This window comes from Centruroides vittatus, unplaced genomic scaffold (genome assembly GCF_030686945.1).
Source record: "Centruroides vittatus isolate TY-2023 unplaced genomic scaffold, ASM3068694v2 contig_474, whole genome shotgun sequence".
Taxonomy (NCBI): domain Eukaryota; kingdom Metazoa; phylum Arthropoda; class Arachnida; order Scorpiones; family Buthidae; genus Centruroides; species Centruroides vittatus.
Genome location: NW_027122266.1, coordinates 1,153,834 through 1,442,191, shown reverse-complemented (window position 1 = coordinate 1,442,191; position 288,358 = coordinate 1,153,834). Strand labels below are relative to the sequence as shown.

General features: G+C 30.8%; 5 protein-coding genes across 7 annotated transcripts; 3 read left to right on the top strand and 2 right to left on the bottom strand.

The window, feature by feature from the left end:
• Window positions 1-54,592: 54,592 nt before the first annotated feature.
• LOC136977772 (uncharacterized) lies at window positions 54,593-93,091 on the top strand. Of its 2 annotated transcripts, none has more exons than XM_067273323.1 (19): window positions 54,593-54,808; window positions 55,014-55,331; window positions 69,344-69,432; window positions 71,896-72,002; window positions 72,072-72,379; window positions 78,467-78,608; window positions 78,687-78,812; window positions 79,188-79,308; window positions 79,387-79,523; window positions 83,466-83,579; window positions 84,040-84,292; window positions 87,648-87,746; window positions 89,449-89,624; window positions 89,698-89,799; window positions 89,871-89,987; window positions 90,306-90,403; window positions 90,485-90,662; window positions 90,738-91,001; window positions 92,326-93,091. In XM_067273323.1, the coding sequence occupies exons 2-19, from the start codon at window positions 55,072-55,074 to the stop codon at window positions 92,689-92,691; spliced, it is 3,057 nt and encodes a 1,018-aa protein (XP_067129424.1). In that variant the 5' UTR covers window positions 54,593-54,808; window positions 55,014-55,071; the 3' UTR covers window positions 92,692-93,091. The 2 variants fall into 2 exon arrangements, with proteins under 2 accessions (XP_067129424.1, XP_067129423.1); XM_067273322.1 differs by having other exon boundaries at window positions 79,188-79,317.
• Window positions 93,092-111,600: 18,509 nt separating this feature from the next.
• LOC136977771 (uncharacterized protein DDB_G0283357-like) lies at window positions 111,601-128,619 on the bottom strand. Its single transcript, XM_067273320.1, has 3 exons — window positions 127,814-128,619; window positions 112,073-116,293; window positions 111,601-111,844 (listed from the first exon to the last, which is right to left on the bottom strand). Exons 1-3 carry the CDS (start codon window positions 128,580-128,582, stop codon window positions 111,756-111,758), a joined length of 5,079 nt encoding a protein of 1,692 aa, XP_067129421.1. The 5' UTR covers window positions 128,583-128,619; the 3' UTR covers window positions 111,601-111,755.
• Window positions 128,620-140,020: 11,401 nt separating this feature from the next.
• Golgin104 (Golgin 104) lies at window positions 140,021-207,516 on the top strand. Of its 2 annotated transcripts, XM_067273340.1 has the most exons (18): window positions 140,021-140,221; window positions 147,696-148,779; window positions 159,227-159,419; window positions 159,572-159,784; window positions 159,862-159,981; window positions 167,106-167,309; window positions 173,143-173,229; window positions 178,360-178,502; window positions 187,257-187,437; window positions 189,663-189,737; window positions 191,288-191,372; window positions 191,448-191,527; window positions 191,595-191,846; window positions 191,916-192,091; window positions 196,173-196,242; window positions 197,784-197,807; window positions 197,909-198,058; window positions 207,295-207,516. In XM_067273340.1, exons 2-18 carry the CDS (start codon window positions 147,791-147,793, stop codon window positions 207,388-207,390), a joined length of 3,138 nt encoding a protein of 1,045 aa, XP_067129441.1. In that variant the 5' UTR covers window positions 140,021-140,221; window positions 147,696-147,790; the 3' UTR covers window positions 207,391-207,516. The 2 variants fall into 2 exon arrangements, with proteins under 2 accessions (XP_067129441.1, XP_067129442.1); XM_067273341.1 differs by lacking the exon at window positions 197,784-197,807.
• A 3-nt stretch (window positions 207,517-207,519) lies between these two features.
• On the bottom strand, window positions 207,520-246,443 carry Gpat4 (Glycerol-3-phosphate acyltransferase 4). The gene is made up of 15 exons (XM_067273361.1): window positions 246,154-246,443; window positions 228,876-228,999; window positions 228,675-228,814; window positions 228,564-228,606; window positions 213,654-213,708; window positions 213,512-213,577; window positions 213,375-213,449; window positions 213,210-213,299; window positions 213,044-213,137; window positions 212,853-212,968; window positions 212,689-212,744; window positions 212,532-212,617; window positions 208,222-208,350; window positions 208,077-208,156; window positions 207,520-208,004 (listed from the first exon to the last, which is right to left on the bottom strand). The coding sequence occupies exons 1-15, from the start codon at window positions 246,310-246,312 to the stop codon at window positions 207,917-207,919; spliced, it is 1,401 nt and encodes a 466-aa protein (XP_067129462.1). The 5' UTR covers window positions 246,313-246,443; the 3' UTR covers window positions 207,520-207,916.
• A 10,402-nt stretch (window positions 246,444-256,845) lies between these two features.
• On the top strand, window positions 256,846-272,414 carry ATPsynE (ATP synthase, subunit E). The gene is made up of 4 exons (XM_067273383.1): window positions 256,846-256,974; window positions 260,399-260,453; window positions 266,057-266,158; window positions 272,173-272,414. The coding sequence occupies exons 1-4, from the start codon at window positions 256,930-256,932 to the stop codon at window positions 272,241-272,243; spliced, it is 273 nt and encodes a 90-aa protein (XP_067129484.1). The 5' UTR covers window positions 256,846-256,929; the 3' UTR covers window positions 272,244-272,414.
• The last annotated feature ends 15,944 nt before the right edge of the window (window positions 272,415-288,358 follow it).

Sequence of the window (288,358 nt, the reverse complement as noted above, 5' to 3'; positions counted from 1 at the left end):
TTACACGGCGTTATTAATATGATTTTGGAGGTTACAGAACGTATTAAATTACTTCAAAAATGAAAAATAATTATATCATTTGATTTCATGATATTTTCTATATCTTAAAAATAATTAATTTTGTCCCGGAATTTCCTTGGATCCCGGGAAACAGTTCACTTTTATCCCGGAATCCCAGGACAAGCAAAAGACCGGGAAATGTGAAACCCTAGCTGACACTTCAAACCGTTCGGCCAACCAGCAGTCAATTAAGTTTTCTTGGGAACCGACAAATAAACTAAAATTACATTAATGGATTTTTCTAATGTAATTGGAATTTGTTAGTCCTCAAGAAAACCTAATTGACTTCTGGTTGGCCGAACGGTTGAGGTGTCAGCAAACCGCTCTGAGGTCAGTGAGTAATCTATCTTGAATATGTTGGCCTTTGCCACTCACAACACGACCACCCCATTTGGGCTTAGCCAAATCAATAATGAGCGTGATTAAAAGACTCTCTTAAATGCTTACAGAACGGAAAGATTAAAAAAAAAAAAAAAAAAAAAAAAAAATTAAACTCTTGTTTACGCCAGTAGCTTTATATATTTACTATAATATAAAGAAGAATAACATTTGCCTGACGTACCCAAGGTCCTAGAAAATATAAGGTTACCTCATGGAGAAGAAACGCTTCTCATTGGTTGCTTATTTGACGTCACATGGATTTCAAAACAAAACATCTTACTATTCCCTTATGGTAAAAACATTACCGATCAGAGGCTCGTAGCTTCAATTACACGCTAATATTTCATTAATTACGATTTATACTTAATTAAATGTAAATAAAAATGAATTATAAATAAGAAAAATTCGGAATATTGAGCAAATCTTCGTAATTTCTTCGTGTAAAGTTGAAATTAAAATGCGTTTTTCTACTTAGATATAATCGATTTCATTTAAAATTTTATGATATTATAACAACAATAGTTTCTTAAAAGATTAATTTTGGTAAATTCTACGTAGGTGATTTATATATAAGTAAATTAATTTAATTTATATCGTCAAACGACTTCTTTTTTTAAACCAAAAATTATATTGGTCTATTTTTTAATTTTTAATACTCATGTACCGAAAACGATATTATTTACTCATACATATACAGTGATACCTCGGTTTTCGTCGATAATCCGTTCGAAAACAATCGGCGAAATCCGAAACCGACGAAAACCGAGGCAATTATTTCCATATGAATCAATGTAAATCCAATTAATTCGTTATAGACATTCCAAAATACATACCAAAAACACATTTTATAGAGAATTAATATAGCGTTAAATACTAAAAGCTGTGAGGATAGCGTAATATATAGGAGTCCCTGTCCAATGGAGACTGGAGACTTAACTCCCAACTTCTCGACACCAGTGTGAGGTCAGCAATGTGGGTTTTGCTCGTCCGACCTTACTCGCATAGGGACCGACCTTAGGTGAAAAGGTTACGACCCTCGCTTTTCCCGCGATCTGTCAGGATGACACGAGAAAGCCTTTTTAACGTATGGGAGTAGTGGTTTGCTGGACGCAGTGAAATTTACACAGAGCAGTAGCGTAGCGTGGGTGTCAGCCGCCCGGGGCGGAGGAAAATTTCGCCGCCCCCTTATTTAGGTATTTTTACATGATATTATTATTTATTGTGAAATTTTGCCGCCCCCTAAAAGTGCCGCCCGGGGCGGGCCGCCCCTGCCGCCCCTACTACGCTACGCCACTGACACAGAGATCGTATCTACAAATTTTACCACGTTTATTTAGACAAAGATATGCTTACAGTGATGGCGATTTGCCAATTTGATGAAGTCGATCGTTGAAAGTTCTTTTTGGAGGAGAAGCTTCCTGTAGGACCGAAGAAAGTTCGTCCTCGATCTCAGTTGTTGCTGGAGGCAGGGAGAACAGGGATCCACACCGGGAGATAGGTTCAGTCTGGGTAGCGAAATGTGTTCGGGGGAAGTTGAGTCTCTCACTCTTCCGCACTTATCCAAGTTTTCGGGTCTTCTCCGTAGTCCTGGTTTTAGTCGTTACGTCGGCCTAACTGGATCCCGATCTATCGCTTCAACCTTCCCGTGTCTTTAGGATCTTGGGCTTTTACATCATTTTTACCCAAAATCCCGAGGTTTTGGTTGGTCCGAAAGATGGTCCCGGTAATTCTATTGGTCCCTGGTCTGTAGGGGCGCGATTCGGACCACGGGGTCGCAAAACATCCCCGTCCTCCATCCGGCCGTTCCTCTCGGAGTCGGGTCAAGCCCTTCCCCGGATGGCGGTCCCGTAAATTTTACTCTAATGTGTATTTTGTCCCGGAGAAGATGCAGCTGTCCAGATCGCCGCCCCTCCACAGGAGTATCAGCAAGTCCCGCTTTGAACTCTCTGTAAGGTGACCAGATACGGATTTTAGGCGATTGGAGCGATTGGTGCCAACTGGGCCCCGCGCTTGAAGGGGCCCCGCATCACATCAAAATTTATATATTTAAAAATAGTACATGTTACAAAAATAAATATCTAGGTATATGTTATGAAAAATAAAACAACATATTTCAATATGTAAATTAACTGTTAATTAATTTTGTTATTTAAAGTTTGAGGGGCCCCCGCAAAAAAGAATTCAATCGGGCCTCGCAACTATTGAATCCGGTGCTGAAGGTGACCGTCCAAAGTTACCCCGGCGGATGATCCCTCATTCGTTCCCACGGTGTACGATCGGGGATCTGTCAATTAGGTCGGGAATGCGACAATTAAATCGTCTCGCACCCGTTTCTTGGCCACACCGGTCTTGTTTACGAAATAAGACACCGATTTAATGGCTCTAACTGGACAGCCAGTTTCTCGATGGGGGTTGTGAAGTCCCGGCCTCATAAAGCAATAAAAAATTAACATAAAAGACTAATTAGCATAAAGATAAAAGCATTAAGATTAAAGATAAGGTAATTAGCATTAAGATGAAAGCAATGCAATTGTTCAGCTAGACGCGCGTGGTAATGTGTCTTGTAGAAGCTAGTTGGACATGAGCTTCTAGCTTATATCGCCCCGTGGTAAAGTGTGACGTAATTGTCATTGTATGCGTTTATGATGGTCGTATCGAGAGGAATAATGCCTTCCGGGAAATCTAAGGAAATTTAAGGGTAACTGGCCCCTATTCAGGCGTTACAGACGAAAATTTAAATTTTCGTGTACTCTTTGATAGTACAATTACGTAAGATTGAAAAATTCTGACTCCATTGCTTTTAATAATTTTTTATTTTTACAATATATTTTAATAATATTTTCCACTTCAATGGGCAACAAGTCGGCACCTGTTTGAATAGCGTTATGTATTATGTGCGCTGCACAACAAACACCAATAATGTTTTAAGGTTTTCGTTTAATTTATAAAAAATAATATTTGTACCTCTTCTCGCTTTTCTGCTAACGCACACCTTGGCAATGATACGTGTGATACAAAATGATCTTTAAGAATCTTAAAAAGTTTATGAAACAATCGACAAAAACTTAATCTTTCCAAAACTCGGGACTTTTTTAAAACGCCGCGGGACGCGGGACAAATTTTTAAAAATCGGGACTGTCTCGCAGAAAGCGGGATGTCCGGTCACCTTACTTAAAGAACACAAATATACCATTGATAAGAAACTTTGCAGCATATGCTATCCAACAAGAAGTACAGGTCAAGTGAGAAGACACTATAATCATTAGACCAGCTAAGGACTCAACACACTTGGGCATTTAGGAACCTTAGAAATATATAAAGCCAATAGAACTCCCACCTGCATTAATTACAGGGATGCCGATTCACTATCACATGGAAGTCTCTGTATGTGCTCTAACATGACTTCCTTTAATGGTGCTTTGCATTATTATTTTATTGTTATTATTTCATTTTGTTAAATATTTGTTATTAATTTTTATGTGATATTATTTTTGTTGTATTTAAATTTTATATTTTGTTCTATTCTACTGGTATTTATTAAATGTTCTTTTTATTTAAATATGTTTTATTTTGGGATACTCAACTGATGAAGACATATTAAATTAGGTTAAAAACGTTTTTGTTTCATTAAACTTTTTGCTGGAGTTGATTTCTAAGATGTGAATTTCTTGTTCTTGTTCTTGTTCTTGTTCTTAATTTTTGTGGAGTTGATCAAGATGTGAATTTATTTCCTTTCCATATAACCAGGATATGTCTGTGTGAACATCCCTAGTGGCCGTTCTAGGCATACTATGACAGATATATAAACAGCGCCATCAAGTTGTGAAAAAAACAAGTTTTTTTTCTATAAAGAGTTACAGTAGAGACTCGTAAATTGGAACCCCGGTAATCGGCACGATTTTCAGTCGGACTGTGTCGTGCTGAATCGAACGTTTTTGATACTAAATTTACTTCTAAAGTATAATTTTCATGTTTTTATATTCTTCAATATATTTATTTTGTTTGTACAAAATGCAGAAATAATTTTTAACGATACGATAGCCTCGATTATTGTTATAAAAATTTTCGTTAGGCTTAAAATCGACGAAAATTCAACGCGAAGCGACACGCAACGGAGAAAAATTTGAACATCGGACAGGTTAATATATTTATTCGTACATAATGGGTAATCGGAACAAATCCCTAATCTGAACAACCTCAGTCCCCAATTGATTCCGATTTTCGGTTCACTGCATTTTTAAGTTTATTTATGCATTTATGTATTTATATATTTTTCTACTAAATTATTTATTAATGAATTAGTTATTATTATTATATATATGTGTGTTGAAGGTCTACCCCATTTTTAGCTCCCACAACACAGAAGCGTCGCATTTCAACCTAACATATCTGGTCACTTTAATTTACATCTAAAAGTTTTCCTGTCAGTTTTTTTTCTATTTCTTTTTTAATAAACGATTCCTTCTTTGATTTGACCGATTAATATTTTCTGTATTTCCTAAATTTACTATCGGTAATAAAGTTTTTTTTTTTTTTTTTTAGTTTTGGTTTTGCCAATAAACCTAATAACTCGGCTTTTAAATTTCTCTCAAAAAAGTCATTTTCTGTGAAATGATCAGGGCGAACATAACAAGAATCAGGATTGAATTTGTCTTTTCTTTTACAATTATGAATCGATTTTCTTCTTATTATTATTGGATCTTTAGGAAATCTAAAATAACCAACTTTCCTGTTTGTTATGATAGCTGTTATTACAAGTTGCAACAGCACATTGTTCCTGGCATCTAAAGTTAATAATAATAAAATTTAGCTATTTTTTTATTATCCCAAATATATCTAATCAAGATATAATATTCTGAAGTAGAAAAAAGTAGTACTGTATTAACATTTCTTACATAAAAATTATTATACAATAAATTTATACTATGTATAAAATTTTTTATACATAGTATAAATTTTTTTGCATTTCTATGCATTTTACGTAAATATGCATATTTTAAGAAAGTTATATTAATTAATAATAAACAATATTTCTTTTTTACACCTTAAGTTATTTTAGAAGTGTTATCGGCCAGCTTATTATTTGTAGTCGTCATTTCATCGTGCAGATCAGTGGCGTAGCGTGGGAGTCAGCCGCCCGGGGCGGAGGAAAATTTCGCCGCCCCCTTATTTAGGTATCTCAATTTAAAAGACTAAAATATACAGTAATTCTAAAAAACTTTTCGGCAAGAACAATCATCATTATTGTGTATTGTACAGTACAGGTTACAAATAAAAAAGTCAGGTATACATGTTTTGCAATATAATAATCACATTTATTACAAAAGTTTTTACGAGATATTATTATTATTTAATGTGAAATTTTGCCGCCCCCTAAAAGTGCCGCCCGGGGCGGGCCGCCCCTGCCGCCCCCACTACGCTACGCCACTGGTGCAGACACTATTTTTATACATGTAGAAAACTATTCTTACTATTTTAAAATATTTTAGTAATAAGTATATTTCATCTGTAATCATATTCTGTAATTTCGACAGAAAGAAGTGTAAAAACTACAACGGAATATCAAACGGCTCTAGGAACAGTTTTGTTACTTCCATACAAGTTTTATCGATATAATTATTATGATTATGTTTATCAATAGTAATAACAATAGATATATTTACTTTCGAAGATTAAGACTCTAAAAACTCTCAACAAAGTAACAAAAATAGTGAAATTCCAAAATTTTCTTATCTCGCTCACTGTCGTGACATTCGCTCGATCACGGCTCGACTACGGATGACGTATATCCGTAGTCGATACGGATATACGTCATGAGGTATATACGTCATAAGGTTACCTCATACGTCCTGTATGAGGTAACCTTATATTCTAGGACCTTGATATGAGGTAACCTTATAATCTAGAACCTTGCTTGCGTAAGACATACTGTATAAAAATGCCTGTGGCTCCATCTGTTATGAGATTTTGTTTTAATTAAAATAGCTTTTATATTATTATTATAAAATGGCCAGAAGCTTAATTTTGAGGATACAGATGAGTTTTATTTTTAAAAATTGTAAATGCTAATAACGAATAAAATATTCATTAAATCCGACTTTACTCGAGATCTATCTTCTACCCACTCGACCTATAACCACCAAAATTTAGTTGCATTAACTCTCAAACTTCAAAGTTTTGAGAATATATTGAATTTGTTTTTTCTAAATTCTTACTTGCAACTTAAATTTTTTCCAATTTTTTACTGCTCTTTTGTCAAATCTTTAACGAAAATATAACATTTAAAATATAACTGGACGTTGTTTGTTAAGTTATGGCAATGCAACACTTGAGCGATCTGCCTAGGGGAGATGCCTTCCGGGAGGTCTTTTAAGGGAAACTGGCCCCTATTTAGGTATTACAGACGCGGAGAAAACCCAGAGAACTCCACGTGGCCAGCCCGTCCGAGCGAGGCGCGAACCCGGCATTTTGCATAGTAACTTGTACATAAGGGGCATTAATTACATTTAAATTTATGTTATTTATAATATAAATATAAAGAGACATAATATCTCTTTATCATCGGGATATCTCGAACATGAAGAAGAACATCTCGATCATTCGGAAAAATTTCCTTTAATCTCGATCATTCGGAAAAATTTCCTTTAACAATAGACCCTCCTTTGCAGATGCCAATAAAAAATTTATTTTATTGACTATAGATGAAATGAATCCAAACTAATTGGAATGTGACGAAGTGTGGTAGTGTGAAAATACATGTGTACAGAGTATTTAAAAGTACAAAATTCTTTTAACAATTATTTTCATATTATTTTTAAGTACTTCTAAGTTATCACCCAATTGAAAACAAATGGGAACCATGCTACAAATTAATGACACGTTATCACATGACAACCTTTTGTTTAAAGGGTAATTTTTTTTATATTGGTAAAATTTATGAATACGGTTTATATGAATTTCTTAGAGTTTCATTTAAAATCAATTTTAACAGAATTGTCTCTAAAAATGTTATCTGTATTTGAATACTTGCGATGTAGATCATTTAACATTGTACAATAATCCTCCGAAAACAATCCAATTAATAATAATTTCATGTAAAATGAGTAAGTGAGAGAATGAGACCGAAGCATCTTCATTATATTAAATATTTATATTCAATTTCTGTTTTCGTTTATTTTTCTGACTTGTGGATACTAATAGGCCTTTTCTTCGGGTCTATCACGAGTTCGGCAGGATCACAATGAAACGGGCAGGCGGTAAAGAATGTGCCCTATCCGTGATCGACACATAAAATTTCTGAGGTTGCTGATCTAAAATCGAACCTGAGTCTCGTGGAGTTGCTTTAACGTCTCATCGTCCGGCCTTCCATCACTTTCGGTTGGAAAAGTTTCTTAACTTTACCAACAAAAATATTCAGCAGTCCTTTCTTTAAAACAGGATTTAAGGTTAACGATTGTATTGAAATATATAAAAGTTTTGGTTATTCAAGATCAACAAACTGAAACATAGGTGTATTGAGTATTCAGGCATTGTGACAAGCTTCAGTGGATATATGACGTTCGCGAATAACGCGAAGTTTTTATATTTTCTATTTTAACACAATTTTTACTTCTTTAACTATTATTTAAACGATATATTAAACAATTTATTATATGTTGTTTTCAAATCAAATACAATATGTTTAATATTAATAACAGTTTAAGTAAATTAAAAATATATATGTGTATGCGCTTTCTGCGAGTTCTAGGAGACACGCTACTTCGAATTCACCTTGAATTTATTTATTTATTTATATTTTAAAACTAAATTTTACATTGTGATAATTTTATCCCAATTTTTATCTACCCTTCCTGTAATAAATTTTATTCAGTTTTGAAGATTCTGTTAAGTTTAAATTTTTCATATTTTAAAAAGAAATATTTTGTAATTATAATTTAAATATATATACCGCATTTATAATTAAATAAAGAACATAACTTACGACTTAGTCTCTTCTGTGCACCTAAGTGTATAGTTCTAGATGTGTTATACAGAAGTGTTCCTCAAACTTTCTGTGATCGTGGACTAGTGTTCTTTCATTCCAATTCCTCGCGGACCAGCGTTTTCGTGAAATTAAATACAAATAATTATAAAACGGAGAGAACCAAGTTCAAAAGCTTTTTTTTTAATTTTTATTTTTACACTAAATTAGACTGAAATGAGTTTGTGAGCCGTTTTCGATGTCATTTAGTCCAGTGTTTCTCAAACTTTTTGGACTGCGACCCCCCTTCTGCACTTAAAATTTCAAAGGACCCCGAAGAATGAGTATGTGTCGAAAAACATTTCGAAGGGAGGGGGTTAGGCTCGTATTTAAATATTTATATTGTTTTTATTATTTATATGTGCAATTTATTAAGTAAAAATTATTTTATATACTTTTCATTTCTATTATTTCTAAACATGAATCCATAGTAAATTTATAAAATATTTGAAAAAAATTGATCTGCATAAATTTTTCAGCGACCCTCCAAATATTTTTCACGACCCCCTTGGGGGTCGCGACCCCCACTTTGAGAATCACTGACTTAGTCCATTCCTGGTACTAAGTGCTTAAATAATAAAGCAAAACGAAAGTAATAAAATAATATATATTGAAGTTGTTTTATTGAAGTAATATATAAAATTATGAAATTTTAAATGAAATCTTGTCGTGGCTCAAAAATAAAATAATCGTGGAACAGCGCTGACAGTTTAGTAAGAGCTATTTAATCTGTTATATACTACTGTAAGACCTGTTATCCTATTTTAATCACAACGGAAAAGTCTCAGGTCTTCTGTAAGTACAGTCCCCATTTGGTTTTCCTTTTTCTATATATTGTATCTATTTATTCGCAATTTTAGATACAGCATCATTAATTCTTCATTCTTAAGATATGTCTTGTAAGATGTAATCGTAATTCAATGACTGTATTGAAATCTTGAAGAGTTTATCCCGTGTAAACTTTCTTGTTTCTAATATGATCTCGATCAGGGCCGGATTTATATAAGGGCATTTGGGGCCTGTGCCCAGGGCCCCCACAAAACGGAAGGCCACAAAAGGAAAAAAAAATTATGTTTAAACATAATTTTTTTCCTATTACCGCGACAGCCTAGTGTGGCCTAATCATGAGGGCAACAGGCAGAGAAAACCAAACCCGGGGAAAAAACCTATGAAACATCGGAAAATTTCGGAAAAAATTTTACATAGGTATTTTTCAGTTAAATTAAAATAATTAGTTTTACACAATAAAATATATCTATGTTTACAATAACCTTAATTTTAAATGAAATTTACAACTTCCTAGTTCAAATCTAATTGAAAGTACAGTATTTTGTGTAAACTTTCCAAATCATCAAATTTGCCTACTCTTAAAGGGGGACCCCCACCGAATTTGTGCCCAGGGCCCCTGGATTGGTAAATCCGGCCCTGATCTCCATGTAATATATCTAGCAGTCTAATCGATTGAGTTAAATATATATGACATGTGGCACATAAAGGTAAAGCTAGAATATATGACGGCTTAGATCTTTTAATAAAATTTACAAAATGGATCAAAATACAGTAATGAACCGAAAATCGGAATCAATTGGGGACTGGGGTTGTTCAGATTAGGGATTTGTTCCGATTACGGTTTATGTACGAAAAAATATATTAACCTGTCCGATGTTCAAATTTTTCTCCGTTGCGTGTCGCTTCCTGTTGAATTTTTCTCCGTTGCGTGTCGCTTCGTGTTGAATTTTCGTCGATTTTAAGCCTAACGAAAATTTTTATAATAATAATCGAGGCTATCGTATCGTTAAAAATTATTTCTGCATTTTGTACAAACAAAATAAATATATTGAAGAATATAAAAACATGAAAATTATACTTTAGAAGTAAATTTAGTATCGAAAACGTTCGATTCAGCACGACACAGTCCGACTGAAAATCGTGCCGATTACCTGCGATTCCGATTACCGGGGTGCCGATTTACGAGTCTCTATTGTATACTGTATATAGATACTTTAAAAAGTAAAACAGAATTAAAGCCTTTTCAATACTACTGTATTTAAGCCATACAAATTATTTTTAAATAAGAAAATATTTTAAAATAATTTGATAAACTGGCTTTTTACTTTTCTGATTTTAATCATATCTGTTTTGCATAAAATAAAAAGAAAATATAATTTATATTTATTTAAAGATTCTCTTCTACAGATTCTATCTATTTTATAATTTCTTTTATATATTATTATTCAATGGCTTCTGAGCAAGCCAACCAATTACTTCTGGCAAAAAGCCCATAAATAAATATAAACAAATCACTTTCGAATATTATTTTTAGGTTAAAAAGACAATAGGGAATAACTTTATCATTGTACAAAACAATTGTTTAGAGAATTTTTAAACTTGAATATATTTCGATCAATCTAAACTTTTGTGATATTATTTTATGAAATTTCGAAATAAAATGAACTCATAATGCAATTAATAATAATAAATAAATATTACAGAATTAAAAATTAAGATAACATGTTCAATATTCACCTAAGATTTAAAAAACCACAAATTGATTGCTAATTTAGGAAACTAAATTACCACAATAGGTAAATCGTGCATTTATTTTTTCTTTTTTTGCACGATATAGGTAATTTTTATTTAAATTTTTAAAAAGTTTATTATATATAAATTTGGACAAATTTTCTCAATACATGTAAGATTTTTTGGTTTATTAATAAATATTATATCAGAACCAAAACAAACAGGAACATAATATGATAAAGGATTGGCAAAATAATTTAATGTAGGTTTATGTATAGATTATCTTTATGAAAGTTATTTATGAGTTATTTCCATGTCAGTTCAAGCAGGAATTGGCCCTCACAATGTCGGATTTTGACGATTTCTGCAGAAATTTTCAGAATGAAGACACTGCGTCTATAGAGAAATTTTAAGCCAGAAGGGATTTAAGGATGTTGAAAATCCAAACCCGTCGGCTAGAGAGCTACCAGGTAAGTCGGCTACTGAAAATGGTACATAAAATGATCGCTAACATTTTTACCAGTTTTCCTCTCTAGAACTGCTGTAAGGCAATATGATGTCAGTGTACTAAGGTGAGAAACTGTGGAAATGAAATCATTAATGAAAAGCCGAAAAAGATCGATTGGTTCCTGTAATGAACTAACTCGTAAGTGGAAAGAAATCATGTTAAAACCTTCCATTTATAAATTTTCCATATGCACCACAGACATTAGCACAGCTTCGTCGTATAGGCCTACATCTGATTTCCTTAATAATATGTGCCTCCTTAAATCTATGTACAAGTGCCCTTTACACTTGTTTCACTGACTCATCAGATACGTAACAAAAGGTTATTCTTTTATTTTATTTTAATTTTTTTATGATAACTCATGGCGATCTAGAGATTTTATCTGAATATCAGAAATAAGCCGGAGACTGGCTTGAGTAATTAATCTGATTAGTTTACCGCCTAGTTTATTGCTTGGTCCTTGCCGTATGATGATCAAAAAAGTACCGTGTTATACTACCCAAGTTGTGTAACATGTGGTAAATACTACGGCCAGTAGCATTTACCACATGTAATCCACAAACGGCCAGTAGCACACTCTGCTATTGGCCGTAAACCGACTTGAAGTAAGCCATACGTTTCGTACAGGTAGTACACCAAAACTTTGACTTGACTTTTCTCCTTTAAATAAAAAAATTACCTCCACCAAACTTTGGCATTCAATAGAAAAAGAATGCGAGTAAAATCTATGTGAAAACGGGCGAAATCGAAGAGGGGTGTTTTGAGCTATCCAATTTTGAACATTTGAAAACTTAGTACAAAAATGTTTGAATTAAAAAACGAAGTATAAACTATTGTTCCTTATCTCTTTACCTACAAAATGCAAAACACCATATCTCCGTATAACACTTACTTTCCGACCTACACGCGTTCAAGTAAACAGCTTTTCGAAAAGATTAAAAATTTTAAATATAGTATAAAATCATCAAAAATGACAATTTTGCAAAATGTTTTAGAGGGACTTCACATGCATGCCAACCAAACCCACTTTGTGTGTGAAAATCGTCAAAATCCGACAACTCCTGCTTGAACTGGCTTGGAATGACTTATACAAAATAATAAATAATGACGCAATCTGAAGATAGAGATTTGGCCAAATCCATTTACAATACTATTTATTTTTACTGATTACAGAACAGAATTACAATGATTTCTATCGCCATAACATAAAAAAAAGTCTGATAAGTGATGTTTGTACTGTACAAATCATGTGAGACCGGATGCATGTATGAAGTACTCAGAAAACATTTAATTTCTCGAAATCGTTGTAAAAGAACTTAGTTTTCTCGCGAATCTATTGACAATTTTATTATATTTTTGTATGACTTTTCAAAATGAAATTGACAATACAGTTTATATTTTTTAATTTTTTAGATATTTTCAAAATTTATTCGAAAATAATACAATTTAATTCTTCTCACAGATAATGCCCTTCTAATTTATATTTTAATACAAGAGTACCTAAGCTTTTTGATTGTTAATAATTAATAACAAATCTGATGACCCAGTATTAATCCACACATCGTTTTTATGTAAAGAACTACAGTAGAGCGTCGATAAGTGGAACCAATTGGGAACTGGGGTCCATCCAGTTAATGATTTGTTCCAGTTTCCGACTTTGTACGAAAAAATACATTAACCTGTCCGATGTTCAAATTTTTCTCCGTTGCGTATCGCTTCCTGTTGAATTTTTCTCCGTTGCGTGTCGCTTCGTGTTAAATTTTCGTCGATTTTAAGCCTAACGAAAATTTTTATAATAATCATCGAGGCTATCGTATCGTTAAAAATTATTTCTGCATTTTGTACAAACAAAATAAATATATTAAAGAATATAAAAAACATGAAAATTATACTTTAGAAGTAAATTTAGTATCAAAAACATTCGATTCAGCACGACACAGTCCGACTGAAAATCGTTCCACTTTCCGGCCATTTCACTTACCGACGTTCCACTTATCGACGCTCTACTGTATTTACAGTGTGCAAATTTACAACATCCTGAACAGTTACATATATAACCCATTGAACTAATAATTATTAATGAACCGTTTTCAATCTCTGAAAATCCGATCTCTGAAAATGTCTTATCGATCATGGAAGACGACACGACCACTGCCTTAATATTAAAGATTAAAGATAAATCTTCTTTAAACTTTTAAAATTTTAGTGGAAACTTACATAGAACTTTGAATTGTGCTATGTTATGGAATTCTTTACATTGTAATTTACATGGACAAATTTTTCATAATATCATTTTTATAATAATAATAATATTGAGTAAATATAATGGTCAATTAACATCAATAGAAAATGCTACTTAAATTTTATATGTTAAAATTAATACGATCAATCTAAACTTTTGTGATATTATTTTATGAAATTTCGAAATAAAATGAACTCATAATGCAATTAATAATAATAAATAAATATTACAGAATTAAAAATTAAGATAACATGTTCAATATTCACCTAAGATTTAAAAAACCACAAATTGATTGCTAATTTAGGAAACTAAATTACCACAATAGGTAAATCGTGCATTTATTTTTTCTTTTTTTGCACGATATAGGTAATTTTTATTTAAATTCTTTTAAGAATAGTACTTTTCTCTCATACGTAAATTTTACTATAAATTTAATTTAATTTTATTGTTATTATTTTAAAAAATTCTATTAACTTGCTGCCTAAATAAACCGAAAAATTATTACGCTAGTGACTATTTTATGCATTTATGGAATGAATTTCCCCGAAATTCTGAGATAACTAACTTTAATTTAGGCGAATCAGAGTTTGCGCCCACACCAGAAACATTATCTCTGCATAAATCATGATCACATTGCTCTTTAAAATGTTATGTACAATGTGATTAATATTTTCATAAGATAATGCATAACATTATTTTCTAAATTTTGTTATATAACTTCTATTATTCCAAAGTTCTATAACGGAAATAAAAGCTTTTACTAACATCAGCGCCGGATTAAGCCTCTAGCGGGCCCTACACAAAATTTAAATTGGGGCCCCATTTAAATAAGTTGCATCTAAACAAATCTTATATAATGTGACATTAGCGTAGCTAGCATGGGTGACACCCGGTGCGGATATCGTGGTGTCACCCGCATAGACTTTTTAACTCTTTTATAAAACACTATTGAATTGTAATATCTTCGCAGTCGAGCAACTTGAACGCTATATCGAATATGCGATGTCGCGACGTATATGTGTAGATTTAGAAAATAAATCATAACCATCCATACTAGGTAATTGCTAGTCGAGCTGAGCTTAGTAAGAATTATTAAATACAGCCTTTTCTGTCCTATCGAATTTCGATTCAAGTTTCGAAATCGAAACAGAAATCTTCTGCACTGAAGCCAGGCTCCTCCGAATTACCGGCCCTAGACATTTGTCTACTTTGCCTATTCGATAATCCGGCCCTGACTAACATATATAATTTACAAGTCGTATAAACTTAATATCAAATAAATTAATCGTAAGTAACTACCTCAGTTGATTCAGAATATTTTACTGTATTCATGATAATTTTCCCATGTAGATCACGAGTTATAACGGATAATAATTATCGAAGTAAATATTGCATAACAGCAATCTTCACTTCGAGGTGGCTAAAATTAAGGAAATAATTAAAAAAAAAAAAAAAACTCGATAAATTCGAATTATTTCATTTTGAAGGGCGTATATCATTTTGTATTGTCATAAGATAACCAAAAACCTGTAATTATAAAATCCGAAAGCAAACTTTTGTAAACAATAGTATGATAATCGGAAAAAAGGCAACCCTTTTAGGGAAAATTTACCTGGTATCTAAAGATAGTATGTATGATTTCATCCGAAATTCCTTCTTTCAAGTTTTATCTTACGTCATGTCCGGGAAACAAAAGTTCATTTCACTTCCGCTGTAATTGAAGAGATGATAATCGTTGCAATTCATTTGACAATCGAACAAGAAATATCTTCAGATAAATGCCCACGCATTTTATAGCTGAATTGAAAATATAAAACACACTTCTAATAAAAATAATGCAATTGAAATTTCAATAAACATTAAATCATATATTTTCGACAAAATAAAGTAGTAACTATTAGTAACTATATACAATCTCTGACATATAATAGTTAATTAAAAATCATTCGCTAAATTTTATTGGCTTAAAAAGCATATGAATATTTTAGTATTTGAAATTTTCGAGATCATAAATAACGAAAAGATTATTTTAAAATATTTATATTAAATCAAAATAATTTTAAAATTAACTTACACTATTATTATTTGATACTAATACAAAACAAATAAAAAACTGTTTAAAATTTTAAATATTTTAAATTATTTTAATTAAAAATTTCATTAATATAAACTTCCACTTTTTTTTAGTCTACTTATTTATTATTGCAAACAATTATAAATTTTATATAATACCATTTAATATTTTACTCAAATATACAGCTATGATGAAAGATACAAAATTTATCTAATATAATACACGCTGACATCATTGTCATTTTATTATTTTTTAAATAATTATGGCTTGATATATTCTTATCTTATTCATAAATTAATAAATGTGGAGCATATTGTTAAAAACCACGTTATATGCCTATATATATATATATATATATATATATATATATATATATATAAGTTACGTTCATTATATATATATATATATTCGTATATATATATAATGAACGTAATTTTTAATTTAAAAGATGAAATAATATTATTAATAATTAATATTAAATTAATTTATAGTTTATTTTAATAAAATTTTAATTAAAATAATTTAATACTTAAATTTAAAATCATTATACACTTTTTGGTATTATTGAGTATAGAGTAATAAAAGTGTAGGCTTTATTTCAAATTAAAAAATTGTTTTAATATAAATATTACAATTTTATATTAAAACAATTTTTTGTATTTTTTTGCATTAGTGTAGAGTAATAATAAAGTATAAGCTAATTTTAAAATAATTTGTTATAATATAAATATAATACTTACAGATTCAACAAAATGTTTAAAAATAATCTCTGCGTTATTTAAAATTGTATTTGAGTATTTGAAAATTTTAAATATATTAAAATTTTTCAAAATATTTAAATATTTAAAATTTGAAAATTTAAAATATTTTCAAATTTTAAAATTTGAAAATATAAAATTTTTAAATTTCAATAAATTTGAAATTTAAAAATTTTAAATATTAAAATTTTCAAATACTCTTAAACCAATAAAATTTAGCTAATGGTTTCTATAATAGAACTTACATTTGTAGAATAGAATTATAGCATACAAACTATCAGCTAAAGAAATCTAATTTAAACATTTTATTATCTGCGATAATTTAGTTTTATTTTAATTAACGAGAAAGTAAAAAATTTTCTGTTAAATTAAAAATTACTACTTAAATAATAATTCATTGTGAATACAATATGTATACCTAATTCCTTTTGAACCTTATCTTATAAATAGGAACTTATATACTGAACGTATGTGTACTGTACCTTGACCTTAAAAACACGATACATTTATTATAATATACAGCTTATAGAACGTTGCTTTAATGTAAAATTATTTAAAAATTAATCCTTTGTTATGAATTTTTTCAAAATTTCCTATTAAATTACCTATAAATAAATTTAAGATCATTTACAGGCGATTTAATTGCACGTAAGTTCATTTTAATAATTGAATATACAATATTCAGTTATGATAGTTTGAATTTTGAAAACTTCTGAAAAACTATTTTTATTATTAGTAATTTTATTTTTATTTAATTTCATGATAACAGTGAAATACTGAATAATGAATGTCATTTAAAATTTTTTGCAAGAAATATATGCTATATTCTTGTGTCTTATGTGTGTTATGACGTCTTTGAGAATTTCGTAATATCATCGAATTGAAATACAATAGTAAATATTAGTTTCAATTTGTTACTAAGCCATGAGTCATAATAGAAAAGAAATATTTAGATAATTAAGTAAAAAAATATCTGTTAAAATAAATTGTAGTAAAATTCCCAAACAAAATGTAATCATATTTATTAAAATAAATAAACACTTAAAAAGTTTTAAAATTAGCATATAATATAAAAATGTAGGCTATTGTTACAAAAATCCCAAAGTTACATCATGAATTTTACAATTACAATATACTTCATACAGGCCTAATTTTTACTTTATTAATCACTCAGCTTCTATAAATAACAATACTTCAATTTTTCAATATTATTACGGAAAATTTGAAATATTGCTTAATGTTATAGAATGCAGTCATTTATTTATAATATATTATTATAAAATAACAATTGTTATTAAATTATTGTTCATCATTTAATATTATTACTTAATATTATAAAATAAATTACTATTAAGCAATAATATTTCAACTTTTCGCTAATATAGGCCTAATAAAACACAAATTTTACTACAAAATAATATTAAAAATTAATTTGTTAATGGAATAATGCTTTTTAAAACTACAATTAATATACAGTAATTTATTATTAAAAAATCAATTTTTATTAATAAAATTTTAAAAAAAATTATATGCTATAATAATCAAAGAAAAAGAAAACATTTAATTTTTCTAAATTAAAAATATAATCTAAGAGTTATAACTAATTATAAAGATATTATTTATAATTATGTACAACAAAATTCCATACTAGTAACAGCAAAATATTGTACCAATAATTCAAAAAGGTATTTTACCTTTAAAGATATTTTTTAAAGATATTATTAATAAAATAATAATAATTATTATTGAAAATTAAAAATTGATGCATTTTAATTATAGAAACTATATATCTAATATTTGTATTTTTTTTAAGTTATAACTTAGTATTAAGATGATATAACTTTTAATATTTTAAATTTATATGTTACAGTCAAAACCCGTTTTTAGTTAGAACGCGTTTTAACTAGTTGAAACTAGTTTATACTGGATGTCTTCGTTAAAACCCGTTTTGTCTAGTTAAAACTAGTTTTAACTCAAATTCATTATTGACTAGCAGTAAATTCTAGTTTTAACTAGACAAAACGGGTTTAGTAGTAAATTAACTAAGCAGCTGTACATGTTTTGATTTTAGATAAAACTAGTTTTAACTTTTAACATTAGTTAAAACTAATTTTAGCTACATAAATATGTTTGGGGGAAATAAAGTTATGTATAGTGATTCGGGGGAAGATGCCTAACATTTTGCTTATAAAGCAAATTATAGCGATAATTTGGGTTTTGGAGGCCTCTAACGAAAATATCATATTTTTGAGCATGTTTTTCAAATGAAACATTGGAGTATATGAAAAATAATTGTATATTGTGTTTGCAATGACGACTTTTTTACTGTCTGGCATTTTAGGCATCTCGCCCTAAGTATCCGGGTGAGATGCCAAATGCCATTAGGGTAAGATAACAAATTTAATTGCATAAAATTAATTTTCGAATATCTTAACCAAATTTAATTTATTGCATATGTAGTACAAAGTACTTCATAGTAAGTATAACAGCACAGTATAAGTATTGTTAAGTTTCTCGCCCTGCTAGTCAAAAATGAATTTGAGTTAAAAGTAGTTTTAACTAGACAAAACGGGTTTTAACAAAGACAACCAGTATAAACTAGTTTCAACTAGTTAAAACGCGTTCTAACTAAAAACGGGTTTTTGACTGTAACATACATAATACAGACTTACATACTTAAAAATTATATAAATATGCTCATACCGTTTTAATTTTTTTTAAAAAAGTTTTAAACTAAAACCAATAAACGCTTTCAAAAATATTAAATAAACTAATTAGAAATGAAATGATTTCTTATTTATTAATTTTGGTTTATGAAAAGAAAATAGGGTATAATTTATAAGTAAAAATAAAATATAATTTTTGAGAGTAATATTATTAAAAAGCCATATATATATATAACTCTAAAACATAAAACTTAAATATATATATATTTAATAAAATAAAATAAAATAGTATTATCTTTTTTTATTATTTTAAACGAAAAATAATTTTTTTTTTACGTTTGTCCTTTGTTCTTGTCTCTACGATTTATACAAATTAAAAAATTTTTAAAAGTGGTAAAGAAGATAAAACAACTAAAGACGCTTGATTTGCAACTTTTAATCATTTCTCTTGTTTCTCGTTTGGGATTTGAAGAACCACATCAGTTAACCAATTGCTGCAATTGGAAGAGGTCATAAGAGAGGTGTATTACCTTGACAGTTTTTGTATTCTAAAAATCTCTTACTGTGAAGGTAGCTGTATCTTTCTCAGAACGGGTCGTCATTCATATTTTCCAGAAAATATTACACTATGTGAAAATGCTAGGAATCTATAATAATTTTTTAAATTTAATTTAACGTATGTATGTATAATAACAATAATATAGACAATAATAACAATAATATATGTGTTTTCACGCATATGAAACGCATTTATATATTATGCCCATGCAGTGTTTATTCATATGTGGTCAAGGCCGATTGTAAATCTAAGAAAAAAAAAAGAGGTAAAATAAAATAAATATTTAATTATTTAAGCTCTCTTAGACAAATAATGGTATTTCAAATGGAAATTTCAAAGTACTTTTAACTCCTTATATATAAATTTGTAATTTTCCTGTACGTATTTATATCTATGCAGAATGCACACCTAGAAAATGTCGTCACATACTTAAAGGTAGATTTTGCAAGGTCAAATGTTCTTGATATTCGATGCGTACTTTCATTACGTTTTTATTTATAGTCAAAAGGCGAAGGCAGATTTCTTTTATATTAATTATAGTCAAGAACGATTCATAAATAATATTAAGAAAAAAATGAATTTTGAATTAATTAATTTCGTTATAGCTGTATATTCATTATATATTTATACATCTATACAAATTGATTTTAATAATCTATTTTATTAATATTATAATACTAAGTTTTAACTACAGGTTTTCTAGAAGTTAATCTAAATATAAATGTCTTGAACCTGTTACTGTAATCTGTATCTCTATATTTAGAAAATTATGTAATAATTTATATGCTTGTTTAGCGGCATCACCACACAATGTTAATTTTTGAAAAAAAATATTTTGTTTTTTCAAATGAAAAAATATATATTGCGAACATCCTTTATAATTTGTCAAATATATTATAGTTTTTATACGATTTAAATTACCAGAAATAATATATATTTTATTATTATTAACATGGGAAATTTTTTCAATAAATTAAATAACGTACAATAAATTTTAGCGAAACATTAATTATTAACTTATGATTTATAAATTGAGATTAATGTTTAAACAAAATTAATTTTATGTTATTTAATTTAAAAATTATGATTATATTCATTATTACGGATTTTATTACTTTTTAATTGAACATATAAAGATACAAAATCAACCAACTCTTGTTATTTGATTTATATTAACAAATAATTTAATCATATAATGTATGTTGAATGAATGTATTTTTAATAATTTATAAATAGGCCTATAAACCGTATAATTTGAAAGAACAAATAAAAATCATAAGTTATTTTATAAGAAAAATAAATAATATGACCACGACAAACATAGGATTTATATATAGTGAGCCTAAAGTCAATTAACCAGTTAGCTGGCTTATTTACATCTTAATTAACTGATTTTGGGTCACATTGTTTAATAACTACAAATGATAGAATATATTCTCCTATATATAACTATACTTTATTAGTTTCTTTTATTTAATCTGTAGATCTTTCCTGTTGAACAGTATAAATGTATTTCAAATTTCTTATCTTTGTATCAACAATTTGCATTTTATTTCTTTAAAAACGGAAAAACTCCAACAATTTTTGTTGAAGTTTTACAAACTTAACATACTATGAGATGTTTTAAAATAATTTCTTTTATTTACAAAAGAATATTAAATAGAACATCAAAATAATGTATAACTAAATTGTAATATATATTTAACAATATTAAAATTTTAATTGATAAAAATTTATCAGTTTGTAAGTTATATCTAATCATTAAGTAGATATACATTTCCTGTCATGCATGTAGTTACTTATACTGAGTCATTTAATATCCCGCTTTCCTAATGTTACGCTCTTTAACAGCATAATATTACGTATAAAAATATGTAAAGAATATGATAGTGTATTCCACACGTACATCTATTCTTTATTCTGCAGAAAGAACAGTCTGTAAAGTTAGGAAAATACATAGCTAGTATTTCTCTAAACTCAGGTTGATACAACAAACATAACTAGTAGCGTAACCGAGGAGGGTCCAGAAACCAGGCCCCTTTTGTGAATAAATTAAGAAAAAAATAAGTACAACTTAAATATTTGAATGTGAGAAATACACTGTACTGTACATATAACAGCCACAACGGTAAAGAGATGAATGTAGATTTACGTGTTATAATTCGGGTCCCCTCCTAATATCGGTTCTATTTATGCTGTTGTATATAACTCTTAAACAATTAAAAAATATATTGCATAAAATGCATAGTACATTTTGACAATCGATTCATGCAACATTCGCTATGCAAAGAAGATTGGGAATTGAATCCAGTATTTATCCTTTTCACCTTGTTATTTGAATCTCAAATTTTCATTAAGAAGTATCAAAATAAAATATGAATAATCTTTAACTCAGTAGCATTAATTAAAGGTTGCATTCATAATTTGTAAGAGAGAATATTTAAAAACTTATTCTCAAGTTTCATCAATTTTAAAATGTCTCAAAATTTTCTTTTCTTGTTGTTTACTTCAAAGTCGTAATCCATTTCTTCATCTAGATGCTTGTCGTCTTTGACTGACTTGTAAGAGTAAATTTATAATAAAACTGTAATATAGGCTACATGTTATTAACATTTTTTAAGTGTAAAATAATAACTAAACCTAAGTAATAAATAAAATAAAATAATTTTATATTTTAAAATTTCCTTTCATTTACATGTTGATTATACCAAATAAATAAAGCTTCAATTTTCCACAACTAAATATCATATTCTTTATAATTTTAGATCGCGTACACAGAAGTCACAAGTAAACATAGCTCACAAAAATGTGCATTGATAATTCATTTACAATCATTTCATGATAAATAATATAATAATAACCATATATAAATCTTTTAAAGAAAAATAACAATGAAAGGAAATTGTTTCAAAATATTCTAGCTTCTAATGATTTCAGACAAAATGATATTCCACGAACCAATGGAAATGATGATGAATGAATTTTAAAGCAGCAAATGTCCACACTAAAAAGAATTATCAATAAAAAGACAATTAAAAATTCAGATTAATTCACTCAATTTCCACAACTAAATATTAATTTTCTTTATAATTTTGGATTGCATACAATTTAAATTAGTAGAAAAATGTTCATTTCAATTGCAGAAAAAGAAGTGAAAGTTAAAAATAAAATAAACCTATCTTAACACTGATAAATTGAATGCTAAATTAAATTAATAAATCAATGTTAGATTAAAATTTAATAACTACGTCTAAATGATTCATTCTTCAAATATTCTTCGTGATGCGAAAGAATATTCATTTCAAACTGTATTAAAACAGCTTTTTTTTAATATGTGTAATTTTTTAAATTTCTTAATGGAATTTCTAAACTTTCTATGATCCATAATTTATTACTAGGGAAATTTTCAGTTTTTTCCCAGAAAAACTTTATTTTTATTGGGAAATTCTAAACTAAGTTATCATTATGGTATTTTAAAAGTCTACATTGCCGATAATAAAATTTATGGACATCGTTTTAAAAATAAACTTTCTAAACTGTATAAAGTATAGATCAATATAATTTCATTTCCGCTTAGGATGAATTTTAGCTTTACCTTCCCCCCTAAATGCTCCAAAAATTTTCTTAGACCGAAAAAGTTAATAGATTTTAAAAAGTATTAACGATAATTTAATATTAAAATGACTTAGACATGATGTTATCAACAAGGAAGAACTAGAATCCTCGATTTTATACAGTATATTGAAATGGTGTTTTTCTTTTTCTTTTTTTTTTTTTCTATATGAGCAAGAAATTAAGTCCAATGTTTGAACTTCATGCTCTGAAAGAATTACTAATAAAATTTTTTAGCTGTTAATATTCGAAATCTTGAGATCTTTTCTTAATAAATTTTTTCTCAACTATTTATCGGTGCAATGCATTTTCCTTTTTAAAGTTTTAATTATATTCGGTACGAAATTTTTTGCAGAATTGATTTTCATATTATTTTATAAAATTATTGATTTAATTATTAATTTTTTATTTAATAAGTTATAAATGTTATGAATTTCTTATATCTTTAAACAATAAGAATGTATATGTTTTGTAAATAATGTATTTAATATAGTTTAATGATTAATTTAATATCGAATAACACTCATTGTATCTATATTTCTTAAAAATTTAATAAAAATAATTTTTTATTTAACATGATGTCAGATAAAAACAAAATATAGGCTATAGAAAATATTCCAGAATTTTCGTCATTACGTTTTTTTTTAATTATTTCTTAGAAATAAAGACTTCTATTCTCATAAACTGCATCGATTTAATACAACGTCTGTTCCATCTCGTGACTTTAGGGAGCATGATCTCATGAAGACTCATAGTTACATCGGTAAACTAATGCAGCCTCCAGGCTTTTACGAATCATTTTATATAACCTATTGTTTTTACCCAGTTTTGCCAATAATAAATATGTTAAACAGACAATAAATATAGAATAATATGATGTTCTGTGTACCATCTTATTTCACAGTTTGCTGCCTTAAGCAAATGTCTAAAGTACCTGCTAATGATGTTTTATTCGTTTAATTTTATTTTGCATTGAAATCAGGACAACGATCAAAAATGTTTTTGCCTTCACAACTTCATTTCAGTTTCAATTTCTTTCAAATTGCATTCAATTTTTTATTTTTAACTTATTTAATTCGACTTGCTCATAAAACAAGAAAAATAACAAAATAGAATTGTTTTCACTAAAGTATGTTATAATAATTCACTTTTTAAAAATTTTTAATGAAAATAAAAACAAAAATTATTTCGTTCATGATTATCATTAAATAAAGTAAATGAACAAATTCACTTATTTGCACAGAAAATTTTAAAATTATGATAAGAAACAAGCAATTTGTTTCCGATGCAGAAAAAAAGGAGTTAAAATTACAGTATTTAAATAATTTTCATTAAAAGCAAAAGTAGCCGGGGATACTATAGATTACCACCTATGGAATTTCGGGTCTTTGGGTATATATCTGAACTCAGGAGACCGAGACGAGTTCAACGTTACCCTACTTTTGAACCGGAGACGAAAAATAAAAAAGTTATCATACTTTCTTCCAGCGATCCCGCGATGATAGGGAGTCGCGTCGCTCTCTCCGCTAAGTCGGCCTCGCTATCGCGATCGGGACTCGCGTCGCTTGGCGTTAAAATTGCCTTTAGTAGACGTTTCCCCCCCTTTTTACTTATTTCAAGAACTACCGTGAATCAATAACTAGTGACGTTTTGCACATGGCGGCCTGCCGGCGGCTTCCTTCCGGGAGGTCAGTCGAGAGCACGAACAGTGGGAACGGCTGCCATGTTCGCTGCCATAAGTAACATTAACCGAAACGGCAATCGCACGATGATCAGAAGTCGCGTCGCTCTCTCCGCTCTCGTATCGCGTGTTTAACCCTACTGGAGAAGACCGTAGTCCGACGTCATGGTTTACATACTTTACCGCAAGATGGCAGTACTGGCAACTATGGTGCCGTCTTCATGAGAGCATTAAAAAAGTATGGTAACTTAAAAAGTATGATAACTTTTTTATTTTTCGTCTCCGGTCCAAAAATACGGTACCGTTGAACTCGTCTCGGTCCCCTGAGTTCAAATATATAATCAAAGTCCTGACATTTCATAGGTGGTAATCTATAATACACCCAAGAAGGCTTTAGAAGAAAAGAATAAAAAAGAATAAAAATTGAATAAAAACTGTTTCTTAATGTTAACTCATTAAATGATAGGCTACTTTTGCTTTTAATGAAAATTATTTAAATACTGTAATTTTAACTCCTTTTTTCTGCATCGGAAACAAATTGCTTGTTTCTTATCATAATTTTAAAATTTTCTGTGCAAATAAGTGAATTTGTTCATTTACTTTATTTAATGATAATTATGAACGAAATAATTTTTGTTTTTATTTTCATTAAAAATTTTTAAAAAGTGAATTATTATAACATACTTTAGTGAAAACAATTCTATTTTGTTATTTTTCTTGTTTTATGAGCAAGTCGAATTAAATAAGTTAAAAATAAAAAATTGAATGCAATTTGAAAGAAATTGAAACTGAAATGAAGTTGTGAAGGCAAAAACATTTTTGATCGTTGTCCTGATTTCAATGCAAAATAAAATTAAACGAATAAAACATCATTAGCAGGTACTTTAGACATTTGCTTAAGGCAGCAAACTGTGAAATAAGATGGTACACAGAACATCATATTATTCTATATTTATTGTCTGTTTAACATATTTATTATTGGCAAAACTGGGTAAAAACAATAGGTTATATAAAATGATTCGTAAAAGCCTGGAGGCTGCATTAGTTTACCGATGTAACTATGAGTCTTCATGAGATCATGCTCCCTAAAGTCACGAGATGGAACAGACGTTGTATTAAATCGATGCAGTTTATGAGAATAGAAGTCTTTATTTCTAAGAAATAATTAAAAAAAAACGTAATGACGAAAATTCTGGAATATTTTCTATAGCCTATATTTTGTTTTTATCTGACATCATGTTAAATAAAAAATTATTTTTATTAAATTTTTAAGAAATATAGATACAATGAGTGTTATTCGATATTAAATTAATCATTAAACTATATTAAATACATTATTTACAAAACATATACATTCTTATTGTTTAAAGATATAAGAAATTCATAACATTTATAACTTATTAAATAAAAAATTAATAATTAAATCAATAATTTTATAAAATAATATGAAAATCAATTCTGCAAAAAATTTCGTACCGAATATAATTAAAACTTTAAAAAGTCTGACAAAAATAAAAACACTATTGCCTGTTCTGAAAGACAGCGACTTCTACAAGGACAGAACAAATACAGTAAAACCTCGCTTCTGTGGTCATCTTCGAGGTATATGATTTTGGCCACATAAGTGAAGTTGTCATCTAAGTAGAGTTATAAAAAATTGACATATAGTACTGTACTAAATCCTGTTAAACGTTTACTACATATCTCAAAAAATGGTTTCAAAACTTTAGCAACAAAGCTCAGTTCTGTTTAAACTGCTTTAATCAATACGTTGAATTTAAGAATGCCGGATTTTCCCGTTCCGTTGGCTATGTAAATGGAGATAAATGTCTCCTTAGGATTCATCTTTCTTGGGCAGTAGCCAACAATATGGAGTTTGATTTATATTAGAACTTGTGCTGTTTTACAGGGAAATTTCATGGGTGGCCACGTAACTAAAGTGGCTACAAAGCGAGGTTTTACTGAATATAAATATATGAGCAAATTAGACAAACTAAGAAAAGTCTTTGAAGCATGATGACTAATTAAAAGCAACCGTTGATAACCAGTAAAAATTTATATGACGACTACTTTCTTAATAGATCATCTTTGTAACTGTATAGATCTTAAGATGGAAAGTACTTGTCAAATAAATATATTTTGCTAGTGTCAGGTTGATTTTAGTCTCATTATAATTTAAAGAAATCAACTTATGCTAATACATCTAGTGTTTGAGTTATTTGGTAGTAATTCCAGTCCGGAATTGAAGAAAATTGATATCGAAAACCCAGATATAATGGTATTCTCTGTTAAGTTTGCATAACAAACTTAATTCAAGGATAAACAGTGTTAAGAAATAGAAGATAATTATTTAAAATTTGTATTCAGTTTGAGAATTTACTATCTATGTAATCATTTCCAAAAGAAACAAAAGTACCATTAATCGCACAACATTATTTTGTCTATACTATTGATATATCTTTATTATATTTTTATTTTCTTATCTTTTTTTTAATGGGAAAAAGAATGATATTAATAATAATGTTAATATTATTATTATTAATATTATATATTATAAACATATATATATATATATATGCAAATATGCAAATAAAGTTTTTGTATTCTTGTCAATCTAATATGAAAAAGAAAACTGGAATATTTGCATAGGCCTACACTCCAAGGTTGAATTAATTGATGTCATCAGATAATGTAAAGGAAATTAATTATTTCACATCATTAAAATATTCTATTTGTATTTAGTTGTCTTTTCTTCCTTCATAAATATTAAACGTAATTAAGAAGAAAAATAATTGTCCTAATCAAACTAATTGCAAAACAAATGCTTATCTACAAAATCACATTATAATCAAATTTTAAAGATAAATTTTAAATAAAAACGTCCGTTCATTTTATATCAGATCATTTTGTTGATATGATTCAAATCTTTGATTCTGAAGTGTATTATTTAGAATTTATTTTATTTTTTTATTCAAAATTATTACGTATAAGTTATTATACTAAATTTTGTAATTTTGAAAGAAAGACGGCAAAGTAGATTTAATCATCTCTATTGTCACGCCAAAGAACATCTGATTCGAATGTTTTGATTTTCAAATTTGAATTATGTTTCAAGTCGGAATGTTCGTTTTAATTTTTATCTATAGCGATAGATATTATTATGGATGGCACCCATCCGTAATGAATAAAATTAACAGTTGTACTTTATACCTCATGTCAACAAATTCATATCCAAGACAAATATGAATCAGGAATTCCCAATCTTTTTGCTTGTCGACCCTATTCTAAACTATATTTTTCAATCTCTTTCTATACTGATTAAATATAATCAATTATAAGAAGGATGAAAATTAAAAAATAAATAAATAGACATAGCTAAATCAAAATTAAAAATTGTGTTTTACTTTACTGAAATTTAAATATATGTCAATACCATGAAGGAAGCTTCTATTATGCTTGTAATTTGTATGATGTGTTGGTCTTGCAGGGAATATTATCACAACAATGCATATGCAAATCACGTGGAAACGTGTTTCTTAGTATAGGAATCTGAATTATGCTTTGTTGAAAAGTACGGCATTCTTTCAAGTATGCATCAGAGTTTGATAGAGGAAGAATAATGAGAAAAAATCGAGAATGCGGACTATCCTATGAGAAATCGGTGCGCGTGTGGGATGTCATCAAGCCACAGTGATGTGAATATGGAATCGGTGGGTGCTAGAAGAAAAAACTGAAAGACATGAACGATTGCAGCAACCTCGTAAGGACTCGTAACGATTGCAGTAACCACGAGAGGACAGGCATATAGATGCGCACAGCTGTGACGGGTCGCACAGCAACGTTAGCGACCATAGCGCAAGAATTAAGGTGTATTGCACAACAATCTGTCAACACGTACAGTACCATCCGACGTCTTCTACAGTAGCGGGGATTTTTTTGCCAGGCGTCCATTGCTGCAATTGCCTTTGACTTTGTAGCAATGAACATATGCTGCAGCAATGATGCGTCAAACGCCATCAGGAACCAAAACGGCAAGACGTCGCCTTTTCTGACGAATCTGTCTACAGTGCCACAACTGTTGACTCCACATCTTGTGGCACCGCGACGAGAGAATGTCCGACTCTTAGGATCTGCCGGTTTGGAAGCTCCGCCTACATAACGCTGGCTTAAAATAATCAACTTTAAACATTGGTTTTAATTTTAATGTTTATCCTTATAAGTTTTTTCTCGGGCAGCTCTGGACATATCTGCTAGTTTAGAATAATTTGGAAAGTGTTATCTTAGACCTGACTATCCTGTTGAAATTAGACGCATTTATAATAGGCTAAAATTTAGGCCAGCAGTAAAGTGCTTAAAATGCTGAAATTTTCTATTTCGATAAAGATAACCATAAATTCTAATTAAATACAAGTTTTCGTTTTTAAATAAACAATTTTATAACTTTAAACTAGTGACAAGCAACCTTCTCTGGATGCGAAGCGCAAGTGAACTTCGTAGGCGTCCAAAGGGCCTCGCAGGCTTTAAGCTTATTGATCAACATAATCCATAACTTCCAGTACACTAGATACTGAAATGATACAAGTAGGCCCTACTGGATATGCAAACTAGTAATGTATAGTTTATACTTTTTACTGGTCTAGTTTGGACGTTCTTCGTCACGAATATCAGCTTAATTAGGGTTGCATAATGACACAAGGGGAAAACACAGGAAAATAAAAATTACGTTGTCAAAGACCTAGAGCCGAAAATTAAGTCTTGCTGGCCGCGGGTTGCTTATGACTGCTTTAAACGATGAATGATTTAACTTTTTATTTCTTTTTTGTTACAATATAATGTATAGAATGTTTCTTGCAAAATAAAGTTCGATAAAGGTGAATAGATGTTCAAATCTATTTCATGATATAAGATTTTTTAAATAAAAATACTTATTCTTTAATAGCAAAAACGACAAATAGGTTTAAAAAATAAAAAAAAATTATTTCATTACAGGAAATGTAACTTAATATAATTAAATTAATTAGAATGTTAACTTGAATTAATTATTTTACATAAATTACGTCTTTACGCAATATTTAATTTATACTCTTATTTAGGAATAAGTGTAATTAAATCTAAAATTAAGATATTTTTCATTTAAAATACAAAATCTGTTTCGTTTATTTTTATAAAATTTTCTTCGAAAATTCCGGAATGTCAACTAAAAACTCAAATAATTAAAAATTCTGTTAGAATATCTTATATTAAATTTTATTTAATAAGACTAATTTTAATCAACAGAAAGATTTTCTCTAATGAAATCAGAGGTGTAAGGGATGAAGTTTGGTAAGTGCTAACAAGTAAACTTAAATTACATGTTCTTATATTTTAAAAAAACAACAAAAATTTGTGATTACCAACTTCAAAACAACAAAATAATTTAAAATTAGATTTATACTTAAATTAAACTGATTAAAAGAAAGTTCAGTTGTAACTTTTTATTAAAGTTTATGAAATTTCATGTTTTACAGCGTTTTCGTAAAGCTTCAGTAACAATATTTGACGAATTATAGAAGATAACTCGACGAATTTTCATTAAGTTTTCATAAGAGATTTAGTTTTATTGTTATTCTCTATCCACATCATAGGTATTCAAGGGAGAGTGGGAAGGGCATATGTCTCTTTCATCAAAAATTAAATATAAACGAATAAATGAAATGAAATAAAAACAAAAACAATATTTGTTTCTGAAGTATATTTTAATATGCATTTGTATAGTATGTGAATGATTTTGTCTAAAAAATTTTGAACAAACCTTATTCCGACAAAATCTGGATATGATACTGACCTTCATATAAATCTTTCGACCTCTTTACGGTCATATCTACTGAATATGAGCAATATAAAGACATACGATCTACAATGTGCCAGATCTCGTGAAGCATTATTACATCTATAAGTACATCTATAAATTTTTATCATAGATTTACTTATATAATATATACAGTTATAAAGATGATTTAGTCATCCTAACTGTTTTTTGACTAATTTTATAACTTTTAAAATTGTGATTACAAGAAATTTAGAAAACAGCATATATATTAAGAATTATAGCTTAAATAACAAGGAAATATTGAGTAAAACGCTACAGACGGCTGGCTGAAGTATTATTATAGAATGCTAGACTAGAATGTATATTTATGAATTCTGTGGATTACAATCGCTGAATTAACTTTTCGTTTCAAATTAATGTTAATAGAGGTAATCATTCAATAGTCAAATAAGATAATTAGTTTTAAAAATTATATTTTTCAGATATTTTCATAAAATGCGTTTTTAGAATTTTAAATCTTTCTTAAATTGATTTGAAATCCATTATTTCCAATTTTACATTCTTATAGTCATATGTAAGACTAGTAAAAATCATGTTAATTATTTAGAGGTCTATTAATTTAAAAGGTACAGTTTATTGCATTGAGCGACGATCTTGTCTGAAGGTAATAATAAAATTTTCTCGAAGCTAAATCTGTAAGAAGCTGAAGTTGTTAGTATAAAATTATCTTATCAAAGATCATTGTATACTAATAACTTCCGCATTCAGAAAAGGACGAATTTTTTTTTGATTGATGATTATATCTATAGTTTCGTGAGCTTCCACTCATCGGCGAATAGACGTGGTAACTAAGAGATGAAAACAATATGCAGGATTAAAATCACCAATACTAATCACAGATTATTTTATCTCTTAATATATAAACACAGTACTCATTTTTATTGAATATATCTAAAATTTATTAACTAGTATATTTTATTTATTAATTTTATAAAATTGCAAAAACAATTCAATTTTATAATCTGTTTAATTAAAATAATATAATATAAACGAGTTTTAATTTTAATTTTAATTCATACTTTTAGTTAAATAGTTTCTAGATCAAAATTTTGATATATAAAATTTCTATGACTCCCTCCCAGGTAAATTCTTTTAGCTTTTAATTTCGGTTAAAAAAATTTCATATCATATTTTAATACTCAGCATATATCAATAATATTACATATACAGAAAATAAAAATGTGCTTTCCTTGTGACTGTACTCAGGACCTGTTTATAAGAATTGTTAACTGCTAAAGACCTGAAACGCATCCAAAAAAAAAAAAAAAAGACAATTCAAAGTGATTAATTTTACTCTTGTAAAACCTTTTCGTATGATAAATCCAATATTTGTTAAGCCCGACAAATTAAAAGTAGGCTACAATAAAAGAATTTTAATTTAATTTACTATTCTCGAATGATAAAGAAAATATAATTATTGGATCGAATGAAGGTTATAAACGCAATTTAGAATTGGTAAAAATGTCTAGTCTAAACTTTTTATTTAATTCAAATCTACACACACACACATCACACATTATGTTGTACTATGTTACACATACATAATTCAAAACATAATATACTGTATATTAAGAGTTTATATGAAATACAGTATTAATATAGTAACTGATGAAAAACATTTTTCCTCTTTCCTATCTTTCACTTTTCCTCTTTTTTCTTTGTTGTTAGTCATAAGCTGTTATTTTAAACCATATCATAAAAAAAATTATGTGATTATATTAATTAAAATTACTAAATTGAAAAAAAAATTGGTGTGATTTTTCTCTAATGTATAAAATTGAAAATAATCTATTTAACTCTGATACAGATATGATATGAATTCAGTTTTATATCATGTGATGAGAATTACAAATACTTACATCATGATTGTATTATCTAATTTATCTAAATGTAATATATTTTAGATTTCATTCGAGATTTTAAATCTTCAATTAAAGGGTTTAAACATTTCTGTTATAATAAAATTGATTTAATTTGTTTTTCTTCTCAAAGTTATGAAAATAAAAAATATAGTAGTAACATTATATCAGTGATAAAATTTATACTTCTGGAATCTGCTGTTACACATTAAATAGATCATATTTCTACTTGTGATAAAGATTTAAATTTTGATTAAAATAACAGTATCAAATATATTAAGGCTGATTTTAACCTCTTTGGTTATGCACGCCATCTTAACAGATAAGAGTTAAAAATTTAATGCATTTTTTTTAATGAAAAAATCCTTTTCCAAAAATTCTCGAAAACGGAAGGAGATAGAACCAAACAGTTATTGCATTATAATTCTATTTAATTCTTCTATTAACGTACGGTTTAGAATTTGTTAATTCTCTACGATTTTAAAAATTCGTAGAAAATTATCAAATTCGATTACTCAGCCTTAAGAGATCTGAAAAACAATTTTATTTTATTTTTGTAGTTTAGATAAGCATTTACAGGGTAACCCAAAATCACATTGTATTTAGTTTTATTTTGTGTGTTCCATGTACAGTACACTTCTGAATATGAACTGACAAATGAGTTCGGAACAACGTGATTCTCTTTTACAAAATAGAAGTGTCGAAATATTGTAATTTATCTAATGAACAAAAACAATCTCATTTGAAGCAATTTTTTAAAATTTGTAAGTAATAAATGATAAAGTAATAAATAATGTAAGTAATACGGCAATTTAGTCTTAACAACGCTTAACTGCATTTCGTTTATCAAAAGTAGCTATGTCCAAAGCAGCGTGACAAAAAATAATAGTTGAGATTGCTTGACACAAACATAATAAACGATTACCAAAATTTGTAATTTTGTAATTAGCAATATTTTCGGAGGCAAGATACAGTGTTATATCTATTCTAATTTGCATATTATTCATATTATAGTAACATTTTGCTATAGTTTTGATCATTGCGGAACAACATAACCTGCATCAGCCAACATTCACAACGGCTGATAAACATTTTGATTCGAATTATTTATTAAAAAAATCATAAGGGTTCGAATTGAATTTTAACTCAGATTTTACATGATTATTAGAGAAGCAAGAAACTTGAAAACTCTCATAAAAAACAAAGTATTTTAAATACAACGAGCAATTATTTATTGTGACATCGTCACAATGTCGGGTTGCAATTTTTGATTATATTTTTAATTTATTTAATTTAAATTATATGCTCTCCACCTCAAATTATTAGTGGCTTGCTCCTATACATCATTCTTTTTCTTTAACAATAGAGTCGTGCCGGTCGTCTAACCAACATCTTCCAGGGGAAAATTTTTGAATTGAAATAACGTGACTTTTGGTTTGCATTGGAAGTTCCTACATGGATCAACTGTGCCTAAAATTTCCATATCTTGTTCTCTTCTCATCTATCTAACTCCATTCTCGAGATTAAGGAAAGACAGACAGACGGACGGACAGACGACAGTGGAAATTTATAGGATTTATAGGTCTACAATATTTTCAAATTGCAGCCCAAAATAATCTATACTTGTTTCAGATAGAATCAAATTAAAAGCTTAAAAAACGTAAAATAAGTTTATTTTTTAATAATTTCGAAACTTGCGCAATTATAAGGAACCATATACAGTATGTAATAATGTATTTCGTGTTCTCAATTATAATTTTTAGAATATTTTTGTTTGGTTAGAAAATCAATTTATAATTTATATATTTTTAATTGGCTTTTATAACCACTAATTAGAGTTAATAAAATCTAGAAGTCTTCTTCATTTCCATTTGTAACTTCCACTGTTTTTAAATTTTGCACGTAGATCCATAAATAATCTGAAGACTTTGTAATGTTATAAAAGAATAATCTCTAAGCAATACTTTTGAGATTATCCTCTATTTTAATTAAATTCTACTTCAACTTCCTTATTTAAAGTGACCTCCGATAAAGCTACTCATGGAGTACTCTATCTGCAAATGTAACATCAGTAAATCATAGTTAAATTTAGTTTTTAGATATTTTGTTGATGGAATCAAGAATATAGATCAGTTCTTTTGTTAAAAAATGAGATTTGGCATGAATCTTATTTCTGTTCACTTAACATTGTTGATTTATTGCTGTTATTGTGGTTTGCAGTTGACTTTATTGTAAATAATTATTCGAGAATTATCTAATTAAACTATAAATTTTCAGAACTTATATTTCAATCTATTATATAATAAATACTATTGTTAATAAAAAATTAATTTTTATTGGTAATTCATGCACTTAATAATATAATATTATGTTATACACTTTTATTGTACTTTATTGTAAAATATAGCAATATTATTTATTTTAATTGTACTTTAAGTGTTAGCTTAATAGTCTTATAAATTTGACTAATAATTGAAAATAATGCGCTGCATTTAACTTATTATTCATTAATTCCATTAATAAAGGTTTTATGATTTGAGAATAATCATTAATATTATTATAGCCGTGTAAAAATAATAAATTGCTTAGTACAATATGCAAGATACATAAGTTTATTACTGTAATGACATTCAGTACTGTATCCAGATATAATCGAGAATAGATATATGCATAACTATTTCCTTTGTAGATAAATCTTAAATGACAAATACTTATATATGTAAGTTAATGTACTGTATTTCAAAAAGGTATTTTTGTTCTTTATATATTTTATTTTATTTAGGTTGTTTATTGGTTAAGGAGCATACCTCTTCCTCTGCCTCGTTGATACACCTATAATTACGTTAATTTACTACACATTAAATATTTAAAAAAAATAATGCATTTAATATTTTTATCTTTGATGAGAAATTTTTAAAAAATATTTAATGAAAATTTAATGTGTTAAAATATTAAAAAGGACCGGCCTGATGGCCGAGGCGATTCAGGGGTCAGCCTACCGCACTGATGAACCCAGAATCGAATCCGGACGAGTAATTCAAGGAATCTTTCGTGGGTGAATGGATGTGACTCATTCTCCTATGAGTCACACCAGACTTGCTGCGTTTCGAGACGGACTTTCTCTACTGTTCTCCATTACATAATAAATTACCAAACTCCAATAAGCAATATGTCCGGTCGCCAATTCCCACTTCTAGGAAGACGTAATACATTACCCTCCACAAGTGCTTATCAGACACGACCGCTTCCTACACACATAACCGTAGCCCACCACCGACAAAGTTATGTAGGGGTAAAGCACTACGTTACAAGATGCTATTGATCATGAGAATTATAGATTTAAATAAGATAAGGAAAATCAGCTAAACGTAAATATCTAAACTATTGACTTAAATTTGTCTAATAGTTTAATAAGACAAATTTTAATTTACCAAGAAAACTTGCTCATCGTAGGTTCATAAGTTTGCACTAAATATATGATGAATAAGTTTTTTTTAAGAACTGATTTGCATCAGAATTACAGATATGAACAAGTATTTAATATCAAATGAAAATGAAATGTTTAATTAGGAAGTTGTCTAATATTCATTAGTCTGAGAGATAATTTCTCAAGTAAATAAGTATCATTTTATCACAAATAACTGTTTGTACTCATTAACAATTCTAACACGTAATAGTTTTTTTAATATTAGCATTTCGTTTATACATGTTGTTGGGGGAATTTTAGAAACAAACAGCAAGTTAATTTCAAAATAAAAGTGATTACTAAATTATGAGACAATTTCTCAAGCTTTGTCATTCCTCGATCTACCTGGTATCAAGCAAGAATGTAAGTTTTTGTGTCTATAAATGATTACTATGCAATTCTTAACAAAGTTTATTTCTATTTTTGAATTAAATATAAGATAAATAATTTTCTATCTGAAAAAAGTGAAAGGCAAACATTATAAATATTACAATAATATTGTGGCCGTTAACTTTAAATTCCTTTCAATTTTCGAATTATTTTGCAAGCTTAAAATCATTTGCTACATTTATCTTATGTCTCATTACATAAATAATAAGGATTTTAAGCAATATTATAAAGAAAATTATTTAGTTTCATCTCCTTAACAATTTTCTATCAAAATTGAAACGTGTTAAGGTTCGAAAAAGCGTATTTAATAACAAGAGCACTCTCTCTAAATATTTGGTTTAAAATAATAAATTATTTATTATAACAACATACTTTTCTATATAAAAGAACTCCCTAAATATCAATTTTCATATTCCTATACCGTAACAAAGCAAAATGTAGAACAAAATGTAGAGAAAAATGAATATTAATGATACATTGCGTTTATCTTAAAGAAACAATAATTGTTTAGACGATATATATTGTGTTTGATTGGGAGCATATAAACATATACTGTATATCCTACTAAGCAAAGAAAGATGATTAAAAATTGTCATATAAAAAGAATACATAACGATGAATAATTGCTATTTTTAATGCAAAATATTACATTTACATTTTCATATTTTGATAATTTTTATTAAACGAAAAAAGTCCATTTAAATATAACATAAATCATTAAAATAGAAATAAAATGAATGTTTAATTAATTAATTGGTTGAAATAAATGTTCTCCGACGTTCAGAGACAATTGGTGCTCTTGAGGGAATTTTTTAAAATTGTTTTTTCTATAATATGAAAAGGTGATTTTAGAAAATATTTTAATTTAAAAATATAGGCTACTTTTTGTATAGTGCATTTCAATTTAGTTTATTTAAATTTCATTATAAACTTGAGAAAGTATTACTATGTAGGCCTACTTGTTATTTCAAGCGTAAAAATTAGTAAGTTATCTAAGTTTATTTCTAGTTGTTTAATAATGTTGAAATTTATAGAAATTAAATTAAAAATGATATATAAGCTTGCTTTAAAATAGTGAGAAATAACTACAAATAGAATTTTTAAAAGAAACAATAAAAATGAAGCTACTTAATTTGAAAATATTGAATGTGTCATCAATATTCAAATAAAAACACATTGTAGTCAGGAAAAGAAGGAATAAATTATACGAAATGTTTATATCCACAATCTGAATAAGAGTAAACATCTGCCTCCTAAGATAACTTTCTATGGGAAATTAGCCACTGCTTAATGTTAGACACGTGAAGAAAATTCATAAAATTCCTTATGGTCTACCAGCTTGTCAGGCACGAATACGGGACCAACTACAAGTATTCAGTGGTTTTATCCACTTGGCCAGTGGTGGCCTCTACAAAATGAATGTTAAACAGTCCATATAATTTTTAAAAAATAAAATCTCTTGTTAAAATACGGAAACAAGCTGAAGTTGATATAAACAGAAAATTTATTGAAAGAAAGGTAATATTTTAAGCAAAGATAAAAGTATAATTAATTGTTTATATAAAATAGATTTCAAAGATCTTAGGAGTCAAATTGTTTCTTAAATTTCATATTTTTTTAATAATAAAACGCCAAAATCGAAGTAATATTTGAAATATGATTTATTTTCATAATAATTTATAAATAAATTTGTCGAGCCATTAAATAGTTTCTGAATTTGAAGAGAAAATATAATAATCATAATTTTAAAGTGAATTAAAAATTAAGGATTATCTGCGAAAAATTTCATAACTTATAAAGCTTTCTTAAATAAATATTAGTATCTAATAAAGACATATATTAAGAGTTCCTGAAAGACTCCTCTGGAGATATTATTAAAATGATTACCAGGGAAAGACTAGAAGAAGGGAGTGAGAGTTCGTTCGTCCAAAGAGAGACTGGATCAAGCACATCATGCAATAGGAAAGATTTGGGATGGAGAATGCTTCACGGAGGAAAATGCAATGTGTAAACCCACTACGTAGAAAATGCATCTTAGCGAGTGTCTAATTGTAAAGAATATACAATAGTTAATGTAAAATTGAGTATTAAAAATATAAGGGAAAGTTGAAGATATAAAGATTAATTGCTCTATCTCATAAATGTGAAAGATGTATTCGTTCAATGTAAAAATAATTTTTTACATTAGTTTTTAATGTTTTTATGCATAAACATATTCCACCAGCTAAAGCGTTTTAAATAAAATTCAAACTTTTACTTAATTTAATTTATCTTTCCGAGCACAAATACGATAATCTCTTCTAGGTTTCTCAATATGTATAGTGCAAACTTCGAGGGAGTGTGAGTTTTTAAAAAGAGAGCAAGGCAATGGCAAAGATCAATTAATGAAAGGTTTCAAAGTTTTAGAACTTTCTTTTGATTTGATAATAACAAAATTTTCGTCTTTTATATTATTATTTGCAATAAAATAATTGCATGAAGTGAACTGTTACAAAGACAAAATATCTAAATCCATTAATACTTAGGGAAGAAAAAACTACAAATGGTACGAGTAGCATGTTTAATAATATTGTATTCTCGACAATTCTACGCTGTGAAATTATCTATAATATTTATTCATAATTTCTATTTTTATTATACTACAAAAGGATTAGAAACCACTGATCTATTTTAAATAATCATATCTTTTAGAAATTAAATAAGCGCGGCTTTAGATTATTATTTTGGAAAGAATTAATTATTTTACATATTCTGAAGTATTTAGCTATTGTGCAATGTTATAACGAATGAACTATAAATAATCATAGTATTTTTTCCTTGTCGAGTCTAATAACCTAACCAGATCCGACGTAAAAGAGGATCTCAAATTAAAATTTAATATAAATCACTACACATTTTAATAAATTTTTGTTTTTAATATTTACATAAATGTATTGTATATATATGAATTAATAAGTCAGGGTCCGGCCTCCTAGACCCCTCCTGCCCACGCCAGTAGTGGAGTCAGAACAGGAAAAACCATTCTCATTATCGGTTGGATCTCCCAGGGAACGGGATTTTCCTTTTTTCGACTGATATAATGACAAATATAGTATTCATCGAGTTTTTTATTTAAAATTTTATTAATACATAAATATTGGACATTATAATCAGATATTAATTCATTCATGTACTTGGAAAGCACTGGAAACACTTAGCGTGGAAAAAACTAAAAGCACGACACTTTTACTCTCCGTCCTGTAGGCACCAAGAGGTCCTTTTTTCAAGTCCGGATAATGAGTGATACATGCAAGATGGACTACCATCAAAAAATTCTTAGGGTTTATTCCACGACCTCCTGTATTAGAAATCCATCTTTTATTGGGCTATGATCAAATAAAAAGTAATTTAAAACTCAACCTTTCTTTATTATGAAACTGTTTATATTTCGATGATTTGTAACTTGAATCAAGCTAGCTTACCTCTCTCGCGGAATAATGTGATAAGATGGATACTGGACGAGAAAGACAAACCAAATGTTAAATATAAAAACAAAATTTAAGCCTTTATCTTCAAACTTTGAAAATATACAGAATAATAACTTTTCCCCCTTCTATATCAAATACATCAGTGGATCTGGTTTTATTGATAACTTATTTAATGTGTAATATAAATTTTTGAATTTGTATTTGAAAAAATTTCACGCTCACGGAAGCAAACATTAGCACGGAAGATATTGAAAATATCGATATAAATTTATAATTTATTAAATACCGTAATTATAAAAATAACAATAATGTTAATTGAAAAATCATGTAAAAAGAGATTGTAAATCTAGATTTTTAGTTTTTCGTTTCAATAACCATCACCACACGTGTCGTAGAATCCTTTATTTCTAATTACAGTACATTCTAATAAATCTTAACCAATCAAATCCATTTTTCACACGAAATATATTTCGATCTTTTCTTTACACTATACTGGAAAAAGAAAATGAAGTTTTAAATTGAAAAGAAATTCACAGGTTACAAAAAGTGGAATCAAGGATATATATAGAACTGATAAGTAATTACAAGCGTATAAGAAATCTTATCTAGGAGATTATAATTTTGAAAATTTTAAATATTTTTATACTCCCAATAAGCTTGTGTATTCAAATAATTTTTATGAGAATAAGTATAATGATAGAGTAATTTTAACATTTTAAAATGTATATATTAAGTAAAACGAAGTCAAAAATATCTTGTAATGAGACCTCATTATAGACTGTTTTTGATCATTGTGATCCAGGAAAATTCTTACATGTATTAAATACGAGTATAAGGCTTAATCTGCCATAAAAATATTCTAAACAACAACAACAAAAAAGTATAAATAAATATCATTAAAAAATTCAATTCGATACATACGTCCAAACAAAAATTTAATACACTTTAATTTAAAACGATAACATTGAATATTAATATAATTCCGTATAATATAATGATTGGGCCATAATCGAAGATAGTTTCATTTGCGGCAAGATATTATTCGAAATATCTTACTACAAATGAAACTACTTTCTCACTATTTAGTCACAGAAATACGTCATAAAAAGCTTCAAACAGGCCAATCATAGTAGCATTTTTATATTCATTAATATTGCTGATTTAATATGACATTCATTTCCTCTGTATCTTATAACAATGTCTGATGATAAACAGTTTTACGTCATAAACGAACGTATTACAGACGTTGCTTACAATGATTTCAAAAAAGGATAACAGTTTCCGGAGATAGAGACATAATTATATTCAGTGGTGATATTCGGCGGGTTCGCACAGGTTCGGCCGAACCCGTTGTTAAAATTTTCAGTTTCCCGAACCTTGTTAAACACACGGAACATTTCTCAGTTGGTTTGTTTTTTTTAAAAAAAAATATATTAAAATATGCGTATTATACTCTGTAATACTACTAAACTAGAGCCTTATACCCCGTTCGTACCGAGCATTTCAATCTAGATTGTGAGCAAGGTCAGGAGTATGTCTCGGTGCGATCTCTCTCGACCGTTTCAATCGCGGTTTAATCGCGATCGATTCAAGAGAGTTCTTGATCCAGTCATAAGAGAGATCCCAGAATGCCACGCGTGCGAGATAATACAAGATGGCTGTCGAACACGTGTCGGGCTATGGACAGCGAAAGAAAAAGTATAAAAGTATAATGTATCTCGAGAGATGATGACACGTGTGTATTTCCAGAAGCGCCATCATTTCGCGGTAAAGATTACCCCTGCCTAAAAAAAAAAAAAAAAAAAAAAAACAAAGGTCGACAGCCCTAAAATATTATCATTACCTGCCCTTCACCCATGGCTCGTTGCGTTCCAAGTACGCCACTGATTGTTAGATATACGGTTGCAAGAAAAGGTATTGTATTTATTTCTATTCAAAACTTCCATTTTATTTGTCGGTGATTGTCAGGGAAAAATTTTCTGCTAGCGAACCCCTTGTTAAATATTTCGAATATCACCACTGATTATATTCATATATAAATAAATTTTATATTTTAAATAGCTGTAATGAATTTGTAATTAACAGATAGCCTACGCCATTTTGGAGGTTACGTTCCAAAAAACTGATGTGGTTGGTAAAACCGCGATTATCAAAAAGAGAGAGTCTATAGACAGAATTAAAAGGGAAGAAAGATAACTGTGACACTATGTTGTACAATAAAAAATTTCAAAATTCAAAGCTTAATTTTGAGGGTAGGGATGAGTTATATATATATATATATATAAAATTGTAAATGCTAATAAACAGTAAAATCGTCAATAAGTCCGACCCTACTGGACATGCACACGACCCCTATTATCTCCCCACCTCCTCGACCTTTAACCACCAGAATTTAATAGCATCAATCCCCCTAATAAACAAACTTCCCTGCAAAATTTCAGAAATTTTTGACAAAGAGCACAGGAGTTATTAAGCTTCAAACAGGGTAAACAAAATCGTGCCCTACCCACACACTTACATATAGAAAAAAAACCCGAGTGTTTTTTGCATTTCTCGACGTTTCAAGGCGTCCTGAGTCAAAAAATGTAAAAATCTGCGGAGTCATTATTTGATTGATCACCATACTTTCCCTCTGTTATATATAACAGTCGGATAAAGTAAAAATTATTGATAACAATTGACTCACTAGGATGTTATTTCTTAAATCACATACATATATGAGTATTTTTCTACTTACGTCCTTCTTTACTATGACGTTCTGTGTCACGGTTGGAAAAATCATAGTTAACAGATGTTTGTATGTTTGTATATGTGGAAAAATATAATTATTACTTTAAAAAATTCCACACGTGATAATCATACATTCCAATTTTATTTATGTTTTAGTTTTTAATTATTTTGAAAATTTACAACTAAACACGAAATGTCTTATTAGTTAGTTACAAATTTACCTACGCTAAAAGTCTATTAAACCTATAATAACATAGATTTCACACATGTAATTTTATTTTATTTCTAAGAAATTTTCATTGAATCTATATTCATTTTTGTTTTTCTTTATGTAATATTATAAAATTCATAGAAACCTTTTATTATATGTAAATATGGCATGCTTTATAAAACTCTTCAAATTAATCATAATTTTTATTAAACAAAACTAAGACTAAATATGAAATTAAAATGCCATTAGGCCCACCAGTGGCCGAGTGGATAAAACCACCGAACACTGATAGTTGGTCGTGGGTTCGCCCTCGCTAACCGGCTGGCCATGTGGAGTTTTTCGGCTTTCCTTCACGTTAGTAACACTTAAATAGGGACCAGTTTCCCATAAAAGAAATAAAAATGCCATCAGATAATAATATAAATTATCTCGTGAAAAAATTCATTCAACAAATTTGAGTTTTGGGTGTAGAAATATTATTGGCATTTATATTAATTTACATAACTATAAATATACTGTATATTCAAAAACGTACAAATTTTGAACGTTGAATATTATTTTTGTCGTAAAAGAATGAATTACAAAATTTAAAAATTTCTCAAAAATATTAATTTTTCTAAATCATTCTTTTAAAATATTAAACATTTTTTCTGAACTGCTTTTGAAGACTAGAAAATATGCCCTGCAGCTTTTACCTCCAGCACGAAACAACAGCAGTGAAGTGGCCGTCAAGAAGCCATTTTTAGAAATTTTTTCTTTTTCTTAACTTTTCTCTCTATGGGCACTAAGAAAGCCTTTTAGCAAGCTCATTATGGGTTCGGCTAAGCCACAATTGGGCTGCCAGGCCGGTGAGGGACTATCCCCGAAAAATTCCTGGGGGTCTTCGACCCGTCCAGATTCTACCCTAGGCCCTCCAGAACGGTAGATACCACTTTAACTGCTAGAGGCTAGAACGTCGTCATGTGATATTCAAAATATTTTAGGCTTTTAAATAAATATAATAGAAGTTTTTCGACTTCTTTTGAAAGCCTTTTGTTTTGCGGCCGAGTAGTGTACGGTTGCCGAATGGAATAACGTCTTTTGGTGCGTAACGAACGATTATGTACTGTACGCTCATCATACTTCAGTATACCTAGGTTCGTGAAGTGCATCTCTACAGACTTCTAGATATGTTTTTAATATTTACAAAAAGAACAAAACGAAAAACTAATAATCTTGGAGATGTGAGACAGCGATCTAAGGACACCTACTTTAATCCAGACTATCAGAGCCCACTGTTCTCCCTTCAGTCCTGGCACCAAGTGCCTCTCTTTTCTTCTTTTCTCTCTCTCGCTGTAGTCGCCCATTCTCTCATATTTGTTTTCCGCTTCCTCTATATTCCAGACACTTGTGAAGTAGTACTGCCAGATGGTAACAGGTGTTTCCAAGAAGGACCATTAATTATCGCACTTTTTACCAGGCGGTAACAAAACTGATAAATGTCAAGTTGCAAACTCTGACAATAACGTATACGAATAACTAAGAATCGTTTATAATTTACACTATTTTTACCATATTTTCAAATAATTTTGCATAATTATATATCATATAAAATAAATGTCAGTCTACTTTTATTAATGAATTATTGGTATATATTTTCATATTTTATAAATTTATTTGCTACTTTTGCATACTCTATACTTTAATATTTTAATTCAACTTAATAATTCATAATGCTTTTTAAAATATGCATGCCCATTTTTTAATGTATAAGACGATGCCTGTAGTTTATCTAATGATTTATCATTTTCAGGAAACAAACTTTTTTCTACTTTTCTGTTATAGTGCTTTTCAATGCAATGTTTATGAACATGGAAATGAACAGCAGTTTCTATTAAATGTAATTTCTATGGATAAAAGCATAAAAGAATAATCTATGCTCGAATCAGTTATCTTTTTTTAATGCATAAATATCAAATGTATACAGTTTTCATATATACATATAAGATTAATAAAACAATATTTATACTATCAAAGTTTCAATAAATGTTATAATTGAAGCTAGATATAGTTACTTAATCTGTTTTCTTGTAATGTAAAGTAATTCTTATCGTTACTTATGCGAAATCTTATTTCACTTTTAGAGAAATACGATTTGTATTTGGTAGCTACATAAACCATTTCTAGAACCAAAATAAAATAAAGAAGAACCATATCTAAACATTGTAATAACTTCAAATCACAATAATACAAATTTAAGGACAAAATACCGGTGCATATTAGAGTATGCTAACATATCTTGAGAATATGCGCTAACGACAATCGTCTCATCTCGCACCAAACTTCCTCCGTGTGAATGGCCTTACGTTATGTAACAGTTTCCCTCCCCATAATCTCATATATTTTGCAAAAATGACGGAAATTTAAAATTGATTATAACATTTAAACATACTGTATTTTATAATTTTCTAATATAGCCTATGTTTTATGTATTTTATGTTTTACTTCGTAATGAGCATGAAACTATTTTTCTTTGAGAATGTAGACTAATGAAAATCGGCTGCATTCTTATTCTAGGAAAAACTATAGAATAAAGTATAAATTATTTGCGTAACCGTATAAACTTGCATAAACAGTAGACCTTTGATACATAACATCAAAGATTCGTTACTAAAGTTTGATGTTAAGTACGTTGATAAACAATAGACAGAAAATTAGTTTGGAAACCATATTTAAAGTAAGCAAAACAAATCAGTTTTGAGAATGTATCAAGTTAGTATCTTACAAAAGAAGATTTTTCAACAGCATTTTTGTTTTCATTATTATTTTTAACTATTTAATTACGTTAAAGTTCTTTTACTTTAATCATATTTAAATATTCAAAAATATTACTGCGATGTTTTACTTTGAATTAGGTAGGCTGTAGCATATTAGATAAATGTATTTTTCTTAATTATTGGTTTCGCATGCTGGATCTTAAATGTATTAATGTAACCTTTAACCTAAAAACAAATGCTATTCACAGCATTTAGTTAGTTTTTTATAAATCTACATTTTCATTCTAACTTATTGCGACGATCAATACAAAGAAAATAATTAACAATTTCATAAAATAATATTTTTTATTTAATATCATATAACTTTAAAATGCATTTTTAAATTAAATTATATTATTATAAAAAATATAAGTACACAAATATACAGAAAAACAATAGTCTTCCTCGTCTTTTTTTTGTCTTTAAAGATAATAACTTATTCCCTCCGCGTAATTCCTGTCCTTATTTTATGACCAGATGAACAATTTAATACATCAATGTATTAAATTGTTCCTCTGGTCATAAAATATTCAGTTAGAAGTTCATTAATTATTCTATACATTAATTATTCTATAGGTAGCTTTTGTTTTTTTATGACAAGTTCAATAAATTTTTCTTTGCTCTTAAAACCAGTTTTCTGTAATAAATCTTATACAAAGTATAGCCTATTGTTAAGTCTGAGTAAGATGAAAACAAAAGTCATGATATTTTGCTATCCGATATTGTAAAATCACTATGTAAATAGATTTTTAAAATAATGTCTACTTAAATAATATTTTGAAAAATAAACAACATATAATATTAAATAGTATAGCAAATATAGCTTTAAAAACACATCCTTGGTTACGTAATTTTTTAAGACAATAGGTTTTTTTTTTAAATTTTGAAGAAAAGAAAAAAGAGATCGTCTAGCAATATTCATCCAATAAATTGATTTTTTGGTGTAAAATTTAGTGTAAAAATATTATTGGCGTTTATATGAATTTGCGCAATTATAACTATAAATATATATTGAAAATGTACAATTTTTGAATTTTTGAATATTGAATATTTCTTTCAAACCTTCTCGGAATAGAAACTAAACGTATTATGGTATTTTTACCTCACACTATAAGGTACAGTAAGATCCCGCTTAACGCTGCCTCGCTTAACGCTGATTCGATATAACGCGGTCTGCTCGAAGCCTAAAAAACGCTCAAAATGTACGCTGATTCAAATTAACGCGGCATTTCATTGATTCCTATATAATATGATTGCACCCAAACATGAACCAATCAGCAAAAGGTGGCAATTCGTCGTAGTCCCATACATTCCTTAAATCTATGTTTTGTGCAATTTTGAAATATATATATATATATATTTTTTCAAAATTATAATTCAATATATATATATATAACATCACGGATGCCATAGGAAATAGCGACTTCGCTTGGCAAGAATTAACTGATAAATGCATGAACGGAGTTTGAAAGAAGTTATGGCCGAAGGTATCCAAGAATTCTTATCGAGAAGAGCCTATCGCTGCATCGGTAGGTTAACCAAATTGTCAACTTAATCGATACAGAAGATGTAGACAAGCATGATATTGAGAAGTTACTTCAACTTTCTGGTGAGAGCTTTACCAACGACGACCTTCAAGAACTGGCAGAATAAGGAATTCGTGTAGAACTGGAAAATAGAGATTCTGAAAACGAAGAATCCAAAGAACTTGTCTACGGATTTCCTTGGTAAAAGTTCGGTAACGATAACCGAAATCGCTGATCAAATTGTAGCGAATGATCCAGATTTTGAAAGGAGTGCAAAAGCAAAACGAGGCGTTTTGGATACGATCTTCTGTTACCGATATTTGCTTAAGGAAAGAAAAAAGAAAGCGACCAATGAAACTACACGACTTCATCGCAAAAAACAAGAATTTCAGAAAAGCCAGGACCTTCGTCACAAAAAATGAACTTTACATTTCTCTGTGAATATGTTTATGTGTTATTTAACATATATTATTATGCAAATTAATATAAAAATAACTTAAAATGAAAGTAAAATTTGTTTATTTTTGGTCGCGTGTTCCCCTATCCCTATTTACTCTACATTAAAATGGCCTGGTTTAACGCTGTTTCGCTTAGCGCTTTGTCGTCTAGGAACGCATCCCCCTTGTTAAGCGTGTTCTTACTGTATTTAAAAATAACTTAGAACTGTAATAGAAAGAACTATAACAGAAAAAATAATAATTTAATGAGAATAACACCATATCAAAAATGAAAAATGATTGATTTGGGGATGATTTGATACAGTACGGCTCTATTGCAATCTTTGCATTTTGCTGCGTTATAAAATGGCGAATACAGACATAACTTATTCATTAATAACTTTATCAGCGAAGAAATTGCTGAGTAGAAATATTCAAGGGCTGTTTTAGACTGTACAACGCCCTAAGTAAACTAGATTTGCGAAGTCTTTTTTATATAAATCTATATAACATAATGGAAAGTTCGATATTTGACATAATACAAGATCTAGGATTCTATGTAATTTTGAATATCGAATATTGGACTAAGAGTGAATATCAATAAACATATAAAATCAAATCTCGATAGAGTGCACTTTTAATTAGAAATATCCTCATAAAACGTCATCGAGTAGGCTATGTGCCAATGGAGCGTAACCGTAAATATCAAATAGATACGACGATTCTTCGTCTTCAGTAAATTATTAAATGTATGATTTTGCATTGCAAACAACCTTGTTACAAAATCATTTGAAACTAAAAGTGTGTGTGTGTGTATGTGTGTGGATCTCATTACTAAACATAGGGTAATTCTTATTGTAAAGTCTTTCAGTTTAGAACCATCTTCAACTTAGGCAAGCAGATGATGGCGCTATAAATCTGTAAAGCTATAAATTTTTTCTACTACTAGGCTACTTGTTAGTTCAACTGTTTTCTTATTTTTTTTAAATAAAAATATGAAAGTAGTGAATATATTTGTGTATTCTTAACATAAACAGATGTATAAAAGGTACCAGAAGAAAAGAATATTAATAACTTTAGTTTGGCTGTTTATTGTTTGCCGATATGTATAGAAATTCATATCGGCAAATAATGAGCAGTGAATATTGAAAGAAGAGCATTTAATTATAAAGAAAGAACAAAAATTATTTTTCCAGTATTGTCATGTATTAACTTTTTATTAGTCATTTGTCAACTCAATGTAAGTTAATACTTTTGAACAATCCATGTTTACAGAAATTAATTATAAACAAGAAAATAGAAGATGAAATTCAAGAAATAAATTTAAATCACATGGCTTAGAATACAGTTTTTTTCATAAATTTTTATTAATAGATTTCGCAGAATTTTTCGAAATTTTGTGCGTCAGTTGAAAACATTTGACGACATTTGAAAAAATACAAATAAAGTTTAATGCAAAAAAATGTAAAACATTTAATTCTTAATGCTACCGATCACAACTAGTCAGTTCGAAAAAATGGAGAGGAAAAAAGTAAAGCTATGAGAATATGCAACACAAGTGTTCCCCATTCATCAATAATACTATAAGTTTACACGTTCATTCAGTGAATTAACATCTGTTAAAGTTTCTTCCAACAGATTACTACTAGTACTCATGGCTTGGTGAAGTGTACGTAGTCTACGCGTGATGTGAATTAACTGTGGGAACATTATCGAAAAACTCCGGAAGTTAGAGATAATTAAGAATAATATAAAAATTCTAGTAAACAATTCTTAAATCGAGATGGATAATAAATAACTTTATACAGATGTATCTACTATATAAATAAAAATTAATAGATGAATAATTTACTCATTACATACTGAAAAATACAATTGAAAATAACGAAAACATTTATTTAAATATAACGAAATGTTAAAAATTTTAATAAAGTGATATTAAAATTCGTATATTCAATTCCTGATAGATAATCATTTCCAGATGTCAAGAAATAAATGATAGATTTAATATTGATTTAATGTTATTAATGTTGTTACTGTTATGTGTATAAGTAAAGATGAAAGAAGAATGAACAGTTATAAAAATTTCCAATTAATTAATTAATTAAAATTATTCTAATACTGTTAATAATAAATAGTTAAAAGTAAATTAGTAAATATTACAATATAATCATTTTATCTGATTCCTATCAACACGAAGAGAGAAAAATACGCCGAATAGAGAAAAAGAACTGTGTTCAAAAAGTAAAAAAAAATACCATTTTAATAGATTTTTTTTTCTTTAAATTCTAAAATCAAGTAAATATTTAAAAGTATAATACAGACTACGAATGTAAACAATTTAATTATTATCATTTTTATCTTCTTGTTTATCTATATATATATAATTATACATATAATACATACATACATACATACATATTCGTTCACTAATCACAGTTTCTTTATTAAACGGCGTTTCTTAATCGTCTTTAATTTAATTTGACTTAATTAATTAATCTAGCCAAGAATATCTTAACAGCTGTTCATTAGCGTCCTTGAGAAATGGGAACTTTTAATAATCACCATTGATAGAGCAAGAGCCGCGCGAACACCGGATATACAAGAGCAAGTTATCGCTAGAATTGGTGAAGATTCCCAGTATAAAACAAATGGCTAGAACAATAGGTACTGTATCTCTCATTCAAATGTATGGCGTATTATTCTTCCTGAATACCAATTGTATCCGTGCCTTTTACAGAGAGAGTAGGCACTTGCAATATGCGATTTTTCTCCACGAGCACAATTCGGTGAATGGAAAGGAGTATTAATTATCCTTTTCTCAGGGATGTACAACTTTCGCTGTTCATTTTTGGACGTAGGGTACCTTGAAACGTCGAGAAATGCAAACAAAAAACTTGGGGGTGATTTCTGTAGGTATGAATGTTACTGTGTGTGGAGGCGGCACGATTTTGTTCACCCTGTTTGAAGCTTAACAACTCCTGTGCTTTTTGTCAAACATTTCTGAAATTTTACAGGCGGTTTATTAGGGGATTGATCCTATTAAATTTTGGTGGTTAAAGGTCGAGGGGGTGGGGAGACATTGGGGATTCTATCAGTGGCGTACCCTGGGTGTCAGCCGCCCCCTTATTTAGGTATCTCAATTTAAAAGACTAAAATACACAGTAATTCTAAAGAACTTTTCAGCAAGAATAATCATCATTATTGTGTATTGTACAGGTTTAAATTTTTACAAGATATTATTATTATTTATTGTGAAATTTTGCCGCCCCGTAAAAGTGCCGCCCGGGGCGGGCCGCCCCTGCCGCCCCCACTACGTTACGCCACTGGATCCTATGTTTGTCCAGTAGGGTCGGACTTAATGACGATTTTATTCGTTATTAGGCTAATGTCAGACGAGCGTAAAAATGCACGGACAGGACAGAGAATGGTCGTCAAACGAGCGCTATTTTTCACGGAGTGCGTTGGTAATTAGTTTCATTTCGAAGTATATATGTCAACATGGATCTCATAGACTGCGATGTTCTGTATTTTTTACTTATAGAAGTATTTAAAAGCAAAAGAAAAAAAAAAGTAGAGAATATTGGGTACATCTTTTTGATCGTAACCAGTCATCCTTTTTCTTATTTCTGTTTTTATAAAGTTCAAATAAAGTTTTTCTCAATAATCTGTACGATCGTTTTACTAATATCCATGTCCCTTTTTTTATCCCTTCGGCAGGAACGACACCGACCCGGCACTTCATAGAAACAATGTCAACACGACCGTGGTTTTTCGCGCTCGTGTGACGACTGTAAGCTTGAAGTGTAAATCCCAGCGCCTGACCGTCACGCAACGTCATGAGATAATCGCGGACGATCCGGTGCCCGTTCCTGCCGCGCAACGTGATTTTTCGCGTCCACGTCCGTCTGACCGCGCCCATAGGTTTATGCAATCCCCTAACGTCTGTCAAAAACCACGGACGTGAAATCACGCTCGTCTGACGTTAGCCTTAGAATTTAAAATTTTTTTTATGAAACTCATCCTTATCCTCAAAATTAAGGTTTTTACACTTTATAATAGTTAAAAATATAAAAAGCTTTTTAAATAAAATATCATAACAGATGGCGTAACCAAAATTTTAAATTTTGCCTGGGAAGTTGAGCAACTCGTTGCTGATTTATTTAGGCCTACTCGTTGCTTATTCTAATTAGTGTTTCCTCATCTATAAACCTGTCAAATTTAGCCAAACATTTCTGAAACTTGCTAATATATATTTGTTCTTCGTGCTTTTGACACAGTTTGAACAAATGCAATAAATTTTTCGGAGACATCATTCACTAGTCCAAAACGATTATTTTTATTGAATAAACTTCATCCTCACTTTTATCGGATCTTCATCTATCTGATCAGCATTTAGGTAAGAGAAATTGCAGAATTATGAACTGGCAGATACATATTACAAAAGGATTTTCGAGGACGTCATCAGTTTTAAAAATAAGAAAGATTCAAATCTTTCCGCAAAATTTGATCGATTAGCCAATTACCAAGTTGAATACGTCTATAAAAAATTGAAAAAAGTCAAGACTTTGGAAGAAAATTATGAAACAGGCACTTTCAGAGGAAGTGAATTCGAATGTGGAGTCTTGCAGAATCTTCCAGAACTTATTGATTGAAAGCCAAAGAGAATTCGGCTGCTTTCAATTATGAAAATTGAGTTTTCATAAGTAGGTCTTTTTTTTAACGCTTTCCGCCCTGTGGGCACTAAGAGGGTCTCTTATGGGTTCGGCCAGGCCCACAATGGGGCGCTCGGGTGGTGAGGGACAGGGCCCGACATATCCGAACGGACCACCCCCCCGAAAAATTCCTGGGGATTATTCGATCCGTTCGGATTCGATCCAGGGCCCCCCAGAGCGGTAGGCTGTCACCTTGACCGCTCGGCCATCCGGCCGTCTCGTAAGTAGGTTTACTGACGATAAGTTTGAATCTGGAGTAGTTTGTTTAGAGACGATCTTTGTTATTTTTAAAAAGACCTAAGAAGAAAATATAAAAATCAAATCTTATGATTATATTAATATTTAACAAAATTTTTCCTGCTTGAAATATGTATTTTTCATCTCGTGTATAGCAGGAAAAAAATCGAAATTCCTGTAAAGAGAAAAACATAAAGAATGACAGTAACAAAAGTAAAAATGCTGCAATTTTCACTGGTAAAATGCACATTTGTATAAAAATTTTCTTTTTCAACAATTCTGAAATTCTAAGGTTTGTGATAGCATTTTTTGAAAATATTTTATATCAAATTCTCATATACTCCCAATCTCCTCTAATATAAAATAAATATAAAATACTGTACATTGTGCTATAAAATTTTCATTACATACTGTATATACTTTTAAAAAATGACAAAAGAATACCCAGGACCGACGTGATGGAAAGACAAACCCGGACTTTGTAATTAAAATAAAGTCTAGAAAATCAATTTATGTAATTTCAATATTGCATAAAAATAGAAGGGGGGAAAGGAATATACAAGAATGAACCGAGAGCATCACGTTAGGAGGAAGGAGAGAGAAGTTCAGAAGCCCTACCCCTACCCTGTATTCTTCGTCCCCGTTACTCTGAAAATATCTTGAACTTAAATAAGTCCGAATTTATATTATTATTCCCTATATATTAGTTTTATGAATATATGATTACATAAAGTAAATTTCAAGTTCGACATATAATAATTTCATTATTGACACTAAAAATGTTTGCTCGATATATATACTTTAATTTTGGAAGTTCCGTTTTTCCTATTAAAATCCACCGGAAAATTCAAATCAACACGATACAGTATATAATCTATTTAAATTATATTTATCTAGTTTTCCGATTTTTCTTACTTGTTCGATTTAATATTAATCACTATATTTTCCCCAAGTGTTAACATCCGGAATGTCGGAATTTTATACTAAACAATCATAAAAGTAAAGATTAATAAATTAAAATAATTTTTAATATATAAAATTCATATTTTATCAATTAAATATTTAAGTTTATTCATTTAAATACTTCCAATGATATAATGAAATAAAATAATATGTTCTTTTATTAAAAAAATAAATAAAAATTAATTTTTTCTTACAAATTGCTCATTTTTAATTTGTTTTTTTAAATAAAAAAACAATATTTGCATTTGACAGAAATTTATTAGTATTTTTTATATTCTCAGATCTTAGGCCAAGGTTAAATTGATACTTAAATTATCTTTTTATACCCTTACCGAATAATATATTGAATATCATAAGTACAATATATTTAATTAATTAAGATAGGAAAGTTTTTATAAATTTTATGTTTAATTAAACATATAATCAAATAAAAATGTTTAAATTATATATATAAAAAAATAAAAAATAATTAAAATTTTTCATTCAAGAACTACGCTACATATTAATTTAATAAAGAAAAAAATTTAAAAAATCAATACAATTAAATAAAATTATCTTTAATGCAATGATAACGCAGTCGGAAATTATAATAGATACAACAAACAACTTCCTTACAAAAAAATTCCGTGCTAAAAAATTCCAGAAATTTCATATAATTATCTTAAAAAAGTTTTATAAATAATAAACATTTTATAATAATTATCTTTAAATAAATAATAATTTCTATAAATAAATTTTTACTATAGGATTTATTGTTTAGTGCGGAAGATTACTCGAGCAAAGTGTCATATTATAGTATAATATACAGTATCAATTCGCTACACATGCCAGCACAGTGGTAGGAACTACTTTGTGATATAGTATTGTATGGTTGTTGTGTCTTGCGTGCGAGAACAAGATTAGATAGATTCGCTGGAATTTCCGACCTATTCTTTATTTTGACGTGTTTCGTTATGGTATTTTTAACTGACAGTCACCAATGCCAAGAGCTTATTCGATTTAACTAAGTCAGTACGTTGGTTGTATAGAAACATTGGCACCACATGTGAAAAGGGGCGTCAGGTAAGACGTTTTTTAATTGTTTTTTTTTATAGTTCTCCTTTTAGTAAATGCAAAAATAAAATATTATATCGACTTCACAAGATGTATATTGAAATATACAGAATTTAAAGTCTAAATGTCAATTTCAGTTGTCTTATTGATTTTATTTATATTAAATTAATTAATGGGTTATAAATACTGAGAATCTAATGTTTATTTATAACAGTTGCGAGTCACATGGTTTTTTTTCGTACGATTTCAAGGTCGAAAAATTGTACGAGTTGATGCTCTTAGAACCCCAGTTATTGACCGCTTCAATTATGGTTTCTGAGGAATCTCTGTGTGAAAAATTGGTTGGTGTAGTGCTGACTGATGATCGTACTCAGGAAAAACACCTGATCGATAGAACGGAAGAAAAGAACATTGTTTTGGGTGTCGTGATGCTTAGACAAATAAATGGGATTAATGCGGAAGAACTGAGACGATTAATGTGCGCTCAAATAGCTTCTTTACCTCCTTGTTTTACTTTGTTAACTAAAGATGGGTAAGTGTTTAAATCCTTTTTATATTTAACACGAATAGATATATATTTTTCAAACAAAGCCCCTACTTGTTACTAATAGAAGATATTCGTGTCTGTAATATATTAGACTAGATGTTTATACTAACTCTACGAATGTGCTGAAAATTAATCAACATGTGTTCAATGTATGTAACGCTATAAAAATAGCTCCTTCGCAAAAATTAAGACAATAAATTGATTCATGAAGGAAGCTGATCATTTTTAAATTCGACTTAATAAGTATTATTTAACAAATTGTTACTAATATTATTTTGTTGATATTAAACAGTGATACAGCCATAAAACGTTTAGATGATGATTAAGCCTTTTTTTTTTTTTTTTTTTTTAATTAGTGTATATTTCGCGAAATTAAATTAGGCCAAACAACCGGAACTGTATTTGTTGTAGGTCGACAATAATTTACAGACAAATTTCCTGTATATTAAATTTTATATGAATTTAATTTTGAGTATATATTTTATTGAATTTGTTTTACTGATTATTATTTTTTTTAAATTACAATTTTTGCTAATACATATCGTTAGAGGACGTCCACTTTTGCAGGAATTCAGGCGTGGGTGGCAATCTTTTCACTTCGTTGGGCTAAAATAACAACGGGCTTCATTCAGTAGTGGATTATACTATAAAACTGTGAATGTATAATACAATAAGCACTTCCGAAACAAATCCGATTTACAAGCTCATGCTATTTTTATAATTTCCATAAAACTGCGTAAATTAAGAGCAACTATTTATATTCGTGCGTACTTTAAATAATGCATTTTAAATTTTGATTGATTGATTTTAAGAAAAATATGATTAAATATTTCATATACAGTGCAATTAACAAACTATTCTACAGTAGTATAAATCTAAATTATTTTAACATATTTTCAGTATGTTGACCTAATTTTGCAGGTAAACACTTACTATGCAGCGGGTCATTATCACATGTGCTTATAGTGAGAAATAGAAATTGTCCAGAAAATATTTAATTTTAGTTTGACAGCAATATGAGTGTCAATGTGTCTTGAAATAATTGATAGAAACATGTTGATTTCGTGGTCCTGTCATATTTTTGATGCTTTCCATTAAATTTTCAGTTTTATAAAAAAAAAATACTTTGTTTTGTCTGATTATTATTAATTACTTCGGTTTGTTTTACCGATAAGAAAACAATTATTTTGTATGGGTAGAAAATTTCATAGATGACAAAACGAATTTACTAACCATGCAACTGCTATATACAATATGTTTCTCAATGGAAAATTTTGAAAATGATTTTCCGTTTTCTATTTCCGTTCAGGATTACACCCTGTTTTTTTCTTTTTTTACGCTTGTATGTCTTGACCTAACTCTCCGTATAATTACGTAAGACCATCCGTTATGAATGAAAGGCATTAAACCATTATCTCAATACATGCCGGAGATTCATTTCGGTTGAGGTCATAATAAACTCCACTTCATGCTTCGTTTCTTGCTCTTCAAAAACTCTCTCCTTGTTATTACCTCCGTGAAATTCACGTGATCAAATGATTCGACATTCTTTTCACTAATGGTGACACACCGGAAATTAGAGGGGAAAAAAAAACTAGCTTCGAAGAATCCAGTTTTAGCCGTTCTGAGAAAAAATTCTTTTTATACGTTAGTCTAATCAGATTGTACCTTTAAATAAATTCTATCCCCTTTATACCTGTAAATTCTTCAGCTTCTGGCAATTTTTTTCAGGTTATAACGTATAATAAATTAGCCATAAATTTTTTAGAAATAGTACAGTAATTTATGTATATATTTATTTGAAATTTTTTAAAATGTTTGATAAGTGATAGTTTTCATCATTGCACATTTAAAATATTTCATGCGTTAATATGATTTCGTGTTAAAGGCGTTATCGTTTTATGACGTTAATTCAACTGCGTGCATTCATATCTTCAATCGAATAATTTATTATTCGATTGAAGATATGAATGACCGAATTACAATTGTTTTCTTATCAGAAACGATTAAAATATATTTATCTGCCGATGTTAAAACATATTTGCTACCGTCGACTAGCATTTGTCATAACGTATTACGAAATTATAGATAATATTCAACATTTAATTAAAAAAAGTTATCTTAAAATGTAAAGAAAATGAAAATCTAAATAAGTCACAGGTGTAGACTTTGGATTTTCTGTAATAAGATCAAGTATTGTATAGGATGCTAAGGGATATTTATATGCTATTATACATTTCCCTTTTCTATCCAAAAATATATAGGAAATCTGGAAATATAAACTGTAAACTGTATTTATATTGGAGTTAGAAAAGCTATAGAATTTGTAGTATTCATAATATTTGGTTCCGGGTAGTGGTGTAAAAATATATCGTGTTTCAGTCAGGAGGAGACTCCAATTAAATTCTGACTCATCGCCAATGGCTACTCTTAAATGTTCATACGGCGGAAAGGATGTTGGTGAACAAAAGGAGGGGGGAGGAAATAGGATATTTATGAATTTATAGTAATAGATAAATTTTATCAGATGACATTTTAACTAAAATTAACTTCTGGATAAATGACAATTAGAAATAAGAATATTTGAGAGTGATTTTTATTAATAAAATAAATACAAATCACTCTTGTAGCATTTATATAATGTTTTCGGTTATTATATTGTTGTTTTATTCTGTTAGCATTGACATTCTCACGGCATTTAAACATGAAAGAGTAGTCAAAACACGAATTAAATCTTCCTGTCTTTGGAAGTGGTTAGAACTGAGATAAATTTGTTAGCATACTTGTTGCTAATAATAAAACATTAGATTCTCTAAAAGAAGCTGAAGAAAAAATCGAAACAATTCATATGAAAAATAATATTTGTAGATTAGATATTTCAGTCATTTAATATTTGTAAAGTAAATATTAAATATGATGAAAAGATGTATTTAAAATTATTTTAAAAATAGTTCTGAAATTAAAAACATATCAAATAAATTTAAAAATCAAAATGAAACTATTCGAAGGATGACAAGCACTTTTTAACTGATTATTTTTTTTCTAAAAAAGGCTGCTCTGCTTGTTATAATTCCAGGAATTGTGATCTTCATTTTTTGAATGTTAATTGTAGCCTATTTAGGAGTTTATTGTATTTTAAATATGTATTCTACTTTTATCCATATAGTATTCAATTAGTTTTTAAACTTGTTTTGATATAAATAAATTTAAAATTAAAACTAATTAAAACTGTAATTAAAACATTAAAACTATAATTGAAAACTAATTTTTTTTTTAAAATTAGTTTTCAATTATAAATATTAATGAAACTTCTTTTACAGTTTATAAAAAGTTTGCAACTTTTAAATCTATAATACAGTATATATATCCATTCTTTTCATAATTGGAATTCATTTCTCTATCATATAGGCCCAAAGGGTGATCCGCTTCTTAAAAATTTCATCACTCACAACTTGTTTCTTACATCAAATTATAAAGAAAATTATAGTTCCTGTTTGGAAAATTTTTCTTATTTTCTAAAATTAAGCTGTTTCTAAAACTCGTATAAGAACAAATACTTATGAAGTTCAGCTTTTGTTTCAGCTTCAGTTATACTACAGTTTTTTTTTTAAATTAAATGTAAATTACAATATACTGTAGTTATACCAATTTTATTAGTATAATTTCGATATATCTTAGCAATTTAATTAAATTACATTTCCTTGCATTTTTAGAATTTTTATCATAAAAATTTATTTTTATTTAAAGAATTTATGGATTATTTAGTAAGTTGAAAGGTCACAGATCTACAAATTAGCTATAAATTATAGTATTGTGAAATGGTTAGGAAATTTGTTTTAAGTTATGAAAGTAATGTGCTTACTTCCAAATGTTTGCCTTAATTTTTAGTTACTGTATACAGCAGGGGTTGCCAAAATGGTTGATATTGACCCCCAGGGGTCGATAAAACATTATTCGAGGGTCAATGAAAAGACTAAAACTTAAAAAGTTTGAACCGAATATTGCTAATCATGCTAAGGATCATCAAGCTTATCTGTCTCATTGATTGTCAGTTACAAAAATTATTATTAACATATATACAATAAATGTAAAATTAAAAAATATATATTAAAATAGTAGGAGCTTTTTTTTTGCTTGTAACACAAACTTTTTGGTCGGGGTCAATGTGAGGTTTCGGAAAGTTGTAGGGGGTCAATGATCAAAAAAGTTTGGCGACCCCTGGTATACAGTATATTATTGTATTAACAACTTGTAGACAGAAAAATATAATGGTCTAAGTAACTATAAGCAATGACATTGAAATTATTGATTAGTCGAGAATTGTAGATCTGTAATTTGTCTTTAAAATTGCAGGTCCCTGAATATACATAATATTTTCATGGAAATTTTAATAAATTTAAATGGTATGGAATTAATTTATTACGTTTCAAATTACAATAATTACAAATTTAAGAAAAAACTTCAAAAATTATGTCTAAATTTAAAATTGAAAATCTTAACTCAAGCAGAAACAGATTAAAAGCAGTAATGAAAAGTTAAGTTTATTTTCAAATAAATTTCCAAAATTAAACTATAAATTTGAGATTTCTTTCTAAAAATTATATAATCCTATAATAAAATTAATCAATAAGAATACTAAATATAATTGATTACTTTAAAACAATAAACGATAGACAAAAATAATACATTTACTATTCAATTTTTAAAATATATTTTAATTTGAAAATAAATTTACTTCAAAAATAGTGAATGGATTCATTAAACATCAGGATACACAAATAAATCTGTATGATAAAAGTTTGTTATCCATTAATTCACAAAAATTTAACCTAGGCCTTTTTATAATACAGAAATTAAAACTTTTTAAAGTAGACCTTGTGTTACACTTTGTTCAACTATTTGTAGACCTGGAACATTAACCTGTTAACCAATGATCTATTCTTATTTTCTCCTTTTAAATATACAGTATGTTATTTATTAAAGGAATAAAAAAATTCAGATGTATATGTACAGTGCAGTGATTATTTGTTTGAATATGCAATGAAGAATAACTTTTTGAGAAATGTTAGCAATTTGTAAACTATATATTTAACTGAAATTATACACTACAAAAATTTGGTGTTTTTAAATCTTATTTTCCTAATAACATTCATCCAATTTACTAGCAGATTTTTTTATATATATCTTATAAAAGATCATCATTTAATGCAAGAATGTTTTTGAAGTGAAAATTATGTTTAAGGAAAGTACAACTGAAAACCTTACTTATATATTCCTTATCAAATATTGTTTGCAATAATGACAAATGAAATATATAAGTTTCCTGGTTATATAAGTTGGAAATATATAAGTTTTAATATTCCTGGTCTTTTTCTTCTTTTAGTGATTTGTACAATATTATTGATTTTCCGTATACTTTTGTTTTGGGCTAATTTTATAATCATTTTATTTTTAAATAATATTTGAACTTATATATTTGTAATTTCTCAGGAAAAGAAAAATTATAAATAAGATTTGGACTTATTTTTCTTAGAGTGAAGAGTTTAGACCAGGGGTCGCCAAAGTGGTTGATATCACCCCAGGGGTCGATATAACATTATTGGGGGGTTGATTATTAAGCTTAAGCTAAGGATAAGGGGGACGTAAGGATCAAGCTTATCCGTCTCACTGATTGTCAGTTACAAAAATTATTATTAACATATATACAATAAATGAAAAAAAATGCAACATTAAAAGAAATGTATTAAAATAGTAAGTGCTTTCTTTTGCTTGTAACACAAGCTTTTTGGTGGGGGTCAATGTGAGATTTCGGGGGTTGATAATCAAAAAAGTTTGGCAACCCTTGGTTTAGACGATCTTGTATATATTATAAGCAAAAATTGGAAAAAAGTTGCAAAGTTGTTTTTTATTTTCATTCCAGAATTGTCTCCTCAGCAGCTTTCAAATTGTATTTAGAAAATTAAAGTATCTAATTACAGGGAATACATTTGTACAGATAAATAACTTTTTTGAGTTCTTTTTTGAGGAGTTATTCATAAATAATTATTTTTAGAAATCATCCACAATATGCTATTTTATATACCGATGTAAGATATAAAATTTGATATTTCAAAGCACAAAGTTAGATTTTTCCATTACTTTTTTATAAGTAGTTGCAGTGGTTTTTAAAGGAACTTTATTTGAAGAATTGATATCCAATGCTGTATTACTTATTATCGACAAAAAAGAAATATTAGGTTCTATCTTTGTTTTTGATCAAACTCAATCAAATGTAATATTTTGAGGTATATTTATTCTATCTTTTATGAGATTAGTTTGTAAAAGTCGTATAAAGAAATAGAATTTTATTTCTTTGTTTTATCATTTATTTAAGTGAAGTGGTGGGAAAACAAAGAAAAAATTAAGCAGTTTTTTCATTCTTTTCTCACTTACTTGACAGATCTGAAAACAAGTAAGTAAAAGTTAAAAGTTAAAGTTTATATATATAATGAGGAACAATATATGTCAATAATCTGCTATGATCTAATTTCTTTGTGAAATGTAATGTTACATTTATTACATTTACATTTACATTACAAACTCATAATATGCAATATAAAATTCCACTATTAAGTATAAAATAACAATTATAACTATAGTACAAATATACTATGATTATAAGTTATATATGATTTTCTAATTTTTATCAAAAATAACTTAACATTTAATTTTCTTTTTATCTATTAAAGTTTTTCAAAATATGTGTGCATACAGGCCTGGAAATGGGCTTCTTTTGTCATTTATTTATTTATTTTGAACAAATGAAAATTACAGAATGTTTCTTTATTAATAAAAAGCAGTTTTAAAGATTTTATTTTTTGTTAGTAAAAAAAAATCGACACATATTTTATTGGTTATAAGTATTATTTTGTGAAGTGTTCATACGTAATGAGTAACAATGTTTTCTAAACTAAACATGGGAAGTCTTCTGACACATCACTTTTGTTATGATTCATCTATTACATGGCAATATTATTATACCTAGGCATTTTAACATTTATAAAATTATATGGTTTTCAATTTTATTTTTAACAAATATATTTATTAAAAATAAAGTTGTAAAACATATCTACATTCTTCTATAGATTAAAAATGAAATGAAACTCTTTCTACACAGTTAAATAAAACTAAATTGAATAAATAAACTAAAATAAAATTGAAATTATCTCACTATTATACAATATAAATCATATATAATAGATATGTATGTTTATAAAAAGCTAAGAGAAAGAAAACTATATTTTTGATGTAATAGTGGATTATTGTTTTTTCGAATATTTTATTTCTTTGAATATTAAAAACCTTTAACAAAAGTTGATTCAATTTTTGGAATCCATATATTGGTTAATTTTTTATTTTATTATATTCAGATTATAAACAAAAATTATTTTAATATGTAACATAACTATATCATTAGACATTTATTGCATTGTAAATAATAATTTAAATTAAATTTTAATTTATAATTTCAAAGTGTATTAAGAAACACATAGTTTGAAAACTTGAAAAGTTTAGGATACTGATAATATTAAGGATTAAACTGTCGTTTTCATACAAAAATTGATCAGGATTGATCATTAGATCTAAGAATAGAATAGGCTACTATTCTATTAGTGTAAACTAGTTTTTTCAAATTATAATGATTAAAAACAAATCTTGATAACCAAACAACTATGCTGACTTCACCAGTACTTTTGAAATTTAATTGATCATTTTCAGTTCTATACAGTTAAAGTTTACTATAATTACTAAGAAGTTTAAACAAAATTTTGGAAGGGTCATTAATTTTGTTCCTTTATTGTTTTTTAATAGCATAAATCATTATTTTTAATATTATAGGCTTCACAACAATCTTTCCAATCCTTATTCATTGACAATATGTTTTAAGACGTTGTAATCAACTAATACATATAATTATTCTTAAGAAAATTATGACAAAAATAAAAAATAAGTATATACACTGAAAAGAAGACAAAAAAACTATATTTGATTTCAAATAATTTTTAATGTTGTTATTGAATATTTAAATTTATTTATTTATTTGGGATAAACTTTAAGATAAACCAAAGTGATACATATCTCTTTTGATTTGAATCTGCTTTCAATTATAAATTACAAATCATCTGTAATAAATAAGATTTTCATTAATTGATGGAAAAATCTTTTTCTAAAAACTATTTTAATGAACAATTATTTTAAAAATTGAGATTGAATAATTAGGGTATTATAGTAGTCATCTTTGAAAAGTAGTAAAATGCAAAAGAACATACAGAATAATTTTTAATATTTTTCTAACTTTTAAAACTGAAATGTATAATTAAATGAGAATTACTTAGTAAAGATGAAAGCAAGTAGAAGTCTAAAGAATTTCTAATAAAACCATTTTTTATCTGATTTGTAGAAAGTTTTATAAAAATATATATTAACTTTCTATATATATATATATATATATCAATTATAAATTTGAAGCAGTTAAGTTTAGTAATGTGCTTCTTTTTCTTTTTTCTGTCTACTAAATATTATTTAAGAAGTTTTCTAATTTGAAACTGAAAGCAATTATTTAGATATAACAGTATATCTTCTCTATAGAAGCAGACTATGATAATGGTTCTTCATTACATGCATTCAAACTGAAATCAATATTTCTCTAGTCATAGTTAAGTGCATCAATACATATGATTGCAAAATTTGAAAGAAAAAAGAATCCAAACATTTTGAGAAATTAAAAATTCATATATGAATATAAAAACACCTTACCACTGGGGTATAAAAATAACATCAATGAATGAATAATACCATAATCAGTTATTTTCTAATGAATGACTATTCAAACTATAGCTTTCTTTTTTTACTTTGATTTTTAGTACTAATAATTTTATTTGATTTTGAATTATTTACATTCTTTTTTAATGAAATTATTTTTTATTACATTATTTTTAAACAATTAGTTAGTTAATATATTTAACACAAATGATATAGTTGAAAATCTGATATTTTTTACATTATTCTTATTAATAAAATTAGGAATATTAAGAATAATTTCTGTTATTCCTAATTTTTCACATTATTTCTTTTTTACATTATTTCCTGAAGGTCAATTAAGAAGACCAAAAACATCAGAGAAATAAACTTTTGCCACACTGTAATAGTAGTAGTACTGTGGTTATTAATAAATGAATATATTAGTTTCATAAGAGGAAAATTTGTTATACTTAATTTTTCATTTATATGAAAACAAATATGTTGTTATTTTGTAATATCAAATGTTAAGCAAAATACTTCAAAATACATTTCTTTATGCTGGTAAAGCTATTTACCAAGATAGATCACTTAAACTAAACTGACTAGATTTTTCAAGGGTTGTTTGCATTTGTCAAGATTTTGAAACTTAAATTTTTTTAAATATTCTTTAAATAATTTATTTTTCTCTAACTATTTAATCTATTTTACTAATATTTTAGAGTTCTTCAATACATAATTTTCTTTTCTTTGTTTTACCATAATTTTTTAAAACTAAATCAAAGCAATGAGTAGGAAAATTTATTTAGAAGAAATGTATTTAGTTGATAAAGTTTATTAATATTTGGATGCTGATTTTTGCATTGATGAGTATCAGTGATTATTTTTCTATATTACTATAAGATATTATGCACTTCCAAATTTTTAAATGCTAATTGGTTGATATTATGTAATGTATAATCAGGAAGCTTCTATTCTTTCTATTAGGGCTGTCAAGGTTGCTGCTCAGAATTTTATACAGATTTGAGGAAACTAAATCTTAATAGATCTTACTTATTTAGAATGAAAACTTTTTAAATGTTTTACATTGTTATATATTTAAATGCATTACATTGTTTGCTGTTTATTTTATTGTTTTATATTTTTCAATGCTATATAGAAGATGAGAAGGTTATACAATATAACATAATACTCTATATTTGGTTATTTTATTCAAAGTTAGCTTTAGAAAGAAAAATAACAAATTACTTAAACCTTATTTAGATATGTTTAAATTTGATATATCACATATTTCATAATTAATTTTTTTATATAAGATACTTAAAAAGGTAAGTTACTTACTATATCCATAAAAATATTCAAAGTAAACAAATTCTTAAATACAAATTCAGAAATAAACTCCTGATTTAAATAATCCTTATATGTTAGCATGTGTCCCTTGTGTATGTATTGTGTCTCCCAAATCATTATTTTAATTTTATTCTTCTGCTTTCAAGAAATGAGCTGCATGATCCATTTATGTTTATTTCATAAATATAATTTTTCAATCCTTTATTAAATTTCTGTCATTTTATGATGCATTTGTTATGTGAAAAATACACATTTAAATAACATTTTCTTTTGTTGAATAGCTTTGTTTTTCAAAACCCTTAAATTCTCTATTATCATCAAACTGAACAAATATTTGTTTTCTTTGATAGCAGTGGAGGATACAAGGAGAATGTTAGTTTGGTTGTATAAGGCAGTGATTCTCAACCACTGTGCCGCAGCACTTTAGTATGTCGTGAGATTTTCGAAGTGTGCCGCACTGCAAATACCCATACATAAGCGACATCAGACAAGTAGTTTAATTGGTTCTACCTTCCTAGGGCACGATTAGAAATTATAACCGGTGTTACTGATAACTGCCAATAGTTACAAAGGCATTTAGCAAATGTGACCTAAATAACCAACTGCATTTAAAAATCAGTTGTGACGTCACCGGTTGCCCTGCGGTACTTACCGAAGTAACCATGTGCGCTGCCAGATTTTTAAATTATTAAAAATGTACCATGAAGAAAAAAAAGGTTGAGAATCACTGGTATAAGGCAATCTGCCAAGATGGAAATCAATGTTAATTTGTAATATTTTCTGTTAATGACTCCCTATAATTAAGATCTGTGAGATATAATTTTAATTTTAAAATTTGTACCATATATTCCTATTTTGAAAATATATTTCAATTTCTCTCTTTAAGAATACAGTGTATTACATTAAATTTCTTAAATATGATTTCAGGAAAATCATCCATGAAAAATTTAATATATTCATTAATTTAATTGCATCATTTAATCTTTTGGGATTTGTGGGTCATATTGTAGTTTTACTTTGTAGAAGTAGGCTACAATATTTATTAAAATTCTAAGAACACACAAAGGATTGAGGATCTCTAATAAAAGGAATTCTGGGTTTTTCATAGAGAAAAAATTTTTAAAGGAAGTATTTTTAGTGTTAAAATAATAAAAGTTTAAATTTACCTATTCTTAATTGTAAATAGTTAATACTTTTTTAAAGCATTTTTGTTGTATTTTATTTACACTCAGTGCCATAAAAATTAGCATGCTAAGAAGGAGTTATTGTATTGCTGCAAAACTTGGCATTCAGATAAGACTCAAGCGGATATGGAAATGATTAGAGTTATAGCATGATGACTTCTTGCATAATGCCAGTAGAGGGCATCAAAGTGTGTCCTTCTTGGCCTATGGCCTATAAAAAAAGTTCACAAAAGCATCCTGTCTATAGTTTATCTGTTGCAGAGGGATGCTGTATCACTAGAGATGCCTTTACATTACAATTGAAGACCATATGAACAACTAACAGAGTTTGAGAGGGAAAGGATCATCGAGTTGAGAGAAGCCAGATGGTCATCTCACTGAATAGCCTGAATGGTCATCTCACTGAATAACTGTTCTGACAACACTGTGAGGAGTGTTCCAACACCTCCTCACAGTGGCCTCCACACAGGGACCAGTGGACACAATAGAATTCACACACATGGCACCCAGGCTCAGGACACCCTCAGCAGACCACTAGCCAAGACAACCACCTGGTCCACCAACAAGCATGACACAGCCAACTGTATCATTGCCCACCATCTGGACACAGGTGGCACCATCATTATAGGCTTTTGTGTCTGTCCATACCATTTTGAAGTGCCTGGGTGAGGAACATTTGGTATTGCAGCAGCCATTACATGTGCCGCCATTGACAGCCATCCACTGTCATCTCTGTTTGGAGTGGTGTTGCTCTCGATGGGTATTGGAATGGAATGGAACCAGGTTATCTAAAGCAACAAATCCAGATTCAATTTGGGCACTGATGACAGCTGTGTTCATGTCTGAAGGCCCTGTGGTGAACATCTCAATCCTGCCTATGCTTTAGAGTGGCACCCTGCCCCCACAGTTGATATGATGGTCTGGGGTGCCATCACATATGTCAGCTGGTCTCTTCTAGTAGTGATTCAAGGAATCATGACAGCCTAGTGGTATGTTAGTGACATCTGCTATACTGCCACATTTCTCTGGCTTGCTCAGTTCCCTGATTTGATACTGATTGGACATGTCTGGGATCACCTGGGACACCAAATTGGACAGTCTAAATTAGAAGACTGCTTGCAGCAACTGTGGACTGACATACTGCAGGATACAATACGGCACCTGTATGCCTCCATGCCCATCCATATCACATCATGTATTCATGCTAAAGGTGGCCCAACCTACTAGTACCTCTTTACTAGACCCTCCTTTCATTTGTAGTTTTTCCTGCAATAAATGATTCTTTTGCTTTCATTTTGTAATCACTTACTTATATCATTATTACATTCACACATGTACAGTTTTGTTCGATTTTGACAACTCCTCCTTGGCATACTAATTTTTTTGGCAATGAGTATATAATCAAAATGAGAATTAAGATGCTTTATTTAGATGTTACATTGGATATAATTCAATTTTAAGCTCAAATAATTAAAAACAAAAATATAACCGAATATATTTATATATATGTATGTATGTATGTCTGTATAAATTACATAATAATATAAAATTAGACAATTATTTCATATCTAAATAAGAAAAGTTTTATTGCATAAATTCTGTTCTACTTGCTGTATTTTCTCAGTATAATCTTTTAGGTTGTAGTTCAACTAATTTTTGAATTTCCATTTTAAATTTTATCAAAGCTTTTCTCCATTTGTTATTTTCTATTTTCTTGATAGCATACTGCAGAATCAACACAAAAACCATACAATTGGCACTATCAAACAGTACTGGATGCAGAAATTCCCAAAGAGAGGGCTAACTCAGAAATTTAAAATATTTGAATAATTAATAAATATCTTTTATTGACATGTGCATGATGATTGTATTGTAGATGATCTGATAAACCAGATATGCCACCATAAATATTTTTTAAAAGAATGTTTTGAAATTCAAACAAACAAATTAAAAATTTTTTTGTCAATAGTGAAAGCTTAAGCCCTTACAACTCTCTCCTAGGCAACCAGTGATCAAGTGGATTAAATCACTGAATACTAGTTGTTTACACCTTTGCTTTATGGAGTTTTCCATAGAGATTTATTAATAATATATAAATTATTAAATAAATGCAGAATTTATGCATTTAATATGTCAACCTTAAATTTTTAGATAATGTTTATTCTGATAATAAATTTGATTAGATTATCAGAATAAATATATTGAGACTATTTTTGAAAGAGTAAGATTGATACTTATATTTCTTCCAGAACTCTCTCTTCTGAAAAAATTAAAAAGTTATATATGAAAAAATTTAGTTTTATTATTGTTCTTTCATCAGATATATTATTTCTGTTTAAATTAATAAAACAGATTTTTAATGGTCGGTATTTTTGAGTCTTGTTTGTATTACATTACAAATTACTATCAATTACAGAATGTTTAGAATTCAATTTTAACATTTTTCTAATTTTATTTTTATCTGAATTATAATTATGAAATCATATATCATCAAGAATATTATTAATGAATTTATAAATATATTATAAGTAAAAATAAATAATTGGCACAAACAGTGCGTAGAAAATGAAAAAAAAATGTTTTTATTTGTTATCTAAAATTTTGAACCATATAATCTATAAAATACAATAAAATATTAACATTATATGAATAATCTTTTTATCATACAATTTTATTATGTTTCAGTTGGCCTGTTCAGAAAAGACAAGAAAATATAATTAAAGCTAGTCACATTATAAATGAAAATTTTACAATTATGATTAAAAGGCAATTTGGTAAGTAAAATTATTACAATTTTTATAATAATTTTAAATATTATATTTAAATGTTTTATGAAATTCTTAAATCCATTAAATATTATAAATTTTCTAGTAATTTTCATGTATTATTTTTATCAAAAAATAAATTTGCTTTTTAAATACAGTAGAGAGTCGTTTATCCAAACAGCGGTTCTCTGAAATGTTGGTTATCCGACGCTTTCCAGTCAGACTGTGATATGCTGAATTGAACTTTTTTGATACTAGATTTACTTCTAAAGTATAATTTTTATGTTTTTATATTTTTCAATATATTTATATATTTACAAAATAAAGAAATAATTTTTAACGATACAATAGCCTCGATTATTATTATAAAAATTTTTGTTAAGCTTAAAATTGACAAAAATTCAACACGAAGCGACACGCAATGGAGAAAAATTTCAACATCGGACAGGTTAATATATTTTTTCGTACATAATTGGTTATCCAAAAAATCAGTTATCCTAACAACCCCAGTCCCCGATTGATTCGGATAAACAACTCTCTACTGTATATCCTATTTCTAATATTTGATATTTATCAGAATAAGATCATTTTAATTCCTGTAAAGTATCAGCTTGTAAAATATCAATTTGAATATATACTTTTTCTCTTTTTGGGCTGCAATTTGAAAAAATTGTAGACTTATAAATTCCCACTGTTGTCCATCCATCCGTCTTTCCTTAATCTTGAGAACAGAGTTAGATAAATGAAAGATGAGATCAGATATGGAAACCTTAGAGGTAGGAGTTCCTAATTAATTATATACAAATTTCTGATGCCAACCAGAAGTCATTTCAATTCAAAAAGTTTTTCCTGAAAGATGTTTGATAGATGACCAACATGACTATTGTTAAAGGAAAAGTATGATGTACAGGGGCAAGCCACTACTAATTATGATTTAGGCCTAGCTGAGATTGAAAAAATACAAATAAGAAATGTAACTTCGTTATTATTTTAAACCTGCATAGTTTATATATTACGTAATTTATATACTTTTTAGATATTATCAATACAAAAGTTGAATTCCTATATTTCTGATAGTGGTAATGCCATCTTATGTACATTTGCCGAACCGACTCATTTACGAAAACAGCTACGGTCAGAAAAAAGTCTACTAATAATATTGGTACAGTACATTATTATTATGAATAAATTCATCAATGTACTGTACTATATATTTCATACATAAAAATACGAATTTTAAAGCTATATTGCAATTTTTAATTTTTTTCATTGTATCTTTATCTCTAAAACAAGTCCAAATAACATTAAAACATAATACTTAAAAATAAAGCCCACACACATCAAAATTGAATATTGTACAGATAAATGTTTTCAATATCAGATACTGTTTTTACTTTTTACCTAGCTTTAGTCAATCGTTTTTTATTTTCACTAGAAAATATGGTAAAATTACTTAAATCAGTTAGCATACAGGTAAGGAACTAGGTCAACTGGACCAGCACGGTAATTGTTAATAGCCAAATTGGTAGCTATATTGATAACAGAAAAAATATAAAGAATGTGAAGCTTTTCATAATAAATTGAATATATACTTTGACATTATTATATTTGATCCTAGCATTATATTATTGTAATAATAGAGCACAAAATTGCTTCAATAATGTAATAACAATTTCATCAATGATTAGTATTTTATTGAAGTATGGTAGTAAAAATTTCTAAAGTTGAAACCAACACTTATTTACAGTAATATTGATGATAATACTTATTATAATTCACTGAATATAATAAATTATGACTGTTGACAATGACATAGCATAATCACTGACTTTAAAATGCCATTATTTTGTTTTTAGAAAGTTTCATGAATAACAATTTTCAAAAGTTTGTACTTATTACATAATAGCGAGGTTGAGGCCAAAGTTTTCAATGCGAAAACGTGTACATCAGATGTCAGTGCCGCTTTCCTATAAGCCTAGAAGTTTGGCAATGGCATTTGGAAAGTCAGTGGAATTGTGTTTGACATTCCAAAGGCCATTGCCAAACTTCTAGGCTTACAGGAAAGAGGTGCTGAACATCCAACGTATACATTTTCGCATTGAAAACTTTGGCCTCAACCTCACTATTGGTGCAGCTTGATAGAATTTGATTTTTTTTTAACACAAAAAATTGTAATCAGCAAAGATCAGATGATTCACTCTTTACAATAAATTAATAAAAACTGTTGATATAAAAGAAATTAATTATAATAAATTTCTCAGAATTTGTTAGCTTTATTGATTGATATTGATAATTTTATCGATGTATCACAATTTTTAATGTTAACGAAATGAATTATTCTTTTGGACTATTTATTTTGAAACATTTCAGTTTGATGAAGTGATAATAATGAAGTATGATTGTGTTTGAAATAGAAAAAATTATTTCTTAAAGATTAAAAAATATATTTTTGAAATAAAAATTTTTTTATAGAACAGCCAAGAGTAGGAATTATATCAACTGACGGAGATTACTTAGGGTTTATATTTGTACAGCATCATTGGAGTCTTCATAAAGTGAGAGAAGCAATAGAAGAACAGGTAATTAAAATAATTTTCCTTTAAAATAATAATTTTTCAATTATGTTTTAAAAATATAATTTAATTTAGCTAAAAGATATAAATAACAGATTGAGAAAAGATTATTCCTTCATCGAAAGAAACGGATGGCCTGTTGCTTTATTTCAAGAACATTTATTAACTGTGTTAGATTTATTACATGATCAATATATAAGTATACAGAACTGTGATAAAAGTAATAGAGAATATTTACATCATACTCATTCCTTCCACGTTGGATCTCTGAATAACATTCCAGCTCTTCCATCTCCTACATCTCCTATGAATCTAGCACTTCCATCTCCTACAAATCCAACAAGCTGTGATATTACAGATGGAAAAACAACTATACCTCAAAAGTAAATTAATATTTTTATTTCAAATTGAATTTAAAATTATCTAAAATAGTTTAAATGTATAACAAATATATAATTTATATGATAACTTTTTATTTCAATTACTTATATTAACAAGGAATAATTATAATATGACTTTTTAAATTTTTATCTCATTTCAGCTGCAATAAAATATTTTAGATATTGTTTACCCATACATTTTAATTAAGTATTAGAGAAAACTTAAATATTTATGAAATAAAACAGATTTTTGTTATAGAATGCTCTGATCATCTGTCTTAACATTAATTTTTTACCTTATTGGTGCAAAGTAAATATTTTTTGTATGACCATAAAAAAATAGATGAATGCAGCATTATCAGAGAAACACCAAAACAATCGTACCAATAAAAATATAACAATTACATTAAAAATTATTTAATTAATTTTTTCTAATTTTGTGTTTGAATTTTCATTATACAATAATGAGTTTTTAACATTTTATGTTTGAAAATAATTAAATATTTTGGTATACAAAAATTAAACATTTTATTTATTTTTGAAATAAAAATATTTTCAAATCATTTAACAAAATTTAAGAATATTTTGACAGTCTGTTCAAAGAGTTATCTTCTATAATTTTTAAATCTAAAAGTTACAGATCTCATTGACACTCATAGTATCCTTATTAATATTATATTTTTTTAAATATGTCTGTATAAATATTGTTTTAGTCCCTGTAATTTTCTATATTATGAATTATTTCTAATTTAAATAATACAGATTTCTATAAAATTTCTTTTTGAGTAATAAAATTTAACTTATATTATTTCTATTGATTTGAATCTTGCCTTTGATTTAGTATAATTTCATATAAATATATGGGATTAACTGTAACAATAAATTTTAATTGTCTTATATATATTATTTCATTTCATCAATATTCACTTGTTATTTTATTAGTAAACAATAAACATTTTCTACATACATTACATATATAAATTAATTATATGATATTTTAAATTTTTTTTTATTCCTTAAGAATCTGTCTTAAGCTCTTAAATTTTTTTCTGGATTTATGAAAGACTACCTCTAAAAATGTTACAACCAACTAATTTACTTTTTCTATGTTCACATTTTTAAATTTGCTTATTTATACAGTTACTTGCTAACTTTAAATTAGATTTTCATACTTTTCTCCCTATTTTTAGGGAGTTTAAATACTTATTTTTATTGAACATTTGTCCTCATTAAAGTCTAAAAACTTTATGTAATGTAATATCTAAAAACTTTATGCATATGTAACCTTGTTGAATTACATTTCTTCAGGACTATATAATGCATTTGTAATCTTTTTATACAGAGGACACTAAAGACTAAATTGGGAAGATTCATAATATTCAAAATCGACTATCACTCTAAAGAACAAAGGAAGAAAATATGAAAAGAAGCTTTTATCTAGCTTCATTAAAGCTTTGGAGTTTGTGTCATTCTTTCTACTATTCTTTAATCCCTTATTTTTCACTTGTTATTACTGACCAGAATTAACTTTTCTTTTTTAACTCTACTTCACCTTCTTTAATGTGGGAAGCATGAGTTTCTGGAACTAGATTCATCATTTTCTCTGCATATGAAACCTTTCTTTACAAACCTCATACTTCAAAAAGTAAAAAAACAACAGAAATGGGGGTAATAATAGCCGCCAGAGTGCCCCATATGACAGAATACATCATAAAGCACTCATTTCTGCACTGAAACATCACTTTTGATTACAATCAAATCTGTGATTGTAATTTGAGGGAATTATTTATATATTGACTCAGCCTTTTCACTAGAAATCATTTATTCAAATTGTTTACATATTTTATTTCTATTATTGCATTGTTTATTTTGATAGTTTATTATTCTGTTCTTATTTTAATTTAACATTATCCTATCCATTTAAATTTTATATTTTCTACTGAATCTATTGTTTATAGAATCATAAAAAGTCTTTGAATGAAATATTCTTGCTGACTTTTAACAAATATATAACATTAGTAGTAATTAAATGAATTAAAAGCAATTTTATTCAATTTTGTTAAATTATAAATGTAAGTAATAAAAATAATTTTTATATAATGGACATATCATACATTAACAGCCTAATTTATGTTAATATATCTAAATATATAAAATTACTTGTCCTGACTGACTAGGTGACTGATTGATTCACCATTACCTAGAGCAAACTGCTGAACCTAAGGAGGTGAAATATGGTACACAGTTAGGGTATGGCATGAAAACACACACTAATAAGGAATTTTTGGAAATTCCTCATGGGGGGAGAGGGAGGGATTAAGGCTTAACCTGAAGAATGGCTTGTACGGTACTATTTTAGATGAGATTTTTTGTTTTCAACTATGTTTAGTCTTCATTAAGTACTTAGGCATATTAAATTGATAACATTTCAGACATTGTTATAAATATTTTTATATATTTCAATTTTTTAACCAAATATTCAAACTGTTTTAAATTTGAATTTGCTATTGCATATTGGTTCGATTATAGAACAATTGTAAACATTCCAGAAAATTGATCAAATTGAAAACAGTTTGTTCGATTCTCAGCAATTCTCATCATTCTCAGCGGTAGGTGTTATATAACAATTATTATGGTTGATGAAATACTGAATATAAATGGTGTTTGCTTGCAAAATCTGTGAGGGTGAAGTCATGGGTAACAACTAGTCAATTTATATTTGTTTAGATGTATACCTATGCCAAAATGCATTTTAGATCTGTTGGTTCCTCTTCAGTTTGGCTTTTTTTTTTTTTTTTTATAAATATATATTGATATACAGTCAAACCTGTTTTTATGTGGTCTTTTTTTGTGCGATTTTTTATTTGTGCAGTATAGTTGGCGACTAGTCTTGTGCGATTTGTCATGTCTCACGTTGACTTATTATTGCTAAATAAACTTATTATAGCATAAATGAACTTATTATAGTAATATTATTGCATGAATATGCGAAAAATGAAATAATTTATTTTTTAAGTCAAAAAAACACCACCTGGACAAAAATATGTAAAACAGACGATAGACGAGACAATGCAGTCAAGTGCTGACATCTGTTGTCAATAAATTCTATTTCGTACGGTTTTGAGTTATTTTCTATGTGAGACTTTTTTTATGCGGTCCCTATTGACTGCATAAAAAAAAATATTTTTTTAATTGTGTTGCGAAAACTATTTTTTATAGCCACTCGTGAAGTTTTGCGCGATTTTTTTTTATGCGGTCCCTATCCACCGCATAAAAACAGGTTTGACTGTATATGTAAAAGTTAAACTTTTGACCAACATTTATAGTATACTTTATATAAAATTTTTCATTAATCCATTTATGATTTTACATGATTTTCATTTCTTTGCAATTTTCACTATCTAATATAATTAAAAATACAAATTAAACTTCTAACCTTGCAGTTTTTAACTTCATTTTTAAGCTCTTATACTTTGTTTTCTTCCTGCTTAAAACTAACAAATATTTAATATAAGTATAAAAATGTTAAATATAATTTTAACCATCATAATAATATCTTAAAATGTATAAATTTAAAAAAGTAAGAATTTGCTATGACTCACATTTGTATAATTTCTTTAAATTTACAAATATTAATAAATTTTCTATAATCACACCCCACAACAGCATTGCTAACTATTTTTTGTAACACATATTGTTGAGATGTATTTTTCAGATAAAGGTGAGGAAACAGACCATATTTTGTAAAGTCCATTTTGACAAAATGTGGTCTGTTTCCTGGCTTTTATCTGAAAAATACATCTTAACAATATCATAAAAACCTTTTAACTGCAGCCTTTTTTATTACTATTCAAACGTTTTCGGTCATCTTTAATGACCTTTTTCAAGAAAAAACTAAATCGAATGCTGACAGATTTGTACTAACAATAAATTTAATAAAAAAAGGCTGTGGTTAAAAGGTTTTATGAGTAGTTTATTTTATTTTAATACAATGCAGTCAATTAAGAGTTTAACAATATATGTTACAAAAAATAGTTAACACTATTTTTTGTTACTGAGTGTGATTATAGATAATTTATTAATATTTGTAAATTTAAAGAAATTTTACAAATGTGAGTAGCAGCAAATTCTTAACTTTTTAAATTGTATACATTTTAAGATATTATTGTAATGGTTAAAATTACATTTAATATTTGTTGGTCAAATAAATATTGGTCAAAAGTTTAATTTTTACATATATATATTGTATTTATAAGAAATGTCAAACTGAAGAGGGACTGACAGGTCTGAAATGCATTTTGGAATAGGTATACCTCTAAACAAATACAAATTAGGCTGTTAATGTATGATATGTCCATTCCATTATATGAAAATTATTGTTACTACTTACAATTATAATTTAACAAAATTAAATAAAATTTAACAAATATTTTTGGTTTTGTTAAGCAGTGCTCATATTACTTACATTGAAAAATTAGAGTAAGTATAGACTTTAAACTTGTCTTCATTATGAATGAATGAATTTAATATAAGAAAACATATGAAAAGAATATTTGTTTTCACCTGTCTTTTAGAATGTTTTCTTTAATTCATCATAATTTATTAAACAATGTCTTTTTTTGTTTAATCAAACTTTTTGCATGTTTCAATATTGTTTTAGTTTGTTTGCATAGCTTAGTGATCTTCAAACTTTTTAACTGTCAACCTTTCAAGGATTCTTTATCTTTTTATCAAACCCCTCTTCTTTTATTTTGCTAATACAATTATTAATAATAAATAAATAAATAGATAAAATTATTTATTATAAAATTATAAAAGAAATCTTCAAAAATTATTATTAACATAAAAATTATTTGAATATAATGCACTAATAGACAACATGTGTCTGAATTTAATTTTTCAACCTTACATAATTTGTTTGTTCATTAATTCAAGTTTTAAGAAATTAAAGAAATTATTGATAATCTGTTAATTAAATATTTTAAATTATTATTTTTTCAAAATCATAAAACAGCAAATTCTGAAACAAAAAACATTCATGTAAAACTACATGTATTTGGAAAAATAATTTTCTTGAGCATATAGAATTAATGATTAAATAAATATATAATTATTTTTAAAATTATATATCTTGGAAAAATGTTTATAATATATAAAAATTAGTTTTGTTGATTCAGAATATATAATATTGATCCTAGTTCTGAAAAAAATTATTTTTAAATTGTAACTGATTTGGTCTTTTTTATCAATGCAGTAATTTTTGCCACAAGAACTAAATTTATTTTATAATGCTTACATATTTTCTAAATATAATTATGAAGCTAAGATGATTTAATCTATAATAGCATAGTTTAAGATATTACAATAACAATATATATCAGATAATAACAATAAAAATTTTTTCAAATTATTTTCAGTTCCAATCCTATATCAAATTATATGATATAAATAAATTTTGTTTATAAAAAATGCAATGTTTTGTAACAAACATGTCTTATTCATACATATTTAAGACAATGTTTGCTGCAACAATGTAATAAAATATGCCTAATACTTTTTAAGTATTCACTGCCAAATACATAGGGTTTTAAATTAAATTTAGATGTATGCTGGCAACTTTTAATGAATATAAATTTGAATATTTTTACAGGGTATGATATATAAATACAATAGAAACTTTATTATCTGAATATTTTTTCAAAAAAAGGAAAAACAAAACTAGAATATGTAGTGTTGTAGAGACCAAATTCTTCACATAACTGGTAATTATTACATCATCATTTGATTATAGCACTGCAAAAACTATGTCTTATACATAACATTACATTAAATTTTGAGTAAATTAATTTACTTCCAAATACAGTAATTGCATTACAGAAACTTTAAATGCATGGTGCTTGATATACTGAAAACACAAAAACATCTGAAATTTCATTTATCTGCAAGACCTCAGTCCTATCAAGTTTGGATAATCAAGTTTCCACTGTAATTTTTTGTTTGTTTGTTTTAATTGTATATGAAACTTTTTAATAACATATACAGTAGCTAATTTTTTATTACTAAACTACTGTATGAAATTTTGCTTCTTAGATATGAATTGCCAATTACAAAAATGCAGAAAAACACTCTAGTTGCAAAGCCAATACTCATCAGTTATGTACGTGCAGAAGCTGTAAATTATGCCTTAGATTTAAAGAAAGAACTTAGCAATTTAGGATTCAGTGTATATTTGGTATATTAAATTTTTTTACTTTTATTGGAAAATTAAAAATTTTGAGATCATAATAACACTATTTTTATAATATCATAGGATGTACATGAAATAAAAACTGGAAGTGATTGGCAAGATGCATTAAATTATGCTGTTAGCAATTGTAAAGTATTTGTACCACTAATAACTTCTAGGTATGGAAAAAGTCGCTGGACCAATAGAGAGGTTTGTAATTGTATTCCTTTTATAAATTAACTTTTATTTAATTGAAAATTAAATCTATTTTTCAAATAATAATGGATATAAGCTATTTGTTAATAAACAAAATATGTTTTTTGATTTAAACATATATGCAGTACAAAATTTAATAAACATATAAACTTTAAAAAATAATTCACATTCAACATTTAAAAAATAAATTTTTTGTTCAAAATAGTGAATATAGAACTATTATTATTGAATGATAACTATATTACAATAATTTAATAACTAGTAATTTAGTAATTAGTAGCAGTAGTTCATAGATTCTACTTAAATATGTAAAAAAAGAGATTCAAGAATACTCTTTTCATGTTTTGTTTAAAACTTTTTGTTTTTTAGGTAAAACTAGCAGATGTACTTGAGAAATTTATAGTTCCAGTTAATTTCTTGGATCATTGGCCTCCTGAATGTTTGGCAATACAGTTTGCATCAACTCAATACATTTCATCAAAACTAGCAGGTAAAATTAGTTAGGACAAACATTTTTCTTCTAATTTTATTGTTAAGGAAAAATTTCATTTGTTTAATTCATTTATAGATAAAACAAATGATGGGAAAGAAAAATCACAAGATTCTCGTGTTTGGGATCAAGCTTGTGTAAAAAGGGTTTCCAAAGAGATTGCAGATAGATGTAAGCAGATGTTTAAAAGGAGTTCTATATTAAGAAAGAAAAAGGTAAATTTTATTATTAATATATTAAAATAAATGGAAAATTAGTTGCAACACACAGTATGTTACACTCCGTTTTGTTAAATTGAAATGCCAAGATATTTCAAGATATATGTATTCTTGAAAATTTTTTCTTATTCTTTTTTTATTAAATACTTTTATGCAAGTTTCTGCTTATTTCCAAGTTATGTAAGCATTCTTTATCTGCTCATTTCACAATAGTATAAATTTCATTTTTAAACTGAAAAGAATATACATAAAGAGTAGTTTTTCCAAGTAACTTTATTAATTTTTTTGTTAAGAAATTTTAAAAGGTTCCAAAAGAGTAAATGCAGTTTTTATATTCATGAGAAGACAATAAATTTTGACAGCTTTTCATATATGCTCTTTCAATGTTTAAAACCAAAAACAATATAAAAGAAGCTTTTAAAAAAAATTATTGTAAAATAATACTAAAGTGAAATGAAAATAAAATTGAAATGAAGTTAATTTGATTCTCTTAAAAAGAAGCAAGGTTACCATTAGAAAATTTACAGAGTGGATTATATTATGAACAAAAATATTAAATAGTTAAATAATAAAATTAATGTATAAACATCTATATATAATAATTACTATTAGATTTTTAATTATATAATATGATATTATGTAGTTAAAAACTTTCATAAGTAATAATCTTGTTGATTTTATTATTTACTAGGTTAATATTAATCAACATATATAAATTATTTAATTTTCAAATATATTCTAAAAATTTTAATGCAATTATATTTTTAAATATATAGTAACTATATCATAATTTAGTAAATATATACACAGTGCGGCAATTAAATTCCGGGACTGAAGCTATATCTCAGCAACCAGTAGCGACATCTGTTTAAATTTTATGTCATATGAAGTTTGGACATATATGAACATAACCTAAAACTTTTATTTAAATCGATTGACATTTATCATTGTTTTTGATATTTTGTTTATCAGTTTATTTTGTTACATGTCGGAAAACAATAATGGAACAACGTGCTGTTATTAAATTTCACGCTAAACTTGGCACAAGTGCCACATAAACGTTCAAAATGATGCAAAAAGTGTATGGAAGTGAGTGTTTATCACGGTCAAAGACTTTTGAGTGGCACAAGCGATTTTTGGAAGGCAGACAATCACTGGAGGACGACAAACGTGTGGGAAGGCCAATAACAATTCGAACAGCAGATTCGATTCAAAAAGTGCAAGAATTTGTATCCAACGATTGCAATGCGACACTGAGAATGATGGAACAGGCATTAAACATTAAGAATTTGTCGTATTGTCTCTTTGTTAAAGACGATTTGGGCAAAACAAAGGTCTGTGCTGAATTTGTTCCGCACACACTAACCCAAGAGCAAAAATTGATGAGACTGGAACATTCCAGAGAGATTGTACGAGCAGCAAATAACAGCTCAACCTTCCTCAAATCAATTGTTACTGGTGACGAGACCTGGTGTTTTCAATATGACCCACAAACAAAACGTCAAAGTGCCGAATGGAAGTCAAAATCATCACCTCAAGCCAAGAAAACACGAAAAGTTCTATCAAAAATCAAGACGATGTTCATTGTTTTCTTCGATAGCAAAGGCATCATCCACCGTGAGTTCGTCCCACCGGGTCAAACAGTTACTGTTGCTTTCTACTTGGGAGTTTTACAACAATTAATGGGAAGAATTCGTCGAATTCGACCAGAATATCGCAATTCTGATGACTGGTGTTTGTTACATGATAATGCACCGAGTCACACATCATTGATTGTTCGTCAATTTTTGGCACGAAATCAAGTCTGTGTGTTGAATCATTCACCGTATTCCCCCGATTTAGCACCATGTGACTTCTCTTTATTTCTAAAAATGAAAATGAAGTTGAAAGGACGCATTTTTAATGATATTGAAACCATCCAAAGAGAGTCTATGCCATATTAGAGGCAATACCGAAAATTGAGCTTGAGCAGGCATTTGAATCACTATTGAATCGCTGTAAAAAGTGTATTGAAGCAGGAGGAGAGTATTTTGAATAATTTAATAAAAGGATTTGAATAAAATTGTTTTGTTTCATTTTTATAGATCCAGTCCTGGAATATAATTGCCGCACTGTGTATTACAATCTAATAGAAATAAAGCTAAAATAACCATTTCTACAAGTTTTTTCTTATTAAAAGTTAAATATTTTTTTAAAAACGTTGTTTACAATTGCTATTAAAAATAAAATGAAAAAATAATAATTCATATACTTATATTAAATTTAATAATGTAATTTTAAATTAACAAAATATTTTTCCTTTTAATAATTTGACTTGAACAATCAAAGTAGTGACCATATTAGACAACTTAGATTGAAAGGATCATATGTAAGATTATAACTGAACTTTGAAGTTATTGGGGTATATTTACAATACTTTTTAATATTATATACAATGTATTATCAAAAATAGATACTTTAAAACAAAATGAATTTCATTCCTGCTACATTTTATTAGTTTTATGGAAATTATTAAAAAGGTTTCATTAAAAGTATTAGAAAGTAATATAAGGTTGAATTTATACTATTAAAGTAATAATGAAAATAAATCTGAACCAAAATTAAAAATCATTATTCAAATTATTTAAAAAATTTTTAATAAAGAGATTAATTAATCAAGATAGCAGTCCCATCAAAACTGCTGCTGATGATGATTATAATTTATAATGCATCATAACATTAACAGAATGTATAGTTCAACTTTAATATAGGTCAAAAAATTAATTCAGAAAATTTCTTTCATGCATTCTATTGTAAAAAGTTAAAATGCCAACAAGATCTTTTTACCAATATAATTAGTATTAGTGAATTGTTACTGTTTTAATCTTTAATATTTATCATGAAGTTATAGTTACATTTTAAAATTATAATTATCCAGTAATTTTCAACGTTATAGATTATATGTAAATATTTTAGATAGCAGGAAGTGATGACGGATATACGTAGTCCTAAAATATCGTTTCTTGAATAAAATTACAGAAATTAAATTTGATTATTATTAGTTGAATTAGTTTATTGTTGAGGATTGTTAAATAACTTAGGAAGAATTTTAATTTATGACAATTTAAAATTTTGAAATCTGAATATTTAATATTTATTCAAATTCAATTATTAAAATTTAGAAGTAAATTAAAATATATTTCAAAATAAATTTTAAAATTAATTTTAATTGTACTTTTCAATTTATAATTGTTCTTTGAAACAAACTTATTTATTTTAAATTAGTTTATTACAGAGAATTAATTATAAATGTGTTCATTTTAATTTTACTGATATATCCTACATTTACTAAATTTTGTTATATCTTTGTATATTGCAAGTTTGAAGAATTAAGTTTTGAGACTAGTTATTTCTTGTTAGTTGGATTAGTAATACTGTTATGCCAACTGTAATTTCACAACATAGAGTTAAAACTTGATTGAATAGTCTCTACTATTTTTATTACTAGCAAATAATTGCCTTGTGAATTTGTATGTCTAAAATTTAAAATAAAAAGCAATTGAAAACTTGAAATATAAACAATTTTATAAACAGATCAAAGAAGAAAATTTTTTTTATTGGGATGGAATGGGGATAAAGATTTTCCAAAATTAAAAAATTTATCTGAAAAGGAAGCATAAAACAAATTTAGAAGATCCTCATATTTCATGATTCAGCATCTATTTTAATCAATAGTGGATGTGCTGTATGAATGAAGCATGTTGAATTACAAGAGAACAATTTGAAATTTTTAACTGTTCCATGTTCATAAATTTCAGTCTCAAAACTTAATTATCTGACCTTGTATATTTAAATAAATAGTGTATTTTTTTATTAATATTTTTATAACTTAGAAATGCATAATTATAAAAAAAGTATTGAATTTGTCTGTAATAATTTATGTATTTTAAAAACTTTCAGGTTGTAATTCCACGACTTTCATCTCCATCAGATGATGTAAGAAATAAACTACCATCTGTTGATAGTAATAAAAAATTAATAGTAATAAGTGCTCATCCAAAACAAAAATTTATGGTAAGCGTTTAATTATGCTATAATAAAGTATATTTCTAACTTTTCTTTCTTTCTCAGCATTTGTATAAATGCTTGAATCTGGTAATTTCAATATGAAAACTCAAAATACTTTTTACTGAATACACACATAAACTCTCATCAGCTAGTCATTTGAATTCATATCTTAAAAAACTCTAAAATATTTTAATATGCAAAGTATGAAATTAAGAGAAAAGGATAAATCAGTTTAATATATTACTGATTGTTATGGTACAATCAGTAATGTATTAAAAATTAATATAAAATTTCATATTTCTATAATCTATATCTATAATCAAATAAATATTTAATTTGCTTTATTCATATTTACTTTTAAAAAACAATTAGTTAATCTGAAATAATTATATTCTAACTAAATCTTAGCAAATTAATTTTTTTGGCTGTCTTGATGATGATGATGATGATTATTATTAAATTTTAGTGTAATCAACTGAAAGTATTGTTTGAGCAAGAAGGTTATGAAGTTTGGTGTTCCATTGAATTACAAGATTTTCCAGATCAAGTATTTTCAGATACTGTGGATAGTTCTGATCCTAAAACTCCAAAAAATCTTGAACTTGCACCAATTCCAGAAGGAGAGAGTGTTTTTAGTCAAGCTTATAAAGATATTGAAAAATCTATAGAAGAAAGCAAGAAAAGTTATGCTTCACTGAAATCAGATTATGACAGTATTGGTAAGTTCTAATGCTATAAGTTCCAGTCAAATTATCCATTATCATAATTGGTTTGCTAATTATAATTTGATCATAGTAATAAATAGAATTATCATAACTTTAATTTATATTTTATAATTTATTTATATGAGAAACACTGTTAAATTTGTAACCATTTGATTGATGAAGAAAGGCAAAAAGGAAACAGTAAGATTTAATAAACAAAATCTTCAATAAAATTTTTAAAAAATTATTTTACTTTCTTAATATAATCAAAAACGTTGCCTCAGTTTTTATTGAAATATTTTAAATGAATATCAACTCATTTACATTTTAAATATTTTCCTGTTTATAAAACTTGAAAACAAAACTAATTAATTAAGATAAGCATTCTACATCTTGTTATCAGCATATAATTTTCATAGTAACAAGAATTTTTGATCTAATCTAGTGCATCTTCACATTTTCAACTATTGTAATCCAATGATAGAGAATCTGTAGTTGAACTAAATTAGATCAAAAGTACTCATTACTGTGAAAATGATATGCTGATAACAATGTATAGTGTCTTTATATATTTAGAGCATTAACCAGTTGATTCTTCATAAACTAATGTTTTTTGTGGAAAATCAACTTTGTTACTATTTGTTTACATCATAGGTGCAGGGAAAAAAACCTTATTACATAGTAATGAACAAAATAATAATTTTTAAAAGAGAAAATATAAGAGAATTTTTTTTTGCTGAAATTTTAAATGTTTAATCTAAAGTTTATATTCATTGCTTGCTTAGCTGCAAAAATGACACTTAACTTAAATTATGATTAATTTACAATGTAATTTTATTATTAAAAAAATTGATATTATCATTCTTATTAATATTATATTATCATGAGGTTACTTCCGATTAATTCTTTAAAATGGGAGTATCTTTCTTTAAATTTAAACTATTTTATTAATAAACTAATTTTTTAAAAATTGATTTATGATTAAAATATAAAATACATAAATATATTGAAGCTACAAAATATTTTCATTTTCTGTTGTTCACAAATGCCAGTCACAGTCTAAAACAATTTTCACTTATGGAGACTACATTTTGAGGCTATTCCACCACAAATTTTAATCAGTTGTATTGTGAATTATTGTATTGGCATAATCACCAGAGGATGCTTTTATCCATTTTGGATTTTTTTTTTGCAGAGGCAAATAAAGAGGTCATTTTTGTAAGTGAAAATTGCTTTGGACTGTCATTGATGTTTGTGAACAACGAAAAATGAAGACATTTTGTAGCTTCAATATATTTATATATTTTACATTTTAATGTAAAAACTGTCTGCCAAACTTTTAATTTTAATCAATTGAATTATGATGTTCAGTAATCTGGTTTCATTTAACAGTTATTCAAAGAATTATTATTGAACAATTCTGGTTACTTCTTTTTGACCGTTAATAAATATTTTTATACAGTAAAACCTGTCTATGGCAACCACCCACAGTTTTTTCAAAAAGTGGTCTTTTAGGCAGAAGGTCATCCAATACAGGTGGTGCTGTAATACCATATTTTCACATGTATTTTGCACACAGATGTGGCTAAAAGCCATATATACTAAGCAAAACACGAGGTGAGCAAAAATAAGGAATTTTTTCAACAATAGAGCTACATTGGGACTGTATTTTATTCTTATTGGATAACTCAATTAGCAGAAGTCATTAAGTCATCATGATTTTATAAGACAGATTTAATACCAGTATTTTAAAGATTAATACAGTATTCGCATTTTCTCAATTAAAATGCACACTTTCTTTTCTCCAAGATAATTAATTCAAGTTGGTTCTCTTCTTCTCTTCATTTGCTCCTCAGTTACATGTATTATGTCCTCAATATAAAAGCACACGGTATCTCTCCACCACTTCGGCTTTGGTTTTCGTTAGTTTAATCTTATTTTAACTTTTAAAAATACTGTATTTTCAAATATTCCATATTTTCTTAAGTACAATAAAAAATTATTAATTAATAATAAAATGACTATTATTTTTTCTCCTAATACAATTTCATTACATCAATGACAATCGCAGAATTGAAAAAGGAAGGTTGCCTGTAAAACTGATTTTGTGTTAATGTGTTTATTGTTTGCCTGAGAAAATTACTTGAATATTGTTTTTATAAAAATATCACAGAAATAAGGTAAGTTGACACAGAAACTATTTATTGTACATGTACTGTAAATGAGTTTCAAAAAAATAAAATAAAATAAATTTTATCAAACGATGAGACCAGCCAATTAATTGTATCATATACAATATCTTATACACCTAAGGAAAATACTGTAAGTCTACAGTAAAATAAATTTCGTCTTCCCACAGTTAAACTTCGTGGCTAATTGCCGTTGTGATAAACCATTTTCACTTTTTCTGATAACTTTAACCCAATCTTCTAACAACAGAACTTTGCATTTCTTTTGTTTTTTGGACAATTTCGAACAAACTGAAGTGAATTTCTTTTGTTCCTAGACTTAATTCATTAACACCTCCACCTAATTTCAACGGTGGATGATAAAGTCCCTCTTTCTCCTTGGTGGGTTCAAACAACAGTTTAGACTAATTCATTATATTAGGAGGAGGAAACGTTGTTGAGATGGGTTTGAACAATAGTTTAGACCAGATATATTTGCAGAAGTGGTCGCTTATTACAGTTGTTGTATGTTGTTTCGGACCAAAAATCGATGCCTGCAGTCTCATTACACAGGTGGTCATTTAATACGGGTAACTTAAACAAAGACTATGTAAAAACTATTGCATGCCAGAAATTTTTGCCCATTTTGACAGGTGTCCGTCGAATGCAGGTGGTTGTCGCCTAAGCAGTTTTACTGTATGTTAAATTTTAATAGTAAATTGAGCGATTTGTTTTTGTATTATATTCAAATAATATATTATTGTGAAATGAAAAGATATATGCATATGATTTATGTCAACTACATTGCTGTAACCTGGAATATAAATACACTTGTCTAGAAAGTCAGAATTAACTGTATCATCATAATAATGAAAAATAAATAAATAAGAAATATAATACTGTTATTAGTAAGCTTTTACATCAATGAAACATTTTAATCTGCAAAAAAGTTTTTTCAATTAGAACAGAAAAAAAATATATTTTTTCACTAAAAATCTTGCTATCTTCATTGATCAGAGTAGTAGTTATAACAACAAAAAAAATTTTAATAAAATATTGCTATATATAATGTGCATTTTTTTCTAATTAGTATTAATTTTGAATCATATTTTTCAAATAAAATAATTAAGATATATTAACGTTATTCATAATTTACTTATAAATGTTTTTAATTATTGTTTTGCTTTATTATTTTTTTTCAGAGAAAAATCAGCTTATTAATCAAGCTTATAAAGATTCAGAAAATAGTATGGATGAGTGCAAAAGAACTTACATGTCAAAAACTGATTTTGATTTAGTTGGTAAAGAAATGCATTTTATTTCAGTATTATTATTAAAGTTCTTAAATATTTATAACTCATTGTTAAATATGCTAAAATAAAGTTTCTAATGCATTATTTAAAAATGTAAATTGATGCATTTGCACCCCAATAAGTATTTAAGCAGTTTTAATATAAGTAATTAGCAAATCAAAAAATCATATTTATTAAATAAAATATCTATATTACAATTATTAGTAAAATTGATTATCTAAAAATATCCAATTTTTTGAATTTGTATTTATTCTGTTTGTGTATTAAAAATTTTATTTATAAATAGACTATTTGATAAAGTGATATATACAGTATTAAAAATATACTTAATGATAAAAGGTTTAAAAATATGTACACAAATTTATTTATTAAGCATATTTTTTGCCTACTGTATTAAATGATTATAATTTATTCGTTTTGTCTTCTTATTGAGAATGTAAAGAAACAATAAGTTTTAACTAATCTTAATGAATTATTATTTGATTTAGTTTTTTATTGTAATAGATATTTTTTAAAAGTATGTTTAGAATAATTTTCTATTTAATAAATCGGTACTTTTCTGTTAATGTGACACCGATTGATATATACTGTACAGTGTAAAGAAATAGATATTTTATTGTATTAAAATACATTTCAATAGAAATAAACTTTAGCAGAAATGATGTCAAACATCATAACAAAAAAAGATGCAAAGCAGATTAGGAATTTAGCAAGTTTTAATTTTTTTGATTTCATTTTAATCCATCCTTGTGATTTTATTCAAGTTTTAATTATTTTGTGTTTTATTAAATCTACTTGACTTTTATTACTCTCATGCTTCCGTTATGCTAATAAGATGATGGCATCACATATCATATTATATCAGATTATAATTACGACTGGCATCCTGTTAACAGAAAAGTTCTAATCTTTCTTATATTATAACTTGATTCCTCATGTTAAAGGATAACTTAACAAGAGGAATCAAGTTATAATAATTACTTAGTATAATTTAACAAAAGTTTATTATTATATAAAATTATATCATAAGATAAATAAATTTTGATGAAATGAGACTTATTAATTTGAAAATTTTTGAACAGAAAACCTGAAAAAACAAGAATTTCAATTATTTTTAAACTATTTTTAAATAAGTGTAGATAATTACAAAGATAAAATAAAACATTTTTAAATCTTAAAATTATATCAAAATTAACCTATGGGTTTGTGGTTCCTTAAAATTATTGTCATTATAAAGCTTCCAAAAACTAAAAGAAAACAGAAATATTATAGTATAGTTGTGATTTCATATATAATTAATTCAGTTTTTAAGGTTATTGTAATATCTGTACATTAGTACTTTACATACCAGTATTTTTAATGACTGAATTTATGACTTAAAATATAAGTATTTTGCTTAGTTAGTCTTACATACTCACACTATTTTACAAACTCATAGGTGTAAAGATTTTTTTCTACAGAATTCTATTCTAATCTCTAATATAGATTTAGCTAAAGCTATGATGTCATCTCTAATGGCTTTTGTAAAATATAAATAATTTATTTATAAAGAAAAATTTTTAATTTTATACTTTGGATATTTTTTTACTTGTGATTGTAAAATTTTGTAAAATTTTAGTACCTTGTCTTTATTATTATTTTATTTAAAAATATATAAATTTAAATATTTTACAATTACATATATTTATAGATAAAAGACAGTTGACTAGATTAGCATCTATGGCTAGTGACATTAGTCAAGTGTCAACACTTACTTCAGATAAAATAGAGCAACTACAAAAATTTCAACAAAAAGCAAAGCAAGCTGGAGTTATAATAGTAATTATTTCTGATGCCTATACACAATCAAAAACATCTCAACAACAAGTGAGTTTTCACTTTTTACTTTTTTTAATAACCTATAATAATTAAATAAACAAACTTTCAATTTAAATTTTAGGTGTTTTATTGTGAACGTAGAAAACATATTGTTGCAATCAAATTTGATGAAAGTCCAGTGCCTTATTGGTATAGTATGCTCATGGGAAATGACATAATCACTGTAAGTGAATAAAGTAATAATTAGGAACATATTATAATATTAAATTATAATAAATTTGTTTATTTTTTTAGAATATTAATAATCCTCAGTTTATTACAACTTTGAAAATGAAAGTTAATAGAGCATTAAATCCAGCAACAGAAGTAGCTCCTGAAGGAGCAGCTGTTGAAGCCAAGATGCAATATTATGTAAGAAATTATAAATGTTTTTATAATTCATAAAAATCAAATATCATAAGAAATAGCATAATGGAAATTAAGCTAGTAGATAAGAATTTTCTACTGAAATTTTGATGATATCAAACAGGAAAAATTCTCTTTTAAATGCTGTTTTTTATTAAATAAAATATAGTATAATAATTTGCAAACATTTTTGGTAAATAAATTTATCAGGCAAAAAGTGATGTTATATTTCAATGTTATGCTGTTTATTTATGAAAATAACACTAAATAACAATTTTTTCACATTTTATTTTTTAGACTAATAAAATTTATTTAAAATTTCAGGTTAGTTTTGTGCAGAAGACTCTTCCTCAATTAGATACATGTGTGTATATTGCAGGAAGCAGCAATTTAACAAATCAGAAAACAAAAGACATTTGCATGTAAATTTATTAATATACTTCATATGAAAGTTTATATGGTTTTATACATGTATTGAAATGATTTTAAATATATTATTTCAGTGCTATTGGAAGAGAATTAGCAAAAATTGAAAACATTATAATAGTTACTGGTGGTTGTTATGGCGTACAAGAATTAGTCTCAAAAAGCTTCTTTGAAGCAAGAGAAAATAATAAGGATCCAGGATATCTCTCTGCAGACTCATCTGTAATTCACATTCTTCCTACAAAAGATTCACAGGTTGGTTATTATTTTTTTTTAGATAAATATAAAATGAAATAAAATAATTTTATGAAAACTTCTTTCCAATTATAGAATTATACAGCTAAGATGCATCAGAATCCTGATGGAACTTTTGAAGCTATGTCTTTTGGAAAATCCATTTTTGTTGGTGATAGTGTAAAAGAAAGAGAGAGTGCTGTAGCACGTCTGTTTGATACTTGCATTGTAATTGAAGGAGGAAAAGGAGCAGCTCGTGAAATTGGAGAATTTGTTTGGAGTGATCGCTTTATAATTCCAATTATATCTACTGGTGGTGCTGCTGGTGGAAATTTTGGTGTGCCAATAAAAATATTAATGGTAATATTTTTCAAATGTTTTTAACCACTCTGCAGTGATCAATGGATATATCCATCAAGGGCAATCACATGGTAGTGGTGAACGGGTATTTTTCAAATGTTTTTAACCACTCTGCAGTGATCAATGGATATATCCATCAAGGGCAATCACATGGTAGTGGTGAACGACATCTATATCCGCAAAGAAATTTTGCGGATATTGCCAAAAACTAGCCAAAAATTACTGTGGAAAAAAATTCACATAAAAAAAAGGAATTATATGACAATAAAAAAGGATTTTTCTTTACTAGACATAACTGTTTAAAAAAATATTTTTTGAAATGGAAACGAGAAAAACACGTGGGAAAATTCTTTAAAAATTTCCCACTTTTATTCTCCACTGCATCGTGGTAGCTCCATATCTGACTAACCCAGGGGCGTAGCGAACAAAACTGGCACCCAGGGCTTGACACTCTATTGGGCTCCCCTCCCCCTCCAGAAACACATATAGTTTGTCTTAGAGACCATTTGGGCACCCCTCTGCGAGTGGCGCCCGGTGTATGATACACCCCCTTGCACCCCCTTGCTACGCCATTGGACTAACCCACGGTAGAAAAGTTAATATCAGTGGTTAAAAAATCAAATAATGTTTTTTCATGATGAAAAATGTTTTCAATTAAAGAATTCTACAGATATTTAACTTTTTCTTTTGATAATTTCATTCATAGAATTATTTTAGAAAAAATCCATTTTTAATATAAAATTCAGCTAAGATGATAAGTGCTTTACTTGTGTTTAAGTATTTATTGCAAGAGCACAAATCAAAATTATTTATTTACTTACTAAAAGTATCATTTCAAATGACTATTTCCCCATTGCTTCAAGTGCTAAATAATACTGTTTTGTGGATTAGATGCATCGATAATAGACAAATCTGAGACTAGGTATTTAGCTTATTGCAAGTTTATATTAGTAAATTCATTTAAAATGTATACACTGATATTTTTATTTATTTTGAAATTCTCAGTAAAATTTAACAATTATTTACCAGTTTAAAGCAATTATTTTGATATAGATATAGAGATAGTTAGCTACTTTCTACTTTATAGTTACTTTGTAGCAATATTCAATGCATATTTATAGTTTAAGTATTGTTAAAAAGTAACTATAAATTATAAGGATATATTTTAATATTTTCATATTCATATTGATCCTATAAATTTTACTTAATAACTAAATTTGAAAATTTAATAAAATTAAAGAGAAAAAATATTAAAATTTGGAAACTATTATTAATATATATTTAAATTTCATTAAAATTTTCTAATTTGAATTTAAACTTTTAGGCACCACCCTGTGTTTCAGAAAATGACTGGTCAGTTTTAAGTGAAAAAGAAGCTAGTCCAGATGATGTTTCAAAATCAGTACTGAACATAATTCTAAGTGTGAAAAAATCAATTGTTTTATATTCTCAAAGTGTTGATACTACCAACAAAACTAGAAGACGGTCAAGAAAATCAAAGAAAGGAAGAAATAAGCCAGAAACTAATAACAATTTTAACAGTTTACCATTAACAAAATCAAATTCTCATCAAATGGATGCAGAAATGAACCAAGTTGAAGAATTTATATCATTGAAAAAATTTGACAAAGCATCTCGATGGCAGAAGTTTTTACATATATTTTCAGCAACAAGAACAGAATCCAGTTAATTCTTAATATTGACAGCAATTTAAAGCTCAATCAATTGTAAATAGATTATATTAATTATTGTAATATTTATTGGATATGTAACTTTGGTTTAGTTCCAGTACAAATATCTTGTGGGTGCAAGTATAACAAACATTCCATGCAAAGAAAGTGCCATTTAAATGATAAATGCAAATAATAAAGATATCATAGCAATAAATACTATTATGAATTACACTTGCTTTCATATAGATTTATGTTTCCATGAAAGAAAAAATTTATAATTTTATTACTAAAATATATTATATTATATTTGGAATCTTAGATGATTTTATAAAATAAATAAAATTACTTATATTAAATTTTATTATTATTAATTAAAAATTTATTTATTTATTAAAATTGTAAATGAAATTTTATATTTTAATTGTTTTTCAGCATTTCATGATAATTTATTGCTATAATTATCTTTTATAATTCATAAATTAAGTATTTTTTCATATAATGAAAACCCTTAATTTATTAATTTAATCAAGATTATTTTAAATCTATACTAATTAATTTTAGATAAAATTAGTATACTAAATTTTGTCAACTATGTAAAACAAAATATATTTTATTGTATTGTAAAACTAATTGCTAATCATACATTTACAAAAAGTGCTTAAAATATTCTATTTTTATAGAAATACAGTATGAAGTTGTCATAAAGGTATCAAAATAAATCTCAAAGTATTTCTCAATACAGTGGTGCCTCACACTTCAAATTTAATTAATTTCAGGAGGCCATTCAAATTCTGAATGAATTTTCCCCAATAGAAATAATAGAAAGTGAATTCATCTGGATTAATGTTACCCTAAGTATACAAAATGGCAGCTTGTCTCTGATTCCAGCAAGGAAACAGTGGGACGCACGTTCTAACCTAACCTAACGTATTCTAAAAAATTACCATAAGTATTAGCAACCAAATTATTAGAATAGGTTAGGTTAGGTTAAAACGTGCATCCCACTGTTTCCTTGCTGGAATCAGAGATGAGCCGCCATTTTGTATACCTAGGGTAACATTAACCTTAATCGGTTCCTAAATCCTAAGCAATGTCCATTTTCATAAACGTAAGCAGCAACTATACAATTTAAGATAAAAATAGAATAATTAAATGCCCTAAATAATAAATTAAACACGAAAACAATTAATAAAATAGGTAAATACTGTGTAATAAAATGAAAATTGCTAATCACTATGCATCTGCTTGGCTTTCTCACAAATAATCCTCTTGGAGATGATATCATCAGCCAATTGCTTCTCATTTATCGATACTAAGGGTTTTTCCATTTCAATAACATGCAGTCTCTGGGAGGGGTTAAGGTCATTACCTTTAGCCACATTTCCTGCTTTTATTGTTTCTTTGTTCTTAAGAATTGTGCACACTGTTGAGTTTGGCATCTTAAACATAGCCACCAGATCCAGAATGTATGTACTGCTTTTGTGCTTTGTGATAAATTCCTTTTTTACCTCAATTATCAATACAACTTTTCCCATCAGCTTATTACTTCCATACTCTTCTTGGATGCAATGGTTAATAGGTAGAGTTATATATATAACCAAATATACCAAAAATAAAGCAAAAATGAAAACACATGAATGTAATGCAAGAGATGACTTAGGTGCACAACAGATGGTGTTTATGCAGTGAATACAAATTTTTTCAGTGTGTGCGCAGTTTGAATGTAAAAGCATCATTTTAACTCAGGATCAAATTTCTTTCAAATTTAGCATTCAAAATTAGAATTGTTTGAAATACAAGGTACCACTGTATATAAAATTATATATGTATATATATAAATTTTAAAATATAATTTATGTTTCAATCAATATTTTGACAAGAAATTATTTTATTAGAATAAATCTCTTAAATACTAGAACTAGCATAGGTTGAAAGTGATTTACTTGGATTTTATCTTTAGGGTGTAACCAGCATTTCTCAAAGTGGGCAGTGAGTTAATCTAGGGGGCGCTGGAGGCAGGGTACTGAACAGTGATCAAAGGTAAAAGTTCCCTTTCCTCTGTCAAATGGATAAGAGGAAACATTGCATTTAATGGTTTCTAGATGTCGAGAACAATGTACGGCAAGGGCACAAAGTGTGAGATTCATAGAAAAGTTTTCCTAAGAATATTTCCAATCCTTTCTCACACGGGGACATTGGGTATAACTTTATGGAACAAAGGGGGCGGTGGATCGAAAAAGTTTGAGAATCACTGGTGTAAACTCTTTTCAAAATGAAAACTTTAAACACTACACATTCTAAAATATATGAAGATTAATATTTTTATTTTTGGAAAGAATAGAGATGATTTTAGATCTTGAGATGAGATAAATCCAAGTCCTTTAGAATGGTAGTTCAATTCCTTGCCATAGTCTTTACCATCCATCCAGCTGTTAGTTTTTTAATATTTGGAGGTTCACTCTAATAAAACAGTTAGTTTGAGTTTTCAAGATTTTGTAATTAATGTTATTATTTATTTAATGTTAGAAGTAGTGTTTTAATGTTTGTATTCAGTTATAATAATGTTTGCATTCTATGTATCTGATAAAAAAAAAAAAAAGATATGCAAGATGTTATAATTCTAAATGAGGGCAAATTAGGATATAAATTAGTGCAATAATTTTAAATGTAATATTGTCATAAAGTTTGCAAATAAAATTTAAAATATTTGGCATACTAATTTCTTTATTTCATCTCTACCTTATTTTTGAAAGTGTTGACAACTTGTGATATTTAATTGTGGAGTTTTATTCTAGCTCAAATTGAACTAATTTAGTAATTATTGTGTAATTTGAAGATAAAGTTTAGAGATGGAAAGTTATTTTGCTGTTGATTAGTGCCTTAATTTTATTTTCTTTAGAAAAAAGTCAACTAGTTGAAATGTCTTTTTTGTATAATATATTATTGTTACTTTGTTAATTATTTTAATTACTAATACTTTTGGGTTATTGAACTATATTTTCAATATTAGAAATTATTTAATGGAATTTTATGGTGGAATAAATGTTATAAAATTGAATAATAATAATACTGTACATTATTTCAACTACTATTTGTATAATTTTATGTATTTTAAAAAAATATATTTTCTACAAGTATTTGAAAAAATTTAATGTAATATTGTAGTTAATTTGTAAAAATCATTTGCTCAAATACAAATTTTTTAAATATAAAAAAGTTATTTTTCTATACATAAAAAGTTTCATTATACATCTATGTATTAATTTAGACAATAAAATTTATATAATTAGCAGCTACAATAATATACACTGAAATATACAATTATAATTTATAATAATAATAAATAAAACAGAAAAATAAGCTTTGAATTGGAATATTTTACAGTAAATGATATCAAAAGTAATTGTTTCTCAGTTTGAAATTATGAAAAAGTAATAAAACAAAATTGTCTTACTTCCATTGTGTATACAGGTCAACCATTGTGTTCCCAGCAAACTTGTTTCATGGAAACCTTAGGGATAGGAGGCCCCAATTAACTATATATGAACTTCTGATGCAAACCAGATATCACATTTTTTTAATTCAAATCTCTCTCCCCCAAAATAGTTAATAGATGACCGGCACGACTCTATTCATAAAGAAAAAGTATAACGTACAGGGACAAGCCACTACTAATTTGAAGTGGAGAACATATATTTTAAATTAAACGATTTAAAAATATGATTAGAGATTGCAGTACAGCATTGTGACAATGTCACAATAAATAATTGCTCATACTTATAGTTTGTGAAAACTTTGGTTTCAACTTCTGAAAATATTTACAATGAAAAAGCACATTTTGACCTTTGTCATGTTATGAACCACAATATTGAAATTAAAATCTTTCTAAGAGGTAAGGTAATAAGGTGTTAATTGATATTTATTGAATTTATCATTTATTATTAAAGCATTTCTGATGCATAAATAAGCATGAAATGAGGAATTGAAAAGTGTAAATTATAATAGTAAAAAATGATTTTAAAAAGTGGATATATACAGCAAATATTTATATCAATATAATTTTAAGTCTTGGAATATATATATTTTTAAATCTTGTGGGCTTTTATCTATTTATTTTGATAAAAATACAACAGGTAGAAGAAAGAGGTATCTGTTTATTAAAAATTCAGTTAAAACTCAATAAATTTATTTAATCATTTAATTTATCATTAATCATTAAAAATTTGTTTTAATGATTATTTGGAAATCAGAATTTGGAAAAACTCTCAAGTGTTATTGACAAAGAGTGGATTCAACTGTTAAGAATTGGCAAAAAAGGTTTCCGATTGTGCAGCGTTACATGAACAAATTATGTTGTCGATTTTACAAGATTTCTTTTGAAGCTTAAAATGCCAGTAATTTTTGTGGGATAATGTGTGCATTTATGTGCATTTGATATTTTATTTGTTATTAAACGAAATAAAACTAGAATTGTATTAATAAATCTAATTTTCTTTATTTTTACCTTTAAAGTAACACCTCGTCCTATATGCGAGTAAATACGGTAATTTACATTTTTAATATATCAAAAACTGTTATTAATGTAAATATTCGAACGACTAAAAACATGACTGCAAATCTTAATAACGTTATAGGCATTTCCGGTAAAAACTCCCAATATAGTGATTTGTGAGGTTAGCCGGTTGGGTGAAAAGATGTCGCGACAGTTGAGCGGTCAACATTGCCGTGTGGGAGTGGAAGGATTTCACGGAGACAGGTTTTCCATCTCAAAACCGTTTAATAAAATAAAACTTTCTTACAATATTTCCTTGAACAAAGGGGTAACACAGCACAAAGCACGAGAATTAAGTCCAAATAAAGTTCGAATGTTTGGGATTTCTTTTCCTACAGTTCGGCGTGGACGGTGAAATGATCATAGACCCTGAGGCGTTGGCATGACTTCAGGTGATTTTTCTCCCAGGAACCTGGATGGCACTAGGCGACACAACAGAGAGGTTGTTTCCCCGATGTCCGAAAAGTTCCCTCCTAATTTTACGGAAGCACACACGTCCAAGATAGGACGAGCCAAGTACTGAGAGAACTAATGACCGAGAACGTCATCTCCTCTTTTTCTTCGGGTTTTATAACTTTCCTTTGAGTCCCAGATCGAACATTTCGATAGGTCGATGTCGACTTGCCTCCACTCTCTAATTGGTCCCCCCCCTCGTTACGCATTGTAACGAGATCGGAACCCCGGTCGTTGGATGAGTCAACATCGACTGACAATTCGATTCCTACCAAAGATGTTCAATCTAAGTACTCAAATTCATCTATTGTTTTAACCTGAGAAGTCCGACTTTCTTGGAAATCTCTACAGACATGCCCTTTTATGGACATAAAACATTCATTTTTCGTTTTCCCCTTTTTTCTTGTTGATGGTTTTTTTTAACATAAATTTATTATAATAATAATAATTATTATTGGCTTCTATTCCAAAACAACGAGAAAAAATTTCTTTTCCCCTTTTTGCACAAATTCTAGACTATTTCCAAAGCTTCACAGATTCAACCTTGATTAAGTATAGATATAGGCACTTATATTAATAATCAAGTTGTTTTATGTATACTGAATTTTGTATCCTCACTACCTACATGTTGAGATCCAATGTACAGAACAAAGAACCTGATAAAAAAAATAGCGAATTAAAGAATAGTTTGTAAATTAACAAGAAAGTGTTTGTTAATCCTTGCTTTGTTCGCGAAAAACGAAACTAATAACTTTTCATTCGCTGGTGGTTATCACAATAGCACCTGACTACATTTCACACAGGAATAAACAAAAAAGGCTTTCTCAAAAAGCATTGTACCATATGACCAGTCATTGCCATTTTTAGTGTTCCTGACCTTTCCCTGCATTAATAAAAAATAATTTGATAAATTGTAGAGTCATAAACCTTACTGTACTTTTGTTCAAGCAATATTTGGACATACACTAGCATGTTTATCTAAGTATTGAATGTTACTACTGTAACAATTATTGTTAAAATTTGGACTAACAAACTGTTTTACATTTTTCACAATGATGGTCTTACTCTCTTGCTCCAAATAATTTCTCTGTTTTATATCTTAAAACATTTACTAAATTATAAGCCCTTCATACAAGATGAAATAGTTCAATATGGTTAAGGAAATGAACAGCCTTTAATCTAATAAAATTTGCTAAAATTTCGGATTATAAAAAACAAAAAAAATCTTCCTTAATAAAAAGTTTTTTCATAAAAGAAGCCTTTCTAATTTAAAATGTTAGTATAGTAATTTTTTCAGAGAAAGGAATATTTAAGGAAATGATTACTTAATTAATTAATATGTTTTGGAACATTATTACAGTATTTTCATTTATATCATGTTATTATATTATGTGTATATGTATATTATATATATTATATGTATTGAGAAAAACTTAAAAAATTTTATTTTTACATTAAAGGATTTTTCAGGCTTATACAGAACAAAGTGATAAGAAATAGAATAATTTTATTTGAGAATCACAGTTGTATTATTTTTACTAGTATCTGACTAGGGGGAAATTGTTAAATCCCTTGTCAGGATGGTTAAGGATGTTTATGTATGTGAGTAGTGGTGCCGGAGGCTGATATGAGGCACCTTTACCAAAAAAATCTGTTTATTGGATACGAAGGATCTGCTTACATAGGTAAATGACAAGTTCCCTATTTAAGTAACAAAAGTCATCCAAGAGTCCTTCGACTCGATGTTTGTCTTTTGATGGAGAGACTTTCAAAGGCAGCCCCAGGGCAGTGACGACAAGGCATTCAGTGGGAGGTTTTCTCAACACCAGGCGAGTCATTGGATAGTTGGAGCAATATCAATTTTGCTCTGGATTCAAGAAGACACAGGTTCAACCGTCAACACAATTTAGGAAAAATTGTGTGATTGACCTTGAAATTCAGAGGATTTTATAAAATTCTTCCTCAAACCTCTTCCTTTAACCCATTATTTCCTTTCTTTTCTTCTTGACAAATTTTGATCGCTAATGATTTATTGCAATGTTTTCCTTTTTGTCAAACTTTCTCTTCTTCCCGTGTGCTGGTGTCAAAGTTCAATCTCTCCAGCTCAACGCTGATTGGTAACTTAAAACACATCCAAGTCGCATTCACTTTCCGATCCGCTTTTTTACTTTCGTGCTGTATTCTCAAACAAAAATCTGTATCTACCTACAAACATTTTTTTCCTCTCTCGCTCTAACAACGAATAATTTTAATGCAAACTTTTTGACGTTTCGGACCTGTGTAGGACCTCACATATGTTTGAAGGTTTTGATGTAACACAATCATTAACAGATTTGAATTCATCACAGCTGTTCAATTAAACTTCAGTGTAACATTCAGAAATTGTAAACTATCATGAATTTTATGCTATTATTGAATATAAAATACACAATATTGTTTATTGTTAAACCAATTGATTCTGGCTACAATAAATATATTAATTTATATGATTATTTGTAAACATCTGATAAGATGTCATTTTGAAATTTCAAGTTATTTGTAATTACTGTTATTATTTCTTTGAGCTCCTAGTGCTTAGTTTAATTTAAATTCTTTATAAGTTCTAATTAAAGTAACTGTTTATGGAAATTTAATATATTAATGAAAATGAATACAATCATCATAAACTCATATACAAAATGGCCCAAAGTCAGTTAACTATTTATTTTCAATGTTTCAGGAATACTTATGAATGTAAATCATGAAGTAAATTTAGATTACTTTATTTTACAAAATAAGTGGCAACATGAATTAATTGTAAGTTTTTTAGCAATTAATTAAAATTTAATTTTTATAATGGCTAACTAACTTTAGACCATCTTGTCTTTCATATAGCTTAACGATTGGCATGACATACTTTTCATCCAATAATAATAATAGTAATAATAAAATACAAAAATTGTTCTGCATTTAAGTGTTATAATGTGTAACAAATTTTAATTTTTTTTTTTTTGTTCTTGGGTAGAAGTGTTAATTGTTTAAGTCTGAAAAGCATAGAAAACAGAGCAATGTGCCTTGGACACTGCTTTATGCTGATGACATCATGCTTGCAGCTACCACTTGAGAAGAGCTACAGTGCCAGGTGCAGGCCTGGAGAGACTGTCTGAGTTGTTTTGGCTTGTGCCTTAACACCAGATAAACCAAATATCTAGAAGTGTTTCCAAATGTGGGCACGATCCAAGTCAACGGTGATAACTTGTATAAAACGCACACTTTTTGCTACCTCGGCTCAACCCTACAGAGTAACAGAGACATTGACGACAAGGTACAAACGAGGGTGAATGCAGCATGGCTATGATGGAGAGAAGTCACCAGTGTTCTCTGCAACAAAAAGATGCCCATGTACCTAAAATCAAAAATCTACCAGACTGTGGTATGACTTGTCACTCTCTATGGTTCCGAATGTTGGCCAACAACAAGAGCAACCAAACAGCGTCACCATTCCATGGAGATGCACATGGCTCGCAGTACGCTTGGTGTTTCCCTCCTCGACCATATCATTAATGACACAATATGCCAACAATTTGGCATCACGCCCATTGAGGAAAAAATGAGAGAGAGACGCCCGTGCTGGTTTGACCACATCCGACGATCAGCCCCGGATACAGTTGCCAACATTGCCTACCACCTAGAGGTGAACAGCCAATGGCCATGTGGAAGACTGAAGCAACGATGGCAAAATGCTATCAACGCAGACCTAAAGGCTCTGCACCTGAACCCAGACAATGCACTTGATTAAACAAAGTGGCATTCGAAGATCTAAATAGCGGACACTACATCTGTGGGACAACGCTAAGAAGAAGAAGAAAAGCATAGAAAATGGTTATTGTTCCTTTCAGACTGCTTTTGTAATCAGACAGTGATGTGAATGTACTGTACCTATTTCTAATGAGTCATCAGGCAAATTTTAGTGTCTCTAAAATAGACCACAAAAGATTTAGAAACAATTAAATTGCCTTACAGTCCTTATTTCTAAAGTTATTTTTATTGTCTACATGGACATTACTCATTACTAAGATGTTACACTGGTGTTTAGATATTGACACAAGAATGAGAATTAGTTCAGAAATTGTTGTTGAATGGTTGTGAACAAAACATTGATTGAAATGATGTTATGTAAATTTAAAATGAGAAATATCCAGTTGTTGTACTCAGTGTTGGAATACGTATTTATTTGTTTTGTAGTAATACTGCTGATAAGGGGCGTGCAAGCCCAAAACACATATAATATGTGTACAGGGAAAATTACTACAGGTGATATAACAAAGAAAATTTGTTTTTTCTGAACTAATTCTCATTCTTGTGTCAATATCTAAACACCAGTGTAAAGTCCTAGTAATGAGTAATGTCCATGTGGACAATTAAAAATTGATTTAGAAACAAGTTGGTTTTTGAGATTTATAATTATACTGTAAATTACTTTAACAAATCAGCCTCCAAATATCATGTTCTCCTTATACTATCCTTGGTGGTGGTAGCATTCAAATTATCCTAGTACAGCCTTTTCTGGAAAGGGCTGGCTGCAAATGAACTTTGTAGATTTCAGGAAGCTTATTAGTATGGATTGCAGGCTTTAACCCCACTGAGTACCAACACACTCCTTAATCACCAGTACAGATACTAAAATAATAATATATATGCAAATTAGTAATGTATAGTTTAATTCTTCTATAAATGTCAGCTTATGATTACATAATAGCATAAGGCAAAAAACAGGAAAAAATTACATTGCCAAAGACCTATGAGCTCATATTAGGATCTAATGAGTTACATGCAGCCTATGGTCACAGGTTGTTCATTATTATAGTGGAAGTGCTCACTTTGCTTCTTCAGGTACACTCCCATCTTCTCCTTGAATTTATTGGACATTAACAGGGCTTAAAGTGACTCACTTTTTTCTTTTTTTTAGCTTTTTTTCATAGTTCCTCTTTTTTAGCTTTTTCTGAGGCAAACTTGCTTTTTTAGCTTTTTTCACTTCCTATGTGGAATTTATTTATTTTTTGTAAATGCATTCAGGAGCAAGATAGCAACCAACACACCCCATATGCCTTATCGTGTGATTGTGCGCCACACTGCCATCTACACTTGTACATGTATATAAACCCTGAATGGAAGTTACTCACAAGCCATCCTGGTGGCAAATATTTATATAACACATAGGAGTTCACTAAAGAATGCATATGCATCGTATCTGAGACAATTCGAAAACCATACCTAGTGCAGTAAATCGCTTATTGTTTTTTTAATTTGTATTTGAGTTATAATATTAAAAATGGGAAAAATCAAATGTAAATTGTTCTGTGTTTGGATGTTCTAATACACTAGCAAACACTCATGTAATGGCAAAAGTTTCATTTTATTGTTTTCCTGCACGTCCAAACCTTAAACAGAGGTGCCAAATTTGGATAAATTTTGCTAAAAGACAAAAGTAAGAAATACAAATTGTACTTCTTACTTTTGTCTTTAGCAATTTTTAACAATTGACATGAATAATTTTCTAAAAATATCCTTGTAAATTTAGTAAAAATGGATCACAGTGGCTACCCTCTTAATCAGCACGGATATGCAGTGTGCATTTCATAGATGGGGAAAAAAGTGAAGTTCCAAGATATCCAAATTATAATCCAACAATCTATCCTGAAAAAAAGAAGCAATGTCTGCAATGAAGAAAATTGTGGGCATGAACAATCAATGAAGAGATATAAATGCCTAATGAACAGAAGGACCATTTCATTTGAAGAAGCAGGAATCACTTTGATGTAGTAATTGAAGAAAATTTTTTAGACCCTAAAGAACAAAAATGTGACTTTGGAACTCAGAGTCTACAAACAAACAGTTTGGAGACTTAAAAATTTTTATTTGCATGACTGGTAACAATGTTTCTGAAATTCAAATTTCCCACGTTAAAAGGATTTCAAAAGAATGTGGAGAAAATTATAGGTCCTGTCATTTTAGTAGTGTAGCAAATTTTTATGATGATCAATCTTTAAAAGATCTAATATCAGTAGGATTTGATGTTTTCGACTTACTTTTAGATATGCTTCCAAACAGTCTTGTTAGAGTTTATGAATTGTCTTGGGAAAATAAATCACTAATTTTTCTAATGAAGTTAAAGTTGGGTTTGTGCTATTCAACATTAGGTGCATTGTTTGGAATTCATAGAACCACTGTTAAGACATTTTTTATAAATTAGAAATGATTTTTATTGCAACACAAGATTGGATTATTTGGCCAACAAAAGTATCTATTAAGGCTACATCACCTGTCATTTAAAGAAAATTATCCTGAAACAAGAGTAATCATTGACTGTACAGAAATTAAAACTGAAAAGCCATCATCAGTTCAACATCAAATTCAGTTTTATTTCTACTATAAATCAGCTTATACTATAAAATATTTAATTGGAATTGTCCCACCAGGACTTCTAACTTTTCTTTCTAGTGAGTATGGAGAAAGAAATACAGATTCGTTTATAACAAATGATTGTGGTATTCTGCAAAAACTCGAGGAGGGAGATATTGTTATAGCAGATTTCAGAATCATCATCATCCAGTTTTGAATGTATGGGTTCAGTACTGTTTTCTTTAACATGGCCTGTTTTGTAAAGAACTTTCGCTACTGCTAAGTGTAAGCGGTGAGCAATGCACACTTAGCTATTTACATTGACTAATCCTGACACTTTTTTCATCACTGCAGCTCCATCCATGACAATTGAAAAATTAGGTTGTTATAATCAACATTGAATTTTTTTAATCTGACATTTAAAAGTTCAATGCATTTTTCAGCACACAGATCCACGTGGGTGAATCAAACCTATATTTATTACCTATATTTAACCTTATACCTATATTTCAAAAATTTTTACTTGCATGTAGATTAACATTCATATATCGACGGTTGTTAAGTGATGTCCATTCGTCACAAGATATACTGAAGGATATTCCTCAAACTTTTCATTCCGATATGTCTTTAATAATCTCAATCTGAATTTTTATTCTGAATTCAGTGATCATCTTTTTAATCGAATGAGGAGATTTAGGTAGATTTGCGTATTCACTTGCAGAGAAAAGTTTGTCTTAGGTTTCAATGTGCAAAATTTGGATAATGGCAGTCCATCAACTGAAGCCATATGAGATAATACTGCAGGCAAAGACTCTTCAATTTCTTTCTTGAAAAACATAGTTATTTTTTTTTTTATTAGATCCACTTTGTGCACTGTTTCTGCTGTCTCCTCAGATTTTCTTTTTAATAAGTTTATATCATGATGTCGTACAAGATGACTATGCAGTCCATTAGTACTTCCTCTGACTGCTTTGATTGTTTTAATATAGCACAGTTTGCAAGCTCCAGCATCTCTCTCTTGTACCATTGAAGTAATCCCATGGCAAATTTTTACTCATTACTACAATAAACGTGAAACATACTGAATTAGGGAAAATGGTATTTTCTATTTTTATTTATCTTTTTATCTATAACTATCTTTATATTTTTATTAATGCATTCTATTGTTTCTGTTTCAATTAATCTCACAATAAAGATTCTGATATCTGAATTTTACAAAATCTGACTCCAGAGTCACTAAAGCACACTACAATGAACAAGAAAAACACAAAGTTAGAAACAAGTTTCTAGAGTCTTGCACTTAATCCAGTTTAATTACAATTATCATTCCATTATGACAAACATTGATAATGTTTGTAAAGAAACGGAAAAGAATATTACTTACTATGTAAGTCATATTTTCAGTCAGCACGTATTTATGAACTATTTTAAATCAAGACTTGGGAAGAAGTTTCCTTTTGCACCTCAGCTATCTCGAAAGCAAAAACAAAATCTGTTTTTGGAGTATAATACAGGGAATCAAGTTATAAACAGACTAGAAAATTCCTTTTAGTAACCTTAAATTACAAATGGAATGACCTATCACCATCTGCACTGTTTTCTCGCTATGGTATGGGATGAAAAAAAAGGGAAATCTTCTTCCTACAGGTATTTCCAGTGAAAATTAAAAAATAAATAAATATTGGGTTAATGATGTCAAAATACCCAACTGTCACTAAAATAGTCAAAGCTTTCTTGGCTCTCAGTCATGGCAATGCAGATGTTGAAAGAGAGTTCTCCATTTCTGCATGGGTTCTGACCATGGGCATAGCCAGGAAGGGGCATGGGTGGGCACGGCCCCCCAGTTAACCTGGTGCTCCTCCCCAGAAAATTACAGCCTCTACTAGGCATCCCATAACAAAACCTGGCTACGCCAATGGTTCTGACAGAAGACAGAACTCTGTGTCAGAACGAATGATGAATTCATTGTTGATAGTAAAAGATGGACTCCATGTATAGAACAATAATGCCTTTTTGGTGCCAATGACAAAGAAGTTACTTGGGTTAGCCCACAATGCATATGTTACAAGGCTTTTTTGATCAAACAAAGTGAAGTGAAAGAAGAAAAGCAGAAAGAAGGACAAGAAGGAAGGAAGAGAGAAGATGGAGGAGGATAAAATAAAAGAGCTTGAACAGGAAAGAAAGAAAATTGATATTCTTGAAGCTGAGGTGAAGAAAAGAAAAGAAGAAATGCAAAGAAAACGAGGTGGTCTAGAATGTTCAAAGAAGCCACTAATAGACTACGAAATGCTGTTAAGAAAAACAATGTTGAAGAGATACATCTTGGTCCAAGGGCTATTGGAAGGTGTGAAGAAAATTCAATGGGATGAAGAGGAGAAAACAAGAGAAGTGCAGAAACTGCAGCATAACTTAAACAAAAGAAAATCTTCTTCCATTACAATTTTTTTTTTAACAAGAAATCAAAAAATGTACCTTGAAATAAATGGCATTTGAAATTTGGCATGTTATATGGAGACGCATTCTGATAGTTATGTTACTCTTCCATTTCCTTTGCTGTATAATGGTGGGAACTCCATATGGGATACATGAAAACTTAATGCGGGCCCGTTTTAGCTTAATGCAGTCTTGCTGGTCACTTTTCTGGAGCATAAACTGAGCTTAACTATTTTCATATTTAATTTTTTCAGTAAACTATTAAGTGGACTGAAAAAATTAATAATCATATGCATTGTTATTGATACAAAATGTGTTTTTTTTTTAAAATAATGTCTCTTTTAGTTCACTTTAACACTATTAGCTTTTTTAGCTTTTTTCAGTGTGAACTCTCTTTTATCACTTTTTTTCACTGCTATGACTGCTTTAACCCCTGCATTAAGGAAATAAAGTTTAAAGGACATCCTATGGTCCTTTGAATTCCTGAGAGACCGCACTATTGAGTACCTGACATCAAGTGTCAGGTTTGTAAGGAAACTGGAGGGGGGTTGTCCCCAGGGTCATGCATAGAGCCCCTCCTTTAGAATGTTCTTGCAGACATGGCGCTGAGGCTCATCCTTCCGGACATGCAGGCATCCATTCGTTTGAGTCCAGTGCTCTTGCCAGTATGGCATTGATTGTTCAGTAGAGCACCTTTTATGTATGTAGTTGAGAGTTCCATCATCCTCGTTACAAATGGACCGCTGGCTCCTGCCTTGGCCAGTTGGTTGGTGTGCTCATTGCCCAGGATCCCGATGTGGCCTCGGACCAACCTCAGGACAAAGTGACATGCATGCCTCGCCCTCAGTACCCTACCTCTAATCTGTACCAACTCATCCATGTGGTACCCATGCAGCTGTATACCTGCATGACATCAGCTGCAGGCATACACAGATGATCTGTTGCTAGTACGTGCAAGTGTTAAGCCCTGGTCACACTATGCGACTTCCAGCCACGCGGGCGACTGCAACCGCGACGGCTGTTCCCGTTAATTGGTAATCCCCCCTCAAAAACCGGCGCGACTGCAACCACAACTAGAAACAAAAAGTTTGTTCTACTGGCGACGGTTGCAAACGCGCATCCAATCAGAAAACGTCTTTGTGCCACGTCATACTTTGTGTTATATATTTGTCAACATATCTTGATTATAACATTTGTATTAACTCAGTTTCAGTACATTTAAATGCTATATTTGATATAAATCAAATCTGAATTTATAAAAGTTATTTGTTAGATTTATTTTAAAAAGTTTGATTACTTTTAATAATATACAATTGAATAAAATAAATGCTTATATAAAAGAAAAAATATATCGATTATAAATGAATTAAATCATTCAAGCTTTCCTCTAAACAACACTTACCCTCAAATATTCACTTTTATAAGATTGATAAATAGCATCCAAAACTTCTGGGATAATGACTGATATCGAATTATGGGCCACTCTAAATTGATATGCCAAACTACGAAACGTTTTGCCTAAATTATATATAAGTATTGGTATTCATACGGATATATCCCCTATAACCTACGGCATCCGAAAGCCTTAATTCATTCATCAACTGGTGAAAGCACGATTGTTTAGCCCGTTGATTTTCATTTCGTCAAGTTTTAACCCAGCGTAAACGTTTTTTCTTATTTTTCTCTTCGTATATTCGCGCCAGCTCTAACAAAATTAGCACCTTTTTTCTTTTATTCATTCCAGAAAAGGAACTGCTTGCTATTTTAATAAGAAAAGTAGCTAAAATTCCGTAAATACTCTGAAGTAGAACGTAAAAATATCGGTAAACTTACGAAAGTAGATAAAAACAAGCTGCTGTAATTTTATTGGTTTATTATAGAGTCAGGTGTTCCGAGTTGCAACGTCAACGAACAATGTGTGACCACGAGGAGACGCGCGCGACTCGCGCTTGTTGCAGTTGCGGTCGCCTGCGCAGCTGGAAATCACATAGTGTGACCAGGGCTTTAGTAGACGCGATATGGAGATTCACAGCAATGAAGCAATAAAATGGCTTGTTTGCTGGGGAGAGCTGCATAAGTTGTCTTTCAGCCCTGAGAAATCAGAGGCCCTGACAGGAGTACTGGCATGCCAACCAATATACCGAATCCAGGACAACTCCATCCAAAGGGTGAACGAGTTAAAGTACCTCGGTGTTATCATCAACCAGACGCTATGCTGGACACCCCATCTGAGGAGTGTTTGAGACAGGACAAACCTCACGATAGCAGCACTATCAAGACTGGCTAGGCAAGACTATGGTCTTAGCAAAGCGATTTGAGCCATTTATAAGATGAGCGTAGAACACGTTATCTGCTATGCTTGTGGTGTATGGTGGAAGGACTCCACCTCAATGTCGAAATGAACAGGATGCTGCTTATAATTCAGAGACCCGTCACCCTGCAGGTAACGAAAGCAGCCCTGGTCTTGGCTGCTTTCGTTAGGAGGCAATGGCACCAGAGGCTGCTGCCATTGCCTCTGGTGGTCAGCCAAGAGGCAGCCTTCTATAGAACAACCATGGAAGGTATACTGCAGAGGTTAAGCATTGCAATCAGATGTACCCAGTCAGACTTAGATGTCCGACAGACTACTGAGAGTCCATCCGGCCCATAGGATCGGACTAGACTGGGATGTCAGTGAACCAACAGGCAGTGATGTTGAGACATACACCGATAGCTCTAAAGACGGTAGCTTAGTAGATGCTGCATTCTGCATCTTTTCTGACAGAGTGATTGAACGTCAGAGGAGGCGTTCGTGTTCCAGGCAGAACTGATGGCCCTGGAGGGGGCGTCCCAATGGATCCTATACAACGTCCGGGTCAAGAGCCAGTCACGGTTTACTCAGATAGCCAGTTGTCACTTCAGGCTCTGAGCAATGGGTACCACATGGATGAGTTGGTACAGATCAGAGGTAGGGTACTGAGGGCGAGGCATGCACATCACTTTGCCCTGAGGTTGGTCCAAGGCCATATAGGGATCCTGGGCAATGAGCACACCAACCAACTGGCCAAGGTGGGGGCCAGTGGTCCATTTGTAATGAGGATGATGGAACTCTCAACTACATACATAAAAGGTGCTCTACTGCAACAATCAATGACATATTGGCAAGAGCATTGGACTCAAAGTACAGTAGGTAGGTCAACCTATGCCTTTGTGTCTGAAGTTGGCCATACTCCAATGTGTTGTGATTAGCCTCCGACACAAATACTGACTGGACGCAGGTTTCCCTATTTTAAGTCTAAGTTCGGACAAGAAGATGGTAGCTGCTTCTGTGGGTGCCCTTGTGGCAATGTGAGGTACTATGTACTTGACTGTCCTCTTACTGAGGACTTTCGCCAAGGGGCTGACCAAGTTGACTGGTCTAAACCTTCTGAACAAGTACTTCAAATGCTAGCAGCTAGTAAAGGAAACAAGGAAACTTAAAGAAACTAAAGGACTTGACGGGAAAAGTAATAGATCTCTTAAAGAGATCTATAAGCTCAGTGGATGCACTGGGCAGGGTTTCAGAGAACTCAATGTGCAGTACAGGCTACACCAAAACATATGTGGGTTGGACTTCAGAGTGAGGAAGGCAAGGAAAGCGATGAGGGTTGGTGGTCCCATTTGGGTTACACTGGAACCAGAGCCCGAGCATAATCTCAGGTTCAACTTAAGAGTCCAGAACCAATAGCTGGGTATCAGACCAGACTAGAGTACAAAGAGACATAGTCTTTGTACTCTGTAGTGCCATTAGGCAGGGCAGAGGCAAATTGCTTAGTTTGTTATATGAGGCTGTCCAAAGACAAATATAGCAAGGAAACTTAGTAAAACAACCTTGGAGACCCATCAGGAATGCCACCATTTTGAACCTACCATAATAACCTCCTAGCCTTACTCATTATACTTCAAGGCTTATAGCAAGGTCTTGATGCTGCTGTAATCTCCCGAGATACTGTACAGTACATTGAGTGAGCCAGAAAAGATGGGTACTTGTACTACACTACACTGCAAAACACCAGGATGTGTAAAATACTGCACTCTTAGAACCTATAACTGGTGTGATATAAAAAACAAAGGATGCAGATCACCACAAATGCTTTCGAACTGTTGTGAGTTCTTTCTCAGGTGCAAGACTGAATTACTGATGGGACAGAGCAAACCGTTATAATTGTTTCTCGAATTTCCTTTAATGGTTTGCTGTCCCATCAGTAATTCAGTCTCACACCTGAGGAAGAACTCACAACAGTTCGAAAACGTTTGTGGTGATCTGCATCCTTTGTTTTTTATATCACACCAGTTATAGGTTCTAAGAGTGCAGTATAGGTACTTGTTTCGGCAGCAGGAATTAAACTAAACTGGTGGGCTTATGTCCCATGTATTATACTACTGGAACATTCTAGAATTATAGAAGTTACTCAGAGTTTATTCAGCACTAAATCTTATCATAGATGTTGTCGGGGTGGAATCGAGTAGACATGATTCCCGCCCTTTCCTTTTGGACTGGTAACGATCACTGTTACAAGAAGATGGTTGAGGGTGATACTGATGGAATGTGGATGGATAAACACCGGTTGGTCATCCGACCCGTTGCCGACGAGAGTAGAGAGTAAAGGTCGAGGCAGGAAGAGGGGAGTTGACTCTCGGAATGTGAGAGAAAGGACAGATAGATGCGAGTTGTGAAAGAGTTCGCCCACGCTACGCTTACGGGACGTTATGCTATTTGGACGGTTGGTGAGCAACAGAAGATTCAATGATCGGTTTTGGACCTGAATGAACCCATCAAGTACCTAAATTGTCACAAGGTGTTTTTCTGACGAACCTGATCAACTGTGTTTTCTGACCAAACTTACGGAACTTCATCTGATGTTATTGGCGCACCAGGTTGGTCACCAATAGTGTACGTATCGGATGTTTTGAACTTTACTGATGTTCTGGAAAGTAGATACATTTTAAAATATTGTCCAGGTCACAAAAGCAGTCTGAGAAAAAAAAATAGCCATTTTATATACTTTTTAAGCATAAGCAACTGAAAAATAACACTTGCTACCCAGAACAGATGTCACATAGCATTACAGTCAAAATTTACCTAACATTTGTGATTTTAAACTTTTTGCCAGAAGTTGTAAAAAAAGTTCTTACATTTTCATTTCAGTTTAAAAATTATTATTTTATCAAAATGAAATTTAGGCAATGTATTACCAGTAATTCTAATGCATCTATAAGAGGCAGCTTCTTTACTAATTGACATTACATTTCATTAACAATGGATAAAAATGACTGATTTTTTTTTACTTTGAAACATTGCTCATACTTACGTCCCAGATTTACTTGTAAACCTAATGAAAAATTTACATATTAAAATTGACCTCAAATAAAATTTTATATTACAAAAAATGACTTTTTAATAAATTTTTACAATTTTTTTACATTTTCATGACATTTTTAACTTAAATTCTCATGAAATTTAAATGTCTTATCACAATTTAATTTTCACACTTTTAACAAAGAATAAAACAACAAAATATCTTTAAATAGAAAACTAAATTAAAAAAAAAATTCTTAACTTTTGAAGAAATCTTTTAATTTAAGCTTTTCTATAGAGTTTTTTACCTCATTGCTTAGTTCATTTTGATGGGATAAAAACCATTTTGAAATAATGTCAATACAAGACTGTTTCAATTTTGGCTGCAAAAGAACTAAAGAAACAAATGCAGATTCTTGAATTATAGCTGCTGATGCACTTGAATCTAATAAATCAAATAGTTTTTTTTTAACAATGTCTACATTGTTTTTTCCTAAATTACAATGCAAACTAACAGTTCCAAGCATTTTAGTAATAAACACCAGCTTAGTTTGTGAAATATCATCATTAGAATTTTTCTGATATTTTTCAAATTCTGATAAAAGCAACTTGAAAAATTGTTCTAATATAGACTTATCACGTGAATAAATTGCCAATAATTCTAATGCCATTTGGGCTTCGAGAAGTATTTGCTTAATGTTTTCATTTAATGTTTGTTCTTCTATTGTATAAATTATTTCTTTACCTAAAGATATGATATCTTCATTATTTGGAGATTTTAATTTACATTTAAGTTCAAGAACAGATTTACATTGTTGATAAAGGGTACTGTTAAGGTTATTCCCTGCTCTAAATAATATGTAAACATATACTTTTTCTAACAGACTATTTGTTTTTCCAGTTAGAACTGTTGGCCACACTCCTGCAACACTACTTACAAGATAGACAGATGATTCTTTAAAGTTAATGAAGAGATCATAACAAAATACACGAGCCTTTTCTAGTTCACCTTTCTGCTTGCACAATCCTACATAAAGACGACATAATGTTGCCAATCCAAATAAGATGTGATGATCTTTAGTGAAAATGTGTGCTAAAACTGCAGTCTGCAAACTTTGTGCAATATGTTTCAAATGATTTTTTGATTTTTTTTCTGAAAATGTGATAAATAAAATCAAATTTCTTTCCATATTTGTCAAAAGAGGTGGAGAACAATTGCCTTCTATAAAATCAATAAATGCATTCTTTCTTGTCTTTGATAAATATATTAGTAAAGATTTAATAAAAACATCTGTTGATATTATAAACTTTGGATCTAACAACTGACTGTAAATTTTTAATATTTTGCCCTTACAGTTTGCAGAATTTGTATTTAAAGAAGCAATCTCAAGCAAAAGTTGATTTGCATGCACATCTATATCCAACCAACTGCTTCCTATTGTCCAATAATCACAAACAACAGTATCATTTTTATTGATATTATCTAATTTTTGCCGTTTACTTTCAGTTACCTCTAAATCATTATTATTATTTCTTAATATTCTTTTCTGAGTCAGTTTTGATTTTTCATTATTTACTGTTAGTTTATTATTTACTAACTTATGAATATTTGGATAATTAGATTCTTCTAAAACTGATGTCACTGAACTAGTATTATTCTGTGATGTTGACAGATTCACTGGACATTTAATTTCACTTGATTTACATTCTGTTGCTTCACTTCTATTATCAATTTCAACACCTGTTATTTTGTTTTGTTTTACTGAAGTAATATCTGTAGTTTTGCTATTAATTTTTTTAGAGGATGAAACAGAAAGAGAGCAGGTTTTGATACATCTATTACTTTTTAAGCCAGATAAAATTCGACTTCTTAAGCTGACATTTTTAAATTTTGTTTCAGTTCTTTTACGTATTTTAGTCTGAGATCCATTAACATTTTCTCTTCCTTTAAAATTTTTGTCTGAATTTTTACTAAAATTCAAGCAATTCTGACTTTTCATTGAATCCAAATTTAATTTATTAACTGTTTGAAATTTATTTATTTTATTGTTCTGTGATGTGATATTACAAGAACTGTTCCTTGTAATTAAATCATCAATTTCTTCATAGTTTTCTTGTAATATTTCATGTTGCTCTATCTCTGAATCCAATGTAAAGTTTGAAGATTTATTCAATGAATCAACATGATCTTTTAAAGGAACCTCCTTCTGCACATTTTTTCTAAAACTAGTGCTATTGCTTATGTTAAAATTTTCTTGAAATGTATTATTTGAAATATCAGAAACATTTTTATCAAAAGTATTTTTCTTAGGAACTATTGAAACATTCTTATTTTTCTGCTGGTTATTTTGATTATAATTCTGTAACTTCTGAACTTTATTTACTTTTTCATCTCTTATAGAATTATTATTATTATTACAATAAGAATGTATATGATTATTTTCTATTCTATCAGATTTATGACTTACACAAGGAACTTTTGAATATCCTATGCTGAATTCTTTTGTCAAATTATTAAAACCTATATTTATTGTTGTCATTTTATGATCTTCAATGGTGGCACTTGCATCATCTAATAAACGTATGTTTATTTTAAAATTTCCGTCAATGGGACAGTGAGAAAAATTTGCTTTAAAAGGACATTCTTGTAAATTCTGTGATGATTCTTTTCGAAAATTATCATCATCATGATTTTGTTTATCACAATGTCTTGAATCAATATTGTCATCTTGCTGAAATGAATATAAATTTCCATTAGAATTAGGGAATTCATCAGCAAAAGTTACTCTTCTCTCACCATTGCCATTTTCAAAATGCTTATTCATTTTTGATTGGTTAGTTTCCTCATCATCATTATTTTTAAATTTCTCAAATTTTCGCTTTTTCTTCTTTCCATTTCCAGTCCTTTTATTAGTTACATCAAAAGTTTCTGGGATTGATGGGATTGGTGACAATATTTGATAACATTCTGTTTGGCATTTCATGTGAGCCAATATTTTGATTATTTCATCTTCCATTTCTTTATATGAAATTTCTGAATCAATTTCATTTTGAACTGGATTAACACATTTGCTAGATTTTTCATTATTTTCTGAAGGAACAGTAGTACAATCTTGAATATTAAAATCATGTGAAATATCATCTCCATTTAAATATTCTGACTCACTTTCATTTTGAATTGGAGAAGTGCATTTCTTGGATTCATTATTGCTTTCTAACGGAACAGTTTCACAATCTTCAGTAAGTGAATTGTGCAAAATCTTATCTTTATGTGAACATTCAGGATTAATTTTGTTATCAATTGTGACAGCATTACATTGATTAGATATTTCATCATTTTCTGCAAGTGTTTTTTTGCAGTCTTGATTAGAATTATATGAAGCACTTTCTTCATCAGACAAATTAATTTCATTTTTATTCATAGATATACTATTTTCTGATGTAGTAATTTTAACTTTTTTAACAATGGAATCAAATGAATATTCTGAATTTATTTTACTCTGCTTTAAAAGATTACAATTGTTAATGCCAATATTATTTTCTAGTGAAGTATTTTTGCATTTTTGAATGTTAGAATTATGCAAATGATTTGAATCATTTTCATTCTGATTTGCAGTGATATACTTATCAGATCTTTTATCAATATCTGATGAAGTTGTTTTAACTTTTTGAATGTTGGAATCATATGAATACTCTGGTTTTGTTTTGTTCTGATTTGATGAAGAGCACTTGTTAGAACCTTTGTTACTTTCTTGTGAAGACTTTTTACAATTTTGAATATTTGAATTATGTGAAAAATTTTCTTTATGTGAATGTTGTTTATTAGTTTCTTTTTGAATTAGAGGACCAGAGTTTTTAAACTCTTTAGCATTCTTTGCTGAATTGGTTTTACAATCTTCACCATTAGAGTTATGTGAAGCATTTTCTTTATGTGAATGTTCTTTATTAGTTTCTTTTTGAATTACAGGACCAGAGTTTTTAAATTCTTTAGCATTCTTTGCTGAATTGGTTTTACAATCTTCACCATTAGAGTTATGTGAAGCATTTTCTTTATGTGAATGTTCTTTATTAGTTTCTTTTTGAATTACAGGACCAGAGTTTTTAAATTCTTTAGCATTCTTTGCTGAATTGGTTTTACAATCTTCACCATTAGAGTTATGTGAAGCATTTTCTTTATGTGAATGTTCTTTATTAGTTTCTTTTTGAATTACAGGACCAGAGATTTTAAATTCTTTAGCATTCTTTGCTGAATTGGTTTTACAATCTTCACCATTAGAGTTATGTGAAGCATTTTCTTTATGTGAATGTTCTTTATTAGTTTCTTTTTGAATTACAGGACCAGAGTTTTTAAATTCTTTAGCATTCTTTGCTGAATTAGTTTTACAATCTTCACCATTAGAATTATGTGAAACATTTTCTTCATTTTGTGCATTATCACAATTATTAACTTCATCTGTATCTTCTACTCCTTCCTTAGCCATATCTGAAATTTTGAAACAATTTATTTATTATATAATAAGATTAGGAATTTTTTCAGATATTTCATTTTAAAAATTTTTCTGCCTTCATTAATTAATGAATAAGAATTTTTAATTTCAGAAAATATATAAAAATCACTACCCAGTTAATTAACAAAATACCACATTTTAGAGATTCAAAAGTTTCACTGTTAAGCAATTATAACAATTAGATGAAAATATTTGCAATATCTTTGACTAACCAGACAAAATAATATACATTTAAATGCTTGTAATGAATGAAATGTTTAATAATTTTATTCAAGTTATATCTTTGTAACTTATGATATAATTTTTTTAATATAGAAAATTTTTAAAATTTAATCAATCAGCTTTTTCACTTTAATGCAATTCTTTTAAATTTTATTTAATAAAAAGTGATATATGATAATTTATAAAAGTATAACCTGAATAAAATTAATCACAAACAAAACCTTATAAACCAGTAATTGAACTACTTTAATATAGTTTCTGAATGTTTTCAGCCTTCACCAAGGCCTGAATAAAATTAACATTTTCTTGTTTTAAGCATTTAAGAATATGTTATTCTGTCTAACTCTTAATGAAATAAGACAAACTGTTAATGTTATTTTCAAAATAATCATTTTGTTTAGTTTTAAATGAAATTTATAATAAAGCTCTCAATAAGACAAGTATTAATTATTATATATAAAAAAAAGTTTTGGTGAACTTTTATAATGAAACTTAACAAGAAAGTCTATAAACCCTTACACACAAAAATGTTTTGTTAACTCTATTACATTAAATAGCTTCAGATGATTCTAGAAAATAAAGTTTTAAGAAACATTTTCTTTTTCCTTATAATTTTATTTTCTAGAATCATACCTAATTAAAACAAGATTTAAATACTTTGTTTTGGATAATATATTGGGTTAAGCTTATTTAAAAGCTGTTAATCATAGAACATTATATCAACTACATAATTTACATAAATTTGAACAGCTTGTATCTAATTTAAAGAAGTATAATCTAATAGCTATTAATACAGTTGAATCACCATAAGTCGTCACCTAGATAACTCGACACCGTAGGTTAATTAGTCATTTTCTGTGGTCCCGGCCAACTTACATAGGCATTAATGTTATTAATGTTAAAAAACTCGGTTTACTCGACATCATTTAACTCGTCACCACTGGATAAATCAACATACTTTGTCTGTTTCACTCTTTTTAGATGTCTGATAAGTCGACTCCCCTCCTGAAAAAATGAGTTCGCCCTGTACAATAAGCTGTGTGGTGTGAACTCATTTTTCAGGGGGCAGTCGACTTATCAAAATTCTAAAAAGTGTGAAACAGAAAAAGTATGTTGATTTATCCCGTGGTGACGAGTTAAATGATGTCGAGTAAACCAAGTTTTTTAACATTAATAACCTTAATGCCTATATAAGTCAGCTGGGACCACAAAAAATTGACTATGTAACCAACAAGTGTCAAGTTATCCAGGTGACGACTTATGCAGACTCAACTGTAATATAAAACCTCTGTGTGTGTGTGTGTGTGTGTGGTGTGTGTGTGTATGTATGTATGAATTCCTTACAACTCCTGCAGTTTTTGTCCATCTATATAAAATAAATATAACCAAAATTTCATATTCTGACAGAAAGTATAGGCTACTTATTTTGTGGAAATATTTGCTATGAAATGAACATGTTATCAATTTCAGACCAGTGATCGCATTTATGTCATAGTGACCTCATTTAATTTATGCTTGACAACGGAATTTCCCTTAAGTTGCAATTTTTAAATATTTTGGAGTATTTTAAACTTACTTCATTAAATTTAAAATTTAAACTTAAAAAAAAAAGCTGCATCTTGTCACTTCTATAACAAATTTTTAATAAAAATCTTTCCACAAAGACCACATGATGCTCTATTATCCAATCAGAAACAATCTGTTATTTACAAGGTATTAGGGTACATCAATTCTATAAGCTACTTAATTTGTAGAAATATTAGTTACTCTTTTTTGAATTTCTTGAAATCTCTACTCTTCTCAATTCTTCAATCTGTCGTACTTGGCAAGAAAATTTCTAGTTGGATTATACTTCTTTAAATCATTTTTGTATACTTTTGAATTTTATAAAAATTGCATAAAATATGAATATTTTTTATGTTTTTCAATATAGAATATACATATAAACAAACAAGCCTAAATAATTGTCACTTGTTCACTTTGTTATTTTTTAGTGACTCATAGATGCAAGTGACAAATGTGCAATACAGTGAAGACAAATGTCACACACTTGCTTAACTAACAAGTTAAATAAACTTAATCAATTTCATAAATAATTTTAGTAACTCTTTCTATTAAAATGAAAAATGAAATGTATATATATACATACATTACATTTTTCATATAAAAAATATATAAAAATTTTTATATTTTTAATTTTTTATATAATTTTTTATATTTAATATTTATAATTTTTTTATATGTTCACATATAAAATATATATATATATATTTTTTGGAAAATTTTTAGAAATAATTTGATCATATTAATTTAGTGATTTGAAAAAAGCAAAAGGGTGTTCAGGTACATTTATGCAAATTAAAATTTACATACAATTGCCCATTTCTCCTGGGATAATGCGCATGTTGGTAAATACAGAATCTAAAGCAATAAGTAGTGGTGTAATTTCAAATTAATGGGCATAAGGGCAAACAGCTACAAGTGAGTTCTTCCCCATGTACTTAGATCACAAATCAGATAAATTTTTGCATACTGTTACTGCCAGTATCAATATACAGAAAATTCATCATAGACTAGATGGATATATGCAAGTTTAAGACTTTAAACTGCCAAATGCTTTATGCTTACATTCCAAAATGGTAAATTAAAATCTTCCATAAAATTTTATATTAAGTTACTATGTTGATCATAAGAAAAAAAATCCAGTCAAGTGGTTCTTCAACTTGATGGGCCTGGAGGTAAGTGCTTCCTTTACCTACCGTGTAGTTACACCCCTGGCAATAAGCATTTTTGCCAATCTGAAAAACTATATTGAAATACAGTGGAACCTCACTTAACAAGCATAATTCATTCCAGAATCTTGCTCGTAATGCAAAACACTCGTTAAGCAGAACAATTTTTCCCATATAAATTAATGTAAAATACAATAATGCATTCCATGCTGAAAAAAAATACTCAAATATTTTACATATAACGTTTATTCAAAGAAAATTATACAATATACATTGTTAAAGAGCATGAATCATCATCTTTTCTTCTAGCACAGAATGAACAAACCTGGAATGCAAATTCGATTTGCAGAAAACAAAAAACAAAAGAAAAAAAAACCACAGATAATATGTCTGATAAATGCCAAACAATATTCCAAATTCTTGAGCTATGTAAAGGTTATAATTAAATGTTAAAAATTAATTAATTTGACTGGGGCCCAGTGGCCAAGTGGTTCTATTTCCTAAACACCGGGAGTTCGGTCATGGGTTCACACCTCACTGGGATGGGCTGGCTACATAGAGTTTTCTGGGTTTTCTCCATGTCTGTAGCACCTGAATAGGGGCCAGTTACCTCCTGGAAGGCATCCCCTAGGCAGATTGCCCAAGTGTTGCATTGTCATAACTTAATAAAACAAAACAAACAAATTAATTTGACTAGAGGCAGACAGTTAAGCTGTCATCTCGTATTAAATTTAATAATTATAAATAATTAATTTTTTATTTAGACATTTCTGGAATTTAATTTGAAATTGGTCATTAAATTTAATATGAAGATGGCAGCTTAACTGCCTACCTCTAGTCAAATTAATTAATTTCTAATATTTAGTTATAGTCTTTACATAGCACAAGAATTTGGCATATCGTTTGATGTGTTTATTATATAACGAGCTACGGTTGTTAATGTTTATATGTAATATGTGTGAACATAAGTTTGGAAAAATGTATGATCACAAGTGACACTAATATGCTAGTGGAATGAGTGCTAAATGCAGACTGATAGAGCATGCGCACAATCCGAGACTTCCCCTCTCCTTGTCACTCATTATGTAAAACATCGCTCATTAAGTGAGTCATTTTTTTACAATTTGTTTTGCTCGTTATGCAAATTACTCGTCATGCGAGGTGCTCGTTAAGCGAGGTTCCACTGTACTAATCTGAAATACTATACTGTACAAATTAAAATTTCTTTTATTTTGTGAGTTAATTAACTGATCTAGGTACAATTTCCAAATGTTTACATTTATAAATAAGTTCATTAGTAAGAGTATTGTGTTTATTTTATTTTAACACCAAAGTATTATCCCTTGTTATGTTTTTCTAGATTATATAAATTGAATTAATTGACTTTAATTTGTTATCCATGTATTTTTGCTACTGTTACTTTGTAAGTTAATCACATTAACATTTTGATTTTATTATACGGTATTTATGTATTTTATTTATTGTTTTCATGTCTTAATTTATTATTTAGGGCTTTTAATTTTATTTTTTCCTTAAATTATGTGTATCTGCTGTTTCATTTGAATGAAATAGGTATTGTTTAAGATCTGGAAACAGATTACATCACTTTCCATTATTTCTAATTGGGACAATCAATTTGGACTCAAACAATTCAGAGTTCAAATAGCCTTCTGGAACAAATTAAATTTGAAGTATGAGATTCCACTGTAATTTTAAAATCAGTAATATTTTAGTTATAGTTAAAAAATTTTTGTATCAAGTAATAGTGATATTAAATAGTTGATAGTTATTGAATTTTTAAGGTTTTTGTTATTTGAATAAAACTTTTTACATGAATCTAATCTCTTGCATAAATGGAAAAACTTTTTTCCATATACATTTGATGATTTATGCAAATACTTATAAAGAAACAAACTAAAATAAAAGATGAAAGAATGCCAAGTGTTCAAATTTATTAAACTACATAGTGTTTAAGCAACAAACTTTTTATATTTTTAATTATAAAATGGTAAAAACTTAATTTTGAGAGTAGAGATGGGTTATAAATTGTAAATGTAAATAAATTGTAAATGCTAATAATGAGTAAAATCATCATTAAGTCTAATCCTACTCAATATATGACACACTATCCCTCTTTATCCCTCCACCCCCTTGACCCTTAACCAACAAAATTTAATAGCATCAATCCCATAATATACAAACCATCCTGCAAAATTTCAGAAATTTTTGACAAAAAGCATAGGAGTTATTAAGTTTCAAAGAGGATGAACAAAATCACCACACACATACACAGAAAAACCCCCAAATTTTTTTTGCATTTCTTTGTTTTAAGGTCTCAAGTCCAAAAATGGAAGAATTATGGGGTCATTTTTTGATCAATCACCATACTTTCCCTCTGTTATATAACAAAGCCAAGAAAGTAAAATGACAGAAACATTATGAATAGGGTTTATAAGAGAAAAATTTTTTAAAAAAGTACAGTAGAGAACCGAAAATCGGAATCAATTGGGGACTGGGGTTGTTCAGATTAGTGATTTGTTCCGATTACCGATTATGTACGAATAAATATATTAACCTGTCCGATGTTCAAATTTTTCTTCATTGCGTGTCGCTTCGTGTTGAATTTTCGTAGATTTTAAGCCTAACGAAAATTTTTATAATAATAATCGAGGCTATCGTATCGTTAAAAATTATTTCTGCATTTTGTACAAACAAAATAAATATATTGAATATAAAAACATGAAAATTATACTTTAGAAGTAAATTGAGTATCAAAAACGTTCGATTCAGCACGACACATTCCGACTGAAAATCGTTCCGATTACCGGGGTTCCGATTAACGAGTCTCTACTGTATGTTCTAAGAAAATTTTTATTTATAGCAAAATTTAAAAATAAACTACTACATTCTCACAAAACTCCATCTCAACACCGGAAAATAATAACAACTACCTCTTAACCTTATACCGGTGTGTATTTTCTCTTCATCCAAACTTGTCACTCCAAAAAATATGTGTGTACAAACGTTTTTGAACCACAAATGTCGGTTCTTCCTCAGGCTATACGAATTTCGTTGGAACTGCCGTTCAAATCACTTCAAATTCGTCGAAATTATGCTCGAATTCACGTTTCTATTTCGTGTTTCTGTTTGTCGTGTTTCTTTGCCTCTGAATATCCGTGGCATGCTCTTAGCATGCCACAGATATTCAGAGGCAAAGAAACATGACAGCGCTGGCAAAGTATGCATCCGATCCTGATGTTCACTCCGAATTAGATAAGGCCAGAATTATCCGCACTGCACGGCACCCGCGACATATCAGATGGCTGGAGGTGGCCACCATATAACTAGCCAGCCTTAAAGACAATCGGTGCATTAATTATAAGGACGATATTACGCTTTCACTAGCGTGGCAGGCCCTTATGAATGATAGTTTACATTAGCCGAGTTGTTCAACTAATGAGCATGTGTCAGTATTACGTAAAAGAAACGTAAATTCGAGCATAATTTCAATGAATTTGAAGTGATTCAAATGGCAGTTCCAACGAAATTCGTATAGCCTGAGGAAGAACTGACATTTGTGGTTTGAAAATGTTTGTACACACCTATTTTTTGGAGTTACAAGTTTGGATGAAGAGAAAATACACACCGGTATAAGGTTAAGAGGTAGTTATTACTACTACATTCTTTTTCTGTTAATTTTGACTAAGCACATCACAAACCACAATGGCTACACTGTACAACCCTAAACAATAATCCTCATTAAAATCACTGTTTCAGACATAAATATCTATTTACTAGAAATTTTCCCATCAAGCATGATAGACTAGTTTCTATGAGAAAGTAGAGATTGAAGAATTGAGAAGAATACAGATATCAAGAAATTCAAGAAGAGTTGCTAAAGTTTCTACAAATTAAGTAGCCTATACTGACTGTCAATGCGTAGTTAATGTGCGATACATTTTAAATAACAGGCTCATTAGATTGTTACTTCCAATTGGATAATATCACATGGTCACTATAAAAAGTTTTTTTTAAATTCTTGTAGAGGTGACGTAATGTTGCCATCTTTTTTAAAGTTTAAATTTAACGAACTTTAAAAAATGCCATTTGCCAAAATATTTAAAAATGCAACTTAAGGAAAATTCCATTGTCAAGCATGAACTAAATGAGGTGAATAATGTCACTGCAACGTAAGTGCAATCACCAATCCGAAATCAATAAAACCTTCATTCTATAGCTGATATTTCTGCAAAATAAGTCACCTATACTTTCTGTCAAAACATAAAACAAATATAACCAAAATTTCATCTAGACTGGACAAAAATTACAGGTGTTATAAGAAATTTACACACACACACACACACGACAGCTTTTATATTATTAATGCGCAACTAGATTACAGGTTGACTCCTATTTCAGGCATAAATATCTATTTATGCCTGAAATAGGTGTCAACCTTAAACTAGTAAACTAGAAATACAGTAGTGAACTGAAAATCGGAATCAATTGGGGACTGGGGTTGTTCAGATTAGGGATTTGTTCCGATTACGGTTTATGTACGAAAAAATATATTAACCTGTCCGATGTTCAAATTTTTCTCCGTTGCGTTCACTTCGTGTTGAATTTTCGTCTATTTTAAGCCTAACGAAAATTTTTATAATAATAATCGAGGCTATCGTATCGTTAAAAATTATTTCTGCATTTTGTACAAACAAAATAAATATATCGAAGAATATAAAAACACGAAAATTATACTTTAGAAGTAAATTTAGTATCAAAAACGTTCGATTCAGCACGACACAGTCCGACTGAAAGTCATGCTGATTACCGGGGTGCTGATTTACAAGTCTCTACTGTAATACTTTAGCACATACCGTGATTAGATTGCTAATAGATTACTTTTAAAAACCTGTCATATGACAGGTTTTTAAAAATAAATACTACCAAGTTCGAAAACGTTTACGACGATCTTTCGTTTTGTGTCCAACACCGGTAAGAGGTTCTCGAAAGTGTGACTGTCATATGACATTGATTAATCTTATTCAGTGTGAAATGTCAAATTTTTCAAAATCAAAATTTCAATAAATATATTTTATTGGTACTTTTCTGTTAATGAGACACCAGCAGATACGGTAAGATTCAAGCTCTGAATGAGGGGTTTCACATCACCTGCAGAATTGTTGACCCTTCAAGAGATATTTGTCTCCAGTTTTTAACATGTGTCAGTATACTGCCTAATCTACCTAATTTACATGCTTTGCATGTAGTCGTATGCTTTAATGTTCGCTATTGCTTGCACTCAGTACCCGAGTGGAGGCAAGCATGTTCTATAGTTTTAGGGAACAGACCTCCCCTAAAACTATATACAGTGGAACCTTGCTTAAAGAGTGTTTTGCACAACAAGCAAATCAATTTTTTAAAACCGACTCGCTTAATGAGCGAAGTTCTGCATAATGAGTGACAAGGAGAGGGAAGTCCCAGATTGTGCGCATGCTCCATCATGATATTATCTGTGATTTTTTTGTTTTCTGCAAATCAAATTCGCATTCCAGGTTGGTTCATTCCGTGCTAGAAGAAACGATGACGATGAATATACTTAATGATAATTTATTCCGTGCTAGAAGAAATGACGACGAATATACTTAACAATGTATATTGCATAATTTTCTTTGAATAAACATTACACATAAAATACTGTATTTACTCACGTATAAGATGATCTTGCATATAGGACGAGGTGTGACTTTAAAGATCAAAATAAAGAAAATTAGATTTATTAATACAATTCTAATTTTATTTCATTTAATCACAAATAAATTATCATCAAATGCAAGTATTAATGCAAACAACCATGTTTTCTTGACACTATCACCTTTTGTCTACTTGGACTCGCCCTCCAAAGCTTTGTTACAATTCTCCCCCTTTTCACTCTTACTCCACAAAGTATCATCCTCTGATCTGTCGAGTAAATTTAAAATGCAGTATTTCCTGAATGACTGCAATCAGCTTTTGAAGATTGCTTTTCCACGCACCTGATACCCATGTATCAAAACTAAAAGATTTTAATGCAGATGACAAAAAACTTTATTTTTAATGATTCAGAATGTACAAATACAGTGGTACCTTGGTATTCGAACATAATCCGTTCCAGAAAGAGGTTCAAGTACCAATATGTTCGAACTCCAAATCATTTTTTCCCATTACAAATAATGTAAAATAGATTAATGCGTTCCAATCCCCAGTTAATTCGCTAGTATGTTTTTTATTGTTTCTTTATTCTTTAAAATAGTCGATATCATCGACTTAGCCATAGAATATTTGACAGCAAGATCCGAAACACGCACTCCATTTTCATGTTTAGCAATGATTTCTTTTTTCAGTTCGATTGTTGTTCTCACTGTTTTCCTTTTCACTTGACCACTTTCACTTTTATTCTTCTTGGGACCCATGTTTAAGGGCTAATAAATCAAAAGAAAAGGATGCTAATTCAAAACATATAGCACAGCGTAAGTTAATGTGCATGCCAAACAATGACTGTCTCGTAAAGACCAACAACTGCCGTATTATCAGGCTAGCAAATGGCTATAGTAATATTAATAATTTAAGATAATTTGGTACTAGAGTTAGGCGTTAAGCGCCATCTCTTGCTAAATTTAATAACTGGAATTTTAATTAAATAATTTAAATAAATTTAGGCCTAACTGGACTGTCTCGTAACTGACGCCGCCGCCGTGGCGTCGGCGTCGACTTGGCAGGCTTTCCCATTCGAGTACCAAAATTTTGTTCGGGAACAGGGGCATTTTTTTTTTTCAAAATTTTTGGTCGAGTACCGATTTGTTCGGGCTCCGAAACGTTCGAGTACCGAGGTATGACTGTATTCATTAAAAATACCAATTTAACAAATATGAAATAACTATATTTATAATCATTGCTAAGCGACCAGCTATTTTCAGATCATCTCTTTAAAAGCAACATTCATCTTGGCCTCGATAGCACTCTGCTATAATGTCAGTATGAACTATACATGGTTCACAAAAATTATTGCAAAAATGCAAAAGATCCTTCGCTCGCAACCTAGGTTTTTGAAGCAGTGAAAAATGAAAAACCTCATCTTATACGCAAGAAAATATGGTATTTGAATATGTTTTCGACATGGAACACATTATCATATTTTACATTAATTTCTATGGAAAAAAATTTAAGTGTTTCACATTATGAATAAGGCTCTGGATTGAATTATGCTTGTTAAGTGAGGAGTATACTATAGATTGCACCCTATGGAATTTCGGGACTTTGAGTATATATTTGAACTCGGGACCAAGACGAGTTCAACGATATCCTACTTTTGGACCGGAGACAAAAAAAAAATAAGAAAGTCATCATAGTTTTTAAGTTATCATACTTTTTTAATGCTATCATGCAGACGGCACTGTAGTTGCTAGTACCGCCAGTAAAGTTGCTAGTACCGCTAGTACCGCAGTAAAGTTTGCAAACCATGACGTCAGACTACGGTCATCTCCCGGAGGGATAAGTTAGGTTTGTTGGACAAGCTGCGAAAGCAGCACGTAGTACTAGCCGACCACGAGCGATAGTGAGCGTGTCGGTGGCTGAGGGTCCTTAGGCCCTGAGGTCAAGGAGCATGAGGGTGTGCAAAAAGGACTTAACTCCAATTGCAGACAATCAGTGTGCTTGTGGATCAACATCTCCCTCTGTTGAAGGTATATATGGCAGACTTGCCGGACTGCCTGTTAAACATGCGATAGGCTTAGCGGAGAGAGCGACGCAACTCCTGAACATCACGCGATCGCCGAAAAGGGTATAACTTTTTTTTTTTTCGTCTCCAGTCCAAAAGTAGGGTATCGTTGAACTCATCTTGGTGCCCTGAGTTTGAATATATCAGGGGTGGGCAAGCAAGAGTTCAGTGGGAGCCGAAATGTAGGTTTTGCAAAATGCATGGGAGCCACAGTTCTGTACCATCGTGGCGGGTAGTATGGTAAGGCAGGCGATTTTATTATATAATATAAAAACAAATATTGAATTTTTTTAATAAACATATTTTCACAAAATTATAAAAATAATATAATAATAAAAAACAGAAATTAACACTTTCAGCAAGAGCCGCATGTAACTCAAAAAGAGCCGCATTTGCCCATGCCTGGAATATATACTCAAAGTCCCAAAATTCCATAGGGTGCAATCTATAGTATCCCCAAGCGAGGTTCCACTGTAAACATCAAGTACTCCACGAACAGTCAAGTGGGCTACTCAAAGCTGGCACAATCATGCAATCTAAATAATTAAATGCAATGGTCTTAGCGGACAACAGTATCGTGCATTAGATTAAAGTTATAACCGGCATGCCGTTAACAGAAAAGAACCATTTTATTTTTAAAATCATAAAATTTGATTTTAAAAATAAAATATATTTATTCTGATAGACAATACAGTATACAAAAAATACATAAGTTCTATTTTCTGTCAGAATAATTAAAATTAAGAATTATAAGAATGTTATTGTTGAGTTAAATGCAGTGTTCTTACCATCATTTTCCCTACTTCCATTTAAATCACTTGAGTCGGTTGCATTGTCATTTTGTATTCCATCTACTTCACACGCTAAATCTTCTAATTCCATCATATCTGGTGATACACAAATATCTAGATCATCTATTTCTACATCATCTGGAGTAAATGAACCTTTGGAATAAATATCAATAATATTTTTGTCGTTCTTTTTTAACATTCCTCGCTTTTGGAGTTCTTCACCAAATTTTAGCAGATACATCAATGTTTTTTTGTAGCGTTCGTGTAATTTTTTCTTAGAAGTTTTTTCTTGTTCTATCTTTTCTCTGATGTTTTCTATAGTCTTTTCTTTCCTCTCTACTTCTTTTTCCAATAAAACTATGTTTTTGTTATTAGTATCTGAAGAATCTTCGTTCATATTCTTCAGTAAAGCATCATACTGCTCCATCAATTTTTCAGAAGCATTTAACTTGGTCTGTAATGCTTCTATTCTTTCAACTTGTTTTGTATTTTCTTCTTTAAGCAAGCACCAATTAGTTTTTAGAGGTTCGATTTCTTGTAAAGATTTACTTAAATTATTTTCGTAGTTAGTACATTCTTGACGTAGTTTTTCCACCATAAGAGTCAAATTTTCTAACTTTTGTTTCTGTGCTTCGTTTTCTTCACACTTAACGCTATAATTTTTTATAATTGTATCAGTTGATATTATTTTACCTTTGATAGCAAAATAGTTGTCAGACAAAACGTCTGGTTTATTTTCAGTAGACATTTCACTTTTTGTCTTCATCACGTTTCAAAACACTAGAAAACAAACGCACACTTCCCATAATTTCGTTTCTTTACGCAGTGTTGCCATCTTGAGTAACTTCTTGATTAGTTATTAAAAAATTGTTTATTTTATTTCAAATATTTCGATTATTTTATAAACTTATAAAATGTAAATTATTAAAACATGTATTTAAATTAAGTTATAAAATTAAATTACATTCATTTATAAAAATAATATGAAAATAATTATGATTGTACATGGAGATGAATACGAGACGGTGATTTCTCAGTAATTAAATAATATATAATAAGATACTTAATAATTAATATACTTATATACTTAATAATATAATATTATATTATAATATACTTAATAATGAACAAGGATTCGATTAAAGCAGTGGCATTCAATCTATGGATCGCGACCCCATTTGGGGTCGCGGAAAATTATTTTGGGGTCGCACTGTTAAAATGTTTGAATACTATTGAATTAAAGCATGATGTAACGCTTTGCACGTATTTCTATGTTTCGACGGCCGGATGGCCGAGCAGTCAAGGTGGCAACTTATCACTCTAGGAACTCGGGATAGAATCTTGACGGATCGAAAAATCCCCAGAAATTTTTCGGGGATGGTCCAACCGGATATATCGGCCCCCGTTCTTCACCACCCGGCCGCCCCATTGTGGGACTTGCCGAACCCATAATGGGCTTGCTAAAAGAGGTTCTCTTAGTGCCCACAGAGGCGGAGAGCAAAAAAACAAAACAAAAAAATATGGTAGTGATATGTGATATGTGATATGTCGAGTGGATCGGACTTAATGAAGATTTTACTCGTTACTTGTATTTACAAATTTTGTTTTATAAATATCTTCTGTAACTTCAAAATAAAACTTTTTGCATTATATAACAATTCTTAATATAAAAAAATTTTAAAATAAACTCTCAAAACATATTGCCACACACAGTTGTTATATATCGTAACTAAACAACTGAATGGCATCAAGTATTGTTTACGGATGAATTCCGTTTTTGTTTTTGGAGGAATGACGGCCGTGGACCTTGTCCGTCGTGGACCACCGAGGACCACCGCAACATACTGTAGATCATGCATGTCAAACACACGGCCCGCAGAGACTTTTTAAAAATTTTTAAATATCAAGCTTTGACGCTTGAAGTTGGAAAATTTGAACTTTTTGGTTGACGCTAGCGTCGGTCGCGTCATCGCTTGGGACGCTGCGCGCTGGCGCGAGGCGTCAAATGAAAAGCGGCGGCCGAACCAAACGGAGATAAAAACTGTGAGGTTGCAGACGAGGTCCGTAAATCACGAAATTCTTGCATTTAAATCATAACAATAGATTATATAGAAAAGAGAAAAAGAGAGAAAAAGAAAAAAACTCTTGATCTAGACATCGCGACGCAAAATGTAAACAACGAGTGTCGGAACACGTGTCTAAACACGTGTTAATTAAAAACGATCCGTCTATGTCAAACGGAAGGGTAGAATTCTGACACGAAAGCCCATAAATAGGTGAAATTCTGACTCGAGTGCTCATAAATAGTCGATCTAAGAAGACAACTTCGGAAGAGGGAACAGTTTAATTTAATAGATAGAAAAACATCGCTCTTGAATCGTAAAAGTTCCTAGATGACAGAAATTGCAATTAACGGGCTAAATTATGAGTTCGAGTCTTGTAAATTTATCAACAATCTCCGAACACAATGGTCAAAAAGGCGCCAGATAGACACCCGAATCGGACCTTTCCCATGACCCGGGTCGTCTCGAGTTTCGCCTAGAAACAAGGAAGACCAATCGGAAAACGGAAAGGGATGAGGCCAATCGGAAATTGGAATAGCGAGCGAAGAACTATAAAAATCGGAATCTCCAAGGTCGGAGAGAGTCTCCTCCGCATCCCGCAAAGAGCCGTGATCTGTGTTGTGTTGTGTCGCCGCCAACAACGTAGGACGCCTCAACACCTCTGCGAGCATCTGTCCAGCGATCTCATCTCGTCCGCCCGGGGCTTCGACAGAAGGGAGATCCTCGCCACTCCGAAGAACTGTAGAGAAGTGGACTGTTAATTGTGGATGTAAGCATATATGTTATCCAATAAACGGGTTTCCGTATGTAAAACACTTGTCATCATTTGCCTCCTCCGCCACACCCACATGCAAACGTCCTTTAGGTTCATCCTGACACGGGATTAACGGATCCCCCCCCCCGGTCAGCGACCTTACAAAACACAGAAGGGATAGAAATGCACAAGACGATCAGCGCGGATCCAGCGCAGATGTATTTTTGGTGCAATAAAGTGTTATCTATCTATTTGTCCAGCAATTTGTGGTTTTTTTAAAGAAAATAAAACATGTTTTTAATACTTAAGACACTTTCATTATTCAGACTGGTCACTATAAATCAGTAAAACTTCTTACACATTTAGGTAGTAAACTTAACTTTGTTTCGGTTTAACACTTGAGATAGAGATAATTAACTTTAAATGTTTAGTTAGATTATAATTATAATCAGCGCCGGATTAAGCCTCTAGCGGGCCCTAGACAAAATTTAAATTGGGGCCCCATTTAAATAAGTTGCTTCTAAACAAATCTTATATAATGTGACATTAGCGTAGCTAGCATGGGTGACACCCGGTGCGGATATCGTGGTGTTTCCCCAAAGTCACACCGTAGTGTCACCCTTTTTAACTCTTTTATAAAACACTATTGAATTGTAATATCTTCGCACTCGAGCAACTTGAACGCTATATCGAATATGCGATGTCGCGACGTATAAGTTTAGATTTAGAAAACAAATCATACCCATCCATACATCAGTACTACCACGAGAGCCGGCCCTAGGAATATTTCTAGGTGGTGCGAGAGATCTCGTGGCGTACATCACTTCTGACGCACGGGTGGCTGTTGACCTTTTTTTTTTTTTTTTTTTTTTCTTTTAGGTAATGGCTAGTCGAGCGGAGCTTGGTGGGAATTCTTAAATACAGCCTTTTCTGTCCTGTCGAATTTCTTAAATAATTTTTAAACTCGTTTTGAAACAGAGAAATCTTCTGCACTGAAGCCGGGCCCCTCCGAATTACGGGCCCTAGACATTTGTCTACTTTGCCTATTCGATAATCCGGCCCTGATTATAATGTAATCTTTAAGTTAAATAATAGCAAATATAATTTTACTAATTAATTTGTATTGATATGTTATAATAATGTAATGACGGATAATCAGTGGCTAAGTGGCTGTCAGTCTTACCAGTTTTCTTATTATAGGCTCTACATACCAGTCTGTAGTTATTTATAAGTAATTTAATTATTAGTGTAGTAAAGTAGTGAGTAAGTAATTAGTAGTAGTCTAGTAGTTAGTTATTATTATCACAATCATGAATCACATACATTCATATTGTTACGAGCTGTGGGGCTCGGGATATAAATTGACAGCCCAGTTTCCGAAATTTACACTTTTTAAATACACTAACAACAAATTAAACTTTAAATATCTCGTTAAAAGAAACAAAAAACAAAATTTTTGACCGTTCTTTTTCTCTTCGACTCGTTCTTTTTTTTCTTATTCCAAAAAACGTTCTTTTCTTTTTCTTTTAAATCCTTCTTTTTTTTAAAATCGTTCTTTTTCGTTTTTTAAGTCTCCACACCATGGCGCTCGTCTTTTTTTTGGAGCCGGCGCGACAATATCATCATATATCTAAGATACTGATACTCATTAATTTAATTAACAATTTAACTAACTAGGTATTCTCAGTTTCTCACTAATTTTCACAATAAAATTGCCTAGCCTAGCCCACTAACCACTTATAGAATAAAAGTTAAAAACTCTTATTTAATAGAATTAGAGTAGAAGTTATAAAATATTAGTCTTGTCTTGAATAAAATATTTTAAAGAATTAAATAAAATTAAATCAATCACTTCTGTTATTTTTTTGACTTCTGGAAGTAGGATCTCAACAAACAAATGGTATTGATGGTGCTGTCTCCCAACCTACTTCTTAATGAATTGCACACATATCCCGCTGCGGAAAAGGCCCTTTCTGCCTCTGCGCTAGTTGATTTCAGGGTCATCAAATAATCATAAATCGTTCCATCACGTGATTCATTGACCTCACAACCGACCGTAAATTAGAATTATGCACCAGGACTAGGAGAGGAGTTACTTATTTTATTTAGCGCGAATACACTTTATTTAGCGAAAGCAGAAAATCAACTGGCAATTAGATCAGCAGAGGTAAAAGGGCAAGCGGTGCGGTATAGAGAGGGTGTGTAGCACATGCTGCACTGAACGGCAACGTCACTCTCGCCGCCGAACGATAGCGCACGCAGTAAAGCGGCAACGCCGACAACGTAGACTTTTGCGCCATTATTTAGAAAGTTAATTGAGTATTTGCGGATCCAGCAGGCCGAAGAATGCGCTGGATCCAGCTGAATTGCTGGATGAGGGATCTAGCAATTGCAATCCCTAATTTCATCATACTTGCAACATGGCAGCTGGTGTTTTTTTTTTTTTTTTTTTTGTTTTGTTTATCGAGAACTGTCTTAATCTTACCCATTTTTGGTATATCAAGATGCACAATGTGGGCTGACGGATTGTATGGAACGGGACTTGACACATCAGGGGCCGTATTCTGGTCACCATCTCTGGTCTCGCGTCTCTGACAAGCCGGTCACTGATTGGCTAATCATTTGGATTAGCTAATCAGTAACCGGCTTGTGAGAGACGAGAGACCGGAGACGGTGACCAGAATACGGCCCCAGGTACGGACCGCCATGGGTTCTTCAATAGCCCGAATTCGATGTCAGAGCGGTAGACTGAAGTCTTGACCGCTGAAACATCTGGTCGTCACCTTGTTATACTAAATCTTGAAAGTAGCGACACTTCCATATAAACAGCATCTTATTGTACACTGGACACTTGCACATAAATTGATTTTAGTTGGTCGGCAATGTACAGTACCATATCTCTGATTAAATATATTATTTCGGTGAGAAATTGATATTCAATGTACAACATTTCGTTCACGACGCGTTTTAGGAACTTAATCATTTGCAAATCTCTGTCACCTCTACTGGTCCTGTAAAGTGCATGTGGCTAGGCCAGGGATCGGCAACCTTTTGAGTCGGAAGAGTCAAAAATTACAATTTACGAAATTTCAAAGTTTTTAAAGAGCCACAAAATTTTTTCTTGCCAACAATAAATAGTACTCGCATAAATAAAGTTTTTTGATAAAAAAAACTAATCTATTTATTCATAGAGGTACCACTGTACTTACTTCATGGTTCAGATACAATAGTATAACAGCATAGTTACAAAGCTATATTTGACATATTAATTTCCTAAAACTATTTTGTTCTTTTTCCACTATCAAATGTTATGAAAAAGAGCAAAAAAAGTTAATATTGTAATGGAGTATTTTTGAAAAAAATATTTTGAAACGAATACATTTATTTTTTCTGTATCTAAAAACTTGTAAGATAAAAAAAAAAAATACATAACTCCAGAGACATGACTCCTCCCCTTAATATATCCCATTTTCCTAAAAATTTCTAAAATCATTTCCCCTGATACGTAAACCTCTGAAAAATTGTTAGGAAATTTTCGACAAATGGCGCAAAAGTTACGTAGTAATAAGCTTCAAAGTGGGTGAACAAAATTATGCTTTCCCACAAACACTAATATCCATAAACGCATGAAAAAAAACTACAATTTTTTCATTTCTCGACGTTTCAAGGTCCCTTGAGTCCAAAAATGTATAAGTCTTGGGAGGGAGTTTATTTTTTGACTGATCTCTATAATTTCTCTGTTATCTTGCTGCTATACTGTTTATATAACAGAGGGAAAGTATGGCGATCGGTCAAAAAATGACAGTATAACTGCTGGGAAAGTAAAACCAATAATTTTTGCCATGTATCTTTTAAAAACTAATTATCTAAAGCTGAATCAAACAATCGTATATTACATAAACCATAAAAGAGAGAACTGAAATAACTAAAAAGACACTTAAAAATGCCCACGTGCTAACGCAATTTGCCCCAACTGTTGAATGATCGAAACACTAACTTACCGGGATCAGTTGTCTCTAGAACGAAAACTATAGTGATTACGACGGTAGCATCCCAGCCATATTATCCTGTGGCCGTAGGCCATATTATTCGCGTATTTTATATGTTTTTAATATGTAATATAAGTTAGTGTTAGCAATTCCTTTGTTTCTTTTGTCTTATCTATTCTCCTTTACTTTCCCCACCACTCCTTTTTACCCTTTCGGTGAGATTATCGTTTCTAAGAAAGAGACAACGAATAGAACAATAGAAGGGACGGCGCCTTGGGTCTCGACGAGAGAAAGTGAATCACTTTTGGACTGGACTGCAGAGAGAAAAGGTGTGAAAAGGAAGCGATCTCGACCGGGGTGTATAAGTTAGCAGCAGAGGAAAAGAAAAGGATACGACGGGAGAGTGAGAGATTCACCAAGAGCACGGGAAGCCTATAAAAATCAAACAGGACTCGAGAGCGGTATCCCACCAAAGTATTTCAATCTTCGTCTATTTCTATCTCTGCATGTATATCTTTCTTCTCCTTAGTTATAAGTAGGATAAGTTTTAGTTTTAAGATCTGCACGCGTGTAGAGCTAGTGGAACTGCGTTGAGCGCTACCTGTACGCAGGCAAAGGAAACTTTTTCGGGAAAACACGAGCGTCTTTGGGTTAGATACCTACTGAGACGCGGTGCTTGTTTTCTGCCTGTGATAATGAAAAACAGCTTTCTGCCAACAAAACTTCAAAAAATAACTGTTGTGTGGTCGGTTGTAGTGTTACCTATATTACTGCAGCCGCCAAGTACAAAGTTTTATTCGTTCCCGCATGAATAATAGGCCTACCCTGGGACGAAAGAGAAATGGCTGACTGCAATTTAATTCCTGAGGTTAATTACATAATGATGTGTTGCATTCTAACCAATCTCCAATCTCCTGTTAACCTTAGTTGGCTCTATTTTAAATTTAGTTCTCTAATGTAAAGTTTAGTAATTTTCTTTTTTTATGTTATTTTGTTAATCTGACAGATATTAATTGGCATATGATGTGATATTTGAATTTACGAGATCTGTGGAAGAAAGGAGTAAGAAGCAAAATTAGTATTTTGAGAAAATGAGGATAAGAATTTCCTTATTAATACAATACTATTAGCTATTGCTATGGTCCTTATTGAAGTTCCTTTATATATATGGTTAGTTACAAATTTCATTATTTACCATGAAATAGATATATAGTTTACTTCTTCCACACCACCCTTTAAATTGTACAAAATTAAGAGTATAATAAATATAAGAATATTAATACTGCTCAGTCCCAATGATCTACAGTCACTTCTCGAGTTACGACCATTCGCACTTATGACGAAAAATTTCATTAAAAAATTTTTTAAAATGTATCAATTTTTTTATAGGTTTCGTAGAATATATATCATATACATATATATCTTGCACGCTTTTGGCGATTGATTGCGTCATCTTTAGTTTTGTTGTGTAGTTAGTTACTCTTCGCGTGTGCTTGTGTAAGATGGCTAACTGTTTTGTTGAAGTACAGTCACTTCTTGACTTACGTCCGAAGTTGCGGAACCGAACCCCGTCGTAAGTCGAGAAGTGACTGTATTGACTAATGCAGGCATTACTTTGACCTTAAACTGCAGAATGTATGTATATATTATATATTATTAAATATATACTTATAAATAATATATAAATTTAGAATTTATCAAATTTCTATTTATTAAAATATAAATAGTTTTACATGTAACATACAAAATTCATACAGGATAAATTCATATGTTGCGAGAATGCTATTATTCCTCAACAACAATCAAATGAACAAAATGATGAAACAAAAGTAATGAACATGAAGTACTGAACTTTAAAATTATCACATTGAAAAATCACTGGTAAGATCGTCATCATCAGAATCTTCCTCACTAGAATGTTTTTGTATGGTTGAAGCAGATGATGGTTTCCAAGTGTAACATTTTATCATTGTTGCTTTTAAGAACTCGATTTTGTAGTTTAATTTTTATTAAATTTAATTGCAAAAAAAATACGTTCAACTGCTGCACTTGAATGAGGAAGCAATAAAAACATCTATTTACTGCCAAAGTAAAGTAGAAAAATATAGAAATATAGAATTAAAACGAATGTTTTGAAAGGTACTAAATTGAAAGGAAAGATATTAGGATTTCATAAATAGTACTAGGAAAATGGTGTTGGGTATCTTGGTACTGGAACAAGTAAAAAGGTATTAGATTACTACAAAAGAACTAGGTGAAACAACACTGGTGCTGCCTTTGTAGCCCCGATTCTGTTACCCGGCGTCGCCGCTAGAGGCGCCTCAATCTAGTTTGCCGTTCCTTCCACTAGCTCTATAATTTGTCGGGTTTCGTTTTGTGCGCGCCCTTTCGTTAAGCTTAAAGACTGAACGACTGTAAAAGGATTTTCTTTGTAAAGTTGGGATCCATAAAGAACCTGTTTCTGTTCTTTCTGGCGAGAATAAAATCGTACCTTTGTTAAAAGTAACGTGTTTCGAATTATTATTTTGTGTCGGTCTGTTCGCGGAAACCATTACACCTCGTCACGAATCTTCACAATCCAATAACTGATAGAAATGAAGGATAGGGACAACTGCTCACTTCAGATGGTGCCCAGGTTCCATTCTTATTCAAAGATGCCAAAATCTTAATTAAAAATTCGTTTTAATATGACAGAAGTTAATAGTTTGAGATAAAATCACTCAGCTTTATTTTAGTTGGTAATTTCTTTAAACTTAGTCAAGCTGAATTTATTTCGGAACAAACTTTGATGCTATACTACAATAACCTAGAAATTTGATTTACTGACATCAAGTCTATAATGGTAACGTTGCAAAAGCAACAAAGTTGATTAGAATGATAAAAGAAAACAAAATAGCAATTTTTGGAGATAAAATATATAAGGTATACGAAACCAATATAATCGTGAATATGAGGAATAATAATTTCGATTGAAAAATAAAATTAATTAGTTAGAGACATCTATGAGCAGTTATATAAATAGCTTGTGCTGTTCCTATATATAGCTTATCCATTTTTTATTATTATCAGATTTATTAAAAGATATATATTACTTATCTTCACTATTTGAATATAACACATTTAAGCTGCATAATAAATAAAATGTTTACATAATAAACAACATTTATATTTATTTATAAATAATATGCTTTAAATCATCATAATTAGTGGCAAATTCTTCTAAATTAGGAAGAACAAATTAATCTTCCAAATTTCTTAGTTTCAAAAGTTTTCATAACTTTATGAAGATTGATTTTATATAATTCTCGAAGTATATAAAATAATTTTAATATAGGATCGTCCATTAATTAATTACTTGTACAAGTTTTGAACCGCTGTTGATTCTTTCCTTCCTTGTTGTGTACAATGATATACTTTTGGCAAACTGCCCTTGTATCTACACGAATACAACGGTTCATAGACCTCTCCGACATTAGAAAAATAATTTTACGATGTACTGCAAATATTTTCTAACTGATAATTCATTCACATGACTAGTAAATAACCTTATAAGAACAAATTCGTATATCACTAATATCATAAAAAATCCATGTAGACAAAGTCTCGGTACCCTTCCTCCCCATCGTGTATAATGATGTATTTTTCGCGACTCTTCCTTCTTAAATTGTACCGTACAGTACTTGTATAGGACAACATCTATTACATATTGAGTTAAACGTTTAATGTCTCGGTATTGTTTAGTTTTTGATAATAAAAAATTTAATTATCAATCAATGTTATCTCCGAGATTGATAATGATAATTTATTAGAATCGTTACGATATTATCAAGTTTGGAGAGTATTGAATTTGTTGAGAAAATAAAATGACAAACAAAATTAGAATTTTGTTTTTTTATTGAAGATTGTGCTTAGTCGACTGCTGTACGTGATTTTAAATACTGTATATTCATTATTAAGCTAGCATATGACATATAAAAATATTGTTTATTATTATTATTAGATGAAATGTTATTTTGCGTATAATAGAAATAAACGATGATATATAAAGATTTATAAATGCGCAATAAATTGCAATTTTTGTTGAGATAAAATATTAGTTTTTGAGAGAAAATAAATCGAATGAGAAAATGATACTGAATTGAATTTTACTAAAATCATCGGAAGTTGGAAAAAGTTAGATCATATAACTTATAGGTGTACTGTACAGAGAAATTAATTTGTTTAATTTAGGACATTCATTTTCAATAATATAAATATTTCTGTAATATTAGTGTTTTGATAAATATTAATAGTTTAGTTTTATAGTTAACGATTAAACGTTTAAGTTTAATAGGCTTAGAACTGTTCGGCATGTGAAACGCAGCAAGAGTAATACGGACCTTGTACAAAAATTATTTATAGGGTATTTTTTTGTTTTAACTTTCTCCGCCCTGTGGGCACTAAGAGGATCTCTTTTAACAAGCCCATTATGGATTCGGCCAGACCGACGGATCATCCCCGAAAAATTCCTGGGGATTTTTTGACCAGTTCGGATTCGATTCCGGCTACCAGCTTGACCGCTTGACCATCCGGTCGTCATTTATAGGGTATTAATTAACAAAGTTTCCTTAAATTATATACATCAAACATATTCAAGTAATTCGTACAAAATATGGAATATTTGAAAATTATTATTTTGTTTGCCAGGTGTTGTTAATCAATCGGTCTTTGAAATGCCCGAGCCCAGGTGCCCTACACTTAGTTTGGCACTGTATCCTTTACTGTCTAGCATAAATTATATTTATGCTAGGCAGTAAAGGATATAATTTATTGACCAACAAGTTTCAAGTGAATTCAAGACATACTAAAGATAAATATTTACAGTTTTTATTTGCAAAATTTCAAATAATTAAATATAGTTTTGAATTATATTGCATTTAATTGAAATTCAAACAAAATGTTTAAAGTAAAATTTATTAATTTGATATAAGTTTAATAAAATTCTAATCTTGTTATGAACAAATTGTAATATTCAAGTGTGCATTTAGAATTTCTAGATGACAAGCAAATAATAAGTAAGCTTATGTCTAAAAGCACTGCAGATGTCTATGACGACTTTACAGAAGTAGTTAAATTTTATAATATATAAAAGAACTTTTTACTCTGAAATAAATAAACAAATAATAAGAACGTAAAGTTTTATAGAATTTTGTTTTTGTTTTTTTTTGTGATGAAAACGAAAAAAAAACGCGAGTAAGGTTTAAATTTCTGATAGCGATATCAGAATAATTAACAAAAATAAATACATCTAATTAATTCTAAGTTAATAATATAAAATGAAATTCGATCAAAAATTAAAAAATAATTTAAATATTTTGGATTTTTTTTCGTTTCGCCTTCTGTTTAATTCAGTGTTGCCCGATTGGTTGTTTGCATCTGACGTATTTGTGTTGTGGCCTTAATTTCTAAACTTCCGGTTTTCCATCTGCTACAGATGACGAATGTAAAAGGCAAGAAGTAGAATGGATTCTTAATAATTTTATCGTTTTCTGTAATATACCAAAATATTATAATTGTTATATTTATATTATCGAAGATGGTAAAAAGGAAATGCTAGAAAGTAAGGCTTGATTCTTCTTTAATATAATAATAAGGTTAATTAATGATCAAGTTATTCAAAATTATAATATATTATTTATAATTTATGATTTCTAGTTTAGAATCATTTTCTTTGTCATATATAGAACTGTAGAACACAGCTGGCTTTTCATATTTGCTATTTATTATCATTTATGTACAAATATACATTTCTAAACAGTTAAATAATTTAGAAAATGCATAAATATTCCACTATTTGTTTATTTGATATGCTAAGTAACTCTAAACATGTTTTCCACATTATTTACTTTTGATAAAAATGAAAGGAATGACAAGCAGATAACATGTTCTGGGATGAATATATTCCAGTTTTAACATCTGTACTAATTCATTCTGTTAATATAAATTCACAGACCATCAGTTTTCTTACTTATAATGGTTAAACTGGATGTCTTTTGTATCTCATATTAATAATTTTTTAAAAATTCATTTATTTATTCCTATCTAGCTTTTGCTTTAAAGAAAGTATGGGTTACATCATAAATTTTTCTTGACTGCACCTTATGTGGAATTTCCTTCTCCTTTCCTTTTTGTGCTTAGTAAAGTAGGGTATTGATAAGATAGCTAGTATATAGATTACAAGAGTTTGATTAAATTATAAATATTCTATACTCCACACAAGTTATTAATAGTAATAAATAATGTAGATTTTTATTTTAAACGAGTATTATAATTCATTTCATAAATTAGTTATGCATTATTACAGAATATGGTTAAAGTCTACCTAGGTAGTCCCAATGGCCGCGCTTCTGACTGTGCTCCCGACGGACTCCTCCCGGAGGGGAGCTGCCGGCTGGCCACGGAGTGTTTAATGTCACTAGTTATAGTTCTTGAACAAAAGGAAACATTTACTAAAAATATAGTTAATCTAACCTAACTGCCACCATTGGGACTACCTAGGTAGAATTTAACCCAAAATATTTATAATGTACACAAAAGCATTATAATTACATATATGTAATGCTTGTATAAATTGTTAGTGAATACTGTCCTCAATAGCATGTAATTGAAGTGGATAATATTATTCATTTTAATTAAAAAAAATATTTCTGTTATAAGGTTTCTTTATGTATTGATGATTTCAAATGCAAAACTGCATTTATTTTTGCTTTTTTTATTAAATAAAACAAAATTAAAAATAACAATGCAGTTATTATATAAAAAATATCCACAAAATTGAAAAAAACAATAAATGCAAAAGCTTCATATTTTGTCCTTTTTAATACCTCAGGAACACAACAGTTTTACAGTGGACTTGACCTTTCATTTGAGTTTACTCATCTGTCTTGATATGCAAAAACATTTAAAAAAATTCCAGGACCAATGGCACAATTATAAAAATTTATTAATTAATGAAATTATTCTTTTTAATTTTAATAAATTATTCAATGTAATATTCACAGAAGGTGGGTGTAAACAAACTTAATATTGGAAAAATCCATTAAGATATTTTTAAATTATTTAGATTTGCATATTACTAATAATATAATTTTTTAATTTGCATTAAAAATTTTGAATCTGAAAGGTAGATTTACATTCACCCTATACATTTGTAAAGTGTAGGGTGAATGTAAATCTACCAAACTAAAAATATCAATGTATCAAAACTTCCAAAATTAAGTTGTATTTTATAATTTTGTTTTTTAATAAAATCATGCACATAATTAAAAATAATGAAAACAATCATGAAAGGATCCCTTATTTTTCTCTTGACAAATCATCATTATTATAGCATGGAAAAACTAGCTAAGGCTGTAATACTGAAATGTAAAAACAAATTCCTTATAACCTCATTATTATTTCTATTAAGTATACATTGAAATGATTTAAAAAATAGATTTTAATCTCAAAATGAAAGCTTGTTGCAGTTTATATATTTTTAAACATTATAACTTACACTTTCATATTTTGAAAAGTTGCTTTTGTAAATATTAATTTACATAATGCTGTAAAGAAAACTTTCAAAAACAAATATTTTGAAAAATATAGAATATCTGTAAGATGTATATTAAGAAATTATATTTTGTTTTGTATGCTTTTGAGACCACCTCTGATTTGTACCCACTTCTAATACGTACCATATATTTTTAGTCCCTTCTATACAAATCGGCCTCTGATATGTGATCATTTGCACAAGTCTAGGCATGCTGTTATTTCAAATCCAATTCCTTTACCATATGGTACTGTTTTCTTTGTTTTTTTCTTCCAGGCAGTGGTGGATTTCTGGGCCTTCTAGGCACAGGAAATTTGGAGCCACTCTATATAATTTTTTGACATTATAAACTAATAATGTTTAATTGAATAGACTTATTGGTTAATGTTACCTATGGTAGTGAACATGGTGGCTTGTCTCTGAAACAGTGGGGATGCACGTACTAAACTAACCTAACCTATTCTAATAATTTGGTTGGCAATAATTATGGTAATTTATTAGAATAGGTTAGGTTAGGTTAGTACTTGCGTCCCCACTGTTTCAGAGTCGAGCCGCCATGTTTGCTATCAAACATTAACCGAATTATTTATAAGTTATGGTAAAAACTTTTACCATTGGTATTGTATATTTATTTATTTCAATTTTGGGGTCCAAGTTTCAAGGCATTTGATTTGCCTTATGTGCCTAATGAACAATCTAGCATCCTTTCCAGGAATGCTGTTATAATTAACACTAACCTATGAAAGGTAACCTCTATAGTAATAAGAGGGTTAGATTGGCTGATGACTTTTTCGGGAGTTTGCATTTGTTAACCTAAGTGTAAACAACCATAAATTCCAGCACAAATTCTTTTTAATAAATAATGCTTGACCTCATTCAAGTGCTTTCATCAGACTATATTATTTTGAATATCAAAGACACAGAATGTCTCTACAGACATACTCAGAGTGTCTGTAGTATTCAAAATTGATTTGATTTGTTAGACAAATTATTAATAAAACTCAAAAAGTTTTTAACAAAATGCTAACTTTATCATTAAAAAACTGCTATTTGAATCTTAGTCATTACTTTATATGCTTAAAATATCTTAAATTTTGAATAAACATCTTTTTGACTTTTTGTAAGTTGCAAATTCTGTAATACTGTATGTTGAAATAAAGGTTATAAATGACACCCTTTGTTTAGTGTCCATCTCCTATATATGACCACTTTTGATTTTTCCCTAGAGTGGTCATAAATGGCAGGTTTTAATGTATTTATAACATTATCAACTTAGTGAATTGTTATATGTAATAAGAAAGTTTCACAAAATCTTTCACTCTTTCTCTAGTCATTTCTTTAATCCATTAGATAGGAGAACAAATGTTTTCAGCCATTTTAAATGCCTTCTTCAGGTTCTATAACATTGGAATGTCAGTAAACAAATATTCAAATGATGTCATTGTTTACGAAGGTTTCTTCTTTCTTATGCCGTCATTGTTTTAAACAAAAGACAGACATGGATAAAATTGAAAAAAAATTAACAAATAGATGTGAAAATGGATAATATAGTAAAATGAGTTAAATGACTTTAAAACAAACAACTGCTGATGTTCAACAAACTGACGTTCTAATGTTATAGAACCTGAAGAAGGACATTTAAAATGGCCAAAAAATTTGTTCTCCTATCTAATTGATTAAAGAAACAACTAGAGAAAGAGTGAAAGGTTTTGTGAAACTTTCTTAAAGAAGTTCTAGCTTTCCATGCATTGTATATATAATAAAGTGAATGAGTATATTATTATTTCTGTTAATCAGGATGCTGAAAGATATAATCTCATAAAAACATTTAATTCATAATTAATAAATAGGTAATACAGTATTAAAGATCTTTCAGGAAAATAATTAATGTGTGATGTTTTAAGTGTCATTAGGAAATCTGTAAGAATTACAATTAATTTTCTTTCTTGTAAATTGAACTAAATGAAATGCTTAAATTTTAATAAGAATTACTTTTATAACTAAATCCTCCTAAATTCCTACTAAATAATTGAAATGTTTTTTTATACTACTACCGTTCCTATCACTACTGTTACTAATTTAAGAAAATTAATTGAAAACTTTTGAGAAAGTTAAACTATTAAAAAAATCTTTTGTAATGTTCAAAGTTGATATTTTTAGTATAATTTCAGATTAATAAACTTCAATATATACACTATTTCTTTTAAAGTACGTAATTTTAAGAAATTCAGATGTCAATTTATAAGTTACCTAATTCAGCATTCAAGTAGTATTAAAACATGTGAAGTGATATACAAACAGATTTGTCATTTTACTATTTAAAAATCCAACATAATTCATTTATAAATTTTATTTGATTGAGAGAATTGAAATTTAACTGTTTTAATCAAAGCAGAACTCATGAATAATGCAAACATAAATAGTTACTAGTGAGTGAATTCTTAGAATAGCTACTGTATTTGTATTATAAAGCTTTTTGCTATTAGTATGATTTTGCCTATTTTGATTATTTATAGCAAAAGCAAATTTTTAGTGGATTATAATTATAATTCATATGTCCAATAATTTTACATTATTATAGCCTATATTACATTAGGTACAGATGTCTAGTTTTTTTTTTTACTATTATTAGATGATGATGTAGTAAATATAAAAAATAGTTTTGCAATTCTAAAGTCCAAAATTAAAACTGGAATAGATAACCTGTAATAAAATGAACACTATAAACAAATTTTTCCAGCAAAAGCAGTTTTTGAAACAAACTTCTTCAGGTTTCAAAGTACAAAATTCTGAAATTCCACATTGTGTTTCAAACATTTGATGACAAATTCTGTTTGAAACCTAAAGCAGGTTTATAGAATAAACTGAAAACATTTGTTCTGCAAACTCCTTTTGCTGGAAATGTGTGTATGGTGTTTTATTCAGGTTTGCAAAGAACAAGTTTACTCAACATTTTTGCAAAATACTTTTCCTAATTTGAACAAAGATGAGGATGATATTAGATTTTAATCATGGTTTGTTAAATATCTAATATAAAATTTAAAAAGAAACTTAATTTTATTGTGAACATTCATAAGTGGTTGGGCTGCAATTTGAAAAAAATTGTAGATCTATAAATTTCCACTGTTGTCTGTCTTTTCTTAATCTCGAGAACAGAGTTAGATAGATGAAATCCAAGACCAGATATGGAAAGCTTAGAGGCAGGAGGTCCCTGATTAACCGTATATGAACTTTTGATACAAACCAGAAGTCATGTTGTTTCAATTTAAAAATTTTCTCTGTAAGGAGTTAGTTGATACATGACACTGTTGCTAACAGGCAAAGTTGATTTACAGGGGTTATTAACAGAATAAATACTATGTACAGGGACAAGAGACTACTAACTTGAGGTGGAGAGCATATATTTTAAATTAAATAAATTTTAAAAATATGATTAAAAATTGCAGTCTGACATTGTGATGATATTGCAATAAATAATTGTGTAAGTCATTTGTTTTTATTACTTTTACAAACTCAGCAAATTTACTATTTTAAAGTTACTAGACAACCAAAGAAGTTGTGTTTATTCTTAATTAGTTTAATTGGCATAAAATATTCATATTAAAATTATTTAATAAAAACTAAAAAAAATTAAAAATAGATTACATTTGTAATCTATTTGTATAACAAAACAGATGTTCATATCGCAAGGTTATTAGTTTGAATTGAAATTATTCATAACTATATTTTGCTATATTTTAAATGGTATCAATTGTTTAAAAATATTTTAAAGTAGATAAACTTTGATATCAAATGATGATAGATATCATTCAGCTATCTTAAATATTATTTGAAATCAGTTGACATCATCTGTTATAGTTTAAATGATATCAATTAATATTTTGATATTTTTACTTTCAAATTTCCAAACTATATATCTACAAAACGTGATATTTAGATAATATAATTATTCAGTAGACCATTGAAGTATCTGTAAGTGAATATTTGATTGAAGTAGTTGATATGTTTTAATGTGTCTCACAGGCCTAAGCAAGATTGAGCACCTTTAGATCAGTAGATGGGATAATTTGTTAAAAAGAAATATTTTAGAGATTTCACTGTTGAGTATATTAGTAAAGAAGGGTAAAGCATAGTCAGTTAAGGACTGGATATTGGCAAACAATATAGCACATGATGTGTTTTTGTTTGAAATGGTTTTGAAGCTATGTCATATTAATCCATTATGTATAGAAATTTTATAAATTTAGAAATTTTTTTGATCAAATTATCTATGTGCAGTTTGAAGGCAAGTTTTTTTAATCAAATGTAATGCCTAGATCTAAGATGGAGTTAATGATTTGTAAGGGATGATAGGGATGATAATAGGTTTTGATGTATAAATTAATGCTTGTAGATGTTCTGATGAGACCATAAATCATGACTTAGTTTTTCCTGGTATTTATCAAAAGGTTTAAAGATTTGAATGATTTATTAAGTCTAAGAATGTCATTTTGTAACATTGTCTGGCAATGATTAGTAATTTTAATGTTATTGTCTTGAAAGCTATAAGTTTATATTAATTCTCATCATCATTTAATAACTCTCAGAGAACTGTTTAGATGAAAACTGTTTATTATACCATATTTAGTTTCTACAATGAACAGAAGCTGAGTGATAAATTCTTGGGTCTGTGTCATTAGAACCAATATCAATAGTTTTTATTTAATTAATTTTAAGTTAATTTTGGCATTTATTATTATTTATTTCCGTTATGAACACTATCAACTGTATTCAGAAAACACTTAACTATATAAAATTCTTATTAATATTCTCTTGCATCTATCAATATGTCTTTTGAGTACATTTTATTTCTCATCAGTTGACACAGAAAGATAAATTTGTCATTTTACCATAGTGTTTAAATTTACTAAATTCATTAATTTCACACACACCTGTAAGATGATGTACAAGATCTCAAAATATAGACCCAAAATAATATAATCATAAAAGGAAGCAGTGGCCAGGAACATTTATGTTGTTATGAAACTTTAAAATCCTTTACAATAAACTGTTGGCACTGAATACAAAATTGTCAGTAACATTTTCTAAATTCATTAAGTTTAACAAATTTAAGATACTTGTGAAGCAATGTATAAAATCTTAAAATACAACATTCATATTATTCAAAATCTCTTCCTTGCTATGACATTATAATTTAAAACTTCATTTCCATTATAATTATAATTGGACATTTTGAATTATGAAGTTTTAGAAGTATAAAGAATATTGTTGTGCAGAACACACTTCTATAGCAAACATGTTCAGAAAGTTTTTTTTTAAATTTGTCTTCTGTTGTTTATTGTATTTAAATAAATAGTATATTTATTAAAAATTCATCCATATAATTGCAAAATTTGTTAATAATTATATTTTAAATAATAGTTATAAAATTATTTCATAAAATAATTTTGTAATGATTTAAATAATTTTTTTAAATTTAAATTTCTTTATATTTTTCTTTCAGGCTGATGCTTATTTGTGAAAATATTTTTTAATTGTGATAAATGATATATGGATAAAAACTTGGCAGTGCCTTTTTACCAAATAGCATAATGTGAAATGGAATCTGAGATTCTTAGTAGTAATGAAGAAGTTAAGGTTGTACCTAATAAGATATCTGAAGAGATAAAGGAATTGGGTGATATGACTGAAACCAAAAGAACTAGTAAACTAAATGATACTAATAAAGATATAACTGAATGTAATTTATTAGAAGAAACTAACAGTAATAAATTAAAAACAAAATCATGGGAACAGTTAAAATTTAATGGAGTGGAAAATATTCAAAATCTTCAGTTTTCTTCACAAGGACAGTTAACATATCATAAATTTCATTTAGCTGCTAGTGATTCTTTGCTTAATCAAACAGTTCAAGAATCTACTAATCAAAAAGAAATCAAACATAGTTTGTCTGCATCTAATTTAAATATTAATGTGGCTAACATTCCTACTAAGTTGCATAAAGACAATAAAAGTATTAATTTATCATTAAATAATTCTGAGCATCATTCATTTGCAAATGACTTTAACATAGCTGAAACATTTGATGATAATCAGTTAGAGAGGATTTCACTTAAAACATCTCTATGCCATCAAGAGAATGTAGGTGTACATAATAAACAAACACAAAAATATTCTTGTAATCCTTCAGAAAATAGTTCTTTTGACAAATTAGGAAATGACAACTTAATTGAAAAAAATGCTATGAATTCAGATAAAGCAATCATTTCTAGTGAAATAGATTTTATTATTCAAGATAAGCATAATAATGAAAATGAAAGTAAACAAGATTCTATTCATAATCAAGCAGATTCTGTTAACATTTTGAAAGAAAGAAGTTCTGATGGCATTTCAATGTGTTCATCACAAAGTAGAGAGAGTGAAGATGAAAGTGATGCCTTATTGTCTGAACTAGAATGTGAATTAGAGAGTGGAAATGAAGAAATTAGTGGTGTCTCTTGTACTCAGTTAAATGGAATTAAAGCAAACCTTTTACATCAATCAAAATATACAAAATCTCTGATGCAAAAGTTTAAAAATCATCCAAGGTAATAATAATGTTTTTATGTAATGCTTTATGATTATATAATTAATTAATTTATTTGATTATTAGAATTAATTTTTTTAAATAAATTATACTAACTATACAAATTTGATAATATTACATAAGAAAATGATGATATGAATAAACTAAGAACTTACAATACACTTTAGAATTTATAAGATATGATTAAAATAAATTTCATTATTTATAATTTCTCATTAATAAAATAAAGTTCTTCCATTATTTGAAATTAGATTATATTTGTATTATTTAACTTATTTGTGTATCAATTATTTTTTTTTAATTTATTTCAAATAACAATTTTCCAACAACAACTTTATTAAGATCTAATAAATAGAAATGTCTATGCTTGATTAGTGTTTTAACCAATCTGGAAAGCATGAAACAAAGCCTAATAAATTTCATTGTCAAACTAGTAAAATTTGTTTGTATTTTTTGCCATCTGATTCAGCACCAGAATAATACATTCTACTGATTAATAAAACTTTCAATTTAATCAATAAAATCAATTAATCAATATATATAATTATAATGGGTGATCGGTTAACGAACATAATCCATTCCAAGACCATGTTTGCTACCTGAATTGTTTGTTAACCAATTATTGATTTACCAAAGATTTTTATGGTAATTTGATTAATTCGAGAGATCCTAGAAAATAAAAAATTAATTTATATACAGTAGAGCATCGATTATCCGACTCAATTGGGGACTGAGGTAGGTCGGATAACTGAAAAAATGGATAACCGAAAAGTACGAAAAAATACATTATTAGTATAGTGTATTAGTATATCCCATGTAATAAGCATATTAGTATATCGCTATTATCCTACTTCGTGTTGAATTTTCATCGATGCTAAGCCTAACAAAATTTTTTTTAAATAATAATAATCGTTAAATTATTTCTTTATTTTGTACAAAATAAATACAGAAATAAAGAAAAAAATAGAAAATTAAGCCTGGTTTAAATACTGGCTTCCCTTTCATGGTCAAGCTGGTGTTTCCAGCTAAAACACGCAAAAATTTAACAAAAATAATATTAAAGTAGCCAAGACATAGCCAAATATTGTAGCGCCACATCACTAGCATACATTTGAATTTGCCGACTAGAACATGGTCGGTTAACCGATGTGACGGTTGATTGGGGATCAGATAATCGATGCTCTACTGTACTTCCTTACTATGTTTATTTACATGTACTAACAAACTAAAAGCAATCTCTCCATTTTTTTATGGATGGCACATCTTTGTTTCTTAGATATGATTTTCATTACTTCTTTATCTGCTTGAGTCTTTTTGATTATATCTTTCTTAGCTAAGATTGTGCTTATGGTAGTCCTGTTGAAGCCATTGTAAAGTTTGCACGAAATTAATATTCACCACAAAGGCAGACAGGATACAGAAATAATAATAATTTGATGTATTTTCATAAGTAAATAATTTCGCATTGTTTTATTTATACAGATTCTTAATTGGGGATTCCAACATCACAGAACAATACAATAGTATACTAAATTACAGCTAGAACAATAGTTCGTTATATCTAAATTGCATGTACAGTACAGATCCCGATCACGACAATATGAAACCTGAAACCTTAAAACTAATCTTATATACTAATATCTTCCATTCCAAACCTAATAACCGGTGCAAAACAATTATATTCTGGCTAACGTTTTCGGTCCCTCCACTGAGACCTTCCTCAAGCCTATATTTCTTCTTAAACGATCTTTTTCAAAACGATTTTCGAACAATCGAACCTTAAAAATTTTCCATTATGCACGTGCCACCCGATTAAATCGAAAAAATCGAACAATTCTGATTCAAAGCGTTGAAAAACTTCCGTAAATCTTCCAAATCTTAACGCTTTAATCGTATAACCAATCCTATGCTAATTAAGATCGCTCCATCATTCCTCTAAAAGACCGGTGGTGGATAAAGCAGCGGCACCCACTCAGAAGATAGAGACGGCTATGCATAACCTTCTTACACCCCATTTAAAAGGATACCAGTATGCAGTAACAAGCGCGGCCGAATCAGTGGAGGAGATCAAGGGGGTAAACAGTCCAGAACACATCTCAGTATTGGATCTCCATGCGCTTTACCCTTCCATTGAATTTCCACCGTGTTTTTGTGCTGTTAGGGACTTTTTACTCCAGCAAGAGAATGGTGGAGAATTGCACGATCAAGTGTTGGAGCTACTGCATTTAATCTGCTATGGATCGTTGTTTCAATTCGGAGGAACCACGTACGCACAAGGGAAGGGAGTACCCATGGGCAGCGCCGTATCAGGTGACATTTGTGAATTGGTCGTGAGAAAGTTGGAGGAGGCAGTAATTCCAAGGTTCAGCAAAAGCATCCTGTTATATAGAAGGTATGTGGATGACGTCTTAATATTATGGAGGAAAGATGCGGACGTCAGTTCATTCCTACAACAGATGAATGACAATAGGTATGGCCTTACGATAGAGTTGGAACAACACAGCAATAAAGCAGTGCATTTTCTGGACATAGACATTCAAATAACGAGTAACGGGTTGCACACGAAAGTATACAGGAAGACCACAGGTAGTGCGAATTATATAACAGCGGATTCATGTGACCCATTTCTGTATAAAAGAGCGGCATTCAGGTCCATGGTAAAAGGGCGCACACACATAGCACCTCCCAAGAAGCTGTACGGAAGGAAATTGAATATCTGAGTGAAGTGGCAAAAAGGCATGGCTACGGCAGGTTGGTACCACAGCTAGAAAATGATTACGTAAATGCCAGCAATCGGAATCCACCTGAGAATAGGAATAAGGAAAAGAATATCGTACCAATTTCGTACAACCCATGCTTGGAACAGTTATATAGAAGGATTGCGAAAAGGCAAGGGTTAGGCATAGCATACAGGAGATGCCCCTCTATGATGCAAATACTAAGGAATGACAAGGATAGACCGGATAAGGACAAACTGCCGGGGGTATACGCTATTCCATTAGCCGATAATCGATGTAATAGAGAATTGGTATACATCGGATCCACCAAAAGGGCTATGGAAGTTCAAATAAGAGAACACCAGAAGGACGTTGAGAATGGGAGAAATACCACCTCCTTGACGGTTTATGCATCGGATCCGGAAATCATCCCGGACTTTAAAGCTGCAAAATTGCTGGCCACCACCATTCATACGGAGCATATTAGATGGTTGGAACAGATAGAAATTTGTAAAGCGTTCCAGTCGTCACTGCCAATAAACGCAAAAGATGAAATGAAGTTATCGATGGCTTGGCAGGCCCTGTTGCAAAAAGACGAGACGGAATAAATGAATGAATGGGAAGTTTAACGAAGTAAGGGAGGGGCAGTTTGGTGAAAGTGATAAAATGTTAGAAAAAGAATGTATATGGCATCGTAATAAAAGGGATGGCAAGATACTTTTAGAGGAATGATGGAGCGATCTTAATTAGCATAGGATTGGTTATACGATTAAAGCGTTAGGATTTGGAAGATTTACGGAAGTTTTTCAACGCTTTGAATCAGAATTGTTCGATTTTTTCGATTTAATCGGGTGGCACGTGCATAACAGAAAATTTTAAGGTTCGATTGTTCGAAAATCGTTTTGAAAAAGATCGTTTAAGAAGAAATATAGGCTTGAGGAAGGTCTCAGTGGAGGGACCGAAAACGTTAGCCAGAATATAATTGTTTTGCATCGGTTATTAGGTTTGGAATGGAAGATATGCTTATAGTCCGGTGTTTTTAGAGGAGTTTTATTACTTATATACTAAATTAATACTAATGAAAGAAAAGGATAGAGATAAGAGGACAGATGAAAGAATATATATAATAGGAATAAGAATACCCAGGGTTTTCAGTACGTTGAACTATGCACATGGTTGGGTGGGATACCACAAGTTATTTTCATAAAAGTGGCTCGTTGTCATCTTCTTCAACACTTAGGGTTTTTTTCTTCTTCCACTTTCGTCAATACTTATTCTTAACATAGGATCCTTTTTCTTGACTTATTTCTGATATTTCTGGTCGTTGCTAATGTGACTTGGAGTGTTCTCACCACATCTGTACACTTCGAGGTCTGGCCAAAGAATGACCTGTCCGTTGTCTTTTTGTCCTCAGGGTCCTGTTCACTTCTTTGTTCCTCACATTTCTTGGAACTGGTCGTCCCACCAAAGGGACGGGGATTAGATAGGAAAGTTCTAGAAGGAAATAGAACAATAGAACAAAGATAGAAGGAAGAACTAAACTAAGCTTAAATTAATATTTACAAAAAATATAGCGTACAGCCACACCATACTGCCTGGCAACATCAGACATATTCCCACTCTCTACCTTGGCTATTATCTTTTGCTTAGTTTCTGTAGTGAACACAATTTTTGACACTCAACTCTTTTTAGGCCCCATAATATTATCATATAGGCTCTCACTTAAAAACAAAATTTCCAGCAAAACACCCAAATTCAACATTTGAACGTTTTCAGCCTAGTGCCATTGCTAGGCTAGTGCGTGCAAACCTACCAACATGACTTTGTAGTTTTATTATATGTGAGGCTTCAGCAAGTTGACATTGCGTATCTACTATGTACTGCTGTAACAGATGGACGTAGGTGGTCCTTTTCATGATCACAACCGCCTTGCTTTTATCTGTCTTGACCAATGTGATGTCCTGGGATCTGAGCCAATTATTATACCCTATAAATTTAAATTACATGTAGAACGTGACTACATTCTATAAATTGAACAGTTATTTTCATTTGACTTTTCATGAAGAAGGCTGATGAAGGAGTTGCAAAAAACATTCGAATGTTGAATTTGGGTGTTTTGCTAGAAATTTTGTGTTTTAAGTGAGAGTCTATATATATATTGTTCCAGTTTATTATTGTGATTTTTATGTATAATATTATGAGTTTTCTTAAATATAAAGTTCAGAAAAGCACTTACAAAAAATCAGAGAATAGAAATCAACACTTGCGTCCTGTGATTGATAAAGCCAGATCCCCAATGTTTTTACTGGAAGATCGGATCCATCATGTGTTAAAGCACCACCTTCAATCATATACGTATAATGATCTCCGATTCAGGCACACTTTTATTCGAACTTGCTGCTATTAATTTAAGTGGGAATGAATATCTTACTGTGTTCAATTTTGTATCCATGTTTCCATTTATTCATTTAGAACCATGTTTTTGTGCTTTAAGAGATTTCTTTCTAAGCACTACCCTTGATGCTCAATCTTTCCACTCTCAGATATTAGACCTAGCATATCTGTTATGCTATTCTTCATGTTTTTACTGTGATGAGTGTACCTACATGCAAAAGAGAGGGGTACCTATAGGTAGCCCCATTTCAAGTGATCTTTGTGAACTGGTTTTGGTTGTACGACAATTGGAGGAACGGTTCTTAGTAAACTTTAAACATAATATCCTCACTTATACCCGATACATTGATGACATTTTGATTATATGGGGAAATAGACCAGATGTTGGGGATGTGTTAAAAGTGTTCAATAATAACTGCGGATTAACACTAAAATTAGATCAAGAAAGCCACACAGACATTAATTTCTTGGACATCAAGATTCAGGTAGCGGATAATAAGTTCAAAACCACAGTGTATTGCAAACCGACTTACATCCCCCTATTTATACTGGCCAACTCTGCTGACCCTTGGTCATATAAGATGTTTGCATTCTGTGCACTTGTGGCTAGAGCCCACTCATATTGTACACAGCTCTCAGATACTAACAATGAGTTAGAACAACTGAAACATATTGCATCCAAGCATGAGTACAGCCACTCATTTATCAACATTATAACGTCCACATATCAGGCTAGGTCAATCAACACCAATACTAATGTTAACGACACAGAAGAAAAACAGGTAGTCCTAAGTTACAAACCATCCCTCCATCACATATACAGTTAGGATTGCCAAGGATTTAAACATACTTATGGCATACAAAAGGAAACCCACCATGTTCTGCCTTTTATCTAACGTGAAGGATGACAATGAGGACGCAAGAGTACCTAGAGTTTACTGCATCCCACTACAGGATGATAGGTTCAACAGAACACTAATGTACATTGGTTCCACATACATATCATTACAAACCTAGTTATGAAATCACAAGTATGACATAGCAAAAGGAAATATCAGTATGGCTCTGGTCCGGTATGCCACTAATCCAAGAATTTCCCCTCTTATGGGACGAGGCTACCTTAATACACAGAGTATTCGACAGACAACACATCAGAACATTCAAGGCCGCAGAAATCTACAGGGCTGACAGAAGAGGAGTGTGCATCAACAAGGATTACATTCCTGTACCAAATGCATGGAAGTATTATTTAGACTCTTAAAGGAATATATGTTGCTTACTATATGTCACAGCCATTGTTCGAACTGATTTTTAAAAAAATTTTTTAATTACATGTAGAATGCGGCTACATTCTATAAATAAAACAGTTATTTCCATTTGACTTTTCATGAAGAAGGCTGATAAAGGAGTGGCCAAAAACATTCAAATGTTAAATTTGGGTGTTTTGCTAGAAATTTTGTGTTTAGGTGAGAGTATATATATATACACACACACACAAGTCAAGTCCACATAAGTCGACACCCGGATAACTCGACACCGACACCATCCGTTAAGTAGTCACTTTTCTGTTGTCCCGGTCGACTTACATAGGCATTAATGTTAAAAAACTCTGGTTTACACTGTTTAACTCGTCACCACTGGATAAGTCAACATATTTTTGCTGTCCCACACACTGATAAGTCGTCACCCCTCCTGAAAAAATGAATTCACTCCTCACGTGTGGTGCGAACTCATTTTTTTCAGGAGGGAAGTCAATTTATTTATTAATAATTGATTTATTAATATATATATATATACATATTAATAAAAATGCCTTAACATTTTATGTATTTTTATTTATAAAATAATAACAGATAAACAAAAAGAAAATATACAATCTACATCAATGTCACACCAGAATCCAATTTTGTATTTTTTCACGCTAGAAGCATTAAGTATCCTTAGACGTTACTTGCCAACAATTGACAATTGTGAAGATGATGTTTTAAAGGCGTTCATGATCGTTGAAAAAGAAAGTCGAGACAGTTAAGTGCTCAAAACAAACAACACTAAACGAATTTTTCAGTGTTTCATCTACAGAGTAATTGTAAATGGAGGACACAATGTATTGTAAGCCTATACTACTGTATAACGCACTACTGTATTTTCCTAATTGTAGTTTTGTGTTTTTTTTTTCAACTTCACTTTAGTCGTCACATCGGATAACTTGACACATTTTCACTTCCCCTTGGGGTGTCCACTTATGCGGAGTCGACTGTATATACATTACTATATATATATATATATATATATATATATAGTTCCAGTTTATTATTATGGTTTTTATGTATAATATTATCAGTTTTCTTAAATTAAAAAGTTCAGAAAATCACTTACAAAAATTCAGAGAATAGAAATTAACTAGTGCAAAAAAAGGTTATATATACAACTGTGAAAGTCTTCCATAAATCATTAATAGATGCCATTAAAATATACTTTTACAAATGTTAAATGCAGCTTTGCTTCTTCTTGTGTTTGTTCCATGAGGTATTCGTTATCCGAATATGTATTTGTTGTCCGAACATAAAAATCTTTCACAAAAATGTTCGTTGTCTGATTTGTTTGCAGTCCAAACTGTTTGTTAACTGATCTCCACTGTATTGTACTTATTATGTTACTGTTTGAAAAAGGGGAAAAAGTCACAAAAAAATACTTTGATGATCCAAAAAAGTATTTTAGTAATCTATTTTTCTTTTTCTGATTTACTTTTCTAAGCATACTGTATTTGTGACATTTTTTCCTAAAAAATATTGTAATAATATTTTGTTTTACTAAAAAATAATAATACAGTGCATAGTTATTACAGTTATAGTTTATTTAATAGAAGTTTATTTTGAATCTCAATCCACAAGTCTAGTGTTGGATATGATGCTTATCTCATATTCTGTTGTCTGTGCATTCACCAAGCAATGTATGTTCTCCTAGTTCTTGTATGTTTCTTCCTAGTCCTAGTATGTTTAGTACTGTCTGAGACAGTACTAAAGAACTACCCTTTGTTTGTGCTAAATGAGTAAGCTTACAAGTTGTTGTCTTATTACTTTTTAAAACATCTCTCTTTTTCAGTGTTGTATCTCATTTTGGTTACATAGCAAAACAATTTTTTTTCCTAGTTTAAAATGTCTGCCCAGTCTCATTTTAACACATCTAAAGAGAAATTCTAAGACAAGAGGATAGTGAAAATGATGAAAATTATTTAAATGACTGAAATGCAATATTATTCAATGACAACTGTGGTGGTGGTGATGATGATGATATTGTTACCAGGAGATTTAAGGAATTTAGGATTTAGGAAGATATTTCTGATTATATAGCATTTTTTTATAAGAGGGGGAAAAAGAAAAACATTATTTTTATATTTTATTGATTGTTTTCCATTACATCAGATAGATATTTTTGTGATTACTTTTTGTTTTCATTGTGATAAAAATAATTTAAATTACATTTTAACTTTTATATTTGATGTTTGATGATCTGATGTTGATGTTTAAGTAATGAAATTTGTTCTAATGGAATGAGACAAAAAATCCGGACTGAGTTTAAAGCATTATAATCTTTGAACTCAAAATGATAATTTTAAAATTTTTGCATCAAAAATTACAACATTATATATGTTCAATTACAACACATGAAATTTTCAAACATTCATGAGTCAGTTCAGAAAAAATGGCTTCAAGAAAGGAGATATTAATTAAGAAAGTATTGTGACAAAAGTTTGACAACAAAGAAGTAGTCAAGCGGAGGCAGCTGAAAGGTTCAATTGTCATTGAACATATGTAGTTAAGACATTTAAGAGGATGGGCATGAAGAAGAGGACCCCAGAGTACACTGAACTGCTGAAAAAAACTACTGAACTGTGAATCCAATGCAGATGGCTTATAAGAAATTTTAGAAATAAAATGACCTAAAAGAAATGTTATACTTCCAAAATTTCTTATGACCAGTTGTTGGCCCAAAAGGCATTTCCTGGCAGGCATGCGTATGACCTAACTCAGGATTATGTTGACAAAACTGCATCAAACTACTGGCTGACTAGGGCTGTCTGTTTGGAGAGACTGAGGGATTTATGGTTGCCATTCAAGATCAAGTCATAAATACTAAAAACTATAGAAAACACATTCTGGGAGATACATCACTCACAAATGACTTGCAGAAAATACCACATTCTGCCAGAAACAATACAACATATAATTTCTGGTTGCAACTTCTTATCACAGATAGACTATTTTCATAGGCATAATCAAATAGCAAATATAATATACCAAGAGCTTGCAGATTATTAAACATCACACACAAAATATACTACAACAGAGCTGTAATCACAGATAAAACAATTCATTACAATAGACCTGATAACACTTTCATTGAAAAATGTAGTAAGATTGCTTATATAATAGACATATCTGTTCCAAACACTCATAACATAAAAAAATGCTCATACTGAAAAAAATCAACAAGTACAGTCCACTTACACAAGAAATAAGACAGCTGTGGAAGATGGATAAGGTATTTATTGTATCTGTTGTCCTCTCTTCTACTGGTGTTATACCACATACACTACAAAAAAGTCTAGAAACATTAAACCTTCATAAAAAACATACATGTGACACTACAGAAAGCTGCAATATTGAACACATCATATTGTTAGGAAGTTTCTAGATGTTTACAAACATACCAATAACACAGAAGTTTAATGTAACACTTATTTGGGTAGCTATGCTTTGACTTTAGTCCGGATAGCACTTGACATCAGTATCAGCTGAGTATGACATTTGCAACATAATAATAATAATAATAGAGTAAAAAAATTACTTTAAAAAAACAATAACAATGTTTACACCTATCTGGCAAAAATACAAAAAAACTAGTATTATAGAAGATAAGCGACAGGTATTACAGCTGGTCAACATCAGATTGAATTAAATTAATATGTAGTTTTCCAAGATGATATTAAATATTCTGTAAATGTTACATGATAAAGATATATAAGTAGAACTGAAGTTGGAAAAAGAAAAAACTCTTGAAAATTTAAGAAATAAATTATTGTTTTTATAATTTTAGTACAAGTTGTGATTATTTTAATTAAAGTTTCTGGAACAAGAAAAATAAATTCAATAATTTGGTTATATTTTAAAAAATTAAAGGATTATGAATATTAAAATGATACCAGTTTAAGCAGTTAAACTAAGCTAAATTTGTTAGTAATAATAATTTTGAATTTATTTAAGGGTTAATTAATATTTTTTGTATAATTAAAATTCAATTTATAAAAATTAATATGATTTTTATAAAATATTTTAGATCTCCAAGCTTTTATAATACAAGTAAACAAGCTATAGAATATTTTGAACTTCAAATTGATTTTCTAGAAAGAGCTAACAGTCAACTTCAAAAAGAATTAAAAGAAGTAAATGAAAAACATTCAGATGAAAAAAATGAAATTAAAAAACAATTAATTCAGGTTAAATCAGATTTAGGAGAAAAAATTGAAAAGGTATTAAAATGTTTTATTTTATTGAAAAGTTATTGATGTCAGTCATCACAGAGATTGTTTTAAATATATGCATTTATTTGATTTTTATTTACTAAATTTTTGTATATTTCAAGACAAATAAGAATTAATTTATAGCTAAATTTTTTCAATAGTTACAAAAACAGTATGAAGGAGCACAGAAGGAAAGAGATAATATGGTACTTCGTTATGCACAAAGTGAACGAGATGTTATTAATTTGAAAAAAGTAAGAGATGAATTTGAGAAAAAACTTAAAGATGCTGCAAAAGAAAGAGAAGGTATTTTAAATAGGATTAAAGGTTTAAATACAGAAAAGTCTCGTTTATGCAACAGTTTAGATAGTAAGGTAAATTAAAATTTAATTTTAAAAATGTTTTTTTATATTTATACTTTATTAAACTCAGTTATTTAATGCTATTTTAGTCATCAGAAATATCAGCTCTTAGAAGAGAAAGTGAAAGACTAAGAGAAGAAGTAAATTCTCGTGATATCCGTATCAAATGGACACAGAATAAATTGAAAACAGAAATGGATGCCCATAAGGTACATATTCTGTATAGATTCTAAAATACAAATGAACATAATAATTGCTGACGACTGTTTTCTGACTAAATTTTTTTAAACCCTTTCATTAATGTTAACATATTTTTACTTCATTGGCTGTTAGGTATATAAACATGGGAAAGTATTGGAATTGTGTCAAATTTGATCATTTGGGTTTTTTTGTAAATCTCAAAATTTTGAAAGCTCTGAACCCAAAACATTCAAAAAAACAGGGAAAAATTTCTGTACGTTGGTGTATATATCATCTTCTATCTCAGAATGGAGTAGAGATTAAGAAACAAAATTTTGCATGGTAACTTGTATATAAAGAACATTGATGCTATTAAATTTTGAGGGAGTGTGTTTGTCATATCTTGAATGTGGTCAAACTTAATGAAACTTTTACTATTTGCATTTACAATTTTTAAAAACTTGTCTCTCCCACACAAGTCTTTCCCACACACCTTTTCATAATAATTAAAAATATAAAAGCTATTTTAATAAAATTTCATAATAGATGGTGCCGTACACAATTTTAACTTTTTGCTAATGTGCCTTAGTGCTTCCTAAACATTTTTTGCTAGAAAAGTTATGAGACTCATTGCTGGACTTTTTACATTTAAATTTTAAGACCTTGATGAAATCTGATAAATAATCATTGTTTTATTTATATCATCGTATATTAATGTTGCCTTTTTCTAGATTTTTTAAAAATTTTCTGTATCAATTCAGTATAGCAATTTTATATTTTTAATAAGAAAATTATTTTATTTTGATTGAGTTGAAAAAGTACTATACATACTTTTAATGTGAAGTATCAAGTAAAGCACCATTGCACACATCCATAATAGACATGCTTTGGGCTAGGAAACATGACTTGAAGTGAGGAGTATTTCATTCTTAGATAATTTTACTTATTTTTTACTTCAAAAATTTATAATTTCCTTATACACCAATATATACAATACGTGCATAATATAAAAATCTATATATTATAATGGTGCCAAATACTTCAAATTTAATTCATTGCAGAAGACCATTCAAACTCTGAATCGTTTGAAGTCCAAATTAATTTTTTTCATTAGAAATAATGGAAAGCAAATTAATCCATTTTCAGACTCTAAACAATACTTATTTTGATAAACTTAAAACAGCAAATAAACATAATTTAATGTAAAAATAACTCAACTAAATGCCCTAATAATAAATTAAAACTTGAAAATAATAAAATGTGTAAATACTGTAAATTGAAGTGAAAATTGCATTTACTGGTTGCAAGTTAGTGATGAAGATTAGTAATTAAATTATTGTTAGTTAATTGCTTTTTATAAAATTTATAATCATTGAATTTGTAAGCTGGAATTAACATGTAATATAGAAAAATCAAACCTTCCTCACACTTTCCTGCAGTAACTGTTTAATAAGCATCTAATATCTTATATATTGTACATTTATAAATATTATTACAGTGTTAACAAAACAAATGAATGAATAAGAACAAATATATTTAAAAATGCTTATAATAAATAACATAATAAACTGGGCAAAAAATAGAAATATTTTGCAAAATTTAAAGTTATATTATTACATGTATTATTGGTTGCCACTCGTTTTTAAGGGGTTATCTACAAGGGTCATTCATGGTTAAACGAGACTTATTTCTACAGACCAAAAGGAATGTCCAAAACATGTATAAACTACATCAATTTTTCAAAATACTCTCCATCTGTATGTAGACACTGTTTCCAGTGGTGGGGTAGGTTCCTGATACCTTTCTTGTAGAAAGAAGTGGTCTGACGTCATATCCAACACAGGACAACAGCTGTCTGGAATTTTGTTCCTTCTAAGTGCTCTTTAAGGGGTCCAAACAAATGATAATCACTGGTAGCTAATCACTTTGATATGAAACTGATTCAGAAACTGCTCACATGTCTCCTTGCATATCCATTTCTGATCACATGTCAGCCATCTGGCACACACCTTACAGAACAGTAAGTGGTCGTGAATGATTTTTTCAACACTACCGATACTGATGGACATTTCATCTGCAATGTGTTCTGTGGTTATTCACTGGTTCTCCAGACATTACTGCAGTTGGATGAACATGTTCATATGCTTCATTTGTCACCAGCTCTCATCTTTCACCAAATTGTTGACACCATTCGTACACTCTTGCCTGCGATAGCATTTGTTCCCCATGCTGTGCACTCAATCTTCTCAAAATTCCAGAGGGTTTAACTTTTTCCTTTATGATAAATTTGATTACGCACCACTGTTCCACTGTTGTGGACACATTACCTTCCACCATGATCGCTAAAACTGCTACACATGCACAAAGTATGTCGTGATTGCTACTGAAATCTTAGTATGGATAATGCTACTCCCTCTTCAGGTTTTATCATGCTACTGTTACTTTTCAAAATTATAGGCCCAAAATTCTCATTTAACCTTGAATGACCCTTGTAATATTGATTGCCATAACATGGATATGGATTCTTTACTATTAATCAGTGCACATCATCAGCAATTTCATACAACATACATACATTTTTCCTTTAGTAATCATGTCTAGTTTTGTGCCAGAAAAAGAACATATGTGGCAAGCTTTGCTTTTCTGCTTCAATTTGAAGAAATCGGCTGCCGAAGCACATCGAATGCTTGTGGAGGCCTAGGGCAACAGTGCTTTATCGGAAACCATGTGCAAAGATTGGTTTCGTCAGTTCAAAGACGGCAATTTTGACCTGAGTGACAAGAAGTGTGAAAATCAGCCCAGGAAGGTTGAGGACAATCAATTACACACTCTTTTGGACGAGGATGATACCCAATCGCAAAAAATGCTTGCCAAGCAATTGGGTGTTACTCAACCAGCCATTTCCATGCATCTACATGCCATGGGAAAGATTCAAAAGATTGGAAAATGGGTGCAGCATGAATTGAATGATAGGCAGGTGGAGTGATGCCAAAACACATGCGAAATCTTGTTTGTCAGACAAAAAAGAAAGTCATTTCTGCATCAGATTGTAACAGGCAATGAAAAGTGGATATATTTCGAGAATCCTAAACGCAAGAAATTGTGGGGTTGATCCAGGCAAATCATCAACATCTTCCTCAAGACCAAATCGCTTCAGACGGAAGATGATTCTGTGCGTTTGGTGGGATCAGCATGGTATTGTCTACTATGAGCTGTTGAAACTTGGTGAAACTGTCAATGCCCACTGCTACCACCAACAACTGATCAAATTGCACAGTGCTCTGTGTGAAAAGAGGCTGGATTGCACAGTGCTCTGTGTGAAAAGAGGCTGGATTATCAGCAAAGACACGACAAGCTGATTTTTCTCCAAGACAACACACCAACGCACGCATCAACATTGGTTCGAAACTACCAGAGACACTCAACTGGGAGGTGCTACACCAGGAATGGGGAACCTGCGGCCTTTTGGGCCAACAAGTGTTGCCTTCTGCGGCCTCTGATGTAAATGTTGATATATACTTTTTAAGACCTACTATACTTATTACTTGCATAAAAAGTTCCTACTGAAGTAAAATAACTTGAATAAAAATTAAAAATAATTACATTTTATCTGTCTTACTTTTATTACATAACTTTCAAATTACTTAGCAATCTAAGCCTAGGAATAAAATGACCAAAAAAAAATTTCAATGTGGTCTCTATAAGGGACAATGAATTGTAATGCTGCCTTCATGAACAAAAAGGTTCCCCACCCCTGTGCTATACCATCCTGCTTATTCACCTGACCTGGCCCCTTCTGACTATCACTTGTTTTCGTCGATGGGCCACGTGCTTGCTGAGTGGCACTTCGATTCTTACAAAGACATCCGAAAATGGTTTGATGAGTGGTTTGCCTTGAAAGAGAAGGAATTTTTTTGGTGTGTATCCACACATTGCCTGAGAGATGGAAAAAATGTGTCGCTAGTGAGGGAAAGTACTTTGAATAAATTTGTTTTTGCTTTCTATGAAAAAAACATGTGTTTTTCTGACTAAAATGCAGTGGATTTAAGTTTACATACCTGGTATTGTGCTGGAGCTGTACTATATTTAGTATATTTGTTTTTATTAATATTATAGTAGTGTTCCTTCAGCCATTTCATCAAGGATCTATTTGTTGAGTTTATATATGTCAGATTTCTATTGAATATGCTGTCATAAAGTGGTATGGAATACCCCAGGGGTTTCGTTGTCTTCCAGCTTATCCTTATCATTGGTGAGTAGTTTGTATATGGTTAGATTATTTATATGCTAAATTGGCATTTAATTGTTTAGCTATGTTCCTGTAAGTTGTATTCTGTCTGGGGTTCAAGTCAACTACTGTGCATTTATGATTTTTTAATTTTGTTCGTGGTTGTGTTCATATAATCCAACTAGATGGCATTTTAACGTCTTCTTCTATGGTACAGTACATGCTGACTTAGGTATTAATTTACAAAATTATAGGCCCAAAAGTCTCAATGTGCTATTGCTATTTATTTTATATATTCTAACTCTTGCATAGTGTCCTTGATGCTAGTACAATGTATGTAGGTCCTTTTTTATATTATAAATGCCACCATTTTATAAATATAATCATCTTTAGATTGCTGATGATATGAAAAGTGGATATTGATTAAGTTTGTGGTATATACATTGATATGTGGCCATTGTTGAATTGAATATGGAGGTCTAGGAAGTTGGCCTCTCTATTGCTTTCCTCATTGAGTTTTAATGTAAGACCATAATGATTGTTGTTGAATTACTGTGTATATTATAATTACTTTATATAAGATAAATGCATGCGGTATAAATGTTACTGTGAAAGACCGAAACAAGAGAATTTCAATATTCTCTAGTGAATGTCGACACATACAAAATGCATCAGTGAAAGACCAAATATTTGGTTATATTATTATACATTCAAACAATTGCCTGTATATGTCAACAAGCACAGATAAACTTTAGTAGAGGTTGAAACAACAATCGAGAAGCCGATGTCGACAGAGAGGCGACAGTCTGTTGCCAAATCCTTTGTGGGTAGCTAGAGGTAGGACAAGGTCGTACTTCTTTTCCCGGCAATGGTTTGGTAGAAACCGCTCACTTTGTCACTGGATGGCATTTTTGTTCTTTCAATCCCATGAGGTGGGGATCTGTTTGTCAGCTTTATACCTGTAATTAGTTCGTAATTTGTAAAGAAAAGTTACTTTCCACAGATGAGATGTTTTTCTCAAGAAATATCACTGAGAGAAGCAGCTGCAGCTAATTCAAAAAGTGGAGGGCAAGGCTATACACACTGTCATTGCAAAAGAAGTGTTCTATGAATAAGTGCAGTTGTAAAAGCAAGGGACTCTTGTGCAATTCAAAATGCCATAACAGTTTAAGTATCAGGTCAGTCCATAAGTCCATGCGCATTTTTATGACCTTGAGAAAAATCTTGTTTTGCTGTTAAAAATGTCAGTCTAATGTGATAATTTTTACACTGAAGTGTTAAATTGGATCTCATTCATATAATACTGTTCAGAATTGTGAACATTTCAGTTGTTTATTTTCGTTAAAATGGAAGTAACCGACGAATATAAAAGATATGTTTTATACTTTTTATTTTTAAGTGGTGAGAATGCTACAAATGCAGCCAAAAAAATAAATACTGTACATAATCAAATTGTAATTAGTGCAAGGACTGCACAGAAGTGGTTTGAAAGATTTAGAAACAATGATTTTAGTGTGGAGGATAAGGCTCGTACTGGAAGACTCGTTGACTTTGATGATGATGCTCTCTCTGCACTAGTTGAACCAGAACCATCTTTAACAGTTGATGAAATTGTGGAACGTTTAAATTCATCCCATGGAACTGTTCATAGACACCTACAACAAATCGGAAAAGTTTCAAAGCTAGAAAAATGGATATTACATGAACTGTCAATAGCTAACTGACGACAACGTGTAAACATTTGCATGTCTCTTATCCCGTATTGCTTTAGAACCTTTTCTTGATAATCCCTTTTTGTCTCCAGTAACCTTTGGTTACTGGAGACAAAAAATGGATCCTCTATAATAATGTGACGAGAAAAAGACAATGGATGGATTGTGACAAGCAGCCAAAACCGACTGCAAAAGGTGGGTTGCATCCAAAAAAAAATTCTTTTGTCTGTTTGGTGGGATATGTCAGGTGTAATTCACTTTGAGCTGTTAGAATCTAATCAAACAATTACAGCTCAAATGTATTGTGAGCAATTAGAGCATTTAAATGAAAAATTGAAAAAAATCGACTGTCATTAGTGAACAGAAAGCAGGTTCTCTTCTGGCATGACAATGCCAGACCACACGCTGCAAAAATAACTGTACAGAAACTTGATAGCTACAACTGGGAAATTTTACCTCATCCACCATATTTGCCAGATATTGTTCCCAGTGATTATCATCTTTTTTGCAGTTTGCAGAATTTTTTAAAAGGGAAAACTTTTGAGGATGAGAACAATGTAAAAAGGCTATTTCTGAATATTTTGATTCAAAACCGAAATCATTTTACGAAGACGGGATTAAAAAGCTACCATCAAGATGGCAAGAAATTGTACAAAATAATGATGAATACATTATAGATTGAAATAAAATTTAATTAAAATTTTTTGCTGCTTTTTTTGTAGATAAAAATACGCACGAACTTATGGACTGACCTGAGAGTTTCAATAAATAAGACTGTATAACATTAATCACATAATTTATGTGTAAGCTTATTATTGTATTATTTTCTTCAATGATTTTGAATGTACTGTTCATTTTAGGTTCAACAGTTTATTTACATGTGAAGTTTTTTCCTATTTTGACATATTAAAATGTTTCATTTTTGTGTTAACATAATAAAAATATTTTTATTCGACATTCACCATCAGTGCATGCTGAATGTTGACATTTGCCAGTGTAAGTGAGAAATAATGATATTTAGCAAATATTTCGTACATACACAAAAAGACTGTGTGAATGCTGACATTCACTGGAGAATGTCGACATTTGCCAGTTATCAGTCATTCACAGTAACATAAATACATTAAACTGATCTTAGATAAAAGTTTGAATTAAAATTCTTAAATTATAAGATACGCTAGATAAAATATGGAAATTTCTTTTATTCATTTAGGAAACGCAGACTAAATTAGAACATACACTTTTAAGATTACAACAGACAAGAGAAGAAGCAGAACAAGTACGTAAAGATTGTCAGGAAATGATTAGATGCTATCAAGAAGCTGAAGAAATCAAGTCAGTGAATTTAGATCACCAACTTCGAGAAAAACTTAGTGAATTAGAAGTTCAAAAGCAAGAAAGATCTGATCAAGAGGAGGTATAAAAATTATGTTCTGTTTTGTGATTAAAGAATTCTTAAATATCTAAAAGTAAATTATTCAAAAATAATAAGTATGTTAAATTTAAATTTCAGAATTATATTTGGTAATGAGTTGTTGTCAAATAAAACTTGTAAAATTTAAAATAAATTAATGTCAAATTTAATAGTTTGGAAACTTTTCAAAAAATTAAAATATCAAATATTTGGTAAAATATGTTCATCATGATCATTCTTCAAGAAAATACACTAGAACCCTAATTATACGAGGTAATTTGCACTGACACTACTTCAGATAGAACTCAAAAAAATGGACAGTCACAGCCATTTTGCAATAAGGTGTATATATATGGAAAGGACAATAAGAGACCTTACTTGTTAGTAAACATCTTTTTATTTCCACTTATATACAGTCAAATCTCAGGTTACAAACAATTCAGCTTATGAACAAAAGTCTGAATGTCAGATTTGCTCCAGTTGTCTTACGATAACTTGGTTTTTGAACAAGCTACTTGGCAGAGTATCCAGCCAAGAGCGATGGTCAACTTCCTGTACTTCCTATGTTAAAGAAAGTTGATTCTGAACCAATCAATGACAGGACTACTGATTCAATAGTGATGCTAAAATTCACCTCATGTCATTAAACATCACAACACAAACCACGTTATTATTCAAATTAGATTTCAATGTGCATGTGGTTATGAAACTAGTGGGTGATCGGTTAATGAACAACAGAACAAACACAAGAAGAAACGATGTAAAATAGTGAACACTGATTGGTCTTCCCTTGTTTCCATATGACAACTCAAATCCTTTTGGAGTGTGGGAGACATTGACACTGAACTCAATACCGATCGGATAGTATTCCTCTGAACATTGAAACTTTCTCTTGTAATTTCAGCCTTTCATTTACCTTTCTGACAAAGAATTTTTTTTAGTTTTTGTGAGACTGTCAGGTGGGCACTTGTTTAGTTTTGCATAGGTTTTTATTTTTGAAAGTTGAGAGTTTAACCATCCCATTGGATATTCGTTAATGTTTTAACACCAAATTTCGAATTTCATTCGGGCCTCATATTTACATAATTGTTTTGTGGTCTAGTTGGTTTCTGTTCTCTGAATTTTTGTAAGTGCTTTTCTGAACTTTTTATTTAAAAAGAAACTGATAATATTATGGAGCCTAAAAAGAGTGGAGTTTCAAGAATTGTGCTCACCACAGAACCCAAGCAAGAGGTAATAGCCAAGGTAGAAAGTGGGCAGATGATGTCTGATATTGCTAGGCAGTATGGCTTGAACAGGTCTACGGTAGGCACAATATTAGCTAAGAAAGATTATAATCAAAAAGATTCAAGCATCTAAAGGAGTAATGAAAATCACATCTGAAAAATAAAGAACATTGAAGAGCTCATAATAAAACCTAAAACTGATTTGATGACAGAAGAACTCCAAGAACTCTTAAATGAAGAACACTAAAAAACTCAGTGAGATGTGTTTTCTTCTGAAAAAGAGGAAGACGAAAAAGGACCAATGCCGACATCTGCTACTAAAGATCTTTTGAAGAAGTTGGAAAATATCAGAACGAAGGTCTTAGAAAAGCATTTAAACCAGGTTTGGAATAATAGGCCTGGGGATCTCTACAATGACAATGCTATTACAGTAGAGCATCGATTATCCAAATCAGTTGGGGACTGGGTTTGTTCAGAAAATCGATTTTTCAGATAACCGATTATGTATGAAAAAATATATTAATCTATCCCATGTTGAAATTTGTTCAAATCCTGGCACGTCCTTAAGTACCCTCTCATGATTGTGGCAGTGCTGCCAGCTAAGACATCAAGACAGCCAAAGATTGTAGCACCACAGCACTAACGGAAATTTAAATTTGCCGACTGGAAAGCTTTGGGTTAATTTCAGTTGATCAATAATCGGATAATTGATGCTCTACTGTAATTACTTCCAAAAAATCCTGAAGAGGAGAGAAAAGGAATTGACATTGGACAGATTCTTTAACCCCCACAAACAGAAAGAACACAACTGATAAAAAATGCAAGATTGTGTATGTAATTACACTCAAACCTGTTTTTGTGCGGTCTATTTTTGTGTGATTTGTTTTGTGTGATTTTTTGTGTGCGGTATATGAATTTCAATCAAATTGGTATACTGCACAAAAATAATTGCACAAAACACATTGCACGTGTAAAAAATCGCACAAAAAAAGACCGCACAAAAACAGGTTTGAGTGTATTTTTATTATTATATATAAATAAATGTAGTAAGAAAGTATATAATTTCTTATATTTTGGGGTCTTTAGAATGAATTAATCAAATTTCTATAAAAATATATGGTAAATCGATAATCGGTTAACAAACAATTCAGGTAGCAAACATTGTCTTGGAACAGATTATGTTCATTAACCGATCACCCACTATACTTCTGGTCTTCAGTACGCATCACAGTTCAATTTAAATCTAATTAATTAATAAAAACTGCATTAATTGATATTTGCTTAATATAAATGAATACAATAATTTGTATCTAAAGGTGTTTAACACAAATTAAATAACAAAAATTTATTAATATATTATACATTATTATAATACTGTTTAATATATTTATTAATACTAGGTAGCCAGTTAATTAAAATTAAAAACAAAAAATAATAATTAAAACTCTGGATTTTACGCTGAAACTAAAATTTAAAATAAAATAAAAATTTAATTTAATTTAAAAAAATAAAATTTAAATCAAAATCAAAGCAATTGAAACATAATATTTTGGAAAGTGTGATAAAGTACTTGTCGGTCTTGATTGATTTGGTTATATTTCATCCAGACAGAATATTTTGCTTTTAATATATATGTTGCAGTCAAAATCAGTTTTTAGTTAGGACACATTTTAACTAGTTGAAACTAGTTTATACTGGATGTCTTTGTTATAACTAGAATTTACTGCTAGTCAAAAATGAATTTGAGTTAAAACTAGTTTTAACTAGATAAAACAGGTTTTAACGAAGACATCCAGTATAAACTAGTTTCAACTAGTTAAAATGCATCCTAACTAAAAACTGGTTTTGACTGCACCATATATATACAGTAATACAGTAGAACCTCACTTAACGAGCATAATTCGTTCCAGAATCTTACTCGTAATGTGAAACACTTGTTAAGCAAAACAGTTTTAACCATATAAATTAATGTAAAATATGATAATGCATTCCATGCCAAAAAATACTCAAATATTTTATGTATAATGTTTATTCAAAGAAAATTATACAATATACATTGTTAAATAGCATGAATCATCATTATCTTTTCTTCTAGCATGGAATGAACCAACTCGGAATGCAAATTTGATTTGCAGAAAACAAAAACATCACAGATATGTCTGATAAACATGCCAAATGATATACCAAATTCTTGGGCTATGTAAATGCAATAATTAAATATTAGAAATTAAATAATTTGACTAGGGGAAGGCAGTTATGCTGCCGTCTCATATTAAATTTAATAATTATAAATAAATAAGTTTTAATTTAGACATTTTTAATATTTAATTTGGAATTGGTCATTAAATTTAATATGAAGATGGCAGCATAACTGCCTACCTCTAGTCAAATTAATTAATTTCTAATATTTAGTTATAGTCTTTACATAGCCCAAGAATTTGCTATATCGTTTGGCATGTTTATTATATAATGAGTGATGTGAACACAAGTTTGGAAAAATGTTGACACTAAGATGAAGCATGTGGAATTGAGTGCTAAGCACAGACTGATGGAGCATGCACATAATTTGGGATTTTCTCTCTTTTCATCACTCATTATGCAAAATATCATTTGTTAAGCAAGTCATTTTTTTACAATTTTGTTTTGCTTGTTATGCAAAGTTCTACTGTATATATATAAAATGGATATAGATAATATTATATATATTATATATTGCATTTGTAGGAATTTTTATGCATGAAATGTTGCTAAAATGTTAAAAAGATAAAGCTTTGTTTTGGGGTTAGGAACAGATTAATCCATTTTACATTGTTTCTTATGGGAAACTTTGTTTTGGTTTGAGAACAAATTGGTTTCTGAACAACTTTTAGGAACAAATTAAGTTTGTAAACCAAGGTTTACTGTATATACATTTTGTCATTCCATCTATTCATGTTATTCCATTTTGTCATTCCATCAATACTGAAGAGATACCACAACGGTGGTATCTCTTAAGTATAGATGGAAAGTTTGTCTCTATAAGTAATAATGACAAAGTGTAGCATCCATCTACATTTCTGTCATATATGTCTGTTTTAGTTAGAGATATAAACTTTCCATCTATACTGAAGAAGGATACTACAATAGTGGTATCTGAAATGCATATATATAAGTGGAAATAAAAGTAAGGTCTGTTATTTCCTTGGTATGAAATAATTTGACTGTTAAAAATTGGGATAAGAAGAGAGTTTGGATCAGAATTTAACTGATAATAAAGATGCCCTATAAAATAATACTAAACCTGACCAATAGAAGATTTTTTAAAATTCAGATATGAGAAAATACAATTTATTCAATGAATAATAAAAAGTTGTTCAATAATCGATAATTCAATAAACTTACTGTAGAATTAATCACTTACTTTTCAAGAGTAGCTACTGCCTATCTAATACTAGATATCCATCAGTTTTTACCACAATGTAACCTCACTTAAAACATTATACATTCTGATTTAAACTTACTACAACCCTACCTTTGTACCAATGAAAATTAACTAACTTTAAGTTTTATGAGCTATTGAATATATATTAAACTGATAATCACACAAGGATTGTAAGAAAGATATATTTTAGATTTGCATTTTATGAATCTGATATCTACTTCAGTTATTTAAAAAAATATATAATAAAAATAATCTCTTGTTATATAAATGTTATCTGTTAGACAGTGAATATAGATATTGTACCTAGAACTTTATCTTATAGAATAAAATCAGTATTACTGTTAACCAAATATCAAATTTATTGATGTATATAATTATCAATAACGAAAGTCCTGATATGGTAAAATTATAAAAATATCTATTAATGATTTATTTTGTATTTTTAAAATATATAAGAAAGAAAGGGAAATCTATTTTGAGAAAATAAAACATTAAATAATAATACTTATAAAATCATATTATATTTTACTATAATTGCACCTGCAATTTGAAAAAATTGTAGATCTATTAATTCCCATTGTCATTCATCTGTTGTCTGTTTTTCCTTAATTTCAAGAACAATGTTAGATAGATGAAAGTCAAGACACGATATGGCAAGCTTAGGAGCAGGAGCTCCAATTAACCATATATGAACTTCTGGTCTAGAGCAGAGTTCATGATTTCAATTCAAAAATTTTTCCCTGAATGGAGTTACATAGATGACTAGCATGAGTGTTGTTTTCAGGAAAAGTATGATGTACAGGGGCAAGACACTACTAATTTGAGATGGAGAACATATACAGTATTTTGAATTAAATAAATTAAGAATATGATTAAAAATTGCATCTGGCAATGTGACAATGCCACAATAAATAATTGCTCATTCATTGTCAAAAATTTTCAGTAAATTCAATAAACATGAATAATTTTATTACTGAAACTATACATAGTTTTCAATAATAAAAGCAATATAATTATCAAAAATGCATATTTATTAACTTTATTAAAATTATAGTTCCATTTTAAAATTATTTTCTTTTCTATTCTTTATAATTTCTATTTTCTATTACAATTCATAATTTTATAATTTTAATATGTTATAAATGTAGTTTCACTAAAAATTTTTTTAATGAGATAAATAAAATTTTAGGTTTATCAAATGGTCAGACATGAATTAGAAGCATTAAAAAAGAAACATAAAGTAACTATTGAAGAAAACAATCAACTTACAGTAAAGGTATGCAAAAGTTTTGATTATTTGAGAAACAGTACTGTATGTTGTCTTACTTCATTTAAATACTAAAATATTATTTAAGTAAAAAAATTAATGTTATCATTGTAATTTATAAATTTTGTATACAATTCTGTACTACTGAACTATTAAATGAGTTTAATTTTAGCTACTATTATGAATATTTGCAACAAATGAGCACTTACAAGTTATCTGTTAATATACTTATGTGGGTACCGAGGAGGGACGACGAGGTCAGACCTCTGTTTAATTTGGCAACAAGTTGGAGTGACTTGCCCACGTGTCAGTGATGGCTTATTTGCCGGTAGGGATCCCGTAGGGACGGGACTACTTTTTTATCCGGTCGAGTGTAGGAGGGAAGGTGGAGTCGTGGTAAGGCGATAAGCGAATATTCGAGCAAACAAGACACCATTTAACAGGATAACAACGATTTAATGGAAAACAAAATATACGTTACAAAAATCTGACATAAAAAGGGGTGACATATAAAAAGCTATATATCCCTATCACGCGAAGGGAGAGAGAGAGTTCACATAAGTGGGTTCCATACCTCTTAGACAATCAGTATTTCCAATATTCTGTCGGTCACAAGGATCGGTAATTCTTTTGAAGGGAAGGATCGGTAACTCTTGAGGCACAACGTAAAATATTCCCTTAGGCACAAAGGACAAAAATGGACGAGATTGCGACTCGATCTAAATCGATGATAGACTCCCCAGAGGGGGGAAGGAAGCATGTTATATAGCTTTTTGCTGGGAAATTTGGTCACGTGCACGTGCTTAGGCCATAGGTGTTCCCGGGATTGGAAACAATACGGCAAATTCGGGCGCTAACTATAAACTTAAGTTGCAAGATGATCTGTACTCAGCGTAAGAACAATGGATAGTTGACAGTTATACGGCCGGGGATGCATATTTTCTCGTCCAGGACCGTTTTTAGGCAGGATGTTTATATCCAGGACAGTTTTTAGGCAGGATGTTTATAATAGGAAAATTTTCGATTCGATATAGGGAATAATTTTATTATAAGTCGTATTATATTCGGATTATATCCGGATATAAAGGGGTAATTATTAATTCAGATATAATTTATTAAAACTTTCGTTCAAGGGGGGTTTCCAGATCTCACATTCATTAAAGATATTTAAAAATTACCAGAATATAAATATTTTGGTAATTTTTGTTTTTTAATATAATGCTTTTTATTTCAATTTGTATTTCTGCTTTTATTTGACATAATAAAGAAAATATGCAAATAAAAATCAGAAATATCATATTAAATTTGTTGCAAGTTGGATAAAATTTTTACGCAACTAAAACATTCAAACTGATAAAAATACTGGATATTATCATCATATAGTTTGCATTTGTGTGTTTATTAATAATTGCAATTTTAGGATTTCAATGAATATTTTGAAGATGACAAATATCATGTATGATTGATGATAATTCAAACTTCATAGATAATTGAAAAGGATTATGAATTCTCATTTAATCATCAAATAATTTTAAATAATAATAACATAAATTGACATTAAGATTCATAAATTATAAAACAACTACTTTTAATTTCAAAACTTAGAATATTATTAGTATTTTAGTTTCTATACTATCCAGAACCTATAACTGGTGCGTAACACGTATATACTATATATATATAGTGCAGTTGACAAACGTTTTTGAGCTATGACTTTGCTCTTCCTCAGGTCAACTGGTTCCTTGGATGGAGTGTATGTTGTTTAGTGGGATCAAGTGTCTTTCTGGTGAAGCGGGTCCTTCCTGCCATGCGCGATTGTGTGCCGGATGGGGGTTGTAGGGGGTTGGCATCCAAAAGGGATTGCCAGGCCTGAGACAGAGTCATTTCCTTCCTTCCGGTTGACGCACGTGGCTGCCCGGCTGGTGTTGTAGATGGCTATGGCCTCTAGCCACCTGAGATGCTCTTATAAAAAGCCAAGAAGGACGTACAACAGACGTATAATAAAATATCATGCTCTACTATCTGGAGAATACTATATCTGGAGAATTATAGTAGAGCATGATATTTTATTATACGTGAGATATGTCGACGACATCTTTATCATATGGAAGGACAATCGCAACATCAAAAAGTTTATAGATTTAATGAATAAAAACCCCTATGGTTTAACTCTAGATTTGGATCAACAAAGTTATAACAGTGTTAATTTCTTGGATCTCACTATAACGTGTAGGAGGGGAAATCCGCACGAATGTCTATCGCAAACCGACATCATTCCCAATCGTTATCCCTAGGAACTCTGCAGACCCTGGGCATATCAAGATGGCAGTATTTCGCTCGTGGATACAGAGAGCACACACACACACACTGCACCGATGTTTTAGATACAATTAAAGAACTACAATACATTCGAACAACGGCTTTGCAACATGGCTACAGAACAGAAAAAATAGATGCTCTCATCAAGAAGGACCATAACCGAACACATGGGAGGAATAGAAACCAACCAAGAGAAAAAGTGATCCTCGATTACATTCCTTTTCTTAAGCCGTTAGTTGAAAGGATTTCCAGGAGTAGGAATTTGCAAGTTATTTATCGACGTAATCCGACCATATACAAGCCTTTAAGGAATGATAAGATGAAGTATGAGCGTAACTCACTAACAAGAATTTATTTGATACCATTAAGGGATCATAGGTTCGATTCTAAATTAGTATATATAGAGGCAACTTTGAGAAATTTAAAAAAGAGGATTAATGAACACAAGCGATCGGTGGAAAAATCAGTTGATAGTACCGTCTTGGCCAGTTATGCTAAGCAGCAAGGCATCACGGTCTTTTGGGACCAAGCCTCTATCATCAGGTCTACTAGATCGAGACACGCAATAAAGTTTTTCGAAAAATTGGAAATCCACAGAGCGCAGAGAAGTACGCAATGCATTAATTATAGGGACGCTGATGGGCTTTCCACAGCTTGGAAATCTTTGTGCGATGATTTGGACTAAACATAGAAGTACGATAATCCTAGAGCTCTTGGTCTCCTATTGGTCTTGTTTTAAATCTTTAATAATGGATGAAGGCAATTGTAAAGAAATACTGCGATAATCCGTGATTGGTTTAAACCGCACGTTGGTTTTTTGTTTCGTTTTTATTTTTAGTTTTATTTTTATTTTATTTTTATTTTATTTTTATTTGTTTATGAAATATTGGCATAATTTTGTAAATTAGGATAATCCTGTTTATTTTATTTTATTTTTATTTTTTATGTATTTATTTATTGTAATCGTACCGTTAATTTACGTAATATTTGTTCGAAGTTAATATTTGTTCGAATTTCATATTTAATTTAAAGATGTAACTGAAGATGGACGCTTAATGCGTTTGAAAACGTTCTTAAGATTAAAGAATTTTTGCTGAAGTTGGAATGGTTGATTATTTTATTTTTTGAGATTGGTGTGCGTCCTCCAATATTGCTTTATTGACCATTAAGTGATCTTTACAACCCCTGGCTCTATGGCGACACCCTCTTTGTTCTTCTGCTATTATGCCATTCTCATGGCAGTGGCCATAAAGTACATTAGCTAGTATTGCGGTAAGTAATTTGTACATACTTGGCAGGCATGCTATAGGCCTCCAGTTTTTTGGTTCTTTGGAGTTTTCATTTTTGGGTATAAGTATGACTTTACCTGTAGTGAACCAATCTTCTAACATCTCTGTTCCTGAGACTATTTATAAATAATACGGCAAAGTATTTGTGAACACTAGTCAAATACTTAATGTAGTAATTTTGAATTTAGTCTATTCCCGGTGTTATTATTATTATTATTATTGTTGGGTGTAGTGGGTTATATTCGGTTGATACCGATGGCTGTGTACTATGCCGGACCAGAGTCAAGGCATAGCAACCAAAACAAAACTGAAATTAAATAAGTGTGCCAGTGTCAGTGTCAGTATTCAAGAATTTCCTAACAATATGGCATGTATTCAATATTGTGGCCTTCTGTAGTGTGATGTACATATTTTTATTCAATTGTAATGTTCCCAGGCTTTTGTGCAGTGTATGTGGTATCACACCTGTACAGGAGAGAACGACAGGTACAATAAGCACTCTATCCATCCTCCACAGATGCCTTATTTCCTGGGCGAGTTCTGTGTACTTGCTGATTTTTCCAGTGAATGTGTTTTGTACATTGTGAGTGTTTGGAATGGCTATGTCTATAATCTATGTGATTTTATTGTGTTCGTCAATGAGTGTAATGTCTGGTCTGTTGTGGTAAATTGTTTTATCTGTGATTATGGCTCTGTCGTAGTACATTTTGTGTGTGTTATTTTCCAATACTGTCTGTGGAATATACTTTAGTATGGTTCGTGGATGTCTAATAATTTGTGTTTCTTTGCAAGTTCTTGGTGTATTATATTTGCTACTTGATTATGTCTATGTAAATAATCTGTCTGTGCCAAGAGCTTGCAACCGGAAGTGATGTGTTGTATAGTTTCTGGCATGATGTGACATTTTCTGCATGTGTCATTTGTGAGTATTATATGTTTGAGTATGTGTTTTCTGTAGTTTTTAGTATTATGACATGACCCTGTATGGCAATCATGAATCCTTCCGTCTCCCCAAAGAGGTCTCCCCGAGCTAACAAGTTGTTTGATGTAGTTTTGTCAACAAAATCCTGGGCCAGATCGTAAGGATGTCTGCCATGGAGTGCCTTTTAAGCCCACGATTGCTTAATGGTGTCTATGCTATTTATATGTTGTGAGTGTAAATTTAATGGTGTGTTATTTGAGTCTGCTAGAGTTACTGCTTTATGTAACTGTGATGTTTCTTGTTTTCTGTGGAAAAACTCTTGCAGTGACTGTATTTGTTTGTAGTGAAGGTTAACTATGTCAATCAGGCCATGTCCGCCATCTTTATGTGGAAGGGTTAGTCTTTCTATGGCGGATTTATTATTATTATTATTATTAAAATTTTAATGCTTTTTATTTTATAAGATATAAATAATGTTTATTATTAATAGAATAAATAATGTTAAATGATAACATTTGTTATATTTATAAAATCAAAATTTAGTTTTAAATAAATTATTTATTTTATTTAAAATATTAAAATACAATTTAATTATTATATTTTAACTAGATTAATATTTTGGAAAAAGAGAGATTAGATCATGAACAAATTGTAAGTAAATTAAAAGAGCAACAAAGTATTTTGAGACAAGAAGTTGTAGATCTCTCAGGACGTTTAGCTGAAATGGAAAATTTGAAGATTCAGTTGGAACGGTATGGTTTAGTTATAGTTAATATAAAACACTAAAAATAAAAAACTTATTATCCCATTTATTTCACACCTCATTAAATACATACAGGTTTAAACTTCACATAGAGACCATGAATATTCAAAATAGACACATCAAAAGAATTTGAGAAAACTCTACCCTGCTTATAATATTACAAAAATATGGTACATTCAATCAGATTCAAAAATGTCAGACATACATATATTAGTTTATTCTACTGTGGTCACTGTGGTAATGTTCTGTGGTCTTAAAATATAATCACAAACAAACACAATCAAATGCATGCAAATCAGAGTGCCTGACATAGAATAGAACTATAATAAAAGGCATTTGGCAATAATTAAGCAAGCTGATACGACACATTAAAAACAACAGAACACCCAAAATTAATCAATGAAATTAAAAAAATATTCAAGAAAATTAAAATCCATGCAAAACTTGAATGCTACAATACATGTTAATGGTTTAGAGCAGTGATTTTCAACCAGGGCACTGCAACAACACTTCAAAATCCCATGAAATAGTGTTGAGCAGTACTATAATACTTCTTACACATATTACTAAGAGTATGAAAAATGCAATAACTCAACATTGATAAAGAATTAGGGTGCTGCTAGAAAAAATTACCAAGAGAAAAAGGTTAAAAAATATTATCTACAGTGAAAACTTCACGTTATGAAGTTAATTTGTGATCTGTATGTCATGTTTACTTCATAACTCTTCAGTCTAATTTTTTCCGTCCAGGATGACCATTCAAAAAGTGTTAATTTTTATGAAAAATATGCAAAACATTAGCTCCTACATGTTTTTATTTCTAAAAATAAAATAATTTTATTTATAATTTATATTATTTTAAATTAGTCTACATATATTTAATATGACAATCTTGTCATAATATGCATCAATTGTCACTGTATCCGAGGACAATAAAAAAAAAGATGCCTTTATTTAACAATATTCTCTTTTATAAATTATCAAAATGCATTTTGGCTTTGTATCAAATTAAGCCTTCTTCAGTTCTAAAATAATAAATTTATATGTTGTTAGTAATATAATAATAAATTATATTATTTTATTAATTATTTTAATTATTTTTAAATATTTATTATTTATTTAATAATTATTAATAATAAGTAAAATTATTGACAAGACTATGTCTGTCTTGTTTATAAAATTGCAGTGTCATTATGGTTGCACACCTAAGAGGTATGAAGGAATACATGTCAGGAGTTGCAATTTGGTACAGAGTATTTGGTACACAAATCATGTACACGTAAAAAAATCCAGACTTGCAGGTAGTCAGGGGACTGAGAACCGAGTCAAAATAAAATACAAAATGGTGACATCTTTCTACAAACAGGCACTAGTGTGAGATTTACACATACGTTGCTCATTGGGAAGTTAGAAATGTAAATGTTGCAAAATCGAATTTTGACAAATGAATCTTTGAAAAAACCCATTTACCTGTCCCATATTATTCCCAACATATCTCTGTTTGCGACTTGCTGACCTTGACCGGTTGACCTGAGATATCTCATTTCAGCATCAGAACATTTTTTTGAAATTAGGTGGCTCTAGTCGTTATAATTTTATATTAAAACTAACTTTCAAAATACAATTTTTTTTTTGTTTTTACATTTATTAATATATTTATTTTGTTTGTGCAAAATAAAAAATAATTTTGGACAATACAATAGCCTCAATTATTTTTTTAAAAACGGGAAATTTTCGTTAGGCATCAAAAAAATTCAAGCCAAGTGACATGCAACGGAGAGAAATTTTGACATTGGATAGGTTAATTTCACTGAAAATGGTCGTGGCCAAAGCCAAGGCCAGCAAAGTTTGAACAATTGTGCTCAAAACTAGCAATACCAAAGAAGATTCGAGAATGAGCAAGACCTGCCATGAGCATTGAAGTGATCCCACTTACTGTAGTCAAGAACAGACCTGTGACAAAGCAACCTGTCGTAACCATGGTGGCAATGAAGCTCGCCATAATCTATACCAGGACCCCAAGTAACAATGTTGGCTTTTCCTCATTGGTTAGTGCTCATTTTTTCTCTTTTCCTTAGAAAATGGTGTGCAGTCAAGCCCTGAATCTCTGAGACATAGTCTTGTCCCAAAAATGGCTTTGGCATTTTACTTGTTTTATTTATAATTATTTGTTTGCAAGAAAACCTATTAAAAACAAAGCAAAATAATTTTTTTAATATAGTGTCCTCTATTGGAGAAATAGTGAAATAAACATATAGCAACAGTGAATGCATCAGAGATGTTAAAATAAAAGTTTATAGAACATTTTTTACAATGAATATATGACATATGCAGGGTTCCTACGCATCTGGAAAGACAGGGATTTTCATTAGTTTTGGAAAAAGTCATGGAAAGTCAGGGAATTTGTCGAAAATTGTCAAAAAGTCAGGGAATTTGTCGAAAACTGTCAAAAAGTCAGGGAATTTGTCGAAAACTGTCAAAAAGTCAGGGAATTTGTCTCCTTAACTGCCTTGTTGATTTCGTTTGCTGAATATGGCTGACTAAGCGTAGCCATCTGCAGGCAGAAGAAGTAATGCTGCAATCTTTAATAAGAAAATATACTAGAATCCGTTTTGAATCTGAAATGGCTCTTTTCACCGTTCTAAAGCCATATAATTTTACAGTTGTGGATTAATAACAGGATAAACTACTATTATGTAATAGTGTTTAATTTTTAATTTTAATAATTCAGCGATTATAAAAAGATGAATTTGTTAATTAGAATAAAAAATAACTAATTAAAAATTAGTTTACAAACTTTTAAAACTTGAAATCGTAATTTATTAGATTGTTCACTTCAAAATAGCTAAACAGATCAGTAAAAATCCGTGATTTAGTTGTTTTTCACGTTTAAAACATTACTATACAACATAAAAAATTATAAATAGCTACCCGACATTTACAGTAAAATGCTGGTGCCGACTAGTAGTTTTTTACATGTGTTGTTACAACTTTCCTTGAAAAGAACTGTACTGCAAGCGTATTTTTCCCCCTCTCCCGTTAATTTCTGCAACTTCGATACATAGTTTAATAATTAGTTTAACAGAAATAATGTTGAGTAACAAATATCCACTGATTTTGGCAAATTTAGGCATCATACTTGTAATAGATATACTGTAGTTATCGTGTTGAAAATCATCTAGGTAATCCGATAGTTTAACCAATGTTAACTTGCTTATAATTAACTAGCAGACCCGGCCACGCGTTGTTGTGGCTCAAAATGTATTTATTATAAATGTATAAAACTTCCCCCGTGGGGGGGAATTTTAAAAAATTCCTTCTTAGTGTACATTCTCTTGACGAACCCTATTAAAACGTAATCAAAACCGCAAAAAACTGCATCTAAAATAGTATAAATAGAAGCAGAGTTCTTTATAGTTAGTGTTATTCCTGTCCCTCTCCCCGCGGGGGAATATCGGATAATACCTTTCTAGTGTATATTCTGTTGATGTACCCTATTAAAACGCAAAAAAAAACCGCATCTAAAATAGTATAATAGAAGCCGAGTTCTTTACGGTAAGCCTTAATCCCGTCTATCTCCCCCGGTGGGTGGGGAATTTCGACACGTATATTATATAAAAACACGTGCATATTTGAATGCAATGTTGCGTCAAAATTTCAAAGGAATTGGTAGGAACAAACGAACGTTATATTTTATTTATATAGATAGATAGAAAATTTTCTGCTTCAGTCCATTCTCACAGAAAGGCATAATGCCTCACAGAAAAGCAAACTTAGGTCGTCGGAGTTAGCGCCATCTGTTGGACATAAAAGCCTTAATCCTAGATGATATCTTTTAATTTATATAAATGTTTAACGGAATAATATATAGCCTATGTCCACCCTGAAGGTCCATTCTAAATATTGGTGAAAGAATTTTTGAAATCGGATGAGTAGATTCAGAGATTACCTGTTACAACGAAACTTAGTTACCTCTTTATATATTAGTATAGATTATAAATTTAAAAAGCTGGTAAATTTTTAAAAAAATTAATTAAATTACTAAAAAATTAAAATAAATTTGATTATCTTTTGTGCGAAACAACAACAAAACAATTTTTATAGTTATGTTGCAAAAGAAAAAAATTTGTAGTACCATTCTATGCGCTGAACTTCTATATTTTATTAACATATAATTATAATTTCGTTTGATGTTTATTTCTGTACACTCAAACCTGTTTTTGTGCGGTATATGAAAATTTCAATCAAATTGGAACATAATAAACTTCTGTAAAATTTTTTAAAATTCTATTGGATGTTTTCTATGACATCAAGTTTTTTCATTTTTTATTAATTAAGTAAAATTTTTTTCTCTTACCTTTTTTTCGGTCCCCTCGTATTTTAATAGCATAAAAATCAGAAATATTGTGTTAAATGTAGACTGCAGGTGTGAAATTTCACGCCTTGTTAAATGAAAGAATAACACTTCCTGCAGCTATATTTATCAAATAAAAGTATTTTTTAACAATTACTTTAAACTTTTTATATAGTTTTTCTGTAAAACCACTTTTTGCGGGAATTATTTCCCGACAAATTTTTTTTTAATGTTAGATTCGTATTTAAGTGGAAATAATTAATATAAAAAATAAACTTCTTAGAGGAATTTTTCCCCCATTAGAGATTGCAGAAAAAGGCCCAAGGAGTTAAAGAAGCAATTCCTAGTTATTTCGTACGATTTTGAGTTATTTTTCACGTGAGACTTTTTTTATGCGATCCCTATTCACCGCATAAAAAAATACTTTTTGTGTTGCAAAAACTATTTTTTATAGCTACTCGTGAAGTTTCCTGCGTTTTTTTTTAAAATTTTTTTTAATGCGTTTTCTTTTATGTGGTCCCTATCCACCACACAAAAACAGGTTTGAGTGCATTTTTTATTTTATTTAAATTCTATACATTTTAAGAAACCCAATTTTTGTAATACTATGACGTCATAGAAATACAAGTCTCACTAAAATAGAAAAACGTAAAAAAATTAAATTGTTAGATGAAAAAAAAAGAATGAGTAAAAATTTTTTTATAGAAACTTGAGAAATAGTCAAGACAGTGCAGCTCTCAAGATTGATCATTTGGATTGGAGTTGGATTTTCCATTGTTTGAAAAGACAATGTATACTTCTGTGAACTCGGATTCTTCGATTGACATAAGTAAATCGGAGAATCCATTAGATCCCCATCATAAAGTGTGGGTGATGGTCCGAAACCAATCCAGGAAACGATTGAGGGCTACCTTTTCCTTCCACAAATTAACAGTTGCCTTTCAAAAGGAGGACTTTTCTAACTCAGGAAAAACACGAGTGATATATGTTAGTGCTAGACATCAAACAGAAATCAAATAAACTTTCCTTTCCGGATTGTTCACTGAACATTGCTCTGGATTCCACTACCACCACTATGAACTTAAGACGAGAAACGAAGACAACTTTAGCTATATTGTAAGCATATTTTTACAATAAACGGGTTAAATGGTAAAGAGGTGTCTTCGTCCGTCTGTACCATGTTTCTCACAACTTATTAGTCCCTCGACTTTCCTGACGTTGCGAGAAATAACTTTAACCCTTTTATTTTCCCAAAGGAAAAGAGTCATCATATCTCACAAGTGAAATGTAAAGTTTCAAATCTTATGTTCTAATTGACGTTTGAAATTATGTTAAACCTGAGGAAGGCTATTTAAGATTGCTGAAAACATTAGTTCATTTATTAAAATTTGCTATAAAAGTGAGAAAGATGGTTTGTGATATGATTTGCAATAATTATAAGATTTGTAATTAAGGGTTAAAATAGATAAATTTTGTCTGCATTCTTAAGAAAATTTTATGCAAAGACAAAATTTAATGCGAAATTAAATAATAAATAAAAATTATTAAAAATAATTATTAAAACTCTGGCCTTTACACCAAAACCAAAATCAAAATGGCGGCAACAAAACATTTTTTTTCTTTTAATGAGTTGCCAATTCAGCTAATTTTTTGCTAGATTTAGTGGATTTGTTAGAGAAGCTATAGTAAAAACTTACACCTATCCCTCTTTATATACAATCTATTTTTACACCATTTTGAAATAATGTGGTTGACAAAAGAAAACTATTTCTTTTTTTACATAATCGATTTTTTTTATGAGGGAACAAATGCTTTATTTGAAAATTTTTAAATTTAACTTTTTGTTAAAATTATGTTGCTGTTTAAAAAAAGTTACTCTTTTTGTTGAAAGATTTTAAAATTATGTGTTTCTAAGTCAAGAGTTCATTTTAAGTACAGTACAGTACTATTTGTATATCAAAGCATAAAATCAACAAACAGTATTCTATCTTGTATTTACTAGATTTACATACAAATAATATTGATAAATAATGATAAAATAAAAAGCTCATGTTTCATTTGTAAATTGTTTATTTTTTCATTACATTGAAGTTGTGGATTCTGTCATACATTTTTCTACAGGATGTATGCATACTGTATTTTTTTAATGTGGCAGTCTTTGAAACATACAACTAGGCAAAAAGAGGGATAGATATACTCAATGTTCGCAGTACATAAAATGCTGTTTTATTATGTCGATATTCCATACCGTAAGAAATGTGAGGGTCAGGGAATTTGGACAAAGTTGGTCAGGGAAAATCAGGGAAAGTCAGGGAATTCAAAACAAAAATTTGAGTAGGAACCCTGCATATGTTAACCAAAAGAGTGATCACTGCATAAGAATATATGGGATGCAACAGTAACTGTGAGGAAATCTGAACGTACACATACTTTAACACTAAAAATTATACTAAAAACTAACTTGCAGCCAAATCACAAATAATCAAATGATACAAAACCATATAAACAACAAAATAGTTTTTCATTGTGAATAATTTTTTTTCTAAGTACAATTATATATTAATCCCACCATACGACAACAACAACAATGGCACATCAACAGAAAAAGAATTCACACATATGCTTTTTATGAAATTTATATTTATTGAATTTGTAAGCTGGAACTAATGTATAATGTAGAAAAATTACACCTTTCAGCAGTAACTGTTTAAGAAACAAATGTTTTTGGCCATATTCAGGAACCTGTGTCAGGTATACAAAATTGAACATTGCCAAAAGAAAGTTTTCTTTGACATCATTATTTTGAAACTAATATCTTATATATTGTACATTTAAGTAAATATTATTACAGTTTTAAGTTTTACAAACCTACAAGCCATCTATTGGGTTGTTTGGAAAGTAATTTTGTTTTTTTCATAGAAAAATAAACACAATATTCTTATAATAAATAAATATTTTATTGAATTATATATTTACCATTTTGGTCAAATACCTGTTGTCATTGTTTCTGGTAGTAGCATGATTTCACATTCATAAAAATTTTGATCGTTGTTTACAAAAAACTGATCCAAGTGATTTTTGACATTGTCATTTCAAGCAAATGTCTTACGGTTAAAAAAAATGTGTATAGACTGGAACAAGTAATAATCTGAGTGTGCCCGATCTGGCAAATATGGTTGGTGTGATAACACATCCCATCTAAGCTATAAGTTTCTGACGAGTTACCAAACTTGTGTGAAATTTGGCATTATCATGGTAAAACACTACACTTTGTTTATTGATCAATTCTGGCCTTTTCTGTTTGATGATATTACTCAATGGCAGTACACTTTTGAATCAATTGTTAAATTGTCTGGTAAAAGCTCAAAAAAAATTTATTTAAAATCCAACCATAGAGAGCATCTCTCGTTAATAACGTGTGGAACCCATATATCGAGCTTTGAAACGAAACCAATTTGTTTTAAGTAATAATAAATGGTTCAATTTAACAGATATAATTTCGTAGTGATTTCACGTGTTGTTATATGGCAGATTGCTTCAATCAGTACCCTTATTCTGTTTTCATTGGCTTCAAATGGCCATCTAGAATGTGGTGTATCTTCAATATTAAAATTGCCAGAATGCAATTTTGTAAACCAATTTTGGCACTGTCTTTCTCTTAACACATCTTCTCCAAACATGTACCACAATTTTTTTCTTGTTTGAACGGCATTTTGATTTTTTAGTTATAAAAAAGCAAAATATGCCGAAAATGATGCTTTCGATTTTCCATATTTGATGGGTCATCGAAAAAAAACAATTGTACAGAAACAAACAAAATTTCTCACAAATAAGTCTTAAAATGTCAGCTGTCGAAGTATATAATAAAAATGTGGTTTAAAACAAAATTGGCTGGTAAAAATACATCTAATTCCTCTAGTAATAAAAAAACAAAATTACTTTCCAAACAACCCAATACATTAAACCTAAAAAAAATTGACCCAGCCATAACACACTATATAAAAAATTTTACGTACTAATGTAGTCTTGTTTGAAATATAATTGTGTGCTATCAAAAAAACTACATAAAAAATCTTAGTTTTACTGAAATATAATTCAAACTAAAATTATATATTTTATCACTATGCTTTTTATGAAAAGTATAGGAAACACCTTTTATAAAGGAAGTTTTAATGAATAAAAAATATAAAATGTTTAAGATATTTTTTAAAATAACCAATATAAATAACTAATATAAAGATGATATAAACTAATCTTGATCTGTTTTTGCAGTCAATTATTTAAAATATTAAATTTATGGTCAAGAATAAAATCCATTATTGTAGCTCTGAATAATAATTAACAGTAAATTGTAATTAAGTTTAGTTTTTAACTGTTTTATTTTTACAGAGAAAAAGAAAGAGTATTAAACAGTCAAAAAGAAGTTGAGAGATTCTGTCAAGTAAATGCTGAACTTCAGTGTGATATGGAAGCTTGTCGTAATAAGGAAGGTGAATTGTTGGAGTTTACTGAAAGATTAACTGCTAAAAGTGTTGCTTTGCAATCAGAATATAGTTTATTGGAGACTAAAGTAAGTATATCTTTTAAAAAAAACAAAAACCTTAATATTTCCAGCAATAAAAATTATTTAATAATAACGTTTTCGACTGTTTTAAACAGCCTTTATCAGTTAAAACGAACTTAAAAAACAAAAGATTTTTTTAATTCTTACTACGATATTTAGCACATGCGCAGTTTGTTAGTTTCTAATATACGACGGCATTTTTACTTTGGAATTATTTTGAATTTTAAATATTGGTATTGCTTGGGTTCTATTTTTCTGCATTCTTTTGTTTTTTAAGTTCGTTTTAACTGATGAAGGCTGTTTAAAACAGTCGAAAACGTTATTATTAAATAATTTTTATTGCTGGAAATATTAAGGTTTTTGTTTTTTAATAGTTTATTTTTCCAGTAGCTAGTTTACTTATTGCAGTATATCTTTTTTTAGGTAATAAATTATTTAATAAAATTTCATTTAAATATTTATAATGTATAATTTTTAATTTTCATATATTAAATTAATTCTAAATCATATAATTGCAAATATGAATGAAAGAATATCTGTATTCTACATAATATGAATAAATTCATTTTAAAAAGATAAGAATTTCAGTACTGTTCACCATTCACTGTTAGATATTTTAAAAAGTGTATCAAATAGTCTTTTAAAACTACTATTTTTAATTCTGTAGTTTGTTTTTTTAAATAAAACAACATGAACTTTGAATGTAAAGAAAATATGCATACATGTCTGAAAATTAGATAATGAGACAGATGTTGTATTGACCAATACACAAATGCCAAATAGCAAGAAATTTCTGTAGTGTGTTTCATAATCTGCAATACTTGCAATACCACATCCCATGCTAAGTGTAGCAAGAAATATGTTGTTCTTTTGTTAGGATATGTATGTTATAATGAAAGCACCAGTGGAGCAGAAAGTGAATATCAAATTCTGTTTTAAATTTTAAAAGTGCATCTGAGATATTGACATTGCTGTGGCAAATATGTCACAATATGTGTTTATCTCATGTACAAATAGTCAGATAGTTTGATTGTTTCAAATGTGGCCAGGAAACCCTCAAGAATGATGACAGGTCTGAACATACAACTTCAGTTCAAAACGAGGAACTCATTGCCATGATGAAAGAATGGATTCAAGAGGATTGTTGTACAACTGAAGAATATTGGCATATGACTTCAGTGCCAGTAAGAAGACAATTGAAGAATCTTAGTTGAAGATTTAGCAAGGTTGTCTGTCACTGCCCAGTTTGTGCCACAAAAATGAGACAGCTATATGGCTGAGGTGATTAAGACGCTAGCCTGCTGCTGTGGGGATTCAGGATTGAATCCATATAAGCAGGAAATGGGACGGGGTCCCCTTCCCTGCTTGTATGGATTCCCCTGTTCGTTTTTGGTGAGCATAATTCTCTTAAGATAGCATTCTCTAAGTGCAGTACAGGCTGCACCAAACAAAACATATGCTCATGTAAGAAGGTTGGACTTAAAAGAGTCCAAGCCACCCATTGTAGCAGGGTTTCCAACCATAGCTGATGATTAAGACATAGTCTCTTTATACTCTGTAGTACCATTTGAGCCAACCAGGTGACTATTAGTTATGCTTCTATATCACTAATTAGATAGCCCAAATCTTGATTTCCTAGAGGAAGCACAATTTGCTTTCACAGATCTGTTCTCCACCTTTCTGTAATCCACTAAAGGCATAATTTTTAATAATATAGATATGTAATACAACTTATATTTCAGATACACTCTTGTGTAAAATTTTTAAAATAAGATATTCTATATAATTAGTGTATAAGTTGTTTTTTAATAATGGAAAAAGCTTTCCAAAACTGGAGTTCAATATGTGTGATGAGTATTAAATATAAACCTTTACTGTTTTTGCCAAAGAATATCATACACTATGTATACTTCAACTTTTGACTACCAGTATACTATATATTTGAGGGTTAACTTACCGTATTTTACGGACTATAAGACGCACCTGAATTTTGGAACAATTTTTCGAAGAAAAAAGAGCGTCTTATAGTCTGTAAAATATGGTATATGGTGGGCATAGTTTTAAACTAGAATTTTAAACTGAAAATCTTGAGGTCAACGTTTATATACTGGCATTTGCAGTTCTTGAAGTTGAATCTATTTATGATATGTTAGATTAATATAAATTAAATGTAAATAAAAATAATTTTTAGTATCTGAATTCATTAATATTTTTATAACTGAAATTTTTAGGCACAAACATTAGAAGATGAAATGAATCGAATAAATAAAAAATGTACAGAATTAGAAAATCAGAATATAGAATTGGTGAGTAAAGTTTTAATAACAAAATAAAATTCATTTTCAAAACATCTTTATTTAAAGTTACATATCTTTATTTAATGACTTTATTAAGTATCATTCACTTAGTTCAGTCATTGAATAATCAATACAGTTGTCCCTTGATAGTCCGATGTTTTGTAATCCGACATGCTCAGTAGTTTGACGTGCCTCCTGTCAAGATCACTGTAGTCCCGTCTTCAAAGTGTGAGCACAGTATGTACATATTTACGTATGTACGTAATTAATCTACCTACATTTTAGCATTTAGTTATAATGTTTATAAATTATTGTATATACTGTATTACTTATGCCTATACATACTGTATGTACATTTATTGGCTTCCATATTTCTTTTGATAAACATGTTTTAGTTAACCGAAATGGGCGTTTCATTTCCATAGATTTGGTAAGAATTCTATTTTAAAATTTTATAATTAGGGTTAGGCAGCATTTTACTCATAACATGTAGGAATATTATAGGATACTGATAGCAAAACAATGCCAAATATGTAATCACTTTTGGTAATCCGACACCCCTTTGGTCCCATACCTGTCGGATTATCAAGGGACAACTGTAATTGTTTCTTTAATAATTTACACATAATTTTTAAATTTCAGCAATAATTATGATATTTTATCTTAAATATAATTGGTTACATAGAAACATTATTACATTTATACTTTAAAATGAAGAAAAATGATTAAAATTTTTAAAATTCTTTTTAATATTTTAAAGAATTAATTCTGTTCACGTTCTTATTTTGTATAATATAAATATCAAAACAACATTTTTCTAGTTTTTGTTTTTTTTTTTTTTTTTAATTTTTAAAAATATTCTGTAATTTTCAGGAATAGAAAATATAGAATCATTTGAAAAAGTTATTTTAAAATATTTTTTAAATGCAAATATGAGTAATTTAACTTAAGAATTATGATTTGAGTGATAAAATAGATTTGAAGTTGTGTTATAACTTGAATTGCTTTAATAATATATTTTTTAGCATAGTAATATACAACTTAGAACAATGTGTACAGTTGAAACATATAACACATCCAAGAATGTGATTTATATTTTTCATTATTTTTACAAGAAATTAAAGTATAAGAAAATTTTCATTGGAACAAATAGATTATGGAAATTTTTTTTATCATTAGTAATTTTATCTATATTTAAAATTTTTTTCAATAAATATGTATTTCAGCTTGTATCATATCCATATTTCATATTAACTTTACCTTAGGTTAGAAACTTTACAGAAAAAAATTTCAAGATATATAGTTTAAAGTTCAGTTTAAATTAAATTTTTAGAAAAATATTTAATAATGTCTGTATGGTAGTTTGTTAGATGAAATTATACATTTAGTGCTAATGTTAAATTATTAAATTATTCATTTAATTCTTTGTAATAATCAGTTCAATGAAATTGAAGTAAGTATAACTTAGATTAATAAAATTTAAATTTTATAATAAGATTTAAATATAAGTGTGTATATTTTTGACTGTTAGAGTTTAGAATTTTATGTAACTTTAATAGATAGATCAGTTAGAAGAAGAAAGAAAACAAAGAAAAGAAGAAACTCAATTATTAGCTCGAAAACTAGCAGAAAAAACTAAAACAGGTTAAGAATTTCAATATTTTATATCCATAAAAAGTGTTTTCTATAAACAAAACTAATCATTAAAAAATTTTTCAGTGGAGGATCTTACAGTTAAATTGGAAGATGCTGTAAATGAAAATAAAGTTACGAAAAGAAGGCATATAACTAGCATTAAGGTAAAAAAATAATTGAAAAGATACTTACTGATATTTTTTCCATTTTTAAATCAAAGTTTTATTACAGGAACTGTCTAGGGAATTATTACAAGCAAAAAGGAGGTTGGAAAATTATGAAATTAATCACACAACTGGGGATTCAGTAAGTTTGGGATCGAGAACAAGTTCCACAGGATCACTTGATATTTTAACGAATAACAATGTTGCCAAAATATCAAATGATCAAAATGCTACTTCACATACTGCTCCAGCTGTTACATTTAGTGGAGGAAAAATTCCAAGTTCACATTCTTCACAGACTAAAACATCTGAAACTAAAGTATGAAATTAATTTATTTTATAAAATTCATTTTAAAAATACTGTGAATATTAAAACTTGTTTTCACAGGTGAACAATCAAAATGCCTCATTATCAAATAATTCACCTCTTTCGGAAGTAAATAAGCAAATGTTAATTGAAAGAATTGTAAAATTACAAAGAAGTTTAGCAAGAAAAAATGAAAAAATTGAATTTCAAGAAGAACATATTAATCATTTAATTGATGAAATAAAAAAGAAAACAAGGTAGGAAATAAGTATAGCTTTTTAAATAATTAATAGAGAAAAAATGTATATCAATTAGTTGTAACATATTGATTTTATTAAGCATAACAGCAATAAATACATTTGCATAAATTGCATAAGTTGTGACTAAGTTATCTCATTGTTATATTGCTTACTCTTAAATAGGAATATTGTATGTAGTCTTTTAATAAAAGAATCTTTTATAAACTGTATATGTCACTGATACATTGATATGCGTTGCTGTATTATTCATATGATAACGATTTATAACAAGAAATTATTTTTAAAATTTTAAAATAGAATTCTTACCAAAGTGTGTAGTTACAGATTGTCATCAGTGATACATAATTTCAATGCATTAATTAACATTTGAAAATTGAAATTTCCATATTCAGAGCCTTTCAAAAATATTTCATTCATAAAATAAAACATTTAGATATTTTAAAATTTTCATTTATAATTATTCACATTTATAAAAAATAATTAAACTTATTTAATTTTAATGTCCAAAAGCTTGCATAATATTTAATCATGAAGTATGATGGTTAAGAGCCACACTTTTGCTACTGTCATTTTAAGTCATGTAACAATTTTTTTTAAATATAATACTATACATAGAAATAAAAGCTTAGGAAATAAGTAAAAACTTTTAAATTAAATATCTCATATTTTTGTAAATTAAAGTATTTAATGAAACTTAGTTTTCTTATTTATTATTCCAAAATTATGTAAATAAAAACTCAGTTCAAACAGTCAAAAGTATTTTTCCAATTGACTTTTGTTATTCTTTTGCATCCATTACTATGTACTTCTGTTCTAGTATAAAAGACATTTGCCAGTGTGTCAGAGTAAGTAATTACTATGGAATTGTGTCCAGTATAGAAATATTATTTAATCTGTTTATTATTATTTCATACCTTTAATTTGTCTTGTTATATTGTTTAATACTTAACACAATATATAATGAAAATGTAACGAAAACATTATTTCAAATTATGCCAATAAAAATTCTTAAATTTGAATTGAATTTAAAAGTTTTACAAATCATTAAACAAAAGGGCAAGTTATGAATATGTTTTTTAGTTTATAAATGATATATTACAAATTAAACAGAAATTTTTTTTTTGAAGAGAGCCAAGATAAATATATTTTATTTTTTTAAAAATTATTCAGTTAACATTGTCATAATTTGTAATTACCTTCAAACATGATTCCACAAGATTGATTTCATCTGCTTAAAATTTTAGCTTAGACTTAAAAATGATTGTATAGCACATTTTACTTTAAAAAAAATCCTTTAAATAATAAAATTTTGGTTTTAACAAACTAAAACTAAAAAATGTGTGCTGTGCCTGTTTTTTATTGGCTTTAATATACTCAAACAACAATCTCCTATTAAAATCTGAAAACCAATATCCATTTCTGAAGTTGAATTTGATACAATGCCTCAACACATTTGTCTGCCAGATTTTGAAGTGAGCTGAATAAATAAAAACCTGAAGTTGCAAAGTCAAGTGAATAAGATGGATGATAAAATAATTGAATTAGAAAAATTTTTATATTTTCCATCATCAAACTGATGTGAGGACATTCACCATCCTAGTGAAAGATGTGGATTTTTTAAGACATTTTTTACTTGTCTGTCAACAATTAGATCATCAGAATTTATCATTTTGTCAGGCTTTAAAAGTCCATAATCCTACCATACACAAAGCAGTATTTTTTGGAATACAGAGTTATTTTTGGAGTTGGAACTACAGACTGTTCTGTGCATTGTTTTTCTGAATATTACTGTTTAAAAGTTAGTTACAATACTGTTTTTAATTGCAGTGGTATCTTTCTGAAACTCATGCAGCTTATCTGTTCACACTTGTTTATGATATTATCCAAGCAAAATGTTTATAAATAATATTTAGCATAGTTCCATTACATGCTTATTTTGCTACATCATAATGATGTCTTACATATGGTCCTTCCAACAATAATAAAATATACAGGGAGTGCCTAGTATCTCTCTATTATTTTCATGTAACTTTAATGAAATTTTCTAGTATGTTTGATAGTAAAATATCAACTATTATTGCATAAATTTGGAGAAAAATTATTAATAAACAAAAGAATTAGATATTATCAAACATAAGATGTCCAATGTTAATAGAACATGATTGGACTGATTGGAATTAATTACAAAGAAAGTAATAATTGGAATCCATGAAATTTGCATAAAAATACAATCAACAAGTGAAAAGAAAGGTTTAGTAAATTGCATAGTACCTTACTATTAAAAATGAGACGTGGGTAGAACCTAACTGTAGATGACATCAAAATTGATGCATTTCATCAGGAAGGAAGAAAAGTAACTTGGATTGCTAAAAATTTGTGAAGACCTCATGCAACAATCTCAAAGTATCTCAATAATGAGTAATGAACAGGAAAACAAAACAGTGGGTACAAGAGTTCAACAACACCTAGAGAATGATGCTCAATTGTTCAACATGCACTGCAAGAAAACACATCAGTTCAAAAAATCAAAAATGAAGCTGAGCTACAGTAAATCAACAGTACACAGTGTTTTGAGATCAACAGACAATGTTTCTTTCATAAGAATGAAGACAGGCAACCAGCTCAAGGAGAAACACAAACAATTTCAATAACAGTTTTCCAGAAACAACTTTGAAAGAGGGGAAGGACTGCAAAATAATTTTCATGGATGAGAAAAAGTAAAATCTTGATGGACCTGATGGTTTTACGTATTATTGGGCAGACAAAAGACTAGATCAAAAGCAGTACTCAGAGTATCTGGCGGTGATGCACTCATGACTTGGGAGAAGATTGGATGGAATGGAAAAACAGATCTAGTATTTATTGAAGGTTGAAACAATTCTCAAACTTATCATGAGCTTGTCTGGAAGCAGCTCCAAACTTGTGGACAGGAAATTGCTGGACAGAACTGAATTCATGCAGGATAATATAAGCTTCCATATATCAAAATCAACATTATTCTTTTTTCAGAGCAAGAAGGTCTGACTTTTGGACTGGCCAATTCTCAGTGCAGATTTAAACCCAATTGAAACTTTTTGGGGTGACTAGGTTTTCCAAATGTATAGTAATGGTAAGCAATACAAGACTGCCACTGAAGTAAAGGCTGCTCTCATTGAGGCATGAGAAAATATTCCACAAGTATGACAGACACTGAATTGATCAAAGATTGCAAATTGTATTTTTCAGCTTGTTTCCAAAAATGGCAGCTACTAATTTTAATTTAAAGATATAAGTCAAAATATTCTATTAAGGTTGGACATTCTATTTTTGCTAATAGTATCTAGCTCTTTTGTTTATTAATCATTTTTTTCCAAATTTGTGCAATATTGTCAATATCTCACTATAAAATGTACTAGAAAATTTCATTAAAGTTACATGAAAATAATAGCGTTTCTAGGCAGTCACTGTATGTTCTATTAATCTTGGAAGAACTGTATCATTCTATTCAACCCAATACATTTGTTCTTGAAATCAGTCCTTTTTAAAATTGTTCTAAAGAATAAATAGATAGTGTTATTGTTTGACATAATTTCAGGTTAAATTCTATATTTTAATGCTAATTCAAACATAATAATGTATTATTCAATTTTTTCTTTTACATGTCATTTTAATTAAAAACTATCCATTAAAATTTAGCAAAATCAGATTTTTTAACATTAAATTAATGAACCTTGCCATTATATAAAATTTTTGACATTAATGTTTCTAATAAATTTAGTTTAAATTGATGGAACAATTATAAAGATAAAAAAAGATACAACTTTTTAAATCTCTCAAATTTGCCATATTAGAAATTAAGTTTAAAATATTTGTAATTCCATGAAATCATTTTTCTAGCATGACAATTATGAATAATTTTTAGAAAAACTTTAGATGAATTCATAATTAGATTTCTCTATCAAACTCTTTATATCTTAAGAAATTACTATAAATTTTTGCAATAGATATCAAGTTATTAAAAAAGACTTATCGTTTTGTTTATTTAATAATATAACTGAAGACTGTTTTATAAATTACTGGACTGTGCATTCATTTTCAGAATCATACAAAGCTATATTATAAGAGAAGAAGCTGGTGCACTGGCAACTAACACTATGGATCAAAATAAAGTAAGTTTATTTATATTTGTAGTATTCAATAATAAATTATAATTGAAATCTTTGGAAATGATTTGTTTTTCTGTAGTAAACTAAAAATTTTAGTTATCTATGATAAATTTGTGAATAATCAAAATAAGTAGCATGCACTAACACATCAGCATAACTGGCCATAGTTTGTGGCTTCTTCTCATTGCTCATTATAAAATTATAGATATAAAACAAAAATATTTGTAATGTCTGTAAAAAAATTATGCTTAAAATGGCTCTGAAAATAAGTATTATTATGTAAGCATATTAAAAATCTAAAACATTTATCTTAGATTAGTTAAAAGATATATTTCTGTTCACTTAAGAATAAAAATAAATTGTTGTTAAATATTTCAATAATCTTAAACAAAGTGGCATTATTAAAATTTTATTTCGAAATCATAAAAATTACAGTAAATTCCTCGTTGACAGTATGAACAAATAATGTTACTTATAGAACTTTATTGGAGATGTTCATTAATGAAAAACCATTATAAAAGTAATTTATCAATTAATTTTAAAATCACAGATTTATTGTATTTATTTTACAGAGGTAGCCAATAACCAATATATTGAATTCAAATTTCTGTGTATATCCTGTCTACTTGAACCTTGTTTATTAACAGGACTTGTTATACTGGTGTAGTTTCTGATTAACAAATAGAGGAGATCTTAGTCAAAAGTCAAAACAAAGTATCTTTATTTTTACCTGACATGGATTCAGTTTGTTTTATAAACTGATACTCCATTTCTTTTCTGATATACATCCTCCACATTGTTTGAATGCTTGTCATGCAAAACATAGGAGTAGATATATTGTGCTGTAAAACTAGCCCATGGTTGACAGAATATCCTCTTCACATGTGATTTGCCATCTATGATCAAGTTATGTATAGTTGTCACTGTCTTTGGAGGGCACCAACATGGTAGGGATACTGCATAGTGATGGGTAAGAAATGTTGCCAGATCTGGCTATTTTTCTAACTGTTATAAAGAACCCCATACCTTTCTTATGGAAAAAGGGTACTTATGGAAATTAGGTGAAATTGACTGAAAACAAAATATGTTTTGGTTTGAGATCTTGATCAAAAGTACCATTCAACTCAAAAATGGACAGTTTTTTGATACAGGTTCTCAAAATGCTGCATGGAAACAGCAGATTAAAGTACTTTAAACAATAAATCGATGATTATAATTGTCTAGGACCCGAATCTAAAAAGTATCCATAAATTACTATGTAAATTTTTATCTCTTTAGAGAATAAATATTAGTGAACAAATTCAAATATAAACCAATGAGTTTTTAGGTTTTCATATATTACCAATGCGATGTGGATAGAAGTGAAGATCAGATTAGTTGGAAACTTATTAGAATTGAATCACCTCTAATTTATTTCCAATGAAGTTTATACAAATATGTGTAGGCCTATTTATATTACTTGAAAAGTATGTTAGCCTTAGTTTAAACATTAAACAACCTTATCTTATATATTTTTTAAATAAATGTTTTTTTCTCTGATAAAGCTGTCCAAAGGAAAATGGACCAAGGTAATTTTATAATTGATAAATTATAAATATATTAATTTTCAATAAAATATTTTGTAATTTGTTATCAGTTTCATGTTTGAAAAATTATTTACATATTTCAGGCAGTTGTAGCTAAAAAAGGTGGTGTAATGGCTTCTGTATATAGATCACATGTTGCTGATTCTCATATGAGTTTGGAATTATCTCTGGAAATTAATAATAAATTACAAGCTGTTCTTGAAGATACAATACTTAAAAATATCACTTTAAAGGTAAAATTTTTATCATTGTAACTTTCATTTATGGATATTTTCAGAACAGTAGAATCTGCTTATTGTAATCATGGATGTTGTAATTTTGGGGCTTGCTAATTCTGTTAACTTGATCTTCAAATAATTAATGGTTAATTAGCTTCAAATAATTAGTGCAAAAAAGAAGGGGGGGAATAAAAATGCCTTATACCATAACAAGGCCATGTATAGACAACAACAAAAATTATTGGCACATCACATATATTGATTTTAATAGATGTAACAAAAAAGTACTGTTCAAAACTTTCTGAAAATATGGTTTGTAATATACAACATAAGTTTATTTTTATTTAAAATAACTACGTACTGTACATGTTTCTAATAACCTAACCAGTTATTTATATTTTAGGGCTCATCACACCAGTAAATATGAACAAAAAATATCTTAAATTTATTTTAAAAGTCTCTCTTCAGTTAGTGTTTCAAAAAAGATAAGATAAAAATTCATAAAAGTTACATTAAAAGTTTTAAATGACCATGAAGACATCAAAATTAAAGAAACTGATGTTATCTCACAAGCGCTGTACAATAAATTTTATCTTTTTCATATTTTCTATAATCAAGCCAGCTATGGACAATTAATTGAGGCTTCTGAAGGATTGACTGAAACATTACACCAAAAAAACACAATGATTATGGTATGCACCTTTACAATCAATTACTGGGAAATAACCAATACTTTTTATATTTGATTAATGACTTTATAATAATCCCTTCTATGATTTTAAGTTAATATCATTTTTGAATAACATAAAAAATGCTATACAAAATAGCATTTTTTCATGCTATTTGGTAACTGTAATGTCCTCAACAACCAATCTTCATTCTATCTCTTTGAATGTTGATATATGGTATATAAAAATTTATATATTTGTTTGTTTAAATTATGTATATTCATATATAAATACAGACATACAAAAAAAAATACAATGTAATCTTAAAACTCGCAAAATAAAATACCATTGAAAATTATTAGGATAAAAATGAAGAAATCAGTACTGTGCTTTTGTACAAAAGAAAACAATGCAATTATTTGCATAAATATCAGAAAATTTAAAATTGTTAAAAGGTAATTTACAATTTTAAGTTTTTGTTTGACATGACTCCAAAAAAATGAATGGTTTAATGACATTAGAAATTGTACCATTAGGTAATTTGAGCATGGCACACCCTTGGTTAAAATTGGTGAAGACCTTGAAACATCAAGTCTTTTCAGAAATATTGTTAATATGTTTAAATCCCTTAGGAAAGTAAGACAGGAAGAGAAAGAAAGAAAAAAAAAAAAAGTTCAGTCTGTGTGCTGAGCTGTAAAAGTTTGAGTCACCTGCTGACTATAAGATACGATCTGTTATTCAATTCTTGAGTGCAAGAAACTTGGCAGCAGTGGAAATTCACTGTCAGATTTGTGAAGTTTATGGTGATGATGCTATGAGTGACAGTAAAGTTCCAAAGTGGGTAAGAATGTTCAAGGACGGGCGGGTTAATGTGCATGATGAGCCACACCCTGGCCGACCTCCTCTGATTTGGTTTGTGATATGGATAACAAAATTCGGCACGACTGATGATTCACAATTTCAATGTTATCAATTGAATTTCCACAGGTTTCAAGATCAGTTTTGTATACCATTGTTTCAGAGAAACTGAATTATGTTCCATTACTGCTCTATGACAATGCAAGGCCACATGTTTCTGCACAAACACAAGTTCTAATCAGTTCTTTTGGATAGGAACAACTGGATCATCCACCTTACAGTCCAGACCTTGCAACCAGTGATTTTCACTTGTTTCAATACTTAGAGTTTCTTGGTGGTCAACAGTTCATTGACAATGAAGAAGTGAAAACTGCAGTCATGGATTGGGCTTTTTCACAGGTGGCAGATTTCTTTGAAGTCGGGATTCAAAAAAATTGTTGAGCAGTATGACAAATGTTTGAACAAAAATGGGAATTATGTAGAAAAGCAGATAAAAGTATGTAGAATATGGGAAAAAATATATTTTAATGATATTTACAGTTAATAAATATATAAAAATATAAATACGACTATACAAAGATAAAACTTTACTTTTGTCTTTCCTTCTGGCCGTTCAGTCCATCGGCAGTCCTTAAACGATTCACAAACTCTCGGAGATGACCTTTCTTTTGAGGCTACTGCCTATGCAGAAGATATGTAAAATCAGGTAAAAGCGTCATCTGGTGTTATTGCCACATTCATAATATCACATTTTAAAGTAAAAAATTAATAAAAAGGCGAGAAGGAAAAACAAAAGCAAAGTTTTATCTTTGTATAGTCATATTTATATTTTTATATATTTATTAAATGTAAATAACACCGACCATGTACTTTTTATTAATTTTTTACTTTAAAATGTGATATTTACAGTATTTTTCTTCTTATTAAAAAACAGACCTTATTTAAAAAATAGCCTTTGTATATATTGTATACAACAAACCATATTCTATACATTTAAGTTTTGGAAAGTTTTAAAAATATTTTTTTGTTTCATCTATTGTTAACAATTACATAGTGAACAGTTGCATGTTAAATCAATAGTTAATAGTTTTAAATGTTCTTGCTCCCAGTGTTATTAAATTTCTGGCATGCATTTGTTACTTCAATTATATCTGTAGTTGATTTTTTGCATAACACTTGTTCTGAGATGCCCACATCTTCCTCAATTTCACCCACTTTGATTTGGCAATCTTCTAACACCATGTCATGGATTTTATCCTATTTCTGGAGTGGTAGGTCTCATTTCTTTATGCAGCACTGCTTTATTGCTACACAGCAAAGCATTTCTTTGCTGCAAGAGACCACTGCAGCAAAGATAAAGCAGCTTTTTCATCCATTGTGAGTACAAAGCAAATTGATTCTACATACGTGAGAAAACACTGTAAAAATACCAGGTGTATAAGCTTAATTCCACTGTTAAGCTACCATGGAGATGCCATACTTTTTTTTTTTTTTGATGATTTTGACATCTGTCAACCTTAATTAGTGCACATCATCAGCAATTTCATGTAACAACATACATCTTTCCTTTAGTAATCATGTCTAGTTTTGTGCCAGAAAAAGAGCATATGCGGCAAGCTTTGCTTTTCTGCTTCAATTTGAAGAAATCGGCTGCCGGAGCACATTGAATGCTTGTGGAAGCCTATGATGACAGTGCTTTATCGGAAACCACATGCAGAGATTGGTTTCGTCAGTTCAAAGATGGCAATTTTGACCTGAGCGACAAGAAGTGTGAAAATCGGCCCAGGAAGGTTGAGGACCATCAATTGCAGGCTCTTTTGGACAAGGACAATACCCAATCGCAAAAAATGCTTGCCAAGCAATTGGGTGTTACCCAACCAGCCATTTCCATGCGTATACATGCCATAGGAAAGATTCAAAAGATTGGAAAATGGGTGCCGCATGAATTGAATGATAGGCAGATGGAGTGATGCCAAAACACATGCGAAATATTGTTTGTCAGACAAAAAAGAAAGTCATTTCTGCATCAGATTGTAACAGGCAATGAAAAGTGGATATATTTCAAGAATCCTAAACGCAAGAAATTGTGGGGTTGATCCAGGCAAACCATCAACATCTTCCCCAAGACCAAATCGCTTCAGACGGATGATGATTCTGTGCGTTTGGTGGGATCAGCATGGTATTGTCTACTATGAGCTGTTGAAACCTGGTGAAACTCAATGCCCACTGCTACCACCAACAACTGATCAAATTGCACAGTGCTCTGTGTGAAAAGAGGCTGGATTATTAGCAAAGACACGACAAGCTGATTTTCCTCCACGACAACGCACTATTGTACGTGTCAACATTGGTCCGAAACTACTTGGAGACACTCAACTGGGAGGTGCTACCCCATCCCACTTATTCACCAGACCTGGCCCCTTCTGACTATCACCTGTTTTCGTCGATGGGCCACATGCTTGCTGAGTGGCACTTCAGTTCTTACAAAGATGTCCGAAAATGGCTTGATGAATGGTTTGCCTTGAAAAAGAAGGAATTTTTTTGATGTGGTATCCACACATTGCCCAAGAGATGGAAAAAATGTGTTGCTAGTGAGGAAAGTATTTTGAATAAATTGTTTTTTTCATAGAAAGCAAAAACAATGTGTTTTTCTGACTAAAAAACACTGGATTTAAGCTTATACACCTGATAAGTGAGTGATTGTTGATAAAAAAATATTTGAGGAGGATTAAATTTTCTAAAAGGACTCTGAAAGTCATCTAAACAATAGATAATTAGGAAAATGCTATATCTTAAACATATTTTCTGTCTCTCTACTTTGTTTGAACATTTCTTTCCAAAAATGTGATTCTTTATATATCCTTTTTGCTATATTGTAGTTCTTTAATTAAAACACTAATTCACTTACAGCTGAAAGTAAAGAATAGATTATGGTATCCATGTTTAGAAATGTTTTCCACTTGAGTTAAACTATAATGCAGCAATGTATAGCAATAGTTGCTCGTGATGTCATTTTTGCTGCAGTCTTGCTACACAAAGAAATGTGGCCAAAGCAATTTTTGGATGTACTGAACATGGTTCATCATGTGTGTGCATAACCATGCTTGAATTCCGAAACCCAAAAACTTACCATGGAGATGAACCGTCAAGAACCTTGTCCTGGATTCGATTTGTTGTCTTTCTTCCAAATAGAAAAATTTGATAACAGCTAGAATTTATTTTTCTCCATATATGAACAGGCACACAGGGAATCTCACTTCAATGCTTGTAAAAACTATTGTAACTATTAGCCAGATTGATGTGAAATTTGGAGTCAATACATGCGTGGGCTAATGCAACATGGGAAAAATATTTCCAAATAAAACACTCTCTAGTGATGCTTCTGCAAACTTTTCAATCCACTCTTGTAACAGGAAGTCTTCTTTCTATTTAGTGATTTTCAGTAAATTGTCTCAATATTTGATTGAAAATTTTCAGTTTTTATTCATTGTTAAAGCTCAGTTTTATTGTTTTTTTTTATTCTGGACTATTTTACACTATAGTATTTTCTTCAGAAATAGTGCAGCAATTTTTTAATCATCAAAAAGTTGACGTTTATTTAACCTAGAGAAGTTATGACAACAATGGCACATTGAGACAATATACTTAGAAATTTAAAGAATATCTGGGTCAGTACTGAACTTTACTTTAGATCAAATACTTTCTCAATGGATCTAATTAACTAGATGTTATGTTGAAAAGAAAACCAAAAAGATGCAAAACTGAGTTAGTTTTTACTCAACAATCACCAAGTCAACCAACCTTCGTATATGAATGTCTATATCAGTTTATAGTTTGGAACTAGAAAGATCTTGCAAGATCTCTATTTGAGAAAGTTTAATAAGACTATTTTATAAGATTTACTGAAATTAAAAAAAATGATAGTGATGATGAGATTTGTTTCATCTCAATAAGTAATCTATTTTGGAAAAATATACAGGTATCCTTTGTTGCTACCACATGTATCAAAATCATGTTGATCAAATACAGTGGTACCTCTGTACTCGACCAAACAATCATGAGTGCTAGAGAAAAATTTTTTTAATCAAATTTTTGGTTAATAAGTTTTCTATGATAAAAATGTTAAAATGAAATATTATTGTCACCCATTATTAAAATTATTGTTGGCATTACATTGAGGAACAAAGCTTAGCAAAAACATTAAATAAAAGAAACTTGTGAATAGTCTTATGCTATAATTTTCATGTTGAGTTTTACCTTGTGACACAAGATTACTGGAACCAACTTTCATGTTTTTGCTGAGTTTTCCTTTCAACCTGGTTCCATCAGTTTATGGGATTAAGTATTTTGTAGTTGTCAATAGAATAATTTATGATAATTCTATAATGTGATATGTACAGAGGTGAAAATAAAATCATAACTGACTAATAGGCTGAAATTTAAAAGTCATGCAACTTGTTGCTGGTTTTTTTTTTATTATAATTGATATAAAACAATTGTGTGGAACCATCTAAATCTCATTTTTAAAAGGCTTAATTTTGAGGGTACAGATGAATTTCATAAAAATTTGCAAATGCTAATAGAGAGGTATTGGACTTGATCGTCTCTTCACCCCCTCAACACTTAATAGCATTAATGCCCCTTATATATAAGCTACCATGCAAAACTTCATGTCATCATGTCAACTTGACTCACTTTTCCATTTTCTTTGGGTTCAGACCTTAAAACATGGAGATGTGTCAAATTTGACTGTCCAAGTTGTTTGCAAAATTCCTCTACTTTCCTGGCTATTATGTATACACAACAAGGGAAAATAAAATGGACATAATCTAATTAATGCATGTTTTATCATTGCTTATGAGATAAAGGCTATCGCATTTTGAACTTTTTGCTTCAAAAAGAAGGCCATTTGTGTTGCTAAACTTTGTTGCTAGGTGGTGTCTTAACACTCCTACTCAGAGATGGACGCATGCCAGCTAAGGCAGTATTCCCTGGATAAGATTTTTTTTTCTATTTAAAATCAATGTTATAAGACTTGAAAAATTTTATAAATTTATAAAAAAAATATAAAACAAAAATATGATTAAAAAACATCTAAATTTCTTTAAACACAGTTAAAGATTAGATGATAGAATCATAGGCAGTGCTTCTTTCAAATCAATATACAAAAACATGTTAGGAGTATTTTAATCTTTGTCGGCAATATTTGATAAAAAAAATACAAAATCTGATTTTATTAATCATTTATAAGAAAGCATTTGTCATTTAAAACTAATTAGTGCTATGCCTTCTGTTTTTTCAATTTGCCATATTATTATGATTATTTATTTACATTTTAAAAATCATATATTGACGGAATAAATAAACCAGGCAAAAGGATACACCCAGAATAACTTAAAATATGGATAAACGAGATATGAGAAATTGCTCCTTTAACAAAATTATTTAAATAAGCTGCTTTATGTGGGAAGGAATGAAGGAATAATCTTTAAAATTTATATCCTGAACTTATTAACGAAGAAAGAATGTCAAGGATAAGTCAGTTTATTACAAACAAATGGATATCATCACATATATTAACTCTGTGCCTTCTGTTTCACTTAATTTTTTAAATTCAGCAATAATAAAACAAAAATACCACGCCCTTACTCACTTTCCAACCATGGTGTATTTACACCAATTGCGTTCCGTCACATCACGTGATTCAGAATACACTACTCGTATATACTGTAGACAAGACATTTCACTTTACAGAAATGACAGGTACAGTACAATATTGTTACATAAAGTAACTTTCTCAAGGGAGTAATATTTCCTTTCACTTGTGTTCTCCATAAACGAGTACACATTTTCTCTCATATAGATCAGAATAAACATACACGAGCGTTACTCGTAAGCAACACTATATACGAGGCACTAAGCTTTTTAAACCCATTGCAATGCTCAGGATTAGGGGTGTAGTAGCACCCCTGCCAGCCACCGTGAGAAACTGTTGTCCCCCTGCACATTCTCAAAATGCAATAGCAACAGTTTTATAAATACTTGAAAAAATAAAAGCAGCCTGATGATTTGATCACAAAAACCTAGTCATGTGATAGCCCACTTTTAATAATTTGAAAATTAGATTCTCATTGAGTATTTATAAAATAATACCTTCAAAAGAGCTATTAAACATTGTGATTGTGTGGCAGCTTGGTGTCACTATCCTCTCTTCTTGTAAAATGCTGATTTCATAAGTCCAAAACAAGCCAGTGAATTTATTTAAAATTTAAGATGTCCATAGTACTAATCATGAATATTTTAAAATTCATCCAAATTGGTTCATTGGTCTTGGAGATATAATGTTGGGTCAAAATTGGCATTTTAATGTTTTTATAGTATGTTCAGCTCCACACACATTGAGTGTTACCATGCTCTAAGATAAAATCTATATTAAATAACTAAAGGTAATTTTTAAAATGAACACCAGTATGAATGATGAAACATAAGTATCAGACTTATGGATTCAGAACTAACTAATGTGGTGCTTGTATCTATCAGTTTTGGCTGCATTTTTTCCAAGTTATTAAATTCTGTTTTTAATTGTTCTCTCACTACCTACATATGTTTCCTAGCATTCTTAGCATGGGCACTGCAGTGTTGGTGGTACGGATGAAATAGTCATTATAAATATAAAAGTCACACCATTTGACAGTTATTACAAACACAGATAAAAATTAATTGATTTAAGAAATTAAGAAAAAAAAGTTTTTTTTCAACTTCACAGTTAGTTTAACCATTGTTATTTTGTCTGTACCGCATTTTATTGGAGACAAAGACTATTGGGTTTTATCCTCATCATTCTTTATTCCACTATGCATTTCGGGTGCAATCTTTTTTGTCTATTAGTCCAATCACCATGGACTAATCACTGCAGCAAATTCCAATGCATAATCGATAAAAAAAGCGTAAAAATAATCCACAAAGAGAAGGACAACTATTTACGAAAATTCAAAGAACACTGTTTAAGTTTATGATGGTGTTTTTATTAACTATTGCAAAGTGTTCTTTGAATTTTCGTAAGTAGTTGTCCTTCTCTTTGTGGATTATTTTTACGCTTTTTTTATCGATTATGCATTGGAATTTGCTGCAGTGATTAGTCCATGGTGATTGGACTAATAGACAAAAAAGATTGCACCCGAAATGCATAGTGGAATAAAGAATGATGAGGATAAAACCCAATAGTCTTTGTCTCCAATAAAATGCAGTACAGACAAAATAACAATGGTTAAACTAACTGTGAAGTTAAATCAATAAAAAAACTTTTTTTTTAAAAATTAAAAGAAATTGATATTTAAACAATATAAAAAAAACCGCACCATTAATATCTAATACTTACATCAGCAATTTTTGATCTATAAACCATTTAATGCTTGTTTCATCAGTGGTTGCAGATTGAGTCCCAGCTGAACCAGTTACACAGTTAAACTACACAAGAATTGTGACATTTTGGCATATGGTTTGAGATAGGAAGGGGAAAATCAGACCTGAAATTTCTATGATCAATATTGGGCCATATTTTTTGCTATAGCAGTCTCCCCAAGAAACAAACTGAACATTACCTGATTAATAAATCTGTGCACAATTTTTAACCAACTCATTCTGATCAGAATTGCTGTGTAAATGAGATCTATTAAATACTTTAATTTTCAATTTCATAGTTTACTAAATATTTTTGTTTAACAGGAAAATATTAACACACTGGGTGAAGAAATTGCTCGTGTTGTCAAGGAGCATCGGACTCTCCAAACTCAACTTGCAAAATACAAAAGTGGCAAATAAGCCAACTGTAAAATAAGAATCAGAAAAAAAATTGTACAGTATTTTATGCTGCATTGTCTGTTAAATTTTATACAACTGTATTAATCATGTAATTTTGCTTGAAGATAATAAAGGATTCAACCACTACTATTCTTGTTTTTTTTTTAAACAAATGATTTAATGAGTACAGTTAACAATTTTCAGTTAGCTTAATTTAGCACCAAATAATTGAGAGAGAACCTTAAATTGGTCCCACAATTTACAGAATAGTTTAGTTCTTGAAAGCAGCAGTTGTTACAAAATTTTTGGACAAAATTTTCAAGAAACGTTGACTAGATAATTTTGCCCTTGTTTTTAAAATACAGTAACTAATGCTTGGGAAGATAAAAAATATGGAATCTTTACAATGTACCATAAACACAATATGTATGTATGAATGATTTTGGATAAAACAGTTTTTGGCATTTTCCGATTCACTTAGACTGACAGTTGTTGATAATCTTTTCACAAGACTATTAGCAATATTTTCAATTTGTGTTTGTAGACATTATTGAATTTTTAATCTTTTGCTATATTCTACTTGTTGCTGTTCTTTCCACTCTGTTTTTACTTTCATCCTTTTGAGTTGTCCATCCCTGAAATAACAAACTTATAATTACATTGACATTCGGGATAGTATCTGTGACAGCAAGTAGTAAATGACATACCACATTAAATCGACAAGGCCACCCTGTCTTGAAATTTCTGCTTTGACTCTGTTAGCAAAATCTATGGCACTTTCTTCAGGCTAAACAAGTAAACATAATTCATATATCAAACCAATTTAAAACAGAAAATATCTGAAAAACTTACTTGTCTTGTCATTGGTGGTAAGTACCAAACATCACAAACAATAGCCCAACTAGTCATCATCATAAGTAAATAATGTACATAGCCTTGCTGACTACTATTCCAAAAAGCATCTCCAAATTTGGAATCATACTAAACAATTAAAAAACAATCTAAATTTTGATTCTTATTTGCAATTAACATGATCTTTAAACTTAACAACCAGTAAGTAATTAAGAATGCAGGTTATTATCAGGTGAAGAACATAATTGTACAATACTCAAATTTTGGTTGTGTTGTAGTCATGTGCATTTAAACAGTAAAATTTAATAATAAATCCAGATCTCTCCTCATCCTGTTGTTTGTATATGGCAATGTAACAAATGGGTGCCCACCCATTTGTTACGTTGCCATATACAAACAACAGTCTACTGAAATGCCTCTCAGTAGACTGTAACACCTTAAATAGGTGCTAATTCCTCAAACATGAAGAAAAACCTGGTGACTCCATATGGCCAGCTCTTTGGTAAGGTGCCAACCCATGAGTAATGGCACAGTGGTTTTATTCACTCTACCATGGGCAAAAGTTTTGACCAAATAACAATAACAAGGTTTGGATTTTTCTTTGTCATTGGCAAAAGCAAAAAATCACTGACCTTGCTGCATCACAATTATATGTAGTGTCATTTGTTGTTGAAATAGTGCAAAGAACAGGATGTCCTTTCAGTCATTTTCACTTATAAAAGGACATTACAATTTTCTTCATTCTCACGATTTAAAACACATGCTGAATAAATTTGCAATTTGAGAATAAAAATTAACTGTGTGTGGGGTAACTCACTGAATGCCACCATAAGGAAAATGATATACAGTGGAACCTCGGCTTAATGAGCATAATTTGTTCCAGAGTCTTACTCATAATGTGATACACTCGTTAAGCGAAACAATTTTTTCCATAGAAATTAATATAAAATACGATAAAACATTTAATGCATTCCACACTGAAAAAATGCTTATGTATAATGTTTATTCAAAAAAAATTGTACAATATACACTGTTAAGGAGCGTGATTAATCATTTCTTCTAGCGCGGAATGAAACATCCTGGAATGAGAATTCGATTTGCAGAAACAAAAAAAAAAAAAAAAAAAAATCACTAGTATGTTTGATAAACACTCCAAACGATATGCCAAATTCTTAGGTTATGTAAGTGCTATAATTACCGTATAACTCGGCAGATAAGACAATAGTTGAATCATGAAAAAAAAAGCCCCCAAAATCCGGGTTTGTCTTATAGGACAGATATATAAATTTACATCTAATTTTTTTGTAAATTAAAACCATTATAAAAAACAAACTAATTATTTACTAGTAGAGAGTAGGGCATGTGCACAAAATAAAATAGCCCATACGACGTTTTTGTGAATAGTCGAGGTCATTACCCAAATGCCGAATCTGTGGAAATGTTTGCAACAATCGCAAGGCAGTGCTTCCAGATGCAAGAAAATAAAATGTGTTCATTTGAAAATTTTCAAATAGGACATAATTCTGTATACACTAAACAGTATTATTGTTCAATGATGATCACTGATCTAAACTAAATTCATAGGCTGTTGATAGTTTGGGGGTTGTCTTATAGGACAGATATATGCTAAAACTATAAAACTTTGACGAAAATTTATACCTCGTCTTATCTGACGGTCATTTTATCTGCCAAGATATATGGTAAATATTAGAAATTAATTAATTTGACTAGAGGTAGGCAGTTATGTTTCCATCTTGTATTAAAAATTAACTATTTATAATTATTAAATTTAATTCAGACATTTCTAAAATTTAATTTGGAATCGGCCATTAAATTTAATGACCCAAGAATTTGGCATATCGTTTGGCGTGTTTATTATATAATGGGCTATGGTTGTTGATGTTTATAAGTAATAAGTAGTTTGTGAACACAAGTTTGGAAAAATGTGTGATCACAAGCAACACTAAGATGCTAGTGGAACAAGTGCTAAACACAGACTGATGGAGCATGCCACACGTGCACAATTTGAGATTTCCCCTCTCCATCACTCATTAAGTGAGGCAAACTTTTACAATTTGTTTTGCGAGATGCTCATTAAGCGAGGTTCCCCTGTATTTGGAAAAATGAGAATCAAATGAAATGCTGCCATGTGATTTGAAAATAGTTTTATAACTTAATGGATATAACTAAGTATACTTAAACTGTATTAATATAAAACTGATTGAGATGATACAATAAAGTTATTTTGTGATTTGATACAAATTTTTTAAAAGGCACTACTACAAGATGATTTCCTTGTAAAGGGCTGAGCAATACATCTGTAACAAGTAATTTGCAGAAACAGTTCATTTACAGTTTAGTGCTTAAAGCAACAGACTTCACTATTATAAACTGAAGGTGAAAGTGATGCTGGTCTTTTATTACCATTCCAAAGATTAGACATTTTACCTATTAGATTTAAATAATACTTTACTTGTAGTACCGTCTGAAAGTGAAGGTGTAAAACTTGAATGTGCTAATCAGACTTATTCTTTTCTTATGTTTCTGGGACAAAGCATGACACAAGATGTGCAGACGAAATACCATGTTTTCTAATGTGCAATCAAATCTACTGTAATGTGCATCAGATTTTTGAGATGTCAAAATCTAAAAAGTTTGATATATAGTTTGCAAATGTACTAACATTGTTTAAATACAGTAACATTTTTCAGCTGTGATAATAAATGCATTTTTTAAAAGCATTTTTTCATGTTTATAGTGCTTCCTGACATCTACACTTTCAAATGCATTCCTTTATGATTCCATCATCATGGAAAGAGGATCTGCAGACCAATACAAAAAACCAGTCAAAATTACTGTAGGATCAATGTTTTAACAGCAAGATATCACATCAGTATGGCACAATCATGAAATTTACCAGATACTTAGTATCACACTGAAAAATTTACATACATGTTCTTCAGCATAGTAGATATCACTCTGCTTAAACACAACTTTATAAAGAGATTCATCTGCAAGACATCATTCAGCTTGCTGTAGTTCAGAAGACCATCAAATTGTTCCAAAACAAAAATTAAAACCAAAGAAGCAAGAAGGGTGTATACCATGTCTATGCAGATATCATAATAAGTTACATGTGAATTACCAAGCGAGTGAAGAGCAAGCAATGCAAATGAGACTGCATTAAGTCAACTTTGAGCCTGATTCTAATATGCGTACCATTTTTGAGACTAGAAAAATTCAAAAAGTGCATATTAAAATTGAGAAAACATGGTACTGTACTTGCACTATAAGCACATGGCAGAGTGGTTAGAAAAGACAAGGTGCCAGTGTTGAACCAAACAGAATGTTTGAGAGCTGCAACATTTTGTTCTTGAAGGAACATTATGTACAACACAAAAACAATTCAATGATTTGTACTCATTATGAGGAAGCAAATATGTCATAATTGCAAAATATGTTAATCCAAGGACCAACAACTTGTCATGCAAGCAAATACAAAAAAAAAAAACAAGTCATTATGACAACTGAAAGCAAGGGAAAAAATGTTGTAATATCTGTAGTTTAATAATTCATAGTTGCTGCTCCATTAATCACCTAAGGTGTGTTTGGAAATTGTAACCGGTGTTAATGCACCCCTAGTCTAGACAGTTTGACACCACATTATTTGTTTTTGGGAAATAATTTTTATAAATTTTTCATATCTGAATGTTAAAGATTGAATTCTGACCTACACAATTATTTGATCCTATTGCTGAGCATCAAACACAAGACCGTGTTATTTATTAAACACGGATTGATCCTATTGCGTTGACTCAGTTATGAAGATGAGGAAGATGTCAATAAAAAGAGATTTTGAAATTTGCTCCGATGATGAGTTTTTTGCAAAATGCTTAGAATATGGGAAGAATATTTCTTGAGGAGCAAAGACAAATCAAGGAATGAATAGAACAAATCTCTATAAACATTAAAAAAGCTGCCCATCAATCAGTATGGAAACTGAATTTTTGTAAGAATAGATAATGAACTTCCTTACTGTTCTCTATTCCATCTTCAAAATTATATTTGTAGCAGTTTTTAAGCATTTTTATTAATTTCAAGAATTTCACCACATTATTGTTATATTCCAAATTGAATATTACCTAAGTATTTTTACTTTCAGATTACATCACTGATATGCACACTTCATAAATGTTCTTCTGAACCTGATATTTTTGATCACTTAGTGGAAAACAAAATCCTTTGTTTTCCACTAAATTTGTTGGTTGGAAATTAACTCAAATTGACTAATAGGTTGTTTTATTTCATACCTTAATTGCAGCAGGATATATTGTTCCTCCAACTTCAAAACTTCCTTTTTTAAACATCATGACTGAAGTGTTATTGATACATGTTCCTGTCAACAGAGAAGAATTAAATAAGTTTTGTATAAAAATATTTTTGAAATGATACTTTATTTTGAATTACCTTCTGGAAATATTAAAATAGGCAATTTCTCAGGATCTTCTACATGTTCGCTTAATCTAAGGAATTTACATTCAGATAAAATGAAAGATAATTTTTAAAAATTTTCAAGGTAAGTTATTTCATTAAAAACATTCTAAACTTTATTTAAGTAATATGAAATTTACCTCTTTGTAACTACTGCTCGGTCTTTCATTTCAAACCGTTCAAACCAAATGTGTGAAGTTGCCCGAGCCAATGCTCTTTGAAGAACTCCTAGGAATCCTCCTTGACGTTGTCCAACCTTATATATTTAACAACAAATAATTAACATATTAGTAAATATTGACATAGTTTATAAAACAGCTAAAACACTTGCCAAGGCATAACAATTGTCACTAGCCAATATCACAACATCAATTGGAGATGTATGATTAGCAACACATATTCCTCCTCCCTTTGCTCTGTTTTCTCTAATCATAATGAGGAAAAAAATTATCACCGTCTCAAATTTCAATTAATAATATTCTCTCTCATTGATTTACCTGTTATGATAAGTCACAATAGCAGAGAAAGCTCTTCCCAAAACACGAAAACACATTAAACTAACATGCCAATACAAAAATCTTTTTACTCTGTCAATCAAATCAAGCTAAAGATTAATATTTTAATAATAAACTGGAAAATTGCAAAAATTTTATTAACTTTACCTTCCTTCGGGAATACAACCAATCAATGCCGTACACATGACCAGCCATCCGACGCCAATAAATGTAATTAAAATCCTACAATAAAAATTTTTTTAATATATAATAATAAAAATGATACCAGAAAGAGTTATTCTTACCTCGAAGGAAGCAGAAGAAAATATCTTAGCAAGAATCCTAGTCCCCATAATATTGTTAATCTTAAACTAAGAATTGAAAGTAAATGAATATTCTATGATAAAAAATATAATTTTGTAAATAATATCTTATCTATTTTCATACCTAATATAATGATAGTTTTTATTAGTTCTTGTTAGTAAATTCCAAGAACGAATTTCTGAAATCAAAAAAAGAAAAACAAAAATTAATGGTTTGTTTCTTAAAATAATTAAAACTTGGTAAAATTGACATTCATAATATTTTCTTAAAAATTTACTTTGTAAACTATGCTAAATTAGATTTTTTTCTCAAATACATGAGTCAAACGAAACTTAAAATCTGATTAGTTTTGTAGCTAAAATCATAAAAGTTCAATATTTTTATTTGAAAAATGTTTAAAAATAATTGTCAATGGCAGAGAGAAGATTTAAACTATCATCATTTGCTATTGAATTGAATTAAGATTTAAAAACCATCATATCTGGTACTTGATATCCAAAAACAATCACTAATATAGTGTGTGTATCTGTTTTCTAAATAATACATCCAGATGTGTACTAAAATCTGGCTCTTAAGTTTGTATTTGCGGATACTTTGTAATGAACAATATTTACAATTTGATCATATTTATATATCAGATAAGCTTGTAGTCTGATTATTTCGCTAATTAAAAATTATGAAGATATTTGAATATTTTCGGTGTGTTTTTCTACAGAATCTATTACATATTCGTCCTAAATTCTTTTTATTAATTAATGATTGTTAATGCTAGTTGTATCATTACTTGCATAATAAAAAAAATCATTTGAAAACAATGACAATTTGATCTTTAATTGTAACTGTACTGTATTTTTTGTGTGTGTATAAAACTGATGCTCTTAGACAAATTAGAAATTAACATTTCTTATCAAATGCAGATTTCTGCAGATCTTGATAGTACATAAATTCAAAAATAATGGAGAAAAATTTCAGTCTTGAAGATCTTTTCAGGCACTATGATGAAGTATCTCAAAATATCTTCATGACTAACATTGTACAGTACACTAGTGTAATTATGAAGAATATTGTTTGGCATGATGGTATTCATTTCATGACCACCACTATATCAAACAATATTCTTCATACAAACAAAATAAGCATACAAAAGTTAAATTTTAAATAGAATGTTCTATTCATGGAACATTTTCTATACTATAAATGGTTTTAAGAAACCTGATGGCCTAAAGGAGTAGGCTGAAAATGTTAGTGAATAAAAAAAATATTCTCTCAGCAAATGAAAAGGTGTGGTCGAAAATTTGTACACAAACTAAAATTTTTATATGGATTCTTTCACTGAAAACTTCAATCATCATTCTAAAAGAGTGAATTTTTTTTGGAAAATATCAAATCATAACATTAAAAGAATATTTGTTTGGCATGAAAACATGAAAGTATATGCTGGTAAGTAAGTACAGTAGAGCGTCGATAAGTGGAACGTCGGTAAGTGGAATGGCCGGAAAGTGGAACGATTTTCAGTCTGACTGTGTCGTGCTGAATCGAATGTTTTTGATACTAAATTTACTTCTAAAGTATAATTTTCATGTTTTTTATATTCTTTAATATATTTATTTTGTTTGTACAAAATGTAGAAATAATTTTTAACGATACGATAGCCTCGATGATTATTATAAAAATTTTCGTTAGGCTTAAAATCGACGAAAATTCAACACGAAGCGACACGCAACGGAGAAAAATTCAACAGGAAGCGATACGCAACGGAGAAAAATTTGAACATCGGACAGGTTAATGTATTTTTTCGTACAAAGTCGGAAACTGGAACAAATCATTAACTGGAAGGACCCCAGTCCCCAATTGGTTCCACTTATCGACGCTCTACTGTATAGCAAATCAAATGGTGTGCTAACATCTACATATGAAGTAAAAACATGTCACAGGATTTCGTTTCAAATACTAAAATCCTTTTAAAAAAACAATTTTCACTTTTTAAAGTTCTACAGAAATCAATACACTAGATACAAATATGTATTTAATATAATTAACAAAAAATTAATTTCATAATCTTTCTATACATTATTGTTAAATATAATTATAAAATTTATCATTAACCGAATATGCTCAACTTTATGGGAATTAAAAAATAAGAACTTAAATGCAGTTTTTCAAATTTTTAAAGTATTGATGTAAATAAGCTTCAAATTGACATCATTGATTGAATATTGGAGCCCACCAGTGGATAAAATCACTGAACACTGGTAGTTCGTCTTGGGTTTGTTCCTCGTCAATGGACTGTCCACAGTTTCCGGTTTTCTTCATGTTTAACATCTAAATAGAGGATAGTTTACATAGAAAGGGGGAGATGCCTCCCAGGAGGCATCTCCCCTTTGCAGATCACCCATTGTCACATGGTCATAACCAATTAAGTCAAACCATTGCTTGATTATGATTTACAATAACCAGAACTATGAAGTCCACTAAAGCCTAAATCTATTTCTTACTTCTCTGAATAATGCCAGGAGTTTTTAAATTAAAAAAATAAAATAAATATGGATTATATTACTTTTATCATGTGTTTGTTGAAAATGCAACTTAAAGCTTTTGTCACTTATGAAAATTAATTTACAATTGGCCATATTTATACTGTAAAATAAAAATGAAGAATACACACTACTATTACTTTGTATTCTTGCATCAAATATTGGATGTATGTTTTGATGTATATCATTTTTACATTTTATCTATTTGTATAAAATTGTTTACAAAGTGAAAAAATTCTAGTATGCAGATTTGATTCTGAATGCTGTAGAAAAACATTGATATATTTCTTTACTGATACTTTGTATTATACTGATTAATTTCATAATAGTGTTCTCAATTCTTTGTTTCACACTGAAAAACTCAACATTTTGTGATATCAATCTCTATCCTCTTAGAAGAATTTGATTTATATTAAACATTTATCTTAAAGTACCAAACTTTTTTACAAAATTGAATATATATTCAACTGTTTTTTGTAGAAAGAAAATATGACAAAAACCAAATGTAATATTATCCTGTTAAATATTTATACTGTTGTGAAGTTATTAAATTGTCGTGGCTATTAGAAAAAAACTATACCAAAATCTAGTCAAAAGATATATTTCAAAAAATTTTGGAATGCATTAAATAGAATTGAATGATAAACATTCATTTTTATTGCTTTATACAAATTACAAAGAATAACTAGGACTGTAATTGTTACTAAATTTTTGCATAGTTATAATAACTATTGTTCCTAATAGATAAAATGCAAATAAATTTATTATTATTTCAGCTCACCAATAAATTATTTCAGATTTTTAGGCAAACATAATTGATTTCCTTAGCAAATAAAAATCAAAAAATTGCTTTGAGACAAAAATTTGATTAGAGAAACAATTATGTCTTTATAATATCTTTCATAGTTGCAAAGAATCAAAACTTGCAACAGCTGTCAGAAATATTAATGATTAAATCATAACTTTTAAGCATAAAAAAAGCTGATTTTAATGAAAGAAAAATCAGACTATATATATAATATATATATCAACCAAACTAGTAGTTACCGGCCAAACTAGTTTGGCGTAAAATCAGGTTTTGCCGGTAACACACACACAGTCCGTTTCAAAATTATAAACACACTCAACATTTTTCAATAACAAAAGCATTAACTATAGTAATGTATTTATTATATTAGTATGTTGTTTATAACATCAATTTAAACATTTTCTGAAATTTTTAGAGCAATCTGACAAAATTATCACAGATTTTCAATTTTTGAGTGTTTCAAAAGCATAAACACAGGTGCATAAAATTAGTATAATAATTTTCTTATTAATTATTGGTTTAATTAGTTGTCACCAGCGGGGAGTATCACTCATTATTAAAAACAGCACCAATTTTAAATGGTTTTTTTGTGATTTAAAACAATGTCTCGTGGAAAAACACTAACAGAGTTGGAAATATGAAATTTACCAACTAAAAAGATCAGGACAATCTCTAAGACAAATTTTGGCAGCTATAAATCAATCTACACATGCTGTGAGAAATGTGTTAACTCAGGGTGAAAATTATGGCAGAAATAAGCAATGTGGAAGGCCTAAACTCCTTACATCTAGAAATGAAAGAAAAGTTTTTCAGCTATTGACAGTCAAGAAGTTGTCTGTCAGAGAAGCAGTACAGTTGTTATGGCGAGTATGGGCCGCACTCACAAGTAAGAGGTATAGCCCCATAGCGAGAAGCAGAAAGAAGGGGGTAAAGGGGTTTGAAGAGGTTAGAGTGAAGGAGAAATAAAGGTGGATAGGATAGTTTGAAGATATCAGGGGTTTAAGCAGTGCAATTAATGGACATAAACAAAATTATATACAATCAGTCCAGTATCTTGATGTCTCTAGCGAACTTTGTAAGTGCTTTAAAAATAGTCCTGTTGCTAATGAAGGTCTTAAAATGGCAGGGCCACAGTTCATTCGCTTTGTGTACTGTGTTGATTAGGTCTTTCCTTTGGGGAAAGTAGAGGGGGCAGTGGTAAATTATATGCTCTGGGTTTTCATCCTCATTCATGGAACACGTGCAGATCTCGTCAGATTTATGCAAAAACCTCCTTAAGTAACTACGGAAGTTGCCGTGTCCAGTCAAAAGTTGGGTAATCCGGTAAGAGGGAACCAGATGCTTATAGCTGCTCCTTTGGAGAACGTCTGGGAGGAAACTGTAGGTGAGCCTGCTTGTTTGGCTGCTGTCCCACCTATCTTGCCAGCATTTCCAAGTATGTTTGCGGATGTTAATTTTTAACCAAGAGATGGGAGTAGAGGCAAAAGAGCAACTAGAAGTCCTATTGGGAGCAGTACGGGCCAAGAGATCCGCCCTCTCGTTCCCTTGTATCCCAGAGTGTCCTTTCACCCATATAAAATTAACTGAGATGTCTTTTCGGAGGTCGAGGAGCAGATTAATGCTGTCCTGGACAATGGACTGTTTGATGTTTAGCTTCTTGAGTTGCATCAGGGCGACTTTGCTGTCGCTCAGAATGGTAGCTGTGGAGAATTTGTGTTGGTTCTTGTTGTTAGTAATCCATAGTAGAGCTTTATGAATGGCCAGGGATTCTGCCTGGTTCGCTGTGCAGTGATTGGCCAGCCTAAAGTAAGCCTGATAGATGTTGGTGCCGTTAGCCTTAACCACTACAGAACAACCCACCCCTAGAGCAGACTTAGACCCGTCGGTAAAAAGACAGAGGCCTGTGGGTACTTCTGCACCTTCCATAGAGAAAAGTTCGTCAATAGAGATGCTAGGGTGGTAAATGTGGTGTTTGTGCTTATGGTCCAAGTTGAAAGTTGAAAGATGATCTGCAATGTTTGCTGCAGCTGGGTTGAGATCCAAGTGGTTCATAATACTATTAAAATGTTCTGTGGTTATAGAGCCAGCAGCTAGTTTAAGCTGGTGGAAAGTCCAGACCTTTTCTTTTATAATTAAGTCGATTGGTAGCAAGTTTGCGATGTTGAGGATAGCATCGGATGGTGCAGTTTTGTAGGCTTTAGTGATGGGTATAGTGGCAAGCCTTTGGGCAGAAAGTAGTTTTCTTCTTACGTGAACCTTAGAGACAGAAGTGCCCCAAATCTCAGAGCCATACGTCAAAATGGGCTCGATGACTGCAATGTATAGTAACCTACAAGCCTTGCTGTTATATCCCCATTTGTTCCTAGCTATGGAAGTGAGGGAGTGTAGGACCTTGACAGCTTTTTCATAGACATAATACACGTGCTGTTTCCAGGTGAGCCTATTGTCCATTATCACGCCCAAGTATTTAACTGTGTCAGTATTCCTGATCCTATTTCCATCCAGCCTGATGGTAGGCCTCTTTTGGAGGGGAGTAGTGCGTGGAAACACTATGCAGGTACATTTTTCATAATTGATCCTTAGTTTCATATCTTTAATCCACCTGGATATGGTCTGCAATATTTCATTGGCCCTAGCCTGAAGGACTTCCTAATTTCTATGTGTAATAGCAAGGACGGTGTCATCAGCATATCCTTGGAGCTTACAGTTGTAATCCTTGGGTATATTAGAGTGTATTTCCAAGAGACTGTTAAACATCACATTCCACAGAAAGGGCCCCGACCTCGAGCCTTGGGGGCACCCTCTATTAATGCCTTTCTGTAGATAAGTAGTGTTGTTACAGATGACCTTAATTTCCCTGTTGTAGAGATAACTCTTGATGAGATTGAAGATGTTTTTCGGACATCCAGTGTTATCAATTGCAGTGAGGATTGCTGGCCACCATGCATGGTCAAATGCACCTTGAAAATCAATAGTGATCAGCATGGTGTGCTCCCCTTTGCCTTTGGCATCCTGAATGTACTGAACAATGGAATCCAGAGCTGTGATGGTGCTTCTTCCTTTCCTGAAGCCATACTGGTTGGTGTTGAGGCAGTTGTTATTTTCACAATGATGTTGTAATCTGTTGATCATAAGGCCATCTAATATTTTGCCTATTACAGGGAGAAGGGAGATAGGTCTGTAATCTGAAGATTTCGTTGGTTTGTCACATTTCGAAATGAGTTTTATTGAAGCAGTTTTCCACAGAGGAGGGAAAAGACCCAGCTGGAGGCACTTATTGAAAATAACTGCAAAGGTGATTGGTATTGCTTCAAAGGCTAATTTTGCTAATTTAGGGTTTATGCCATCAGGGCCAGGTGCCTTCTTTAGCTTCAGCTTTGTAAATTCATGCACAATTTCTTGACAGGTGAAAGGGTCATCGTTCCAAGTTGAACTGTTGTAGCTGTTTTGCCGAATGGAAGTATGTATGTCACTGTCAGTAGATTGGTTGTCATCAGGGAAAAGATCACTAATGATGTGAGCATAAGTGTCACCTATAGAGTTACTATAGTCGTTAATGGTAGGGTGGAAGTTGTTAGGGATCCTTGTACTTTTAACCTTCCCTCTAGCAATATAATAGGGAGTAGACCAAGGTTTACCACTCCCTAATTTTGTACAAAACCCCCTCCAAGAGTCAGTGCGGGCTTTGTTGATATTGGTCTTGTAATTATTAAAAAGAGTCAAGTAATCCTGCCTCAAGACTTCCCGCCTCCTGGGATCTGGCTCCCTTCTAAACCTCCTCCTCGCCCTTCTGAGAGAGGCCCTTTGGGAGGAAAGCTCTTTAGTCCACCACAGAGCAGATTGCTTTACGGTTTTGATACTGGTAGCAGACTGATAAGCTTGGTGAATGATGTTATGTAATCTCTCAATAACCAGGTTCAGTACAGAAGAGTCCTCCGTTTCAGCAAAAGGCTCAGTATGCCAGTGAGTTTTGATGTACTCTTTGTAGCGCTCCCAATTTGTCATCTGCTTTATAGAAAGTCTCCTTATCATCCCAGGAAAGTTGATATTGGTTTCGATGTAGTTATGGTCACTCGCTGAGTGTACATCAAGCATGCTACAATGTAAACTGGTTGAAGAAGTAGATGGTTGACCAGGCACAAGTCCACCCAGCTCTCCCCTGTAGAGGAAGAGTAGGTGGGGAGGGTGCTACAGTTTATGGATTGGAAGTTCAGTCCATTGATAAGCTCGACCACCTTATAGCCCCCTAGGGTCTTCTATTGGGCTGTGCCACAGCTGCGACTTTGCATTAAAATCCCCGGATATGAGGACTGGGAGGTTACTAAGTTGATGGATTGTGTCATAAAGCTTATCCAAAGGGCAGGTAATGTCTTCATAGGGGGAGCAGTAAAAAGAGATTAGAACTAAAGAGATATTGTGAGTGCTGATAATAATGGTGGTGTAATTCCTGTTCGTATGTTGCGTCAGAAGTTGCGCATTGAGGTTCCTGTTGATGATGACTATACCAGATTTTGGGTTGTCCACAGAGTCCACATGATTAAAGGTGGGGAGACTGCCGAAGAGGGCGATTTTCCTTCTGAAGCAGTAGGGCTCTTGGATAAGCAGTATGTCTGCCTGGTGCGAGTTGGCCGTTTGCATAGCTTCCGTGGAGGCTGCCTTCGACTGTTGCAAGTTAATTTGTAGCAGTTTTAGGTCACAGTGAGAGGGGCTAATAGCCATAATTAGTTTGACGAATAGCTTGCTCCCTTATCCTTTGAGTGTGAGGACACTGAGTCAAAAGCGTTGTAATCGGTGTGCTGCCGACTCTGTGGAGGCAGACCTTTGTTAGCTGTTTTACAGGTATGCAGCATGGGGGTTTATCCTTTCTGTTGCATTCGTTGTACCAATGACTTTTAGCACAGTGGCTACAGATTTGATTGGCTGAGCAATCGCGGGCTATATGATGGTAGCCACAGCACATTTAGCACCGCATAATGTGGACATAATCATCTAGTTGAATGTTGGCCTAGGAAATTGAGATATGCTCTTCTTTAATTAATTGACTTCTTATAGGTGGAGTGGTGGAGAGCACGACGTGACGACAATTTTCCCGAGTATTACCTCTAGTAATGTCGGTGCTCACCTTTGTGGAAGACATAAATTCTTCCTTGCCAAACTGGTCCAGCGTTGCGTTTTGTTCGTAGATCATCTCTATGATGTTTTCTACCTCAACAGAGTATGGAACATTTAGGAGTATAACACGTGGGCGTCTGCCCTCGGAAATTTTTGTTCTCACATGCTGTTGAACTTCTGTTAACTCCTCGATGGCCTGTTCTAAGACCTTAGCGTCCTTTTTGTTTTTTGTACGGAAACAGATCCCATCTCCTCTGACTTCCTTAATAGCTGTGACTTTAATCTTTAATTTATCTGGCTTTATCTTGTTTGTTATCTCTTTTTGAATGTTTTTCATATTTACTTTAAGCCCTTCTTCCTCCTTAGGATAGACTATTAGTGCACAGCTACTTCCAGTACCTTCCTGCTTAATTTTATTACTTATTGACCTGGAAATCGCTTTGGTGGTTGTGATTACAGGAATAGTGGACTTAACCACTTCCAAGTATGAGGCATTTTTAATCCACATCTGCTGACCTTGCAGCGGGACGTTGCTTGGCACTGCTGGTGAAGACCACAGTTCTTTCAGGATGCCATACATCTGGTGTATGGCACCATACATTTGAGTAACTTTATCAACTATGTTCTTCCTCTCTTTTACTGATGGGTTTGATTTTGAAGGTCTGTTCAGGATTTTCAGGATCCATTGTAAGTGTTGGTTTGATTCCTGCAGTAGACTGTGCTCAACCGAGGCAACAGTGTCACCACCTGCAAGGGTCTCAGTTGGAGAGCAAGGCCTTGATGTAGAGATACCACTGCCCAAAGGAAAGACGGTTTCATCACCTGGCTCTACCATAGCTGCCACAGTGATGAAAATACTCCTGATAAATTGCCGAGAAACAGTCCAAAAAGTACCGAGAGTCAATAGTGGGTATGGGCCAGCAACAGAGACAATGACCCAAAACGAAGGTACACAGGATGAGCGTGATATAGCTGGTCTAGCTGAACGGCTGGACGCTGATTAGCCTTGAAGAAGCAAGTCCCTGTCCAAGACACCAAGCGGGCAATACACAGGAAAGTGTACCAGACAGTAAAGTAGAACGGTGAGCCGTAAAGCCCTACCAGGAAACCCACAACACAGAAACGCCGAACGGCAACTGCCAAGCCGAGAGGCGAAACCGACAGAGCACGAAAACTGGAACGAAAACCGAAGCGATCAAACTGTGTGACAGAGTGTGATAATGCACCAGGCACCAATAAACAGTGTCCGAAAAACAAAACTGGAGCCCGCAACACGCAAAACGCCAAACCGGCTAAGACGTGCCGAGTGGCTAGGCCGACCACGTGGCGAAGGAACAACCCTTTGTCCAACGGAAAAAATAATAACACGAACAACTCGGCGAGTATTCCTCGTATGTAAACGAAGAATTTACAGTATATAGATGGGCTGATGGGCTAACAAAACCCGTCAAGATTGCGAATGGATCTCAAACGGGGGGCCCGATGGGGGCCGACAAAAACCCAAGACTTTGGACGGTTAAAACTCGGAAACAAATTGACCGAATTGAGTAAAACTTGAACTCGCATTTAGCGGACGTAAAGGCAAATCTATCGATGTATAGTAAACCTATATCCGTACAGGGATCACAGAAAATCGCGATCGTAAACGGAGCCGAAGTTAACCACGTCCATACTTGTTCACAACCGGAAACTACCTTGTCAGAGAAGCAGCATCAACACTGCCAATTGCAGTTTCACCAGAAACTGTATGGAGATGTATGCATAATCATAAAAATGCCAAATTTACAAAAATGGCTGCCAAACCGAAATTAACACACAATTGCACAAAACAGCTAGATTAAAGTGGGCGAAAGACAAGATGACATGGAAAGAGGAGTGGAAACAAATAGTCTTTTCAGATGAAAAAAGTGGAATTTAGATGGACCTGACAGTTATAGTCACTACTGGAATGATTTGAGGAAGAACAAAGTCAGAATGAGCTGACAGCAAGGTGGAGGATCTGTGATGGTGTGGGAAGGATTTGGATGGGGAAGTAAAACAGATATTGTATTTATAGAAGGTAGAATAAATTCAATAAAGTATCAAGAACTGTTGTATCAAAATTTAATAACTTTTGGATAACAGGGTAATGCTGCCATTCATACATCAAAGTCAACTAAAAATTGGTTTGCTGAAAAAAAAAAAAAAATTAATGTAATTGATTGGCCATCACGGAGCCCTGAAAAGAACCCGATAGAGAATGTTTGGGACATTATGAGTCATTTGTTTATGGCCAAAACAGACAATACAATACTGTAAATGAACTGAAATTAGCTATCATGGATTGTTGGGAAAATACTAAGCAAGAACTTCAAAAAACTAATAAAATGTATGTGTGATAGAGTATTTGAACTAATTAAATCAAACGGTGGACCTAAAAATATTGAAACATCACAAATCATTTTTTTGTACACATGTGTTTATACTTTTGAAACAATCAAAAATTGCAAATCTGTGATAATTTTCTTTGTAACTGTCAGATATTTTCTGAAATTTTTACAGCTGTTTAAATTGATGTTGTAAATAATGTATTAATATAATTAACAATTGTTATGTATTTATGATTTTGTTATTGAAAAAAGTTGGGTGTGTTATAATTTTGAAACAGATTATTATTGATATTTAATGTTATCAAGCTTTTATATTTGCTTCTAATATGAAAACTTATCACACCTGAATGTTTTCAATTGGAAACAAAGAGAAACTTTTAGCTGTTATACTTTATTAAATATGCATTTAGGACAGTTCTGTCCCTCTTCAGTTTTAAAGTAGATATAGTCTATGTATGTTTTATTCTGAAATGTAACATATTACAAATTTATAATCAATTCATTTTAATCTATTTTATATCTTCTATACAATACAGAAATTTTAATTGGATTTCATCCATATTGAATAATATATACCATATTTTTGCAATTATCCAGCATGTTGGTCTATGCAGGGAAACCATGAAAATCAGATATTTCCACATTATCCATCCATCGATATATATATACCGTATTTACTCTATAAGCCAACCTCGCATATAGGACAAGCTGTGACTTTAAAGATCAAAATAAAGAAAATTAGTTTTATTAATACAATTCTAATTTTATTTCGTTTAATCACAAATAAAACATCAAATGAACGTAAATTTACACATTGTCCTGCTAAAATTACTGGCATTTTAAACTTTAAGGAAAAATCTTGTAAAATCGACATAATTTGTTCACGTAAAGCTGGACAATCGGGAACCTTTTTTTTTTGGTCAATTCTAAAACAGTCAAATCCACTCTCCATCGATTACACTTATGAGTTTCTCCGAATTCTGATTTACAAAATTATCTCTTTTCATGTGGGAATAGATTAAAACTTATATCGTGCTCCCATGTGATTTTGGAATTTCAATTTGAAATTCAATTCAAAAGCTTTGCTTTTATTATTACTATTCATCTTTATTCCTGACAATATACAAGGAGGATTCAAACAACCCAGATAAAATACTTGTTTTTAAATACAAGAGGGTAAGCATCCATTAAAAAATGGAAATACACAGTTCACAAAAATTATTTGCAAAAATGCAAAGAATCTTTTGCTCGCACGTATAGGATGACCTAGGATTTTGAAGCTGTGATAAATTAATAAAAACCTTGTCTTATATGTGAGTAAATACAGTATAAAAGTATATATTATAAAATATTACTTGGTAGTCCTCAAACTACTTTATTTTTTAAAAATTTGTTTACATTGACAAATGTTTTAAAACTGATCATTGTATTCTAAAAGACTTTCAATTACATGCTTGGAAATGGCTCACTATAATACTAAAAATTAAGTAATAAAATCAAATTCCTTTGCTCCAAATAAAGTGAAGTTTGTTTCTTTTATGTGCAAAAACAGTTTAAATAAAATTTTAGTTATATTTACAAATGGTAAATACTGTACAAAAAGATTGGTTTTACAAATACAGTGGGTGATCGGTTAATGAACAGTTTGGGCTGCGAACAAATTGGATAATGAATACTTTCACGAAAGATTTGTTTGGACAACAAACATCTCACAGAACAAACACAAGTAGTAGTGATGTAAAATAACAAATACCAATTGATCTTCCCTTGTCTCCAGATGACATTTCAAAACCTTTTGGAGCGTGGGAGACATCGACATACACACCGAACCTGACAACGCTATTCCTCCAAACTCTGAAATTCTCCCTTGTAATTCCAGAAGCCTTTTGTTTTCCTTTCTGACAAAGAATTTCTTATAGTCTTTATGAGACTGTTGGGCTGGCACTTAAAAACCGACACAAAACTTAACATTTAATAACCAAGATGAGGCAAAAATGAGCAGAAGATGTCTAATGTTGCTAGGCAGTATGGCTTGAACAGGTCTATAGTAGGCACAATCTTAGCTAAGAAAGATATAATCAAAAAGACTCAAGCAGCTAAAGGAGTAATGAAAATCACACATGAGAAACAAAACATTTAACAGCTCATAATGGAACCTGAAACTGATCTGATGACAGAAGAAACTCGACAAGATGTTTTCTCTTCTGAAAAAGAGGAAGATAGTAGATGTTGGCATTTTGGTCCTCTTTTATTAAAGATCTTTTGAAAAAATGGGAGGATGATGTCAGAACAACAGTCTTAGGATGGCATCCTAACCAGGCTGAGGTTAATAGGCTTGGAGATCTCTACAATAACAATGCTATTAATTACTTCCGAAAAATCCTGAAGAAGAGACAAAAGCAATCGACATTGAACAGATTCTTTAATGCCCCCAAAAGTGGAAAAATCCATGACTGATAAAAATGTATGAATGTTTATATATGTATTTTTATTATTACATATAAACAAACATAATAAGAAAGTATACAAATACAGATTCCCATAAAAAATCTATGGCAAATCAATAATCGGTTAATGACAATTCGGATAGGGAACACAGTCTTGGAATGGATTATGTTCGTTAACCGATCACCCACTGTACTTAACTAAACATATCAAACATTGCTGTTAACAGTTTGTTTACTAAGCAATTTTTACAATATTTACAATGTTCATTAACTAAAAATTGCCATAATGTACAAACTGTATCATTATATTGGGAGAAACATGATCAGACCATTCATTACATGAGTATTTTATTACAATCGTATGGAATATTTTTACAAAAGATTAAATGCTATCATAAATTTTTCTGTAATTCATTTTCATTGCAGGGAAGATTAGTATTAGTGTTATTAATGAAAGCATATCACAACTGAATTTAGTGCTAATTCATTGTGTGATCTTGTGAATTTTTAAAAATTTATATCATCATACAGTGAATTAGCACCAAAATTCTGTTTGGCAATTTATCTTAAACCAATATTAAATTGCATCATAACTGGTCACTATCTGGTTAATAATGAAAAATATAAAATGCAGGTGATAAATAACTATATTAGTCATTTTTAATTATGTTATGTTAATATTTGTCTTCTATTTTTACTCTGAAAAGTAATTTTTAAAATAAACACTGATTCAAATTAAAATTTTAAAAAATTTCTAGAAAACTAATTAGATTAATACAAAAACATTAATATTTGTAAGGAATGTCCTCACTATTTTCTGTACATATATAATGCAATAAAAGCAGTCTGGTTAACAAAAATTGTTAATGTACAAGACAAATATCTAAAGTCAGATTCCATTGTGCTATGCATTGGCTAGACATTTAGTTTAACTTTAATACAGAAATGAATTTGAACAGACTGCTATCTTGTGCTAACAACCATTATTAATTTAGTGAAATTTAATAATTTAGAATAATCTGGAAGAAAAGATGGTAGAATACTTACACTGGAGAACAGTAAAGTTTCACTTATCTAAAAGTCTTTTACCGGTGCGCATATCATCACACTAAACAAAGTAATTACAAACGTTTTCGAACCTTAACGGTTCTTCTTCAGGGTCTTTCTTCTTCTACCTGAAGAAGAACCGTTAAGGTTCGAAAACGTTTGTAATTACTTTGTTTAGTGTGATGATATGCGCACCGGTAAAAGACTTTTAGATACGTGAAACTTTACTGGAAGAAAAGATCAAGCCACAGTGGACTCAAACCGACATCTTCCACAAACTCTGCAATGCATCATGAGTTATGCTATCTGGACCCCTGTCTAATTTTCACTTCCAGATCTATTAATTTGGACTATATAACTATACTTGTTAATTACCATTCTGAAAATAGCCAACTGTTAACAGGCCCTCCATAATTACCATTCTGACACTATATTTGTCAGAATGATGCTGATGTACACACACACAAATCTGCAAAGATTATCAAATATCTAAAGCTGGATATTTTGATAATCTTAAGTACAGATAACTACAATCAAGACTGAATATACTATGTTTTAATTAGCATTTTGCTGTTAAAATAATATATTTTATTTAACAGTTTCAATTATAAGTTATTTTGTATAGTTTGTTTTAAAATCTAATTTACTAAGTTTTTTTTTTAATTATGTAAAACTTAGTTTATATATTTACAGTCTGATCAAGAGTACTTAGGCACCTTCAGCAGTAAATCTTTTAGTTACTTCATCTTCAATAATTGCCTACAAAAATATTTCACAAATTAAAATAACTGTTTCAAATCATTGGAAAATATATAAAGTTTACTTACTTCTACCCCGGCTTTAATGAAATGCATTGCATCATCTAGCTTGAATTCTGTTTGAAAAGTGTTGAAAGACCTATTTCTAGGTATACTGCCTTTCATTTGTTCAGGATTGGGAACTAACTGCACACCTTCCCTGCTAATTACTAAAATTTACAACTTATTAAAATATTTTAATGTACTGTTCACGTTTTATTAACCTATTACCTGTATTGGATCCATTACTCATTTGAAAATTAGATGAATCAGGTTTATCTTCACCGTCATAATCTGTTTCTATCTTAATCCCATGATTTCTCATTTCTGCCTTTTTAATTTTACGCTGACCATACTGAAATTGATATTCATATATTCACACACACATATATATATATACACATACATACATACATACATACTAACAATTTTCATCAATTAAAAATTATGAGGTATTAAATGAAAATATTTCTTACAAGTACATGAAGGCATTTATATAAAACTATAAGAATATATTTTTCAAATACCAAGAATGAAATGCTGTAATTTTATGCTAAAGAACTTTTTTTTATGGAATTCTCTGTCTCCTTAAATAAAAACACAGTTAAATTTAACCATCCACTAGAGAACGTTTTTAATTTCCATCTACCAGTAGATAGATGTTTAATAAAAGCATTCTTTTGAAATAAACTAAAAACTTAATTCTTTCATTTAAAAATCAATTAAGATTAAAATTCAAAATGTTCTCTAATATTACTTTCAAACTGACTTTTCAGGTAATTTCTAAATATATACACAAAATTACATTATTAAAATCAAATAATCAAGCTGCTTGATTAGTAATATGATTTGGGCTTCATCTCATACATTTTGCACTTCTATTATTAATAAGTATTGAAATGATAGCTAGAGAATTCAAGTTTTTTAAAACTCAGGTTTCTATTAAGTGATTAATAAATTATCTCATCTATAGGTAAGCCTTATCTCATATTTAGATATTTTTACAATTTGATTTCATAACAATATTGTATAATCTTTTCAAAACTTAGTTCAGAAAAAGGATTAACAGAATTGCAAAATATTTTGAAATATAAATTATATAATATATATATATATTATTATAAACTTCTTCTGTCTTATTGATTACTGCTTATATTGAAATTTTCGAGCAATAGTATTATGATAAAAATGTAGTGAAATTAACAGAACAAGCCAAAAGGAGAAAGATAATTTCCAATATAACACTTTTAAAAATAGAATTAAAATACAAAATAATATAATATTGTCTGCTAATATTTATAATATATTATTTTTGTAAATGTAAGATTTATGTAGATCTCAAAAAAGGTTTATATATATTCTTTACTGTACAACACTTTCTTAATTATTTCAGCATGATGAAAAGATTCTTTTTCTTGTAACAATTCTCAAGCAAATCATATCAAATATTTATCATTGCATACTTTCTCTGATAAGCTTAAATTATATTTAGAAATGTCTATAGTCTGTAAATTTAAATTTCTTAACAATATACAAAAATACATGCAACTATGTAACTTAAATGTAAAATTTATATTTGTGCTTAATTTATATTCAGGTTTAATTTTAAATACATTTTTATAAGTAGATAGAACTTTTGTTTTTTAAATTAAATAGTTTTAATAGATAAAAGCAGCATATCATTTTGCTAGCATAAACTAAAAAAAATTCAAGGTTAAAGTGACGAGGTAGATAATCAGTATATATTAAGACAGCTAGAAATTATTTGAAAATTTAAAATGATTGATTAATCAAATAATAAAAACAATATTAATAATACACCTAAAACTTGAACAAATTCTATTTCATTCAGGTTAACAGGATGAGGAAATTTTCTATAAAATCTTAAAAATGTAACAGTTATAATATATCAAGAAAAGAATTAATTACAAGCATTTTAGTCTCTGAATTTTAATTTTGTATAATGTTCATTTATCTAACATTTACTCATTATATTAGATTTAATCATTTGTATTTTACATTTCACTAAATTACTGAATTACTACATTATGGCTTAAAATATGCACAATTTTTATAATAAACACACACACATAATATTTTATATATAAACACACATACACTTGTAAACCTTAATTTGTGCTTAAGGTTACAGACACATTTAGTGCACAATGTTGAAACAACTACCAATAAAAATTATGAAAAATTAACATATGTTATTTCCTTTATATGTTAAAATTTTACACAATGAAATGAATTATATCAATTGGAAATGAAAATGGAGGAACATGCAAATTTTAAAGCAAAGACAAAAGGGAAAGAGCCATCAGTCTGAATTAATTGTTTTGAGTAGTAATTGTAGTCAGGTCAATCAACTTTTGATAAAATGACATTGCATTATTGTTTAGATCAGGGGTAGTCAACCTTTTCATACCTACTGCCCATTTTTGTATCTTTGTTAGTAGTAAAATTTTCTAACTGCCCACCAGTTCTGCAGTAACTTAATTTAGCACAACTGCAAAGTACTCTAGTGCACTTTAGTGTGCCTTCATCATGCACACTAGAGTGCAGTACAATCTGCTCTGTCAGTGAGTCAGATACACGGTGATAACGGAAAGTAGCTTCAGCATCAAACAAAAACCCTACTGTCCACCATGAAAGCTTGAAATCAAGGACTAGAAACCAGGTTGACCACAACTGGTTTAGATGATGCATTGAAATGGACAGCAAATTGGTAAACTTGAGGTAGGCCAGATGGCTATAAAATGGCTATAACTATACAGAAAAATGGTGTGCACATTGTGGAAACAATTCTAAGGAACAAGAAACACCAGAATAACAAGTCATGGTTGACCAAGATCAATGTCCTCTTTTTAAGACCAATTGTTTTAACTGCCTAGTACCAATGAGAGATGACAGCCAGGCAAGTCTTGTGAGCTCACTGCTACTGATGGAATACCAATATTGAGGCAAACTGTGTTTAGACAGTTTGCTGAGAAGAGCTATATGCTAGAAGACCAGTGATGTATCCTTCCCATTGTCACTTCTGTAAGAGAGTCCATCTTTCTCAGAGCTGTGAGCATCATTTCTGGACACAGGACAAGCAGACCCTTGTTATGTTCTCTGATGAATCTAGATAAAGTTTGCAAACTGACTGTTTATGCATTAACATTTTGAGAGCAGACACTATCAACACTCCATCGTCAGGGAAAAACTACTGCTAGTGTGTGAGGCATCATATTGGATGAGTGTATGGACTACTAAGTGCTATAAACACAAAATCTTTGAGCAGTACAAAAGGCCTCTTGTACTGCTCAAGAATTTTTCTTCATAAGAGAATGGCCCTCTTCATGGCCTTCAAATGGCCTTCTTTTTAGAGGCCATTGGTCTCTATTTCGTTTTTATGGACAACATTAGGCCACAAGGTTCAGCTGGTTACAGATTTCCTCTAAATGGAGAAAATTTGCAGGATAGAGTGGATAGCTAGGTCTCCAGACCTAAACCAAATCAAGCATATTTGAAATGCTCTGGAGGGTCATTTCAGTATGTCTGTCCCCTACTAGGATCCTCCATGAGTTAAAATCCACTCTTATGAAGAAATGGAAGTTATTGCACCAAAGTCTTCTCCAGAATCTCAAACAGCTTGACGACTTATTGTCGGTACTGTATGGCTATCAGGGATGGACAAACTACACTCCCTAGTCTCTTCTTTCTGGGGATCTGCTCTCTCAATGTTTTGGGATACTGTTGACAAAATGTGCATATCTGTGGTAAAAGTTAACCTTTTAATTTGTCAGTACATTTCATGTGTTTTGTGGGTCATTTTTCTGAAATTTTCTATGTGAATTTTAGATATCTGAATTGCATAAAATTTTTTTGAAGATTGTGTGTGTCATGAAGTAGAAATTATTATTTTTTTAATAATTTTCTCATTTAATTTTTTTTGTCTTGATATATATATGCTGGAAATTCTATTTATCCACTATGATGTATGATTTTCGTATGACTGTCAAATGTTATTCTATTTCAATACCAAGTACTTATACAAATAAATTTTATCCTATTTTTCCAGTGTTATAATTTTTTTTTATTTATACAATTTTTTATATTTCAGAAAATTTTGATTAATATTTTGAAAAAAAAAAATGTATAATCAGGTTATAAAAAAGTACGACAGGTGATCCTTACCTTTAGGTTAACAACAGTTTATACTTGACTAAGAAAACATGTCTTAAACATTTATTTTTGTTAGAATAACAAATTGGACAATTATTATTGCCTCATTGTCCTTATTTCAATTCTTAATATATTTGTCAACTTGGACATTAATTATTTAATGTCCAAGTTGAGTTAATAAGTTAGGCACCATGTCGTATTAAAAAAATTAATAATTATAATATTTAATTAAATAAGTTTAGATTAAACTGGAAGAAAGTAATCAGTTCGAGTCCCGCTTCAAACAGATTCTTTTCTTCCAGTTTAATCTAAATTATTTAAATAGATCACATTCACACCAACATTCCCGAAGCCTGATGTTTTGATACTAAGCCAAATGATCTACGTTCTTTACTTTCAAAAACAATTTAGTTATTAATAACTTAAGGTTAATCTAAAGTTTATCTGTGCCTTTTTTCTATTAGATTTTAATTGTTAATTGCCCTTTTTAAACAAATCTTTTCATGTGATTAATTTGCACTTCAGAGAAGATATAGATAAACAATCTTTATATTCTAACTGAATTTAATCTGGTTACAGTCTATTATTTGGCCATCATAATTTCTATTGTATATGTAGGTATTGTATTAATGACAACTACTTTTTTATATAGTTAGTACCTAACTAGTTGTTAATTACATAGCCTTACTTTAATTAGTTAGTATGAAAAGACACTAATAACTAACACATTAAGAAAAAATTATATATTTATGTTAGCAGAAATAACATTTCTGAAATAGAAATAATTTCAAGTTATCACTACACAAACTTTTTGTAGTTAATTTAAAATTATTTTTTTAAATTCTTGAATCAATGTCCTTGCACTACTGGCTGACATCCTAAAATAAACACCACTAAAAGTTAATATATTATAGGGACATAATTGATATTTAACCATCAATATCAATTAATGTAGAAAATTGGTATTTAATCCTATTTTAGTTAGTTATTATTTGGCATTGGAAGTTCATTTATTATTCGTGAATAAGTAGTTATAATTTTAATATCAGATTTATTTTGTTTAAAAATAGTCTGTCATCACAGCAATTCATTGTCATAACTTCAAAACTGTCTTTTAGTATCTTTTGAACAAAACACTACATTTATAGAAGTTTATATGAAATCTTGATTATTGAAAGCAAAATATCTTCGAAATGTCAACCATTAATGCCTTTACCTTATGTACTTATTTTGTTTTTATAAGAGTAGTTGAAACTATTAGTTAACTACATTTGAAACTACTCAAATAAAAAAAAAAAACAAAAATTAAAGTGGATTAAAAATAATAGTTCTGTTTTATCTCATCCTTTTTACAGTGAAATGTCAGATAAACACCAGTTTAATGAAATTTTCAGTATAATGAATTTATCTTGAATCCCATGCCAATTTCCTATTTAGCTCAACACAAAAATGTTTTAGTTTAAGTATATCAAACAAGAAAACTGCCACTTAAAACTGGTTAAATTCGAATTAAAAACACTAAACCTATAAACCAGCCAAATTTTTATAACAATTGCAAACATTTTCATCCTTGCTGAACAAGCATCATCAGGCATACTAATTGCTTAATTTTTTATTTGGCAATATTATGCTAATGTTGCTGAGGAGGACAAGCAAACTAATTGCAAAGCCATGTGTGTGTTTCATGCCCTCCACTGTCAAAGTTCTGCCTCCACACACTCATGTAAGCTTGCATATTCAACACTAAAAATTTGCATTCTTATTAGGTGGCGTAATTTGTACTTTTGATTCATTACTTTGTTAAAAATCGACAAAATACGCAAATTCTGTTACTAAAAATACAGTAATGTTCAAAATTAATTACAGTGTACATATTACTGGCAATATACAGTAAATACAAATTGTTATAATTGAATTTTTAATTTTAAGTAAATGATGGATATTTTTAAATAATTTGCTTGTACCAAATGTTTTACACATTAATTAACAGGTATTTCAAAAGCACATTTTGTGCAGTTAACTATTAAGAGCAATTGTTTGAATTCACTAGATGATTCACTGTCAATAATTGTTTCTGCATCCAATTTATCAACTTTTTTCAATGGATAGCAACATATATGATTCCAAATTCTCCTCTCACGGTGAATTTCTTAGCTTTGTCTTTACCATGTATAAAAATTGGATCTAGTGACTGGACAATGCAGTCCATTATTAGGTTAAACACATTATCAGATAGAGAATCTGAGGAATTTCCTTCATCTATAAGCTCATCTGTCATTTTTTTTCCTTCTTCTGCAATACTGTTTCCAGTGTCAATTTCCGATGTTTAATTTTCATCCATATTAATCTGTGAAATCTTGTCATTACATTTATTTAAATTCTAATGCCTTGCTGTGCACAATATCAAATACTCTTGTCTATTCCTTCAACTTTGTTGTAGCTGAAATCTATTAAACTCCATGCAGTAAACATATTGAAATCACTTGTCTGCAAATAACATAATAGCAATGCTGTAGTTTCAAATGTATACAAGTAATATATATATTTTGTCAATATTATTTCAAACTTTAGAAGACTTTGAAGTAAAACATGTGCTTGTTTTGTTTTTGCATCAAACTTGGCTGAATTTTATATCATAAGCATATGAATAGATTTACAAAAGTACTGACAGTGGCATCATCAACAAGTCCAAATATGCAGTATTTATTGGTGCATTGGATTTTCCTGATCATCTTGTCTGACCAATTAGCTTTAATTGTTTCAATTTTTTTTTTTTTGTAGATGTTTTCCAACAACTTCTATCCATACAGCCATTCTCTTATATATTTTCACAAAAATTGCTAAATTCTGGAGCAAATTGAAAAAGAAAGAAACTGCAGGCATGCAATAGTTTGTTGTTTTGGGGTACGTTCGTTAAGTCAAACGAGTTAAACGAGAATGATGTCATCGTTATTCTTGTTTCATTAGACTTTTCGAACGATTCATTATAACTAAATGACTGTTTCTAAAATCAAAGATATGAATGTTGCTAGTGCAGCCTTATCCAAAATATTTTTCTTAGGTTGCTTCAGATGGACAGTTATTTCAATCATTTCACCTTTTAATTCACAATTTAAACACTCAAGTAGATCTAGAAACATCAATATCGTCGGGCGCCATTTTCTTAACGAAGTAAACTAACTCTTTCCTTCATGAGCTTCGTTAGAGTTTCGTTCGATACGTCATCACCGCGGAGCATGTGCACTGAGCAAAACTACTACTTTTCGAACGATTCGTTACTAACACATTTAACTCGTTCGACTTAATAAACGTACCCTTAGTTATCATCAAATTCAAGACAAGGATATAATATCATATAAGGAGTGTGTTAATTAGCCACATAAGTAATTTTATTTTGTAAACCATTATACTGACCATGGTAGCTAGCAGCTCCATTTGTACTATCAGATAAAACTGATCTCAAAAAATGTTTGTAACATTTCAGTCAATGAATCAGAGTCCCTGTTTGTACCATCATTACTTGGCACAACAAAGTAATCACTCACAGATAGGCTAACACTTAAGCACATACCAAATAATAATGCTAAATTGATCAATGGATGAATTATCTTATTTTATTCAAATTGATTCAACAAGTTATTTTGCTTAAAAAACTTTATGAAGAATATGATACAAGAATGAATTAGTCATGATTTGGATTAACATGTTATTAGTTGTCAGGTATGAAATAAATTCACTATGTTTTTACTTTGAGCCTTTCTTTGTTGTTCTAATCTTTTGACTTTTTTCATAGACTTGTTTTGCACTGAAGAATTTTGAGCTGCCATAATGAGGTCATATTTTGCCATCAACTATACTGTAGCTAAAAAATTGCCATGATTCAGAATCTCATTATCCAGAATGTAGGCTGATTCATTTCTGTGACCTCAGAAAAAAAAGTGCTTGTTTACCTAACATCTTTATGTCGTCTATATCCTTTATATTTAAATTAAAGGACACAGGGCTGCAATATATTGACCGTGTCAAAAAGTAAACAAAGCCTAAGGCAAGTCATGTGATTGGACCTTCTTCAACTTCCACTAGAACATCAAAGTTGTATTGCCGGAATATTCCCTCTAAGCTGCGCGGCCACGCACTGCTCAAATTGTTGCCGCGCACAAGAATTTATGTGCTGCGCAGGTGAGCATGCACACTGATTTGAATTGTTGTTTACTTATTTCTCACTCTGTCTGCAACATGATTATTGCTACGTATATTTCAATTAAATACATTAAACATTGACAAAAGATAATATTTTGTATGGAAGTATGTTTTAAAATGAATTTTAATCTCTACTTTATAATTAATTATTTTAATTTTTATAGGAAAAATTACAATTATACATATCAGGGGTGGGCAACTTTTGTGTACATAAGATCTACTTTTTATCTTAAAAATGTGTCGCAATCGACTTCTTGTCGTAGGCAAAGTCTAAGTGGGGAGGGGGGAGGTGTGAAATACATACTATGTTTATACACTGTGTTTCAGTACAAGGTACACTGCTTATGAGTCGAGTCATAACTGCATGCACACTGTTGCGTTTGGTTACAAATATAATACATTAAGTCAAGACATCATGAGCGATCGACCGGTTGATCATGATTGACTTGTTGGCCACCCCTGATATATATGCTCAGAAAAATTTTTTGCTCAATCTGCTCAGCAAAAGTTTTTTTTTTGCTCAGAGAAGTATATGTTCCGCTCATCTACAAAAAAAAATTACAGGGAACATTGGTTGCCAGTGTTGGTTAATAGTTGATGCAAACTGGTATTGCTAAAATACATTAATAGCATTTTGTAAGTTGAACAATAGACAAACTCTTCTTATTAAAAAATAAAATAGTAGTAGTGATAAACTTTTTTTAATTATTTGATGAGTACGTATTGCATGACAAGTAAAAAATTAATATCGCAACATTTTTAAAGCATAGACAATGAATTATGAAAATTGTTTTTCAGCTTTCTTTAAATAACTATATTGTCTCAAAATTATTGTTACAATATATTATTGTTTATACATGAAACTAAATTTAATTTGACTTTCTTCTCCATTTCTTTGATGCCTTTTTTTTCTTTTAGAAAAGAAAGTGCAACATTCCTCTCTTATTGTTGCTTTGTTTACTCAATACTATTCAGAAGCAGAGCCGTAACTAGGGTTTTGGACGCCTATGGCCAAGAATAAAAATGGCGCCTTTTTAATTTTTATTATTAAAAATATAATTATTTTATTCTAAAAAAAGCTATTGTAAAAAATTATCTAATGGCATTCAAAATACTATATAAATATAAAAAATTTTTTGTGTTATTAATTTCAAATATATATTATTCCGAAACCTTCTCGTTGGCGCCTTTATTAAATCAGCACCTATGGCGAGGGCCACACTGGCCATACCCTAGTTACGGCTCTGTTCAGAAGTGTCTACAATTACTCAAAAAAACTCTTATTTATATTTAAATAAAATATTTTCAATTTTTTAAAAATTTAATGGTTCTAAATATAAGAACATTTATGCCACTGAAAGAAGCTATATTGCATGTTTATATCTTCAATACACTATTGTACAGTATACATGTACATTTTAAATCAAATATATGAGTGTAGTATAGATTGCACCATATGGAATTTCAGGACTGAGTATATATTTGAACTTGGGACCGAGACGAGTTTAACGATACCCTACTTTTGGACTGGAGACGAAAATAAGAAAGTTATTGTGTGATCGCTAAAAAAAGTATGATGATCAGGAGTCGCGTCGCTCTCTGTGCTAAGCCTATCAGGTGTTTAACAGGCAGTCCAGCAAATCAGCCATTTATACCTTCAACAGAGGCAGATCCGTGAGCACACCGATTGTCTGCAGTTCGAGTTAAGTCCTTTTCGCACACCCTCAAACTCCTCGACCTCGGGGGCTACAGCCCCTCAGTCTCGCTATTGCTTGTGGTACTAGCCGACTGTGCTATCGTGATCAGGAGTTACGATGCTTGAACAAAAGGAAAAGGCATTCGACTGTTCATGCTGTTGACGGACTCCCCCGGGAGGAGAGCAGCTGATTGTCACTAGTTATTGATTCACAGTTCTTCTTGAACAAAAGAAAAGACTTTACCGCGAGATGGCAGCACTAGCAACTACGGTGCCGTCTGCATGATAGCATTAAATAGATATGATAACTTTCTTATTTTTCGTCTCCGCCCAAAAAGTAAAGTATCGTTGAACTCGTCTTACTCCCGAGTTCAAATATATACTCAAAGTCCCAGTGGCGTGCAGTCATTGGAAGCGATGGAAGCGCCGATTCCACCTTCCAATGGCCTTCCCTTGTATTTTATAAAATATAAATGCAAAGTACGTTAAAATATGAAAATTAATTAAAATTAATATTTTATTATAACTGCATTATGTATCTTTTACGAATTTCTATACTACATGTGAAAAAATAAACGATAAGATTGCTATTGTATATTCGAATAATTCAGTGGTGGAAGGAGTGTCGAAACCGGGTCAGTTTCCAATCAGCCAGATTATATAGGCATTGGCGCATGTGCTTTACACAGCACCAACGTCACCCGGTTTGGCTGGTGAATGTCACAAAGCTTCTAATTTTATATCCCGGACTGGTTGTGGGCTGTTAGCCACCTGCCTGCTAGATGTTAGGCCGCCCTCGCCCAATTATGTGAATCATGAGTAGACTAGATAAACAGCGGGCAACCCCCAGTCTGTGGGCCAGCTACAGCTCGCAAAAAGTTTCTATCCGGCCTGTGAGATCTTTAATAGATTATTAATTAGTTATTTTTTCCAATTTAATAGTTATTTTTCCAATTCTTTGTAATTTTCGAAAATGATAAGAGAAATAAATGTAGTAATTAATTTTTTCTTTATTTATTTCATATTTGCAGACTAAAAAATTACAAGTCACAAGAAGACGTCAATTAACTACTACGGCCCGTGGAAAAAACGTAAAATTTATTCTGGCCCATGTTATAAAAAAAATTGCCCACCCTAGACTAGATTTATAACTTAACCCAACCAATAGGAATTTACTGGCATGTTTTTATGATAGTTCTGTATAGTTGACAGGATTTTAAAAAAAATCCATTAAAATATTTGATATATTTATTCTGCGTTTATTCTGCTCTCCCATCTTATATTACTTATGGATTTCAATGTTAAACCGGTGATATTACGATTTTGTATGTCCCTTCTCTAAGGGGATGCAGAAAAAACATGTACAATTCTAGTACAGTGTTAAAAAATTAACTGTTACTTTGGCAGGATCATTTACAAACAAATTTAATGAATGAAATGCACAAGGTACAAAAAAAGCTCTAGAATTTATTTTTCTTTAAATTTACGATTTATGTATGGGTTGTCATAAAAATTTCTTTCCACTTCTTTCCCCAAGACTACAGATATTCAAATACAAAGTAACTGGTTTCGACTTATTTCTACTTAAGTAGTTAAATAATTAAGCGATTAGGAAATTAGAAACAAATAAAACCCTGATAAAAGAGCCAAAATTTTACTTAAACAGAAGCTTAACTGAACCAATCTCTTGCCGAGTACAGTGAAGTCTGATCTCTTCATAATATTAGATGTAATAAAGACAGAAATTTTTCCAGTTCAATGAGAGTGACCGAAAAGTTGTAAATTTTGGAAATTTCCGTGAACACTTGGTCCTAAAACAAATTAGTTAGAAAACGAACAACGGACAATCTGTTAAGTTTAAGATATTTAGATTTTTACAGCTATGGTAAGAAACGTTTAAAATCTACAACAACCCTGTTGCGTCCTTTGATATATACTAGTGATGCGACAAAAGAGGCATTTGACATTGACCGGTATCGGCACCCTCAGGATTTGGCACGCACACACCTACCTGGACAGTCTCTGATTCCATTCATTAGCCACTCGTAGCTACAGTATTTCACTAAGTGGATTGTTCTAAGATTTAAAAAGTAAAGAATATTTTGTTATTTTTATGTATGTTTCTTCACAAAGTTATATTTAATTATAAGTTTCTTTAAAAGTATATTCATACAATTGAAGAATTTTTTGTATTAGGTATGTATATTCATCATACATTTTGTTTTACCAAGTAAGTTTTTCTGATAATTTTAATTTTAGCCCTTATATCGTGGCTAGTGATTCAAAAATTTATTTTAAAAAAGTTTTGGCTCAAGATCATATAATGAAAAAGAAAACATTATTAAAAGAGAAAGACCAATGACTAAATTAAATATAAATACATCAACAAAAAAATTTCGACATTTTGATGATAAAATTTATGACAAATGAAAATTCTTTCATAGAAGTGAAGCAATTTGGAAATCAAAGAGGAATAGAATTTAACATTGGTAGACAATATAAAATAAATATTGAAAATTATAACAAGATAATTATGATTAATAGATATATCTAAATTAATAGATGGTATATGTTTTTTCTCAAAGCAAGAATTGGCATTTAGAGGGCATAGGGAATTTATTGAATCTAATAACAGAGGTAATTATATTGAACTTTCTTATTTATTAAGTACGTCAGATAATCTATTAAAAAATAAATTTAAAGAAGTATACGGTTTTTACTGGCTTATCGAACAAACGAATACGAACGGGCTCTGACGCGCAATTAATTGATTGCCCTGAAAGTTGAATTCTTACAGAAACACAGCTTCCCTATCATCAAATGTCACGGCACGCCACTGCAAAGTCCCAAAATTCCAAAAGGTACAATCTATACTATCCCCAAATATATTAGCTTGAAAGTAATAAATTTAAGTTAGAATTACTTGGAAAATCCTTGTATATGTAAGGCTAGCCGAATGGGGTGAAAACTGTTTGACGACCTCGCAGTCAGCACCATCATGTGGGCGTGACAGAACTCACTGAGACAGGTTTCCCATTTTTACCCATTTAATGACATCAAAATAGTTTCTTACAAAAACTTTGAGAGGTAGGTATCCCGGTTGAACAATAATTTGAGTCCAACAATGGAATGACCGTAGGTCCTAGACTTCCAATCCTGGACATACCGGCTGGGTTGATGCAGTGGTCTTTAGAATGTAAGGGGCCCTGGGCCAGAAGAATGTTGAGAGCCCCCACGAAGAAACAGAATCAATACTAGATTACAGACCTAGGGGTTGCTGGTGTAGCTAGCACAGACAAGAATGGTTATGGATATCGTGCTATCACCCTTTTAACATATCCCAGAAAATCTGTTGACTTTTTTTTAGCCAGTGAGATTTTTCACCCTGTACTCAACACTTCACACTACATGTTGGAGAAGTAATTTCAATCGTATTATTAATGGTTTCTTCATTTCAAGTAACCTATTTGTTTTCTTTATAACTTTATTACTTTCGGATTCAGGGGCCCCTATGACCTCAGGGCCCTAGGCCCGGGCCCCGTAGGTTCTCCCCTAAAAACGGCACTGGGTTGATGGTCACTTGTCAACCCCAGGGTGCACTCCTGGGTCCCAACTGGAATTCCTTCACCGGTCATCGCCCTCGGAGGTTGATTGATGTCCGAAAAGCTGAAACTTTCTGGCGTATGTGGAGTCCCTTCTTAACGTCCTATTGTTACACACATGACCAAAATAGGAGAGTCACTAACTAAGCATCCAAGAAAAAGAATCAAGAATGTCACCACGTCCTTGAATCACGAGCAATTTGAAACCGATTGGTGGGCTTGGGAGAGGTCAGTTGCCCAGCCAAATATGATTCGTCTCTCACCACATCTCCCTCGACTTTGGTCTGTTTTATGTCCCATTCTTTGTTTACTCCTCCAAAAAAAACTTTCATTGTTCACTCGTGTGGTTTATTTTTCTTTCTATATTCGTAACAGGAACTATAACGAATTCCTTTGACCCACTATTTGAGCTTCTATTTGGACCTCATCTGGGTCCTCACATATAAGCTTATTACAACATATTTCTATTTCTGCATATATGTAGAAGTAATTTTACACAGATGATACTATATATAATCTGATATTATAATAATTGTTTAATGTATCGCTACTCAATTGATACTATTAAACTGCCCCAAATTATAGTTAGAAATTTATTTAAAAGCATCTAAAAATACAAATCTTAGATACATTTTATAAACAAAATTATAACCTACAAGCAATCATCTTTGTATACCATGTATACAGTAGATTTATATACTTTCATCAATACATAAATTATATTTATTACTTTAGTTAATCATGAGATGTGACATTCAAAAATATACTTACGAAAATTGTAAAATAAAATGGCAAATTAAGATAACGTCTGGGGGAATTTTTATATTGTCTACTTTCTTGGAAAACTAAATTATATATACATATATTTATTTATATTTTATAATAAGAAGAAATTGTGGATTGAGAATATTGTTAAGAATTTTTTTTAAATTTCGGTGAATTTTGATAGTTATGTTAATAGTTCAATAGTTTTCTGGCAACATGCAGTGCAAAAACTCTCATCATTTTATTTCAATTACATAGTAACTGAAATATTTTCAGAATGTGTTAAAAAAACTTCAAAACAGATTTTTTTCCTTGCTTACCCAAGTAAACAACAAGAACCGACAGTACCAAGGGTCCAGGATGTTTTGGTGCTGGTGCTGCTACCTGTCACAATGAATACAGTCAATACAATAGTGATACAAAGTTTACTCAGGTTGCACAGGCTGGTATTCTCACTAAGCTTCATTGTGAAATTGCAATAGTAAATATCTGAGCCTATATAACTATGCACCAGCATGACCTAATCCGAATCGTTTTATCAGAGTTATTTAATAAATTCTTAAATCAAAAGTATCCTCAAAAAATTATTTTATTAAAATAGTAATACAACCCAAATTTTAGATGCATATAGTATTAATATTGAACTTTCAGTATGTTTAATATATTGTCTAATGCAGCGATTTACAACAGGTGTGCCAGGAAGAGGATTGTAGGTGTGCTACAAACATTTTTGAAAGGTTATTAAATAAATTATTTTCAAAAGAAGCCCTAAAAATTAAGTGTACTGTACATGTCAAAATTAAACCTCATTAAATTGATTATACAAATTTTTCATTGTTATAATAAATAAATAAATAAATAAATATATATATATATATATATATATATATATATTATATAGTGTTAAAAACTATGTATTGATAAGCAAAATTATATGTACATAACACCAGGTTATTTCATTTAAAATTAAATTTTATTTGAATCATATGTAATATATAATTGTCCATATTTAGTTCAAATTATTTTAACTTAGAAATAGCAGGACATTAGGCAGGTTTCTAAAAGCAATTATCAAGGCCACTTTTAAATGCAAATTAAGATAATGTTAATTGCTTTTCTTAGATCAGATATCTCATTAAATGTTCAATTATAATAAACTAAAAAATAAATAAGACTTAGAATTTTAACTATTATCCATTTATTAGAAATTTTAGTAAATGGCTTTGTGTTAATAAATAAACTATGAAAATTACACTTTCTTTTTACTCTTTTATTTTTAATCATTAAGTATGCCATGGAAATTTAATTATAGATTTAAGTGTGTTGCAAGACAAAAAAGGTAAAATAAACCAATCTAATATTTAAGAGAGGCCCACTTGCTATGAGGCAATTGCAGTGTCAACTGGCCAGTCTGCCACTGCATTTAGACTGGCCATTTCCCCCACTCTAACAGCAACACATAAAAAGCCTCAGAAAACCTCTGTACACACAGGAAATCTAATTAACTATAATTTTTCCCTCCATAGATTAAGTATGGCTTTATTGAAAGAAGAAAGAATTGAACTGGTAATTCTTAGTGGACATGAAGAAGGGTCATATCATTTACGTCCACCAACCACATGCAAAGACCTGGTCACACAGAGTGGTGTGATGTTCATCGTGAAAGGGAGCACATGAAGATACATATACAAAGAAATAGCTTTATTCTTATTAACAAGGTTCTTTGGATTCCAACTCTTTTCTGTACACAGATTTATGGAATTTGTACAGATTTTTGCTAACAACAAACTTTGATTAAATAATAGGGACACAACCAATATTAGGTTTGTGACAATTGTTATCAAATTGTTATCTTCAGGATTGCGAAATAAAAAGGAAGGGTAATTCTAAGACCTTAATACTAATTAAACACTAAATGAGAAAGGAAAAGATATACGTAGAAAGGATTAAGAGAGAAGTTTATAGGAAAGTGGGTAATTGTTCTTCTACATAGTCCTAGGTGTAGTGGCACTCTTTAGTCTTGATTTTCTCCTCTCCTCCAGTCGCTGCCAATACACAACCCAGAGAACCTCTTACATGGACATCCAACCAAAAAGCATTCATTATTCTCACAGCTTAGCCCTCGGGGCTGCTTCTTTTCTTTTGTTCTATATATGAGTCACACAGCACCCAAGAGGAAAGGAGTTAAGAAGGAACAATGTAGAAAGGTTAGACAATGGAACAAAGAAAGAAAGACAAGAAACTATACTATATTAAAAATAAAAAATATATAAAATATGGCGTACTGCCACGGTGGTCTCCTCGTCCACCTTAGCCCCGACTTATCTTTCTGAAAATGACAGAAATCGTCTCAAAGATATTATTGAATAAAATGTCGTTAGTAAATTTCATTTCTTGAAAATATGTAATATTTTCGAAATGAAATTCGAAAATTTGAAATACGTTCTGAAAGACTTTTGAACTTGTAACGAATCTCAATATTTAGAACCTGAGGAAGACCGAGTTAACGGTCGAAAACGTTTGTTTTCAATTGCTATTACTGGTTTTTTAAAAGGTTGTTGAGTGTGAATTCTTCGATTATACAAGTACACAAGTCGAACCTTGAAAATATGTATTTTTGCCCATGCGTCCAGACTTTGAGGACACCCTGTATGTCGAAACTGCAACCTTAAGGACTCTGTCTCAATCCCATTCAATTCAAGGGTTTTATATAAATTTATAAAACTTTCAGAAACCTTTATTCCCATAAAAAGAATTGTCATTTACAGATGAAAAAAATAGTGTTATGTTCTTTCCCCCTAAAGTTAATTTGAAATTTCTTTTAATTTTATTTCAGAAATTTTGGAATATTTAAAAATTTTCTATTTTTTTTTCTTAATGAATTTAAAAAAATTAATAAAAAATTTATAACAGTTATTTTTATTTCTAGAGAGTTTCATTGAAGTCATAAAAAATAGAATTTATTAATATATAATTAGTGTCACTCCGTATATTACATTCACGTAAATACGTAGTATTTAATTAATAAATTATTAAAAAATAAATAAAAATTAGAAACGTAACATTCACTCACCTCAAACACCTTTAACAACAATTTAACGTATCTTTCTCGAAGTCCCAACGATGCACCCATTGCTGCTAATGCTAATAATATTATTATAAGTATTAAGAACGTCGGTACGACAAAACGAAGCCATAAAACAAATAGTAAACATGCGAGCGACTCCTCCATCTTCCCGGTTAAGTTACCCCTTCTTGCACCCTTCGAACGATCCTTCACAATAAAAGTAATTTTGAAGCGTAGCCAAATTTATACTCGAAAATTAAAAAACACTTTTTCGATTCAATTTCTCTTTCGTAACTTTATTAATAACTGAAAAAAAGTAGGAAATTATTTTAAAATATTTTAAAAATTATTTATTTAATATTTATTTTTTTTAATTGATTTTTTTTACTTAAGTGTAAAACCCGATGGTCATCGTTTGTAGATTTTTATCTATGGACTCTCGTCACTTTAATCAATATTTCGTCATATAATCTTTTTATGCTTATCGTTGTAGTTAAAAGTTTAATTTTTCCGATTAAAATAATTAAAATTAAGAAAAATACACGCGTATCGATTTAATATAAAACAAATATAAATAAAACAATTTAATATTATTTGTTATTTACATGCAAAAAATAATTATTTATAAACTTTACTAGAATAGATTTACTGACAAGTTAGAAATAATTCTTTAAACTGGAGATTTATACGTAAACATATACAGCACTATTATTATTTTAAATGCGTATAACAATAATAAACATACAACTCAAGGTCAACAATTATTTTAAGATAAATCCTATGTAAAAATCTTGAAAATAATTATTTAACACCAATTAATTCTCGTATAATGATAATATTTTATATAGTCCTTAATAGAAAATTTAATATTTTAAATTATTGTAAAGATTTATAGTTTTTCTAACACGAATTCACGTTATACTCATTTTAATCGTATTTAAAGTTTGAAATATTCTCAGATTTTTAACTTTAGATCGAGTGCTTAACTTTATTTATTTTTCATTCTTTCTTTTCTTTTGGTCATCAATTTTCATTCTTTACTTCCAATATGATTTTTAATAAAAACTATTTCTCTTTAATATAATATGATGAAACGTGTTACTATTCATATATCTTTTTTTGTCATTTATTTTAGTCCATAATGTTTGAAAAATAATAAATTTAATTATTATTTGTTATAAATATTTTTAAAAACTGAAAATTTAGAAATATAATCTAAAATATTGGAAATTTATATAAGAATTTTCCTGAAATGAAGTGTAAAATACAGTCCTTCCTTAATGGATGGTCAAATCACTTTTCATCATCCATAGAGGAAAAAGAAATACCAAAAAACACAGGAACGCAATAAACAATTAATTATTTTCAACTAATAAAGCAATCTTTCCAGTGTTACTAAGTCTAGCGATTTCTCATTTTTCTAGCGATTTTGAATTCATGAAGTGGAAAAATTTTTAAAAACGCTATTTACAATTTTATTAGCGGTTTCATTGTTTGATAAATCATTTTTATTTAGATGGTAATAGGTGGTGATTGCTTATATTACTTAGATAGTTCAGTAGCTTATTTCGTAATTATGTGATGCCCTCTGTCTACAGTTACAATTCTGTTACAATTCCGTTACCTTAGTAGACTTTTGTCATCAGCTTTAGCAGACTATGGAGACCACCTGGAAAAAGCATTTTAGAGCGATTTTTTTTTTTTTTACTCCAAATCCCTGAATTGAGAAAGATTCGAAATTTTTTGAAATCTTTCTACACGCAGTGATTTGAAGAAATATGTCTGAATTAGAATAGAAAAACTTACTAATTGAGTTAGTAAATTTTTCTATTTATTTGAAAATTCAGAGATATTTTTACACTTTATGGATAGATGCAGAATATTGGCATGTTGTGGTTATTCGCATGGTTCTACGAATACTACATATGCTCATGAAGGACGGATACAGGATAACGACTTTTTACAGATTTTCCCTATAAGCACTGAGATTTCAAAAGATTTGGTCTCTCCTTATAAAAGGTTTGTGCCGTGTTCAGTATCGCAGAATTCTTGCTAAGTCTAGCTATGCTGTGATGCTGAACTTGTTTCTAACTACAGTCAGGGCCGGATTTACATAGGGACGTTTGGAGCCGGTGCCCATGGCCCCCACAAAACTATGTTTAAACATAATTTTTTTTTCCTATTACTGCGACAACCTAGTGTGGCCTAATCATGAGGGCCACAGGCAATGAAAACCAAACCCGAAAAAAACCTATGAAACATCGGAAAATTTCGGGAAAAAAATTTTAGACTTTGATAAGAACTTCCGGCAGAGATTCAAGATGGCTACTCGCTAACGATTATACGTGAGCGACTGGCGCGATTTTCAATTCGTATCGTAAGGTTCTTCACCGTTTGAGTTTGATTCTCTGACTAATCGTGATCTTGAGTATTAGACGTAACAGCGATCAGTCTAACGTACTTATTTATTGAGTTTTGTTGGTTTCTGGAGTTTTGGCGCGAAACGTGCTCTCAGGCCGGTGGTCTCTCAGCGTTGGCGTTTTTCTGGATTCTCAACCAACCCATTACTCTCAGGTAGGAGCATTTTTCGACTATCCGGTGTAGTGGCCCCTCCACGTTCGGAGATGACGTCCCCTCCGCGCGGACGTCCACAGCCGCGTCTACCGGAAACGGCGGCGGGCTCGTTCTCGGAGGAGCTTCGATTCATCTCTCCTATCACGGAACTGGAGAAACTGGACTCCATCCGTCAATCTCTCCCCTCTGACCAAATATACACTGTCTTTTTGGAGGGCCAGGATCCCCTCCACCGCCTACGTCCAGCAGAACTTCATAAGGCCCTCCAACCACATTTCTCCAATCCAAACAGGATTCTAGACATTCGTTACTCCCGGGCTGGATTTCTAATAGTGAAATCCCGGGACTCTCTGACGGCAGAAGAGACTCTCCGCATTACTACCATAGCCGGGATTCCGGTACGGGCCCGCTTGGCGCCGGATTGCGCCCTTACCGCTTATCTCCTGCGCGGCGTGGACATGTCCATCTCAGCTAAGGAGATATACGATATTCTCTCCGACAACAACATACCGGTGATCGAAATACGTCGATTCACTCGTAAGGAAGGAGACATATTTGTCCCTAGTCCCACTGTCTACTTCTCTGTGGCCAGTGCGGCCCCTTTGGAGACAGTTATCCTCTACTACCAGAGATATCGCTGCGAACGCTATATTCCCCGCCCGCGTCAGTGTGGCCGGTGCCTTTCTTTCGGCCATACGGTACAGTCGTGTCGAGGCCGACGCAAATGTATCAAATGTGGCGCGGACCACGAATCAGCTAACTGCGATGCCGAGTATCGTGGCTGCGTTCTTTGTGGGGGAGACCACAAAGCGGACTCCCCCCACTGCCCGGATTACCAGAGAGAGGCTCGAATATTAAAACAATGCACCACCCGCCGATGTTCCTATCAGGACGCAAAGAGATCGCAAAGCGGCCAACCCACATCATATGCGAAAGTGGCTTCACTACCAAAGCCGAAACAAAATGAGTCGGCTTCTCGCCAGCCCCCTGGGCAGGAACAAAAGTATACCCGCGTCCCCCTAAAGCCAACAGACGATTTCCCGACCTTGACAAAAAGAATCTCTCAACTAGAATCCACAGTTGAGGCGTTGCGTGCGGAGATTTGCCACCTCCACGAAATACTTCGATCTTACCCCACAATTCCAGACCAGGAGGTCTACATATCCGAACGCGAGCCAAGCACAGACAAACCGATGGCAGCACCATTGCCATTCAAACGGCCATCCCAACAGTCGGGATCAACTGCACAACCTTCTCATCCGAAAAAGAAAAAAAGGTCCAAAACCTCGTCAAGCGGCCGCTTCGGCTACATCAGACACAGACGGTCCGCAATCTGATATAGACCTACCTTATCCCGCTGGCCCATCTAGAGCAACCACTCTGTATGACTTAGACATTACTTCCCCGGCCGAACAGGCCAAAATACATAGACATCAGTCAAAAACTCAACCAACAAATGTCTAACATGGCTGGAAGTCAGAATAACTTCCGTATAGTGCAGTGGAACGCGAGAGGTATACGCCCTAAACGTGATCTCCTCTTGGCGTCGCCATGGTTGCGAGAGACCGATGTATTACTTATCCAGGAAACGTGGCTGACGCCGGAATCGACCTTCTCTCTCCCGGGGTTCACGTTGTTCCGTCGGGACCGCCCCTCAACCCAGGGGGGAGGTCTCTTGACAGCTATAGCCAATCGGTGGCCAGCCCGCCACAACCCGCCCAGCTCCGCCATCACAGGTATAGAGGTTCAGGAGACCCAAGTGTTCATAACAGGATCCCCCCTAACTTTAGTCAACGTATATGCTCCTCACGGAGTAAATCCAGGGATTTCACTGGATGACCTCTTACCAGTCGATTGTCGCCTCTGCTTATGTGGGGACTGGAATGCACACCATCCCCATTGGGATGCCTCGTGCATCCTCCCTGACGCTTCAAATCGGGCATTATTCGATTGGCTTTCATCAGCGAACGTATGCTGCTGGAATACAGGGGAACCGACCCACTTCCATCCCAACGGCTCATCGGCCATTGACATATCTTTTGGCTCCCCAGACTTACTGGGCTCAACAATATGGCAACCAAGTCAAGACACCCTCACTAGTGATCACGCTCCAATATTCATTACAATCACAATTCCGGGCACCCATCGTGTGCAGATTCCTCGACGCCTACACCATACTACAAACTGGAGTAAATACTCCGGCTACCTAGACCAGAGCTGGTCTTCAGATAAAAATCAACCCGATTCCTATCGGGATTTTGTTGACCATCTCCAAAAGGCGGTGGCGGCCAATACCACGTTCCGCTCTCTCCCCGAGTCGGGACAACCACCATGGTGGACCATTGAATGCAGCCAGATAAGAGCAAAGAAACGTCGTGCTTTCCGCCAAGCACGCAAATTAGCTTCTCTCGACTGGTGGTACCGGTACAAATTCTATGGGGCGCTACTCAGAAGAAAATCTCGCCAATCTCGACGGGAGTGGTGGGGGCGCCTGTGCGCCTCCCCTCCATCCCAGTCCACTCTCTACCGGATATTTCGTCGCCTGAGGACCCCACAGGCGCCTGAGGAGACCCACAACATCATTCAGACCTCGGATACTCTTTTAACTCCAACACAACAAGCAGACGCCCTAGCGTCCTTTTTCGGGCGAGCCCGTCAGACGGGTTTTTTCGCTCCTCTAGGGACCCCTCGTCAGAGGCCTCTCATAATTGATGATAGTCTATTCAACAAGATAGAACTCTACAACGCTCTTCGCAAAATCAAATCAACTACTCCAGGTCCAGACGGGGTGAGGGCCCTAGCGTTACGGGCTCTCTCCTCCGTGGGTCTCTCTATCTTACTGGACCGTTTGAACGATATCTGGATCTCTGGGACCTGTCCCCCAGATTGGTCTTCAGCCATCATTATTCCAATAGCAAAACAAGGCCGCCTAGCGACGTCTTGCTCCTCGTATCGGCCCATCTCCCTAACTTCCCACATCACCAAACTGTTCGAACGGATGATTCTGTATCGTATCTTGAACCTGGTCGTACATACCGACTTCTTTCATAGTCACCACTTTGGCTTTCTCCCATACCGAGGAGTGGAGGAAGCGCTAGTGGTACTACACCATCATATAGCAGTAGCCCGAGCGAGACGCCATTGGGTCTATCTGGTCGCCCTCGATTTAGAGGGGGCCTATGATTCAGTGTGCCAGGAGGGGCTCCTGGCAAAACTGGAGTATTTTGGCATCAGAGGGAGGTTGCTCACTTGGATCTCATCGTTCCTCCGCAATCGTTCATTCCAAGTCCGCTGGCGGGGTGTTTTATCAGCACCTCACGCCTTTCCGCATGGCGTTCCGCAGGGAAGCGTTCTCGCCCCTGTCCTTTTCACTTTTTATATGGCGGACCTATGGACAGCACTCCCAGCCAATGTAACGGCAATTCTTTACGCTGATGATCTTTATCTTCTAACCACAAGCACTAGCCCTTCCCAAGCCGCTTGCCGCATTCAGACGGCTCTTCACCACCTCGAACACTGGGCAACAACATGGAGCCTATCATTCTCAGCCACCAAAAGTGCAACTATAGATTTCTCTCCGAAAATCCACCGCCCACCTATAACACTGTCTCTAAACTCGGGAATCATCCCCCAACGTTCGTCATTACGTATCTTAGGTATTCATTTCTCCCAGACCTTTACGTGGCGTGTACACGAAACCTTCCTGCGATCGAAACTTACTCGCGCAAGCTCCTTATTAAAATATTTCGCCTCGCGCCGGAATGGCGCCAGAAAAGCTGACATTCTTCGTCTAGTATACACGGTTCTAAGTCCTATGGCAACCTTCGGCGCTCCTATTCTTGATGGCGCTCCTCCTACCACGATTAGTCGTATTGAAAAACCAATACACACCGCTCTTCGCACGGCGTTGGGTGTTCCTAAGTCTACCCCCTTATCTCGCTTTATGCTGAAACAGGCTACATCCCATTGCAGACAAAAATACGCCAAAGAGCGATGTCCCACGCTATCGTTCAAATCTTCCAGAGGTCCGTTTAGCCCCCTTCACTCAATTTTTCTCACGGCATCCTGTTTGGAATATTATCATTGGCGCCTGTACCAGCGTCCATACGTTTCCCGGGTTTTATCCCATCTCCGCCGAGAGGGTCTGCCAATGACTCGCCTCTATCGGCAAACGCATATGGCTCCGAGCACAGTTAGTGTTCTTCCTCATCTTTGCCTCGACGAGTTATCATTTTCTACTATTGACCCTCCGGAGGTCAATTGCGCACGTTTTCAGGAGCTTCTGGAGTCCTCCTGGCAGGGCAAATTCCTCTTGGGGGCAGATGCCTCCAAATCCAGTACCCGTACGGCGATAGGAGTAGTTTTCCGGCTCGCGAACTCCGGGAAACTTTGCTCCTTCACGAGCACTGTAGCGTATTTGGCGCAGAAGCTCTAGGAATAAAACGAGCATTGCAAATCAGCTCCAGCTTCGACAATCCGACTGTCATTCTCTCAGACAGCAAATCTGTCATACAGGCGGTGGGTAATGTTAATTTTTCATCCCCAGCAATAATAATTGACTTAGCAGCCGAAATCAGTCTGCACCCCCAGGCAGTCGAGATTGGGTGGATCCCGGGACATGTCGGCATTCAAATCAATGAAGCAGCAGACAAGGCGGCAAGAAAAGATAATCCATCCGGCTCCTGGAGGCAGCCCCTCATGGCACGCGATCTAATCCGGGCCACACGCGATATTATTATCAACACCTACGTTGACTCCTGGTCTACTAGTCTTAGACAAAAAGGTCGGGATCACCTCCGGCCTTTTGCTCCCTGGCCATATTCGTACGCCTCGTCTCGCTACGCCGAAACCCTCTTGGCCCGCCTTCGAACCGATACAGCCCCGCTAAATGGGTTTCTCTTTTCCAGAGGTCTTTGTGTCTCTCCCGACTGCCCAAACTGTGGCGCTCTGGAAACATCCCGCCATTTTTGGATTACTTGTCCAAAATACAAGGAGGCCCGTCAAGACCTCGGTCGCACTTTATCAATAGATTTAACATTAGTCCAAACCCTCACTCCTATTTACTGGGCTCACGTCGACCTTCCTCCTCGTCAGCACGTGGAAGCTTTAGAACGTTTCATATATCGTTCCAACCGCTTCGTATAATCGTCAAGCGGTGTACATCGGAGAAAAGGCCAACAGGCTAAATCTCCATATAAACCGGAACAAAGAAGAAGAAGAAAAAAATTTTACATGGGTATTTTTCAATTAAATTAAAATAATTAGTTTTACCCAATAAAATATATGTATGTTTACAATAACCTTATTTTTAAATGAAATTTACAACTTCCTAGTTGAAATCTAGCTGAAAGTACAATATTTTGTGTAAATTTTCTAAATCATCAAATATGCCTATTCTTAAAGGGGGGCCCCACCGAATTTGTGCCCAGGGCCTCTGGATTGGTAAATCCGGCCCTGACTACAGTACTTTTTGACTCCTCGCACTGCTACGCTAAATTCTACTAGTGACGTCACAGTTTTTGTCTCGTACTACAATTTGCAAAATGGGTGCTCGTGTTGGACTAAATGTACTTTCTTTTATAATAGTCAAAAAATTATTATAACTGATAAAATTATGGTGATTATATCATTCACAAATTTTTACACGCAATCAGTCTAACTTGCTAACTCCATTCAAGCAAACCGTTCAAAGATACTCAGAACACTTCTTGCTCCACTCTCCTAGCCAATTAGGTTGCTTTGTTAGCATTTTGCGTTACTGAACGTGGTCATAGTTGAAAAGTGGTTTAGTGTGATTTGAAAACTGCCATCTTATGTTGGCAGTTTTCAAATCACATTATATATAGTTTTATGTACAGTTCACTTTAGAGAAATTTTTCATCATACTATAAATTCAGTCATTTAGAAATATTAATACTGTAGAATAATGAAGCAAAACATACAGCAACGAACTTTCCCGGAAAAAAGTTAAAGGCGTGTGGCGCCATCTGTTATGAGATTTTATTTTGAAAATTTTTTATACTATTAACTACTGTATTATAAAAAGGCGAAAAGTTTAATTTTGAAGGTAGAGATAAGATTTTTTAAAAAACAAAATGGTAAATGCTAATAACGAGTAAAATCTTCATTAAGTCAGATCCTACTAGAGATATGACACATGACCACCTCTTGAACTTTAACCATCAAAATTTAATAGCATCAATGCCTCTTTGTGGACTTTTTGTGCTCTCTGGGCGGTAAAACACCTAAAACCACAAATTAAAAACAAAAGCATCAATGACCCTAATACACAAACGGCCATATGGCCGAGCGGTCAAGGTTTTTTTTTTTTTTTTTTTTTAACTCTTTCCGCCCTGTGGGCACTAAGAGGGCCTCTTTTAGTAGGCCCATTATGGGTTCGGCCAGGCCCACAATGGGGCGACCGGGTGGTGAGGGACGGGCCCGACATATCCGAACGGACCACCCCCCGAAAAATTCCTGGGGATTATACGACCCGTTCGGATTCGATCCCGGGTCCCCCAGAGCGGTAGGCTGCCACCTTTACCGCTCGGCCATCCGGCCTAAGAGCGGTCAAGGTTAGCAGCCTGCCACCCTGTGGGACCCGGAATCGAACCTGGACGAGTCGAAAAATCCCCAGGAATTTTTCGGGGGTGGTCTGTCCCCGTCCCTCACCACCCGGCCACCATCATTGTGGGCCTGGCCGAACCCACAATGGGCTTGCTATAAGAGGCCCTCTTAGTGCCCACAGGGCGGAAAGAGTTTTAAAAAAAGACCCTAATACACAAACTTACCAGCAAAATTTCAGAAATTTTTGACAAAAGACACACAAGTTAATAAGCTTCAAAATGAGTGAACAAAATCGTGCCTCCCACGCACACATATTAATTAATATCCATACATACAGGGAGAAAAACTTAATTTTTTGCATTTCTCAACGTTTCAAGGTCCCCCGATTCCGAAAATATAAAAAATTTTGAGGCGTCATTTTTTTTGACCGATCTTATGCTTTCCCTCTGTTAATAAAATACAGTAGTGCGTTATACAGTAGTATAGGCTTACAATACATTGTGTCCTCCATTTACAATTACTCTATAGATAAAAAACTGAAAAATTCGTTTAGTGTTGTTTGTTTTGAGCACTTAATTGTCTCGACTTCCGGCCATTCTAATTATTGTGAGATATAAAAATGTTGAAAATTTTATATTAATACCAAAAACGACCTCCTTATACACGCGGTACAAATGAAGTTTAGTGTAGTTATCTCCTCGAATTACTAGATGGCGGGCAGAAGCTTGTCGCCAGTTTTCGGCAGAAGTATTGTCGTAATAAACCACTATTGTCGTAATAAACTACAGTAGAGAGTCGTTTATCCGGACACCGGTTACCGAAAACGTCGGTTATCCGAACGCTTTCCAGTCGGATTGTGTCGTGCTGAATCGAACTTTTTTGATACTAGATTTACTTCTAAAGTATAATTTTTATATTTTTCAATATATTTGTTTTGTTTGTACAAAATAAAGAAATAATTTTTAACGATACAATAGCCTCGATTATTATTATAAAAATTTTCGTTAGGCTTAAAATCGACAAAAATTCAACACGAAGCGTCACGCAACGGAGAAAAATTTGAACATCGGACAGATTAATATATTTTTTCGTACATAATCGGTTATCGTACATAACCCAGTCCCCAATTGATTCGGATAAACGACTCTCTACTGTATTTGATAAAACCCAAACCCAGATGAATCATCAAGTGTTAAGAGATTACACCAAGTTACGAATCACTGACCTAAAACATTCGTGCTTAGCAATATCACATTTTAAAATATGATTGGTTAGCAAAATAATAATAATAATAATAATAATAGCCTATTATATGTCAACTGTCATGACAATAAATTTTTATTTTGCATAAACATTTAAAATCATTTTATAAAAAGAATATGACAGTATAAACTCGAAATATGATATCTTATTCCGAAAATAATATTTTTCTTTCAAATTATTTAAATAATTAAAAAGTATACTTGTATTTACATTTTTTATGGTTAATTTTAACAAAATTAAGATTATTATAAAAAATAAAACATTGTGAAAAATTAATGAATTTTTCAGACAAACGTTGTAATTGAGTAGAGGGCGCTATAGATGGTATTCGAGATTGGCAAGAACCGTGTGGATTTCTCCAAGGATTGACTTGGCATAATGGCAGAATTAGCGGCTCCTGTTAGAGTTTCTCCGTTTATAAGGGTAACTATCAGTTTAGTAATATTCTTGGTAACCATAATTATGAAACAGATTTTACAAATTAAATGAATTCGTGTTCATGTCCTTCCGGTATGGTCAAGGGCGTACGGGAAAAATAAAATACTCTTGTTTATTTCATTTAGTATCTGTTTTTTAATGTAGATTTGCAAAATAAACGTTCATCTAATTCCTTTTGAAAGCATTCGCTTATTACTGCAAAATGTAATAGATTACTATTATAATGGTAGATTTACAAAGATAATGACTTATATTGAATTTACATTTATCAAATATATGCTATGGATTATGTGTTGTACTGTAAGAACAAAAATGCAATAAAAAGCACTCCATGAAAAAAGTAGAATCATTTACAAATATCTCTAGCTAAAGACTAATTGACTTACTTTGATAATGTCACTAATCATCTGGAGGTTAATGTTACCTATGGTAGCAAACGTTCTAACCTAACCTAACCTAACCTATTCTAATAATTTGGTTGCTAATAATTATGGTAATTTATTAGAATAGAATAGGTTAGGTTAGAATGTGTGTCCCACTGTTTCCTTGCTGGAATCAGAGACGAGCCACCATCTTGGCACCTAAGGTAACATTAACCAAAAAACATAAGAGTTGTGATGGTAAAAACCTGTAAAGGGTTTTAATTAATGAACATTTTTTAATATGCAGAACTTTAAAATATATTATATTCTGCATGTAGGAAGACAAACTAAATGAGCAATATATTAGATATTGTGATAAACTGATGTATCTATTATTAAAGTTAGTTATTATTGTCTAAAGCCTTTTTATATTTGGAAGAAAAAAACATGATGTATCCCAATTAGCAATATAATGAGGGTATTTTTCTAAAGTAAAATAAAATTTGTAACTAATCAAATGAATTTATAATATTTATGAATAAAATTTTTATTTGGGTTTCTATTATGGTAAAACCTTGATTTGATTGGGGTATATTGGGCAAGAGGGTATTTGTTAAAACCGAAAGTCCGTTATATAATAAAGTAGGTTTCCCGAATGTGTGTATTAAAAAATTGACAAGTAAAAACAGATTAACTAATTTATGTAGATACATTTTTGTAATTAAAATTAGTTATGTATGAGAAGTTTAATTTCATAGAAAAGTTTTCTATATGTATTATTGTTTATGTACTCGTCATATTTCTGTGAATGTAATAAACAAACACAGTTATCCCTTGCTTAGTGAGGAATTTGATTAATGCTCTAAATTGCAACAATCCCTTTATATACATATCAGAGTTTTTAATTAATGTGACTTTACCAGCTGTCTTTACTTAACATAAATACTGTATTTTGATTAACCTGATTTTGATATACACAGTAGCATTGAGAGATTAATTAACTGCGTTAACAAAGGATATGTGTACAATCTAAATTGAAGTAAATAAGCAAACATTTTTGGAAAATACACTTTATGAATAATGACTCTTGGATTTGAAAAAAAAATTAACCTGTTAATTTAGTTACACATAAAAAACATTTTAAAATTAACTGGTTACATATGGACCAGAAATTTTGTCCATTAAATTTATTAAATTGAAATTTTACTATAATTAAAAAGTAATCATTGTTTTACAATTGATCAAACCATCTGTTCAATTAGAAATTGCCTGTCTATACAACATTGTTATTCAATTTTATATTATCACTAAAACTTTCAAATTTTTTTGTATATCTAAATAACATGTAGTTACATACTAGATAGTTTCCTGGTAAGCATGACAGGAAACTATGTAGTTAATGGTTTGGCCTGTTGTCCCAGTTAGGTTGGTTGAACCACAACATAGGGAAAAGAATGAAATGCATTTATCTCCCCATCCTTTCTAATTTCCTAATACTTCCTAATTTTTTGGCCAGTACAATATGGGGAGAAGTTGGGGTAAGTAGCTAATGGTATGCCAGTTTTTTTACAGGTAATCAACCATTCTCACTGGAGGGCTGGAGGGTTGCCAAGTTATGACACTATATCGTTGTTAGTTAGTCATCTTGATGACTCTCCATGGTCTCTTATTCTTTTATGAATTCTGCTGATGTTTGTTTGTCATTGAAATTCAGATATAGCCTAGGCCCAATCTCTGCCCTTTCATCATTCATGGGTATACCTGAGAATGCTGAAGATTCTATGCAGTCAAGTCACTGCAAGAGGCAGAGAGAAGTGATAATGGATATCATAACACAAAAGCAAAGTAAATATGATGCTTTGTATTTGTAACTTGTATTTATATGAATCAGAGACAGCGAAACCCTCTTCCACAATGTGAGGTGTTGTCAAATCGTTTCACAAAACTGTCAATTCTTTTGCAACATCTCCACACTCAAACATTTGGATCTTATAATAAACTGAGTGAATTTTTTGAGAGGAATTGAAAAGAATTGATAGTGAGGAAAAATTTGCATCAATCAATATTGTCATAGTCAAAGTGGTACTGAAGGCATCTTACCTTTTCAGCTATCATTTGCTAAATCAGCAAAGCTACACATGTTAGCAGAATCTCTAATTATGCCTGCTGCAAAAGACATTATCAAATGCATTCTGGATGACAAATCCTGGAAAAAATTGGACCTCATAGCATAACATTGAGATAACTCCTTTGTTAAAGTTATTAAGAAGTTGCTTGAGAATGATTCAGTTTTTCTCATACAGTAGAACCTGCAAAAGCTGGAACTTGACAGGATTATTTTGTTTTTCTACTTATTGCAACTTTTTTTGCCATTGACAAGATTTGGTCTCAATACTTTTCTATATTCTATACAAATAGCCTGAAAAAGTTTTCTTATGTCTTTATGGGATTGAGTGAAAAAATAAAATTTTTATGATTTACATATATCGTTTGTTAGAAACATCTGTATATGTAAAGATTTTACATTTAAATAACTGCACAAAGTTCAATTTTTGATAAAACAGTCTAACATCACTAGACCTCAATCAGAATAATTTTTAATGCAGGCAGAAAAACAGAATTATAATAGGATAAATCAATCTTAATTTTGGAAGACAAATCTAACCTCCCACTCAGGTTTCTAGAACAATTATCACATCTTAGGAAATAAACTTTCAGTAATAAAGGAACAGAATGCATACATCCCAGAAACTGGGTGTGATTAGTACACAAGTGTGATTTTGTTTTTTCTTCTTTGTCAATCTCATAAAACTAAATTCAGTTAATTGTTTTTATTTATTGTTAATAAAGCTTTCCTCTGTTTTTTATACTCACCTGTTATAATTTGCAGCAACCTTTAAGCTTATTTTTGATTTTATTATATTGCAGTAATTTATCTTTTGTTATATATGATATAAATAATATAAAATTTGAAAAATAATTATTTAATAAAGAAAATGATAATTTAATAATTATAATATGTCTTATTTATTAAAATGTTTTTACAGGGTTGCAGATGGGGTGCTCTGGTCCTTGGTATTATGTGGGGAATAACTAGACAAAGTAAGTTGTATTTTTACAAAACATTTTCATAATTTCAATATATATTTTTATTTAACTGTAATTAATTATAAGCATCATACATCCAAATATTTATTAGTTAAGAGTTGTAGACTTAGAATAACAAAATAAACATACTGGTTATAACATGATGATTTACAATGTTCAAATTTTTCTAGTTCTCTAAAACAGTGGTTTTCAATCTTTTTGAAGTCAGGGAACACTAAACTTTCACATTGTTTTCTGCGGAACACTAAAGTTTGACATTTTTTTTCTACAGAGCAGTTACAATATATCAGCTTTAAAGCAGAGATGGAAAACCTTTTTGAAATCAAGCACACTTGGTGACAACATTGGCATTTGCTAATTACATTCCCATACAAAAATTATTTTACATTGTATTGATTTTTTTCTTTTGCAACAATTTTTAATTGTATATTTGCTTTTTTCACGGAACACTTGAAGTGGCTTCACGGAGCACCCATGTTCCACGAACCACAGATTGAGACTGCTCTAAAAAATCACTGTAATTCAAAAATAGTGACTGTTAATATAAATTATTTCAAAGAATTATAAACTCAAAAAATATATTATGCTCTGTTCAATACTGACTATTCACATTTCATTTTATGCTTGGAAAGTTGTTTTATAGGTTTAATTGGTTTTTGCTTACATGTCATCACTCAATGAAACATGCTTGTTTCATTTGACAGTAATAAACTACTTGCAATCTTGTGAACATTATTGGGATTTAATTTCAAAATGAAAATATAAGATAGGAGACAATTTCCAAAAATCTAATTATTTATATGTAAAGTTGAAATATCTACTTATTAAGGAAATCAAAACCATCTATTAATCTCAAGATTTTTAGCCTTTATTAGATTATCATCAGCTTCTGAAGAACATATTACATTATATCAAAGAACAGAAAATTTATTCTGTTATTCAGTAGCTGACGATGGCCTAATAAAGGCTGAGACTAATGAAATGGTTTTGGTTTTCTTAATAGCAAATATTTTGAATTTTCGTTTAAATATAGTGCCAAATTGTGTTTCTTTTAATAAAACTATATTTCCTTACTGAAGAGACAATATAAAATAAAATAATCAACCATTCCAACTTCAGCAAAAATTCTTTAATCCTAAGAACGTTTTCAAACGCATTAAGCGTCCATCTTCAGTTACATCTTTAAATTAAATATGAAATTCGAACAAATATTAAATTCGAACAAATATTACATAAATTAACGGTACGATTACAATAAATAAATAAATACATAAAAAATAAAAATAAAATAAAATAAACAGGATTATCGTAATTTACAAAATTATGTCAATATTTCATCAACAAATAAAAATAAAATAAAAATAAAACAAAAAATAAAAACGAAACAAAAAACCAACGTGCGGTTTAAACCAATCACGGATTATCGCAGTATTTCTTTACAAATGCCTTCATCCGTCATTAAAGATTTAAAACAATATCAGCTCTAGGATTTATCGTACTTCTATGTTTAGCCCAAATCATCGCACAAAGATTTACAAGCTGTGGAAAGCCCATCAGCGTCCCTATAATTAATGCATTGCGTACTTCTCTGCGCTCTGTGGATTTCCAATTTTTCGAAAAACTTTATTGCGAAATCCACAGAGCGCAGAGAAGTACGCAATGCATTAATTATAGGGACGCTGATGGGCTTTCCACAGCTTGGAAATCTTTGTGCGATGATTTGGGCTAAACATAGAAGTACGATAAATCCTAGAGCTGATATTGTTTTAAATCTTTAATGACGGATGAAGGCATTTGTAAAGAAATACTGCGATAATCCGTGATTGGTTTAAACCGCACGTTGGTTTTTTTATGGTTTTTATTTTTTGTTTTATTTTTATTTTTATTTGTTGATGAAATATTGACATAATTTTGTAAATTACGATAATCCTGTTTATTTTATTTTATTTTTATTTTTTATGTATTTATTTATTTATTGTAATCGTACCGTTAATTTATGTAATATTTGTTCGAATTTAATATTTGTTCGAATTTCATATTTAATTTAAAGATGTAACTGAAGATGGACGCTTAATGCGTTTGAAAACGTTCTTAGGATTAAAGAATTTTTGCTGAAGTTGGAATGTTTCTTTTAATGATATTTAAATATTAAGCAGAGATAGTGAGTCAATGTTTTTAGTTTATAATGATGCAATCCTTAATAAAACTGTATTTTTGCACTAAACAAATTTGAGAAAGTAATTTTATTAAGCATATTTAAGTTAGAAATTGTAATATTACAAACATTATGCTTAGTAAAATTTTGTTATACACTTTATACTTTTAAAATAAAAAATATGAAAAAATTTTATGAATGTAGCTATGAATTATATATGTAAATAATGTGATATATATACTCTAAACATATAAAGTTTAGTTTTTTCATGAGCTCTCCATGAGCTAAACTTTATCTTATAGAACAGGGGTCACCAAATTTTTTTTTTCACTTTGGGCCACATAACTAAGAGAATAATGAGGTGGACCACATAATCATTTTGTTCAATAGAGTACTCTGAACACACACAAAATAAAGACAACCAACATATTTCTTTACCAATACGCAAACACGATTCATGCAGCAAGCTCATAATCACTTTTCTTAGAAACTTCATTGCACGTAACTTACACAAAAGGTGCTCTGATATCTAAAATCACAAAGTCCCAAATTTTTTATTTCACTGATTTTTCTAAAAATTATGACTGTCAGATGCAACAATCAGATTGGTCTACTACTGGCATTTTTACTTACACTTACTATGTAGAAAAAATCAAAATACATTTATCTGCAGTCTATGATATTTCCATATAAATAATCATATTTTAGTTTATTTGTGGCACAGTGTGGCAGAGGGCTGGATGAGCTGACCTTGGCCGGATCCAGTCCGTGGGCTGTAGTTTGGTGACCCCTGTTATAGAGGGACAGATCTGACTGCTCTGTGGATTACTAAAAGAGATTTGTGTTGCCAAAACAAATGTTATTAATCTCTGGTATAATAGTAAACAACAATGATGGTAAATTTTAAAGATTAACAATAATAATGAAACTTTGTGAACAATGGATTTAATAAAGATTAGCAGTAAACAACATATTAAAATGAAGATTCTTAAAATGAATTTAAAACTTAACACTGATTTATAATTTAAGAACACACAATTCCAGTTTTATGCAAATGTTTAGCTTAATTAGTACATGTCTCCTTATCCAACACTGTGTTTATTTATATACAAGGGCTATTCGGAAAGTTTGCGGCCTTGCCTATATGCGGCGCTGCAATCAATTTAATTTTTGGTGGGAATTATTCAGCCATCTTTGTTAAAGATACAATACCAATTTCTGCTTGATTTGTCGTAAAGTTTTGCCACGACAGCTTAGCAGATAGACAGTGTGCAAGTGCTTTGTCAAAAATGGAGAAGACGGAGACTTGTGTGGTCATAAAATACCTGACTAAAAAAGGGTTGGCCCCATCTCAAATAAAGCTGAAATGGATGAAGTTTTGGGAGAGTCTGCTCCTTTGTACACCACTGTGAAAAAATGGACAGTCCTTTTTAAATCTGGCAGAGAGAGAGTGGATGACGACCCACAGCGGACGGCCGTCAACTGCTGTCACTGAAGAAAATATCGACAAAGTTCACGATTTGGTGTTAGCAGATTGCCATTTGAAAACGCGTGAGATAGCTGAGACAACAGGCATCTCTGTCGACCGAGTGCACCACATCTCAACTGAAAATTTGGGTATGACGAAGGTCTCAGCAAGGTGGGTGCCGTGTCTGCTGACCGCCGAGCAAAAGCGTGTTCGCACTTTGATGTCAAAAGAGTGTTTGGACTTCTACCAGAAAAATCCACAGGATTTCTTGCGTCGGTTTGTGACTACTGACGAAACTTGGATCCACTACTACACTCCTGAAACAAAAGAACAGTCGAAGCAATGTTTGCCACCACAGTTCGCCGCCACCACCAAACAAGGCAAAGACAGTTCCATCAGCGAGGAAAGTGATGGCCGCAGTTTTTTGGGATGCTAAAGACATCATCTTTATTGACTGCCTAGAAAGAGGAACGACCGTCAATGCTGTTTATTACTGTGAACTTTTGGAAAAATCGGAGAAAGAAATCGAAGAAAAGAGGCCACACTTGAAGAAAAAGGTTCTGTTCCACCACAATAATGCACCTGCACATTCCGTCAGAATCACTGAACAAAAGATAAACGAACTTCGTTTCCAATTAGTTCCACATTCATCGTACTCACCTGATTTGGCCCCCAGTGACTTCCATCTTTTTCCAAACCTAAAAAAAATTCTTGGCTGGAAAGAGATTCCACTCAAATGACGAAGTCATCTCTGAAGTGAATGAGTATTTTGCACACCTTGACAAATCCTATTGTGATGGCATAAAAAAGCTAGAACATCGCTAGAATAAGTGCATTGCTAATAAAGGAGACTATATTGAAAAATAAAAAAAGTTTTAACATTATTTTGTTTGTTGTTCTATTTGAGGCCGCAAACTTTCCGAACAGCCCTCGTATACTCATTTGGTACTGTACATTGATATCACGACTGTTTCCTACTTTTGCATATATACATGATTTTGTTTCTTCTTTTCCTTGCTGGCAGTAAACTACATGTAATAAATTGTTTAAAGTTTAATTATCAATAAATAAGATTATTCAATAGTATTTGTGATTTTTTTCAATCTATCTGACTATTCTGGATGTTTATTCATATGATTAATCATCTTTTCCAGGGAAACGGGCTTTTCATTTTCAACTTGGTTTCCTAGTCGAGTGTGAAATAGTCACTCTAACAAAATTTCCAAAATAGGTTTAACTAATCAAAATAAGTGATAATGAATGAAATAAAGCCAGTTTACCCTCACAAACACAATGCATAGTATTTACTGTTATATGATTATGCAGCTTCAATTCACTCTTGAAAATCCAAACTTTATTTAATCCAAATCAATTTTACTTTCTTGACTGTTGTATATAACAGAAAAAGTATGGCAATTGGTCAAAACAATGATCCCCCAAGATTTTTACATTTTTGAACTTAGGACATCTTGAAATGTTGGGAAATGCAAAAAAAAATTGAGGATAATTTCTGTATGTAAGAATGTTAGTGTGTGTGGGACACAATTTTGTTCACCTTCTTTAAAGCTAAATAATTCCTGTGCTTTTGGTTGAAAATTTTGAAACTTTTAGGGAGGTTTGTTTATTAGGTGAATTGATACTATTAAATTTTGGTGGTTAAAGATCAAGGGGAGGGGGAGATAATAGGAGTCGTGTTTATCTCCAGTAGGGTCAGACTTAATGACAGTTATACTCATTATTATCATTTACAATTTTTTTTATAAAACTCATCCTTATTCTCAAAATTAAGCTTTTTGCTATTTACAATAGTTAAAAATATAAAAAGTTTTTTAATAAAATATGATAATAGATGGTGCCACCAAAACTTTAAATGTTGGCAGGAAAGTTGAGCAACTCTTGCTGGTTTTTTAAATTTTGTATTTTAAACTTGAAATAGCTAGAAAATTATTTATTTATAAAATTTCAAACTTTTAGGATCACTTTCCAAAAAAGAAGCAAAATTGAGAGAAATAGAAGCTAAGAAAAAAGTGATTTTAGATGCCAAAAGAGCAGAAGAAAAGAAACGCCTTAATAAAGGTAAATTAATGTTTTTGTTTTAATTAAATATTAACATTTGAAAAGTTATATTTGCATTTTATTAAATATTTGATTATTAAAAAGAAATTATTAACAGATATGTGGTATTAATTTACTATTTTAGGTAAAAATATATGATAAATCTTTGAAAAATTAATTATATGTCTATTTAATCTTTCTCATTTAATTATCTTCTATTTTCTTATAAGCATGACAAATTAAAACCAACATCATTATAGTATTTGTTTATGATATTTTTAACATTGATACTTTAATTGTATAATAAGTTTTTCTAGTTTTGTAAATTATATAACATCAATATAGTTTAATATTCAGAATGGAGAATTTTTAATCTAAGAAAAGGAAACTTTGATAATTTTACATTATAATTTTATATTTGTCATGAATGACACTTTGTGCTTAGTATTGAAATAAATAGCTCTGAAAAATTTTATTTCAAAATTAGTTTATACAAACTTTTTTGAAAAACTGCTAAATAATGAATTATGCTTAATAGAAGAGTGTATTACAAAATAATAAGTGCACTAAATACTGTATAATGTTCAAAACACTTACACAACCAAAAATTCAGTTCATGAAACACAACAATGGAGAAAAAATGAAAGTTTTTAATTGCTTTTAATAATCATCCTCAAGTTAACTTATTCAGAAATGTATACCAGAATAGAAAGTGTACAAAAGCAAGGTTCTATTTTGATTGACGGATACATCGATTCAAAATCTCAGTGATGTGTAGACCCAATCTGAAGGTTTTGTAGACATTCTAAAAATTGTGTGGAGTTCTTAATGCTTTGATGGTAGTTATTTAATTTATTTGTGATGTATTGATTAAGGATTTTTTCAATTAGTATTGTTGGAGACTCCAACTTGTCCACAACAGGATGTAGTTGATATCCAGGTTTATGCACTTTGACAAAGGCAAAAATTCTCAGAACAGAAGGCACCAGTTTAGAAGCATTGCTTATTTTTAAGGCTCATTCTAAAGGTGTCTTAGTGATATGGATGACTCTTGTGTAGCTTCCAAACATAGAAGATGTGACTATGCATTCCATTTCAGTAACGTAATCAAGTATTCCTTTTTTGAATGTTGAGCTACACAAGAGGACTAGGTCCTTGGATTTATCTGTTCTACTGTACACAGGACTATATCATTATTGGCCATCCACTTTCTGGATGTTCTGATGGAATTCCAAATGGAGTGTTTTGGAGCTGTATGCTATAGTGACAGATGGTTAAGCATGTTTTCCATCTGTAAGGAACTGCACCTTTCTTCTCAATCATATAGGCAAGGATGGCAATTTCCATGCTAATATATTAGAGTTGGCCAACTTAACTTGCCACTCCTCCTCCTCTCTGTTTGAGGAAGTGGCTTACCTGCAATGCAAAAGAGTGCCTATGGTAAGCTCCTTTCGGGAACACTGTTAATTAATCGGGTAACTTGAAAATCAAGTTTTTCCATCCTATAGTATGACATTTCCCTATATTCCAGATATATTGATGACTTACTAATTATTTGGCATCATAAACCAAATGTTTTTCTGGATATTTTAACAACAATCCTTTTGACTTTCATTTATGCATAGAACATCATACATCTGTTGCACATTTTCTGGATATCAGCATACTCAAACAGGATGGTAGAATTTACACATCGGTGTACCGCAAACTTTCAATGCAATTTTCATTCCATCCTCCTCATATGATTCCTTCCAATATAAAGTAGTGGCTTTTAGAGCCTTGGTAAAAAGGGTATTCACACACACTTCCTCTTTCAAGGAGAAAACTCATGAATTGCAGCACATAAAACAGCTAGCTATCCAGTGCAGATACCTGCCTAGATTAATAAAAAGTTTAGTGAACAAATATGTGGAGCAAGACCAAAATACACACATATTCAAGGTGCAGTATAACAAGATACTGATGGCTATATACCGAGAAGTGGAAGGAGACATCATCATTTACTTGGCCTATTGAAGGAACCCCACCATCTATTGGTTTGTTTGGAAAGTTCATAGTGATTTTTAAGAGAAATAAAAGAAATTCTTTTAAAACTAAAAATATACTTTTATTCCATTATGTATGCACCATTGTTTTTAATGACATGTTGCCATCTATGGGGAAGCTTCATGATACCCTCTTTGTAGAACTTTTCAGTTTTTTCCTCAAAAAACTGATCCACGTGGTTTTTGCAAGCTTCCAAAGTATCAAAGTTTTTATCATGAAGAGAATTTTGCAGAGAACGAAACAAATGGTAGTTCGACGGGGCAAGGTTGGGTGAGTAAGGGGGTGGGGTAAAACATCCCAGTCTAGTTCCAATAATTTTTGGTGTGTTTGTAAAGACATGTATGGTCTGGCATTATCTTGGTGAAACACAATGCCTTTTCTATTGGCCAGTTCCAGACGTTTTTCTTTAATTGCCATGTTTAGCTTATCCAATTGGGAACAATACTTATCAGAATCAATTGTTTGATTCTGTGGAAGCACCTCATAGTACAGGATTCCTTTCCAATCCCACCAGACAGTGAGCATGACCTTCTTTGGATGAAGATCGGCCTTTGGAGTTTTTAATGGTGGTTCATTTTTCTTACCTCATGATTGTTTTCGGCTGATGTTATTATAAAGGATCCACTTTTCATCACCTGTCACTAAACGCTTCAGAAAAGGGTCATTTTCATTTTGTCTTTCAAGAGAATCACAAATGGAGATGCAATCCAGGAAGTTCTTTTCCGTTAAATTGAAGTATCCAAATGTCTTAACAATTCGAGCTTCTTTAGATGTTGAAATACAGTACTGTTTGATGACTCCACTATGTCTGCAATCTCTCGAGTTGTGTAATGAGGGTTTTCATCCAATAATGTTTTGATCTGGTCCTCTTCAATAACAGGAGGTCTTCCTGAGCGAGGAGCATCTTCAAGGCTGAAATTAGCCGTTTTAAATTTTGCAAACCACTTTCGAACAGTTGATTCTGCTACAGCACTCCCATCATAAACATCACATATATTTTTTGCTGTTTGTACAGCATTTTTCCCGTTACAAAAAGGAAAAGAAACAAGTGTCGATAATGCATGTTGTTCGCATCCATTTTTGCAATGAGACAAATGCTATTTGAATAATCTTAATGGTTTTTTGTAACAGATGCGTCTCAAGGTCATTTATCATAATATTCATTGGTTTGTACAATTCTAATTGTTTTTGTCAATCAGTGTCTCAACTGTCAGCTATCAAAAATCGCTATGAAGTTTCCAAACAACCCAATACATATTTCTTAGAAACACCAAGGACCCTCACAATAAGATAATCCTTCTGGGAGTATACTCCGTGCTGTTTCAGAACAGAGACGGCCAACACCTACAATATATTGGGGCTACAATATGTCCATTAAAACAGCGTCTGCAAGAACATCTTATTTCAATTAATAAAAGAGAAACTACTACAGCTTTGGCCATATATGCCTTGGATGAGGATGTGCATGTGAACATTGATAATGCGTGGGAACCTCCTGTACCTGAAAATTTACAAGGCCAATAGAAACAGCATGGCTATCAACTACAAGGACAACAATATTATCTTCAGCCTGGAGGGCATTATTGGATATTTAATATTACTTGTAGATACATTTAGATAATTACGTCCCGATACAAACGTATGACATCTGATGGCCAATCAGACATTTGTTTTATATTTTAAATTATTACATTCCATCATACATTTTATTCTGATATACATTTCCAAATAAGTTCTTTAACTTGAGGATGATTGCTAAAATCAATTGAAAACATTCATTTTTCTCCACTGTTAGGTTTTAAAGTTGTATATAATATATATACAATATGTAAAATAATATATTAGTATATTATTTTATAACTCAATCAATCCAAATCCAAATTATTATGCTTATTGATTGGGTTTGCCTTAATAACATCTTATTACATGTGATAAATTGAACATGCCTATAGGCAACAAGAAAACTAAATTCCTACCACATGCCAATTTGCTGGGAATATTATATAATTGGCTTCAAATCAGATGCAGTTATCAATTCACACAATATCAATCAAAATAAACTAGTGCCAAAAAATTAGAAATGCCTACGTAATAAGGTGTAGCTCCTTCCTGAGTCCAAATAACAGCAGCTATATGACATGGCATTGATTCTACAAGGTGTCTGTGTTGTTTCATGGGTATTTCAATCCAAGACACATTCAATGACTCTCCATAATTTGGTTGCATTTGTTTAATAGTTCTGCAAGGCATTGAATGATGTTTGCAGTGTTCCATAAATGCTCTATGGTGATCAAAACTGGAGACTGAGGCAGCTAAGAGTGTAGCTGAAAATCTGTCAAGTGTTCCTCAAAACAATAATCATTGTTGAGGGAATGTCTACCACAAGATTAGTATACATCTTACCTGTCAAAGATGACTGCAGTCTCACAATTGGTCCTTGTTTATGCCAATAGAATGCATCCAAAACAGGACAGAGCTTCCATAACATCTTGCTGACATGATGGAACCATGGCTTATTGTGGTCATTAGCTGTGACCAATCAGCTTGAAATAGCTGAAAATGAGATTTGCTTGATCACACAACACATCAGTCATTCACTGTCTAATTTCAATGTTCTCTGGTCCAGATGAGGTGCATTGCTTGATATCGAGTGTTAGTAGTGGTACCTGAGTGGATTGACAACTACCAAACCTCCCAAGGATTGCACCATTGTACATTGCATTGACCGATGGTTCAATAGTGTCCAAGTTGAAGTCTGACACAATTGGCATAGAGTTGCTCTTCATTATGTGGTTAAATTTATGGAACACTGCAAACATCATTCAATGCCTTGCAGAACTATCAAACAAATGCAACTGAATTATGGAGAGCCATTGAATGTCTCTGGATTAAAATACCTGTGCCATCGGAGTCATGTTCTTACTTCAGTTGTGGGTGTCCACACTGTGCATACACTACTGATGTCTGTCTGGAATTTAAGTATTCCCAGTAAACCCTTGAAACTTTTGCACAAGAAAATTGACCACCTTGAGAGATATTGCATCCAAGAGCATTGACCACCTTGCTGATAAAGTAACCTGTATTTTTGCTCCAATGATCTGTCCATGATCAGACAACAATAAATGCTTTACATGGCCCTTTGCTACTCTAACCAACAAGTATTGCATCTATGATGTTACTTTCAAATGTTCCTACTCAAAGCATTTCCTCTGTGGGTGGAAGGTAACAACATTACATGTGCTGCTATCTCTAATTTTTTGGTACATAGTTTAAAACTTAACTTAAGCTTTAAATAAATTTATTCACTTTTATTTTTATCTCTAATTCAGTTTTTATATTTGATTGATATTGTTTCTATTGTTGATTCTGTTGATTTGATATTATTACCATAATGATCAGTATATGGTTGCAGTTTAGTCTTTGGTGTTTATCAAACTGATTGGTCTTCCTGCTGCTGTTTAAACCTGTGGTTTATGTACATCAAAAGTAGTGGAGCATGATGTTAGTACTAATATTTTGATGCTGTTTGGAAATTGTTATAAATTTATTAATTTTATTATAATGAGATGCTCTGTTAGCTTATGATTATTCTTTTTCTGATAGCATCTTAATAACTGCATCAAGAATAACTTTTTTATAGAAAACTAGCACTGGATAAAACAGTTATGATATCTACTGTGTAAGAAAATTAAATAGAGGTATATTAATCAAAATAATATTTATTTCCTGGATTAAAAATAATAAATATGCATCAATTATTCCAATCAATGTTGTTATTTGACTAATATAACCTATTTAATTTTCTTATATATAAATATATTAAAAATTAGTTGATAATTTCAGTCTGCATTACTCAAAATTAGAAAAAATTATATTTGTGTTTTGTATTTTACTTAATATGATATGTATATTTCTTATTTTTGAATATTTGTTATTAAATGGAAAAATTATTATTTTAAATGATATTTAAAGTATTATTTATATTACAGAGGAAATGTTATATCTTGCTAAAGAAGCTGGAGTGCCAGTTCCTCCCAATTTTGAAGAGCAGTTTAAATAGACTATATTCTTGAGAGAATTAATGAATAAATTTAAACAAGTAGTTTTTGTATAATTCAAGTAAATTATAATAAATATTAGCTATTAAAGTTATTATTGTATAGGAACTTGAATTGTAACAATGAAAAAATTTTGATATAAAAAAAATAAAAAATGGAAACATACCATAAAATTTATTTAAAGTATTTAGTATTTCATTATACATTTCTTTTAAAAAAGTCATATTCAATAGCAGTAATATTTATATAACTAGAGATTCCCCCGTCAAGCATAACGGAATATTTTTTATGCAAAGGTTAGAGATTGTATTGAGAATAGCTTCAATTCAAGCTTGACATTGTGATACTGTTTCTGCAGCTGTTGACAAAGCCATTCTTACTCGATGTTGCTCAAGTCAGACTTCACAGCCTTCAGGGGTCTCAGTAGTTGTTATTCTTTTAGATCTAGAATTTATCTGACCAATTTTACTCTTATGCTTTACCCTGGGCATGTAAAAATATTACAGAATATACTGTATATTCTGTAATATTACTGTAATGTAATTAAAATTATATAATATTACACAATATACTGTAATAAATTAGTGTATAATCTGCTTGCTGTATTGTAGATTTCAATGTAAATCCATCTCTGTAAACCAAATAAGTCTGGTAGACGTATCTCACAGCAGATTCTGGTTAGCAAATTGTTCTTATTTACAATAGAACTACACATTTAGCCTGGTAAAAGTGAATCATAATACTGTTATATTTTTAATAACATTGCAAGTGTACCTTTACGTGTGTCAATATTTATTTTTAACACTTTTACAACTCTTTGAGCAACTGTTATATACCAATGTAAAAAAATTTTAAATGATACAGGTTAGGGATGAGGAAGGTTTGCCCTCCCACCCCCTATTTTAAGCATAAGTTTGTAATTTACGTAATGATGAATTCACTGAAGAGGGGTTATGATTATATTATACCAACCCAAAATGCATATGTAGTTCTATCGTAAATAAAAACAATTTGCTAACCAGAATCTGCTGTGAGATACGTCTACCAGACTTATTTGGTTTAAAGAGACGGATTTACATTGAAATACTGTTATAAAGTTTTCAACAATGCCTCATGGAACATTGTCAGAGACAGATTTATGAAATTTACTTTTTGCATGGTTCTAGTAAATCTGTTAGGCAAATTTCAGCTGCTGTTAATCTACATATGCCATAAATGTTTTAGCTTAGACAATTATGACAAAAACAAAAGACTAGGAAGACTAAAAAGTTTAACTCCCAGAAATGAATGTAGGGTTTTTCAACTTTTAACTGTTAATAACATCTCACTAAGGTATATCTAAATATTCCAGATCATTTTGATATGCTGTAGCAGTGGCATAGCGAGGGGGGTGAAGGGGGTCTATCATGCACTGGGCACCACTTGCAGAGGGGTGCCCAAATGGTCTCCAAGACAAATTATGTGTGTTTCTGGAGGGGCGCCAATAAAGTATTGTGCCCGGAGTGCCAGTTATGTTTGCTACACCACTGTGCTGTAGTTTAATTACCTCTACAGGAATCTATCACTTGTAAGTTTTTATGCCAGATTTGATGCTAATTTAGCATTATGTAGTTTCACTATGTTGCATAACTACCATGTCCACCACATATTCATTTGTATGCTTTACTTTTTGATTGAACACATTAAAATAATTGCTGAAACTTTGATTTTTGAATCAGAGTTGCAGCCACCATAAGTACAATTGTGGAAGTTTTTGCCCTGATATAAACAACAGATTGTTACCCAGATTTACAGTACAATGCAAGTAGTACATAGTATTTTATAGTTTTTGTGCGTGACGGAAAATTTCATATGAAACTCATTCCAAAGATATTGCTGTTAGAGCAAAAAATATCTGATTAATCGTGAAGCAAATAAGAGAGAAAATTAAAAACTTTGTATTGAATTCATGTCAAATAAATGAAAATAATCTAAATGCGAATTGTATTATCTGTGACTTTCAATTTTATCCTGTCATATGTATTCTAGTGGGAATATTGTCCCAGTCAGGGCCGGATCATCGCATAGACAAATGAGACAAATGTCTAGGGCCTGGTTTTTTGAAGGGCCCTGTCAAACTGTCTATTTTGAAAAGACTTGTAAATAAGATAGTTTACTTTTTTATTGGACAACTGTATATAATAAACAAATAGACAAAAATATATTGCTTTTTACATAGTTATTATGAATTCTAAAATCTAAAGAAAATGTGTTCTTATATTTCTTGTGGGAGAGAGAGGGATCTGGTAAGAAGAAAATGTCTTGGGTCCCAAAGTGGGTTAATCCGGCCCTGGTTATATGTATTACAATTTACGTTTTTGCTGCATTTCAGCTGTGCAGTAAAGCACAGCTGAAATGCAGCATCCACTTTTAGCAAAAGAAATAAGTGCCAATAAAATAAACTTCAATGTATTTTAAATGTAAAATGCAGCTGAACAATGCTGAAATCATTAAACATTGGCTGGCCATTGGTCGCAGGTTTGCACCTCAACAACAGAATAATCACTTGGATTTTTCCGGGATTTCAGTGTCTCTCATCTAAATAGAGGCATCCCCCAATAGATTGTTCATGTATTGAGTTTATCCCATCAATCCTTCCAACATAAAGTTGGTAGTTGTCAAACAAGATTAAATCACTTTTAGGGAGAGACTGTTCTATTGTAAATTGCAGACCTGGAGCATTGGGTACTCCTCCCATATAAATGGTTTAAAAGTATAATTAATTATTATGCCTTTTTGTCCTCTCTAACACTATTTAAAATTTGTTTTGTATACTAGTACATTCTATATATTAACAGGACTTATTATACTGGAAAACTATGGATGCAGATATTTAGTCATACAGATCAAAAATAATGTTCTTTATTTAGTTCATCTGAACACATACACTTTAAACATGTGTTTCGGACTTGTTCGTCCCTCCTCAGCAGGCCTTTAAACGACACTTTCTATAATTAACAATAAAAACATGTTTCGATACAACTATTACTAAAATTAATGTTTGTATTCTTAATTAAAAAATGTTTGTATTCTTAATTAATTTTACTAATAGTTGTATCGAAACATGTTTTTATTGTTAATTATAGAAAGTGTCGTTTAAAGGCCTGCTGAGGAGGGACGAACAAGTCCGAAACACATGTTTAAAGTGTATGTGTTCAGGTGAACTAAATAAAGAACATTATTTTTGATCTGTATGACTAAATATCTGCATCCATAATTTTCCAGTATAATAAGTCCTGTTAATATATAGAATGTACTAGTATACAAAACAAATTTTAAATAGGTTTAAAAGTGGTTTAGTCTGGCTTGACAACTGCCAACTTATCTTGGAAGGACTACAATCTCTACTGCACAATGCTAGAATACATTGTCGTCATTGAATCATATCGAATAAAATATCAACCTTTCACTTGTTTTATGATGGAAAATGCATTGAAGTTTATTTTATTGGCACTTATTTCTTTTGCCAAAAGTCTCATGCTACTTAACGTTAACATCACGCTTTTTCTATGTTAAAGACGGCCGGTTAAGGTGGCACACTACCTCTGAGGAACCCGGGATCGAAAAATCCCAGGAATTTATCGGAGTTGGTCACTCACCACATTGTGAGTCTGGCCGAATCCAGACTCACCCTGTGAGCAGTAACAGAGCTTTTTCTATGAAGTCCGAGGGACTTCATAGAAAACGCTCTGTTACTGCTCACGGGGCAGAAAGAAATTCAAGTATCGCGTGATACGTCCTTTACATTGCATACATCTAGACCAGTGGTTCCCAACCGGTGTTCCGCGGAACACTGGTGTTCCGTAAGTATCTCCCAAGTGTTCCGCAGATTTAGTCGCAAATCGGAAAGTGTACAATCGTATTCGAGCCGCCAAATATCAAAAAATTAAAATCATAAAATTTTCATAAACTTAAATATATATGTACGACTCGTACTTATGGAGTGTACTACTGTTTCGAATAAGATAAAGGCAATGATAAAAACTGAATGAAATATGTAAAAAACATCAGGCACAAGTTTCCCATTAAAGTTATTTAGGTATATTTTTACCTGTCTTAGAATTGGCGTTAATAATATGAGTAGAGATTTTGAATTATAACTGCTCAATTCTAATAAAATAACTGATGACAAGCTTATGTATTTCATATTAATTTAAGTAAGTGTTCCGCTAAAGAAAATTGCTCACAAAAGTGTTCCGCATCCTAGAAAAGGTTGGGAACCACTGATCTAGACGTATTTATTAATGGCGTCGCACAATCTAACACCTCTATCATGCAGCTTATTTGAAAAATGAGTAGTTGTATACAGGTTTAATCGTATTTAAATTTACATTTAATTTTAAAATGCAAAATTCATGACAATTTCTTATGATTTTTAAATGATTTGATGCAAAATCGAATTTAAAAAAGTCTTTATTAATTAAAAGACCAAAAATGTTTAGAGATAATTCATTTGTTCTGATGATTTTTTGTAATTATGTTATTCACTAAATTGTTCTTCACAAAGAATTTCAGAATAATTCTTCTTGTCTTTTCTGCTTTAACTCTTTGTCTTTTCATGTTCATCAAACATTCAATGGACTTGGATAACGTTGTAGATTTGATGTTGCTGATTATTGAGAAATTTACTTTAGATGCAATTTGCAGCCGAATTCGACACGAATTGAGTGTAAACGTTGATGGACAAAATTGGCGAATAATCGAGGATAGAGATGGCGAAGAACGGACACGATTGGGAAGAGAGTAAATTCGAGAAGACACAATTGGAAGTCAAAATTTGTAGAGTCACAATTGAGAAGTCAATTTGAGAAGTCACAATTAGGAAAAAAAGTCGAATTTGGAGAAGTCGCAAATTGGAAAAAAACGTCCAGTTTGGAAGAGCCACATTTAGGAGAAATGTCCAATTCGGAGGAGTCACAATCAGTAAAATTAGTCAAACTTGGATAAGTCACAAACTTGGAGTTTCAAGAACAACCTCCAACATTTCGACTTCACCGTGACCTTTCACCGTAGAATCACCGTACACCTTTCTTAGCAATTTTAAAATCTCCGTAGGTGTTTTACCTAAACGCTGACAAAATTTAATGTTGGAGGTTGTTCTTGAAACTCCACTTTGATTACGTCGCAGAACAAAGGTAACTATCTCCGGAAAAAAAACGCGGTTTAATCACATGACATGGGTGAAATTAACCTGAACACGTAGAGGTGGTTTGGTAGAATCCATTTCATACGCTGTAAATTCAAATACATGCTTTTGTTGTCGTAGATTCAGGGCCGGATTATCGAATAGGCAAAGTAGGCAAATGTTTAGGGCCCGTAATTCGGAGGGGCCCGGCTTCAGTAGCCATTACCTAAAAAAAAAAAAAAAGGTCAACAGCCATCCGTGCGTCAGAAGTAATCTCCGCCACGAGATCTCTCGCACCATCTAGAAATATTCCTGGGTGACACCACGATATCCGCACCGGGTGTCACCCATGCTAGCTACGCTAATGTCACATTATATAAGATTTGTTTAGAAGCAACTTATTTAAATGGGGCCCCAATTTAAATTTTGTCTAGGGCCCGCTAGAGGCTTAATCCGGCGCTGCGTAGATTACTGCATTCCCCGAACTTTTGGATCGTACCACGTATATATAAGGTATCCCATAAGATAATATATCCCATATATAATATATATAAGGATATAATATATATATATATATATATATATATATATATATATAAGCCTGATGTCCTAAAAGCCTATGCTGTCTGCATGTAAAAATTTCAATCACACGAAGAACATAATGTATTTACAGATTAATACATAAACGTTTTCTGTTCTCCTGTTACCTGACCATTAATATCCTGTTGGTGGTACATCGGGGAATAGAAATTGTGTTTAATTTATAAACTGGGAGTGTAAAATCTCCTAAGTGTTGATACAAAATACAAGAAATGTTACGATAAACACTTACCCGATACGAACTCGGACTAAATCAAGCAAATAGATCTTATACTTGATTCAAAGAAGCAAACGGGGCCTTATTCAAACCGGAGATACTCGGTTTCTCCACTTTTAACACCTTTCCACACTTTCTTAACGGATCTGAATGTAGAAACAAAACAGTATAATTACTTACTACAATTCTATCAAAACATATTGAAAGCGCTTTATCGAGGTTCAGTTTACAGCTGAATCTGATAAAACCAGCCCTACACTCGATTTAGTGAGAATTTTAGAGACAAACGAATGATGAAGCTAAATCAATTACCTCTTGACTGGTTTCCATACAGACTTGAAAAAAGATCCGACTGTTTTGAATACCTTTGTATCTCCACGTGGATTTTCCACGCAATCCTCATACTCCGCGAGCCCTTTATTCACTTTGGTGTTTGTTGGAAGAATCGTAATGTCATTATTGAGTTCATAATCCTCCTCGTCTTCGACCAATCGCTCGCTAAACATGGTAAAAAAGAATTTACAATACAATATATATACAGTTTTGAAATCAAATATATGAAACTTTATCAATAAACATTTTTAAAAGTTAAAGAAAAATTATAATACTTGAAAAACATGTTATTAAAGTTATTACTATTTAATGAATTAGGGGAAGCCTAACAAATGTAAGGCCTCCCCTAATTCTAATTCAAAGTTGTTTGTAGAACACATTACAATATGTAATTCTTATCGCCGAGATTCTTCAGTATAGTGCCAACTCGATTTAGTATCAATATCGAGCTTTGATTGTATATAATGATAGAATATGCCATACAAATAGATATAAACAGTAATATAGTTTACCTGTTAAAACGATGGCGCGAGTTCTCGTAAAATGGCCGAATCTTCTTCAAAGCCCGTTTATAAGCAGGATTAATACGATGTTCGAAGATGGACTTTCCAAATCCACTTTGTACGGGTTCCTCCTGCTCCAAGAAGCCTTTCTTCTTGCCACGAAATCTAAAATGATCCAAATTGTTTGGATTCACCAACCCCGTACATCCATCCACCCGCGCCCTGAATATGCAAAGAGAAAATTCATAAAACAATAAATATTTAATTAATTCCGAAACATTTCTCCTGATTTTAAAATGAAATGTACAGAAATATATGAATGAATATTTTTATAAGCTTTTAGAGAAATTATTATATAATCCCTGACAAAATTTCCTATCTAACTGTAAGCTAAACAAACCACCCCTTAGAGCCTCGTGCTTTTAAATTTATTTGAGAGAAGAAAAAGGCCTTTACAAATCACATCCTAAGCCCTCAAAAAGCCTTGGGATGTGATTTGTAAAGGCCTTCAGGGGAAAACATTTGAATTGAAATAACGTGAATTCCGGTTTATACTGAAAGTTCGTATATAATTCGGGCCTCCTGCTCCTAAGCATTTTACTTGCGGGCTCGACTCTCCAGAAATATCGAAGATTCGAAATCTTTACATTAAATTGAATTAATTATAATTTGCACCGAGAAATTTCTCTTTAAATCCATTAATTTTTCGAATGAATCTCTTATTTGAATAAATGTCAATAAAATGTAAAATTTCTTACCCCAAAGGTTGAGGCAAGGGTTGATAATCACCAGAATTAAAGAACATTTTGCAATAACTCTCGAAAAATCGCACTCTAACAATAGAAAGAGCAACACCAACAACGATCAATTGTTGAGATTCTTTGTTACGCGTTAATCGGAGAGGATAGAATATTTTAATATTTTATTTTTAGTCTAATTTTTCTATGTGTATGTGGATGTGTGTGGGGGGGCACTATTTTGTTCACCCTGTTTGAAGCTTAATAATTCCTGTGCTTTTCGTCGAAAATTTATGAAATTTTGTTCATTGCGGGGCTTATTTTCTAAATTCTTTCCGCCCTGTGGGCACTAAGAGGGCATCTTTTAGCAAGCCCATTATGGATTCGGCCAGACACACAATGGGGCGACCAAGTGGTGAGGGACGGGGCCGACATATCCAGATGGTAAAGGTGTCATTATATCTGTCTGGGAGACGGAACTTGCAGGAGTATCTGATGCCTCAGACAGAAAATTTAGACGCCTTTATACATTATATACATGTTATCAGACTCATACTAGCACAAACGTTACACCCATACACGTGAATTAATTAACTTAATTAATTAATTAATTAAGTTAATAGTGCGTGCGAACGGAATGTAGGCAAACGGGTGCCATGAGCATCCGAAGGAAATTTTCCAGGGGGATAAGCTTGGAGACATAATTACATCAATACATTTTTATTTATTTAATTTTTGGGGGTTTCTCACAAGTAGATTATAGAATAAAATATTACATCAATACAAAGTATCCTGCAGTTGAGGGTGTAAGATTGCAAGGCTCAATCACTTTTAGGATTATAATTTGTAGAATTTGATCCCAGAGAAGGTCAGTTGCCCCATTTGTTCCCTCTGCAGAGGTTATATGCAGGGCCGGATCATCGCATAGACAAATAAAACAAATGTCTAGGGCCCGGTTTTTTGAAGGGTCCTGTCAAACCATCTATTTTGAAAAGACTTGTAAATAAGATAGTTTACTTTTCTGTTGGACACTGTATATAATAAACAAAAATATATTGCTTTTTACATGGTTATTGTGAATTCTAAAATCTAAAGAAAATGTGTTCTTATATTTCTTCTTGTGGGGGGCCGGTAAGAAGAAAATGTCTTGGGTCCCAAAATGGGTTAATCCGGCCCTGGTCCCAGTCAATGAAATTCCCACTGTGTATAGAATACAATGAGTGATCGGTTAACGAACACTTTCGCGGAAGATTTTTATGATCAGACAACGAACACCTCACAGAACAAACATAAACGTGAAATAATGAATACCGATTGATCTTCCCTCGTCTTCGGGCAAAAATTCGAAACTTTTCGGAGCGCGGGAGACGTCGACATCGACGCTCAACCCAGTATATACTGATCGGATAATATTCCTTCGAACTTTGATACTCTCTCTTGTAATTCCAGCCTTTTATTTTTCTGACAGAAACAATTCTTTTATAGTATTCGCAAAAATGTCGGATGGGCAATCGTTAATTTTTGCGTGGGTTTTTATTTTCGAAAGGTGGGGGTATAATAGCAAAGGTAGAGACTGGGCAGTATGGCTCGAACAAGTCTACAGTAGGCTGCAGTTCAATCTTATTTAAGAAAGATACAGTATAACCAAGAAGACTCAATCAGCTAAACGAGTAACAAAAATTAAATCTAAGAAATAATGAACATTGAAGAGCTCATAATGGACCTGAAACAGATCTGACGACAGAAGAACGCCAAGAACTTTTGAATGAAGAGCACCAAGAAACTCGGTGAGATATGTTTTCTTCTGAAAAAAGGATTAATGCCGATATCTGCTCTTAAACGTCTTTTGAAGAAGTGGGAGAATGTCAGAACGACGGTCTTAGAATGGCATCCAAACCAGGTTGAGGTTAATAGGTTCAGAGAGCTCTACAATTACAATGCTATTAATTACTTCCGAAAAATCCTGAAGAAGAAAGAAAAGTAATCGACATTAGACAAATTCTTTAACACCCACAAACGGAAAAAACATGATTAATGAAAATGCAAGACTGTGTATACATGTATTTTTAAATTTTACATATAAATAAACGTAGTAAGAAAGTATATATATTTTTTTGTTTCTTGAGGTCTCCGGATCGAATTTATCAAATTCTCATAAAAACCTATGGTAAATCGATAATCGGTTAACGAACAATTCGGATAGTGAACAAAGTCTTGGAACGGATTATGTTCGTTAACCGATCATCCATGTATTCAAATTTTATAAAATGAATTTGACTTTAATAAGAGGATACAGATAGTCTCCGACTTACGACGGAGTTCTCCGAGGTTCCTATTGAACTCAGACATGAAGAATAATGATAATGGAGTTCCCTGAGGCAGCGTATAATATGCTATATTTTTACAGATTGTAATTAATTATAGTGATAAGTATATATGTGTGGTATACATAGGTCTACCATAATGCGATACTGTTTACGTGTATTGCACTTCGACATTTAATATTTTACTTACGATATCTTATCACAAAAAAAAAAAAAAAAAAAAAAAAACGTACAGATGCAACTAAGTTCAAAGGCAAAAATCATACTGAGAGAGTATTGCAATTTTCGTGGAAAATTAATTTTGTTTAATTAATTATTAATTCTCTTTAACCTTGATATAAAACTGTAATTAAAATGATAATCCCGGACCGAATAGCTACGCAAAAAGTTAGTTATGTTTTCGCTTTTGTGGCACTAAGAGGAATCAGAATTGTAGTTAAACATGAATTTAGCAGTTACTGTATTATGATATAAAGCACGTTTATTGCCTATTATACTATTACATTTAAGTGCCACCCATGAACATTGGGTCACTTTCCACTATATTTTCTATTCTTTAGAAGTTTTCTGTAATGGATGATAGTAGCATTTTAGAGATGTGTAATGCCTCTATATCTTATTTATGTGAGAGCTAATGGCGTAACCCGTGGCGTAGAGAGCCTTTTTCAAAATATATGCCAAGTGGCACTGTAAGAATTCGTAGCATGCACATTGTGTTTATTTTAAAACTCTTTCCACTCAGTAGTCACTAAGAGGACCTTTTTTTAGGAAGCCCATTATGAGTTTGCCAGGCCCACAATGGGGCGGCCGTATGTTGATGGACGGGACCGACATATCCGGACGGACCACTCCCGAAAAATTTCTGGGGATATTTCGACTCGATCGGATTCGAGCCTGGGTCCCCCAGAGCATAGGCTGCCACCTTGACTGCTCGGCCATCCGTCCATCTGCTCATTGGGTATGATTCTCGTACTCGGCCATTATTTGTTCTTGTAATTTTATTATTTTTTTATGTGTTTTACACGCATATCTTTGTTATTTTCATTTATTCATAACTTCAAAGGTCCGGTTATCAACATTTGAAATATTTACACCACAATGTTTTAAAAATTTTGTTCTATTCGAATGCAACCGACATTCGATTTGTATTTTTCTTGAGGAAGATCGATAAAATATGGATACGTATCAATCAGAAGGTTTAGAAGAGCATAAGTACGTGCTTTCAAACTTTTTCTTTTAAGTACCAGTTACTGACGATAGCCTGGTATACCATTAACTTCATGACACTGTCCTTCCAATAAAACAATAACGACAGTGGCCCTAACGTTTCAGCAAACACGAAAGCAGCGTGCATATAAGACGCAAATAAGACATTTCATAATTCAGCTGAAATATAACTTTCCAGCTAGCCAATTTTAGTGGGAAACGTGCCTGTTTTTTTAACATTAAGGTCTGTATCCTTGGTGAAAGGGTGCTCACAGACAGTCAAATTTTGTTCAAGATGAAGTCAGTTCCTGGGTTTACTCTTTATAAGTTATTAGCCATGGTGGAAAAAGCTTTCTCACACTAGTATAATGAGAAAGCATTTTCTACCATGGCTAATAACGTTGGAAGTTACAAAGTATTTAGCTGTAATTGCGTTGCTTGAAACTAAAGGATGCGTTTATTTAGCTTCACTCTTGAATTGTGTTCGATTTTTCTTGGAAAAGTTCATGAATATGATGATCTTATGCCATGTCTATCAGCGTTTCTCGCTGCTGGATTGCACATTATCCATCACAAACGGAAATACAACCCAGTGACATAAGAACGGGAAATACGACAAAAGCTTATATTAATGCCTCTGCAAATGTCCCACCATAACAGCTTGTATTTCCTGCCTATAAATGCAGTGATTGAGTTCAGCTTAAGAAATTCAGACAAAATATGAAACGCATCTAAATTTCTATGTGTAACACGATTCTTCCAGAAAAACAGTTTCTTGTGAAATGCCGAAACTCTTTCTTCCATTCTAAAAATGTTGTGCTCATATCCTTGCAGAGACAGATTCAGTTCGTTTAGTTTTCCGAATATGTCTACAAGGTATGCAAAGCGGGAAATCCAAGATACGTTTTCGAACTTTTCTGCAAGAGTTGTCTTATTTTTGAGAAAAAGATATACAGTCAAACCTGTTTTTATGCGGGGGATAGGGACCGCATTAAAAAAAACGCATTAAAAAAAATCTCACGAAACTTCACGAATGGCTGTAAATAATAGTTTTCGCAACACAATTAAAAAAATAATTTTTTTATGCGGTCAATAGGGACCGCATAAAAGAAGTCTCACGTAGAAAATAACTCAAAACCATACGAAATAAAATTTATTGACAACAGATGTCAGCACTTGAATGCATCGTCTGGTCTATCGTCTGTTTTACATATTTTTGTCCAGGTGGTGTTTTGTTGACTTAAAAAGTAAATTATTTCATTTTTCGCATATTCATGCAATAATATTACTATAATAAGTGCATTTATGCTACAATAAGTTTATTTAGCTATAATAAGTCAACGTGAGACATGACGAATCGCACGAGACTAGTCGCCAACTATACCGCACAAATTAAAAATTCGCATTAAAAAAATCGCACAAATAAAAATCGCACATAAAAAGAGCGCATAAAAACAGGTTTGACTGTACTTCATCTCGAAGTTCAAAAAGCCTTGTCAAGGCATTTCCTCTGTACAGCCAACGAATGTCTGTATGGAAAAGTAACGTTTTGTGCCGAGAGTATAAATCTTGGCACAACTGGCGGAATAGTCGCATATTTAATGGTCTACTTTTCATATAATTAACTATTTTTATGGCATCATCCGGTCTCGTGCAAAATTGCACTCATTCTTTTGGGAGCTAGCGCATATCTATGTAAAATGAAGTGATTTGAAGTTAGTGCTGGATTTTCACCTTCGGCTCTTGAAATAACACCAGATGTTTTTCCTCTCATTGCTGCTGCACCATCTGAACAAAGTGCAACACACCACGTCAACAATATTCCACTTTCACATAGGAAATTGTCAATATCGTTGAAAACTTCCTCTCCGGTAGTTCTTCCAGGTAAAGATCGACACAGCAAGATGTGTTCGATAATATTGTAAAGGTCGCCTTTGGCGGCCTGAGTCGAAGAAACCGCCCGACTGAGATAATTGCTCCCACCTAGAGCCGGGGCCATAAACGGCCGGAAGGATCAAAGGTGTAGCGTCTCCACTTAAGGGTCAATGTGTTGGCCACGTGCCGGCCAGCTTGGGAAAATAAATGTAAATAAAGCACGGACGCAAATGTAAGCTACGTCGGCGGGAAATAGGGCGGACGTCTTTGAAGGCTCTAAGAAAGGGAAGGAACTGATTGGTCGCAGGAGGTAGTAGCAGAATCCCTTAAATTGGAAGGGTGGCAGAAAAACGAGGAGAAAGGGCGAGAGACCGGATACGTGGTGGTCTCTAACACTAGGTAGGCCTTTGAGGCGTATAGAGAGAGTGTTCTCCTCTTGGAAAGTCCTCTGGAAAAAGGTTGGTGTAGAGACGGACGACCACGCGGTTAAGCCATCTCCGGAAAAGTGACTCGTGTTCCCCGGCCAGACAAGCCGACGTGCGGCATCACAGCTTCGGTACATTAGCGTACCTAATGTTATTGCGTAGTGTACATCTTTGTAAATATTTGTAAATAAACTGTATATAACCACTTATTGAGTGTGGAGGTGTGACTTTCCACGGACCATCTAACGGACAATCTCGAGGCGTAAAGAACAACTCGGGACGGAACATTTGTAAGGATCACGTGACGAGTAATAAGGACCTTCACTAATATCATCATCATTTGGCACGGGAACAAAACAAACGAACTTGGCTTTACCTTTTCTTTCCTTTATTTAACTTTATTTATCTCCGATACCGTCAGAGCATAATCCGGTTAAGTATAATGATACACACATGAACAGGTACTTTGTAATTATGTATGTAGGTACTGTACGTACAGGAGGGTCTAATGATGTGTTCACTTGTTTATAATCGATTAGTGCAAATCGCAACCGTCAATCTCGTAACGGTCAACTCTTTGATAACAGGTGCGTGTCTGGGAATTGTAACGGATAAGTTACGGCGGCGCTGATCGATTATAAACAAGTGAACACATCATTAGACCCTCCTGTACATACATACATAATTACAAAGAGATACTGTTCAAACAATGAAAACTTTAGTGAAAATGGTATGAACAGATGAAGAGATGACCAGAGGCGTAGCGAGGGGGCGTTGGGGGGCGGTCCGCCCCGGGTGTCACCCGTTCAGGGGTGACACCCGGTGCGTGTAGGGGTGACACCCGACTGTGAAAAAATAAGTCGTGAAATAAACCTTGATAACGCGCTTTAACATTAAGTCATGGAAAGTTCGTCGGCTCAACAACCAATGCCTAGAAAGAAAAAAGGTCAACGGATTCACGCTAGTCAATATAAACCTGTGTTGACATCGCTTATTCGATATAGCGTTCAAGTTTGCTCGAGTGCGGACACATTACAATTCAATAATCCGATAGTGTTTTATAAAAGAGTTAAGAAGGGTGACACCACGATATTCACCCCGGGTGTCACCCATGCTAGCTACGCTACTGGAGATGACCAATACAACCCAACCAACATGATAATTAGATTGAGTAGAATAACAACATGTGCGGTAAAAGTTTAAAAAGTGATACGACTTAAATTATAGACCAGTGTTTCTCAAACTTTTTGGACCGCGACCCCCCTTCTGCACTTAAAAATTTCAAAGGACCCCGAAGAATAAGTATGTGTCGAAAAACATCCCGGAGGGAGGGGGTTAGGCTCGTATTTAAATATTTATATTATTTTTATTATTTATATGTGCAATTTATTTAAGTAAAAATTATTTTATATATTTTTTATTTCTATTATTTCTAAACATGAATCCATAGTAAATTTATAAAATATTTGAAAAAAAATTGATCTGGCATCAATTTTTCAGCGACCCCCACTTTGAGAATCACTGCTATAGACGAACAGAGAAAAATGATATTGTGAAGTTCATCATTTCCCCCCTCCAAAAAAAATTTGTTATTATTCTATCTATATATTAAATATTTGTGAATTGTCATTTATACTTCATTATCTGTATAATTTTAGTTTTAATTACTTTATTTTAATCCTTTTGCTAATAATGTATTCTCTTTAATTAATCAGTTAGAATTTTTTTTTTGTATTTTAAACTCTGTTTATTTTATATCCTTGTTTTTGTTCTGTCGGGTTATATATATATATACGTGGTACGATCCAAAAGTTCGGGGACTGCAGTAATCTATGACAACAAAAGCATGTATTTGAAGTTACAGCGTATGAAATGGATTCTACGAAACCACCTCTACGTGTTCAGGTTAATTTGATTAAACAGCGAGCGCTGCTGTTTTTTTCCGGAGATAGTTACCTTTGTTCTGCGACGTAATAAAAGTGGAGTTTCAAGACAACCTCCAACATTTCGACTTCGCCATGGTAGAATCACCGTACACCTTTCTTAGCAATTTTAAAGTCTCCGTAGGTGTTTTACCTAAACGCTGACAAAATTTAATGTTGGAGGTTGTTCTTGAAACTCCACTTATATTACGTCGCAGAACAAAGGTAACTATCTCCGGAAAAAAACAGCAGCGCTCGCTGGTTTAATCACATGACACGGGTGAAATTAACCTGAACACGTAGAGGTGGTTTCGTAGAATCCATTTCATACGCTGTAACTTCAAATACATGCTTTTGTTGTCATAGATTACTGCAGTCCCCGAACTTTTGGACCGTACCACGCATATATATAAAAGAACTATTAGCTAGCTATAGACAAGACACTCTTTAGACCCACATCTCGAAGAGAAGATGCGTATGTAAACGTGACACCGAAATGAACTATTTACACGTAATTAAAAGAAAAAGTTTGCCAAAAGTAGGCTCTTTCAGGGACACATGGAGGAAGGTGGCTCAAAAACTCTGTGCCTACATATAATTGATGGGTGGCCATAAAGGACAGATTTGGCTGGTTTTATAAATCATTAATTATTAATTGTATTTTGATTCAAATAATTTAGTAATCATCATATATTCTATATAGTCTTAAATAAGAAATACTTGTATAAGAAATAAAAATGTAAATCAAGTATCTGCTTTTCAAAACTGTTTGAAAGAAAAATATTTATAAATAACACTTTAATTTCAACAT

Bases quoted from the DNA above. Each gene is read 5' to 3' on its own strand.
- LOC136977772 (XM_067273322.1), top strand. From the start codon at position 55,072: ATGCTCTTAGAACCCCAGTTATTGACCGCTTCAATTATGGTTTCTGAG. The intron at 84,293-87,647 runs GTAAGTTCTAAT...ATTTTTTTTCAG, and splicing joins ATCAGATTATGACAGTATTG to AGAAAAATCAGCTTATTAAT. The intron at 90,404-90,484 runs GTAAATTTATTA...ATATTATTTCAG, and splicing joins AAAACAAAAGACATTTGCAT to TGCTATTGGAAGAGAATTAG.
- LOC136977771 (XM_067273320.1), bottom strand. From the start codon at position 128,582: ATGAAGACAAAAAGTGAAATGTCTACTGAAAATAAACCAGACGTTTTG. The intron at 116,294-127,813 runs GTAAGAACACTG...TCAAAATTTCAG, and splicing joins TGGAAGTAGGGAAAATGATG to ATATGGCTAAGGAAGGAGTA. The intron at 111,845-112,072 runs GTTAAGAATTTT...ATTTTTCATTAG, and splicing joins ATTAAAAGATTTCTTCAAAA to GTTTACAAGTAAATCTGGGA.
- Golgin104 (XM_067273340.1), top strand. From the start codon at position 147,791: ATGGAATCTGAGATTCTTAGTAGTAATGAAGAAGTTAAGGTTGTACCT. The intron at 189,738-191,287 runs GTGAGTAAAGTT...TAACTTTAATAG, and splicing joins AAAATCAGAATATAGAATTG to ATAGATCAGTTAGAAGAAGA. The intron at 191,528-191,594 runs GTAAAAAAATAA...GTTTTATTACAG, and splicing joins GGCATATAACTAGCATTAAG to GAACTGTCTAGGGAATTATT.
- Gpat4 (XM_067273361.1), bottom strand. From the start codon at position 246,312: ATGGAGGAGTCGCTCGCATGTTTACTATTTGTTTTATGGCTTCGTTTT. The intron at 213,578-213,653 runs GTATGAAAATAG...TTCAATTCTTAG, and splicing joins AAAAACTATCATTATATTAG to TTTAAGATTAACAATATTAT. The intron at 212,969-213,043 runs GCAAGTGTTTTA...TAAATATATAAG, and splicing joins GTGACAATTGTTATGCCTTG to GTTGGACAACGTCAAGGAGG.
- ATPsynE (XM_067273383.1), top strand. From the start codon at position 256,930: ATGGCAGAATTAGCGGCTCCTGTTAGAGTTTCTCCGTTTATAAGG. The intron at 260,454-266,056 runs GTAAGTTGTATT...TCAAACTTTTAG, and splicing joins GTGGGGAATAACTAGACAAA to GATCACTTTCCAAAAAAGAA. The intron at 266,159-272,172 runs GTAAATTAATGT...TTTATATTACAG, and splicing joins AAAGAAACGCCTTAATAAAG to AGGAAATGTTATATCTTGCT.